General features: G+C 41.1%; 1 protein-coding gene across 1 annotated transcript; it reads right to left on the bottom strand.

The window, feature by feature from the left end:
* Positions 1-82,663: 82,663 nt before the first annotated feature.
* Positions 82,664-274,322, bottom strand: LOC122559247 (calcium/calmodulin-dependent protein kinase type 1-like). The gene is made up of 12 exons (XM_087994172.1): positions 274,170-274,322; positions 273,733-273,855; positions 156,094-156,225; positions 124,618-124,692; positions 103,132-103,270; positions 100,921-101,047; positions 97,912-97,987; positions 94,325-94,437; positions 91,310-91,388; positions 90,868-90,955; positions 89,491-89,629; positions 82,664-86,692 (listed from the first exon to the last, which is right to left on the bottom strand). Exons 2-12 carry the CDS (start codon positions 273,813-273,815, stop codon positions 86,580-86,582), a joined length of 1,164 nt encoding a protein of 387 aa, XP_087850298.1. The 5' UTR covers positions 273,816-273,855; positions 274,170-274,322; the 3' UTR covers positions 82,664-86,579.
* Positions 274,323-288,358: the final 14,036 nt, after the last annotated feature.

Here is a 288,358-nt window from a genome sequence, read left to right as displayed (position 1 = left end):
AACCTACACATCCCTGAACACCATGGGCAATTTAGCATGGCCAATTCACCTAACATGCACGTCTTTGGACTGTCGGAGGAAACCGGAGCACCTGGAGGAAACCCACGCAGACACAGGGAGAATGGGCAAACTCCACACAGGCAGTTACCCGAGGCTGAAATCGAACACAGTTTCTTGGCACTGTGAGGCAGCAATGCTAACCAGTGCTAACCCCCACGAAGATCCCATTTATTGCAAGAGCTTTCTCCAGGGGCTGAGTCAGAAAATTTCCTAGTTCCCATCATTAGCCTTGAGAATGAAAATCTGGCCTTTACTTTAAATTTTTGGATTATGTACCCTTGTTCTGAAATTACCCTCAGTTATAACGTAGTGGTGTTTTCCATTCGGTGCTGTGAAGGTCTGTTATTAATATAAGAGGCCAACTAGGCAACAAGAAATACTTTAAAGGGACATCATCTTTAGGAAAGTTCTTGCATTTTTAAAAAAACTTTATTCATTCCGTGATAGTTTAAATCCTTTTTAAATAGGTTATTCACTTATTTTTATTTGACGTCTTTGTAATAAAAATGACATAGGTCTCCAGTTGCCCTTCTCCTCTTTCAAGGCTGACTTGCCACATTCTTTTTCCATGAAAACAGTGTCCCTTTGAACAGATGAAAGTAGGCCTCCCAACCTAGTACAACAAAGTAGCTATGTTCTATTTTATCATTATATGGTTCAGTATAACGTAGTTGGAGAAATTGTGCCTGAGGTTGCTGTGTCCAGGGTCTCCTCAGACGCAGTGCACCCTCAGAGAGCTGCAATGTACCCATCCTTTCATTTTATTCTTTTCCCCACAAAGTTGCCTGGGCTTCCTACGATAATGGGTTTTTCAACTTTCAATTGCTGGTGATGTTAAATACTCAAGAGGCCTGAGACGTTTTATTAATTCTAGATGTTCCAGTAACTAGAAACTGGAATATTTCACTCTGCGCCAATATGTTCTGTTCTATTTAATGAAGATTGACACAGTAGTGGTGTGCTCTAAAACACTTCTGAACTGAAACAACAGTGAATGGAGATCTTGGAATTACAACCTGCAGGATTTGTGACTTCCTTTAGGGACTTTACAGGAAGTAAAGATGCACTTGCGTCATTATATAACCAAGTATATGACATTTCATTAACTCATTTCCTTAATTTGAAGCCATCTTTGGAAACAAAATAATTGTTGGACTGAAATGTTCTTTCCCACCGAGTAATTTCTAGTTTTGTGCAACAGTGGTAGCATCCCTGTCTCTTAACCAAAAGTTCAGGGTTGAGTCCCAGGCTAGGACTTGATGACTAAGGAATCAATGTTCTGAAAACATTTCTATATAGCCAAACAGATAAATCCTTCCAAAGGTAGTTGATAAATGAAGGAGCGATTCCTGGTCAGACATGTGATGGAAATAAATTGGAGCCTCGACCATAACTCCAAGTTGCGATTATATATGTTTTAAAAATATCATTCATGCAACACTAATGCCGCTGACTGAGACTGCATTTATTGCACATCCTTAATTGTCCTTAATCTGAGTGGTTTGCTAGGGGCAGTTCAGAGCGTAGTTCAGAGGGAGTCAATCATATTGCTTTAGGTCTGGGTCACATCTAAGACAGACCAGCTAAAGATTACAGAATTCCATCCCTAAAGGACACTAGTGATCCAGGTGAGATTTTAGGATATTTAACAATGGTTACAAGGATTTGTTTTATTCTTTCATGGGATGAGGGCATCACTGGCTAGGGCAGCATTTATTGTCCATCCTAGAGGAAAGTCCCAGGCATTTATGGAATTCAAATTTTATAATCTGTCATGGTGAGATTTGAACCAGCGAATCCAGAGCATAAGCCTAAGTTTCTGAATTTCTAGTGCACCAACATTACCACTGTGCCATCACCTCCCAAGGTACATGTAAAAGCATATGTTCCCACATCAACTCAGACTCTTTGCCGGTCCACTTTGCAGGATGATGGGCGTTGAACAGATTAATGCTGTCATCACTGAAGATCCATCCCTGTTCTGACAGGGCTAGATACAAGATTGCTAGATTTACACAACCTGTGGTAGAGATTGTGCCACTGTGGGTATGACTTGCCTTTGGGCAGAGAACTCACAAAGTAATAGTAACAGTTCTTGCGCATTTTCTGCCTGGTAGATAAATTTGTCTCTGTGAGTATAATTCACAGAAGGTTAATGGGCAGTTATTTTGCTGTCAGCCTGACCCCGCCTCCCCACCAGCTGTCTGCACATTGCTAAACAGCAGCAGCATACCTGAAGCACAGCTCTCAAACCTCTGGAATTAGCAAGAAAGCCTATGCCTGTCCACTGAGCCCTAATGCTCGCACTCTGTGTAGAAAATTCAGAGAAGACGCAAATGGGAATTGGCCACCAGAACATTCCAATTGAAGTGAAATAATTTGAGTGAATGTAGAAGAAGAGCAGTCTCCAGCTCTCTCTGAGGCCTTCATGGATCCATTTGTCATCAGGGACCTGCAGCTATGTTTTCTTGAGTATTCAACAAGTTAATAACCTGAGCAATGAGATGGCTGACTGGGAACACCCCATCCATCTGATTAACACTACCGACCCCCACTCATAGAGTCATAGAAATGTACAGCATGGAAACAGACCCTTTGGTCCAACCCGTCCATGTTGACCAGATATCCCAATTCAATCTAGTCCCACCTGCCAGCACCCGGCCCATATCCCTCCAAACCCTTCCTATTCATGTACCCATTCAAATCCTCCCGATCATTCCAAGAAAATACTTGGTATAATGATGACACTCAGACATCTCTCCTGACCTTTACTCTTGGATAATTAGGTATTCCCAGCAATCAAAGGTTGGGAAGGCCCATTACATAAAGCAAAAATGTTAAAAGTTTATTCATTGGCCACTTCTATCAGATGTTGAGGAGACTACCCAGAGGTCCTTAATGGGACCGCTGATAGTATTTCAGAAAATAGCTAAGGACGTTTTTAATTCTGTTTCTGCAATCCAAAAATAAAATCTTCAGTTCACTACCAAAGTATTCAAGGCTCTTACCCCAACATTGCATCATTCCATCTACTAGCCTGCTCACTCTAATGTAGCAGCAAATGTAGTATCTGAACCAATCAATTTCCCTCACTCATCCCCTCCTCTCCCAGAAAGGGTCGGCTCTGGGGCTCATTTGTCACTTGCAGTTCATCCAAGGCGTGGTGGTAAAGTTTGGTCAGAGTGTCATTCAAGCTTCACACCAGAAACAAACAACAGGGACAGTCATTATTCCCATTTGGGGAAAGCCTTCAAAAATCAGCCATAACCTCTGGTGAAGCTTGACCTCTGTACTGTCACTTCCAGGTGAGGAGGGGGTGAATCAGCTCTCCTCTTTTCAATCTCCTCAGTCAGCTGCAAAAAAGAGCTTTAAATTCTTTTTTTAGCATGCAGCTATTCATCTCTCCAATTAAAATGTTACCTAGATTTTCTGTAGCAGCATGGAGCCAATTGCAAATATTTCTTGGGTGAAAGAAAATGTGAGTGTATTACTGCATAACACTGAGAAAAGTAATAAAAATACAACATCAAATATACACACACACATGCACACACACACACAGAGAAACACAAATTTAGAAGTGAATATTGTTCAACACAAAAGAAAGATGAAAGACTTCAAGTCTTTAGGGCCTTTTTGAGGTGTTAGATTTTAATGTGAGACAATAGTTGTTTAGCAGTGCTCTGGCTCAAGGGCAGCCATGAATCTTGCAAATCTCTTTGACTTCTTGATGTTTGAATGTATCATTTGTTTTGTCACTGGTTGTGTCTCTGCTATAACAAGGCAACGGGAGAACCTTACACGGTTGTAGTCATAAATCCATCTCCTTAGCTGTGCCAAAGCAGTTGCCTGATATACAGCTCATTCATATGTACCTAAGCCTGGTATCATTATCTCCAAACTGGATGATTGATGCAATTTTAGTTATCTCTAGTTTGTGAACTTCTGCACTGTCTTAAAGACTCCACCTTAAAAACATACACTGGCAAAACTGGTGGAGTTCCTCAGGGGCCAGTGTTAGGACCACAACTATTCACATTATGCATTAATGACCTAGATGAAGGAACTGAGACCAATGTTATAAGTTTGCAGATGACACAAAGGTAGGTGAAGGGACAGGTAGTGCTGAGAAAGCAGGGAGACTGTAGAAGGATATGGACAAGCCAGAAAAGTGGAGAAAGAAGTGGCAAATGGAATACAAAGTGAAATGTGTGAGGTTATGCACTTTGTTAGAAATAATAAACACCTAGGCTATTTTCTAAATGGGAAAGACTTCAGAAATCTGATGCAGAAAGGCACCTAGAAGTCCTGAATCGGGATCCTACTAAGGTTAACGTATAGGTTCAGTTGGCAGTTAGAAAGGTAAATACAATGTTAGCATTAATTTCAAGAAGGCTAAAATACAAGAGTAGAGGTGTAATGCTGAGGCTGTATAAGGCTCTGGTCACACCCCATATGGAATATTGTGAGCAGTTTTGGGCCCCTTATCTAAGGAAGGATGTATTGGGATTGGAAGGGACCAGAGGAAGTTCACAAGAATGAAGGCTTTGTCATATCAAGGGCAGTTGAGGACTCTGGGTCTGTACTCCATGGAGTTTAGAAGGATGAGGGGAATCTCATTGAAACTTACAGCATACTGAGAGGCCTGGAGAGAGTGAATGCAGCGAAGATGTTTCTACGAATAGGAGAGACTATGGCCCAAGGGCACTGCCTCAGAATGAAGGCATAAGCCTTCAGTACTGAGTTGAGGAGGGATATCTTCAGCCAGAGGGGAAACTGTAGAAATCATTGCTGCAGTAGGCTGTGAAGGCTAAGTGACTGAATGTGTTTAAGACTTGGTTTGTGATTAGTTCGGGGATCAAGGGGTGTGGGGAGAAGACAGGAGAATGGGGTTTAGCCATGATCGAATGGTGGAACAGACACAACTGGCCAAATGGCCTAATTCTGCTCCTTTATCTTATGGTTTTTTGATCTTTCAGTCTCACCTGTCAGGTTTCTTCATATCTAACTGGTTTCAGTCCCTTTGTTTTATTTTTCATGCGATGTAGGTCTTGCTGGCTGGGCCCACATTTATTGCCTGTCTGTAGTTGCTCTTTAGGAAGTGACAACGAGCTGCCTCCTTGAACCACTGCAATCCATTTACTCTAGGTAGACCCACAATGTCATTAAGAAGGGAGTGCTAGGACTTTGAACAATATATTTCTAATTCAGGATGGTGAGTGACCTTGGAAGGAACTTGCAGGTGGTAGTATTCTCATATATCTACTGCCCTTGTCTTTCTAGATGGAAGTGATTGCAGGTTTGGAAGGTATTGCCTTAGGAGCATCAGAGAATTTCTCAGCACATCTTGTGGATCGTACGCACTGCTGTTACTGAGTGTTGCTGGTGTAAGGATTGGATGTTTGTGGATGTGGTACCAATTAAGAGACTTCTTTGTCCTGGAGGTAGTTAAAGTTCTTGACTATTGTTAGAGATGGATGCATCCAGGTAAGTGGGAAATATTACATCAAACATCTGACTTGTGCCTTATAGATAGTGGACAGGTTTTGAGAGTCAGGAGGTGAGTTCACAGCAGGATTCCTAACCTCTAACCTGCTCTTGTGCCACCGTGTTTATGTGGCTAATCCACTTTCTGGTTAATGGTAACTCCAGGATGTTGACAATGTGGGATTTAGTGATGTAACACCATTGTATGTCAAGGGCTGTTAGTTTGTTTGGAGGTGGTCATCGCCTGGCATTTGTGTGGCACAAATGTTACATGCCAGCCCAAACCTGAATATTCTGCAGGTCTCATTGCATTTGTATCTGAGGAATCATGAATGATGTTGAACATTGTGCAATCATCAGCAAACATCCCCACTTCTGACCTTATAATGGAGGAATGGTCATTAATGAAGCAGCAGAAGATGGTTGGATCAAGGACTCTCCCCTGTGGAACTCCTGCAGAAACATTCTGGAGCTCCAACAACCACAACCATCTCCTTTTGTGCCAGGTATGAGTCCAACTCTTTCGAAAAACATGTTAATTTCAGTACAGATTGGTTAGGGTTTATTCACCCTAGGGTCAGCTTATTACTGCAGCAGTTTTTAAGTCAGTGTACTTCTTTTTTGAAATCATTGAAGTCCACAAAAGAATCAAACTCAGATGATGGAAGTTGAAATTCATCATCCATATTTTATCGATACAGTGACAGTGCCTACAGTGTTGCAAAGCCGATTTTTCTGATGAAATTCTTGGCAAAAGTGCTGAAACTTTGCATCATTATATTCTGGACTGAAAGTTCCACGGAAAAAATATTTTCTACATGTCACACTCTTTCACTCTTCCTCTGTGCTCATTTTTTCATCTTAGTAAAATTATGCCAGATTCATTTTGGAATAAAGATTGAACAGTCAATAAGGTTTTGGGATATTGAATATATCAACATAATAAAGATAGTTTTATTTCTCACAGTTTCTATTATAATCATCATCATCCTTTTGGATACCTGCCCCTTAAAAATTAATTCCATTGAGAGTCTGTTAAAGATCCCACAGTTTTGTGTATTGAATTCCAAAGTGAGTACAAAACAGCCAAATTTGATCACTCCAGCTGCCCACTGGGATGTTTCAAAACATCAGGATGTTTCAATGATCAATTAACACATTTGTTAATTTGTCATCGACATCAACTGTGGCATTGGGCTAACAAACAAACAAATTATCTGTGACTAAATAGCAGCAATTGAACAACAATCGACAATAAATCTTCAAGAGTTGATGGAGGGGTGAAGAGCTGATATATTTGATCAGATGTTGTACTCAACTCCACAGAATTCTAAGTCCTTTTCATTTAAGGATCAGATCTAATGAAATTGAATTATCAGCTACAGAAATGATCTTGCCTTTTTTTCTCAAATATGCCTGATCAAATTTTATGTTCATCCAAAGCCCCAGGGGCTGTTTTTCATTTGGAATTAAAAATTAAACATTTAATCTTTGCCTGATGAATGGACAAATGCCAGCAGCCACATGCCATCAATGATCTAAGCGCAAAGCTATCAGAGCATATTTATCTTTCCGAAGACAATTCCGTTCTCCTCTCTTTCTAACAATTTTTTTAATGCAGACTAGTATATCATAACCTGAAATTTATTTGTCTGGATGATCCAAAGGACCTCAGAATGTCTTCAAGAATTTAAATATTTCTGAATATCCTTGTAGCTACTCTCCACATCTTCATACTCAGTAACTACCTCTAATCATCACTGATGACATCCAGCTTATCAATGCAACAATCCTGCTCTCAGCCATGGCAGGCAGAGATCAGAGCAGTGCAGTGAAAACCATGTGTAATTAATCATGTCACTATCTGCTATGCTAATATAACTCCAGACACAATACACCTACCTCATAGCAACATGTGTCTATCAACAGGTTGCCTAAATTTTACAATGAATATACTGCTGTGGTATTGATCTTTTGTATGTTCTGTTCTGTATAGGATATTTCCAATGTATTTACACTTGGCACTGTAAACACATAAACATTGGCACATTTCAATGAAAACAGAACCTCTGCGTGTACCAACTTCCTTCTCAAGACGGGCACAGATGACACGGGTCAGTTCTAATCATAAATCATAACTGTGGCTAACCGAGTCACTTTAGATACCAAGTCTTACTCCAGAAATTCGAGCACATGGTCTCAGCTGACATTTCAATGCACTACTAGTAAACAGAAAACTGCTGCACAGTCAGGGATATAGTCTTTAGAATCAAGGTTCTGTTCACCCTCTCAGACAGCCTTAAAAGGTCCCAGCATACTGTTCAAACAAGAGTAAGGAAATCTTCTCTGACAATCTGACAAAATTAATTGCTCCTCCAACACCAAGGCCGTAAATTACATTGCCATTTGTGTGCAAGTTAACCAAAGTGATACTTTTCACAGTGACTGTATTTCACTAATATTTGATTGGATGCAAAACACTCAGGACATTGTAGGGTCTGGAAGGTGCAATACAAATTCAAGGAAGTGCTTTCTTTCTCAACTTCTTTCTCACTTCCTTTTTATCATTGTTAAGGAGGTCTGTATTTTCAATCATCCATTGCTCCCAAAAGGTCTGTAATGGGTAGATGATAGATTTAGGTTTCTAAAAAAGCCAGCCACTGCATAATGTTTCATTTCTAACCAATTCATTCTTGCAAGGGTTTCAAAAATATTTTAAACAAAACATGCTTAGCCAGAATGTGAGATGTACAAAAATAATATCAGGCCAGTCTTGAGCTGTAGTCATACTGGTAGATTAACAAGCCGTATAAGCAGTAATCACTACCCGTATCCAGAAAATTGTTAGCACACGGTCCAGTCGCAGTGGTGTTAAGGGGGACTATAAACAGAGACAAGCATTTCCCACCCATAAAGTTAATTCTGTCCCTCCTCCATTGATTTGATTTTGGTTTGATTTATTATTGTCACACATACCTAGATATAGTGAAAATTTTTGTTTTGCGTGCAGTACAAGCAGATCATACCATACAAAGATCATAGGGTGATTGAACAGAGCAAGGAATACAAAGTTACTGCTGCAAAGAAGGTGCATGAAAAGCAAGATCAATATTAGACTTGAAATTTGAGGGGTCCATTCAGAAGTCTAGTAGCAGTGGGGAGTAAGCCATTATTGAACCTGTTGGTACATGTGTTTAAGCTTTTGTATCTTCTGCCTGATGGAAGATGTTGGAAGAGATTATAATCGGGGCGGAGGGGTCTTTGATGATGTTAGGAGAAAGTGAGGATTGCAGATGCTGGAGGTCAGAATCGAGAGTGTGGTGCTGGAAAAGCACAGCAGGTCAGGCAGCTTCCAAGGAGCAGGAGAATCAACATTTCAGGCAAGAAACTTTCATCAGGAATGGCTCTTCATCAATTCGTCTTTGATGATGGTGGCTACCTTTCTGAGGCAGTGAACAGTGTAGATGGAGTCATTGAATGGAAATGTGACTTGTGTGATGAACTGGGCTGTGCTCACAACTCTCTATAGTTTCCTTATGGTCATGGGCACAGCAATTGCTGCACCAAGTCATGATGCATCCAGATAGAATGCTCTCTATGGTGCATCTGTTAACGTTGGTGATCGTCCTTATGTGCAAACTCCAATAGATAGTCATGATTCAGTGATGCCGGTGTTGGACTAGGGTGTACAAAGCTAAAAATCACACAACAGCAGGTTATAGTCCAACAGGTTTAATTGGAAGCACACCAGCTTTCGGAGCGACGCTCCTTCATCAGGTGATTGTGGAGGGCTCGATTGTAACACAGAATTTATAGCAAAAATTTGCAGTGTGATGTAACTGAAATTATACATTGAAGAATTGATTGTCTGTTAAGCCTTTCATCTGTTAGAATACAGTGATAGTTTCTATCACTATCACTGTATTCTAACAGATGAAAGTCTTAACAGAAAATCAATTCTTCAATGTATAATTTCAGTTACATCACACTGCAAATTTTTGCTATAAATTCTGTGTTACGATCGAGCCCTCCACAATCACCTGATGAAGGAGCGTCACTCCGAAAGCTAGTGTGCTTCCAATTAAACCTGCTGGACTATAACCTGCTGTTGTGTGATTTTTAACCCAATAGATAGTGATCAGGTATGGGGTGTCTGGGAATATTTATCAGACTGGGATCAGACCATCACAACTGCACTGTATGATGCATCTGGTGCCAGTAGTTGGGAGACAATGGAAGGAATCCCAGTCTGTTGTAAAACCAGGATTACATTGAATTCTGGATTAGAGTGGTGCTGGAAAAGCACAGCAGTTCAGGCAGCATCCGAGGAGCAGGAAAATCTACTTTTCGGTCAAAAGCCCTTCATCAGGAATACAGGCAGAGTGCCTGAAGGGTGGAGAGTTAAATGAGAGCTCTCATTTATCTCTCCACACTTCAGGCACTCTGCCTGAATTCCTGATGAAGGGCTTTTGCCCGAAATGTCGATTTTGCTGCTCCTCGGATGCTGCCTGAACTGCTGTGCTTTTCCAGCACCACTGTAATCCAGAATCTGGTTTCCAGCATCTGCAGTCATTGTTTTTACCTCAGGATTACACTGAAACCAAAGAGGACAAAATTAAGTAATTTTATTTAAACATAATACATTATGATATAATCTACTTTATTATTAGGGCAACTAACAAATATTCTATTTTCATATTTTTTATTCAACATTATTTCATGGATGTTAGAGCTATGTGGGGGTCAGTGGCAGGGAGTAGTTATGCTATGAAGGAGCATGCATAGAAAAAACAAAATTTCTTTATGTATTATTGCCAAGAATGACTAATGTGGCCCTATCATACATGTTGTGTCAATGAAATTTACACAACACACAGCTCAAATGAGTAGGACTTGCTGTTGAAAAGTTTAATTTCCTTATATGAATAAATCAAAACTGTTCTATTACGTTACAACTATTCTATTCCAGAAACTGACCGAGAGCATGAGAGGCTTGAATCTAAATACATCATCTCCCCCATTCCATGTCAATCATCAGTCAAGTTTAACATATGCTGAGAGAAAGAAATACCTAACAAATGGAGCCAGCTGTATCACTTCCTCATTTGCAATTACCTTCTGATATTTGCAATTCCCTGAACAGCTAATAGCATCACCAGTGACCTATTTACTAAACTACTCAGATAGGATTTATTTACTTTAGCTGGTTTAGATCCCTGAATATTTTAATTAATGATATTTTGCTCTAAACTAATTGCAAATGTTTATAAAGAATTTATTAAGATCTAACACTATATTTGCAATTAGCCTTGCTGTTGCTATCATGATAACTACCTTATGACAGGACAGATAAATAGTCTTGGAAATAATTATATGCGAATAGCAGATATTTGCTGCTCACCTATGTTTACAGTATGTTTCACCATTGTGGATGATAGTTTATTTTGGGAAGTGCATTTATCTATTCAGTTAGATGCCATAAGAATGCATGGTCAATGTGAAGTAGACTTTGCCAGAGTGAGACAGAGACTGAGGCCAAGTAAGTATATCTGGGAATTTCATTGAAAGTGGGAGAAAAAGGCTTTAAGTAAGGTTTACTGCAAGAAGTTGGTTTGAAGTACATTGCATAGGATGGGGAAGGAAACTGCAGGGGATAGGCACAATTAAAATGTGGAGCTTATTCAAGGAACAGCTAGTGTGTGCCCTTGATAAGTATGTACCTGTCAGGCAGGGAGCAAGTTGTAAAGTGCGGGAGCTGTGGTTTACGAAGGAAGTTGAACCCCTTGTCAAAAAGAAGAAGAAAGCTTATGTTAGGATAAGATGTGAAGGCTCAGTTTGGGTGCTTGAGAGTTTCAAGTTAGCTAGGAAAGACCTAAAGAGAGAACTAAGAAGAGCCAGGAGGGGACATGAGAAGTCGTTGGCAGATAGGGTCAAGGAAAACCTTAAGGCTTTCTATAGATACATCAGGAACAAAAGAATGACTAGAATATGATTTGGGCAAATCAAGGATAGTAGTGGGAAGTTGTGCGTGGAGTCAGAGGAGTTGGGGAAGCACTAAATGAATATTTTTCCTCAGTATTCACACTAGAAAAAGACAATGTTATCGAGGAGAATACTGAGAAGCAGGCGACTAGACTAGGTGGGATTGAGGTTCACAAAGAGGAGGTGTTAGCAATTCTGGAAAGTGTGAAAATAAATAAGTCTCCTGGGCTGGATGGGATTTATCCTAGGATTCTCTGGGAAGCCAGGGAGGAGATTGCCAAGCCTTTGGCTTTGATCTTTATGTCATCATTGTCTACAGGAATAGTGCCAGAAGGCTGGAGGATAGCAAATGTTGTCCCCTTGTTCAAGAAGGGGAGTAGAGACAACCCTGGTGGTTACAGACTAGCAAGCCTTGCTTAGGTTGTGGGTAAAGTGTTGAAAAAGGTTATAAGAGATAGGATTTATAATCATCTAGAAAAGAATAAGTTGATGAGGGATAAACTCTGCCTGGTGCCAGGATTGGCTGCCTGGTGCCTGGGTCAAGGATGTCACAAACTGGAAGCAGGACATAATTCTTGGGGTGGGTGAACAGCCAAAGGCTGTGATCCACATTGGTACTATTGACTTAGTTAATGACTAAGCAGGGGATGTGGTCCTGCAACTAGAATTAGGTGAGCTGGGTAGAAAATTCTAACAGAATCTTAAGTGCAAATGATCTGCAGCGGTTCAAGAAGGCAGTTCACCATCAACTTCTCAAGGATAACAAGAGACAGGCAATAAATGCTGGCCAGCAAGCGATGCCCGTGTCCCATGAGTGAATGAAAAAATTAAAATAATCACTATAAGACACCTAGTGCAATGTGCAACTAAATAGAGAAATAGGAGGATAAGGCGGATGAGAGAGGGCTTTAGATTCCTGGACACTGGGACTGACTCTGAGGAAGATGGCACCTATACAAGCTGGACAGGTCCCACCGGCAGAGAGCTAGAACTGAGATCCTTGTGGGCACTTTGCTAGTGCAGTTAAACTAACTTGGCAGTGGTCTGGGAATGAAGAGAGATGATGATGTGAATATCAGAGTTTACAAAATACTTGGAAAGACAGACAGTGCTAACATTGAGACTAGTAAGTGAATAGATGGAGTTGGAGTAAAGGAGAGAGTAATGAAATCTAAATCAGAGTTACTGCACTTGTTCAGTAAACTTCCTGTTATCTGGCACACCTGGAATTCCCATGAAACTGGCAAAACTTTCAAAGAAATTTGCTACTCTTTGTCAAGTTTCTTCAAAAATGTCTATTTGAACTTGGTTAAAAATCATACAACACCAGGTTATAGTCCAACAGGTTTAATTGGAAGCACACTAGCTTTCGGAGCGACACTCCTTCATCAGGTGGTAGTGGAGGGCTCAATCCTAACACACAGAAGTTATAGCAAAAATTTACAGTGTGATGTAACTGAAATTGTACATTGAAAAATTGATTGTCTGTTAAGCCTTTCATCTGTTAGAATACAGTGATAGTTTCACTTCTTTCATGTGTAAATCACAAAACCTTTTTTTTAAAAAGTTGCATTCTCGGGTTAGCTGTTAACAATAGTGATAGCTAGACAATATGTTGAAGGTGTTGGTCCCCTGTGTTCTCTGCCTATGCCATGATGTTTAGATTGATTCTAATCTACAAAGTGAGATTTGAACTTGGTGTGCCAAGTTGTATTTGTCATCATGTTATATCTAAAATGTTTCACTCATCATTCCACTATGTCACTTAAGAAGACTCCCACGCAAGGGCTAAATCAAAAAAGTGTTGTTTTGACTTTGAAACAGCAAATGGAAACTTGTAAAAGACTGGAACAGGGTGAAAATCGCGAAGTGCTTATTCAGTAATTCAACATTGGTTTGTCAATGAAATATGCATTAAAGCACAAACTTTAAGAGTTCTTTGTGAAATCCAAGACTGGTAACAGCGTAGAGCAGTGTCATACATTTCTTATTCCTCAGCTTGAAACGTTAACTCTGATTTCTCTCCACAGATGCTGTCAAGCTTTTCCAGCAATTTCTATTTCTGTCTCCTAAACCGAATCATGACACCGGCATCACTATTCCCCATGCATACTGGTTTGCTAGGAGTTTGCTGTATATGAATGGAAGGAATATCCATAATAATCCATAATCCATAATATCCATAACAAATAAGATTGGGAGTTACAGGCACAGATTGCCATGTGGAACAATGATGTTGTAGCGATAACAGAAACCTGGCACAGGGAGGGCAGGACTGGGTGTTAACTATTCCTGGATGCAATGTGTTCAGAAAAAGAAGGAAAGGAGACAGTTGTGGCAACATTGCAATGCTCAACTTGACCAACGCTGGAGAAGGAGGATGTCTCACAGGGTTCAAGAAAAGTGTTGCTTTGGCTAGAAGTGTGCAATTACATTGGTTTAGTCTATAGAGACTAACTATAGGGAAGGATGTGGAGGAACAAATCTGCAGGAAAATTACAGAGCGATGCAAACATTATAGTTATAATGGAATACTTTCATTTCCCAAAAATAGAATTGGATATTGATCGTATAAAAGGCGATGAGGGATACGTGTTCCTAAATAGTGTGCAGGAGAATTTCCTACAGCAGAGCGTGTCTAATTCAACAAGAGCCAACCTTCAATAAACACCAAAAGAACTGCTGATGCTGGAAATCAGAAACAAATACATTGATCCAGAAAACCTCAGCAAGTCTGGCAGCATTTGTGGAGAGAAATCAGAGTGAACATTTTGGGTCCAGTGACCCTTCCTCAGAGAGGAGGAGTATTTAGGAAACAATGATCATTGTACCCTAAGGGTTAGGATGATGGGTGGAGAATAACAATTGTCATTATCAATTGGCAGAGAGCCACCTTCAATGGGGCAAGAATGGAACTGGGTCAGATAGACTGGAATGAAAGGTTGGCAGGAGAAACTGTCACTGAGAAATGGGCTACCTTCAAAAAGGAGATAATTGGGTTACTATCAAATATATTTCCACAAATAGGAAAGGTAGAATAAACAAATCCAGAGCCCCATGCATGACAAAGGAGACAGAAATTAAGATAAAGAATAAAATGTGTGCTTCTGATAAGCATTAGGTCACAAATACAATTGACAATCAAAATGAATACAGAAGATTGAGAAAGGAGGTGGAAAAGCATATTAGGATAGCAAAGAGGAATAATAATAAAAAAAGCTGGCAGCCAACAAAAAAACAGGAATCCCAATGCCTTCTGTTGACATACAAATAGTAAAAGGAAGGGTAGGACCAATTAGGGACCAAAAAGGGGACGGAGGCAGGAGGCACAACTGAGGTATTTCAGAAATACTTTGCATTGTCTTTACCAAGGAGGTAGATGCTAGACAGGACATACAGACAGAAGAGAGAACTATGTCTCTAGAAGAGATCAAAATTGATAAGGAAATAATGTTGGATAGACTGTTGGTACTAAAGCTGAAAAGATATCAGGACTGAATGAGATGCATCCAAGAGGACTGAAAGAAGTACGTGGAAATAGCAGGGGCACTGGCCCAATCTTTCAGACTTTCCTAGATTCAGGGATGTATCAGAAGGCTAGAGAATTGCAATCATCATGCGCTTGTTCAAAACTGATTGTAAAGATAAGCCCATCAATGACAGTCCAGTCAGTTTAACTTCAGTGTTGGGGAAGCTTCTAGAAACAATTAATCAGGTAAGAATTAGTAGTTACATAGATAAAAAGGATGAGTTGATTAGGAAGAATCCACATGGATTTCTAAAGGGGAAATCATGCTTAACCTGTTGGAGTTTATTTGAAGAAGCAATAGAAAGGGTTGAAGAGCTTAATGCTGTTGATGTAGTGTGCATCACTTCCAGAAGGCATTCAAAATAATTCTACACAACAGACTTGTGAGAAGTTATAGCTCATGGAATAAAAGGGAGAGTATCAATGAATATAAAATTGTCTGATAACTTTTCTTTCCACTAAATGAGCTGGTTGGGTCTGGAATGCACTAATTAGAAGTGTGCTGGAAGCAAGTTCAATTAATGCACTTAAGACAGTATTGAATGATTATTGAAATAGAAAAACAATGTGCATGGGTATGAGGTAAAGGCAGGAGTTTGGCACTAAGTCACGATGCTAACTCATGGAGAAGCAATGCAGGCACAATGGGCCAACTGGCCTCCTCCTGACCAATAACACTGATGAGATTCTGTGATTCTTTAGATGTGACATTGATGACAGTAAATAAACTATTTGACCTGCATTAATGAATATGGCTTACAACAAAACGGGAGCAAAAAGTATTGAACAACACCCAAGATTGTATTGAAAGGAGACAGAGTTGATACAATCTTTAATGAAATATACGTTTCTGAGCAAAACAACAATTGTGCAGTAAAGTAGCCAGACTAAGGTGAGCACAAAATAATTGTGAAATACTAACAAAAAGAATGAGTAATATTAGAAATGACTGATTAAAAAGTGCACTTATATCAAAAGTCAGAAAATTAAGACCCACCATATTACTGTGAAGCCTTAAATTGTTGATCCTCTATAGCTGAATCTGGTTTAAATATACCCAGATGTACTTCTCTATCAAATTTTAAATTCCTAAATAAATTGAAATGTAAAAGCTACAGTGCAAACTGAAAATCTTTCCCACGTTATCCAGTTGGGACCACACATGTAGGATTACAGTTTCTCTCACTTCGATCAGCTATGTAAGTTCAGAGAATTGAGCACCTCTCCCGTGTTTCCAAATGCTGCAGTCATTCATACCACAGACCCTAGAGGATGTGATAGACATTGAATTCCAGTTCTGCTTTTTCTCCAAGTGCTGTAGGAAGTCTGAAAATTAAAGCTGCGCCAAAATAAACCAATTCAAATCCTGAATCAGATCCCAGGCATCATGTCCTTGCTATATTAAGTATAATAAATTAAATGTTGCACAAAATCTCCAACATAATCCCCAGCTTTAAATCACATTTTCTGAGGCATTCATTTAGGGCTGGTGTTATCCAATGTTAAAAAAAATGTTCTGTTTAAAAACTACTAAGTTTAGTTTCTTACCCTTTCTTGCACATCTGATGACAGACGCACTGCCAAAATAAATACAATGAAAGTTTTCCTCATTCTTGAATTCAATGTAATCTCCAGACCAATGAGATCCATTGCAGATACACATAAAGAATTGTCCAGTTCAGGAGCAATAAGGCCTGAATTCTCAGTATTTCATGAGCAATGATGTCCCAGGTATTCCTGATCCAATTCAACAAAAGTTTACTTTTAAATAATGTATCTAGTGCCAGCAGAGCAGCAATACTGACTGCTAATAACACTCCCTTCAACCTACCTCCTCTGGCAACCGGCCAGCAGCTAGATATGAAGTCCAGATATGGAACAGACATAAGCACATGCATCATCTGACTCGTGCATCACTGTGCATGAGAAAAGAGCAAGTTTGCCATTGTATGTTTTAAGGATCCTCACCAATTTTACAAATACACCATGAAAAATATTCTGTCTGGATGCATCACGACCTGGTATGGCAATTGCTCTGCCAGGACCATAGAAAACTGTGAACACAGCCTAGACAATCACACAAGCCAACCTTCCAACCATTGACTCCATCTATACTTCCCGCTGCAGCGGAAAGGAAGCCAATATCATCAAAGACCCCTCCCAGCACAGTTATAATCTCTTGCAACCTTTTCTGGCAAGAAGAACATACAAAAGCTTACACACACGTACCAACAGATTCAAGAACAACTTCTCCCCTGCAGTTTTTAAACTTCTGAATGGACTTCTAAAATTTCAAATCTAATGTTGATCTTGCTTTTAGAATGCCTTCTTTGCAGCTGTAACTTTGCATTCCTTGCTCAGTTCAATCATTCTATGATCTCTGTGTCTTGTGTGTTATGATCTGCTGTACCGCATGCAAAACAAACCTTTTCACTGTGCCTAGCTACATGTGACAATAATAAATTAAACTGAATCAAGTATAATGAAATCGATTCAAATCATAGAATTTAGGTGCAATAATTAGGAGCAGGAATAGGCCATTTGGATCTGTGAACCTCCTTAGGCATTCATTAAGATAATAGCTATACATATATCTTGTCTACATGATATTGCATGATCCTTATATGAATTGAATCCCTCCATTTGGAGTCCCCATTGGAGACTGGTTCTCCAATTCTGTCTATTGCCCCAGGGCTAGGATAGGGTTGGCCTCCTGCCATTACCACAAGTAGCCAATTGAAATAATTGGCCTTTTAATGTTGTTGAAGGAAGCCAACAGGGATTTAAAGTGGGATATTCCATTCATACGTATTGTTTAATTGCATAGAGATGAGAAGCATACCAGGGTGCCAGAGGAGATAAAGTCAGTTCTACTATAATGTATGTTTCTTCAACACGAATTGATTATAATGCAATTGAAGAGTTTTACCTATTATTTGTAGAACATGAACTTTCCTTACCTGTATTGGCTATAGCACGAATTTTGGTCCCATTGGTTTAAATGGTGCTGCTATTACCCAATTTTCTCCTAACGTGGGTTGGTGTGGAAGCAGAACTATTGTGTCTTATCAGAACAGACTGTATGAGGAAAACCTTTTTCACCCAGAGGGTAGTGGGAATCTGAAACTCACTACAAGGGTATGGGAGAAATGCTGGAAAATATTAGATTAGATAGGTCACTGTTTTTGACTGAGGCAGATATAATGGGCTGAAGGGCAGTCAGGACATCAGCCCTGCAGCAGCAACAACAGAGCGAAGGAGAGCAAACCTGGGGTGAACAGCAGGATAAATACCTGAGGAGCGGGGTCAGTCAGAATGAACCTGGGGGTGAACAGCAGGATAAATACCTGAGGAGCGGGGTCAGTCAGAGTGACCCTGGGGGTGAACAGCAGGATAAATACCTGAGGAGCGGGGTCAGTCAGAGTGAACCTGGGGGTGAACAGTAGGATAAATACCTGAGGAGCGGGGTCAGTCAGAGTGACCCTGGGGGTGAACAGTAGGATAAATACCTGAGGAGCAGGGTCAGTCAGAGTGAACCTGGGGCTGAAGAGTAGGATAGATACCTGAGGAGCGGGGTCAGTCAGAGTGAACCTGGGGGTGAACAGCAGGATAAATACCTGAGGAGGGGGGTCAGTCAGAGTGACCCTGGGGATGAACAGCAGGATAAATACCTGAGGAGCGGGGTCAGTCAGAGTGACCCTGGGGGTGAACAGTAGGATAAATACCTGAGGAGCGGGGTCAGTCAGAGTGAACCTGGGGCTGAAGAGGAGGATAAATACCTGAGGAGCGGGGTCAGTCAGAGTGAACCTGGGGGTGAACAGTAGGATAAATACCTGAGGAGTGGGGTCAGTCAGAGTGACCCTGGGGGTGAACAGTAGGATAAATACCTGAGGAGCAGGGTCAGTCAGAGTGAACCTGGGGGTGAACAGCAGGATAAATACCCGAGGAGCAGGGTCAGTCAGAGTGACCCTGGGGGTGAACAGTAGGATAAATACCTGAGGAGCGGGGTCAGTCAGAGTGACCCTGGGGGTGAAAAGCAGGATAAATACCTGAGGAGGGGGGTCAGTCAGAGTGACCCTGGCGGTGAACAGCAGGATAAATACCTGAGGAGGGGGGTCAGTCAGAGTGACCCTGGGGGTGAACAGCAGGATAAATACCTGAGGAGGGGGGTCAGTCAGAGTGATCCTGGGGGTGAACAGCAGGATAAATACCTGAGGAGGGGGGTCAGTCAGAGTGAACCTGGAGGTGAACAGCAGGATAAATACCTGAGGAGTGGGGTCAGTCAGAGTGACCCTGGGGGTGAACAGCAGGATAAATACCTGAGGAGGGGGGTTAGTCAGAGTGACCCTGGAGGTGAACAGCAGGATAAATAAATACCTGAGGAGCGGGGTCAGTCAGAGTGACCCTGGGGGTGAACAGCAGGATAAATACCTGAGGAGGGGGGTTAGTCAGAGTGAACCTGGGGCTGAAGAGTAGGATAAATACCTGAGGAGCGGGGTCAGAGTGACCCTCGGGGTGAACAGCAGGATAAATACCTGAGGAGGGGGGTCAGTCAGAGTGAACCTGGGGCTGAAAAGTAGGATAAATACGTGAGGAGCGGGGTCAGTCAGAGTGACCCTGGGTGTGAAGAGTAGGATAAATACCCGAGGAGTGGGGTCAGTCAGAGTGACCCTAGGGGTGAACAGCAGGATAAATACCTGAGGAGGGGGGTCAGTCAGAGTGAACCTGGGGCTGAAGAGTAGGATAAATACGTGAGGAGCGGGGTCAGTCAGAGTGACCCTGGGGGTGAAGAGTAGGATAAATATCTGTGGAGGGGAGTCAGTCAGAGTGAACCTGGGGGTGAACAGCAGGATAAATATCTGAGGAACGTGGTCAGTCAGAGTGAACTAGGGGATGAACAGCAGGATAAAAACCTGAGGAGCAGGGTCAGTCAGAGTGACTCTGGGGGTGAACAGCAGAATAATTACCTGAGGAGCGGGGTCAGTCAAGAGTGAACCTGGGGGATTGAATTGAATTGAATTGAATTTTTTGTAACGGGTACCGAAGCACAGTGAAAAACTTTGTCTTGCAAGCAATACAGACAGATCACATAGTTAAGTAAGACAGATAAGTAAATAATAGGTAAACAGCGGCAAAAACAAAAACACGGGTATAGGCAAATATTAAGAGTTTGTGAGTCCATTCAGTATTCTAACAACAGTAGGGTAGAAACTGTTGTGAAATCAGCTGGTGCATTTGCCCAGGCTTCTGTACCTTCTCCCCAATAGTAGAGGTTGTAGAGAAATGTTGCCAGGGTGGGATGGATCTTTAAGAATGCTGGAAGCCTTTCCTCGACAGAGGGCCTGGTAGATGGAATCTATAGGTAGGAGGTTGGCCTTTGTGATTGTCTGGGCTGAGTTCACCACTCCCTGTAACCATCTCCGATCTTGAATGGTACAGTTGTCATACCAGGTAGTAATACATCCAGACAATGCTCTCAATGGCGCACCTATAAAAGTTGACAAGGGTATTCGCCAAATTTCCTCAGCTGCCTGAGGAAGAAGGGACATTGTTGGGCCTTTATAACCAGTGCATCCACATGAAGAGTTCAAAAAAGCTTGTTGTGGATGACCCAGGAGCTTGACTGTCTCCACTTGTTCCACCTCTGTGCTGTTAATGTTTAGGGAGGCATGAGTAATATCCCGCCGAAAGTCAATAATGAGTTCCTTGGTTTTGCCGGCATTGAGAGCTAGGTTGTTCTCAGTGCACCATTTTTCCAGGTCTTCCACCTCCTGTCTGTATCTGTTCGTCGCCTTCTGAGATTCGACCGACTATCGTAGTGTCATCAATGAACTTGTAAATGGGATTAGTCTGGTATTTGGCATCCCAGTGAGTACAGCAGGGGCTGAGTACGCACCCCTTGGGGGGGTTCCAGTGTTGAGTGTTAGTGAGGATGAAATATTGTCCCCAATCTTTACTGATTGTGGCTTGTGGGTCAGGAAGCTGAGAATTCAGTTGCAGAGAGGGGGTTAGTCCAAGATCATTAAGTTTAGTAATCAGTCTCGAGGGGATAATAGTGTTTAACACTGAACTGTAGTCAATGAGTGGGAATCTTACGTAGCTCTTGTTGGTGTCAAGATGTTCTAGGGAGGAGTGAAGGGCAAGTGATATAGCATCTGATGTGGATCTGTTGGTCTGATAGGCAGATTGGAGTGGGTCAAGAGTAGTGGGAAGGCTGGAGTTGATTAATGCCATGACCAGCTTTTCAAAGCACTTCATGACCACCGAAGTTAGGGCCACTGGGTGATAGAGATTGAAACCTGCTGCATGAACCTTCTTAGACACAAGGATGATACAGGCAGGGACAGTGGCCTGTTGCAGGGAGAGGTTGAAGATGTCTGAGAAGACCTCTTCCAGTTGATCTGCGCATGCTCTGAGTGCACGGCCTGGTACTCCAGCTGGTCCTATCACTTTCTTTCGATTCACACGAAGAAAAACTGATCTCGCCTCAGATGCAGTGACTATTGGGATATGTTCATCAGGACATGTCAGAAAAAGTGTTACCTCTCCGCCGACATTCTGCTCAAAGCGAGCATATAAGGTGTTGAGACGATCTGGGAGGGATATGTCATCGTCTGCTATCTTGGTGAAGAGCAGAATAAATATCTAAGGAGTGCTGTCAGTGAGACTGAACCTGGAGGTGAACTGCAGAATAAATCCCTTAGGAGTGGGGTTAGTCAGAACGAACCTGGGGGTGAACAGCAGGATAAATACCCGAGGAGTGGGGTCAGTCAGACCGATCCTGGGTAAACAGCAGGATAAATACCTGAGGCGTGGGGTCAGTCAGAGTGAACCTGGGGGTGAACAGCAGGATAAATACCTGAGGAGTGGGGTCAGTCAGAGCGAATGTGGGGGTGAACAGCAGGATAAATTCCTGAGGAGTGGCGTTAGTCAGAGTGAACCTGCGGGTGAACAGTAGGATAAATACCTGAGGAGTGGGATCAGTCAAAGTGAACCTGGATGAACAGCGGGATAAATACCTGAGGAATGCACCAATATCTTGGCAGGCAGGTTTGCTCAAATCACTCAAGAGGGTTTATACTAGTGTAGCGAAGGAGCAGGGTCAGTCAGAGTGAGCCTGGGGGTGAACAGCATGATAAATACCTGAGTAGTAGATTAGCCAGTAAAATGACCAAGGAGGAGACTGAGACTAAGGCCAGTCAGGCTAAAAGGAAGAACAAACAAGGAGGTTACTAAACATGGCAGGGTTGGTGGTCTGAGGTATGTTTGTTTGAATGAGAGAAGTATGACAGGTAAGGCAAATGAATTTAGTGCTTGGATGAATACATATAACCATGATGTTGTTGCTATTACAGAGACTTGGTTGAGAGCAGGACAAGTTTGGCAGCTTAACATTCTGGGTTCTAGATGCTTCTGGCAAGATAAAGAGGGATGCAAAAGAAGTGGGGGGAGTTGCATTACTGATTATGAAGAATAACAGTTGTACTGAGGGAGGACACCTTGGAGGATTCATCCAGCATGGCGACATGGGTCAAGCTCAAAAATAGGAAGGATGCAATCACTTTGATGGGATTGAACTACAGGCCTCCAAAAAGCCAGTGGGAGATAGAGGAATAGATATGTGGACAGATTATGGAAATGCCAATAGCCCAACTATGGAATGGGCCATACTAATCCTGGTAATGGGAATGAGCCCAGCCAGGTGATAAAAGTTTCAATGGGGCAGCATTTCAGCAACAGCGACTATAATTCTGTAAGTTTTAAGTTACTTATTGATAAGAATAAGAGTAGTCCTGTGATGAAAGTACAAAAATTGGGATAATGCTAACTACCACAATATTAGACAGGAATAGGAGAATGTAGCTTGGGAGTGGCTCTTTGAGGGTAAATCCACAAGTGGCATTTGGATTTAAATGTAGATTAACAGTCAATTGACTGGAGTTCAGAACCAGCATGTTTCTGTGAAAATGAAGGCTAAGGATAGCAAAATTCAGGAAACTTGGATGACAAGAGAAAATGAGAGCTTAGTCAAAAAGAAAATGGACGTATATGTAAAGTTTAGAAAACTAAAGAAAGACAGAACCATCAAAGAATACAAAGATAGCAGGAAAAAACTCAAACAAGAAATTAGGAGGGCCAAAAGGGACCATGAAATTTCTTTGTCAAACAGGAAAGGCCTTTTATACAAACATGAGAAGCAAGAGAGCAGGTAGGGAAAGGATAAATCCATTCAAGAACAAAGGAGGGAATTTATGCAGACCCAGAGGAAGTGGATGTAGTCCATAATGAATATTTTGTATTAATATTCACAAAGGAGAAGGATATGGTGGATGGTGAGTCTTGGAATGGATATGTTGATATTCTAGAACATGTCAATATGAAAAAGGAGGTATGGTATTGGGTGTTTTGAAAAGCATTAAAGTCGACAAGTCCCCAGGATCTGATGGGATCTGTCCCAGAATGCTGAGGGAGGCAAGTGAGGAAATTGCTAAGGCCTTATATAAAATTTTTGTGTCCTTTTTAATCACAGGACAGTCCCCAGAGGATTGGAGGATAGCCAACATTGTTCCTTTGTTTAAGAAGGGCAACAGGAATAATTCAGGGAATTACAATAAGTCTTCTGTCAGTGATTGGGAAATTATTGGAGGAGATTGGACAAACTTGATTTGTTTTCACTTGAACACTGAAGAGTGAGATGCAATCTGATAAATTAAGCGAGGTATGGATAGAATGGATAGTCGGAGTCTTTTTCCCACAGTAGGAATGGGGGCAAAGGTTTAAGGCAAAAGGGGGTGAGTTTAAAGCAGGTGTGAGAGGCAAGTTTCTTTACACAGAAGGTGGTAATGCCTGGGACGTTCTGCCCGAGGAGGTGACGGAGACAAATACAATAGCAATGTTTAAGAGGCATCTTGACAAATAAGTGAACATGTAGGCAATAGAGGGATACGGACTACATGGAGGCAAAAGGTTTTTAGTTTAGAAAGGCACAGTGTTGGTGGGCCGAAGGGAGTATTGCTGTGCTGTATTTTTCTTTGCTCTTCGTTCTCAGGTCCTTTTCTGTGTCTTAGATCTCTATGATTCTATGTCTCTATGACAGCTCAGGTAGGCTTCAAGGCCTTCCCTGCCTGGTTCAACAACAATCTCAGATAGCCCAATGAAAAAGTTTCACATCCACACCCCAGTTGCAAAGGCCTTTTTTGGTTGACATTCAGCTCTTCTCAGCTCCCCCTCACTTACCCATCATAGCATTGCACTGCCACTTTCAAGCTTGAAGATCTTCAATGTGATCTTCAACTTCAAAAGTCTTAACCAGACAGCAAGCCGACCTGCCAGACAGGAGAACAAACATACAGGAAAATGCTACCCCTATAATCTGAAAATCTCAGTGTTGAATAGGATTGTTAGTCTGGAGAATCATCCTGCCCAGAGAACAGGCTACATCATTGACTACATTCAAGGTTCGATAGATTTTTGATAAACAAGGAAGACAAGGATTCTGCGGGAGGATGGAAAAGTGGAGTTAAGAGATGTGGATGTAGGTTTTCTCATTGAGCTGGAAGGTTCAGTTTCAGACGTATCGTCACCATACTAGAAAACATAATCAGTGAGCCTCTGGATGAAGCACTGGTGGTATGGCCCACTTTTTATTTATGTGTTTAGGGTTCCTTGGGTTGGTGTTGTCATTTCCTGTTCTTTTTCTCAGAGGGCTTGTTAATGAGATCCAAGTCAATGTGTTTGTTGGAATGCCATGCTTCTAGGAAATCTCACATGTGTCTCTGTTTGGTTTGTCCTAGGATGGATGTGTTGTCCCAGTCGAAGTGGTGTCCTTCCTCATCTGTGTGTAAAGATATTAGTGAGAGTGGGTCATGTCTTTTTGTGGCTAGTTGATGTTCATGTATCCTTGCGGCTAGCTTTATGCCTGTTTGTCCAATGTAGTGTTTGTTACAGTTCTTGCAAGGTATTTTGTAAATGACATTAGTTTTGCTTGTCTCCTGTATAGGGTTCTTCAAGTTCATTAGCTGCTGGTTTGGTGTGTTGATGGGTTTGTGGGCTACTATGATGCCAAGAGGTCTGAGTAATCTCGCAGTCATTTCCGAGATGTCTTTGATGTAGGGGAGATTGGGTAGGGTTTCTGGACATGTTTTTTTCGGCATGTTTGGGTTTGTTGCTGAGAAATTGGCAGACTATATTCATTGGGTACCCATTCTTTTTGAATACACGGTATAGGTGATTTTCCTCTGCTCTGCGTAGGTCCTCTGTACTGCAGTGTGTGTTGGCTCGTTGAAGTAATGTTTTAATGCAGCTTCATTTGTGGATGTTGGGATGATTGCTTCTGTAGACCAGTATTTGGTCCGTATGTGTTGTTTTCCTGTAGACACTGGTTTGAGGTTCCCAATTGGCTGTTCACTGTACTGTGACATCTAGGAATGGCAGTTTGGTGTTGTTTTCCTCCTCTTTAGTGACTTTTGTGCCAGTAAGGATGTTATTGATGGTCTTGAAGGTTTTCTCTTATTTGTTTAGTTTAGTGATGACAAAGGTGTCATCCATGTAGCGGAACCAAAGATTGGGTTGGATGGTTGACAAAGCTGTTTGTTCAAGTCTCTGCATTACTGCCTCTGCTAAGAACCCTGACATCAGTGATCCCATGGGTGTTCTATTGGTTTGTCTGCAGGTTTTGTTGTTGTAAGTGAAGGAGGTGCTAAGTCATAGGTCCACTAGCTTGACGATAGTGTCCTCGCTGATGACGTTGGTGGTATTAGGTGTATGTTCTTTGGTTCTTCTAATAATGTGCTCAGTGTTTCCTTGGCCAGGTTGATGTTGATGGATGTGAACATGGCTGTTACATCAAAGGAGACCATTATTTCATCCTATTCTATCTTGGTGTCTTTGATGGTCTTCAGGAATTCTTGGATGGGGTGGGTGGAGTGGTCTTCTACTATGTGTTTTAGTCTTTAGTGTAGCTCTTTGGCCAATCTATAAGTTAGTGTTCCAGGTAGCAAGACTGTGGGTCGGAGGGGGCGTCCTGGTTTGTGAATTTTGGGTAATCCGTAAAAGCGTGGTGTATTGACTATGTCTAGTTTCATTCTTTGGAAGTCGGTCTTATTTATTTCTCCAGATTTCTGAAGTTTTTTGAGTACGGCTTTGATTCGGTTCTCTGGTTGTGGGATCAGGTCTATCGCCACTTGTTGATAAGTGTTGATGTCTGCAAGCAGTGCGTTTGCTTTCTCAAAATAACTGTCAAGCGTACTTTGGCTGCAGGTAGGATAACAAAGTTTTTAACTTCTTTTAGTCTTACTTTTCCTTTCTTGTGTATTGAGTGTGTTTCCTTCCTTTTTCCTGCTTAATGTTGATGCGACTGTCTGTCTAATGATTTGCTGGGTTTCTTCTGTGAGTTTGTTGTCTTTCAGTGTTGTATCTAATGCTGTTAAGACGTCTTTCTTGTCGACACCCTGGAAGTTGTAGCTTAATCCTCTTACAAAGACGGCTTTTTCAGTGTCTGTTAAAGGCCGATCAGATAAGTTTTTTATCCATGCTTCTATGTTGTTATTTTGTGTACGTTTGCCTAGTTTTTCCACAGGTCTAGATTTTTTTTCATTTTCTGCATTTGTTGCTATCTAATGTCTATGTCTGTCCATTCATGGTCTATTGCGTTAGTGAGTAAAGTTTTTTGGCGCAAATTTCCCAGCTGTATTTCTGGAGTCTGTTGTGGGCATCATTAATCATTTCTCTAAGCATTCTGTGGCCGTTTTGCTCTGCTATTCTTTTCACTAGTGGGGTGTGAAGGGGGGATTTGTATTTAAGGCATTTGGTAGTACCTGTTTCCTTAGGCATTCAGTGTAGGAAATACTGCTATTCACGAGTGGCGCTCTGTCGAATGGCATTGGTTTCTCATTTTCGGACCAGTTTCAGCATATTGTACCCATAGTTGTTAGTGAGTTTTGAGTAGATTTGTAGCTCAGGTTGAGGTTCTGGATGTAAGTGGAGTTAAGACCTCGACGAGATTAACCAAGATCTTATCCGATGGCAGAGCTGGCCCAAGTAGCTGAATGGCCTGCTCCTGCTCATAATTCCTGCATTCTTGAGAATTTACTTATTTTCATTTGTGGGATGTGGACATCACTGGCTATGGGCCAGTATTTATTGCCTGTCTCTAATTACCCTTGAGAAGTTGGTGGTGAGCTGCCTTCTTGAACTGCAGCAGTCCACGTACTTTACATCGACCCAAAATGCCCTTGGGGAGGGAATTCCAGGATTTTGATCCAGTGATAATGCAGGAATGGTAATATATACTCAATGATTAAATATTCATAGCATGTTATAGTTGAGTTCCAAAGATTCCCAATTGTTTGAGTGAAGACCTTTCTCCGCATCTCAATCCTACATAGCTGACCCTTTATTCTGAGACTGTCACTCCTAGTTCTAGGATCTCTTGCTCAGGGAAACATTCCCCCAGCATCAACCCTATCAAACCCCTTCATAATTTCATATACCTTAATGAAATCATCTTCCATTCCTGTAAACTCTGGGGATTATCAGGTTACTCTGCTCATTCTGTCCATATGAGAAAATATCCTCAGTCAGTCTCCTGAATCTTTTGTTCCACTTCCACAAACTATATCCTTTGTTAGTTAAGGAAAGCAAAACTGTACACAGTATACTAGGCTTGGGCTAAAGGTCTAATATAACTGCCAAAAAACTGCTTTACAATTGCACTCCATGCCTTCCATAATTAAGGCTTTCTGTGCTTCCTGTAAAAGTACAGCCAGATCTTAACACTAACATTAATCATTTAGAAATAAAAGATTTGTGGGACAACTAGGAAAAGATGGTAGGATTGGACACACTTGCTGACAACCAGCATTGGGCATATTGGGCTGAATAGCCTAATTTTTGGTCTAACTATTCCACGATTCTGCAATTTTAAAATCTTCGACCATGAAAAAAATATTCTGCCTTTCTACTTTTCCAATTTCTCCACATTTATCCCAGTGTCCAAATTTTGATCCACTTGTTCAGCCAATCTAAATGCTTTTATACCTTCTTACTTTCCTACTTAATGCAAATTTATGAAGGTGACAGTCAGTCTCCTCATCTGAATTACGAACTCAAACTTTGAGTTCCTAATGTGATTGCAGATTGCAGACTCTTGCTGTCAGGTAGAGTAGTTGAACAGATAGCAGGTAAGGGGAAGCAAGAGAAGTCCGTGAGGGAGAAGAGAGTAGGATATGATGATAAGGTTAGATAAAGAAGGGTAAGGGGAGACTTATGAGGAAAATAAACACTGATGTTGGCTAGTTAACTGAGCTTCCTGCCTCAGCCTTGTTTCTTCTACATAATCATAAAATCCTTACAGTGTGGAAGCAAACTATTGGGCTAATTGAGTCCACACTGACCCTCCAAAGAGCATCCCCACCCAGACCCACCCTATCCCTGTAACCCTGCATTTCCCATGGCTAACCCATCCAGCCTGCACATCACTGGACAATTTAGCATGGTCAATCCATCTAACCTGCACATCTTTGGGCTTTGGGAGGAAACTGGAGCACCTGGTGAAAACCCACATGAACACCGGGAGAACGTGTAAACTCCTCACAGACACAGTCACCTGAGGGTAGAATTGAAGCCAGTGCTGTGAGGCAGCAGTGCTAACCACTGCGTGGTAATGTAAAAAGAACAACACAATCTGTAAATTTCAGGAGACTGGATTGGCAGGATGATTGGAGTGCAGTTGTGGTAGTTCTATCACAACATGATGCCATGTTCAGTCATGTCTTTACTGTAATGTATCAATTTAGGATAAACTCAAAATATACAAATGTAAAACATATGTATACATACATGCATATAGATGTCTTTCACATAAATTCAAATGCACAGAGGCACAATAAACATGTCTGAGATTGAAGGAAAAGAATAATTTGCACTAATAATCCTAAGGAGAAAGTGAGGGCTGCAGATGCTGGAGATCAGAGCTGAAAATGTGTTGCTGGAAAAGCGCAGCAGGTCAGGCAGCATCCAAGGAGCAGGAGAATCGACCGAAATTTCCTGAAGAAGGGCTTATGCCCGAAACGTCGATTCTCCTGTTCCTTGGATGCTGCCTGACCTGCTGCGCTTATCCAGCAACACATTTTCAGCACTAATAATCCTAAAGCATGTTGCCCCCATTTTAGGAAACAAGCATTAAAGCTGGTATTTAAAGCCAATTTGGAATAGCACAGCAGGTCACCAAATCCATAAGGACTGAGCCACCTCATATGTCCCATGATATGGATGACTGGTCCAAGCAAACCCTATGTACGAGATTGGAATTGAACAGAATGGTTCTCAGCTTCAATCCATTCAATCAAGATGTGAGTGCAGAATTAAAATGGTTCCGGATTTAACATTAGACAAAAACAAAGTATGTAACATTCCAGTATCTACACATTGTCTCTTTTCTCCGGTCTTTTGAGGGCTTTTATTTTTGACTTCTAGTCAACAGCCGGCCCAGATTGCATATCTTGCTGTTTGATGTGTCTGGCAGTGTTAACCGCTGTTTGATCTGCTCGGCTGTATTAATGACAGGACTGCAGATTCCCCTCTAATTAAAGGGAACTATTCACTGTTCACTTCCTGACACATCTGCTACTTCGAACAGAAATAAGTGCCACAAATTCTTCTCATTTTCAACAAAGGAAACAATGTTAAAGAGGAAGCTGCTTTTTTTTTTGCTTTTCTTCAAAGCATAAAATTCCTTTCCTTACAGAGTCAACAAAAGAATTAGCTATTTACTAGTTTATTCGGAAAATTAGAGACTACTACAGAAAATTCCGTTAAAAAAGTTGCTCAGATTTTGTGTGCTCTATTCTAGAGGAATGTTTCCCATAAAGGTTGAATGATACTTGCAGAGTGGATCTTCCCTTTCCCAAAGTCAGTTTGAATCTAAGACGAAAGCAAGGATCGCCAGGCATGCGCTAACGTTGTCATTGCGCATCTCACTTGACATTGAAGCATTTTTACAAACAGTAAATCAGGAACTAAAACAGAGTTTTAACTATTAATTAAATGTTTTGCAGGGAGTGAAAGAGTTGATTGAGTCATAAACGCTGAATCAAGGTGGCAGCTAAAACATAATAACCCTATTTCTAAAAGAAAATAATATTTTAAAACTGTGAACTTCCAATTATTGTGGAGAAATCTGTCATAAAATTAATTTTTTGAGGTTGTTCAACATAATTCTGAACTTAAAAGCCCAGTTATACCTCATTCAACAAGTTGAGCCTTTCTTCCACTATTTTTTGCAACAAGACTTGTCACATAGCAGAGTAAAAATTCATTAGTTAAGAGATATCGACTTGATTGCAGAGCATGGATATTACAACAGAACACCTGATGGAGTATGATAATTGAAAACAACTTCTGGACTTCTGCAGTTAATCATACAAGCACTTCAGACGTTGCTCTCAGTTTCAAAGAAGTGATGAAAATGAGAATTGACAGTTTTTCCATCATTAATATTGCAAACCCTGGGTCAACATATAAAGTTCAAAAATAAATTTCATGCCAACCTTACAACATCAATGATCTACCATTAAATTTCCAAAATAAAATCAATTCCACTTGGCTTGAATGCCCCCTGTAGTGTAATTGACTGGGATGCTACATAATAGTTGTCACATGTCCTCTCCCATGATTTATGAAAAAATGAGCTCAGCTCTTCCATGAGTGTATGGGAAGAATCTTTCTTTAGAGGGATTAGTTATGATAAGGCTTTCTTTGATCTGAGGGTGACCCTGGATAGCATACTTAAAACACAAAATGAAAACTGCAAGATGTGAGCACCTGAGCAAACATCCCGAATCTTTTAATCTACTCCTTGGAACATTATAGACAGTGTCTTGCTCAGCTATATTTCAAACTCAAGCACTTTGTCCTTGAATAATTTATTTTAATACTTGAAAGTAATGATTTTGTCATGTGTCAAAGTTACATGATTACTTTGATCGTGATTGATTGACAGGCCAATCTTCAAACAAAATTTGGTTTCATAAACTAAATTATCTTGTTCTGAAGACCATTGTGGAAAGTTCTTTTCAACAACTTCAAAAACTCCAATCTTCTGATCTTTCAATAAAAATGCAGTGACCATAGACTGATAGTTTAAGGAAATCTATACATTACATTCAGGTGTCAGCATGGTCCATTTGGGAGTACTATACTGTTAACACTAGGCAGAAAACTGTGTGGTCAAATCACACTTCAATATTTAAACATATAACCAAACAATTATTCTAGAGAAATACTGTAAGAATGCTTTATTGATGAAGGTATCATCCTTTGACTTGCGACATTGGATCAAGGAGGCCCTGTGAGCTCTTTAAAGTGGACATAAAAGATTCACAATCCCAGAAAAAGCAGAGATTTTTCTCAGTGTCTGAGCCAAAATTTACTCGCTGCCAACTCTTGTTTGCTTCTGTCTTCTGAGATCTTGTTGTGTTTTAATTAGCTGCTGTTATGTCATAACGATGCCTGCATTTGCAATAAAAAAAGCAACAAATGTGCAACATTTGAAATCTATGAGTGCAGGACAAAGTTCTACATATTTTTTATATCCTATTCTTGATGTTTATCCTGGAGCCTAGGACAATGTTCTGATAGATTCCTGGAGTAACGTGCTGGGCTGAGATGCTTGACCTCCAACCAGGGACTGGGGTAGGTGTATTAATTGGATCTCAGGGTCCTACAGGACTGCTGTATGATCAAGGATGAAGCTATTGTGCTTGGGTGTTGGGCAGGGCACTGTCCCTGGGCCAAGAGCAACACTATGGCTCATGATTACTCTCTCTGCCCATGCCTCTGGTCCTCCTTATCCTGGATATAACTCCAACCAGCAAAGAGTTCACCCCTGAAGTCTATTGACTCCAGGTTTACAAAAGCTCTTGATGCTACAATCAGTGAAAGGCAACTTTTTCTTGGGCAGTCATCCTCAATGCACATCTTGAATTTGACAGCACCATCCAAATCCATAACTTGTATCACTGGAAAGCACAGAAGTTGGAGATGTATGAGAACACAACACCTGCATGTTTTCCTCCATGCCATACACCATCCTCACTTGGAACTGTATCACCATTCTTTCAAGTTTAACTGGATCAAAGCCTTGGAAGGTCCTTCAAATGGTACAGTGGTTGCACATGGACTGCAGTGGTTCAAGAATGTGACTCATCACAACTTTCTCAACGCACGTTCGAGATGGACAATAAATGTTGGCCTAACCATTATCCCCCTCATTCCAAGAATTAATAGATAGAACTAAAATTTTGGTTTTATTGGAAATCCAACAGTAAATACAATCTGCAATGTTAACCAAAAATATCAAGTACTCAGAAATTTCAATTGATACAGAAATTAACTGAGAAAGTCCTATATTTACATTGCTATGTGTGAAAGTAAGTTTACTCTTAAATGGCCTACCTTCAATTTTAAATGCTCTGTCCTTCCCCTTGTGATCCCCTTTATCATTTTAGATATCTTTTTGGTCATCTCTCAAATTTACAAGGGAGGAGGAAATTAACAACCAACTCCTGTTTCTAGATGTGATGGTAGAAAGAGCACAGAATGGGGAATGCACAACAAAAGTATCCAGAAAAGCCCCACACAGGGACCAGATCCTGAATTATAACAGCAACCACCCAAACGTAGACCAGTGAAGTTGCATTAGGACCCTGTTCAAAAGGGCTACAACACACTGGTGCAATCTTGATCTGCAAAGACAGGAAGAAGAACACCTCTCCAATGTCTTTGCCAAGAACGGATATTCCCACAACTTCATCCGCAGATGCCTGGCAGACAAACAACATGACAAGGACATGCCATGACCCAACACACTAACCACTCTACCTTATATAAAAATTGTCTCTGAACTGACAGCCAGACTTCTCCGACCACTCGGATTCATGACAACCCATAAACCAACAGCCACGCTCAGACAACAACTCACCAGGACAAAAGACCCGATACACATCACGTGCAGGAAAAACATGGAGTACAAGACTCCATGCAGGGACTGCATGAAACACTATATGGGACAAACAGGCAGGCAACTAGCGATCCGCATTCATGAACATCAACTAGCCATTAAATGCCACAATCAGCTGTCCCTAATAGCTGTACACACAGATGACAAGGACCACATATTTGACTGGGACAACACAGCAATAATAGGACAAGCCAAACAGAGGACAGCCAGATAATTTCTACAAGCATGGCATTGACCCACAGGCTCCATCAATAACCCTTTGACCTAGATCCAATACACAGACCACTGCAATGAACAACCGGAGCAGCAGGAATGAAACCAAATAAATTCCAGTTGACACAGGACAACAGCACTTTACAGGAGACTCCAAAGCACTTAGACAGGGGACAAAACATCTGCAAACCAGGTTCCCAGCTCGCCAAACATACCCACAATGAATGCAACCTCTCAACTTTCCAAAAAAAGCTAATTTATGAAAACTGCTCTCATTATTAAAAAGAAATTCTGATACACATTATACTCCCTCAAAGGATAATATGGGACCCAGAAACAAGCATGGTTTCCCTCTTTGGAGCCCAACTAATGGCCTTCAAGTGAAGTATCAATCCTCTACTAGTATTTCAATCTTCTTAAAGTCCATTATCCATTCAGATTTTTGCTTGCTTTGTATTTGTATCCTAGAAGATGGAACAACTGAATCAATTTGCTCCATCACAGGTTCAGGGTTAAAATTGGTCTGTGCAAGCAGCCAAAATGAGTTCATAGTGAATGTGCGTCCAGTTTTACACTTCCCTGAGCCTATTTTCATAAGCTTATAGAACAATGCTTAATCTCTTCTCAGAGTCTTAATTAGGTTCACTCTCAATTTTAATAGGCTTGAAGTTCAAAATCTTGGCAATACTTTCCAAGTTTCTGGGGAGTCAATGGCATAGTGGTATTATCATGAGACTATTAATCTAGAAACTCAGCTCATGTTCTGGGGACCCAGGTTTGAATACTACCATGACAAATGGTGGAATTATGAATCTATCAAGGACATTAGGGAACCAGATGGGTTTTTTTGATAATACGCTAATGAATTAGTACTCCATATTGAACACCATTTAGAGGAAGCACTGAGGGTGGTAAGGGTGCAAAATACACTTTTCAATGTCTACCACCAAGAGTGGCTGGGCAGCTGCACTATTGACTGAGCTGGTTAAGTCCTAAAGACTGGGTCAACAGCATGTGGTGAGGGAAAAACCTACTTGACTTCATATTCACCATTCTACCTATTGCAGATGCATCTGTCCAGGATAGTATCAGTAAGAGTGGCCACAGTCCTTCTGGAGATGAAGTCCTGCTTTTCGTTGAGAATAACCACCATAGTGTTGTGTGGCACTATCACAGTGCTAAATGGGACAGACTTCGAGCAGATCCAGCAACTCAAGACTGGGCACCCATGATACCCAAACACAATTTGCAACCACATAGCCCAGCATGTCCCCCACTCAGCCATGACCATCAAGGCAAAGGATCAATCCTGATTCAATGGAGAATGCAGGAGGGCATATCAGGATTCTCATTCCTGATGAAGGGCTTTTGCCCGAAACATCGATTTTTCCTGCTCCTTGGATGCTGCCTGACTTGCTGTGCTTTTCCAGTGCCAGTCTAATCTTGATACCAGGAGTAATACCAGGCATACCTGAAAATGAGGTGTCAACCTGGAGGTATCAAATGAGGTATGAAACAGGACTCTTTGCATGCCAAACAGCATAAGCAGCATGTGACAGACAGAGCTAAGTGATCCCACAACCATCAGATTGGATTTAAGTTCCGCAGTCCTGTCTCATCCAGTTGTGAATAGTGGTAGACAATTAAACAACCTACTAGAGAAGGAGGGTCTGCAAATAATCGCATGCATAATGGTCGAAGAGCCCAACAGATCATTACAAGAGATAAGTCTGAAACATTTGCAACAATCTTCTGCCAGAAATGCCAAGTGGATGATCCAGTGGTCCCCAGCATCAGAGATGCCAGTCTTCAGCCAATTCAATTTATTACATGCAATATCAAGAAATAGTTGTAAGCACTGGATACTGCAAAGAATATGGGCCCTGACAACATTTGAACAACAATATTGAAGATTTGTACTCCAGAACTTGCTGGATCCCCAGCCAAGTTGTCCCTATGTACAGCTACATCACTGGCATTTACCCAACAACGTGGAAAATTTCCCAAGTATATCCTGTAGATAAAAAGTAGGACAAATCCAACCTGGCCAATTACCAGCACATCAGCATACTCTCAATCGTCAATAAAGTTATGGAAAGTGTCATCAATAGTACTATCAAGCAGCGCCTGCTTATCAACAAATTGTTGCCTGATGCCCAGTTTGGGGTCCACCAGGATCACTCAGCTCCTGACCTCATTACAGCCTTGGTGCATAATTGGACAAAAAAGCTAAATTCCCAAGATGAGTTGGAAGTGACAGCCTTTGACATCAAGGCTGCATTCAACAGAGTGTGGCACCAAGGAGTCCTATCAAAACTAGGTTGAATGGAAATCAGAGGGTAAACTCTCCACACGTTGGAGTCAAACCTGGCACATAGGAAGATAGTTATGGGTGTTGGAGTTCAGTTATCTCAGCTCCAGGACATCTCTGCAGGGGCTCCTCAGGGTAGTGTCCTGGGCCAACCATCTTCAGCTGCTTCATCAATGACCATCTCTCCATCATAAGGTTAGAAGTGGGGTTGTTCGTCAATGATTGCATAATGTTCAGTACCACTCATAACTCCTCAGATACTGAAGTAATCCATGTTCAAATGCAACAAGATCGAGACAATATCCAGGCTTGGGCTGAAACATAGAACATAGAACATAGAAGAATACAGTGCAGTACAGGCCCTTCGGCCCTCGATGTTGCGCCGATCCAAGCCCACCTAACCTACACTAGCCCACTATTCTCCATATGCCTATCCAATGCCCGCTTAAATGCCCATAATGAGGGAGAGTCCACCACTGCTACTGGCAGGGCATTCCATGAACTCACGACTCGCTGAGTAAAGAACCTACCCCTAACATCTGTCCTATACCTACCCCCCCTTAATTTAAAGCTATGCCCCCTTGTAATAGCTGACTCCATACGTGGAAAAAGATTCTCACTGTCAACCCGATCTAAACCCCTAATCATGTTGTACACCTCTATCAAGTCACCCCTAAACCTTCTTTTCTCCAATGAAAACAACCCCAAGTGCCTCAGCCTTTCCTCATACGATCTTCCTACCATACCAGGCAACATTCTGGTAAACCTCCTCTGCACCCGTTCCAGTGCCTCCACATCCTTCCTGTAGTATGGCGACCAAAACTGCACACAATACTCCAGATGTGGCCGCACCAGAGTCTTATACAACTGCAACATGAGCTCAGGACTCCGGAACTCAATTCCTCTACCAATAAAAGTCAGTACACCATATGCCTTCTTCACCGCACTATTTACCTGGGTGGCAACTTTCAAAGATCTGTGTACATGGACACCAAGATCCCTCTGCTCATCCACATTACCAAGTATCCGACCATTAGCCCCGTACCCCATCTTTTTGTTACTCTTACCAAAGTGAATCACCTCACACTTACCTACATTGAACTCCATTTGCCACCTTTCTGCCCAGCTCTGCAGCTTATCTATATCCCGCTGTAACCTGCCACATCCTTCCTCACTGTCTACAACTCCTCCGACTTTCGTATCATCCGCAAACTTACTCACCCAACCTTCTAACCTCTCCTCCAGGTCATTTATAAAAATGACAAACAGCAATGGTCCCAAAACAGATCCTTGCGGAACACCGCTAGTGACGACACTCCAAGATGAACTTTTGCCATCAACTACTACCTTCTGTCTTCTTCCAGCCAGCCAACTCCTAATCCAAACCTCCAACTCACCCTCAATGTCATACCTCCGTATTTTTTGCAAACATGGCAAGTAACATTGATGCCAATAAATCCTTGGCAATGACCATCTCCAATATGAGACAATCTAACCATCGTCCCTTGACATTCAATGCTGTTGTCATTACTGAATCCCCCACTATCGACATCCTGTGTTATCAATGCCATAAACTCAACTGGACTCACCGTATAAGCACAGTGGTTACAAGACCAGGTCAGAGGGTAGGAGTACAGCAGCAGTCACTCATCTCTGACTTCCCAGAGCCTGCCCAGAGTCAGGAGTGTGATGGAATACTCCCGACTTGCCTGCAGCTCCAACAACATTCAATAAACTTGATGATACCATCCTGGTCAAAGCAGCTCGCTTGATTGGAACCACATCCTCACACATTCACTTCTTCCACCACTGACACTTGAAGTAACACCACTGTGTCTACAAGATGCATTAGATAGCATCTTCCAAACCCACACAAACCCTTCCATCTAGCAGCTCGAGAGCAATAGGTACATGAGAACAGCACCACCAGCAAATTTCCTTCTAAACAACTCACAATCCTGACTTGGAGATGCATCACTGTTCCTTCACTGTCAATGGGTCAAAATCCTGGAATTTCTTCTCTAAGGTCATAGTGGGTCTACATACAGCACACCACCACCTTCTCAGTGACAACTAGAGACAGGTAATAAATGCTGGCTCAGCCAATCACACCCATGCCCCACAATAGAATAAGAAAAGCAGAAACTAACACCAAGTAAGGTGCTTCAGATTTACTATTGCCTCTTTCAGGGCACAGATGAGGTCAATTTTATTCCCCTAGACTCTACCCATGAAGACAAATTCTTGGATACAAGAAAATGAATAATTTGTTTTGCTATACTCACTTTCACTTCCTCAAAGTGCTTTACAGCTAATTAAATACTTGTGAAATGTCAACACTGTTACAATGCAGGACATTACACTTTACTGACCCTGAATTTATTTTGCAGTAGTCTTTATCTATCTTTATAATTCCCTGCTCCAATGTTTATTATACTTCCTAACTTAATGGTATATGCAAACTTGCATAAACAATTCCAAGTCATTGATATCTATATATAAATATATATGTACACAATACATAGAGTGAAAAGTGTAGCTCCTGTAAAGATCCTTGTGAAATACCACTTGTCATATCCTAACAGGAAAAAATATTTCTATGGAAACAAACTGTCTCCTACCTTCTAATCAATAACTGTCTCACATCACAATGTAACCTTTAACTCATGTATTTTTATTTTTACTTATAATCTCTTGTGCAGAATTTGTCAAATGCCTTTTAAAAATCCACAAAGACAGCATCCATAACAATTGACCACGCAAGTGACCTCAAAGAAATTCAACGAGATTAGTCAGGCATGACCTAACCTTCACAAATCCAGGCTGACTATTTAATGAGCTCATGCTTAATCAAGTACTCAGTCACTCTATCCTTAATGATAGGTCCCAGTAACTTTACGACAAGAACTGATGTTAAACTGACAGATCTGTAGTTACTGGTACATAGTTTCTCCCTTCACCCCATCCCCCTCATGAATCATGAAGTGACCTTTGCAGTATGTCAATTCATAGCCACAATACCTAAAACCAGAGAGCTTTGCAAAACTATAACTAAAGTACCTGCGATTTTCTCCCTTATTATTTTACTCTTAAAGGATGGTGAAACTAGCAGGATGGTGATAAGTCTCTAGTCTTATAATTTCTTCATTATCATCATTTCTTTTATATATATCTTTATTAGTCCCAATATATAGAAAAATATGTTTGTGCCATATTTGCAATTGTTTAGAAGCTGGATGTAAATTGATTGCAAATACAATAAAGGTGTATTTATGAAGCGCCTTCAAAGTAGTAAACATCCCAAGACACTTCACAGGCGAATTATGTAACATAACACTGAGTTACAAAAGATGTTATTAGGGCAGATAGCCAAGAGCTTGGTCAAAGTACATATGTTATTGAGATGGATAAAGCTATAATGCCCACAACATGCAAAGAATCTGGATTTCAGATGCCCATGTCTGATTTACATTATGTTTGTGTGCTTGGACCCAAGCCCACACAAAATAATGTCAATGGGGTGTTGGGACTCATAAATTCCATTCCAACACATTAAGCACACAAGAAAGCTGATCCTCACATTATGGAGGGCGTTTGACAGAGTCCTAAACTGACAGTACTTGCTGAACTAGGAGAATACACACAAAGCATGTATGCCATATTATGAGTAATTCTCACATATTTGAAGAACAAGACGTGATGTTAATATGGACCAGAAGTAGATATGTAACTTGTTTTGTGTGTTATAACACCATTGTCTCCTAGACTGTGTGATGCTATGTCTGCAAATCATCCACTGGCAAGGAGCCCCTATGGAATATTACTCAGATTCAGATGAGATTTCTGATAGAAAATCTTTAACCATTTACCATTTACTGTGGTAATATGGAAAGGTAATAGATTAACCTCTGCAGTACAGAATTCAGTTGTTTGGAAATACCATTTGTCCTGTCATAGTTCAAGCATTGTGATAATGACCCTTGTTGTCATTGACATAAATTTAGTATCATATTTTAGCAACAAAACAGTCGTTCCAGCATTTTATTGTTGCTTTGTGAGATTTAGAAATATTTAGAATGAAATAATGATACCCTTGGTATTTTCTAGTTGACAGAATTGTGATTCAGCATTCCAACATCATTCTATAATCCAGATTTACTAAAATATTGTTACGACTGGACTCTGGGCAACAGTCCCCAATTCATTTCAAATCTGGATGAGGTGCTGCGAAATGATTAGGCCCTAAAGTGAGGCTGGAATGAATTGCCTGTCTTCATCTCTCTCAGTGGTTTCAGTAAGGTAAATTCAGAAAAGATCATACCTCAGATGGATATCTTGCCCCAATCTGAACATGTTGATTTTTAAAAGGAGTGAAATGAACCAGGCTTTCTTGAATTAAGGAGTTTATTAGCTACTAAACATGAGAAAATATGAAACACATATACACAGTTTGGAAATTGGAGCCAATTAAAAAGATAATAGTGGAGGGGATCTAAGATGGCAGCGATCTGAGAAGATCACACTGCAGAGCTTCGCATCGCAGCAGGAGCAGGACAGTCCTTTAACCCATCCAACCCAGGTCATCAGGATTTCTTGGGGTGTTGGAAAGATTGTGGAGCCCCAAGAAACATTTAAAAATTGACTTACTTGTATTTTCAGCTGTTCAGAAATGCCTAAAAAGGGAGGAGGAGCATCCGAGGCAAGGCCTGCAGCTCAGCCTGCAGCAGCCTCAGAGCAGATTACTCTCCAGGACCTGGTGAACCAGCTCTCGAAATCTCGCAAGATGTTGGGGAAACAGATTGAAGAGAAGCTGGCTCCAGTCTCTCTCATGCTGCAGAAGCATGAGCAGCAGCTGGGAGACCTGGAGAAGAGGACGGATGAGGTGGAGCACAGGGTCACAGTGTACCAATTAAGCTCGCTTTTGACCTACGTAAGTGATTGGGTTTGTGGGGACCCTCTTTCAATATGGCTAGATATCGAAGTCTCCCAGGCAAGGTGCCCCCTTACCAGTTTGCTGTTTTTGGACAAGGTGAGGACAGTTAGGGAATATTGCCATAACCCAATAGTCATCAATACTGTTAAAGCATGGAGGGCAATTCGGCAAAGGGAAGGTAATATTGGCAAAACATCTTTGTTTACACCTTTAGTGGGTATGCTGAGTTTTCAACCAGGTATGATAGATTCAGGATTTAAATGTTGGGCAGCTAGGGGTATATCTTGCATGGGTGATTTATTTGATGGAGATGTAATGAAGTCCTTCGATCAGTTAGTACGGAAGTACGAGTTACCTAACAGAGACCTCTTTCGTTTTTCTTCAAGTTAGGGATTTTATTCAAAAAAGGACCACACTTTTGACTGATCCCTACAAATCTGACATAGAAAGAGAGGTACTAAGGGCTAAGAGTACACTCTCTGTCAGTACTCTATATCACCAATTGGGGGGTGCCACCTCAGATGAGTCTGTTCGACTCTGCAAGATGTGGGAAAGAGAGCTGGGTGTTGAAGTTTCTTCAGAGGCATGGGAGGATATTTGGGAGAATGCAAGGAAGATATCAATTTGCAATAGGACCCATGCTTTACAGTTGAAGATTCTCCACAGGGTCCACTTAGCCCCAGACCATTTGTCAAAATTTAAACCAGGGGTATCTTCAGCATGCCCCAAGTGCAAGGTCTGTACGGGTACTCTTACCCATTGTCTTTGGTCTTGTGACAGGCTTCAAACATATTAGAGTGCTGTGGTGGGTGCAATGGAGAGGATTTTAGGTGTAGGGGTGGAGAAGGACCCTATTTCGCTCCTTTTGGGCCTACCCATTATATTTCCTGCAGACTCGCATAAGGCAAAACTTTCCAATATTCTTACATTCTGTGCAAGGAAGAATATCTTGCTAGGTTGGATATCAGAAAACCCCCCCAGGCCTTTCAGGTTGGCGGAAGATTGTTATGGAGCATATTCCCATGGATTTTCTCACAAATATGGTACACCACAAAACTGAGAATTTTTACAAGACATGGCAACCCTTTTTGAAATACCTGGACACAAATTTATCTGCCACACTAACAAGGGCTTTTATATAGCCGTAACACTTGTGTTTCATGAGTCCAATATCCAGGGAGGAGGAACTGTGAATATCTGAGTGTTTTGTTTGGCTGGGCTGAGTTATTACTATTTATTTGTTTGTTGTTAGGTATTTATTTAGTTAGTTAAGTAGCTAGTTTAGGTTTTTTTTTAATTTTATACTTCTCTATATATGTTTATACATTCGTATAGGAAGGTGGGTTGGGGAATTTTTTAAAAATTATTTTGGTTTAGTTTTGTACTATTTTTGTACTGTTTTGAATTGCATTGTTTTGTATTTGTTGTAATATTTAAAAATCTATTTTGTCTTAATAAAAATATATTATTAAAAAAAATAGTTAAATGGAAATAGGAATCAGTCTCTGGTTTTGTGAAGAATAAATGGTCGAATAGTTTTGTAGTAGTTTCATAGTAATAGAAGCAGGAGAAGGCTATTTGGCCCATCGAGCCTGCTCCGCCATTCTTTAAGATCATGGCTTGTCTATCCATCGTTTCAACTCCTGCTACCTGCATGATCCCTACCATGCAAAAACCCATCCAACTATGTCTTGAATATATTTAATTAAGCTGCCTCTTCTGCTTTTTTGAATTCTATAGATTCACTACTCTCTGGGTAAAGCAGCTCCTCCTCATCTCTGTCCTAAATCTACTCCCACTAATCTTGAGGCCATGTCCGTTAGTCCTAGTCTCACCTACCAGTGGAAGTAACTTGTTTGCCTCTATCTTATCTGTCCCTTTCGTAATTGTATATGTTTCTGTAAGATCCCCTCTCACTCTTCTAAAATCCAGTGAGTACAGTCCCAGGCGGCTCAAACTCTCTTCATAGGGTAATCCCCTTAACTCCAGAATCAACCTGGTGAACCTCCTCTGCACTGCCTGCAAAGTCAGTATATCCTTCCTCAAGTAAGAAGACCAGAACTACACTCAATACTCCAGGTTCAGCCTCAACAACTCCTGTACAATTGCAGTAGAACCTCCTTGCTCTTAAACTCAATCCCTCTGGCAATGAAAGCCAATATTTCGCTTGCCTTCCTGATTATCTGTTGCACCTGCAAATCAACTTTTAGCGACTCATGTACGGGCACTCCTAAGTCCCTCTGCACAACAGCATGCTGCAAACTTTCACCATTTAAGTAATACTCTGACCTAAAATTTTTACTTCCAAACTTCATCAACCTTGTGTTCCATCTGACAGACCCTTTCCCACTCACTTAACCTGTGTAAATCTCTCTGCAGATCCTCTACATCCTTTGCACAGTTTGCCTTTCCACTCAATTTAGTATCATCAGCAAATGTGGATACGTTACACTCGGTCTCCTCTTCCAACTCATTTATATATACCATGAACAGTTATGGGCCTAACACCGACCCGTGCGGCTCCCCGCTCACCACTGATCTCCAACCAGAGAAACTCCTATTTATCCCAACTCTCTGCTTTCTATTGGTCACCCAGTCCTCTATCTATGCTGGTATATTCCCCACAACTCCACGTGTTCTTATCTTATGGATGAGTCTTTTATGCAGCACCTTATCGAATGCCCTCTGGAAATCCAAGTATACAACATCCATCCACTGTGCTTGTTACATCCTCAAAGATTTCCAGTAATTTGTCAAGCACAACCTTCCTTCCTAAATCCATGCTGCACCTGCCTGATGGAGCCCTTTCCATCCAAATGTCGCAGCTGTTAAGCTCAATGATAACAGTAATGCTACATTTGAAGTGAAGCAGTTGACTGTGAATGACTTGGTTCTGCAATTTAGTCGAGAGTTTTTTTTCTGTTCTGTTTTGTTTTCATTGATGATTTCACTGGCTTGCTGGTTTACTGTACTCAGAGTGAGAAGTAGCGCTTCTTTACCTGTAGCACAGGATTGACTAATAGCAGCCCACAAGCTGTGACTTTCATAGCAGTAAGTCCACTTGAGTATGTTAACACACACATCAGGGTGTTGACTGTGGGAGAATTAGTGATGGTGTTACCATTAAACATTAAGTGGAGATGTTTATGTTCTCTTATGTTGGAGATGGTCATTACTTGGCACTCACGTGTTGTGAATATTATTTGTCATTTGTCAACCCAGCCAACCTCCTGATCTGCCCATACCTGACCCGACTATAGGTCAACCCAACAACACCTTCTCTTGCCTCTCATACTGTTCCCCCCACAGTCAAACTACTACACTAACCCAACCTAAATATTATGGCCAAATGACCTTACCAGTTCATGCTCTGACCGCTCTTGTTGACCCAACTAACCCCAACCTACCTGCCCAACTCACTCACATTATCTAGCTTCCATGACACCTCACACACCTATCCATCCTATAATGCCATCTGTTCACACATTCATCCACTTACCCATTCACCCCAGACTTTCAAACTTACCATGTCATGAAAAAGGCAGCACATCCATTCTTCCTGTGCTATAACATTGCAATGATGTTCATTTGGAGAAGTCAAATTCAGAACACATGGTAAGAAATGTGGAGCAGCATCACAGCATTGAAAACATTGAGTGGAGTAGCAGTCTGACAAGGATTGCTCTTACCTACTTGCCCTACTACCTTAAGAATCTTTGAATGTGCACTGCAGACTTCCTCTGTTTCTCAACATTTTTCAGTATTCTACCAATTATTATGTATTGTCTTGTCTTGTTACCCCCACCCTCTGCCATATGTACTATTTCACTTTTCTGGACTGAATTAGGTTTCCTACTTTTCTGTCCATTTGATTAGTCTATTGACATTTTCCTTATTCTATAGATTCTATAGTCTATAGTCTTAATCTATAGTCTATAGATTCCTTATTCACTATCAAGCACATGGCCAAATTGCACAGAGATTTGCAAAAACAGCCAATATCAATACAATGCTAATAGATCTGTTAGGCTCTGATAGTTGGCAGTAATATGGTCTTGGATGGTTTTAATCAGCTCAGTTGGCTGGACGGCTGGCTTGTGATGCAGAGTAAAGCCAAGGAGACGAGTTTAATTCCCATGTTTGCTGAGGTCATCATATTAGCTCAATCTCAACTTTGACCCTTCTCTGAGGCACAGTGATCCTCAGGTCAAATTCACTACCAGCCGTCTGTCTCAAACAAGAGAGCAGCCAATTGTCCGTTGGGACTATGGCAACTTGCACTTCACTTCAACTGATACATCTGTATTTAATTTATTTCTGTAAAAGTAAATTGCTAATGTCATAAATCTTACTGCAGAATATTTTGGCATGCAGTGCATGTCAATAATGGCCAGAGTACAAAGGCCGGATTTTCACATTATGGATGCCTCATGTTTGGAAAACTCCTTATTTGCCAAGCTTTAGAAAAGGTGCCTGAAGTTTGTAATCTTTGCTTGGGTGATTTGGGGGATGAGGGAGAGAGAAGTGGAGGAGATAGAATCAAGGCTGGCTCTCTAGAAGCAGAGTGGAAGCAGCCACATGCACAGCTGGACACTGAGGTAAGCAGGTCATACGCAATACCTTGACTATTCAGGACTTTGTTCCAATTGTCTGAATGGTTGTTAGGTCCTCTGGCTCAGACCTCTCACAGTGCTCAGCCCCCATCTATTCTCAATGTCACTCCATGTCAACTCACGCACACCTTCCCATGGCACTTCATATCATCCATGTCATCCCATGACCATTTACCCAGTATGAATTAAATACAGAATCACTGAGACAGATGTGTGGAACTGTTCAACAAAGAATTTCACATACATTCTTTTGGGGAACAAAAATAATTAACTATGTTAGTCAGAGAGCCGTCCTCACAACCATTAGGGGTACTGTGTCTCCATCAACCTCTATACATACCCTAACACTACACAAATGATCTAGATCCCCATTAGGAAGCCCACTGCAGGCCTCTTAGTTATAGTGGGCCCATACCAACTTGGCACTGGATGGAGACGATTGGATTTTATTCATGTCAATTTCTCAATAAGTGCTCCTGCAGTACAATTTCTCACACTAAAGTCCAGAACAGAAAAGTGGTCATTCTGAAGATTGTTCCATGTTACATAGACATTAGTGCCAGGGGTGAGGGTATAATACTGCAGAATATTCTTTCACCCAGTCACTCAAAGAACATTCTGGAAATTGTATTCTGATGCTTCAGTTCCCTTAATATAAAGGTTATCCAATAATATCAACATATGTCAGAATTACACATAACAACAGGTGTTAAAATCTGGCACTTACATTAAAATACAGTAGTACCTACATACTTCAAACCATGTTAGGAACAGATGTAGTTTCCTCAAAAATGTTCAGATTGTTTGACACCCTGTTAGTAAAATTTTGCTCTTCATTGCAAGACTCATCTTGCCTTGAGATGAATCTTTTGAAAGGATTGCAGAGTTAGTGTTTATTTCTCTCTAGACTCTTATCAGGAATGTTCCTTGAGGCCAATTCTTCTTTCGACTGGTGAGAATCTTTGAACTCCACATTCCGCAGTTATTAATACATAACACTTCACAATCTGGTTTATTATCTAACAGACTGCAGTTCTGAGGTTAAAGCACAAAGTAAGCTCAATAGCTTCACTGCTACGCCATTTATATCTCTTCGTTAGCCCAAATATAAAAAAGCAAGTTGCAAAATTGTTAAGTCATGCTGGAGATGGAAGTGGGGTGATAGTAGTGAGAGATGAAACAGAGTAAACACAGGAAGGATGTTCCCAATGACTGGGGATTTCAAAACTAACAGTCACAGTCTAAAATTACAGGGTAGGCTATTTAGGACCGAGATGAGGAGAAACACCTTCACCCAGAGAGTACTTAGCCCAGGGAATTCTCTGCTACAGAAAATGGTTGAGGCCTAAATGTTGAACACTTTCAAGAAGGAGTTGTATATAGTTCTTATGACTTACACAATCAAAGGGATCAGAGTGAGAAAGTGAGAGCAGGGGACTGAGTTGGATGACCAGTCATCAATAAATTGAATAGTGGAACAGGCATGAAGATATGAATGGCCTACACCTGCTCCTATTTTCTATGGGGAGTAACATGCCAGTTTTCTGACGTGGTGAATTAGGCAAAAGCAGAAGAATGAAGGTTACCTCCCCACAAATGGTAAGTAGCTGTTAAATCAATTAAAGGTTCTATTGAAGTTCACGGGTTGACTGACATCTCCAATGGTCCCCTCAATCATTGAAACATGGCAGCCAAATTCAGCTAATACACGGATGAGTCATCTTGGTGCCAGACTTGGAGGTGAGGGGTCAAGAATTCCAATGCCATCGCTCCACCTTATACAGGCATGGATAACATCCAGAGATGGCTACAGCCTGCCCTGTAAAAAAAGGTTTTCCCCTCCACAATGCAACTACCATCATTTTGTGTTCAAATGGTTTTGAAAAGTTTTCTGGGGGGGTCTCCATCTTGAAGCACCCTTTCTTTTACTTACAGAATCTCTGATGTGATTCTGTTAGTGCTGGAGGAACTTATTATTGGACAGTTGGATAGATAAATTGGTAGACAAACAGACAGGTAGATTGCCTTCACAACCTCAGTACAGGTTACCCCAAGGCTAGTGAAAACCTTCTAAAATGTAGTCACTGTTGTAATGTTGGGAAGTCTCAGATTCATATGTTCCAGATAAACTCTTCTGTCATCCTCTCTGGAACCTATTCAATGAACCTTATACAAAACAATCAATTATACAGTGATGAGAAAGATAAAGTACCATCCCAAACTCCAAAGTATCATTGAAGTAGCTAGTGTAATGTCATTTAGAAAAAGGAAAGAGACAGATCAGGCCACTTCTTAGCCTAGCTAGAGTGAGAGGAAAAAGGAAAAATTAATGGGGAGTGGAGAACAGTGGACCAGTAACTTGATGTTGTCTATGGACAGAAAACCCTGAGAGTGAGGCAAACGAAAAAATGAGATGGTTAAATTCCAAATTCACAGATAAGACAGATATAAAATGTGCACATGTGGGAGATATGGCAGATTGAAGACCAGTAGGTAGAGGAATAAAATAGTTCATGTCAGTCTCACTTTTACAATTGGGAAATATCATCAACTCTTCAGGAGCAGTTGAATTTTCACACTTGCAATGACATGACAATAGAAAGGTAATAAGTCATAAATTCATGTGTAATAGCAGTACATTCAGCTGAAACTTGCTTTGCCATTCAATGTGATTATGACTGAGCTGCTTCTTCATTGATGCTCCTGTCTGCTTCTCAAATCCTCTAACTCCTGAGAGATGAGGAATTAACCAACCTCAGTTTCAAATAAATATAACTTAGAGCATCAGCAACTCTCTGGGGTAGAAAATTCCAAAGATTTAGAACCATCTGAGTGAAGACATTTCTTATCATCTTAGTCCTAAATAATTAACTCCTTATGCCGAGGTTGTAGTCATATTCTTGATTTTCTCAGTCCAGGGAATCACCTTTCTGTGTTGATCCTGTCAAGCCCATTCAGAATCTTGAATGTTTCAATTAAATCACTTCTCATTCTTCTAAACTCCAGAGAATATTGGCCTAATTTACTCAATCTCTCATCACGGGACAACCTACTCATTTCAACAACCAATCTAGTGAAACCTTACTCAAATGTAATCATATTCTTCTTTCAATGTTCAGACCAAAACTGTACAGTGTGATTTTACAAAAGTTCTCTCTAACTGTAGCAAGCCTTCACTATTCTTATATTTCAATCTTCTTGTAATATAGGCAACATACCACTTTCTTTTGTGATAAATGATGTGTGATTTACATATATTTTGAGATAATTTAATTTAGAGTTTGGATTTTTAACTAGTGGCATGTGGATTTTGTGTATGAGGGGGTTTAATAATTGCCAGAATTTCTGGGGCCATGCTGTTTTTAAAACCAGAATGAGAGAGGGAGTCCCTGGGGAGATAATGGGGATTTGTTTATATTATCACAAAGCTGGTTCCTTTTTTCTAAAAGCAGTTCCTTTTCTCAAGGATACTGTGTCCTTGATTTTTTTCAGAGGGGTCATAAACAGGCTGGGCTCCGATTAGACTAGTTTGGTACAGAGCTGAAAAGGATTTTGAAAGACCTTTTGTTTATATGTAAACAGATGAGACTTCAGGCCAAAGTGGTCGTGTTTTAGAGTGACCTGTTTCATGAAAGGGGAGTGCTCAGCTCTCTAGCTGACCAGTTCAATCCAGAACTAGTTGGGAGTTCAACAGTGAGCTGTGTGGAAACTCTCTCTCTCTTTCCGACTTTAACCTGTAAACATCTGTTCCTTTTTTTTAAACTGGTCTTTCAGGGGGTTTGCTTATCGGGACTGTTGTGTATATTCGGAACAGCATAATTAAGTCTAGTTTGGATAGACTGAGTTCTATAGGGCTGAAAGTGAGGACTGCAGATGCTGGAGATCAGAGTCTAGATTAGAGCGGTGCTGGAAAAGCACAGCAGGTCAGGCAGCATCCGAGGAGCAGGAAAATTGACGTTTCAGGCAAAAGCCCTTTATCCTGATGAAGGGCTTTTGCCCGAAACATCATTTTCCTGCTCCTCGGATGCTGCCTGACCTGCTGTGCTTTTCCAGCACCACTCTAAATCTAGATTGAGTTCTGTAGGGGTTCTTTATTCTGTTCTTTGTGTTTCATTGTGTAATTTTGGGAATAAATTTCTGTCTTTTTTAAAATCTAGTAGTCAACCTAGCTACCTTACTCTGGGTAATTTTCACTGTACACTTTCTGAAACAAATTGCAGTTATGGTCTGGGCTGCCCGGTTAAGAATGTTTGAGTGGTCTGGTCTAGTCCATAACAATATTGGGAGAAGTTTATGATGGACAGGGTAAACATTGAGGAGCGTTAACTTGCTTTCTGTTTAGAAGGATCGGGACGTTGTTTCGCTTAGGCAGAAAGGCCATAACTTAGACATCTTTTTGTTTCAGTTTGCAGAAGTTCCTGTTTGAAATGGATGCATGAAACCATTTCTCCAAGAGGAAGAAGTTAGTTCAGAACAGTTCAGAAATAGGCTATCCCAGTGCTAAGGTTTTAGTTTAAAAGTACTAACCAGAAGTGTTTGGTTAGAAACCAGAAGGTGTTATTTAAAGCTGAGAGAGTTTAAACTCAGTTGTGTGACTAATCAAGAAAGAGCTGGCCAAACTCTCAAGAATGGGAATTGAAAAAAGCGGTGAAGAGAAACCTATAGATGTGATAGGCAAGTGAACTCTCTCTGGTGTTTCACTGTAAAGTGATGGTACAGGGGCATAATTGGGATAGTAATTTACAATGTTTTTCAAAATCATTCAATGTGTGTTATATGTACATAGCATGATTTTTTTCAATTTTATCTTCTTTACTTTCATGTAATAATTTTTTGCTTTATTATTAAAACCGAATCTGCAGCATTGTGTGCTTGTGTTTTAGTGAAATAAAAATGATACAATGTTTTTCTCTTTCACAGAAGGAGCGGGAGCAGTGGAGGAAGTGACGGGGACCAGAGGGGTAGCTGGGAAGGTAAGCAGTGAGTATAAATACTCACCCTTCGACGCCAACGGCCATTTTAAGTGCGAGCAGCAGCGGAGAAGGAGCGGGAGCAGCGGAGGAAGTGACGAGGACCGGAGGGGCAGCCGGGAAGGAAAGCAGTGACCATATATATCAGCAAGGCGGCTAAACTCGAGACTCTACTACTGTAGTGTCTCCCACCTGCCCTTCTCCTCTAACCTAGTTAATAAGTAGGAAGAGCAGGAGAGACGACCAGGGGACTGCCGGTAATATATCTGGGCAGTGGCTGAACCTGAGACACTACATGTGTTGTGTCTCCCACCAACCCTCTCCTCTAACCAAAAATAGGACTCTGCTTTGTTAAGGTAAGGACTTTCTATTTCTTTATCGGTAATTGGTTAAAAGTTTACTTTATATCGTTTATCTATTAATTGGTTTTTAGAAAAAGACTATAGCAGTGAGGTATCAGAAAGTATTTTAACTCAAACTTATAAAGTAATAAAGTAATTAACTAAGCAGAGATGGCTGGGCAGGTGATGTGCTGTAGCTGTATGATGTGGGAGCTGGCTGATCCCATTGTGAATGGCAGTGACCACATCTGCAGCAAGTGTTGGTTGCTGGAAGAACTCCGGCTCAGAATTGATGATCTGGAATCCGAGCTTCAAACACTGCGGCACATCCGGGAGGGGGAGAGTTACCTGGATGCTTTGTTTCAGGAGGCAGTCACACCTGGGAGATTAAGTAATTCACATTCAGTTAGTGATCAGGGACATCAGAGTGTGACTGTAAGTGAGGCAGGTAGGGGGAACCGGAGTTCAGGAGTGCAGGAGCCTCAGCCCTTGACCTTGTCCAACAGGTATGAGATTCTTGCTCCCTATACGGATGAGGAAAAGGGCTCTGGACAGGATAAGCCAGCTGACCACGGCACCATGATGCAGAAGGCCATTCAAGAGGGGGAAGCAAAAAGACAAGTAGTTGTTATAGGGGATTCTATAATTGGGGGACAGATAGTATCCTATGCAAGCCGGATTGGGAGTCTCGCATGGTGTGTTGCCTGCCCGGTACCAGGGTGCGGGACATCTCCGACCAGCTTGAGGGGGAGGATCCAGTTGTTGTAGTCCACGTTGGGACTAACAACATAAGCAAAGCTAGGGTGGAGGACCTGTTTGGGGATTATCGAGCACTAGGAAGGAAATTGAAGTACAGGTCCTCAAGGGTCATAATCTCCGGATTACTGCCCGAGCCACGTGCCAATTGGCATAGAGATAAGAAAATTAGGGAAGTAAACACGTGGCTAAGGGATTGGTGTGGGAAAGAGGGATTCCACTTCATGGGGCATTGGCATCAGTTTTGGAACCGGGGGGATCTGTAGCGTTGGGACGGTCTTCACTTGAACCGATCTGGTACCAATGTTCTAGCAAAGAGGATAAATAGGGTGGTCAGGAGGACTTTAAACTTCTGAGTTGGGGGGAAGGGAAAGTGAAAGCGACAGGGAGTATGGAGTTAAATGGAAAGATAAGCAAGAGGATAGCATGTATGCAGGTGGATTTAAGCTTGAGGCAGACTAGGAATGCAACAAAAAGGAAGGATAACTTAGGACATCTTATGACTTCCAATATCTCTAATGATAAGAAAGTTAGCATTCAGGCACTTTACCTGAATGCTCGTAGCATTCGTAACAAAATAGATGAACTAACGGCACAGATCATCGTGTATGATTATGATGTGGTAGGCATCACAGAGACATGGTTACAGGGGGTTCAGGACTGGCAGTTAAACATCCAAGGATTTACAACTTATCGAAAAGGGAGGTGGGCAGGGGGCCGGAGTGGCCTTGTTAGTTAAGAACAAAATTAAATCTATGGCAATGAATGACATAGGGTCGGATGATGTGGAGTCTGTGTGGGTGGAATTGAGGAACCACAAAGGCAAAAAATACCATAATGGGAGTTATATACAGACCTCCTAACAGTGGTCAGGACCAGAGGTGCAACATGTACTGGGAAATAGAAAAGGCATGTCAGAAAGGCAAGGTCACGGTGATCATGGGGGACTTCAATATGCAGGTGGACTGGATAAATAATGTTCCAAGTGGATCCAAAGAAAGTGAATTCTTGGAATGCTTACAGGATGACTTTTTGGAACAGCTTGTCATGGAGCCCACAAGGGTGCAGGTCGTTTTGGACCTAGTGCTATGTAATGAACCAGACTTTATAAAAGATCTTAAAGTAAGGGAACACTTAGGAAGCAGCGATCATAATATGATAGAGTTCAGTCTGCACTTTGAAAGAGAGAAGGCAAAATCGGATGTAATGGTGTTACAGTTAAATAAAGTTAAATGAGGGCATGAGAGAGGAACTGACGAAAATCGACTGGAAGCAGAGCCTAGCAGGGAAGACAGTAGAGCAAAAATGGCAGGAGTTTGTGGGTATAATTGAGGAAACAGTACAGAAGTTCATCCCCAAGAAAAGAAAGATTATCGGGGAGGGATTAGACAGCATTTCCTGACAAAGGAAGTCAGGAAATGTATCAAAGAAAAAGAGAGATCCTATAAAGTGGCCAAGAGCACTGGGAAATCAGAAGATTGGGAAGGCTACAAAAACAAACAGAGGATAACAAAGAGAGAGATAAGGAAGGAGAGGATCAAATATGAAGGTAGGCTAGCCAGTAATATTAGAAATGATAGTAAAAGTTTCTTTCAATATATAAGAAACAAACGACAGGCAAAAGTAGACATTGGGCCACCTCAAACTGATGCTGGAAGGCTAGTGATGGGAGATAAGGAAATAGCTGGAGAATAGTGGGCGGCACGGTGGCACAGTGGTTAGCACTGCTGCCTCACAGCGCCAGAGACCCGGGTTCAATTCCCACCTCAGGCGACTGACTGTGTGGAGTTTGCACTTCTCCCCGTGTCTGCATGGGTTTCCTCTGGGTGCTCCGGTTTCCTCCCACAGTCCAAAGATGTGCAGGTTAGGTGAATTGGCCATGCTAAATTGCCCGTAGTGTTAGGTAAGGAGTAAATGTAGGGGTATGGGTGGGTTGCGCTTCGGCGGGTCAGTGTGGACTTGTTGGGCCGAAGGGCCTGTTTCCACACTGTAATGTAATCTAAACTTAATAAGTACTTTGCGTCAGTCTTCACAGTGGAAGACATGAGCAATATCCCAACAATTAAAGAGAGTCAAGGGGCTGAGTTGAGTATGGTTGCGAGTATAGTGCTAGAAAAGCTGAAAGGTCTTAAAATTGACAAATCTCCTGGCCCCAATGGGCTACATCCTAGAGTTCTAAGGGAGGTGGCTGAGGAAATAGCAGAGGCGTTGGTTGAGATCTTTCAAAAGTCACTGGAGTCAGGGAAAGTCCCGGATGATTGGAAGATCGCTGTTGTAACCCCATTTTTCAAGAAAGGATCAAGACAAAAGATGGAAAATTATAGGCCAATTAGCCTAACCTCGGTTGTTGGTAAAATTCTAGAATCCATCGTTAAGGACGAGGTTTCTAAATTCTTGGAAGAGCAGGGTCGGATTAGAACAAGTCAACATGGATTTAGTAAGGAGAGGTCGTGCCTGACAAACCTGTTAGAATTCTTTGAAGAGGTGACAAGTAGGTTAGACCAGGGAAACCCAGTGGATGTGGTCTATCTAGACTTCCAAAAGGCCTTTGATAGGGTGCCACACAGGAGGCTGCTGAGTAAGGTGAGGGCCCATGGTGTGCTACTGGCATGGATTGAGGATTGGCTGTCTGACAGAAGGCAGAGAGTTGAGATAAGAGGTTCTTTTTTCGGGATGACAGCTGGTGACAAGTGGTGTCCCACAGGGTTCAGTGTTGGGGCTGCAGCTGTTCATGTTATATATTAATGATCTGGATGAAGGGACTGGGGGCATTCTAGCAACGTTTGCCGATGATACAATGTTAGGTGGATAGGAAGGTAGCACTGAGGAAGTGGGGAGGCTGCAGAAGGATCTAGACAGTTTGGGAGAGTGGTCCAGGAAATGGCTGATGAAGTTCAATGTGAGCAAATGCGAGGTCTTTCACTTTGGAAAAAAGGATACAAGCATGGACTACTTTCTAAACGGTGAGAAAATTCATAAAGCCAAAGTACAAAGGGATCTGGGAGTGCTAGTCGAGCATTCTCTAAAGGTAAACATGCAGGTTGAATCTGTGATTAAGAAAGCAAATGCAATGTTGTAATTTATCTCAAGAGGGTTGGAATATAATAGCAGCGATTGCTACTGAGACTTTCTAAAGCTCTGGTTAGGCCCCATTTGGAGTACTGTGTCCAGTTTTGGTCCCCACACCTCAGGAGGGACACACTGGCACTGGAGTGTGTCCAGCGGAGATTCACACGGATGATCCCTGGAATAGTAGGTCTAACATACGAGGAACGGCTGAGGATCCTGGGATTGTACTCATTGGAGTTTAGAAGGTTAAGGGGAGATCTAATAGAAACTTAAAAGATAATACATGGCTTGGAAAGGGTGGACGCTAAGAAATTATTTCCGTTCGGCGAGGAGACTAGGACCCATGGGCACAGCCTTAGAATTAGAGGGGGTCAATTCAGAACAGAAATGTGGAGACATTTCTTCAGCCAGAGAGTGGTGGGCCTGTGGAATTCATTGCTGCGGAGTGCAGTGGAGGCTGGGTCGCTAAATGTCTTCAAGGCAGAGATTGATAAATTCTTAATGTCACTAGGAATTAAGGGCTACGGGGAGAATGCGGGTAAGTGGAGTTGAAATGCCCATCAGCCATGATTAAATGGCAGAGTGGACTCGATGGGCCGAATAGTTTACTTCCACTCCTATGTCTTATGGTCTTAAAATATGAACTATCGCCAGATTTCAGTCTGGCTTGTCCAGCTATAACATCAACAGGAATCATAACACCTTTCTTAATAGAACATAAAACATAGAAAAGTACAGCACAGAAAGGGCCTTTGGCCCACAATGTTGTGCCGAGGTTTAATCCTAATGTCAAATATAGTAACTTAACCTACGCGCCCTTAACTCACTGCTATCCATGTGCATGTCCAGCAATCGCTTAAATGTCCTCTATGACTCTGCTTCCACCACCACCGCTGGCAACGCATTCCATGCATTCACAACTCTCTGCGTAAAGAACCTACCCCTGATGTTTCCTTTATACCTTCCTCCTAATATCTTTAAACTATGACTTCTTGTACCAGTCAATCCTGCTCTGGGGAAAAGTCTCTGGCTATTGACTCTATCTATTCCTCTCATTATCTTGTATACCTCAATCAGGTCTCCTCTCTTCCTCCTTATCTCCAGAGAGAAAAATCCAAGCTTATTCAACCTTTCTTCATAAGGCAAGCCCTCCAGTCCAGGTAGCATCCTGGTAAACTTTCTTTGCACCCTCTCCAAAGCCTCTGTATCTTTTCTATAGTAGAGCGACCAGAACTGGACACAATATTCCAAGTGTGGTCTCCCCAGGGACTTGTAGAGCTGCAACAAAACCCCGCGGCTCTTAAACTCGATTTCCCTGTTAATGAAAGCCAAAACACCATATGCTTTCTTGACAACCCTAACTACTTTGGTGGAAACTTTGAGGGATCTATGTACTTTCACACCCAGATCCCTCTGTTCCTCCACACTGCCAAGAATCCTGTCTTTAATTCTATATTCAGCATTCGAGTTCGACCTTCCAAAATGCATCACTTCGCATTTATCAGGTTGAACTCCATCTGCCATTTCTCAGCCCAGCTCTGCATCCTATGTCGTGCTACAGCCTACAGTAGCCTTCTATACTACTGATGACACCTCCAACCTTAGAGTCATCTGCAAATTTACTAACCCAACCCTCAACCTCCTCATCCACGTTATTTATAAAAATGACAAAGAGCAGAGGCTCAAGAACAGAGCCCTGTGGAACCCCACTCAACATTGATCTCCAGACAGAATACTTTCCATCTACAACCACTCTCTGCCTTCTGTCAGCCAACCAATTCTGAATCCAGATAGCCAAATCTCCCTGTATCCCATACTTCCTGACTTTATGAATGAGCCTACCAGGGGGAACCCTATCAAATGTCTTGCTGAAGTCCATATACACCACATCCACTGCTCGACTGTCATTGACCTGTCTTGACACCTCCTCAAAGAACTCAATAAGATTTGTGAGGCATGTCCTGCCTCTCACAAAGCTATGCTGACTGCATTTAATCACACTATGCTTTTCCAAATAGTCATAATCCAATCCCTCAGAATTCTTTCCAAAACTTTGCTGACTACAGATTTAAGACTGACTGGTCTGTAATTGCCAGGGATTTCCCTAAGACCCATCTTGAAAAGAGGAACAACATTTGCCTCCTTCCAATCCTCCGGTACAACTCCCGTGGAGAGTGAGGAGGCAAATATTCTCGCCAACGGCTTAGCAACCTCCTTTCTCACTTCCTGGAGCAACCTAGGATAAATCTAGTCTGGCCTTGGGGACTTATCAATCTTAATGATTTCCAAACTTTCTAGCCCAGCAACTTCATCAATCTTGATCTGGTCAAGACTGTATCCCAGCTCCTCTAAGTTTTAATTTGCAACAAGTTCCCTCTCTTTAGTGAAAACCAAAGCAAAAAGCTTATTTAAGGCTTCCCCTATCTGCTCAGACTCCACGCACAAGTTCCCTTTGCTATCCCTGATCGGCCCTACCTTCTCCCTGATCATTCTCTTATTCCTTACGTATGAGTAAAATGCCTTTGGGTTCTCCCTAATCCTTCTTGCCAAGCTTTTTTCGTGACCCCTCCTGGCTCTCCTCAGTCCAATTCTGAGCTCCTTTCTAGCTAGCCTGTAATCCTCTAAAGCTGTGCTAGATCCTTGCTTCCTCCACCTTACGTAAGCTGCCTTCTTCCTTTTGACGAGAAGTTCATCTGTTCTCGTCATCCAAGGTTCCTTAGTCTTACCCCTTCTTACCTGTATCAGAGGAACAAATTTGTGTATCACTCGCAACAACTGCTCCTTAAATAGTCTCCACATATCTGCTGTGCCCTTTCAGAAAATGTTAAGTACTTATGGTATTGAGAAGGGACAGAAGATTAAGTAATGGATAGAAATTGGAGAGTAAGAATAATTGGAGCATTAAATTGGAAGGCTGTAAATAGTGGAGTGTCTGTACTTCTCAACTTCTGTCTGATAGCGTCATAATTTCCTTTTCCCCAATTAAATATCTTCCCTCGGTAACTGCTCCTTTCACTCTCCAAGGCTATGCTAAATGTGAGGCAGTTGTGATCACTTTCACCAAAGTGCTTTCCCACCATGAGATCTGACACCTGTCCTGGCTCGTTGCAGAGCACCAAATCCAAAATGGCCTCTCCCCTTGTCGGTCTGTCTACATACTAAGTAAGGAAACCCTCCCTACACACCTGACAAAAACGGCTCCATCCAAACCATCCACACTTTGGAGGTTCCTGTCGATATTGGGAAAGTTGAAATCACCTATAACAACAACCCTGCTACTTTTGCATTTTTCCAGAATCTGCCTGCCTATGTGTTCTTCGATCTCTCTATTGCTACTAGGTGGTCTGTAGAAACCCCCCAATGCGGTGGCTGTTCCCTTGCTGTTCATATTCTCCACCCATACTGACTCAGTAGACAAACCTTCCTCAACAATCTTTGTTTCTGTAGCTGTGATGCACTCTCTGATTAGCAATGCTACACCCCCTCCTCTTTTTCCACCCTCCCTGTTCTTTCTAAATGTTCTAAACCCTGGAACATCAAGCAACCATTCCTGCCCCTGTAAAACCCGCATCTCTGTTATGGCTTGTTAATGCTTGGTGTATCTATATGCTAACTTTTGTTTTTGTACAATTACACACATGTCCACCTGAACAATAATATTTTGAAGTTTCACAGCTTATGAAAGATATTCTGCTTTGCTATTTTACTACCAAAGTAAATATAACCTCACGCTTCCTAACATTATACTCCATTTGCCACCCAGCTGTTCACTCACTGGCATCCTCTTTGTGTCCTCAAATTTTATATTACCACCTAACTGTGAAAGTTTTGATATACAGTATTACACTCAACCTCTTTGCTTAGGTCATTAATATAGATATAAATAGCTGAGGCCCCAGTACTGGTTTTTGTGACATTCCACTATTTACAGCCTTCCAACTTAATGCTTCAATTATCCTTACTCTCCAATTTCTATCCATTACTTAATCCTCTGTCCCTTCTCAATACCATAAGTACTTAACATTTTCTGTGAAACTTTGAAAACTTCTTTATGAAATCCTTGTATACCACATCTACTACTTTCCCTTAATCTATATGGCAAGGCTTAATATTATGAATTATAATGTTCTACATTGTGTTTGAGAAAGACCATAAGATCATAAACATACAGTAGCAAACATAAACCATTCAGCCGACCGTGTCTGCTCCACCATTCAATGGTGATCTAATAATCCTCCACTCCACTTACCTAGCTTTGCCCTACAAACATTGATTAAAATTCCATCTATATCAGCCTTGAGTATACTCAACAGCAAAATGTTTGTGGAAATAGCTATACTTGAGAAAACAATGAAGTGACTAAGGGAGATACTTAGACCATTTTTGGTTGACATTATATATATTGCTAGTTTTATAAAGAGTGTTGTGATGCAAAAGTATCTTCGAGCAAGTAGTTAATTATATGTCTCTAAAACTTCTGGGTCAAAAGGTTTCAATCCATTCTGTATAAAAGGACAGTAGATTTCTTTGAACAGTGTTGATGATGAGTGTAATTTATTGTCCTGTAACTTATTCAAGTTGACTGGTCCAAAACACATTTATGAGTGCATGGCACAGAAAGCTATTGGTTATAAGTCAGGGTTTAGTATCCCTGGAGAACCATTTGTCAGTTTAAAGATAATACATATATGGCACGTTTGTACATGTGCAAGTATCCATGTGCATACCGCTCCTAAATCAATTGAAAAAATTTCATGAGCATCACCAATTAACATCTCATAGCTTGTGGTTAATAAAGCACCACCTAATGTGTTTAGGGGCTCTTTCAACTCGTTTTACCAGAGGTTAATTAATGTTACAAACAGCTCAGAAGTTACTCTGTCAGTCAGTAGTCTGCATACCTAAGGTGTTAACCCTGCCAGATTTAGGATTCCTGGGTATTAAAAGATGGGTTGGGTGAGAGTGCTTCAGAATAGAAGCAGGTTATAATCTAACAGGTCTAACAGGTGATGAAGGAGCAGCGCTTCAAAAGCTTATGCCTCCAAATAAACCTGTAGGACTATAACCTGGTGTTATGTGATTTTTAACTTTGTCCACCCCCGTCCAACACTGGCATCTCCAAATCAGGTTGGAACCAAGCACTTTAAGTTGAGATTTGGGAGGAGGATTTTCAGATATTGCCATGAATGTGCCTTCTTCAGTTACACCTAGCGTTAAATGATGCAGACGAAGTACATGCTACTATCTGTCTCCTCTGCTGGATTCTTTCATGGAATTGGGCACTTGTCTGTTGCCAGAGGTTGTGGCTTAACAGATGACTCTGTATCCAAGTATGGCTGACTAGGAAATAGACGTTCGTTAGGCCACAACTGGAGTGGTGTGCGCAGTGCTGGTCACCACATTATAAGAAAGATGTAATTGCACTAGAGAGGGGGCAGGGAGATTTTCCAAGATGATGCCTATTTGACGGGTCTGAGCTATGAGGAAAGATTGGATAGACTGTTGTTGTTTTGCGTGCAGACATAGAGTTTGATAGGGGACCTGACAGGGGTGCATAATTAGTGGGGGCATTAATTGATGGATAGGAAGGCACATTTTCCATTAGTAAAGGAGTGGGGGCACTCTGGGGGCATAGAATTAAGGCAAGAGGTAGAATGCTCAGAGCAGAGTTGAGGAGAAATATTTTCACTTAGAGGGTAGTGGGAGTCTGGAACTCACTGCCTGAAAAAGTGAATGAATCAGAAACTATTGTAATGTTTAAGCATGGGTTAAAGGCTAGAAAATAGGACCAGTGTCACGAGATCTTTGTTGCAGGTACAATGGGCCAAGAGGCCTACTTCTGAGCCATAAATGTCTATAAGTCTATTTCCCCACTCTTACTGCCTGCAATAGGCATAATGGACGAATTTTGTAAATGACGTTAGTTTTGCTCATTGTCTTACAAAATACCGTGCAAGGACTGTAAGAAACAATACATTGGACAAACAGGCAGAAAACTAGCCACCAGGATACATGAACACCAACTAGCCACAAAAAGACATGACCCTCTCTCACTAGTATCCTCACATACGGATGAGGAAGGACACCACTTCGACTGGGATAATACATCCATCCTAGGACAAGCCAAACAAAGACATGCACGAGAATTCCTAGAAGCATGGCATTCCAACCAGAACCCTATCAACAAACACATCGAGTTCGACCCCATCTACCACCCCCTGAGAAAGGGAACAGGAAGTTACTTCACCACAGGAAATAACATCACCAACCCAACAAAACCCAAATGTATAAATAGAAAGCGGGAAGTTTCAGCATTGCTTCGCATGAAGTCCACCGAAGATGTTACCTAGTAAGGTAATGAAACGTCTGGAAATGAACCTTTCAGCTCAGTGAGCAAACCTACATCCAAAACCTCAACCTGAGCTACAAATCTTCTCAAAACTCGATAATGGAAGGATTTATGATTGATAATCCAACTGTCTGGCCACATTATGAATGTATTTTCCATGATCATTTATTTGAGCTTCAGGTCTAGAGTCACAAATGTTACCTATTGCACATAAAACGTCCCTGCCATTGCATGTAAATTCCAAAATTGAATAGTTCAATGCCACAAATAGTGATTGAGAGAATAACGAATCATATTGCATGGAGGATAGATGGTGAAGCTTAAACAATTCTGTTCATTAAATGTACTACATGACTGTATAATACAACCTTGATTTCTAAGTGGTGAAGTGAAAAGAGAACAACAGTTTTGTAAAATGATTTAATTTTAAGCTTTATCTCATCCTGCTATTTTTTCCAGTTCAAGAAGAGACAAAACAAGTTAGGTCCCAACAGCAGTTGTGGACACAGTATTGTCACATTTACAGAAGATACAGGACAATAGAAACCACGTTATATATCTCCATATACAGAGATGTCCAAATAGAGAAATAGTTTTCACAGAATATATTAAATGATACACTAATCCAATAAGCTATTGCACAGAACAAGATGATCATAACAGCAGTGAACACTCATGTGCAAACACTCCAGTAAGCAACATGATGACTGATGCATGTGTAGTCCACATGATCTAGATCCAGGAAACACAGTCCAGTACATCACAGACACCTTCTGTTAATTTAGCTTTTCTAAAAAAAATTCTAGCATAGTGATTTTGAGTTTCAAAATCTACAGTATTTGAATTTCTCAATCAATGTAATGGAACCCCTTTAGGCATTTTCAATCAATCTGTTCAGACGTGTTATGACATACCTCTGGTAGGTTCTCTGGCCCAGAGATAAGGACACTACCCTTGTGCTGCAAGAGCCCTCTTTATAGTCATTAATTTTACCAACTGATGCTTACTTAGTGATTATCATTATTCAAGGGGACCTGGAAGTGATCACTAATTATAAATAATGCAATGGTCTGCAGATTAAGCATTTGGAAAAACATTGTCAATTTTTTTAAAGTGATGAGTATAGCAGGATTCCACAGCAAATCTGTGGAAAATGCACCACCTTTTATAGATTGGAAAAGGATTCACAATGTATTTTATTAAAGACAGGATAAGCAATAGTCCAATAACAAAGGCATGAGAATCCCTTTAATCTGTAGCAGTTCTTCTGCCCTGTCATCAAATGCCTTTTTAGAGGCAGCCAATATGCAATTAGCCTTATTAAGAACTGCTTTATTCTGATTAGATGCTTATACAGCATAGTCAACAGACATTCTCAAATCCCCTTGTACTGAATTTCTGCCAATGGAGATCTTTTCACATTCAACCATTTGGATTTAATTTGCAATTGTGATTTTTTTGTGCAATTCATTTTGTTTAAAACTATTTTGGATTTTCTGGCAGTTTAATGCTGTTAACTCTTTGGGAATCAGTTAGTTACTAAAGCTCTAGGATCAGGTTTTGCCAATTCACATTTTGCATGGCCTACCTCAAATCTTAATTAAAATTAAGCTTGAGACACATTTTTAAAAAAAACACACCGTGAAATTAGGTCAGTACAAGAATCAATGTCACTAAAGTCGATGTTAAATTTAACAATTGATTACCATGAATGCAACACATTGGTTCATCTGCTAACATTATATTACTGCTGAAGCAAAGCTAATACAACTATAGCATTCACTAGTTAAGAGACTCAAAGGTGGAATTAAGGCATCTTTGATGTGGTGTATCTGCAAATATCAGTGAACATTCTGCAAACATTTTACCCCAGCTTTAGGACATGGCAGATGGCATTTGAAGCAGCAACATCAATCACATTAATTGGCATGTGATCTTGGGCATTGTAGAATGGTGGCAAGACCTAACCTTTTATTACAATCATTTTTTCATGATTGGATTAAACAAATGTTGAGAAATCTTACTTTATTTCAGATTCTTAAAATCTACTGTGGTGCTCGGAGGTTCTGGTTTCCTGCTGTTTTCAAATGAATGAAACATGATACATCCCAAAAATACAGGCTTTTCTCATTTGATAGTGAGGAGTGCTTACACTGCAATCACCTTCAGGTGCAATTCATATCAGAAACTCTTGGGTTTATGAGTCATTTCTCCACACAATCTGTGTTTACCTTCTGCCTCACTTTACTCAGTAATCTAAAATACAGTCCACCTCTGTCTGTTAGTCACCGTTCATGGACAGCAATTAGATTTACTCATCCCCACCAGCGAAAGAGTTTGACTTCCCCAGAGATGTGTTTCAATGGAAAGGATATACATAGGTTTAAAATTAGGGTGTGAGGCAAGAATGTTAAAGACTTGGCTGAGGTTCAGTAAACAATCTACACTGTTATTGAAATAGGCACATGAGGAATTCCACACATTCTTTTTGGCATATGTGTTGGATTTAAATGTGGTGCTTGTGATTCATTTCGTGATTGGAAGCATTAGGCAGCCATGAGGTGAATCGGACAGAATGTGGAAGATGGTGGACTTCTGTTATCGATGGATTTGCAGGGATTCAGATGCAAATTAAAACCAGTTTGACAAAACATGAACTTTATGTAAATAAAACAGTTCATGCAACACTGATCAATTTAGACATAAAAGACAACAAGTACCACATATGGGAAACAGAAGCAAGGGTGGTGGATTTCGAAGGAGAAACACTTCAGCAGCATGGATATGTAGGGTTAAAAGGGAGAAGAAAAGAGAAGAAGAACTTTATTGCTCATTTGTAAGAAACCTATCAGCCATGTTTGAATGGTGGAGCAGACTCGATGGGCTGAATGGCCTAACTTCTGGTCTGCCCCTATGTCTTATAGTTGGGGAAAATAGAACAATTGAACTCTTTGCAAATACAATGAATAATTAGGAGCTGAAGATAGGAAATTTGGGGAACAGGTTACCAAATGGGAGACACACAGAAATATCAACTTTAATAACTCATTGGGTATTGAAGCAGTCTGCATTGATGCAGTAAGACTGGGACAATATTCAGGCTTGGACTGATACATGGCAAGTAACACAAACCACAAGCAATGGCCGTCTCCCAAAAAGTGACTATCAACCATATTTGTTTGACATTCAATGGTATTGCCATTACTCAATCCCTCATTGACATCCTGGGGGACTACCATTGACCAGAAAATGAACTGGTCCAGTCATGTAAGTACTGTGGCTACAACACAAAGTTAAAGGCTATGAGTTCTGTGTTGAGGACCTTCGTCTGTTCACCATCCACAGGTACAAGCCAGGGATGTGATTGAATACTCTTACTTGCCTGACTGAATGCAGCTCCAACAACACTCAAGAAACCTAGCCATGGGCACACGTATGGGCCCCAGCTATGCCTGTCTCTTTGTTGGCTACGTAGAACGGTTGATCTTCCGTAATTACACCGGCACCATTCCCCACCTCTTCCTCTGCTACATTGATGACTGCATTGGCATTACCTCATACTCCCGCGAGAAGGTTGAGCAATTCATCAACTTCACTAACACATTCCACCCCCCGACCTTAAATTTACCTGGACCATCTCTGACACCTCCCTCCCCTTCCTGGACCTCTCCATCTCCATTAATGACAACTGACTTGACACTGACCTTTTTTACAAACCCACCGACTCCCACAGCTACCTGGATTACACCTCTTCCCACTCTACCTCTTGCAAAAATGCCATCCCGTATTCCCAATTCCTCCGCCTCTGCCATATCTGCTCCCAGGAGGACCAGTTCCACCACAGAACACACCAGATGGCCTCCTTGTTTAGAGACTGCAATTTCCCTTCACACATGGTTAAAGATGCCCTCCAACACATCTCGTCCACATCCCGCACCTCCGCCCTCAGACCCCACCCCTCCAACCGTAACAAGGACAGAACGCCCCTGGTGCTCACCTTCCACCCTATCAACCTTCGCATAAACCAAATCATCCACCGACATTTCTGCCACCTCCAAAAAGACCCCACCACCAGGGATATATTTCCCTCCCCATCCCTTTCAGCCTTCCACAAAGACTGTTCCCTCCGTGACTACCTGGTCAGGTCCACGCCCCCCCTACAATCCACCCTCTCATCCTGGCACCTTCCCCTGCCACCGCAGGAATTGCAAAACCTGCGCCCACACCCCCTCCCTCACCTCCATCCAAGGCCCTAAAGGAGCCTTGCACATCCATCAAAGTTTTACCTGCACATCCACCAATATCACTGATTATATCCGTTGCTCCCGATGCGGTGTCCTCTACATTGGGGAGACTGGACACCTCATAGCAGAGCACTTTAGGGAACATCTCTGGGACACCCGCACCAATCAACCACACCGCCCTCTGGCCCAACATTTCAACTCTCCCTCCCACTCTGCCAAGGACATGGAGGTCGTGGGCCTCCTTCACCGCCGCTCCCTCACCACCAGATGCCTGGAGGAAGAATGCCTCATCTTCTGTCTCGGAACACTTCAACCCCAGGGCATCAATGTGGACTTCACCAGTTTCCTCATTTCCCCTTCCCCCACCTCACCCTAGTTCCAAACTTCCAGCTCAGCACTGTCCCCATGACTTGTCCTACCTGCCTATCTTCTTTTCCACCTATCCACTCTACCCTCCTCTTTGACTTATCACCTTCATCCCCTCCCCCACTCACCTATTGTACTCTATGCTACTTTCTCCCCAACCCCCCCCCCCCCCCCCCCCCCCCCCTCCTCTAGCTTATCTCTCCACCCTTCAGGATCTCTGCCTTTATTCCTGAAGGGCTTTTGCCCGAAACGTCGATTTTACTGTTCCTTGGATGCTGCCTGAACTGCTGTGCTCTTCCAGCACCACTAATCCAGACTCAAGAAACCTGTCAAGGCAGCTGCTTCATTGGCACCCCACCTACATTGGCAGAAACTCACTCCACTTTATTATGAAAGCAGCTGATGGTAACACTGGGCAAGTCAGATCCTGGAGTGAGATCTGGCTTGATAAACCACAGCTTTTATTTTTCTCTTTCTGTTTACTGTGGTGGTCAGCCACTGAACATATTCACAAGAAGCTGCCAATGTGGTTTTAACAAAAAAAGTTATGACAAACAAAAGTAAGACACCAACTGCATTACACTGTACAATAATTCTTTGAAACAGTTTCATTACAAATATCAGAAAGGTTCAATCCAAAAACTTTACAGAGACCACTTCTATCTCCAAACTAAGGCTCCTTTACTGGTAGGTGTATATTTCAGCATCTTTCTGCGTTACTTGATGCTTTTTACTTCAGTTAGTGTTTCATCTGAGACCCTTAGACAAACTGCTACATTACTTCATTTATTACTTAACATGCATTTTTCAAACTCATGTTTTTGACAGTCTTGTAGGATGTCATTGCCTCCGACAGATTAATAGCCTTCAGCTTCTGAAGCTTGGCACTTATTGACTTGTAAGCCATATCAGCCCAGATCTCTTAAAAACTGGTAACAACAGGAGTCTCTTTTCTCTGAATGAACATGCACACTACCTGATGACTTCTGGATTGTTCTGACTTCTTGCATTACTAGATTCCCTCTAGAAGGCAACAGTGCTACTTTTCTGTCTTCTAATTTTGTTTCTAATGCACTGAACTGGTTACTCTAAAAGTTTGAAGACCTCATTAAAATGCACAGAAACAAAACTCCCATGACATCCAGGCGCAAGTCTCAGAAAAACCTTAAGTGAAACTAGAAACCAAATTTTCTCCTTTTCAACACACAATACATAGAAATACAAATATAACGTAAAGCTGTACATCCACTTTAGAACCCAAGCTCTCAGACAATAATAAAATATGAATTTTCATCATATTGCCCTGCAGAAGAACTTTCATCTTTTACTCTACTACAATCATCTCACTATATCCAATCGATGTAATAAATTTCACTTTGACAGTGACAATACATGTCCATCAAATATAAAAGACTTCCCATAACAATAATATTCTACTGAAGTCCCATCTCATCACTAATTTGCCATTGATAAAGCATCCACTATGATATTGTCTCTTCCTGCTACAAGAATAATTTTTTAAGTTATATGGTTGTATCATTAAACTCCAACAAAACAATCTCAGTTGTTTGCTATGAAATCTTGCTCAGAGGTTGGTGGATTATGGGCTGCATTATTAGCAATCTCTGCAGAGTTGTTAGATATGCACAGTTAAAATTGTTGTAGAGCTATTAAATGCAAAGTGTTATTTTTCACAGTTGAATATTTCTGTTAATACACATTCAACTTGCGTGAAAAATAACTGACTGGTTTGGTTCTTCACTCCCCATCTTCTGTAATAATACTGCATTAACATACAGTTTAAATGGTTTAGCATAATTTGGTGCTGGCACAACTAGTGAAGAAGTCAGCACAGCTTTAAAGGTTGTGATGGTACTGTGCCTTTAAGTGTGTACTGTGCTGTTTCTTTTGCAGAGATGCTTTGTCACAGTGGTAAAGAGGTGTCTCCTTCTGATGGGCAATTGATTAAACAGCTTTAGAGTTCTCCCTGGATTTTTTTTTAATGAGGCAAAGAATCATAAGTGGGCAGAGACAGAGCTGACACAGAACAAGGAAATGTTTTAATTTTAGAACACAGAACACAGAACATAGAACATGGAACATAGAAAATAGAGCATAGAACATAGAACAGTACAGCACAGTACAGGCCCTTGAGTCCACAATGTTGTGCCGAGTATTTATCTTAATCTAAGATCAACCTAACCTACACACCCCTCAATTTACTGCCATCCATGTGCTTGTCCAGCAGTCGCTTAAATGTCCCTAATGTCTCTGACTCTACTACGCTGGCAGTGCATTCCACGCACCCACCACTCTTGCATAAAGAACCTACCTCTGACATCTCCCCTAGATCTTCCTCCAATCACCTTAAAATTATGACCCCTCATGATAGCCAATTCTGCCCTAGGGAAAGGTCTCGGGCTATCTATCTATGCCTCTCAATTACCTTGTACACTTCTATCAAGTCTCCTCTCTTCCTTCTTTTCTCCAGTATTAAAAGCCCGAGCTCACTCAACCCCTCTTCTTAAGACAAGCCCTCCAATCCAGGCAGCATCCTGGTAAATCTTGTCTGCACCCTCTCTAAAGCATCTACATCCTTCCTATGATGAGGCAACCAGAACTAGACACAATATAGCAAATGTGATCTAACCAGGGATTTATACAGTGGCAGCAAAACCTCGTGGCTCTTAAACTCTATCCCCCTGTTAATGAAAGCCAAAACACCATATGCCTTCTTAACATTCCTATCAACTTCGGTGGTAACTTTGAGGGATCTATGTAAATGGACTCCAATATCCCGCTGTTCCTCCACACTGCCAAGAATCCTGTCTTTAACCCTGTATTCAGCATTCAAATTCAACCTTTCAAAATGAATCACTTCACAGGTTGAACTCCAACTGCTACTTCTCAGCCCTGGTCTGCATCCAGTCAATGTCATTTTGTAGCCTGCAACAGCTTGACACTATCTACAACAGCACTGACCTTTGTGTCATTGGAAAACTTACTAACCCACCCTTCTGCTTCTTCATCCAAGTCATTTATAAAAACTGCAAAAAGCAGAGGCACAAGAACAGATCCCCGTGGAACACCACCGGTCCAGGCTGACTACTTTCCAACCACTACCACTTGCTGTAGTTTGTTTGGCCAGCCAATTCTGTATCCAGACAGCCAAATTTCCATGTATCCCATACCTCCTAACTTTCTGAATGAGACTACTGTGGGGAACCTTATCAAATACCTTACTGAAATCCATGCATACCACATCCACTGCTTGACCTTTAACAATTTGTCTTGTCACATCATCAAAGAACTCAATAAGGCTTGTGAGGCATGACCTGCCCCTCACAAATAATGCTGACGATCTTTAGTCAAACTATGTTTTTCCAAATAGTCATAAATCCTACCTCTCAGAATTCTTTCCAGTAACTTGCTCACCACAGACATAAGACTGACTGGTTTGTAATTCCCAGGTATTTCCCTATTCCCGCTCTTGATCAGAGGAACAGTATTCACCTCCCTCCAATCTGCCTGTACTGCTCCATTGGAGAGTGAGGATGTAAAGATCATCGCCAGAGATGCAGCAATCTCATTCCTTGCTTCCCGTAATAACCTCAGATATATCTGCTCCAGCCCTGGGGACTCATCTATCTTGATATTTCCCAGAATTTCCAGCACATCCACTTCCTTAATATTAATCTATTGAAGCCTATTAACCTGGTCCACATGTTCTCACCAAGGTCCTTTTGTCTAGAGAATACTGAAGCAAAAAACTCATTTAGGGCCTCCCCTACCTCTTCAGATTCCCAGCACAAGTTCCCTCTACTACCCCTGATCAGCTCTACCCTCTCTGTGATCATTCTCTTATTCCTCACATACATGTAGAACGCCTTTGGGTTTTACCTAATTCTTCCTGCCAAGGCTTTTTCGTGCCCCCTCCTAGCTCTCCTGAGTCCATTTTTGAGTTCTTTCCTAACTACCCTGTAATCCTCTAAAGCTGTGCCAGATCCTTGCTTTTTCAACTTTAAGTAAGCATCCTTCTTCCTTTTGACAAGAATCTCCTCTGCTCTTAGGCGAAAGTGAGGACTGCAGATGCTGGAGATCAGAGTCAAGATTAGAGTGGTGCTGGATATGGAAAGGAGAGTGCTTCGGCCCATGCGTTCACCCTCGGTCAGTACTCTCTACCACTTACTACATAATAAGGTATCGAAGGACATGGAACGATTATATAAAACCTGGAATCAAGAATTGGGAATGGAAATCTCCTTAGAGATTAGATTACTTACAGTGTGGAAACAGGCCCTTCGGCCCAACAAGTCCACACCGACCCGCCGAAGCGCAAACCACCCATACCCCTACATTTACCCCTTACCTAACACTACGGACAATTTAGCATGGCCAATTCACCTGACCTGCACATCTTTGGACTGTGGGAGGAAATCGGAGCACCCGGAGGAAACCCACGCAAACACGGGGAGAATGTGCAAATTCCACACAGTCAGTCGCCTGAGGCGGGAATTGAACCCGGGTCTCTGACAGCAGTGAGGCAGCAGTGCTAACCACTGTGCCACCCAGATGTGGGAGGACATCTGGGAAAACTCTAGGAAGATCTCTATCTGTAACAGAACTTAGGCTATTCAATTAAAGATACTTCATAGGGCTCACATGGCACCTGAGCGACTTGCAAAGTTCAAGGCAGGAGCATCTCCAATGTGCCCTAAATGCAAAATAGAAGTTGGTACCCTCGGACATTGTCTGTGGACATGCCATAAGATCCCGCAGATACTGGGACAGCATAGCGAATGCCTTGGCAAAGATTTTGGGTGCAGAGATTGGGTTGGACCCAGTGTCTCTACTTTTGGGCTCCCCAAATTTCCCCTCTCTGGATGCATACGGGAAGAAATTATTCATTATCCTTTCCTTTTGTGCGAGGAAAAACATCTTAGTAAATTGGGTATCCGAAGGTCCCCCAGGCCTTTCGAATTGGCATAGGCTAGTCATGGAATATATCCCCTTTGACTTCCTTACGAATATGGTGCACCAAAAAAACGGAATTATTTTATAGAACATGGCAGCCCTTTTTGAACTACATTGACGCAGATATATCGGCCATATTGTTCAGGGCCTTTGCTTAGCCGTGGGATGGTTCTGGCTGGTTCAGGGGCTCCCGGGAAGAGGAATCCCTTATAAGTACGGGTTTTGTTATGACTTGATATAAATTTATTTTGAATATGTATCTAGTTATTTATTTACTTATTTACTTTCATTTCTCCTTTTTTTGTTATTGTTAGTAATGTGTGATATCCTATTTTGTGTTTTGGTAGTTTGTAGAATAGATTAGTAGTTTTCTTAATTTTATATTGGTGTTGTTATTATATTGTAAAGTGGAATACACTATTTTATACTATTTTTGTAATTTCAATAAAAATATCTATTTAAAAAAGAGTGGTGCTGGAAATGCATAGCAGATCAGGCAGCATCCGAGGAACAGGAAAATCAATGTTTTGGGCAGGAGCCCTTCATCAGGAAATTCCTGATGAAGGGCTCCTGCCCAAAAAGTCGATTTTCCTGTTCCTCGGATGCTGTCTGACTTGCTGTGCATTTCTAGTACCACTCTATACTTGGCTTCTCTGCTCTTGTCATCCAAGACTCCTTCACCTTATCATCTCTTGCCTACCTCAGTGGGAAAAAGTTATCCAACACTTGCAACAAGTGCTCCTTAAACATTCTCCACATTTCTGTTGTGCATTTCCTGTAGAGCAATTATTCCGAAGTTATACTCCACAGCTTCTGTCTAATAGCATTATAATTTCCCCTTCGCAGTTAAAAACCGTCCCATACTGTCTGCTCCTGTCCCTCTCCATGGCTAAGGTAAAAGTAAGGCAGTTGTGGTCACTGTCACTGAAATGCTCTCCCATCAAGAGATCTGACACCTGGCCTGGCTCGTTGCCTAGCATCAATTCTAATATGGCCTCCCCCTTAGTTGGCCTATCTACATATTAAGTCAGGAATCCCTCCAGGACACACCTGACAAAATTGGCTCCATCCAGACCATCTGCACAAATGAAGTTCCAATCAGTATTGGGAAATTTGAAGTCACCCATAACAGCAACAGTTACATCGGCACCTTTCCAAGATCTGATATCCAATCTGTTCTTCCATCTCTGTGCTGCTATTGGGGAGGTCTATAAAAACAGCCAAGAAAGTGATTGCTCCTTTCCTGTTACTGATTTGCACCCATACTGACTCAGTAGACAAACCCGCCCCTTCTTTTCTGCAGCTGTGATGCACTCTCTAATTAACAATGCTACTCCCCCTCCTCTTTTAACCCCCTCCTTGTTCTTTTTAAAAGATCTAAACCCTGGAACATACCTAGTATGGTGACAAAACTTCTGAAAAAGAACCTTCCAGCTCAGCGAGCAAACTTATATTTTGGAACATCCAGCAACCATTCCTGCTCCTGTGAAATCCATGTCTCCATTATACCCACAACATCATAGTTCTGAGTACTTATCCATGCTCTAAGTTCATCACTCTTATTCCTGACACTCCTTGCATTGAAACAGACACAATTCAACCCATCCCTTTGCCCTATCAACTGTGTATCCTTCCTGACAGACTTTCTGCATTCTATTTCTGCCCGTTCAACAACTACCGTCACCTTTGATCTTAGCTTTGGTTCCCATCCCCCTGCTAAATTAGTTTAAACCCTCCCAAAGTGCTCTAGCAAATCTCCTGCCCAGGACATTGGTGCCCCTCCAGTTTAAGTGCAACCTATCCTTCATGTATAGGTCCCACTTTCCCCAGAAGGTACCCCAAATTACAGTGCTTCAACTGAGTATCTGTCTTTTACATTTCTATTAAAGAAGATGGGATAAATATGTCAGCATCAATTTCTTTACCTTCCTCCTTTTAATTGCGTGCACTCTTTCTCTTCTTGTCTAATTCTGTGGCCCTGAGATCTAGTATACAAAAATCAAGGAAGAACCCAGGCTGTAACTTTCAGCATTTCAGTTTCTTGGACTTCCACTGATTGTTCCAATACCCTCAGCTTAGTCAATATGTTTAAAGCACCCAGGTTATTTACCAAAATGAAATTAATTTCTTCTATCAGGATTTTCTGCACTCATCTAACTACAACGTTCCATTCATCAAGTCACTCTTTAATCCCACTCTATATAATGGGACGAATTTGTAGCCTCCTTGTATATATCCCATTAACACTTTTTCCTTTGTCAGCCTCTCTAGAAGGCAAATTCTATCATCAGTGAACATCAATAACTGACCTACTCCAGTACCTCCTAATATCTTAGTGAATTACTTCCTTGTTTAGAGAGTTACCTCGCCCTTGAAATAAAATATTCAGAACCTGCAGTAGTCTGATTTTTCTCATCAGTAATAAATTTAGAAGAATTTGCTTGACTGTCCTGAGTCATCTCCTCCATCCAAGTTGGTTCTGAGAATATCACTGCGGTTTTAATATCCATTTTCATTCCTGATACATCCTGCTCTGAGGATTCCTTCAGCTTTCCTACTATTCCACTAGATCTTCTATTTAATTTCCAGCAATCAACTTTACCATGTTGATTTTTATTACAATAAAAGCATTTTATGTTCTTTATACTTTTAAGTTAGAGAATTTCCCTTTTACCATTCTTCTGTTTGTTCACCATAACTAATACCACCTTCTATCCCCAAATCTTTTATTTCCAGTTTTCTTGTTGATTTCCTTTTGACCACTTCTCCACAAAAAACTGCTCATGTGAGATAGTAGATCATGGCTGTGGCTTAATCAATCTCTTTTATAGCTCCAGCTTTAGTATTCAGTATCTCACCCAACGAAGGAAAGCATCCCACATGCTGTTGTTACTATTTCATCCTCATGTCCTGCCACCTACAAAGACCTGTGGACATACACTCTGGGTTCTCTCACTACTTCTACCCTTTTCAATACCTTCCAATTTATGGTGTACTCCCTTGCTTTGTTTGCCTCTTGAAATGCAGAAGCTTGCACTTCTCCAGATTAAATTCCGTTCACCACTTTTTACCCACTCAACCAATTCATTGATATCATTGTACAGTCGACAGCCATCTCTTCATTATCCACAACACAGCCAATTTCTGTGTTGTTTGCAAATTTCCCAATCATGTCTCCTCCATTCAGGTCAAATCTTTAATATGTACCACAGACAGCCAACACTGAGCCCTGTGGAACACCATTGGAAACCACTTTCCATTTACCAAAATATCATGACCATTTCTTAACCCCAATTTTGGATCTAACTTTCCTTTTATGCCATAGGCTTCATTTCTCTGACCAGTCTGCCATGTGAGACCTTACCAATGCCTTTCCAAAATCCATATAGATAACATTTACTGCACTAACTTCATTAATCTTCCTTGTTACTTCTGCAAAGAGTTAGCAGGACATTACCTGGCCTTAATGCCATGCTGATTATTCTCAATTAATTCATGCCTATCTAAGTGGGGTTAATCTCAGCATTGATTCTAGTAATGGACAGGTAATGGACCTGATTCTAGTAATGGACAGGTCTATAACTATCTTTCACACCTTTGTTGAATAATGGTACAATAGCTGTAGACTTCCAATGCTCTAGTACCACATTCGAATCAAATGAAGATTAGGTCATGATCCTGAGTGCATCCATTATTTCTTCCCTGGCTTCCTTTAACAGCTTATGGTACAATCCATCCGTTCCGACAATCTATTATCTTTCTTGGAGGTCAGTACCTCCCCCTCATTATGTTTATTTGATTTAATATTTCACACTCTTTCTTTAAATAGAATGCTTGCATCGTGATGACAGTGACAAAGCATTAATTAAGAACCCTGCCCATATCACCACATACGTATCTGATAGCCCCTACCCATTCATTGGTCATCCACTAGCTCTTAATGACCTGATGGTGACAATAGCGAGGGTTGGTTTTGAGTAAAAAAAACAATAACAGCATAATGCATTTATTCAGTGCCATGAACATTGAAAAATAGATGAAGGAAAATGAGACTGAGGCAAGAGGTCAGGGAATCCTCCAATATCCTCTGTTGAATAATTAATTAACTGGACTATGGTGAAACAGCAGGGCAGTGGAACTAAGTGGCAGCCTTTTTAAAAAGTGTGCTGAATGACCTTTTGCAATTCTATAACATGCTATACTATACACCATAATAATAGTCACAGGGAGGTTGCTCAATAAAATACATTTAGAAACAGTTTTGTGCTTTGGATATTTATGACTAGTGTGAACAACTAGCTGACAGATGATTATGCTGTCAGTGAAATATTAATGGCTATGACATAAATATTAAAAGTTCATTAAACAAGTTGAAGTGAAAATAAATATAGTCACCCCAAAGCACCCACATTTTTCATGCTAGACAAATGATATGGTTTTAAATAAAGGACAAAACAAATTATACAATTTGAAACATAAGCAGGCATCACTGCTGTAATCAGGCATTTTATTGTATTCCCTGTTAGTTAACCTTGCCCTTGCACATTTAGCTTTTTAAATGTATGGCATTCACAGTTAACCATGTATTTGGTCCTTGTTTGAAGTTGCTATACCATTTGAACATAAATAAGGCAAAAGCCATTAACATGCCCATTATTTCGGAAGCAGGCTTTGGCACATAAATATTTTATTCTGCTGCAAAAGTGGAGAGGCACATTTGATGACAATTGTTTATTAAGTGAAGCATTCATAGTGAGGCCTGTTATACGCAAACGTGACATTCTGTCCTTAACTAAAACTTAAATTATATCTTTCTAAATGAATAGCCCACACTATGTAATCTTTAAAATGGCACAGGAATGATTGTGCAGTGGGGTCTTTCATGTGCACTTGAATCAGCTCTAGGATTCATCAAGAAAGTACTGTGTACTGCAGTGGTTGGTCATTATTACAACTTTGATTATCAAAACTGAATAGGTTATTTATGTTAAAAGACACACAACACAGGTGCATTTAGATACAAACAGAGGGTAGACAAACAATTTTATTGATCAATAACAAATTTCAAAAAGGTACAAATCATTGGCTTCCATTAGCATAATCAATATTACCAACGATGCATTGCATCCATACCAACAGAGCTCAGAACTGGTTACAGTTTAGTGCAGTCTTCATAAAAATCAGCAGATAGAACACAACACAAGAACTTGCAAGGGAAGATGTTTGCTCAACATAACACAGATACCACAACCTTTCCTCTCTCTCATTTTTAACAAAAGAGATTAAGCTTAACATTAAAGAATAAAGAGAATTCCACTGACAAGCAGCAAATGACTTTTACTACATATGTTCATTCAGCAATGTACAGGTAAAATTGTGCCTAACCACATCAATTCCCAGAGCTCTTAAAGGTCACTACCCCACAGAACGTCCAGTCTATTCCTCTTGCATATAAAAATTTGCATTTTACTAGTTATGCTCCGTAATGCACCAAACTCATCATCTCCTATGGCAACCTGGCACAGTTCATCTAATATTGCCACTGCTTGATTTCTCCCAGTTATTGGCATGTCAAATAGTGCCTATTTTGTGACTGTCTTAAATCGTTCAAAATAGCTTTGTATTCACTCTGTGCGTTCACTGTCATCAGCAGCCTCCAGTTTTGTATCGGTAAAATTCCAAATCATGTTGACGTAAAGAGATAACAGCCTTACTACTGATCCGCAGGAAACCCAATACATATCTACTTCCATCTGAAGCAATAGTATAAGGGTTACACACCACATAACTGTAGGTAATGTTTACACTTTGCTTGATTGGCTTATAGAAAAGCAACAGTATTTTAGTAATTTCTCATACTTGTATCAAGGGTAGCTTCATAATGTTGGGAGAATCACAGAAGGCAAAAAACAACTGTTCTATATTTTTGCTGCCACGTTAAAGGATCTGATACATAGATGGTAATCTGAACAAATTAGTTAGAATCTAAGCAAGTATTCTGTGAAGTCCATGGCTTAGTACTGTAAGCCTTTGTGTGAACATTAAAGAGAATGTACCAAAAGTTAGGGGTTTGTGGAGTGTAGTGGTTATGTTATTGGGATCAGTAATTCATGCAACCCAGGTTATTATTCTGGGGACATAAATTTGAATCCCACCACAGCAGATGATTAAATTTACTAATGTTTGCCAATTTTTTCTAGTCTAGATGTAATTCCAGGTCCACAGCAATGTGGTTGACTCTTAACTGCCCTCTGGGCAATTAGTGCTAGCATTTATTGCCCATCCCTAAGATCATGTGAACAAATAAAACAAACTTTCAGTCAGAAATTTAGTTATTCAATTAATAGCTGTTTCTAAAGTATAACTGGCCCTAATGTACACAGCAAGGAAGAAATAGAGGAAAGATATATCAGCCTACTTAGTTAAACATCCAATTTTTTCTGTTGTGAAACCAGAGCTCTATTGACTCCATTGTCTGTTCTTTCCTCTTCAAATGGGGTTGAGATGAACCAGGAAATTACAAACTGGGGAGTCTCATGTCAGCGGTAGGGAAACAATTGGAGAAAATTCTGAAGGAGAGAATTAATGTCCACTTGGAAAAGCGTGGGTTAATTAGGGATAGTCAGCATGGCTTTCTCAGAGGGAGATCACGACTGACCAATTGGTTAGAATTTTTCAAAAATGTGATCAAGTGTGTGGATGAGGAAAGTTCAGTCAATATAGTTTACAGGGTATATGGATTTTAGTAAAGCTTTTGACAAGATACCACTTAGCAGACTGATGGAGAAAGTTAAAGCGCATGAATTGAGGGGACCTTGGAGAAATGGATCAGAAACTGGCTTAGTAATAGGACACAAAGGGTGGTGGTAGAAGACTGTTTAAATGATTGGAGGTTTGTGTCCAGCAGTGTACCACAAGGATCAGTACTGGTACCCTTATGGTTTGTTGTATACAGAGTGATTTGGATGAAAATGTGGGGAATGTCAAGCAAGTTTGCAGATGACACCAAGATTGGTGAGGAGGTTAATTGTAAATAAGATGGTTCAACATTACAAAGAAATATAAGTGGGTGGGTCAGATGAGCAGAGCAGTGACAGATAGTATTTACCCTGATAAGTGTGAGATGATGCACTTTAGAAGAAGAAACAAAATGAAGGAGTATTTAATGAATGGCAGAACATTGCGTAGATCACAGTAACAATGGATCTTGGGGTAATTATTCACAGATCCCTGAAGTCAGCAGAGCACATGAACAGGATAGTTAAGTAGTCATATGGGACACTTGCTTTCATCAGTTATGGGACTGAGTATGAAAGCAAGGAGGAAACGTTGGAGTTTTACCATGTTGGTTAGGCCACAGCTGGTGTACTGTGTGCAGTTCTGGTCACCTCACTTTAGGAAGAATGCGATACAGAGGACGTTCACCAGAATCTTACCAGGAATGGAGCAATTAAGGAGGTTTCCTTAGAGCAGAGAAGGCTGAGAGGGGACATGATTGAAGTGTTTAAGATTATGAGGGGTATGAACAGGGTGAGTAAGGAGCAGCTAAACCCTTGGTTGAGGGGGCAATCATGAAGGAGCATAGTTTTAGGGTAAGGGGCAGGAGATTCAGGGGGGATTTGAGATTTTTTTTTCCACTCAGGTCATGGAATCTGGAATGTACTGCCTGGGAAGGTACTGCAGGCTGGAAACCTTACAACTTTTAGAAGGTATTTGGTTTTGCACTTGAAGTTTCATAACATGCAAGGATATGGGACAAATTCAGGAAATTGGAATTAGCGTGCCTTTAGAGGCAGTTATTATCAGTACAGATTCAATGGGCTGAAGGGCCTTTGCTTCAGTGTATGACTATGACTATTAATATGTTGTATTTCATGAACTACCTGGACCTCATTCTCATGAACAACCTCAAAGCAGGATTCCAGAAGGAGCAGCTTTCATCACCTTGCCATTGGTTTATCACACTGCCTGGCATAAAGGCCTGCTTTTAAAACTTTAACAATTATTCAGTGCGGCAAAATTCTTTGGCTTATCAATAATATAATGAACAATCACAATTTATTTTACGTCGGTGGCAAAACCAAGTAAATATTTGCCACAGAGGTCTGCACTCACACAGGATCTTTCCAACATTTATAAAATGGACCATACCCCTCCACAAGAGGAGATGCATATAAACTAGCCATCAATGGCCTGGGCCTTTTGGAAATGCTATTTCTATTCCTGATACCACTATCTTGAGCCAGGAAAGACAAGACAGTTGATTCAGGATGTCATCGGAACAACAAAGATCTTAGGAAAGCATTCAATGCTTCCTCTGCCGAAGGTGACTTACCCATGACCTACCCCCAAGCCCAACTAAATCCTTGGGTGCCACCATCGTGGTCTGCAAGAGGGAACAAAAAAACAACAAATAATGATCTTCCCATTCTCAAAGACTTGGAAAATTCCACCTCAAAAAAAACCCTTAAAATTGGAGCAACCCTTTCAGGAAACAGCAGCTAACATTCATATCAATCCACTATCCAAATGGATGGAACTGTGGGATGCTTGCTGCATACAAAAAGAAAGTCAACACCTCACCACTGACAACAATACAGGTCCTTGACCTTCCTTGAAGACAACTTACAGCACATAATTCAACCTTGGCAAGCAGAAGCTAAAATATTACCTGACGGTGACTGTAACCATGAATTCCAGACCATGGAACATATCATATCAACTGCCCATCAATATCTATGGTGGGAGGTATCTCGTTTCTCCACCTGGCATTTTAAAAGGCCATAAAAATGACAGACAGGTTAGATATCTTCTTATCAGACTTTCCTATCACATGATAGCTGTGTTGGAAACCACCGATTTAAGCCTGCCTAGTATAAACGTGCACAATGAAATTTATAAGACAGCAAAACCGATAAAACTGTTAGACCGGGAAACAATGTTTTACAGGGTAGGAAATACATTGAAGTGCAAGATTAATATATCATAGGTATTGGGAAGTGTGGCAGAGTACATAGAGACAACTATGCACTCTGGAAGCAGGAAACTTATATTAGTAAGATTAGAGTTAATAGCATAATGCACTAGAGGAACAGGAACTAGACAAGAAACACTGCTGCTTTATATACTGATGTACTGAAAACTTAAAAGTGGGACTGGAATCAATTAGCAAACAATGTTGAACAACCCTTGCTGCAATAAATCAGTTTCTTTTATGAATTATCATAATTCTGAGTTTAAAGCTATGTTTAGCAAGCATCTTCCTTCAAATATTTATAACATCATGCAAAGATCTGCCAAGTTCAAACAACAAAAAAAGGAAAATGCAACTCCAGCCATTACAACTACAGGACAGGATAACTTCAAGTCAGCAGTGGACAGAAAGGACTGTACTGATAGCTATTTCACAAATAGAGGTGAACTGAGGCTAACAAGAGAGTCACTATGAACACTGGTCAGCAAGGAAGCTGCTGTCACTCACACCGTTACCCCCCACCACCATCCCCTCCCCCCCACCTCACCACCACCCAAATACAAACAATTGATTGTCAGCAAAACCATTCCACACAATTATATTGTTAGACACAACTTTTCTATTCAATATAACACAACACAATTGGCCTATACAGAGTGGCTACCTTAATGCGAAGGGAATGGTGAATATTTTGGTGCCCATTTGGTATAGTGGGATATTCTTTCACGTGTATTGTGTAAACACAAATGCTAGTCATTAACAATAACTCAAAGGGAAACAAAACTCAGAAGGGTCAGACAGTCTTTAGATTCCACATTAAAATCTTGCTCAATCCTTGTGTAAACAACTAAAAATATTTTAAATTCCTAATGTTGGGCAGCGCATGATTTTCTTGTTGAAGAAATGGATAATACATTCATTTAATCATTGCTATTTCCTCTCTTGAATTGATCTTTCAAAGTATTGTTCCACCTCATCCTCACGACATGTAATTGAATTGACTTTTACCAATGTTTTGGTTTCCTTACTGTATTAAATGCAAAGGGATTAAATGGTCTTGATATGAGGCAGGAAGTGTGGTGGGCAGGCACTTCCTGCTGCCAGCTGGCATCTTGCCATTATTCGGACTACCCATGATTTACTACAGGGCTGAATCAGGCGAGGAACAATGATCCACCAGTTACAGTGGCTGCAGGGCAATCAGAACAAGCTGCTTCATTCTTTTCTTCAAATAAGTTGCTTTATTCTTCCTGACATCTGTTGTTACAAACTGCACCTTTGTTTTCTTTTAAGTTTGGAAAGTGCGACTCAAAGCTGGATTTCAATAACTCAACATTTTTAAAAAAATCTTTCTTACGATGCTAAACCATTGACTTCCAACATTTTCCAACAGGATGATGATAGTGTCTGAACTGTACTGTACACAAGACGTGCTGAAGAACAACAGTGGTCTGCGGAATAATACTGTTGCATTTTCTAGTAATGACTTAACCCTGCAGAATAGCCGTGGGCCTGAGGCAGACATGGCACTCAAAACTTGAACACATAGCCAGGTCACACTTTTGATAGTGTCTTGTCCAGTCACTGTATAATCTTCCTAACTGTGGACTTTTTGAAATTGGCTTTAAAAATGAACATTGCTGTAAACATGGCCACTGAGAATCAGGTGACTCTTGAAATTACTGCATAGACAAAGAAGTGCCTTAGGTCTTCCAGAAACTTCTCAATGTAAAATGACCGTGGATGGCATATAGGAGACAAAACTAATTTTGGAATTTACAACTACATTTGTATTTGCCAAATCTCAAAATCAGTAGCAACACTGCAACCCCAAAAGAAAATGTCCATGGGCTCAACCATTAACAAAGAGAGGCACAAAAAAAAACAAGTGTGGGTTTCTGACATTGAGTCATTTTTAAAAGGCATTTGATACATCATAGCAAATATTTATTCACCAACACTTCTGGGCTGTATGAATTCTGTGATAAAATTGAAGTAATGACCATGTGGTTACATAATCAAAATGGAATTCAGGTAACAATTCTTAATACTCTAAAGGAAAAGGCAAAATCAGGACAAGCTGGATAAAAATCAGGAAAGGATGGACTATCCCTTCAACCAGAGGATGTGAATCCTGCCTAACAACTGGAGACGGATGGGACTAATAAGTTTTTGCCTGAAAAGGTTCATCTCCATTAAAATGGCTATAACCTCATCTACAATGCTTCTAACATCCGATCTTCTCCGAAGAACCACAAGAGGAAACTCATCCAGACCTGCAATGCATGTATCCTAAAGGTTTATTTATCAACATGATTTACCTCCTATTATTCCATTAATAATTGAATTTCATTATTCAATTTCTAGAATCCATCCCTACGTGTGTGCGCGTATCTGCCTGTATGAGAGTGTTTCTCATTGAGTTTACATTCTGTTGTGTGAATAAATGCTTTTCTTTTAAACTTACTTATCTCTTATCTTTTTTTAAAGTAAAGAGTCTCTACAATACTCTGACAAATATATGTATTATTGTGGACAATGGAGAGGTGAGAATATAGGTGAAATGTCACCCTCCATTTCTGTAACAATAGTTCATTTAATTTGGGATAAAAGTGGTATCTTAGCCATTCTTTTCACTGAAGCTTTGTCCAAGTTGACCCAGTCTTCCAAACATCATAGGACAAGATACGACAGGGGTGGAATGGATCTGAATTCATATGTTTGGTTTGCTAATTCTGAATAGTCAAAGTTCCTAAGTCAGAACAAACAAGGGATACACAAAGTAATGCAGTGGCTATGCACGCTAGAGAACACAAGTTCAAATGCTGCTATTTCAACATTTCAAATTAATCTTACAAAAAACCTTGAAATGAAAAGAGGGTAGGAGAATCACAAAGCTGTCAAATTGTCACAGAAACACAGTTGGTTCAAGTAAAGTCTTTTAGAGACAGACACCTGCTCCCCTTAACCAGTCAGGCCGGGCATGGGACTCCAGATCCTCAACAATCTGTTTGCTGACACGGTGATATCAAATCTACTGAAACTCAAATCTCAACACTAACTGCTTAGGGGAACTAGCAATGGGCACTAAATCTTGCACTCACCAGCTTATATCCTGGAACTGAAAAAAAAGGAAAAGCAAATAAAAAAGGTACTTTTATTGCCCAATTGATTTCTGGTTATCCAACTCAAAATCAACTGGTCCACAATGTAGGTAAGTCATAAAGAGAAACAGGTCAGCAGAGTATGGAAATACCGGGCTGGAATACAACATGAATCTACAGTTTATAGTCTTTAATTCTTAACAACCATCAGGCCTAACAAAAACTACACAGCACAGCCATTAGAACTGAAAAGTCTGATTAATATTTCAGGTGTAAAGAATTTCCAGACAATAACACTGACCTCTGAAGAAAAATCTTAAACAGAAACATGAATCAATGTTTTCCTATGACAGATGCAAGTGGCATATGTTCAGAACATTTCGCTTTTATTTCAAGTTTCCAGCATTGCAACTCTTAAGTTTAATTTCTTTGGAAATTTAAAGTCTATCACAAAATCAAATACTATAACAATTTCACACAATTTAAAACCTCATTTTATGTCCAGAAATCACTCGAATACTGATATTTGATTACTGGCACATAACAGGAAGCTCATACCATGACTGCAATCTATCAAAAGAAAGGTTGGATAAACCATGACTGAAATGGGAAATCCAAAGTATCCCAACTACTGATGTCCAAGGTTTTGATGTTGATGTGAAACAGAATCAACGCTTCTTAGCCCAGAGTGCTACAAGACTTCTTTCCATTAAGTTATACATTCTCTCTCAACAAAGAAAAAGGGAAAATGTCAGCTATCTCAGCATATAGGCAAGATCACACAAAATATATCTTTCAGTAAAGCTACAGAATTGGTAAGCTCGAAGCACATGCTAGGAAAAACCTCATTCCAATCTCAGATTTCTTCTTGGAGCCTTCTTGATTTTTACAACGGTAAATTATCCAAATAAATCATAACTTCCTTACATTACAGAAGTGAATGTAATGATGGAACCAGAAGGAATGGGAAGAAGAACTACCTTTGCCTTGTTGGCTCATCACACTAATAGCTGCTACCAAAAGATGTCAGAGTACCCACTACATTGAAAAGGTTCTATAAGCTACTGAACTGTTTGCATGGATATGCTAGTAACCAGTGGCTAACTGAAGAGTTAACTGGTTCCAGCAATCACTTTGCATTTGTTTGAAACTAAGTACATAGCCAGGACAAAAATCAAAGATATTTTAAAAACCAATTTTAATATGGGTCAGGAATTTAATGAAGCTCATATTATAATATCAGTTCTAAGAGTCCAAAGTTTGTCAATGAATATTTTAGTATTTGATCCGATTGCTGCTAGGATCTACAGTTCAAGTTTCAGTATTGATCAGAATCTCCAAACATCTATCTCATGCCAGCACTACACATCATGTGGGGCATTACCAAACTTCAACTTAGTTTGTTGGCTAGTTGAGGGAAATTGGCCTGTTAAATAATCCATTGAACTTCAAACATTCTGAAACATTAGGACTTCCTTCAGGTAAATACTTATGGTAGCACACATTCAGAGTGTGCATTACAAGTATTTAATTGTTTTCTCTTAAACTTAAGTGAGAAAAGTGTTTATTTCCATAATCATCTGATGGTTGTCTATGGTCATGAAGAATTGGTTCATGATAGATAACCAGAAAATGTAAATAGCCCATTTAAATATAAAGCAAGGGCCTCTCTCAATAACAAAATTAACATTTCACTTTCTGACGTGGGGCAACTGGACTTGGAACATTAACTCTGCTTCTGTCTCCACAGATGATACTAGACCTGAGTTTCTTCAGCATTTTCTGTTTTTGTTTGTTTTGCATTTCATCTAATTAGAGTCTTAGCAGGTTAGCACGATACATACTGTTTCTCAGATTTAATTCTAAACAAACTGTATTTGACATTTTTCTTTTAATGGATGGAAAATCCCTTATTCATCTTTGCTCCTGGGCACTGCTGGAAAGCAATATGGTGAAAAACATATTGTTGAGATGGGTTGATGTGTGGCTAGCGTTTTACCTGAAGTCCAACTGAGTCACAATGACAGTGTTACTGAGTGCCAACCTAGGCCTGCAAGGTTAGAGAAGCTCCTGAATTTATGGATTTTAAAACACAATTCAAATTTAAAAACAGAATCTTCCAATATTCACAGAGACTTTCTCCATTCTTAAAAACAAGCTCTTCTGCTGTAGTGAGAACTCAATTTACCCTGTTAATCCACGAAGGGGATTGAACTTGGGTTTGTTAGAATTATAAAGTTCCAAACATAAAGTGCATTGGGCTCTTTAACCTTGTGTGTACTTGTAGTTGTATTGATGTTAACAGATGGTCCCAGTGTTACTCTGACAGCGGGCTCTTCAGATCCATCAACCGAGACACATCATGGTAAGTGAATCACCATCATGGGAAATATCTGATTCACTAATTTGTAAATATTTCACAGACCAGAGGAGATAATGTCAGCAGAAGCATTTTCCAGAAAGACTGCACTGCATTCTCCGGAAAGGTTTTGGAAGGAAAATAAGTGTCTTTGAGTAAATTGAGGAATTAAGGAAGCCATGAATGAAAACCTTCACAAAAATAGATGTCTACTTCTCTATATCTGATCCAGCTAAGACAGTAGGAAATATTAATTCCACTTACACCTCTAAATTTCTACATCTGATCCTGCTGAGAGAGTAGGAAATATTAATTCCACTTAACACCATATTGTGTGCTTATAAGTATCAATTGGGACAGGAAGTTAAAAGAGGTTTTTTTTCCCTGTGTAACTCTATGACTAATTAGCCCTTCTTGACATTTCAAACCTGCTAGTGTGCAATTTCATCAACTGACTAGAATTAAATCTGCAGTAAATAATGTAAAAATGTTCCAGAGGCTAAGGGTCATCTAGCTTTAAGAAAGTTCTAATTGTCCTGCAAGAAAATATCAAATATTTAAAAACAAAATGGAATAAACATCACTGATGTCCATATGTAATCTGATGAAGTTAACCTCTCCTTCATCTCTGACGTTACAAGGAGCTGATGAGAATCCAGGGGCTCAACAGCAGCCACTCACATTCTCAGTACCTTGTCCGCCATTCAGCTGAAAGTGTTCCAGCCAATCAGCATTCTTAAATGAGTAACTACTGAAGATCCACCAAGACAAAGTAAAAATGTACAAATGGTCTAATAAAAGCCACACGTTTTCTGTCTAAAATAATTCTACTGAAAAAATTCGCTGAGTTAATCAAATAGTACTGGTTGGCAAGTCTGAATAATTCCCAGAGCAGCACAATTTTATACAACTGTTTAAACAACTCCTTGCTTCGTAGGAGCCCTAGAAGCTCAACTTCAAAGCTATCCATTTATCACAAAACATTCTGGCTCTCGCAGCAGAGGTTCATGAAGCATTTCAATTAAGTACAAAGTGAGGTTAATCCCATCACCATCTGGGTTTAAGATTTTAAAAAAAGCTAAGGTGTGATCTCGAGACAGTCACAGATCATTTTGTGACAGTCCATATTAATTAATCTGCAAACTCAACTGACACAGGCATCCAGATGCCAATGTGAATGGGGCTTGGTCCCAATACAAGACATAATTTGAGTAAATTCATTATATGTATATATATATATATACACACACACACACACAACACAGCCTCAATATCAGGTCAAACCTGTGTGATATTTTTTGTGACACTTGGACCAATCCTCTTTCGATATCAGGGATGGTGTTCAAAGTATCAGCAACATTAAAACAGCTGTAATCTATAGGATGGGTTATCATAAAAAGGAAGAGAATGCAGGGTCAAACTCATCTGGATTTCAATATTTCAATTTATTGAGCCCGTTCTTAATTGAATTTTTTTATCGACCTAAAAATATCTTAATTGGAATTTTAAAATATTTAAAATATTTAGAAACCCTGTCTCAGGCTTTCAGCTGTCACAAAGATTTGACCTCGATGTGTATTCTATACCATCACTCTGTTTTGCAAGTAATTGGTTTCCAGGCATGGAATTTAAAATGCAAGCCGTGATCGAGTCTTATTGCTCCTGCATGTCACTTGCACTGTTTGCTTGCCCGTAGTATGCCCACCCCTCTCACCCGGAAGCAATAACCACATCACAGGGATCAGTTCACTGGCTCAACATTCTGAGGAATGGCAAAGTTTAAGAGCATTCAGAGGGGGCCCCAAGCACAAGGCTCTCGGGTAATCTGTGCTGAGAATGGAATGATTGTTACATTTAAAATAAAAACTGCTTCTGAGCCCAGGCTATGTCATGAATAACCGGTATGTTGATGGTCTCCATTTGCACTCAGACCCGGTTAGAGTAGTGGCAACTGTGAGAATGGTTGCTCAGCAAGTTTTGCTCCATTTGCACTTGAGAATGTGGCGAGGAGGGAAGAGGGCATTCATCACAGGGTGAACCTTGGAAATAAAAGCACACTGTTTCAGTCAGAAAATAGAACAGAATACAGAACAACCTCGACTATCCGAACGAGATGGATGGGAAGTATTTTGTTCGGATAATTGATTGTCCGGATAACTGATAACATTTTTACAGGACCTTGAGATCTTGTTCAGATAATCCAAAATTTGGATAATTGATGTTCAGATAACCGAGGAGAAAGTGAGGACTGCATGATTTCTGATGAAGGGCTATGCCCTTGGATGCTGCCTGACCTGCTGTGCTTTACAGCACCACACTCACGGTTCGGATAACTGAGGTTGTTCCGCATAACTAGAAGTAATCAGAAACAAACTATCCCAACTAAAATACAGCTTCTGTGTTCTGCAAGGACATTTGCTACATCAATAAAAATTTAAAATCAAATGTTGGTCCATAGTGCAAAATACATCTAGCCCCTGAGAAATTGAACTGCTGTTGTTGTTTGCGTGTCCAGATAAACAGAGCTGGTATTACTAAATGAAAACTCTTCAAGGCTGAGTTGGCTACAAGAGAACCCACTTAGTGGCAGAAGTTTCAAACTTAGTAAAGATCTGGCTAGATTTGGTAATCCTATATCTGAAGCAGGCAGGTCCACAGTATTGCAAGGCATTGTTAATGCCTGACCAGCCGGTCTCATTACATCAGGTTGCCTGGCAACAATAACAGACCACTGCAGCTGAAATCCTTCTCACGCAGTTCCAGATGACTCAAGGAACCAAATCCTGACAAACTAGGGCTGAGCAAACAACAGTGAGCTTACCAGTGTTCCATGCTGCTGCAATTTTCGGCAGTTAAATTCAAATGGTGCATCAACATTTTTGATTTGATTTGATATATTATTGTTACATGTACCTAGGTATAGTGAAAAGTTTTGTTTGTGTGCAACACAGGCAGATCATGTCATACAAAGTGCATGGGGGTAATAGAAGAGAGGAATACTTGTTAAATACAAGTTTAATTCAGGACTTCTTTGAAAATATCATGGTTCAGGCAGTTTGGTTTCTGTTAAGCTTAAATGTAACATGGAGTTTTAGCTCTGTCCAGAACAATTGGATTTCACTTCATATATAGTGATGAAATTGAAGAGTCAATTCATATTGCCAGCACTTCCAGTGCTGGAGATAACTGGTGACACCGAACTAAAGCAGATTTTGGGCAATGTAAAGTTAAATAGCTTTGCATTTCTCTTTTTAAAGTTTGAGTATTCGCCCACCTGCCTTAAAATGAACAGTAGGATAGATTGCATTTCTATCTCAGGGTTGAACACTTTTATGGTCATTAATTATTGGAGGCCTTAGGAAAGTCTGAATATTGTTCTCCCTTCCATGTTTATGCTCAGAACTCCCTATATTCCACCAGCTGAAGGGACAAAGTGTAACTTGAATTTTGGGATATGTTCATAATCTATATTTCGTGACTCCTTCAAACTCTCCCTTGTTCCCATCGCTCATTAGGGATCTAATTTACATCCCCTCACCACGGCATAGCATGGCTGATCATCATTACCTGTTGAAACAATGATGTAGCCCATGCCAAATGAAGCTTAATGAAATGCAACATTATGCCGCATTGGACAGTTTCAAGAACCTTTGAAGAGAGGTCAAAAAATCCTCTGTTCTTTTAGCACTTTGCTGCCAGACATCTGAAATGGGCAAAAAAACAGTATGGGATCTACGTAAGGTAAATCCAGCTCTAAGCTTCCTCAGGGTCTTATATAGGACAAAGCCTTAGCCTCTTAAAAGGTCACCAGTGCAGGAGTGAATGAGGGATCCACAACATTGCAAGCCCCCATTATCTCAGGTGGAGAGGTCAAGTCATTTTTGATACCGTATGAAGTGCAAGAAGGGTCAGAGTACTGCTTTACCCAATCCTGGGTCCTTTGCTCCAGGGATGGGGTATGGGGCATGTCTTTCTCCACAGAAGGTTGTAAAGCAATTTACCAAAGAGAATTCCCACACTAGAATGGGTCCTCACCATAATCAGTTAAAATGGGGCCGTTTCCCACCAGTTCTGCCTATTGCAACTATATTGGCACTGCCACCCATAGCACAACCAAATGTTCAGCATTATGAAAATAAAACAAAGAAGTGTCAAAGCTGGAACTCAAACAGAAACAAAACAGAACCTGCAAGAGAAGCTTAGAGGGTCTGGCAACATCAGTGGAGAGAAAGCAGAGTTAATGTTTTGAGCCCAGTGCCCCTTGAATGGACCCGAAATGTTGACTCTACTCTTCACAGATGCAGCAAGGCCTGCTGGACTTCTCCAGCAATTTTGCGCAGGAGCATGCTCAGACTCAAACTGGCCCTTATAAGACCAACTCTCCACTCAAAAAATATGGGGCGCACCTTCAAACATTCCCAAGGATATTGAAATTAAATCTGGAAAGGAGCTTTTCTTATAAAGGGAAGTCATTAACCAGCTTTTTCAATCTTACCCTATTATGGTCTGGTGGTGGAATAATTAATCCTGCCTGATTTTAACACTCTCAGCATACCCTTAGCCCAGCAGCTCTGTGGCATACATCAGTAGGTATGCACACTGATGAAGGAGGCCAGCGGTCAGAATACAAAGACCATGATTTTCCAATGGCCAAGCATTCAGAGCCATTGGTTTCTTAGTAAATTCCTGGAAGATCCAATCTACAATAGGAAGAGGACATCAATAATAGAGGTGGATGAAGTTCATAGCCTTTACACTTCCCAATTTGCACCCACTGCCAAAAACATATTCAGGAAGCAGTGGAGAAGCTTAGTCCAACATCTTCACAAATCCTTACCATTTTTTGAATCTCCCCCTGGCACCAGCAGTGTCCCATGGCATGGACTGGTTGGTGTGTTCTGCACTGACCCCTCCTGACTGGTGCCCAACTGCAGTTTCCTCATGTGACGTATCACAGCTGTGGCATTAAAAGCTTGCTGTCGGAAGACATTCAAAATAATAAGGTGTTACAAATGATGGTGGTGATCGAGGATAAGTGGACAAGTGATGGAAAGATAAAGAGGAAGACACAAACATGCTGAAAAACTATATATAGGAGGGCAATGAAGAATGTACACACCCCAATGAATAAGAAAGGATTCTGTTTCATTCCATGGGTTATCATACAATCTCTACAGCGTGAAAGCAGGCCAATCATTCCATCAAGTCCACACCAACCCTCCGAAGAGCATTCCACCCAGACCCAGCTACCTTATATCCCTGTAGCCCTGCATTTCCCATGGCCAATCCACCTAAGCTGCACATCTTTGGACTGAGAGAGGAAACCAAAATACCTGGACGAAACTAATGCAGACATGGGGAGAATGTGCAAACTCCACACAGACAGACAGTCGCCTGAGGCCGGAAGCAAACCTGGGTCCCTAGTGCTGTGAGGTAGCAGTCCTAACCACTGAGCCATGGAGCCTCCATGCCTCATTGTTTGCTGATGCTTCAACCTGAGCTGTTTCTCTCAGCAGTTTTTGTTAGTGCTTCTGTTCTCAGGTCAGGACAATGAGACAGGTCTCAAGAACATGAACTTGTACCATTCACATTATTCTGAACCACACACCAGCTATCACCAGAGAGAATGGATGCATAAAGATGCAACTCAACCTTTAATTAGGTAACTTTATTAAGCTCAGCAATTCAGTGATTCGAAGGGTGACCAGCCTCCTCCTGTGCTATACTCACTCAATGATAAACAGACTTCTTTTCATCAATCACTCCACAAAAAAATGAGTCTGAGGACAAAGACTCCATTCCCTGTCCCTAATTTACCTTCCTGAAAATCTCCCTATTCTTATCAGACTTAAGCGTTCCTTCATGTGGCTGGAGAGTTGTAGTTGAGTCAAAGCTTATATTCTCCTTGTCTACTACAAAACACATGCCCTGTCATGCAGAAGATAGATTTCCTGTCAGATTTCTTGTTTTTTTGAAATAGTGGATCCAAATTGCACAACTAGAGAGGAAATAAAACATGTTCCATTTAGGTTATTCATTAAATTGAAGACCTGGAGATATCATTTGCGTTGCTAAACAGATAGCCTGAACGATTAGTAGCATTACCCCCAAGCTGAAAAGATAGGAGTAAATCTGTATTAGATACAGATAGAACACTGAACAATTTAATAAGATACTGATAAAATTCTAAACAACACTGCTGTCAAGTACCTACCTTCCATTTACTTTTTGCAAAATTCTTTTTGATTTGGGCACTGACAGACTCATGGATGTTCTTATCTAATGCAGTATCACCAGCAATCCTGCAGGATCAAAGAAAAGGTCAGTATAAGAAAATGGACAAATGGAAACTGCTATTGTATGTGATAAATGAGCTCAATTGGTATTATCCAATATAATTATACAACAGGACACACAAATACAAGACCAAGATGGAAAATGCTCCATCTGGATCATTGTCATCTGGGTCCATGCACAGGACTTGTTTCGGCTTTTTTTTAAAAAATCTCCAACCCGCTACAATATTAATTAATCATTTTACGTTAATTCAGGAACTCCCTGCACCAACATTCCCTGTGTTTTTTTTCTCCTGGTGCACTCTGTTTGTGAACCTTTCATCAGCACAGACAATGAATACGATTCAGTTCAAACCTTACCATGGATGCTGCAAGGCTTGGTCACAGGTATAGCGCTTGTTTGGGTCTTTTTCCATCAAATGTTGAATAAAATCTTTCGCTGGATTGAAAATAATTTTAAAAAAACAGTAGTTATAAGATAGCTGGAGCTTTTCATGATTGGCATCCCAGCTAAATATTCCCATGAACAACTAAGCTCACAATGTGATATGAGGCTTTTGACAATCAACAGATTTCAGTCATTGCTGTCAGGGGAGATGGTGACTCAAGGATTTTCACAGGAAACAAGGGAAAGATAGGTGGATGAGTCCCTGCAGGTTACGCATTTTTAATCGCTCAATAACTGTGAAGAACCAGTTTTGAGGAAGGGTCACTGGACTTGAAAAATTAACTCTGATTTCTCTCCACGGACACTGACAGCCCTGTTGAGTTTCTTCAGCAATTTATATTTCTGTTTGTTTCAGATCTCCAGCCTCTTCAATTCTTTGTTTTTAAATGACTATATCCAGAACCTGTTGGTGTCATTACCATAAATCACACAAACATACACACTAAAAGAATAGGCCATTCAGCCCCTCTAACCTGTGCTGCCATTCAATAAGACCATGACAAATTCCACATTCATACTTACCCCCAATAACCTTTGACTCCCCTGCCCAACAAGAATCTATCAGCTTTGCCTTCAAAGTATTTAATAACGCATCCTCCAGCATCTTCTGAGGCAGAGGGTTGTAAAGCTGTACAATCTTCTGAGAGAAAAAAATTCCCTTCTTCTCTGACCTGACAGAATGCCCACTAAGATTAAAACAGTCCCCCCTCGTTTTGGGCTAAGGAAATAGGAGAACAGGAAACACACTTTCTGCCTCTACCTCGTCATGACCATTCAGGATCTTATAAAATTCAATCGAGTCACTCCTTGCACCTCGAAACTGCAGGGAAACAAGCCCATCTGTTTCACCCATGCTCATATGACAATCTACTTATACTAGGTGTCAGTCTGAACAGCCTATAGTCCATTAAACATGGAGGCCAAAACTGCACACAGCATATGAGATGTGTTCTCACTAATGCCCTGTATAACTGAAGCATAATATCCTTACTCTTACTCTAATTCCTTTCCTAATAAAGAACAGTATCCCATTAGTCTTGATTATGTGCTGCACCAGAATAGTAACATTTTGTTACCAGACTCTGACCCACATTTTCCATATTAACACTTTCTTCCTTTATCTTATCTCTAATTTTTGTTATACCTCATCCTTCCACATTCGTCCCCATGCTCCCACTATTTAGTTTAAAATACCATCTAATTCTCTAATTATACGATTTACAACACAGGTTGCAGCATGGTCAGGGTGTCTACCATCTCCACTTTCCCCAATGGCTCGGACTAGAGGAACCTTCTCTGGCACCAGTCTTTCAACTACGTATTTATTTCTATAATTCAATGAGCCCTTTGTCAATTTGCACAAACACAGGTAATAATCCAGAGGTAAAAACTTTAGAGCTTCTGTTTTTTTAATTTCATGCCTAGTGCCTCAGACTATGCAGAACCTCCCTCCTTATTCTGTTGATGCGGTTGTGTCTACATGGATCCGATCCCTCCCACTGCGTTCCTTGCAGCCCTGAGCAGATGTCTTGAACTCTGGCAGTGGATAGGAGACATAGCTGTACAGACTCTCACTCTTTGTTGCAGAGAACAGCAACATAGCAACAAATAGCACAAGGAATCCATGGGGAGATAACAGCTAGACATTGACATATCAGATCCAGATGGTCTGTATTGCAGGAAATACAGCTGGGGGAAACACACAAGCCTTAATTACTCAAAAAAAAACTTTGGAGAGAGGAATTATATAAAAGAGATGTACCGTGACAATTTGAATACTCTTTGTTCAATAAAGAGGAGTGAGCCAACAATTATAGGTGAATGCGTTACTTGAGTTGAATATCAATTGGGTGAGCTCATAATTAATAGCATGAAATAAACAAAACACTAATTAGTGTGGTCAGCACGGTTTTCTAATTGTCAGGCCATGTATAATTGATTTTGTTACATATCATGAATGTGCATAGTTATTTGCAGAGCGTTAGATAAAGTTCTGCAAAAGAATACTTGTTTCCAAAATTAAAGCCTGACTATTAAAGGGAACATAGCTGTAGCTGAGTGATTCAAAGGCAGAAAACAAGGGACACAGGGAAGTGGATAGTTTTCCAGCCCACTTGCTACAGGCATTACGTTGTGAAGGATCTGTGCTGGATCTCCTTTCTTTTAGGTGAATTGACCTCCCTGTTCATGTAGACACAGACACAGGACGAGTGGTGGTGGTCAGAGTGGGAAGGATGCACAGTGGGCTGAAGGGAAACAGTCCAGAGACTGTGGAGAGAGATGTCAGAGAATTGTGAACTGGGGAAAAGAATGGTGAAAGGCAATATACCACAGGAATAAAATCAAGAGAGGTATACTGCTGCAGCGTTTTAGTTTCAAAAGGTAGGAGTGTAGGAAACAAAGTTGTTGAAAAGGCAACAAAAATTCTAGACTTCATATGGGGCCTGGAATACTGAAACAAAGGAAGTGGTGTTGAATTTGTGTCTGATATTTCCAACAACGGCACCTTCTTATTTCTGATATTGGTTAGGCCACAGTCAGAAGAGAAAGCTATTTCTAATACACCACAAAAGGAAGAATCTTAGGTGAGATAGTGAAGATTTAAGAATGATACCAGGAACAAGAAGTCACGATGATAAATTGAGACTTTTCAGCACTGAAATAGAGAGGAGATCAAGCCTACAACTCTGTGAAACATTTTTCTAAGTGTCTTATTAAAGTAGTCCGGGAGCTAACATGGAGAAATACAATTGCTAGTCGATAAACACCATCGGTTCCTCTCACACTGATCATGATGGTATGTCACAGGCAGACATCTGCGAGTGCAAGTTGTTTATTGCCTTGCTTGTAAATTCAGTCCAAGACCCTCCACTGAGTGCACGACAGTAGCTAGATGTGTTCAGGATGATGTAGGGAGCAGAACCTACCTGAGTCTGAAATATCATCCCAATATGGAGAATCAAATTCATATTCGGCCTTTAGAATCTGCTCAAAGAGCTTTGCATCATTTTCATCGTAAAATGGAGGATAACCACACAACCTGAAGATGATGAGAGGGAGAAAGCAAAAGTCAATGGGCAATCTTCAGTAAACCCTTATTGTTTTGAGCAGTAGCAACTTAAAATTAAATATTACAACTTTGACCAGCCTTTCCACTCATTGCAGCAAAATATATTAAGGTTGATGAATGTAGAATTTAATTCTTTTTTTGGTGTTCAAGCTATGCAGCAGAGGTAAGTTTCAGGGAGTCCTTGCTTAACATTGTCCTGTTCAGTATTGCTTCACTTTAAAGTTGTTGTTGCTATTGGGGTCTGAAAGAAGCTGGAGTACTACAAGATTTGGTTAAAAACTGTTTGCTGAATTATTAGTCCCAGCTGTGATATTTCGAGGGACCCACCGCCTCTGTCTGACTGGTCGCCAGTCCTTCTGCCAGCCTTCTGATTTGTAGTCTTTCCATGTACTGCCTGAGCTTTACCTTGGGCACCCGCTTACCCAACAGACCACAACCTAACTGTTGCAGCCTGAGTGCCACTCAACACCCTGTCTGCCATCCAATGCCACCCCAATGTCCCCAGGACCTGCCCAGACATGACAGTACACCAGTCACAGTGTCCTCCTCTCTTACCCAGAGGGCAGCAGACGGGACTGAACGATTCCAGGAAACCCTCAATCTGCGTCAGGCTCGGGAGGCCTTACCAGTTCCCCTGCACTATCCCACCGGTGCAAGCACCCTGCAGCCCTGGTCAGCAGCCCAGAGAGAGAGGGAGAAAACACCAAGCCTAGCCGTTACCCACACCTTGCTGATTGCAGCCAGCAGAGGGGGTGGCCCCAGAAAGTTGGAGCTGAAGAGGACCCTGTGGGTGGTGGTAGCTGGAATAATGAACTCACTAAACAAAGGCCCCAATCAATGTCCACCTCAGACTCCACTCTCAGAAGGTCCACAACAGGCGATTCATGTGCAAATTCATTTTATTTTAACCGTTATTTAACAATAAGAATTTAAGTTACTGCATGTCATCTTCCATCAGGGTCCAGTAGAATGTGTTAATACTTTTTTTCCTGCAAAGGAAGGGCCTGTGGAACCTAACTCCCATCTTAATATTGATTCCCAGTCACGTAAAGCCACCTCACTTAAAGTTGGAATTTTCCAGAACGAAAATACAACTTTAAGTGAGAATTTCCAGGCCTACTCCACCTGTGCCACAATCCCCGAAAACATTCCCATCGGTATCAGGTTCTCATTCCTGATCTTTTAGTAATCTCTCTCTTGGTGAGATGAACAATTTGGAGCTAAGAGCTGAAAAATGTGTGTTGCTGGAAAAGTGCAGCAGGTCAGGCAGCATCCAAGGAGCAGGAGAATCGACGTTTCGGGCATAAGCCCGACCTGACCTGCTGCCTGACCTGCTGCGCTTTTCCAGCAACACATTTTCAGCTCTGATCTCCAGTATTTGCAGTCCTCACTTTCTTCCAATTTGGAGCTAAACCCGTTGCAGTTTTATTTTTCTAAATGGGAACACAGAGCTTCTGAATCAACTTGGTAACTGTCCCTGACCCGTTCCTCCCTCATCCCCAACAGCTTCCCCTGTGACATGTTCCCATGACAGTGCATATTGGCATGTTGACATAAGGCAACATATCTCAAAACCACAGACAATCAGTACTCACTTTAACAAGATGCCAGGTAGCTCCAGAGATTTTCGACAGTCTGCAGCAGCAGTGGTAGATGTTACATGTTTTATACTTAGTTCCCAGTGAGCATTATCCCATCTCTACATAGGTCAGGGACAGTATAGGAACAGCACACCATTTCTCAATTAGGCCCTTTACTGCCTTCTGAATTTAACACAGTTCAAAAATTTCAGAATGTCATCTGTGGCCCCCATTTTGTTTCCTATTTTTTGTACAGTTCAGTGCAAACTGTTTTTGCTCTCAGATGCTAACTGTCAGACGCTAGTCTGCCATTCACATCTCCAGTTCACACAGCATCTTGTTTCTTTGCTTGTTCCATTTCTAATCCTTTTGGCCCTGCACCATAAACTCTTTTATTCAGTCTCTCCAGGCCTCCCCACAATCTCAGGCCTTACCTTTTGTACTATTCTGAAGCACAAAGGGACTTAGGAGTCCTAATGCAGGATTCTCGTAAGGTTAACAGGCAGATTCAGTTGACAGTTAGGAAGACAAACACAATGTTAGCACTATATAGGAGCAGGGATCTACTGCTGAGTCTGTATAAGGTTCTGGTCAGAACACATTTGGATTATTGTGAGTAGCTTTGGGCCCTGTATCGAACAAAGGCCTTGGAGGGAATCCAGAGGAGGGTTTTGGATGTTCCCGGGGATGAAGGGCTTGTCATATGAAAGCATGAGGGTTTTGGGTCTGTACTCGATGGAATTCGAAAGGATAAGGGTGGTCTGACTGAAACTTACAGAATACTGAGAGGCGTGGATAGACTTGACATGGAGACTTAACAAGACGTTTCCACTGACAGGAAAGACTAGAACCTGAGGGCATAGCCTCAGAGTGAAGGGCAACGCTTTAGATCTGAGATGAGGAGGAATTTCTTTCTCCCAGAGGGTAGTTAATCAGTGAACTTATTGCCACAGAAAGTTATGGAGGTGAACTCATTAAATGCATTGAAAACAGGTAGGTTTGCGATTTTTGAGAAGATTTGTAGCTCAGGTTGAGGTTCAGGTTGTCAGTTTGCTCGCTGAGCTGGTAGGTTTATTAATAGGTTCTTGATTAGTAAGGTGATCAAGAGTTACGACGAGAAGGCAGGAGATTAGGAGAACATATCAAAACATATCATTCCATGATCAAATGGCAGAGCTGACTTGATGGGCCAAATGGCCTAATTCTGCTCCTATATCTTATGGTCTTATTCCTGCATCCTTTAACTCACTTAAAACCTGTGACATTTCTAACCTTCCCCAGTTCAGATGAAAGGTTACAGGCTTTCAGATGTTGCCAGACCTGCTGAATATTCCCAGCAACCTTTGTTTTTTACGTAAGGTTTTGAAAAACCTTTAAGATGGAAGTAATGAGAATTTGCAGTCTCTGAAGGTCACAAGAGTGTGATATTCTCTTCCTTAGAAGCCAGGGGCCAAGTCAATTAAGGCCGTTAGATTTTTTTGATAGACAAAAAGGTCAAGGATTATGGGAGACCGAGGGAGAGTGGAATGAAACCACACCAGATCAACCATGATCTTATTGAATTGTGAATCAGACTTGAGGCACTGAATGGCCTACTCTTACCTTTAAATCCCATGTTCCTGGTTCTAGCATTCATAGCATTTTGCTTTTGGGATCAACCTTATTCATTTCAATAGGACCTTCCAGCCATCAGATCCAAATCAATCATCCCAGTAATTTCGAGTGGATTTGACACATGGTTAAAGTCATTCAAAGAAAATTCAAATCCTAGTCTCTGCTGGATTAGTTTATTTCAAATCACAGATTTGAATTGAGAGATTCATTTGATCCTTTTCAAAATTGGATTCAGATGAAAATAACTTACAAAATATAAGAGATGACTCCTATGGACCAGCAGTCAACTGCTTTACTGTAAGGTTTCTGTGCCAAAACCTCTGGAGCTGTGGGAAAAATCAGAAAATTATGGATTAGCAATCAGGTAACACAGCCCTCCCCTGACAGGCAGAACAGATAACACACAGTCCTCCTCTGACAGACAACAGGCAGAACAAGTAACACTGCCCCCTTCTGGCAGAGGACAGGCTGAATAGGTAACACTGTCCTTCTCTGCCAGACAACAAGCAGAACGGAGCCCTGGTGTAAAAGGGCATATTGGTAGTTTTCCTAACTCTAGGTTAGGAGGCCTCAGTTCAAATCCCACCCACTTCAGAGGTGTGCTACTGCATCCTGGAGTAGGCTGGTTAAAAAATATCTTCACTAACCGTAATCTAAATCTGAGCCCATTCCTTATTCAAACAACTCGCCCATCTCCATTACTGCTCAGTCTGTTTTTCAGTGTATGTCTTTCATTCACAGTGACTTATATCTTAATGTAAATCCCTGAGCATTTGCAAATAAACCCTGATATAATGTAACTCCCTCACACCATTACATCTCTTCAATGAGATGAACTAATGGTCTCAGAGCACTGCAAACAATCAATAAGGCTGAAAGAAACTACAGTGTCTCGATGACCCATTCCTCGAACTACTTTCTTAAATAGAGACCCCAGTTCACTGCGTCTCAAATGGTGTTAATGTCTGTGCTAACAATAGTCCTGGGGAAATCTTTAACAGACTGAGTTTTCATCCATTTGATCCTTCTTTGAGTTACAAGTAAATTTCTCTCCAACTTTTTTTTTAAGTTTCCTAGTTGGAAAATTGTCAGTCTGAAGAGGTTTACCGTCCTCCCATGGATGCCATCCCTCTAAAATCCACTCAGACATTCCTCTGTCCCCACAGTCCCACTACACAGTAACCTACCTTGGCACAATCACATTAGGTGTGGAGCCTGTATTAACATGCACCACCCAGCATTCCTGGACAGCACTTAACATCAACCTTACACTCATACTTGTGGCTTGGTTCAAAACCAGAAATGTAGCTGGAGCATTGGCTCAAACCAAACATGAGCCTCTGGTTCCACATGGATTGCAATTACCCTATTCATCCACTGAGTGTGATCTTACTAACGTTTTCATTCTGACAAATAAGACCTGAGAAGAAAACTAATTCCACAAATTCTTGGGCCACAGTCACTTACAAAGGCAAGAGATTAGGGAAAGACCCTTTTGACAGGTGAAGCAGTGGCCTAGTGGTATTATCACTGGCCTCTAGACCCAGATAACACTCTGGGGACCCAGGTTCACATCTCACCACAGCAGATTAATTCAATAGGTATTTGGAATTAAAAGTCTAAGGATGACCATTGCCAATTAATGGGAAAACCCATTGGGTTCACTGATGCCCTTTAGGGAAGGAAGCTGCCATCCTTATCTGACCTGGCCTCCTACCCCTGACTACAGATGCACAACAACATGGATGGTTCTGAACTGCCCTGATGCTGTCGTAGACAGTGATATGCTCCTCCCGCAATTGAATAAAAGAAAAGCAACAACCAGCAATTAAAGCCCTTAAGTCAATGAGTGGTCACTTAAGTATCTGCCCTCTCCATTAGGTGAGTAAAGAGGTTAGAATGGGTAAACTGAGCTCAGGTAGTTCAGTCAGTACAGCACCAAATTTGGAGGACTCTTGTAGTGCAGTGGTAGTGCTCCTACCACTGAGCTAGGAAACCAGATGGCCTTCCTCTTCCATGATCGCAACTTCCCTTCCCATGTGGTTGACGATGTCCGCCAGCGTATCTCCTCTACTTCACACACCACCACCCTTGAACCCCATCGCTCCCATGCAACAAGGACAGAACACCCCTGGTCCTCACCTTCCACCCACCAACCTCTACATACATTGTATCATCCTCTGCCACTTCCACCACCTCCAAACGGACCCCACCACCAAAGATATACTTCCCCCCCACCCCATCAGCATTCCGGAGAGACCATTCCTTCTGCAACTCCCTCGTCAGGTCCACACTCCCCCCCACCCCACACCACCGCCCCACTCCTGTCACCTTTCCCAGCCACTGCAGGAAATAGAAAACCTGTGCCCACACCACTCCCCTCACCTCCATCCAAGACCTCAAGGGATCCTTCCACATCGATCAGAAATTTACCTGTACCTCTACCAATGTCATCTATTGCATCCGTTGCACCTGGTGTGGTCTCCTGTACATCGGGGAGACAGGACTCCTACTTGTCGATTGTTTCAGACAACATCTCTGGGATACCTGCACCCACCAACCCAACCGCACTGTGGCTGAGCACTTCAACTCCCCATCCCATCAAGGACATGCAGTGCTGGGCCTCCTGCCAAAACCGTTACCACCTGACGCCTGGAGGAAGAATGCCTCATATTCCACCTTTGGACCCTGCAACCACATGGGATCAATGTTGATTTCAACAGCTTCCTCATTCCTCCCCCCCACATTATCCCAGTCTCAAGCCTCCAACTCGGCACTGCCCTCCAGACCTATCCGTCACTACCCCCTCTTACTTATCACCTTCTCCCTCATCTTCATCCACCAATTGCTTTCTCAGCTACCTTCCCCCCAATCCAATCCCCCTCCCCTCTCCCATTTATCTCTCAGCGCCAGCCCACAAGCCTCATTCCTGATGAAGGGCTTATGCCCGAAACATTGATTCTCCTGCTCCTCGGATGTTGCCTGACCTGCTGTGCTTTCCCAGCAACACACTCTCGAACCTGGGTTCAAGTCCCACTTACTCCCGAGGTGGCTAATAGTGTCTATGAACAAAAAAAAATCTAGAATGGGAAACAATGATCTCAGTCCATCATGGTGGGAAGTTTTCCGATTCAGGTGAGAAAACTCTGAAAGCAACACCTCTGATCATTTCTCAAAGACAAATGTAATGTTGATATTACTGAATGAGTAAATCACTGCAGCATATTCGGTATGGTCTGCAGTGGTTGTGTGGACTTACCCACATATCCTGGGGTACCACACGCTGTGGACATCACACTACCAGTGCCCTCAATTTTCGACAGGCCAAAGTCACTGATCATTATTTTGGAATCTTCATCAACGCTGTAGTACAGCAGGTTCTCAGGCTACAGGGTTAAATGCAACAAAACATTCACTGAAAGCCACAGAGTCTTTCTGTAGAGTGAGAGACAGTGCAGAGCATATGTACAGACAACATTGCCAAATATTAAAAAGTACAAGGTCTGAGCAAAGTATTCAAAATCAGGAGGAACATGGTCAGAGAAGATGAAGGGATCGAGAGTGAGAGGGAGTAGATGTAAAGTCATGGACGAAAGCAGCAAAAAAGACAATGACTGGGAGGTGAGGGTTCTGGAGTGCATTACCCAAGTGTGTGGTGGAGGCAACTTCAATCAAGATGTTCAGAGGGAATTAAACCGTTCACTAAAAAGGGAAAATGTGTAGGGTTATAGGGAGCATGCTGGAGAATGGCACCAAGTGAAATGTTGAATGGGAGAGCTGGTACTGATATGATGGGCTGAATGGTCACTTCCTACACTCTAACAATTCTGTGATTCTGATTGTTTTAGCTTACTGGCTGGGGATAAAGTAATTACAATGCTCGGAGATTGTGAAATGTCCTAAATAAACACACTCTTCCTTTACGTGGATGTGACAGCCGATGTGTTTTTGTTCAAAACCATAAAACATCGGAGCAGACACAGGCCATTCAGCCTATCCAGTCTGCTCTACCATTCAACAAGATCATGGTTGATCTGATCATTCTCAGCTCCACTTTCCTGTCTTTTCCCCACATCCCTTGATTCCCTCACTGATTAAAAACCTTAGTCTTGAATATACTTAATGGCCCAGCTTCAACAGCCTTCTGCAATGAAGAATTCCATATATTCACAAGAAGATGAAATTCTTCTTCATCTCTGTCTTAAATGGGTGACCCCTTATTCTGAGATGATTCTGCCTAGTCATAGACTCTCCCACAAGAGGAAATGACCTTTCCATATCTGCCTTGTCAAATTCCCTAACAATCATGTATATTTAAATAGGGTTATCTCACATTCTTCTAAACTCCAGTGAGTACAGTCCAACCTACGTAACCTTTCAGTCCCTCTGTACCTAGCATCAACCTCATGAACCTTCTGTGGATATACTGCCTCCAATGCCAGTATATCCTTCCTTTGATAAGGGGTCCAAGACTGTTCATGGTATTCAAGCTGTGGTCTGACTGGTGCCTTGTATCGTTTTAGCAAAACCTTCATATTTTTCTATTCCATTTCCTTTTAAACAAAGGGAATTCAAAAGCCAAAATTCCAATTATCTTCCTTATTACCTGCTGAACATAGATGCTAGCTTTTTGTGATTTAGGGGTGAGGATTCCCAAATCCCCAGTTCTGCAGCTTTCTGCAGTCTTTCTCCATTTAAATAATATTCTGCTCCTCTATTCTTTCTGCCAAAGATTGTAACCTCACATTTCCCTATATTATATTCCATCCACCCAGTTTTTGACCACTCACTTAAACCTGTCTATATCCCAATGCTGGCCCTTTGTGTCATCCTCACCTCAAGCCTTCATATCCACTTTTGTACCATCTTCCAAACTCTAGATTAGAGTGGTGCTGGAAAAGCACAGCAGTTCAGGCAGCATCCGAGGAGCAGGAATTCCTGATGAAGGGCTTTTGCCCAAAACGTCAATTTTACTGCTCCTCGGATGCTGCCTGACCTGCTGTGCTTTTCCAGCATCACTCTAATCTAGACTCTGGTTTCCAGCATCTGCAGTCATTGTTCTTACCACCTTCCAAACTGGCTACTGTACATTCACTCTCCACATCCAAGTCATTCATATTAATTGTGTTAATAATTGCGGGTCCAGCTTTAATCCCTGTGGCACTATTCAAAAGCTGAGAGACATTGAATGGAAAAAGTAATATAGGTGACCCATGTATCCGTGGGTGATACGTTCCAAGATCTATCTTGGATGCCCAAAACCACAGATAGTAGCGAACCCTATCGTTTAAATGGGAAATTTACCTCCTCGGCAGCCCCCTGGAATTATTTCTGGAATGTTCTGTGACATATTTTCAGGGCGCGGTAAACTACGGATAACTGAAACTGTGGAAACCGAATCCGCGGATACAGGGGGTTTTACTGTATACAGTTTCTAACCTGTGTAATGTCTGTCCTAGTATCCACATACCTTCAGGTCTCTGTGTACAATGCCCAGCTCATGCAGGTACGTGACAGCATCCAGGATTTGCTGGATCAACATGCTGGCGTCTTTCTCTGTGTAGAAGCCCTTGTCCACTATCCTGTCAAACAGCTCCCCACCAGACACACTGTGAAAGATCAAGGGAAACATAATGATAGAGGGACAATGCACAATGAAAATCAACATCAACGTATCGCTCCCATGAAGCACAATGGCAAATCCTATCCATACACTGAAAAGGACAAGGTCTATGCTTCACATTATTGGAACAAATGCTGGAGACTTACCTAGTCAATATAAACAGACATAACCTAAATGCAGAGATGTACATTCACCATAATGCATTGTCACCAGCTACATTGAGGAGATTGGTGCTGGTCAAATAAACCCCAGGAAGATAAGCAAACCAGCCTTCTTGTGTGACACTCTTAATGCACTGCCTTCATACCCAACACCACCAGTCAGACTTACACTCACTGCTACTCTGGTGTTAAATTAAAATGCCCTCGACTTTGATCAACTTGACTTTGAACAGACAACAATCTACAATCCCAACAAGCATCCACTTTTACTAAAACGGTGATGACAAATGGACAGTGCACTCTACAGTACAAGCCAAGTCATTACAAGCAGAGGGCCCTCATCCAAGACATTTTGGGCTCGGTTTTCTCCCAGAACAGATCGTCTTCAGATCTTTATTTCTTTAATTTTATTTCTTTATTTTTCTACATATTATGAAGATGGACTGCAATGTTTAAGTTTTAACTTTCTTCCTTTATTTTTCTACTTCATACCTAAGATTTCGTACCTAGGTCACTTTGTACATCAGATGGTGCTGGAAATGATGACATTTTACAATTTTCACTTTGCTTCTGTACTTGAGTACACATGACAATAAAATCTAATCTTAATTCTAATTTATTCGAACAACTCCTCCTTGGCTGCTGGGAAAATTCAAACTATGAGGTATACTGCCAACATGGTTTGGAGATTTGGATGTATTTCTCCTGAAAGTAAAGTATAAATAATTCATTGTATTGTGCCGCCCCTAGTCTGGCTCCCTACCTACAGAAAGAATTTAGAGTCTTGCAGGAGTTAACAGTGTCATGTCACTTTATGTTTCATTACAAATAGAAACTGAACAAGGAATGCTCCAGTAATGGGGAACGTCCCAACACTCATTTCTCATGAAAATATTATCGTCAGTGAAACAAATCACTCCAGCCTCTGGAATTTATAAAAATTGTAGGCACTTAAAGGTGAGAAAACCAAGATCATTGGTTAGTGCAAGAAAGCAGTAGCAAGGGATGATCTTGAGATCAGAGAATAACTTTTATACAAACTAATGTATAGACCAGACAATGGAGGCTAGCTCCTCACACTCTGCTGTCAGTGCAACCCCCTGCTCCACCTCGCTCTCTCAGAGATAGCCTACATCCCAATTCCCACTGGACCCTCAGCCCCGCCTATTCAAGGAGGAATAATTTTACTCAAAGTATAGTTCGAATGTGGAGCCTGCTGCCACAGGGCTTGAGACAATTCGCAAACACACATTTGATTTGATTTGATTTGATCTATTGTTGTCACAAGTACTGACACACGGTGAAAATTGCTGCTTTCTGTGCTATGCAGGCAGATTGTTCCATACAAAGAGCAACAGGGTAAAAGAACAGAGTGCAGAATACAATGTTACAGCCACAGAGAAGGTGCAGAGAGAGAGATCAGAATTAATATTTAAGAGGTCCATTCAAAAGTCTGATAACAGCAGGGAAGAAGCTGTTCTTGAATCTGTTTGTAGGTGTATTCAAACCTTTATATTTAAGGAGAAGCTAGATCTTTGAAGGAGAAAGGAACATTATTGATAAGATTAGACGAAGTGGGAGAACACTCTTGTGGAACAAGCACATCAACACTGAGTAGATTGAGCCAAACGGTTTATTTATTGTAAAACTGTTGATTAAAACATCATCTGGACACATACAACCATACCACCACCTAGTGGTCACATTTTGGGAGCCCATTCTGTAGTGTGACAGCACCATCTACAGGACACTATGAGTATTTCTTGAGCATTGCTTGCATCCAACACAAAAAAAACGAGAAGTGCTGGTGATACTCAGCAGGTCTGGCAGCATATCGAGGGGGAAACAGAGCTAATGTTTCAAGTCCAAAGGGACTGTTCTTCAAAACTGGATGTTCCAAATGTTAACTCCGATCCTCTCTCCACAGATATTGCAAAGTTTCTCTAGTATTTTCTGTTTTTACTTCTAATCTCCAGCTTCTGTATTTATTGTATTATTTTATTTGATCTCACAACTGCTGAGTTCCACATTTTCACCATTTTGGGAGCTGACCTCTAATCCAGAAGCTGAAGTGGAGCAAGCAGATCAATAATAAAAAAGCCAAAAAAAAACCTGCAGAATTGGGAAATTAGAATCCCTGCTGTGTGGAAACAGGCCCTTCAGCCCACAACATCCCTCCAAAGTGTATTCCACCCAGACCCATTGCCCTACATTTACCCCTTACTCATGCATCTAACCTACACATCCCTGAACACTACGGGCAATTTATCACAGCCAATTCTCCCAATCTGCACATCTTTTGGATTGTGGGAGGAAACTAGAGCACTCAGAGGAAACCCACACAGACTTAGGGAGAACGTGCAAACTCCATACAGACAGTCGTTTGAGGCTGGAATCGAACCCGGATCCCTGGCGCTGTGAGGCAGCAGTGCTAACCACTGAGCCACCAGAAATCAGAAACAAAAACAGGGTTGTTGGGAAAAACTTAGCAGCACCCATGAAGAGAAATCATAGTTAATTCTTCGGGTCCAGTGACCCTTCCACAGAACCAGATCAATATCCTGGCAGCAAGCTGAGTAAAGAAACTTAGTGTTCAGTGCCAAGCAGCTCACCCTCCCAGAACCACTCCAATCTACAAGCTCCAAGCTTGTCCCGATATTCAGCAGGAGCCCTGGATGATGCCACATGCTGTGCTCTACCAACTGTGATGGGGGTAGAGTGCTGTCTTCCTGTCTAAGTTACTGTTTGTTTTATATCCAGAAGTGCTCTTATACGCATCTGAACATTTATTCTTCCCATCACTAAATCATCTATGGTATTTTTTCATCTATTAACCACCACCAGCAAATCATCAATGTTTTCCAACTGTTTAATTTATGTGCAAAACCCATTAGGGCAATGCAGACCACCAAAGCTGACAGAGAGGTAGGGAGAGCGCGAGGGGGCTAAAATAAAATGGAGTTGGAAGGAGAGATAAAACACTACCTGCTGAGGTGCCCACCTCTCTCTAAAGAGTTCTGAAGAAGAGTTACACCCGAAAAGTTGACTTATTTACCTCCTGATGCTGCCTGCCTGCTGTGCTCTTCCAACCTCCTGCCTGTCAACTTTGGATTCCAGCATCTGCAGTTTTTTTGACTTTAACCTCTCTCTAAAGGCAGAGAGTATCTGGGGACACCGTTTGCTTGCTGCCCAAATTATTTTGAGTCAACTTGTTCAGAGGTGTTATCTCTAGTGCAGATGGGATATTAACCCAGGTCTCCTGGCTCAGAGATGGGACACTATCACTGCACGATACTAAGTCAGTGGGTCTATCTAATGAGTATTTGTAAAGGGTAAACCACTGTTTGGTCTTAATGAGGGGATACTTGTCTAACGTAACAAGATGTACCTATTATTTTACAATAAACTGTAAATTACATTGACACTTTAGGCAAAAAGTCCAAGTCTATCAGGAGCCAAAGATGATTCTTTTCTCTCCATCAGGACCTTGTGCTAAACTGCTTCTTCTCTATCTATGTGGCATCATCAGGTTGGGTGAAGCCTTATGCAATCTCATTAACCCACTTCAGAACTATGAGCCTTTACAACAGATGCTTGCAGCTGCTCAAAACTCAAGAGTGAAAATGGAAGATAAGACAGCATTTCACATGCACAGTGAACCTGCCATTGACATCAGTGTACATGGCATCCACCACTGCTGTCCTGTGGTCACAGTATGAACACTCTATGGGATACACTGCAACAACTCCACAACACTTAAAAGAGAGAGAGGGAGAGAGAGATGGTGAGAAACAGAGAAATAGTGTGAGTGAGTGAATGGAGTTTGTGTGCATGTGTTTGATTTGCTTTATCTGGATGGATAAACATTTAGATTGCTGGCTGTGTATGTTAACCAGTTAATGCTCCTTCACTGAACAAGTTTTAGTTTAAAAATGGACCAATAACCGTGTTTATTTAAAAGAACTTTGTTCTGCTGTGACCTCTGACACCACAGCAGTAATGCTGTGAAAACACAGACACCTTAAACTTTCCCTCCAAGTCACACAGAGCCCTGATTCAAATTGTTTTCTCATTCATTCATGAGATGCGGGCATCGCTGGCAAGGTCAGAATCTCATGCCCGTCCCTAATTGCCACCCAGAACATACCATCATTGGGTCACTATCCAAGCATTGTCTTCCCAAGCCCACAAAGGGACACAAAAGCCCACAAATTCCAGGACATTTAGGAGTGGTAAAGTCTGGCCTTGCCTGTGATGCCCACATATCTGTCACAAACTAAAGAAAAGGGTTCCACATCTGACATGATCTGCATAAAGACAGGTGAACTTTACCTCTGAGACTGAAAGCCTTTGAACAGCTCTTGTGGTTCCTATTGATAGCCAGTTAACAAATCATTGAACCAATAGAGGATGAGGACCATCACTACAATGAACCGATTCTGAAGTCAAGCACAGTGAATTGGTACAGTCTTCAAATGACTTTGCTGGTATTGTTTTCACCCAGAAAACTGAAAAGCATTAGATACCTTTTGCCAAATTGTTGCAATATTAATTTCAGGGAACAATGTGAACAATAAATAGTATGCCAATTTAAGGAGCATTTTATGGAAATGAGATGCAATCCATTAGGACTATTGTTAGGATTTTTTTAACGAAGAGTGGACAACATGTAAAAGGGATTGCAATTGAGGGAAAGCTGTGGCATCTTTTAAGCAACAATTGAATGCTGGAGGTGGAGCTTTGTAAGTATTTAATTTTCGGGTGAATGAACACCAATTCCAAGGAACATGGTAAACAAAACATGACTCAGAGATAGAAGGGGATGGTGGGTCAAGGACATGCAGGTCCTGGGCCTCCTCCATCGCCACTCTCTTACCACCCAACGCCTGGAGGAAGAACGACTCATCTTCTGCCTCGGGACTCTCCCACCCCAAATCAATGTGGATTTCACCAGTTTCCTCATTTTCCCTCCCCCCACCTTACCCCAGTTCCAACCTTCCAGCTCAGCACTGTCCTCATGACCTGTCCCACCTGTCCATCCTTCTTCCCACTTATCCGCTCCATCAACCTCTCAGACCTATCACCTTTACTCCCAACCTCCGTCCACCTATTGTACTGTCAGCTACCATCCTCCCCAGCCCAAACCCCCTTCCCATTTATCTCTCCACCCCCGAACCTCCCAGCCACATTCCTGATGAAGGACTTTTGCCCAAAACATTGACTCTCCTGCTCCGAGGATGCTGCCTGACCTGCTGTGCTTTTCCAGCATCACACTCTTGATTCTAATCTCTAGCATCTGCAGACCTCACTTTCTCCTAGTCACCAAATGCTGTGCCAAAAGGATAGATTTTGAGAAGGGCCTTAAAGACAGAAAGTCAAGTACAGAGAATCCAGGGATTGTATTCCAGATCTAGAGGCCGCGGCAACTGAATGATTAAAACTGGGGGAGTGCAGGAGGCCTGTGTTAGAGGACCTTCCATGCATTGAAGAGTTGGAGGCGATTACAGAGTTCAATAAGGACAAGGCCATGGAGAGGTATGAAATCAAGGATGGGAGTTTTAAAATCAGACATTCCTCAACTGGAAGCTGAGGCAGGTCACCCAAGCTGAAAGGCACAAAGGCAATGGGATTTGCTGCAAATTACACATAGTCAGCAGAGTTTAGAATAATCTCAAATAGACAGATGGTACACAGTGAGAGACCCAGTCAAGGTATATTGGAATATCCGACTCCAAGGATAGCAAAGGCCTGAACGAGGGATTTAGCTGTAGGTGAGTACAGGTGAAACAGTTGGAACTAAAAATGGATCTCCCTTATCCAGGACTATCTTAAAATGACAGCTTCAAAAGAAAATCTTAGATTAATTGGTTCTCATGAGACTCCACAAATCTCAAGTTTTCACTGAATAATTAATGAAGGAGGGCTTTGAAAGGTTTAGAGTGCACTCCTTCACATTCCTGCCTCTCGAAAATCAGGAAACTGTCTTTGTTTTGCTTTTTGAATACTTTGAATAAATCTACTTCCATCATGTTTAGATGGTCTATTCTGGCTTAGTCTGGTCTTCTCAACCTCACTGTGCCCCTGAGGCCTAGTGACCCTCAGGTTAAACTCACACCAGTTATTTGTTTCTGATGAGAGAGCAGTCCAATGGTTTTGTGGGACAATGGCACATTTGCTCAACTGGCAGAGTGGCAGTGTCCCTACCTCTGAGCCAGATGGCCCAGGTTCAAGTTCCACCTTCCCCCAAGATATATAGAAACGGGTTGATGAATCACATCTTCAGCCAACCTCAAGGCATGAGCCCTCCTCAGGCTAGCTTCTAGATCTTCCTCACCTCTAGCCTTGACTGCCACCTTCCTGCTCAAATTTATTCCTTCTCTTTTAAATCTTTGTCAAATGTTAATTATTTTAGTCAACATTCAAAATGTGATAACAGAGAGGCTCCTCATGACAACCTGTTCCAGCAACAGCTCGCTCATTTTTACACAATTATAGTTCCAAGCAATTAATTTTGGGCTGAGCCCTTTAAATTCGCCTACATATTACCAAACAGAGTATTGAAAGAATGCTCTTCAGAACTTAGGAAGCATCACTGAAGAACACATTGAGGCCAAAAGAATGCATGGCATGAGCATCTTAGCTCACCTCCTTACCCCTATTCCTGGAGTAAATGGAGGGAGAGGGACAAAAAGAATGTTGTGGTGCACAGGGACTCAAGTGGCTGTGTACAGGAATCACAAAAGATAAACATTCAGGTTTAGCAAGTAATTAGAAAGGCACATGGAATGCTGGCCTTCATTACAAGAGCTACCATGCCGAGCAGGTTAGGCCCTTTACTTGTTGAGTGTTTGAAAGAATGAGAGGTGATCTGATGAAATATACGAGAGCGAGAGGCTGGCTTTTCGGATCAGGTGCTGAGCTAACGTGGCGAAACAGAGAACCAGGGGGTTTCGAAATGTGGAGCCTCATATTTAAGGAAAAGAGGAGGAGGAAGGATTTCTTCCTTTAAAGAGTTGTTAGTCTTTGGAATTTTCTACTCTAGCCAACAACGGGGTCGCAGAAATATAGTCAAGGCTGAGTTAGACTTTTGATCAGCAGGAGAATCAAGGGTTATGGAGGATAGACGCTGGAAATGTGTTGCTGGAAAAGCGCAGCAGGTCAGGCAGCATCCAGGGGACAGGAGAATCGACGGTTCGGGCATAAGCCCTTCTTCAGGAATCAGCAATGTGGCATTCAGGACAGAATTAGATTAGCAACAACACTATTGCATGGTAGAGCTGGCTTATGGAACACTGTGTTCCACTCCTGCTCCGACTTGCTCTGTTTATACATTAGCTGAATAGCAGGAAGAAATTGTCTAATTCAAGGTCACTTAGCTAAAGTATTATCCGCACTAAGTGATTGTGAACATTAGCGCTGAATTCTGTAGGTGGGGCTGTAATTGTCAAATTAGTCCCCATTGAAATGCACTTCTCCATTGAGGTACTTTGTACAAGCAGAGCAGTGACCAGTCCAATGTGAGTGTTCACATAGCACCATAGACTGAACAACCAACCTGCTGAAACTGTACGCAATGTATTGCTTTCAACAGCCTTAGGTACACAGCTTTAAACGACCACACAGGATTTTATTTTCGTACCAAGATTTCTGTACACCTGAGCCCTTTGACTCTCATTGTCCTAGCATCTGAGAGTCATATCTCACACTAAAAGAGACCCTTCAGCCCATCTTATTCATGCTGACCAGGTTGCCTAAACTGAATGTCCCATTTGCCTGTGTTTGGCCTATATCCCTCTAAACCTTTTTATCTGTCCAAATGTCTTTTAAATGTTGTAATGCTACCTGCATCTACCACTTCCTCTGGCAGTTCATTCCATGTATGTACCACCCTTTGTGTGAAAACGTTGCCCCTCAAGTCCCTTTTAAATCTTTCCCCTCACACCTTAAACCTATGCCCTCTGGTTTTTGACTCCCCTACTCTAGGGAAAACACTTGGCTATTTACCTTATCTATACCTCTCATGATTTTATAAACCTCTATAAGGACACCCCTCAGCCTCCTACACTCCAGAGATAAAGGTCCCAGCCACTCCTTATAGCTCAAAGCCTCCAGTCTGGGTAACATCCTTGTAAATCTCTTCTGCACCCTTTCCAGTTTAATAATATCCTTCCTATAGAAGGGCGACCAGAATTATACACAGTACTCTAAAAGAGGCCTCACCAATGTGTTGTACGGCTGCAACATGGCATCTCAACTTCTACCCTTCAGTCTAACCTTAACAGAGCAGCTCACTGCAACAGAAAAAGTTGCTGACATGTCACTGATTACAGCTCTACAGTCTCACAACAGGATTAGTGTATTAGCAGCAACCCAGTGCATAAAGCCAATAAGCTGCAAGGACTTTCCATATAACCTTTTGAGGAAAAACCTGCAAAGTTACTTTTCAATTTCTCCTCCACCTCTCCTGAAAGAGGAATCATTTTCCCTTCAGAATCTAGCCATCATTTCAGACTTGATAAATCCAGCTACACTGCCAGCACAGACTGGGAGTGATTGCCCAACAAGGGAAATCAGTTGGGGACTGAATTGTCACTACATTGACAACAAACAGATTAAAATGAAAGATTTTCACATGGGTGAGGCCTTAACTGATCTTGGGACAGATTTTTTGTCCTGTTAAGGGTGCTGCTGAATAAGATGCCTTCGGCTGTAGAGAGGCACCTGGTTTCAGTAGATAGTAAGTTCCCAGAGATACTTCAACAAGATGGTGTGGGGTCCGCAGGAATTAAGGGTGAGTCAACTCAGAGTCTGTGGGAGGTGTCATTGGATAGTGTGTGAGCTAAGTACGGGTCAGCTGAATACTTCTGCAGGATTTAGGGTAGGTTTTTATTGGTCTAAACTTTTCTTAATAACCCATTTGCTTCACTTCAGCAGAACTCTCAGAATCATCCAGGTTAAATGGATGTTTTGGAGGGTTCCGGGAATTCAATGGAATTTTCAATCTCCCAGGCAATCCCTTTGAAGCCTGCTCTGATGGGCACTCTGCCAGGTCCCCACATGCAACACTGGTTGATGTCAAGAAAATGACTGTCTGGCTCTTGGAAAATCTGAGGTTCAATTGTATTGTATACTTAATGTAGAGATTGATAGATTTCTAATTCCCAGCAGCGTAAACGGTTATAGAGATGTTGTAGGTAAAAAGCATTGAGGCACAATCATACCAAATGGTAGGACAACTTCCATGGGCTCAATGATATATTACTATTCCTATCCAGGACTGCGAATAGCATCCTGTATCGGACTCACTGCCTGATACTGGTGTTTTTCAGAGTACCCACCCCCAGTCCCACACCCACACAAGTAGAACCCATCCCTGCTCTCAACATTCTCATCTACCTGGGGACTCCAACATTCAATCCATGGACTTGAAGCAGATTCCAGGGCAAAACATAGAGATACACCATTGAGCAGTGTTCATCAAATTGCGACCGGGAGGGGAGAATGTTGGATGATGTTTTTTCCCCATCCCCCATACAACTGCCTCAGTAGCTAACCGAGCACAGGCCCAGGCTCAATTTTAGGATCTTCCTAATCCTATTAAGGGAAGTGCCACCACAAGCTCTGTATAGCCCTCTGCAGGAACTCAGAAATTTCTAATTTTTAAACAACATTGTTATGGAATTCATAAGAGAAGCAGCAACGAAATGGTCCTTTTAAGGATCAGGGCAACCACCTCATCATCTACAACAGCAGACAGCTTCACATTTGGAAACCAATTCAGATAACCAATGACCAGCATTAAACTGCAAATCTTCTTGTGCAACTTGCAACATATACAGAGATTTAACTTCTATTGTGGAGCCATTCTTTATTGAAGTTGGTTGAGTGCAGGATTTTAGGGGATGGCATAGAAGCAGCAGAGGGCCATGAATAAAGCCAAGATCAGGGAAATAGATTGGAGAATAGTTTGGAAGGATAACAGTGGGGTAAGCAACTGGAAAGGCTTGCAAGTGTACACAAAGACAACTGTAGTGAATGGAATGACAGCTGGAGGCAGAAGGAACATATCACACATTAACATGTAGAGACCAGAAGCAAAAGTAGACCATTCAGCCCATCAAGTCTGCTCTGCTATTCAATGGCTGGTTTGACAATCCTTGACTCTGCCTTTTCCCATAACTCTTGAATCCCTGACTGAGTAAAATCTGCCTCTCTGAGCCTTGAATATAATTAACAACCACAGATTCACTAATCATTGATGGAAGGGGTGCTCCTCATCTCTGTCCTATATAGGTGACATTATTGGGAGATTATGCCCTCTGGTCTTCGACCCTCCCAGAAAGGGGAAACAATCTTTCCACATCTACCCTGTCTAGTCTCCTAAGCATCTTGCGATTTGAAGGAGTTACAACGGTGAGAATCAACAATACCACGAAAGCACTTCTAGACAAGGACATGGATTTTGGGTTCTATGTGTTTGAGTTTGGGACATTGATGAAGATGGGGGTTGGGGGGTTGCGGAATGAGACCAGGGCTTAATTAAGAACAGGGTAAAGGAGATGTTTAGTGCACTGTCGAACCTAGGTGGCGTGCTGGAGAAACCAAACCTAGGCAGCTGAAAGATGTGGTTAATGTTTGGGAGGCAGGTGACTTTATGACATTGAGAGGGGAACTGATGTTGCTATATGGTACTTGAAGGGCAACTCATGGTGAAACAGGGCAGCAAACCTCTGCCATCCCTCCAACATCTTCCTCAATATCCATTTCTCTGATCTTAAAGTGTTCGTGTGCCTCTCCCAATTGCTTTCCCATTCCTGAGAATCCATATGCACTGCTCTGAAGTGAAGTTCATCCTGAAGGCTACTTCTCTGTTTCTGAAAGAGTGAGTGTATCCTGTTGAATTAGGGACAGGATGCAAAGCCTTTGGGGAGAACCCAAGCTTCGTTGGCTTCAGTCTTGTTGAACATTTGGAGAAAGTTTTATTTTGCTAGCAGTTGAATAATATGGTAATGATCAAGGGATGGTGATAGGGACAGAACCAGGTGCCAGGCTAATGTCAGAGGCAATGGGTGCCAACATTTGGGTGATAAATTTTAAAAATAGCAAAGGAAAGGATTAATGATAGGATTTCACCCAGTCTCTCTTTAGGCAGCTTTCTCTACAAACTGATTGCTCTCACACCTCTCTCCAGAGCTAACGGTGGACACCTGAGATACACTTGGAGGTCTTCATCCTAGAAATGGATGGGACACTAGTGCAGATATATATTGACTGAATTGAGGCAGTAGGGGCGGAACCATATGAGAGAAAGAGGTATCCAATCCATGGAGTTTCGTAATATGGAGGAGAAAGAGACAGCGCCAAGGGTAACATCATGATGATGACTGATTTGACAGCGAAAAAAAAGAAAGGAATCCAAATGCAGTACATCAACAATATGGAATATTGAACTTGGGGGAATTCAACATAGAAACAGGACCGGGATTGGAAGCATTGAAAGAGAAACGCCTTGTGAATGCAGGGGACGTTCAAGAATAAGTGTTAGCAGAAGGAAGTGACAAAGCCCACAGTCCAGATTTGAAATTACAACAATCCACAAGATACAAATTTCAGAAGCATTGCAGGAGGAGGTGGAGGTGGGGAATGAGAGAAATCCAGATGGTTAAAATTGTTGGGTACAGCACCGTTTAGTATAGAAGGTGTGAGAAAAGGGAAGGATTTTCAGCAGGAAACTCCCAAGAGAGCTTGAAGGCAGTTAACAAAGATGAGAAAATAATGATGGAGGGCTGCAGCTGAATAAGGTGAGGTTACAGTGGATTATGTCAAGAATGGGTGGGCGGCACAGTGGCTCAGTGGTTAGCACTACAGCATCAGGGTCCCAGGTTCGATTCCAGCCCAAGGTGACTATCTGTGTGGAATTTGCACATTCTCCCCATGTCTGTGTGGGTTTCCTCCGGTTTCCTCCCACAATCCAAAGATGTGCAGGTCAGGTGAATTGTCCATGCTAAATTGCCCATAGAGTTAGGTGCATTAGTCAGAGGGAGATGGGTCGGGGTAGTTTACTCTTCAGAGGGTCGGTGAGGACTGGTTGGGCTGAAGGGCCTGTTTCCACACTGTAGGGAATCTAATCTAAAAATGAAAGTGAAAGCTCTTCCATTGCGAGAATGGAGATTTTACAGCCATGACCTCTGAGTCATGGTCGATTATAAAATTACCAGGAACGTTCCACAAAAGCAAATGGATGTGTACTTTAAAAGAAGAAACTTTTAGTGTCATGAACAAAGAGCAGGTGAATCATGGAGATGTTGTTCAAAGTCTCACCACTGGCACAGTTGTCTTAATGGACTCCTTCTACGCTGATTATTCCTTTGCTTAAAATGTTGATGGTCACATCAAGGATAACAGGAGCCTTATTTACAAAGGAGCAAGGCAAAGTGGAACAGACAGACCCAACAGTCTCCAAGTCTTAAAAGCCAACGGAACTGCGGATTTTGTAAATCAGAAACAAGAACAGAAATTGCTGGAAAAGCTCAGCAGGTCTGGCAGCACCTGTGGAGAGAGGAATCAGAGTTAACGTTCAGAGAAGGGTCACTCGACCTGAAATGTAAACTCTGATTTCTCTCCAAAGATGCTGTCAGACCTGATGAGCTTTTCCAGCAATTTGTATTTTAGTCTTCAAGTCTTGTTTTTTGTAAGGACGCTGAGTACCCATCTTCTCTTTCACATGGACTACACGATGAGGCTTTATTACCAACTCCAGTTAAAGACAACAGCCATCTGCAATATTCCAGGCTGCCGTTAAATCAGACTCATAACAGCAGCACTCATTCAGTTGAACCAGACAGACTTAATTGAATGATTAAAGGCAGATTAATTGTTTACACCCGATCATAACTTCCATCTCTTCTGGTAATTCAGTTCAGGGCCCTCTTGTTATGCAGTGGTAGTGTCCCTACCCCTGGACTGGGAGGCCTGGGTTCAAGACCCACCTGTTCCTGAGGTGTGTAGTAACACATCAGAACAAGTTAATTAGGGAATGTCAGTTCAAACCCAAAGTCTCATAGAGTTTAATTATCGTCGTGAATGAGGGGAATAAAAGGGCTTCAAATTGATCCATGTCACCAGGAGCAGTGAGACTGGCTACAGAGGTAATGGGAAAAACATTATTTTAATAAGCAGTTAGCAATATCATAGTCAACATGCAATGGTTATTAACGATACCAAAGCTGATGATTACAAAGTGATTTGTTTGGACAGAATTCATCCCACAGATTTAACTTCTACTCATGAAGGAAACAAAAGGTACTTAAAAGAAACATTTCGCCAGCCTCCGCTCCCAGTATGAGGCATTGTCAGTGGCAAGTGTAGGTTGGGAAGTGAGAGCCACAGTTCTGGAAGCCACCTCTGCTGCTGTTGTTGAGGCTGTGTGCTGGAAGGGGATGAGGGTGTTATTCCCATAATGTTTACCCATTTTCATACGGCCGTGTCAGTACTGTCCACTTCCCAGTGATCTGAAACAGCTTTCATCAATGGTTTAGCTCCTTCCACAACCTAGCTGACATCTCTCCCCGGAGAGCTTTATGTACTTTGTACATTAGTCATCCTTCTGAAATGAGATGTCAACACCAATTAGAGTTGAACCAGATGTAACTTCCTAGAAGATGGGGGTTTCTGAGTACACTTTTCCACACCATAGATTACCCTGGAATTTCAGTCTGATTTTATGTCTCTCCCAGGAGATTACTGTTTTGCATGGGCTTGAGATTACAGAGTTCTCGAGTTGCACAGCACAGAAAGAGATCCTTCAGTCCAACTCATCCATGCCGACCAGATATCCTATGAATCTAGTCCCATTTAAAAGCATTAGGCCCATATCCCTCTAAACCCTTCCTGTTCGTATACTCATCCAGTGGCCTTTTAAATGCTGTAACTGAACTTCCCCTGGAAGCTCATTCCATACACACACCACCCTCCGTGTGAAAAGGTTGCCCCTTAGGTCCCTTTTAAATCTTTCCCCTCTCACCTTAAATTTTGCCCTCTAATTTTGGACTCCCCATCCCGGGGAAATGACCTTGCCTATTTACTCTATTCATGCACCTCATGATTGTATAAACCTCTACAAGGTCACCCCTTAGCCTCCGATGCTCCAGGGAAAACAGCCCCAGCCTTTTCAGCTCAAACACTCCAACCCTGGCATCAACCTTGTAAGCTTTTTCTGAACCCTTTCAAGTTTCACAGCATCCTTCCTCATATACAGAAGCTTATCAGAATTCGGGGGAGAGACTGAATAAAGAAGAAAATAATTTCCTGTCCATCATTATGCATACATCATGAGGCAGCTCAAATTATTTTACAAACCAGGTGTTTGTGCCACTGGTCAGCAATACATTTTAATCCAGATAAGAAAGGTTAAAAGGCAGCAGCAAATTTATTTAATTATAAGGAGCAACTTCAACTGTAGATTTTGTTTTATTAATCAGCCTATTCAGGCATGTTATGAGACACCTCGAGAGCAGATGGAACTTGAAGCCAGGCCTCTTGGTCCAGGGGTAGAGACACTACCACTGCACTACAAGACCCTGCAAACTCATTGAGGAATCTCAGATATAACACAGTTATTTTAAGCATCCAGTTCAGAAATGTTATGGCACACCTCTAGGGCAAGTGGAACTTAAACCCAGATCTTTTTTGGCTCTGCTAATTGAAAGCTGTACTTTAGAAAACCAGAGAAAGTTACTACTGAGAGTCAACCTCAGGATCTCCTGTTAATGAGGTAGACATTTTAACACACTAAGCCACAGCATCATTTGATGCAACATTCATTGTATATAGGTCTGAAAGGGTTAATACTGAGGAGTTCCATAAGCACCATCCACTGAAATGATGTTATTTGGACTTTTAAGCAGAAGAGCTAAGGGTCTCATAGGGGGTGAGGCCCAATGTCTGGTCCTCCTCAAAGTCTCTGCATCAATGACTAGCAATCAATGTAACTTGCAACTAGTTGCTAATGTGCAATAAACTATACCTTGTTAATGACAAGAGAGTCTTCTAGCTTTACAGGAATCTAGACCAAACAGTCCATGCAGCTTTCTACACTTGGAGAACATGGTGTCAACAACCTTCATCAAGGACATGCAACTGAAACAGTATAGTGGCTGTATGCCCTTGCAACTACTTCAACCATGTATCAGCTTGGCCAGCAAAGAGTAATACATTTAATCACCAGTGTATTAGCATTACTAAGTGTAAGCTCAGAAAACAAAAAAAAAATGTTATTTAAAATGATGTGCAAATGAAGCAAGGATGATATGAGGGAAAAATAATTCATATAGCGAGTTTTTAGGGTATGGAGTGCACTGCCTGGAAATATGGTGGAGGCAGGTTCAATTGAGGCATTTAAGAGGGCATTGGATGATTATTTGGATAGAAATGGTGTGCAGAGATATGGGAAAAAGGCAAGAGACTGGCACTAGATAATAGAAACTGTGCAGGCACAATAGGCTGAAAGGCCTCCTCTGCATTGCAACAATTCTGTGATTTTGTGTACAAATACATACAAGAGTAAGGCTGAATATTGACATTAGCCGAGGGTCACACTTTCACTTCAGCCAGAAAGTTGCAGGCTCAAGTTCACTTTAGAATTCAACCACATAACCTGGAGATGGTACACCGGATGGGACTACCTGGAGCTGACAGGAGTCTTAGCCACCAGCTGCGGAGCCCAGGGTTAGGCCAGGATCACCCCTTTTCAGAAAGCCCACTGCCACTTAAGGCACTTGACAGTTCTGGTTGCTCAGTTATAGGAAGGGCATTATATCATATGGAAGGTTTCAGAAGAGATTTACCAGGATGTTGCTGGATATTGCAGGTTTGAGTTAAAAAGAAAGGCTGGATAGACTGGGACTTTTCTCACTGAAGCATAGAGGCAACCTGTAGGAGTCTAGATAGAGTTAATAGTAGTTGTTCTTTCTCTAGGATGTGGGATTTCAAGGCTAAGGGGCACATTTTTAAGGTGAGAGGAGAAAGCTTCAAAAAAGACATGAGAGACAAATCTTTTACACAGAGGATAGTTCGCATGTGGAATGAACAAAAACACGAATAGGAAAGGTTTGGAGGGATATCGGCCAGGACCAGATGGGTGGGCCCACTTTAGTTTGGGACTATGCTTAGCATGGACTGGTTGGACCAAAGAGTTTGTTTCTGTGCTGTCTGACTCCATGACTCTATGACAAGCCAATAGTGGGCCTTCCCCTCAGATCGAGGACCCCAACACTGACATTCAGCCCATGGAGCACTGTTAGCTGGCAGCTCTTTTGAACAGCAGTGCCAGTGGGGATGTGGTGGCTGATGCTAGTATAACATCCACCCGAGGCCTAGGATCGTATGATGGGAGGGGAGCTGTCGGCTAGGAGTCATGGGGACAACCGTTGGCAGCAAGGGCAGGGGTTTGTCTCACAATGGGACATTCCCTACCCCCTTTAACCCTCACTGCCCTGATGCAATATTCCACATGTTCCCAGCATGGCAACCCCTGCCCTTGACAGGTTTAGTTCTAGTGATGGTAGGATGAAACTCTCAAGTGGGTATTAACTAATTGGGGTTTCTGCAGGCTTTCCCATCATGGACTTAATTTGGAAAACATCATGGTTTCTTGCCAAACACCCTGTTTGTCCAATCAAATGCCCACATCTCAGCCACCAAACTTGCCACACGAGAGGGTGCAAAATCTTGCCCACAGAGGAGGTGCATGACACAGTTAAATGGCTAGTTCTCATGAAATTAGATGCTATGGTTTATCCATTATGTTAGCAGTAAAGATATCATGGTTCAAATGAAGTGAATTCTTGTTCATTCCAATAAGTACTCCTCCCTCAATTAATATGATCCAGAAACACAGATTTAGCTCATACTGTCTATGTCTTACTATTGTTGTTAATGAAGTTCCACCATTTCCTTAGTTAGAAAGCCTCAACACAGTTTTCGCTATATGCCATCATTACTGAATCGAGGACCCACAAGCTTCAAGACGCTGCTTTTGTAAGCTCTAATTGAAGATAGCACTGGTGTGGTTACAAAAGCCCAATAAAGAATGTCTTTACTGGGGAAAAATACTTTGCTTGAGTTAGTCCTTGCAGGGCTACAGGAGCTCACTTGATTCAACTTTAGTTCAAGGCTGAAAAGGCTGGTGTTAGGATATAAAGGTTGTAATTTACATTGAAACCTGTCAAAAAATGCTCAAAAAAACAGCAAAAGTAGCTTAATCTTGATTCAGCTAAGTGACATGGGGTTAATAAGTCAGATGTCATCGCGAGCAGTACAGAGTGTCTACTGCTCACTCTTCCACACTGTAATTAGTTGTCAGCAGCACTCTCAAACTAGCTGAGGTCAAAGATATCAACTTCCTCCCGTGAGCAGCACACAAGAAGGTGCTACCGACCGAAACTATCCAACCCACACTCTCCAACAACATGAACAAGCAAGAATATGACTGATCAGAGCTTTCCTAGGGACATTAAGGACTCACATTATTCACATTAATCTCCAAGCAATGTTAATGTTGAACAGCTTCTACCTACATGTGATTTGGTGTGTCAAGTTTTTAAAAGTATCAAATCATCTGATAGTGAGGCATTCACAGTACATCCAGCTCTAAGAAAGTCTGATATAATATGCTGTCAGAACCAGGTGAGAAAGAGTGAATTACTCCCCTCTTTCCAACTTTCTTGTTGGTTTCAAGTAAGGCTTCTTACTTTAACATGAGGCTACACTTGGTGTGAGTTGCCTTCAGCAGAGGGGTATACCTGATGCAGCAATGTTTTTCTTATCTCTAACATAAGAAACTGGACATTGGTATTGGGGTAGTGAAAAACCCAACAGACATTTATTACAACAAAGTATTCCTTAGGAATATAAGCGTATGATTATGTTACAAGAGGAACATGCTTTCAGTAGAGTGTCATGCTTCAAGTGATCAGAGGTAATATGGAATATGAGATCTTTATACCTTCAGGTCACAGTTTATGATGCAGTGATAATATCATGAGCAGTTCTCTTAAAAGCACAGCAACAGTCTGACTGTGGAACAAAACACAATACCCTTCCCCAATTTAAAATTTAGTTCACTCATTTTTACTGTAGCAATAAGGGGCTAATCACAAGGTTTTCTTGAGTTAAAAAAGAATGTGTTTATTACCTGCTAACAACAAAGAAGAACACTAAAGTGCAACATCAAGCACATAGTTTTTGTGTAGTCACTCAATCCTATACTCATACACGGCCACAGGCACAAAGTTAAAAGGATATAGCAGCCAGTACACAAGGAAGATAAAATAACATACAGTTTGGAGCCCTCGATTTTGATTTTAGCCCAAGACCTCAATTTATTATGATCAAATAAAGAACTGTGGATGTGGAAATCTATGCCAAAGACAGGTCACCGGATTCAAATTGGTGACTCTGCTCTCTTTCCACAGATATTGCCAGACCTGCTGTGTAACTCCAACAATTTCTGATCTTGTATCATTATTGGTTAGTTGGATTCTTAGACTTTGAGCAGTAACAAGTACCGCAGTAATCCTTTAAGTTCACAGTTTCCTGATGTTTCTTTCCAATCAGAGTTGTAACCAGGTTGTTTTTTTCTTTTCAAGAGACAGAAATATCTTGAGCCTGTGTTTAGTTCTACAGTCTAAAATCCCTATCACTTGCTCTGTCAAAAAGCTCCTCGAAAGACAAGCTTGTTCTTTAGTCTTTGTCTTGTTTTCAAGCTTGATAATCACAGGTGAGATTTCATCTCCAGCATGTGAAGATTCTCATAATGGTTCAATCAAAAAGGAGTTGAGGGCCTTTTTACACCTCCCACACGGTCGGGTGGGGTGGGAGAGATGTGCGTGCGTGTGTGTGTATCGACTTTATTCTTCTTTGGTAAAACAGGCTAGTCTTTGTTCAACAAACATTAATTTCATATTATTAGCCATCAGGTGATGCCCGTGGTCATTTGAAGTCAATATCTTCGGTCCCTTCTTAAAACTATGTCCCCCTATGAAAGTCTCAGGTATTACATCAACCAATGGAGTTCAAATATCAATAGTCTATGTTCTATATCATCGTGACAATATGTAGTAGTGGCCAAGAAGCTCAAATGACTGCAGAAGAACATTTTTGGGGAATGAAACCCCTGACTAAAGTTTCCAAGAATCAATACAATAGCTAACAATAAACTAATAAGAACTAACAGAATCCATATAAAAGGTTTGGATGTCAAGGATGGTCATTGAAAAAGGTGTAAACCTGTAAGAATCTCTCCGATTTCTGCAGCTTGTCCCGACTCTGTGTTTCATGACAGGGAGGTGGAAAAAACAACAGGAGAATAGTTGGGGAATTGGTCATGTCTATTCCATGCTCAGTGGTGTAGATCATGGCTTTGTGTGATCATGATTTTTACTTCCATTGAAGTCTTCGAAAATATGTAAAAATCGTCGGGAGTGATATAAAGTCAGCCGATTTGCTGTAACTTATAATATCGCATAAAGTCAAAATCTACCCAACTTGATAGTGGGTATATGGATTTTATAGTAGGCACAATAATCATTCACATTTTTAAAATTAATTCACGGGATGTGGGTATCAGTATTTATTCCCCAACTTTAGTTGCCTTTGAGAAGGTATTGGTAAGTTTCTTAAACCACTGCAGTCTATGTGCTGTAGGTAGGATCCCAATACTGTTAGGGAGGCAACTCCAGAATTTTGACCCAGTGAAACTGAAGAAATCGTGATAAATTTCTAAGTCAGGGTAGCACAAGACTTGGAGGGGAACTTGTAGGTGATGATATTCCCATGTATCTTCTGCGCTTCTACATTTTTATTGTTTGAGGTTTTGGAAGATGCTGTCTAAAGATCTTTGATAAATCTCTACAGTGCATTTTGCACTTACTGCTACAACCGAGTGTCAGTGGAGGAAGGAATGGACATGGTGCCAATCAATTAGGTTGCATTGTTCCGGATAATGCTAAGCTTCTTGAATGTTGTACCCACCCAAACAAATGAAGAATGTTCTATCACACTTCTAACTTGTGTGTTGAAGATGATGGACAGGCTATGGGGACTCAGGAGATGAGTTACTCACTGTAAGATTCTGAACCTCTGACCTGCTCTTGTAGCCGCAGTATTTATATGGCCAGTTTTTGGTAAATGGTAACCCCTCCCAAGAGGTTGATAGTGGCTGATTCAGTGGTGCTAATACCATTAAATGGCAAGGGGCGATGGTCAGATTCCCTCTTGGAAGTGGTCATTGCCTGACACTCATGTGGTGCAAATATTATACAATGTTATACATCCCAGATAAATTTACCAAAACCACACTTGTGAGGGTCCACCACACCAACTCATCCACACACACCACCATCAAATCTGTAGACAAATGTGTTCACAAGGTTGGTTGGGGGGGAGGCAGGAGAAAGAATACTCATTTGTTACATTTAAGACAGTTTTCTGTTCTTGGACACAGTTTGGGGAGCACATTGAATTAGGTGGAAAGACCTTCAGCTCTTTGTTAAAAAAAGTTATATTGAAAGTACAAGCTGTGAATACAGAAAGTATTGAAAGTCTTTCCCTTATACAAAAACATAGAATGATTCCCATCATTGTTAGCCTAATTATATAGTCAGCAGCACTGTAATCAACCATCATAGAAACCTGTTTTCAGTATGTGCACTGTAAAATGTCTTTCAAATACATGCACTTTATTAGTATGAGTAAGATAGAAAACAAAAATGTATTAATGAGTCAGAGCCTTATTCAGCTTTACAGTGTGTTTCAAACTTATCTTCACCCGACAATATAATCTAGTTTAAATAAATTATTTAAAATATATACCAAGCATTGTTCATTACTAATTCTGAAGTTATTTTCCACTCTATCCTGGGAAAGATTGGTACTTTCAATAACACTGGAAAGATTTATATGACTGGGTCAATACACAATAAAAAGCTTGCATTGGATGAATCATTAGAGCTGCATCTCTCAGTCCATGCAGAATTGATATATAGCACTGGGGAAACATTCATAGCAGTGTTACTAGATTCATGTACAGCACTGAAAGTGCAACTGCATTTCGTAGATGGATAGTCACAATGAATTACTATGCAGAGGTGTGAAATGTGCAATCAATACTTACAGTTGCATTATCAAGTAAAGATGCGTTGGACTTTCATAAATATCTTCCAGTGACACAATGTTTGGATGTTTAATTCTGAAAGAAACAATAAAATTTAATTAGGGCTACTCCTTTGCGCTGACTCTAAAGTCAAAGTTAAAACATCAATGTGAACTCCCCACACACTCATGAATTACAAGCACTGACGCAATTGCCTCCACATCACAATTAGTGCATTTTTTGTAAAAGAATTGGCAATGCTGAGGTCACAAGGGACACCCTCTTTGTAAGTTTGCCAGCAGCAAGGTTCAAGCTTAAGTAGTCCAGCATTCCACCAGAAGGTCACTAACTAACAGTCCAATACCTGCTCATCATCATGAGTTACTTCCATCATATTTGGAGCATTATATTCCTCTTTTATTACTCATATTTTCTTAATCTTCTTCCTGCATAGTCTATCAAATCCGGAAGATTTCTGTTCTTCCTGCTGTGTGGATGCTGCTGCTCAAACAAACAGTCATTTTATTTAATATCACTGCTGATTTTATAATTGCTACATTTTCTATTTACGTCATTAGAGATCAAACAGCCCATTGGCAATTCTGAAGAAGTCAGCAATGAAGGAGTTAAAATATATATCTTTTCGCAGCAAATAAACAGCGTGCCACACTGACTCACAGACCCTGCAGCTTATATCATCTGATTTCTGACACCTTCCCACACACAAGGTAGTTCACAATTATGATCATTACGAGCACAGCAGAATCAGAACTGAGACTAATCTTTGAATGTAAACAACTTTGAACAGACAAGTTTCCCTTTGGCATTAGGTAAGGCTGTTACAAAGGCTATTTGATTATCAGGGCTCAAGAAAGTGGAAGCAGAAAATGTTTAAAATTTTCCTTACTGTGCAATTGATTCAAAAAGCATCACAAACCTCTTCCTCGTTTAAAGGCGATGTTGTTTCTTCAGCACTTCAGCAATGCACAGTGGAAAGAATAGCTCACAATTTACACATTAATTCAATGGACACTGGCTTGCCAGCACAGGGGTAAATTTAGACAGCATCAGGAAACCCTGTAACACAGTTAAAATCTTGGGCAAGTTAGGGTAGGCTCTGTTGTATAGGTTTGTCGGTGAAAGGCAATTTAAATGCCTGTTTAAAATAACAGATTCAGCACCAACAACATAAGATTCATTAGTCCCAGTCAAACTACCTCAGCATTTTTATACTCAGGTGACGTAACATAACAGGCAGAACAACATTTTCCTGGAAATTCTTCAAAGCTATTCCAATTTTGAACACTGACGCCAGACACAAATTTAAAAAAAAGATCAGAGCCATATATATTGCCAGTTTTTGCTCAGAAGATAATTTGTAATCAAAAGCATCAATCTTCCCATCATTAATTCCTTCATTCTTCACACCATAACCATTGTGGAGTTGGGCTCAGCAACACAACATAGTTATTCCTGGTAAAAAAAAAGAGTCTCTCAACCTTGGCCATCCCTTCATTGCTGACTTCTTCAGAATTGCCAGTGGGCTCGTTAGTCTCCAATGACGTAAATAGAAAATGATGTGAGACACACTCAAACAATGTTACAATCAAATTCAAGTATTAAAGAAACCAGTTGTGGATGGACAACACAACTACTCAACTACTCCATGCTGTATGCCTTTACACACAATTTCATTGGGTCTTGTGCAGTTCATTGTAAAATTGTGATCGCTTACCATCACCTGAAAACTTGCTTCTTTATTCTAATTGCAGCCCCCCCTCCCCCCCCGCCACTCCACTGAATCACAAGACTCACTCACATCCAGCATTACTCAGGTTTATCTCAAATAGTGCATAGATATTGGGTAATTTGCTGGGTCAAAATCCTGGATTATCCTCCCTAAAGATCAAACCAAAGCAGGTGAATGGTAGCGGTTCAAAAAGGCAGCTCACCACCATCTTCTGAAGGGGTAATTAGGGATGGGCAATAAATGCTGCCCAGCCAGAAATGCCCACATTCCATGAGTGAATAAAAAAAATTACAGTGCATGCCTTGTGAAGGAGCTAATTTAGTAAAATTTGCCCCTGTCTCAATTACAACCCCAAGAGATGAAAAAAATTGAACAGTTCCTTTTGTAAAGCAGCTTTTACATCTTTGTAATGTTTCAAACTATTTTGCACGCAATGACCTACTTTAGTTTAGTCACTGTTGCTTTCTAGGCAAATACAGTTGTTAATTTGTAAGTGGCAAAATTCCCCAAACAACAGATGAGTAACCTGTCAATCAGCTTTTAGTGGTGCTGGTAGAGGAACAAATATTGGTTCAGATACCAGAATTTCCTATTCATCTTCAAACACTGTCCTAGGATTAATTGTCATTCATTCACTCATTCAGCCAAAAGGCTTATTTTACAAATCATCTGAAGGAAGGTATTTTTAACAACATAGGAATACTCCATTCCACACCGAAATGTCAGCCTAGGGTATGTCCTTAAGTTGCAAAGTAAGGCATTAATCCGCAACTCTGTACAAGTGATGACAATGTTACATGAAGCCAAACTGATTTCATGTCATCATGTGACTCTCAATTCCAGGTTTTATAAAATTCAAATCTCACCATTTACTATGGCGGGATTCAAATCTGGGTCCTCAGAACATTACTTGGATCTCTAGATTAATAGTCTAGCGATAATACTACTAAGCCATTGCCTTCCCAAAGTCATCAGGATTCGAGTTACAGAACTAGAATGCTGAGGAGACAAGAGTGTGCTGAAGGTAAGGGATACAGGACTGAAGCACAGGATGGGACTAGATGGTAAGTGAGTTTAAAATTAGAACAATAAATCAAAGACCTCAAGTCATGGGAGGCCAAATGTAGTAAGGATTAAGGCAAAAACCAACTGGGTATAAATCCACAGTGGGACACAAATTTTGCCCTGATGACCACTGTTGGCACCTTGTGGTCTTTGCCACTTCTAACAGTGTGTGATACAAGGTGAGGGTTGCTTGAATTAACTTGTTACCACCAATCCTCGTTTGGCTTTTAAGCAAATACAGAATGCTGGAGAAACTCAGCAAGTCTGGCAGCATCTATGGATAGAGAAAGAGTTAACATTGCGAGACTGGTACGACTCAGTGCTGGCAAATAGGACTAGTTAAGGTTGGGATATCTGGTCGGCATGGACAAGTTGGACTAAAGGGTCTGTTTCGATGCTGTACATCTCTATGACACTTCTTCAGAACACTCCTTGATTTTGTTCTGACTTGGTAAAAACAATGACTGCAGATGCTGGAAACCAGATTCTGGATCAGTGGTGCTGGAAGAGCACAGCAATTCAGGCAGCATTCGAGGACAGGCAAAATCGACGTTTCGGGCAAAAACCCTTCATCGGGAAGGGTTTTTGCCCGAAATGTCGATTTTGCCTGTCCTCGGATGCTGCCTGAATTGCTGTGCTCTTCCAGCACCACTGATCCAGAATTTGTTCTGACTTGGGCCTATCAAGTGGTAACTGGTAGAGGCCACACCATTATACTGTTTCTCAGAAGAAGCACTATTGTCAAATATCAAGGAGGATTATTGCATGATAGCAATAAGTACAATCAGAACAATTACCTTGAACAACATGCATGGCAAAATCCAACCAGGATAAGGTTTATGAAGGGTGGAAGGTGAGAAACCAAGGGAAGCATTGAGCAAGCAAGTTGCAAGTGACAAAGAGTGTCTACCATCATAGAATGGCACAGCTGTCAGAGAAGATCCCTCAAATGGGACCATGGCAGGGTGGTCCAGTGCTTGGCATGGTGATTCAGTGGTTAGCACAGTTGCCTTATAGCACCAAGGACCCAGGCCCGATTCCATTTTTGGGTGATAGTCTGCGTGGAGTTTGCACATTTTTCCCATGTTTGTGTGGTTTTCTGCCAGGTGCTCCGGTTTCCTCTTACAGTCCAAAGGTGTGCAGGTTAGGTGGATTAGCCATGCTAAATTGTCCATTGTATCCAGGGATGTGCACGCTAGCTGGATTAGCCATGGGAAATGTAGGGTTACAGGAATAGGGTAGAGGGTTGGACTGGGTGCAATGCTCTTTGGAGGGTCAATGTGGACTCAATGTGCTGAGTGATTTGCTTCCACACTGTAGGGATTCTATGATTCTAAGGACCATATTGCATTTCAATGTGGCATTAATGATAATTCACACTAACACACGTTGATCTCCATTTAAGCCATAAACAAATGTTATGTTGCGACAAATGCCATTTCATCAAGCAGTTGGTGTAAGCATATATATATATGTTTATAAGAGTAAAAATTACCACTTTATGATAGTTATATGCACACAGCTTTTACATTTAATAGGACAATAAGAAACCTCTGACTATAGACAACTAGTGCACAACAGCCAACAATGCTCACCTACAACAGTGATGGCAATATGTACAAACAGGACAAAATGCTGCTACAGAAACCTACAACATCTAGAGTCAACATCCATCAAGAAATTAAAAACCTTCAAACCTAAGGGAGCACAGTTCAGTTAAGAAGGAAGAGTTTTGCTGAAAGTAATTTTGTAGAAGGTTTCAGAACTGTGAGACTACTTGAAGTTTGTTTTTACACTTTCCAGAGAAGGAAGCTAGGGTTGTTTCAGGTACAAGGCGAAATTCATAAGTCTTGCTGCTTGAAGGACCATTTTTTCGCTTTGAAACTAAAGCCTCCCAGGTGCCAGAGTTTGGACATTTGTAAGCTGCACAAATCCCTCATGTCAGGAAGCAGCTACACTGCCCGTAATTCCAAAGTCAAAAGGTAAAGAAACTTCAGTTAACATTCTGGAAACATGACTCTTCCCAATATGGATATGTCCGAGGTCACATACTAAGGTGGTAAGATCACCCATGATTCAGTTGAAGTAAAGCACACAACCCTCAAGGTCATTGGTCAAACAGACTAAACTAATTTGGTTAATCATTACAAACGTCAGGATGGACTATGAGTTTTCCCTTCAGAACCTGTGATTGAAGCATCAAAACTAAAGTTCTTTGAACAGTTAAGGATTTTTGTAATCCAAATTTCAAAGAAGAGATAACTTCATTAAAGTGTTATAATAATTACAAATTGTAGTTCAATGCAAATCTCCCTGTCAGTGTTCTGACTAAAGTAGTCAGGATACTGTTTACTCAGGATGTCTCAAAATTAAATTCACAACCTATTATAAAGATAATCTATCTTGAATGCACCACATAGTGACATTCTTTAAGTACCTGAGATGTTCCAGCTGCTTTTCCATTCTGCTAACATGCCACAACAATGTTCCACATTAAAACGCATGACGAGGTTTACAATCTTCATTTTACACCTTAAAGAGGCTGCTCCTAGACTTAAGGTACACTTTTCTTCCATGGTGGTCATTTTTTTTTTGTATTCCAAGCACAGGGTCAGATATCATCAGAAAATGCACTGCTTTAGGAAATCTACTAGGCAAGGTCCAGAATGCACAAGACTGCCTTCGAAGGTTTCTCAAGCAGTGATATGGTTATCTGTGATGTGATGTGAGCATTATTGTCCGGGCCAGTATTTACTGCCCACCCCAAAGTGCTCAAGGAAGTAGTAGTGAGCTGCTACTTGATTTGCTGCACTCAGTGCATTGTAGGGACACCCATAATGCTGTTAGGGAGGGAGTTCCAGGTTCTTGATCCAGTGACAGTGAATGAACAGCAATATCATTCCAAGTTAGAATGGTGTGTGGCTTCAAGGAAAACTGGCTGGTGAAGGTGGTTCCATACATCCACTGTCCTTCTAAGTGAAACAAGTGATTTGGAAGATGCTGTTGGAGGAGCCAAAGCAGGTTCCTGAAGTGCATTTTGTGGATAGTACACGTTGTTACCACAATGCAGTAGGGATCCAAACATCATTGTGTATGCTGATGGGTAAGTTGCTAATTCAGCAGACTGTGGTGTTCTGGATGGTGTTACTGAACATTTTTTGAAACTGCACTCATTCGGGCAAACGGAGTGTATTTTATCACAATTTTGTCTTGTGGGTGGAGAATAGACTTTAGGGATCAAGTGATGAGTGGGATTCCTCACCACAGAATTCACAGCTTCGAACTTGTTATTGTAGCTACACCAATCATATAACTCATTCAGTTAAGTTTCTAGTCCATCGTAAATTCCAGGATATTGATGTTGGGAAATCCAGAAATAGTCTTACTACTCAATATCGAGGGAAGATGGTCTAATTCTTTTTTAAGATGGTCATTGCCTAGCACTTGTGTGGCATGAATGTTACTTACTACTTGTCAGCTGAAGTTGCATATTCATCAGGTCTCTATAAAGACACAGACTGCTTCAGTATCTGAAGAGTCATGAATGGTGTTGAATGTTGTGCAATCGTGAGTGAACTTCCCCACTTCTGACTTTACAATGGAGGGCAGGTCATTAGTAAAATAGTTGAATATGACTGGGTCTTGAACATTATCTTGATCTGCAGTAACAACTGAAGGTGGAGGTGATTGACCTCCAATAATTTCAACTGTCTTAGGGTCTTAGAGATGTAAAGCATGGAAATAGACCCTTAGGTTCAACTCGTCCATGCTGACCAGATATCCTAAATTAATCTAGTCCATTTGCCAGCACTTGGCCCATATCCGTCTAAACTCCTCAGTGTTTGGTATGACTTCAACCAGCAGATTTCTTGATTTTGCTTGAGACCCTTTAATTCCATACATAGGCAAATATTGCTTTGATATTAAATGCAGCCACTCTCACCTGGATTTTTAGGTTATTTGCCCATGTTTTGACAACAAACTTAATGAAGTCTAGAGTAGAATGTCCCTAGCTGAACCCAAAATGAGCATCAGTGAACAAGTAATTACTCAATAAGTACCACTTGAAAACACTTTAAATGACAAGTCCCAACACTTTTACTGTGATGATGAGGTGATAATTGGCCGGATTGGATTTGTTTCTGCTTTCTGTGGACAAGAAATAGCTGGAATTATTTTCCCACATTGTCAGGTAGATGCCAATGTTGTAACTGCACATGAACAGCTTGGCAAGGGTGCAAACAGTTCTGGAGCAAGTCTTCAGTCCTCCAAGCTATTATTCATCAACTGACACCAATGGGGCTGCACTAAACACCACCAATCTCCAGCCTAATACAAAATAGAAAAGTAGCTTAACTAATGGAATATCTATAATTCCATCGTAACTTCCATTCTAAACGAAGTACTGAATTGATTTATATGCAAATGCTATATTCAAATTACTTATAACCCTTATAACTGGTTTTCTGTGCTCAGTTTTATTAGTTCTTGAAACTAAGATTTACTTTTGCACAGATGCAATAAAAATTTATGCTTTGAATATATTCCAAAGTCTTTCAAGCAGTTAATCTCATAATTAGATCTTCTTACTATAGAGGTTCACAGGGTGATTGACTGGACTTGTCTTTTAAGTAGGACAAAAAGATGAGAATACTACCATTTATACCTGGCCTCCAATTATAGTTCAACACAAGTGAACTAACAGAAAAAAATTGTTTTTTGTTGTTTAGTATCATTGCCATTAACAGTTGATATTTGGTGTCCTTATATGGAATGCTATGAATACATCTTTGTCTTTACTGGTATATCTCATTCGAAATATTCCTTCACTTCTATTTCAAATTGCTACAAATGATTCCATATCATAATCTTGTTTAGTGGTAATTCTAATTAAATGATGACGAATTAATAACTGGCTAATGGTCAACATTGTCTTTTGCCAAAATCTAGGGAAAGTTTAGGTCTGTGCTGTATACCCTCATCCACTCATTTTCTCTTGCTACTTTATCCTTGATGAACCACGTTTCTCCATGGCTCATTCTTTGATTACTGATTATTGCTTTATTGGCTTTATTGCTTACACCACAGATTATTGCCTTGCTCTTTTTGTTTTACCTGCTTTAGAACTGATTTATTTACGGTCAGACGTCCTTCCAATAACAGCCAAAGAACGTCAGCACTTCACAATGCTCCTGAAAATGCCAATCATCCAGATAAGTTACCACATCCACTGCACCACAAAAGCCCATGAACTTCCTGATGCAATCCTGAATTTGCTTTATAGTTTCAGCCTGTGTTCCCTCATCTGACAGTCAAAATTGAAAGTAATCACAGTTAAAGTCGAGGAAACAATCTAAGATCAGCACTGAAAAGACCAATAAGAGGTTTTAACTACCTAAGTGTTAACTTTCCCTCATACTGAGCACAGGAGGGAACAACTGGATCATGGGCCTCCTCCAAAACCTATCAAAGGCGTCTTTGATTGCAATGAACATTAATAGGTTGTAGTCAAAATGATCAAAATGATCAGACTAATGAACTAGAATGCAACATCAGTTTCCAGCACTTTAGGTCGAGTAGACTTTGGTGTACCTGGAAATGAATCAATACAAAACTCACCTTTTCTAACAAACAATTATCATATGAATCACTGACCTCAGTACTATTCAATTTGAGGTTTTAATAGAAAAATAATTTTTAAAATGAGATTCTGCATAAAAACAACCAGATTAGCAGCCTGCATATCCCAGTAAAAAACTGGACACCAATTTAATCACAGCTTCCTTATAGAATAAAACAAATCACACTATTGTAGAGAACTATTCAAATGAAAACTAACTCAATTCAGGATTCAGGTTCTGGTTATTATTCATACACATAACAGGAGGATTTTGCAATGTATTGAGTTGTGGAGGAAGGAACTAATTAGACACATGCGGAGACCACCTTTATTGTTCAATGCCAAACAGCAGATCTCAAGGATTCGGAACCAGTTCATTGATAAATTCATAAGTTGAGTTTCTGGGTGTTGCAACCACAGAGGGAATCTGAGATGATTTAAAACACTAACATTCCAGGGGTGGAACATATGGGCAACCTGATCCCTGGCTGTGCCAAGCCAAAATTGATGCTGAGGGCCCTTATAACTTTAAGAATTTATTTTAAAATGCAATTGTAAAGTAGATATAATGTACAGAAGTGCAGCTGAGAGAATGAGAGCTGCACGTCAAAATGAAATGTATACCAGAGTCAGTGTGTGTGTGGTTAGTTTTACCCAGCATAGGAACTGGGAGACCCAGCAGAATTCACTGTATTGGTTACCAGGCAGATCACCTTTATACCATAGTTGGTGGCTCAACATAATGTTACAGATAGAAAGTTATGCATGAACAGAGTGTTCTTGTTGCAAAGCTAACTTGACACTATGTAGCCAATTCTTTACCATGATTGACAAAATATTCATCTCCATTAGACTTGCCAACAGTTACCTGGCCATGTTAGGAATCTATGTGCCTTTTCCTACCTTCTTATAAACAGACAGAGCCGAGAGGAAAACAACGCCATTAAATTGTAATGGCACCTGCTGCAGTCATATTTTGCCATTTTAATAATCTGTGTTGCTTGAATACCTACAGCTCTGTCCAACCAGGTATTCTGGCCCAGCATTTAACATCTGCAAAAACCACCATCTCACCATTCATTCCGTTACATCTTGACAATCTGCCATAATGGCTCAGTGGAGAAAGTGAGGACTGCAGATGCTGGAGATCAGAGCTGAAAATGTGTTGCTGGAAAAGCACAGCAGGTCAGGCAGCATCCAAGGAACAGGAAAATCGACGTTTCGGGCATGAGCCCTTCTTCAGGAAAGGCTCAGTGGTTAGCACTGCTGCCTCACAGTGCCAGGGACCCGAGTTTGATTCCACCCTCAGGCAATTGTTTATGTGGAGTTTACACATTCTCCCCATGTCAGTGTGGATTTCCTTCAGGTGCTCCAGTTTCCTTCCACAATCCAAATGAGTATATGGATTAGCCATGCTAAATTGTCCATAGTGTCCAGGGATGTGTAGGTTAGGTGTATTAGTCGTGGGATATGCAGGCTTACAGAGGAGATGGGTCTGGGTGGGATGCTCTTTGGAGGTTTGGTGTAGACTCAATGGGCTGAATGGCCTGCTGCATGCTGTAGGGATTCAATGCTTCAGAAAGAGATGAATGGTGCATTGGAAAAGACAAGTCAGAACAGTAATATAAAGGCAGTGAAGAGCAAGAGAAAACCCTTTATTTGATTTTTCTAATTACTGTTATTTTTCCTTTCCATAGTTTCCCATGACCAAAAGTAGACACTGCAGCACAAACATTTCAGATCAGAGACAAGTGAGAAATTTAACATGTGAATCCATGCTCCAAAGGAGTATAACTGAGTAGTGGTTACATTATTGGACTAATTTTTTTTTACTAACAGTCGGTACTAACAATCCAAGGAATGCGAGTATATGGAAGTTTAAGAAATTCAATTCAATTGCTTGCAAAGTTTGAAGCCCTGTGATTCATCATCTTCATCGGTGATCCTTCGCAGATGAGGATGACACTCTTCCACTCTCAGGTTGAGTCCGGACATGACTGTACAGACCAATGCGGCTACTGCAGACTCTGTTACACTTGGGACAAGTGGTGGTTGAGAGAAGGGGTGAGGGGCGATTGGTGTGGCATCGAATTCCTTACGCTGTTTGCGCCTGACTTTCACTTTTTCCCCGATGGCAAGTCTCGAGGTATTTCGATTCTTTCCCAGATGCTCTTCCTCCACTTTGGATGGTTTTGGGCCAGTTGTCTGTGGGAATGCCACGCTTTACCAGTGAGACCTTGTGGGTATCCCTGAAGCACTTCCTCTGTCCACCTGGGGCTTGCCTGCCATTTCGGAACTGGGAGTAGAGCATCTGTTTGGAGATTCTCATGTCAGTCTTGGGGATGATGTGCCTAGCCCATCACAGCTGATGGGGGGAGGTTTCAGTGCCTCATTGCTGCGATGTTGGCCTAGTCGAGGATGCTGGTGTTAGTGCGTATGTCTTCCCAGTGGATTTGCAGGATTTTGCACAGGCAGCAATGGTGGGACTGCTCCAGTGCCTTGAGAGATCTGCTGTGGATGGTCCACGTCTCAGAGCCATATAGGAGAGTGGGAACCATCATAGCTCTGTAAACCATGATCTTGATGTCAGATATGACGTTGTTGTCCTCGAACACTCTTTTATGTGGCTGAATGCTGTGCTAGCACACTGGAGATAGTGCTGGATCTCTTCATCAATAGCTGCTTTGGCCAAGAGACACTCCCAAGGTATTGGAAGTGGTCAACATTCTCTAAGGCCTCCCCATGGACCTTGATGATTGGGGGGTTGCTCCAGGCCAGGTTGGTGGTGGACCTTTACAGGTGTAATTAAAGGAGTAGTGATTGCATGGATACAAAACTAGCTATGGGGTAGAAACAAGAGTTAATTGTGAACCATTGCTTGAAACGGCTTTGGGATGACGAGTTTACTGGATAGTAGAACCAGTGATGTCCTCTTCGAATGCAACAATTAGTACCTTATCAAGGTGGAATCTTCCATCTTTACAACAATGCCATAATGTTGAGGATGATGAGTAGGAGTATATGAGAATATTTACCTCACCAGAACATTTACCTTTGCCCTTCTCACACCTTGTACACTCCAAACAACATCTTTACACAAGAGTGACATTTAGTCAGATGGCAACTTAAAGTGAAAACTGCTCAAATAAAAGGGCACAGACTGCAATCTTAGTGATAAATAGCTGAGGAAAGCACAACTCAAAGAGCAAAGCTGCACTTACCTGACAGAGCCTTTCTGCTGTAGCTCTCTCTGTACTGTTATCTTGATGCCAGGATGCATATATATAGACTGCTTTTACAGATGCAGCTCAAGGAACATATCAATAGCAATGCAAATCTCTCTTTAAATGGCTTGACCAACAACTTTTCATTCTTTCTAGGACTGTAAACTTGGGACTTTGCGCAGACAAATCTTCATAATGTGCAGCGATGCAAAGCTACTGTCACTGAACTTAGTTTTTACAGTGTAATTATAATATAATCCTGTCACTGGACTTAGTTTTTACAGTGTAATTATAATATAATATAATACATGTAACATAAGCACTGAGCCTTCCATTTCTGAGCTCAGATTAAAGCAACTGAAATCCATTTGGGAAGTAAATACTGAAAAGTAACTACAATTAGGCCTTTGGGCCAAAGGCAAATATTGCTACAGATACAAAGTTAGCAGGACAAAATGGACAATTAGCAGTTTCATAAGTGTAATTTTAATTTTCTATTCTCTAGGAATCCAGGTTGGTCAGAAATAGCATTAATGGTTGAATAAACTAGACAAAACATTATACTCATTCAGTGGATCAACTGAATCAAACTGCATATGAAGAGGCCAGCTGGCTTGTCACACTTAAGCTGCCTTTTTGTAACTGTTGTCTAAGGAGTTCCATTACCCTTTTCTTTCCTCTAAAACTGTAAACCTTTCCTTTCAAGTAGACATCAAATGCCCTTTTCGAGTGGTCCTATTGAATCTCCTTTCACCAGAATGGAACCCTGATTGGAAGCTGGATCTCAACCAACCTTGAGGTTTGACTTTGTGAATGCACTCATAAGTTATCAGAGATGATCCATATTCCGAACCTTACAGATAATCTTTCCAGCTCTGCATTTGTGTGGGAGTTGTGTTCAGATCTGACTGCGACAAAATGATGCCAGGGATCTGACCTGACCTGAAGGATATTGTGTCTCAACGCTGACCCAAGGACTAAAAGAAAAGATCATTTGAGACTGGGTTATTTCAGCTAAGTTCAAAATATATTGTACAAATAATACTTCAGATAATTTGTATTGGCCCAGTGACGACACTACACATTAGGAACAGCTTTGCTCTGGGGACAATAGGATTCTCTAAATACCTGCGGCAGGCTCAGACCTTTCCCCAATTATACTTAATGCAGGACAATTCATCATAAAGGACTTTGCTGTGGCCTGGATCTCTGCTCATGTCTGAAGCATGCCATTGCTCCCAGCTCTGCAAACTCATCCCAGGAAAAAGCAGTCTGGAAGGTTCACCCTTCACTGTGGACAGTGGGGTTTCCTGGCGCCAGCCAGATCCTGCTGGGTGAAGAGGTGGGACAAGAAGGTGGTCTGTTTTAGCGCTCTGGCACGGTGCTGAAGCTCAATAACAATTTAAAAAACAGCTAAACATACCCCCCACCCCCCCATCCCTCACATCCCACATATTCTCATGCCACTCGATGCGCTGCACCTATCTCTCCATGGCTTGTCACAACTCCCCACCTCCCCAAAGCCAAGCAGTGCCCTCCATCAACACCCATGGTCCTTCCACCCTTTGCCAACTTACCACCATCTGCACTTAACAACTACCTTTGTCAATTCTTCTTGTCCTACAGAAAGCAGGGATCAGATTGCGAAGAACTAGTCTACTGTGTCACTTCTACAGGGATATTGGCTGGGATGGTGAAATCGGAGCTGAAAATGTGTTGCTGGGAAAGCGCAGCAGGTCAGGCAGCATCTAGGGAACAGGAGAATCGACGTTTCGGGCATAAGCCCTTCCTCCTGGCTCAGTGTAGGTGGTGGCTGCTTAAAGCGTGATGCATTAGGCATCACCACCCGGTTCGGTAGTCTGTCTGTGTTTCTGTATGGATGCTCTGAGCACATATGAGCGCAGGGTGATTACAAGCTGATAGAGCACACCATTAACTGCAATGGGAGAGGGGGATGAACTGACAGAACACAAAATGGTAGAACTGACTTATGAAGAGAGGACAGTATTCACCGAGTTTAGAAGAATGAAAAGGGATCTCATTGAAACCTACAAAATTGTGGCAGAACTAGACGGGGTAAATGCAGGATTTGATTTGATTTATGATTGTCACACAGAGATACAATGAAAAGAATTGTATTATGTGCTGATCAGACCAATCGTACCTTAAAGGAGTACATCAGGATAACAGGAAGGATGTTCTTAATGATTAGGAGTCCAGATCCAGAAGTCACATTCCAGGGATATAAGGTAGGCCATTTAGGACTGAGACGAGGAGAAATTTATTCATCTAATAGTCTGTAGAATTCTCTGCCACAGAAAGCAAATTGAGGCCAAAACATTGAATATTTTCAAGGAGATAGATATTATCCTTTGGGCTAAAGTGATCAAAGGGTATGATAGAGTGACAAGCTAGTAACAATCCTGCTGATTGATAGGAGATAGGTCGACTTATCCTGATGGTGTAGACTAGATATTAGTCACTGCTTAACACAATCATTCTCACACTTCAGAAAAAGAGGGAAATTCGCCGCCTGAATTTTCACTGTCCTCAATCTCCTTGCTCCTGAACAGCACAGGCAATACAAGTACAAAGTAAGGTAAAGTCACTATGGTCCTACTGAACCACAGGGTTCAACAGAGCAAATCGACTGGTAGCTTAACCTGAGGGTCATGACCAACCGGGTCAGGTCTGCTTTGGGATCAGTGATTCACCCCGACCAAATCTGTGCTGTACCAGGCAGGACACTCTCTGAGAGCCTCACGCTCCTTGCCAATGTACAGTACAGTGTTGGGGGTGGGTGGGAGATTGCTCTACACCAACATCATTATTGCAGTCTCAATCAATGAGTGGGAATCAGAAAGCCTCCTGATCGGATCCAGAGTCAGGCAGGGTTGCCCACTCTCTCCTGCCTTGTTTGTGAATTGTATCGAGTCCATCATGAAGGATGTGAGCCTGAGAGGGCTGACTATTCCAGGCAATGGAGGCCTACAGGTCAACTCATACATGGGTGACATCACTGTTTTCTGCTCGGGTCTGCTGTCAGCACACAGACTCATGAGCATCTGCTACCAGTTCAAACTGATCTCAGGAGCCAAGGTAAATCAAGGCAAAAGTGAGGCCATGTTCTTTGGGAACTGGGCTGACTGATCCTTTTTTCACCATTTACCATCAGGACAGTTTACCTGAAGGTGCTGGGACTATGGTTCGGAGGGGCCTGGGTGCGTGTAAACACTTTGGAGGAGTGTATTGCTTGGGTGAGGCAGAAACTGGGCTTATGGAAGCATCTTGCCCTCTCCAAAGCTGGTAAAAATCTAATCATCGGGTGTAAGGCACTCTCTCTGTTGTGGAAGGTGGTGCAGGTCTAGCCCATTCCCCAAACCTGCACCATTGCAGTCATCCAAGCCATCTTCCACTTCATCTAGAGGTCAAAGATGGCCCATGTCCACAGGGGCACCATATAGAAAACCCTGAGTAAGTGAGGGAAGAATGTAGCCAATGCTGCCCTCATCCTGATGGCCACCTTTATGCGGGGCTGCATCAAGCTGTATATAGACCCTCATACGCAAACACCAAGTGTCACTACGTACTGCTCCCAGTGTTGGAAAGGAAGGGTTTGGCTCACTGTCATGGAACACTCCAAATAGTTGGACCATTCTATACCATTGTGGAAAAATTTGCAAAGCAAAACACCTTTGACCACAGGTCCCTCAGGAAGTGGTCAGCACATAGCATATGCGAGACCCCGCAGGAAAAGGAGAAGATGGATCCTGTTAGGTGTTCCCTGAGCAGACTGTCAAAGCCATTTAGCAGAATGTCTCATCGCCAGAGCTTTCTAACAAGCACCAAGACATAGCTCAGCTGGTGGTGAGAATCCTGTTAGATTCTTCATGTATGCCCAGACTCTCTGTGCCACCTCGAAGAGGCTGTGAGGAAGTGGTGGTGGGGGGAGTGTAAATAGAGATTTTGCAAAGGAAATCTGGAGACAATTGAAGTGGTTATTGTTGAGGTTCATGCTCTGTAATGCAGGACTCTGTGCTCTATATCCTGTTCCACAGGAAGCACATCAAGACAAACATCAACTGTTCCTGGAGGACCATCAATTTGGTGAAAGATGCTCTTTGGTCTGCCTGAAACTTGCTGATCTTCCCGTTGAAAGAGTTGACCTCAATCACATGTTGCAGATTGACACATTCCAAGGTCCAGGACTAGGTGTTGAGGAATGCACTAAAGTTTGGGGCAGCTGCTGTCAAGGCTCAGTGGAGAAAGACTTAAGTTAAATGGGGGTTCATTTAGTTATTAGACACCACAGTGCCTCAAATATATGCAAATATAATCTTGTACAAGTAAGAAATGCCTTTGGTTTTGTTTTTTGGATAGAATCAGACTCCAATGTTTGTTTCTCCACACGCCAATGTGCAAACCAGAACTATTTTAGTGTTTGGGTACTTACATAAAGATATTTTTATGAATAAAGTATATTTTAGAAATAAAACAAGAACCCAAGGGTCACTTTGCCTTGGGCAAAGGGAGAGATTGAGGAGAGTCTGTTATAGTAGCCTTAGCCAGTGAGGGAATTAAATCCATATTGGTGCATCACTCGGTATCGCAAATGTGCAATTTGGCAAAACAAGTGGTCATTAGGTGAGTACGGAGCCATGTCTTTCTATGGAAGTATTTATAATCAAAGATCTTGCTCTAAGCATCCAAATTTGTACTTCGAGACTAATCAATGAGGCACATGTACTGGAGGTCTAGCAAAGAATAGAATACATTCCCCACAGTGTTGAAGCAGGCCATTCGGCCCATCTGATCCACACTGACCCTCCAAACAGCATCCATCCAGAACCATCCCCTTACCTTTCCCTGCATTTTCCGTGGCTAATCCACATAGTCTACACCTCCCTGGACTCTATGGGTGAGTTCTTATGGCCAAACCATTTAATGCACAAATCTTTGAACTGTGGGAGGAAACCCAAGCAAGAATGGGGAGAATATGTAAATTCCATAGACAGTCCCCTGGGGCTGGAATTGAACGTGCTAATCGCTGAGCCGCCCCTTCTTTTCCCTTATTGATCTCCTTGAGAAGAGAAAAGCAATAAGAAGAGAAATAATAGGAGGAACTGAGCAGTATAACTCGTTAACAAAACTTCAGAGCTGGTTTAGTCTTATTTATATTAGATGTTAACAGGGTGCTTTATTTTCTTTTTGTGATCTAATGATCTGAAGAACATCCTGCTGCTGTTGTATTGTAAACAGCAGCTAAGACATTTCTCAGTGACTTATGCTCTGCTGCTCCAATTAGAATGGACATTGTATATTCGAACAACAGAAAACCTGCAATATGTACACAATTCTGGAAGTACTACAGCTCCAGTAAACCAGCTTAACAGTCCTCATATCCTTCCTTCCATCACTGGAAAACAAATGTGATGTCAGACATCAGGTGTTCATCCACTTTAAAATTATGTTTGCGTGACAAGCAAAATTTGGGGTTTGAAATGTGTGATTATTTATTTACCTTGTAATATATTCAGAGCTAGTGGAGAGCATTTAATGCTTTATTCCTGTGAATTTATGCATTTCTGATAAAGAACACAAGAACAACAGACAAAGGGTGAACCTAAAGCAGGAAATCCTGACAGGTTTGTGCCACAATATGACTAAGGAAGAGAGGGCTAGTTGTAGCCTTCTAAATATAGATATGGTACACAAATGGTTTAAGAAAGTTCCTTAGGATCCACAGCAGCATAGAGACCTCATCAAAAACATTGCAGTTGTCTGACTCAAAGTATGAGGGTCTAGATTAGAGTGGTGCTGGAAAAGCACAGCAGGTCCAGCAGCATCTGAAGAGCAGGAAAATCGACATTTTGGACAAAAGCCCTTCATCAGGAATAGGGCTAATGAAGGGCTTTTGCCCGAAACATCGATTTTCCTGCTCCTCGGATGCTGCCTGACCTGCTGTGCTTTTCCAGCACCACTCTAATCTAGACTCTGGTTTCCAGCATCTGCAGTCCTTGTTTTTACCTCAAAGTATGAGGGCAATGTTCAAGCAGTGACAACGATGACGGCTGCCAATGAATGGATGATGGTCACATACCAAATGATGCACTATGTGGAGAGCTTGACAGCGTCCATAGACCCATTGGAAGTTCAAAACTAAGCTACAAGCATTCATATGAGAGATACATGAATCCGGATTTACTTCAACAACTGAGGAACATATCTACACATGATCTACACTAAACTTGGCACCAAAAATCTTCATACTGGAAATGTGAAGAACGACAATTTCAAATTGTTGCAGAAAATGAACCATCACAAAATGGAATCTGCATCAGTGAGTGATAGCTTATGATGCCCCCTCAGCAATGATAATGTCTTAAACAAGTGGGACCATACACCCACTTGAAGACATTCACAAATGAACAGTGAATATGAATCATTAGCAATGACGCAAAGCCAAACAGAGATAGAAATGAAGCTTTTTTGTAGCAAAACACAGTAGTGCAGAGTTGCTTAGTAGTTCATGATTATGTGCTGCATTAATACTTTATTATGTTTTGGGTGTTTAATTCATATAAGAAAACACAGTCTTTTCGTCTTGATACAAATTTATTTATTCCATATTTATAGATAAGAGTATATTTAACTTTTCCCCTCAAAAGGTTTTGTAATTTATATTAATCTTGTTACTAATTTGGTATTGTGCATCTCTGACAATTCAGCAGTCATGGAATGAATTCTCAAACAGATTATCTAATGTGCACGACATCTGGTTTGCTGAGTTTGGTTCCAAGTAGTTTGATTTTCCTATAATTGTTCTGTGCACAGTAGCTAAAATATTAACTGAGGCTGAAATGACTTGACACATTGAACCTCAAATGAATAACTTGAAGGAAGTGATAAAGGAGAAAAATTGTATGAGACAGAAATCCAGTTCTGAGTTACGAAATTGAGTAAACAATTCAGCAGAAGGGCATGGGGAGTGAACATTAGCAAATAGTAACCCTAAACCTAATTAGATCCACATTAAAACAAAATAAATCCTAGATAAAGGAGCTGGATTTCAGATGAGCCAATTTCAGTGGTACAAAATGCAGCCTTGTCCAGATTACTTGGTTAGAAACAAAAATGACAGGCCAGGCAAGGAATCTGAGTTGATAGATATGAGAGATACATAAATATATTCTGATGAGGAATAAGGGAGGGAAAAGAAGGTTTTGTTAATATATTGAAACAAAAATGGCTTAAAATAAACAGATGGGAGAAAATAAAAGTAAACAGCAATTATAATAAGTAATTAGGATAATGAGCAAAAACAAATTAGGACAGACTAAGGAAGAGTATGAAAGATTTGTGGCAGTCAATATAAAGGAAGCATTAAGGGTTTTTATTGATGCACATGTAACAGAGTAATCAAAGAGAAATTAGGTGACTTTGAAGAAAAGGCCTTGTATTGATTGGAAGAGTACGGCTGAGATGCTTAACAAGACACTAGCAACACCTTTTAAGGCACAGTATGAAAGAATTAGTGCAGAAATACCTGAGGAGAATGTGGAAGAGCTGCATAAATATTCAAAAATATTAAAAATGAATAAAAATGAAAAAAGAATTACTAGTCTCAGAATGTACGCACTGCAGAAGAAGGATGAGAAAAGAGATTATGTATTCATTAACCTTAATTCCCCAAAAAAATGTCTGGAGACAGGAATTGCACCAAAGATTGCAAATATTATACACTTGTTCACTGGGGATCAAAAAAGACAAACTAGAAAATTTTATGACAATTCATTTTAATTTGCTCATGGGAAAAATTAATTCTGTAAGTGGACCTCAAACCACATTGTAGACTACACAGGACTCACTTTATCAGTGTAAATGACATTAGCAAATACAGTCAGCATAGAGAGCATGGATTTGTAAGGAGCAGCTTGAGTTTGATGAATACAAACTAAGCACGATGTAACTAAAAGAAATGCAGTTGTACAGATACAGTGATGTCTTGGGGAAAGACTGACAGAAGTAAAGATAAATGAATATGTTTCAACTTGGTAGACCGCAGGCAATGTAGTACTCCAGGGAACTGAGCCAGGACATCATTTGTATATGGATTTGTGTAGTGTCTTTCTTGCTATGACACTGAAGTTGCTGATAACATTAAATTAATGGTGAAGCACTCCATAAGGAATGAGGTCCAGGTTCAAGTCTCACCTGACCCAGAGGCACGTGAAAGCGTGTTTGAGCAGGTTGATCAAAATAACAGTGAGACTGCTAGATGACGGCAGATTAACAGTTGAGATTAAGAGATTAAACACAAGCAATTTAGGCCAGGAAAGAAGCGAAACATTATATAAAAACAGAGGACTGAGGGTCTATGGGATGCATTAGTGAATTTAGCGATTTAAGCAAAGACCTTTTCAACATTTAAAAATAAGTTAGGAAAAGTGTATTCTGAAGAAGGGTCATTGGACTCAAATTATTAACTCAGCTTTCTATGCATAGGTGCTGCCAGATCTGTTCAGCTTCTCCAGCAATTTCTGTCTTTGTTTTAAAAATGTGGTAATGGGATATTAAGACCAGAGGCCATAAGGAATTCAGACTATGACTCAGTTTGGGAATAGACATGACTGTGGACTGCTTGTGCTGAGTAGTCTGCTCCCATTTGTAATTTCCACCTAACCAGATGCAAATCATTGTGGACAAATGTGAAATGGTACATTTGTGGGGAGAAAATGGGCACAACAAAAGTGGATCCTAAAATGTAAGATCCTTAACAGAATGGAAAGAGTTGGAGATTTAAGATAGCACAGAAATTTGAAAGTTAAACAGATAGTTAAAATTGTGAGTGCAGGTTATAAAAATGTCAAATGAGAATTTGCATTTTAAGCATTAGGCCATTAAATGCAAACCATTGAACCTATAGAAGACAGTGCTCACAGCAAAGCTGGAATATTTGGTGAAATTTAAGGCACCTCACTATAGGATATTAAAGCTATGGATTTTTTTACTGCTGTGCAGATTAACTTGATTGATTAACACTTATTCCCACTGAAAAAGGGAAAAGTTAAGGAGACTTCAAAAAATCTGAAGATTCAAGGAGGTTTACAAAAATAGCAAACATTTTGGGAGGAATAATGATATACGCTTTTGCCATTGATTGGGAAATTTGGCATTAACACAATACAGAATCAAGATCACAAGAATTAAGGGAAAATTTGAAGACTACATTTTAGACTCAGCTTTGAAATGATTGAATGCTTTCATACAGAAATCTATTGAGACAGAGATTAATATCATTCTAAAAAGGGAACTAGATACTATGAAGGAAGATTATAAAAAGAGAAATTAGATATCACGAAGAAAGATTAAGGGGATAAAAGGGTCCTTCTCAAGATGGCAGCTGATGACTAGTGGTGTTCCATAATGGTCAGTGTTGGGACCACAACTTTTCAATGTTTACATAAATGATCTAGGTGAAGGAACTGAGGGCCTTTTGATTATGTTTACAAATGATACAAAGAGAGGTCCAGATAGTATTGAGGTGGTGGGGAGGCTGCTGAAGGATTTGGACAGGTGAGGAGAGTGGGCAAAGAAGTGGCAGATGGAGTACAACACGGGAAAGTGAGAAGTCCCGCACTTTGGTATGAAGACTAGAGGTATAGAAAATGGGGAGAAAATTCAGAAATCTGAAGTGCAAAGGGACCTGGGAGCCCTAGTCTAGATTTTCTTAAGGTAAACTTGCAGGTTGAGTTGGTGGTTAGGAAGGGAAATACAATGTTGGCACTTATTTTGAGAGGTCTAGAATATGAAATCAAGGATGTACTTCTGAGGCTTTATAAAGCTCGGTCATACAACTTTAGAGTATTGTGAGCAATTTTGGGCCCCATTCCTCAGGAAGGATCTGAAATGGGTCCAGTGGAGGTTCACGAGAATAATCCCAGGAATGAAAGGTTTAACATATGAGAACCGTTTGAGGATTCTGGATCTGTACACGATGGAGTTTAGAAGGATGAGGGGAGATCTAATTGAAACTTAAGGAATAGTGGACAGATTGAACATTGAGAAGATGTTTCCGTTGGCAGAAGAGACCAGGACCTGAGGGCACGATCTTAGAGTAAAGGGAAGACCCTTCAGAATGGAGATAAGGAGAAACTTTTTTAGCCACAAATAGATGGTGAATCTATGGAATTCACTCCAAAGAAGGCTGTGGAGGCCAGGTCATTGAGTATATTTAAGACAGAGATAGAAAGGTTCTTGTTTGTCAAGGGGATCAAGGATTATGGGAAGAAAGCAGGAGAATGGGGTTGAGAACTGTATCAGCTATGATTGAATGACAGAGCAGACTTGATGGGCCAAATGGCCGAATTCCTGTTCCTATGTCTTATGGTCTTATACAGAGACAGTAATAGCGCAACACTGCAATATAGTCCCTGCGCAAAGCATAGAGTTAGCATCATATTGGTCAGAATATTGAGTACAGGCATTGGGAGGTCATGTTGCGGCTGTACAGGATATTGGTTAGGCCACTTTTGAAATATTCCATGCAATTTTGGTTTCCTTCCTATCGGAATGATGTTGTGAAACTTGAAAGGATACAGAAAAGATTTACAAGGATGTTGCCAGGGTTTGAGCTATAGGGAGAGGTTGAATAGGCTGGGGCTGTTTTCCCTGGAGCGTCGGAGGCTGAGGGGTGATCTTAAAGAGATTTATAAAATCATGAGGAGCATGGATAAAGTAAATACACAAGGTCTTTTTCCTGGGGTTGGAGAGTCCAGAACTAGGGGGCAAAGGTTAAAGTAAGAGGGGAAAGTTACAAAAGAGACCTCAGGGGCAACTTTTTCATGCAGAGGGTGGTGCATGTGTAGAATGAGCTGCCAGAGGAAGTTGTGGAGGCTGGTGCAATTGCAACATTTAAAAGGCATCTGGATGGGTATATGAATGGGAAGGGATATGGGTTGGGTGCTAGCACATGGGACTAGATTGGGTTGGGATATCTGATCGGCATGGATGTGTTGGACTGAAGGTCTGTTTCCATGCTGTGCATCTCTATGACTCTAAATGGACCAAATGGCATAATTTCATTCTCTAAATTTCATCACTCTAATTTGTGGTATGAAATACCCTTATTTCTTAATTACACTTTCTTAAAAAGGTTTTGTGAAATCAGATGTTTGCAATACTGCAAACATTTACAAATTTCCTCACAATCTGCAGTCTATATGAAACGGTAAAATTTTCAAGAATTGTTCCAGCAAAGTAAAGCAGTGAACTCTCTACTTCTCCTGGGCTTGGTTTGTCATTTTTAGCTCTCAACTGGATTCCGCCAAGACATCCAATGAGTGTTGCAAAGTGTGGCAGCTCCAAATCTGATCCTCAGCTAGACTGCTCAAAGGAAATGCTTTCGATAATCTCAACCATTTGTAAGTGGCTGAGTAAATAGCAAAACAAAAATTTACTCAACAATGGCGGTTCTTTTTTTGTGAAATAGCTCAAATAAACCACAAAATTATAAATTCAATATTGAAAATAGGCACAATGGGAAGAGACACAACATAATACTGACAGAATGCATTGTACATAATTGGTTTGCAAACATTTTCTCTGCTTTGCTTCACACTGCATTCATTCCTGCCCCATTTGACTCCCCCCAAAACACAATAATAAAAAAAAGCACACTTCTGGCAGTTGGCTAATCTCACTGATCAGAAGAACATGAATTCTCCTTTCATGAATGCTTAAGGGGAATTCAAAGAATAACATGCAAATTAAATCTGCTAGCATATCTTTAAACCTGATACTAGAAGCTTACTTTAAATAATAACCATGTTCCAGTCCCTTTACAGGATTGCAAACAGATTCTCTTTCACATGTATTTCTGAGTATTACCTGGTATATTCAGCATTCTCAATTTGGAGGCTATAATTTAAGGCAGCATAATAATTAACAAGGTGTTTTAAATTTTTTAATCTCGGTAAGGAAAATAGCAAGGACATTACCTTCGAGTCAGCTGACATGTTATCCTGAAAGTGTACATTTTTTTGTTAAAGGGCAGAATTACAATTGGCTGCTACTGGGCATTGCAGCTCCAGCTCACTCCACTAACACTGACCTAACGCCAACATTAAATAACACCAGTTATAATTGCTGCTTACTGAAGTTTCCTGTAATATTATGCTGAGACATAGGTGAAAACAGACATCACCTGGCCTTTGGCTTAAGCACACCCACTGTTTAGTCCTTCCCCAGCACATGGACCGTTAAATGATGGCAATAAGATTTCACAAGTTTAACAAACCAAGTCTGTGCTTTGTGGCAATGACAAAAACAATCTACATTCATCATAGGATCATAGGAGTGCTCCCACACAGAAGGTTGTTCAGCCCACAGTGTTTGCACCAGTTCTCTGAATGAACATCACAGTTCAGTGCAATTCTCCTGTCGTTTCCTCATTGGATGACTGTTTAAATAGAAACATTGTCCTTTTGAATGACTCAATTGACTCTGCTTCCACCACACTTCCAGGCAGTCCATCCTAAATACAAAGATTTTCTCTCCCGGCATTACACTTGCTTCTTTTGCAAATCTGTGCCCTCTGGTTCTTGATCTTTTTACAAATTGGAATAATTTCTTCCCACTCATCCAACCTCCGTCTGTCAGATCTCCTCTTGCCTTTTTCACTGTATCTATCCTTATAGCTGAAATTTCTATTCCGTGGAACATTTCTTGCAAATCTCTTATGCACTCATTCCATTGTGTTCATGTCCTTCCTCTCATGTTGTGCCTAGAACTGTACACAATACTCCAGCTGAGGGCTAATAAGCGTCAAGTATAAGTTCAACATCATGTTATTGTTCTAGTACTCCCTAGGCCCCTATTAATAAGGCTCAGGATATTATTTGCTTTATTACAGTTCTCTCCGCCAGTACCATCATCTTCAATGATCTGTGCACACTCATGCTGCTGTGCTCCTGCACCTCTTTTAGAATTGCATCCTTTATTTTATATTGTTCTTTCTACCAAAGTCCATCACCTCATATACATTGCATCGCTTCACACTTCTATGTAGCACCTTTAATAGAATGGAATACCCCCAGGCATCTCACAGGAGTATTATAAAACTTCACACCAAACTACATTAGAAAGTATTATGACAAATGACCAAAAGCCTAGTCAAAAGGTAGGTTTCAAGGCAGATTGTAAAAAAGAAAAGCAAGGTGGAGAGGGTTGAAGAGATTGGGTTGACGAGGGGCAGACAGAATGGTCCAGAGCTTGAAACATGTCATTAATGCAGCAACTGTAGATTGTTGAGCATGAAAGAATACTCTACGTTTTAACCACAGTAATGTCTGGAAACAAGGATGACTGACTTGAATCATTTACAACCACCTTCCTTTAGTGCTAGGCATGATTCTAATCAGTAGAAAGACTTTCCCTGATTCCCGTTGACTTGTGTCTTGAGAGGGTTCACAATTCCATATTCAATCAAATGCTGTGTTGACGTCATGGTCTAAGAGTGATTGTCCATGATTGAGCTGATTAAAATTTGGGGTGTGCTAAAAACCAGAATTGGAGCATTACAGTCATCTGAGGTCTGTAGGACTGCAGAAGGTTACAGGGATATGGAAACCATTTACTAAGTGGAAAATTTTAATATCAAGGCATTGCCAGATTAGGATTGTGCACATGTGAATAAATGAATGGAACATTATGTGAGCAATAATAGGGATGAGGATGGGAGGCCAGTCAGGAAGGTATTAGAAAAGTCAAGTTTAGACCTTAAAAAAAAGGATCATGAAAGGTTTCAGCAGTGGTTGAGTCAAGGTAAATGAGGAGATGGTAAATGTTACAGAAGTGCAGGCGATCCTGGTAATATCACAAATATGTAGTTATAAGCTCTTCTAAAAGCCAGATATGAACTGGTCTGAATCAAACCCAGACTGTTGCTAGGGAACAGAGTTTCAAAGATAACACCCTGGATCTTCTCGATATTTAGCTGGAGGGGTTTCTGCTCATCCAATACTAGATAACCGATAAGCAGTATGACAAATCAGAGATGCCAGAGGACAGACATATTTGTCCACATTTAAACTACAAATCAATACCACCATTTACTGTCAGTATAATCATCTGTGTTGGTTAATGCCCTCTGGGTTACTGCCTTCTGTCTCACTGACAGTCATTTATCAATTATTAAATAGTCTGTGAATCAGTGAGGATCTGAAACTGCTCATAACCCCATTTCTTGCTCTTCTGTTCTTCCTAGGACTAATTTATAAATGTCCTAATTGTAAGTGCTTGCCATTTCCTGATATGATGGCATCAACTTGCAACAGTAAAACAAGAAAAGGAAATTACCACATTTAAACAAGAACAGTTGTCTCAAAGTAGTCCAGATGACACAAGTGCTGTATTTTGACACTGACTTTATTATCAAACCTGCTGATAAGGGTGGCACCATTGACATCTGGCATACTGACCTCTACCTGGCAGAGGCTGATCATCAATTCTCAGATACTTTCTCCTATCTCCCTCTGGACCGTAATATTAAACACTGAACATCACACAGTTGTTTCCAGAACTGTCACTGACCACATTTCCTCTGGAGATCGCTCCTCCACAACAAACTTCCCACCTCAGACTCCTAACCCCACACAACCCGCTTCTACCTTCTTCACAAACAGGAGTGTCCTGGCATTCCAACTTCTTCCTGCCCCACTGAACTTACTTTGTCCTAGTTTGATTCTATTTTTCTACCCTTATCTAGTCTCTTCCCACTTTCATTCATAATTTTTCTGACACTTTACGTTGGTTCTACAATTTCCAGGTTTTTGGCCCTAGCCATGGATGTGTAATCCCTCTACACAGTCTGAAGACAACCTGCTCTTCTTTGAAATGGGAGTTGACTGGTTCCCATCCAGCTCCAATCTCCTTCACTTGGCGAAGCTCATTCTCACTTTGAACAATTTCTCCTTTAACTTGTTTCACTTTCTCCAAGTAAAAGGTGTGATTATGGTATGGATCCCAATTATAACAGCAAAATACTAAAATAACAAAACAAGTGCTGGAGAAACTCAACAGGTCTTGCAGCATCTGTAGAGACAAAAACAGAGTTAACATTTTCAGTCCAGTATGACACTTCTTTGGAACTCTTTTCCTAGTAAAGACAATTGGGTTCCCTTCATCCTCAATTCCACCCAGTGGAAGCTACTGCATTCAAAGGATCATTCTCTGCCATTTCTGCCATCTGCAGCACCAAACACATCTTCCCCTCCCCTCTACTTTCAGCATTCCACAGAGACGGTTCCTCCACCTTACCCAGGTCCACTCCTCCTTCACTGCTAACACTTCCTTACCTTGCCCACCTCACACCATGGAGCCTTCCCACGTAATCTCAGACAGTATAACATGCTGTTTTCCCTGCTCCCTCCTCACTGTTCATCAGTATTGAACGCATATTAGCACTTTTCCAAATGGATAAAGTGCTGCAATGAATCTCAACAGTTATACAAAGCTAATGAATGTAATGGTTACATTATGACCGAACAGAGTTCCATGCCCAATCATGGGACATAGAACAATGCAGCACAGCACAGGCCCTTCAGCCATTGATGTTGTGCCAACCTTTTATCCTACTCTAAGATCAAACTAACCTACATTCCCTTCATTTTTCTATCATTCATGTGCCTATCCAAGAGTCACTTAAATGACCCTAATGTATCTGACTTTACTCCCACTGCTGGCAGTGCATTCCATGCATCCACCACTCTCTGTGTAACAGACCTACCTCTGACATCTCTCCTAAACCTTCCTCCAATCACCTTAAAATTATGCCCCCTCGTGATAACCATTTCTGCCCTGGTAAAAAGTCTCTGGCTATACACTCTGTCTATGCCTCTCATCATCTTGTACATCTTTATCAAATCATCTATCATCCTACTTCTCTCTAAGAGAAGCCTTGGCTCCCACAATCTTTTTTCATAAGACATGCCCTCCAGTCCAGGCAGCATCCTAGTAAATCTCCTCTGCACCCTCTCTAAAGGGCTTCCACATCCTTTCTATAGGGGCATGGATAGGGTAAATAGGCAAAGTCTTTTCCCTGGGGTGGGGGAGCCAAGAACTAGAGGGCATAGGTTTAGGGTGAGAGGGGAAAGATATAAAAGAGACCTAAGGGGCAACCTTTTCGCACAGAGGGTGGTACATATATGGAATGAGCTGCCAGAAGAAGTGGTGAAGGCTGGTACAATTGCAACATTTAAAAGGCATCTGGATGGGTATATGAATAGGAAGGGTTTGGAGGGATATGGGCCGGGTGCTGGCTGGTGGGACTAGATTGGGTTGGGATATCTGGTCGGCATGGATGGGTTAGACTGAAGGGTCTGTTTCCATGCAGTACATCTCTATGACTGTATGACCAGAACTGGACACAATATTCCAAGTGTGGTCTAACCAGGACTTGATGGAGTTGCAGCATAACCCCCTGGCTCTTAAACTCAATTCCCCTGCTTAATGAAAGCAAACATACTATATGTCTTCTTAATAACCTGATCAATTTGGGTGGCAACTTTGAAGGATCTATGTATGTGGACCCAAGATCCCTCTGTTCCTCCAGTGAAGAATCCTGCCTTTAACCTTGTAATCTGCATTCGAATGCGACCTTCCAAAGTGAATCATTTCCCACTTTTTCAGGTTGAATTCCATCTGCCACTTCTCAGCCGAGCTCTGCATCCTGTCAAACTACCGTTTCAACCTACAACAGCCCTCCACACCACTCACAACCCCACCAACCTTTGTGTCATTGGCAAATGCAATAACCCACCCTTTCACTTCCTCATCCAAGTCATTTATAAAAATCACAGAGTGCAGAGGTCTCAGAACAGATCCTTGCGGAACACCACTGGTCACCAAGCTACAGGCTAAATGCTTTCCATCTACCACCACCCTTTGTCTTCTATGGGCCAATCAGTTCTGTATCCAGACAGCCAAATTTCCCTGTATCCCATGCCTCCCTAATTTCTGAATGAACCTACCATGGGGAATCTTATCAAACGCCATGCCAAAATCCATATACACCACATCAACTGCTCTACCTTCATCAATGAGTTTTGTCACATCCTCAAAGAACTCAATAAGGCTTGTGAGGCATGATCTGCTCTTCACAAAGCCATGTTGACTGTCTCTAATCAAACTACGCTTTCCCAAGTAATCATAAATCCTGTCTCTCAGAATCCTCTCCAACAATATACCCACACCAACATAAGACTGACTGGTTTATAATTCCCAGGGTTATCCCCATTCTCTTTCTTGAACAAGTGAATAACATTTGCCACACTTCAATTATCTGCAATCCACAATCATTGCAATAAAACTTATAATGCAGCAACTAACTATTGCAAATGAAAGAATAGGGTTGTTTTTTATATTTCAAAATCTGTCAATCGAAGAATTCTGGGAGCTGGTGACTAGACTTTTCTTGTGTGTTCCCCACTTAGAGCTGTACACTGCCCACAATTCATGACCCCTCCAAGTTGCCACAAACCAGTATACCTCTAGAAGGGGCTTGACTGCACAAAAGTTGTAGTAATGGGACTAGTCAAACATTAACCACGCTAACAACCCGTGCAATGAAGCTGATATCTGTGGGCGTGCTGCATGTCAGCAGGCTGGCCATACCCTTACCCCACGTCAGCAGCAACTGCTCCAATCGGGAATGGGATAGTAATCATAGAATCAGGTCACATGGATCAGTTTTAAAAGGGTACCTAAGTCAGCTCCATTCAATGAAAACCTGGGCAATAAAATGCTCACACCGTATTACCTTTTCAAAGGCAAAATGCTAACTATTAGTCTGGAAGATTATTTTCCACCAAACAAAGAGCTAATTATTGTGCACAGCTTAGAAAGTGATGTAGATTTTGCAGGAAAGTGCTCAATCTTCACCAAAAGCACAAGGTAAACATTCACCTGCCAACTCCACATCCTTCAACCCTCTCCGAAACATTCAGGAATTCTCCTCCTCTGTATCTCTGAAATTCCTGAAGAGACGTTAATTCCTCAACATATTGCTTCTCATTCATTTCATAATCCCACAATCCTTCATTCCGAGGGCAAGAATACTCTCCCACCATTCACTTCCTTGTTAATTAACATATCGAACTATGAAGTCAGCCTTTTTACTGAGTACTTTATTGAATATAATAGAATTGAATTTTCTAATCTTGCCAGTTGATGTATTCATTAAAGAATATACAAGATCAAAAAATCTCAAAAACTCAGCCAAATACCTGTGGATAAAATGTGTTTTCTTTTAAAAAAAAGGTATTCTTGCATAGGATGCAGGCTTTGTTAACTAGGCCAACATAACTACCCTTGAGAAAGTGATGGTGAGCCTCCTACTTGAATTATTTTAATCCAACAGTTCAGACACAGACACACACACACACACGGACACACGGACAGTGATAATATTTCCAAGTCACGATTGTGTGTGGCTTGGAGAGGACCATGCAGGTAAAAGTATTCCCATTAACCTGTTTCCTTTATTTCTCCAGGTGGCAAATTTGGAAGGTGCAATTGAAGAAGCCTTGGATGAGTTGTTGCAGTGCATCTTACAGACAGTACACACTGCTGTGTTAGCAGTGAAAGGAGTGAATGTTAAGGTGGTGGATGTGGTGCCAATTAGATAGGCTGCCACACTATCGAGTGTGCACCCCCCCCAGTAGAGTTTGCTGCACCAAATAAGGAGGATTTCATCTTGTGGGAGTCCTGACTGTGATAGATGGGAAGAATTTGACAGTCCAAAGTTAAACAACTGAGTTTAACAGTTGGCCACATTGAGTACCCAAAGCAAGTAATTATGTCACCAATGCTAAATTCTCTGATTACCCCTGCAGCTGCTAGTGACAATTAATGAACCTACTTGTGCTGTAAGCTTTCCTCAAAGATTTGAGTCAAGATCTCAGAATTCCCTGTCATTGTGGGAGCAGCACTACCACAAGGATCCCAGCAATTCAGAGAGAAGACCCACTAACGTTACTCTATAATAAATCAAGTCTTTACATTTTTAATGTAGAAGATAATCATCGTAGTGTGTTAGTATTAATCTGATCCTTCAACATCCTCAAAGACCCTCCCCACTGTAATGGATCACTGACAGACAATGTTCTGAAGAGTAAAGGGAACATTGGGCTGTTGGGTGCCACAATATAATGGGGCACATGCATCATCTGCAATGCAAGGATATTTACAGTTTGGCTAAAGTAGCTAAAGTAGACTGTTACACATTTGCAGTGGGCATATTATCCAATTGTCACTAATTAAATAACCAAGGAAAACTGAACCACACTTTGATGGCATGAACAACATCCAACACACTTTACAACAAATGTGAGATCCGCTAACTGAGGGCCAGGCGAACAGGAGGGCTGTACCCGCTCATGGTATTAAATGTTCTGTTGCTACTGAGCCCCTCCACACCAAAAATACTTGATTGATAAGGGATTGTAAGCCTCTCTGTTTACAAGGCAGAGCAAATCCATCAGCAGTAAGCTCTCTGGAAAAACTCTGTAACACAATTCTAAGATGGAAAAATTCAAACAAGATTTGTTTTGTGGACCCAATGCTAAAATGCCACCTTTTACTAAAGCAGACAGGTTTAGACTGAGTAACCCTGTTAAATGTACAAAATGACAAATATGGCAAGATTTTTCATACTTGGAACAAAATTATAATTGGCACAGGAATATATTTCCTTCAACTGGATAAGTAATTGGAAACAGATCATTTCATCACCACCTCCCACCATTTTCATTTTCACTTGCACATTCTTCTTCACTTACTTCCGAAGGACAGCAATCTCATTCTCAATGCTGTTCTCCTTTCCCTCCAGGGCTTTCTTGGGGATACACTTAATTGCGACCAGTTTCTGAGTCCGCTTTTCCTCAGCAAGGACCACTTCAGAGAAGGCACCCCTGGAAAACAAAAAGCAGATACATCAGCATTTTAAAGCTATACAACACCAGTCATTCATTCCTCAACAGTCATAGTGGAGAAAATGAAGAGACGGATCTCAAACAAAGCCCCAGTTAACCACAAGAAAACTCACTTAATCATGAGGCAGGAAGGAGTGTTACATTCAAGCAGGGGTGTAAACACAGCATTCTTGAGTATTTGACCTCCATGGGGTAACTGGTACTCTACGCTGCAGAGTATATTATGAACCAGAGGGAAATCTCCTGTGAAAAGCCTTGAAGTTAGGCAAGAAACTGTTTCCACTGGCAGAAGGGTCAGTAATCAGAGGAGATTTTAAGACTATAAACACAGCGAGTCTCCATGGAACACATTGCTTGAAAAATAATGGAAAGAGATGCAACAACTTGCCAAAACGGCTTGGACACACACATGGAAAAGAGTCACTTGCAAAGCTACAGAAAAAGAGTGGGGGTGCGGAGTGAGATTAATTTGATATTTCTTTGTCAAACACTCAACACAGGTACAATATGCCAAAACAGTCTTTTTCTGTGCTGTATGACTGTTGAGACATCCTAGCAGTTGGCAGGCAAAGTGAATGGGGCAAGCCACTGCATTTACAGGTCGTCACTACATAGGCAGATTTCAATGGAATGAGAATGAAAAATACACTGGTAGGAATGCTAGGTGGATGGGCTGTTGTGATATCCTATAGTTGAATGGACTAAAGTTACTAACTGTCCAATCGCACATTACAAAATATTCACTTGGGTGAGGCAGCAAAACTGCTAGAAAGCAACACGAGACAGCACCTTTGTGAGAAATTTAATTTTCAAAATAATGTCTTCTTTTGCATGTTCATATACCGAAAAATGTAATGAGAAGAGGAATTACCCAACTTCCCACAGTCATGTAAACAGCAGATAGCTGCCTCTTCATCATTTTGGATCAGATATATGGTGAAGGCAAGGAAATTAATGTTGAGTGATTCTCACCAGATAGTTACTCAAAATGTGGTACAAAGACACTTGCCTTTCACTTGCTAACATAACAAACTCTAAATTCTCGACTGTGTGTCTAATGTTCAAGTACATTTACATGCGAACATAAGAGGTACAATTAATAAGTTTGCAGATGACACCAAAATTGGAGGTGTAGTGGACAACGAAGAGGGTCATCTCAGATTACAACAGGATCTTGACCAGATGGGCCAATGGGCAGAGAAGTGGCAGATGGAGTTTAATTTAGATAAATGCGATGTGCTGCATTTTGGGAAAACTTAGCAGGACATATACACTTAATAGTAAGGTCCTAGGGAGTGTTGCTGAACAAAGAGACCTTGGAATGCAGGTTCATAGCTCCTTGAAAGTGGAGTCATAGGTAGATAGGATAGTGAAGAAGGCGTTTGGTATGCTTTCATTTATTGGTCAGAGTATTGAATACAGGAGTTGGGAGGTCATGTTGCGGCTGTACAGGACATTGGTTAGGCCACTGTTGGAACATTATGTGCAATTCTGGTCTCCTTCCTATCGGAAAGATGTTGTGAAACTTGAAAGGGTTCAGAAAAGATTTACAAGGATGTTGCCAGGGTTGGAGAATTTGAGCTATAGGGAGAGGCTTAACAGGCTGGGGCTGTTTTCCCTGGAGCGTCAGAGGCTGAGGGGTGACCTTATAGAGGTTTACCAAATTATGAGGGGCCTGGATAGGGTAAATAGACAAAGTCTTTTCCCTGGGGTGGGGGAGTCCAGAACTAGAGGGCATAGGTTTAGGGTGAGAGGGGAAAGATATAAAAGAGACCTAAGGGGCAACTTTTTCACACAGAGGGTGGTGCGTGTATGGAATGAGCTGCCAGAGGAAGTGGTGGAGGCTGGTACAATTGCAAAATTTAAGAAGCATTTGGATGGGTATATGAATAGGAAGGGTTTGGAGGGATATGGGCCGGGTGCTGGCAGGTGGAACTAGATTGGGTTGGGATATCTGGTCAGCATGGATGGGTTGGACTGAAGGGTCTGTTTCCATGCTGTACATCTCTATAACTCTATGACATGGTTAGGAACATGGGACTGGGATATCACAGTAATTACAGAAACATGGCTCAGGGACGGACAGGGCTGGCAACTTAATGTTCCAGGATACAAATGCTACAGGAAGGACTGAAAGGGAGGCAAGAGAGGAGGAGGAGTGGCATTTTTGATAAGGGATGGCATTACAGCTGTACTGAGGGAGGATATTCCTGGAAAAACATCCAGGGAAGTTATTTGGGTGGAACTGAGAAATAAGAAAGGGATGATCACCTTATTAGGATTGTATTATAGACCCCCTAATCATCAGAGGGATATTGAGAAACAAATTTATAAGGAGATCTCAGTTATCTGTAAGAATATTAGGTTGGTTATGGGAAGGGATTTTAACTTTCCAAACACAGACTGGGGCTACCATAGTGTTAAGCGTTTAGATGCAGAGGAATTTGTTAAGTGTGTACAAGAAAATTTTCTGATTCAGTATGTGGATGTACCTACTAGAGAACATAGAACAATACAGCACAGAACAGGCCCTTCGGGGCCCACGATGTTGTGCCGAACATTTGTCCTAGCTTAAGCACCCATCCATGTACCTATCCAATTGCCACTTAAAGTTCGCCAATGATTCTGACTCTGCCACTCCCAAAGGCAGCACATTCCATGCCCCCACCACTCTCTGGGTAAAGAACCTACCTCTGATATCTCCCCTATACCTTCCACCTTTCACCTTAAATTTATGTCCCCTTGTAACACTCTGTTGTACCTGGGGAAAAAGTTTCTGATTGTCTACTCTATCTATTCCCCTGATCATCTTATACACCTCTATCAAGTCACCCCTCATCCTTCTCCGTTCCAATGAGAAAAGGCCTAGCACGCTCAACCTATCCTCGTATGACCTATTCTACATTCCAGGCAACATCCTGGTAAATCTTCTCTGCACCCTCTCCAAAGCTTCCACATCTTTCCTAAAGTGAGGCGACCAGAACTGCACACAGTACTCCAAATGTGGCCTAACCAAAGTCCTGTACAGCTGTAACATCACTTCACGACTCTTGAACTCAATCCCTCTGCTAACGAATGCTAATCCACCATCGGCCTTCTTACAAGCTCTACCCACCTGAGTGGCAACTTTCAAAGATCTATGAACATAGACCCCAAGATCCCTCTGCTCCTCCACCTTACTAAGAACCCTACCGTTAACCCTGTATTCCGCATTCTTATTTGTCCTTCCAAAATGGACAACCTCACACTTGACAGGGTTGAACTCCATCTGCCACTCCTCAGCCCAGCTCTGCATCATATCTAAGTCCCTTTGCAGCCGACAACAGCCCTCCTCACTATCCACAACTCCACCAATCTTCGTATCGTTTGCAAATTTACTGACCCACCCTTCGACTCCCTCTTCCAAGTCATTAATAAAAATTACAAACAGCAGAGGACCCAGAACTGATCCCTGCGGAACTCCACTTGTAACTGGGCTCCAGGCTGAATATTTACCATCTACCACCATTCTCTGACTTCGACCGGTTAGCCAGTTTTCTATCCAATTGGCCAAACTTCCCACTATCCCATGCCTCCTGACTTTCCACATAAGCCTACCATGGGGAACTTTATCAAATGCCTTACTAAAATCCATGTACACTATATCCACTGCTCTACCCTCATCCACATGCTTGGTCACCTCCTCAAAGAATTCAATAAGACTTGTAAGGCAAGACCTACCCTTCACAAATCCGTGCTGGCTGTCCCTAATCAAGCAGTGTCTTTCCAGATACTCATAAATCCTATCCCTCAGTACCCTTTCCATTACTTTGCCTACCACCGAAGTAAGACTAACTGGCCTGTAATTCCCGGAGTTATACCTATTCCCTTTTTTGAACAGGGGCACAACATTCGCCACTCTCCAGTCCACTGGCACCAGCCCCATTGACAGTGAAGACGAGAAGATCATTGCCAACGGTACTGCAATTTCCTCTCTTGTTTCCCACATAATCCTAGGATATATCCCGTCAGGCCCGGGGGATTTGTCTATCCTCAAGTTTTTCAAAATGCCCAACACATCTTCCTTCCTAACAAGTATCTCCTCTAGCTTACCAGTCCGTTCCATACTCTCCTCTTCAACAATACGGTCCCTCTCATTTGTAAATACTGAAGAAAAGTACTCATTCAAGACCTCTCCTATCTCTTCCGACTCTATACACAGTCTCCCACTACTGTCCTTGATCAGACCTACCCTCGTTCTCGTCATTCTCATGTTTCTCACATACGCATAAAAGGCCTTGGGGTTATCCTTGATCCTACCGTCCAAAGATTTTTCATGCCCTCTCTTAGCTCTCCTAATCCCTTTCTTCAGCTCCCTCCTGGCTATCCTGTATCCCTCCAACGCTCTGTCTGAACCCTGTTTCCTCAACCTTATGTAAGCCTCCTTCTTCCTCCTTACAAGACATTCAACCTCCCTCGTCAACCAAGGTTCCCTCACATGACCATCTCTTTCCTGCCTGACAGGTACATACATATCAAGGATACGTCATATTTGTTCCTTGAAAAAGTTCCACATTTCAACGTGGAACTTGACCTACTCTTGGGAAATAAGGCAGGGCAGGTAACTGAGGTGTCAGTGGGGGAGCACTTTGGGGCCAATGACCATAATTCTATTAATTTTAAAATAGTGATGAAAACGGATTCACCAGATCTAAAAGTTGAAGTTCTAAATTGGAGAAAGGCCAATTTTGATGGTATTAGGCAAGAACTTTCAAAAGCTGATTGGGGGCAGGTTTTCGCAGGTAAAGGGATAGCTGGAAAATGGGAAGCCTTCAGAAATGAGATAACAAGAATCCAGAGAAAGTATATTCCTGTTAGGGTGAAAGGAAAGGCTGGCAGGTATAGGGAATGCTGGATGACTAAAGAAATTGAGGGTTTGGTTAAGAAAAAGAAGGAAGCATATGTCTGGTATAGACAGGATAGATTGAGTGAATCCTTAGAAAAGTATAAAGGCAGTAGGAGTATACATAAGAGGGAAATGAGGAGGGCAAAACGAGGACATGAGATAGCTTTGGCAAATAGAGTTAAGGACATCCAAAGGGTTCATACAAATACATTAAGGACAAAAGGGTAACTAGGGAGAGAATAGGTCCTCTCATAGGCCACTTTTGTGTGGAGCCGCAGGAGATGGGGGAGATACTAAACGAGTATTTTGCATCGGTGTTTACTGTGGAAAAGGTAATGGAAGATATAAAACGTAGGAAAATAGACAATGACATCTTGAAAAATGTCCATATGACAGAGTAGGAAGTGCTGGCTGTCTTGAAACGCATAAAAGTGGATAATTCCCCAGGACCTGATCAGTTGTACCCTCAAACTCTGTGGGAAGCAAGGGAAATGATCACTGGGCCTCTTGCTGAGATATTTGTTATCATTGATAGTCACAGGTGAAGTGCCATAAGACTGGAGGTTGACTAACATGGTGCCACTATTTAAGAAAAGCGGTAAGGACAAACCAGGGAACTATAGACCAGTGAGCCTAACGTCGGTGGTGGGCAAGTTGTTGGAGGGAATCCTGAGGGACAGGATGTACATATATTTGTGTTTCCGTGCTGTACATCTCTATGACTCTATGGCTAATTGAGAAAGCAAATGGTATGTTAGCTTTTATTATAGAGGGAACGACATAGAAGAGTAAAGTAGGATTACAAGGATTTGTATAGGACCTTGGCGAGACCAGGAACTAGGACAGAAATCTCAGGGACTGGTGCCCTGCAACACCACCCTTCACCCCCTCAGAATCTAAGTACAGTAGGTCTCCTACAGCCCCAAGATCAAGGTGTAGGGCACTGGTGTATTCCCGTGTTTCGAACCCTGGGTGAATTCACATCTGTGATACTGCGAATAGTTCTGGGTGTTCTGGCCCAAGAAAAATTTATTTGCCTCAGCGGAGCGCAACAATTCACTAGTCTAATACTGGAAATGAGGGAACTGTCCTATGAGCAGCACATGAGTAGACTAGGCCTCTGCTCTCTAGAGTTGAGAAAAATGAAGGGTGATCTCTTTGAAATATATAAGATTCTTAAGGGACATGATTGGGTAAATACTGGGAGAATGTTTATCCCGGCTGGTGAAAACAACATGATCATGAGGACAGGTTGGACCTGAAAGGAGGTGATAGTTCTTCCCTCACTTGTTATTCAATGCAATTCTCTACTGCAGTGGGCTGTGTTGCTGAGTATGTTCAAGTCAGAGATCAGTAGACTTGCAAAGGATTCAAGGGAATATGGGGATGGTATGGCAATGTATGTAGCTGACATAGAGAAACAGCCATGATCTTGTTGCAAGGCAGAGCAGGCTCAAAGGACTCCATAACCAGGAAAAGTGATTAATGTAATTCTGCTGTATCGGCATGGCTCATATTATATTAGCAGAGAAATGAGTGAAAAATATGGATGCTGTCATAGAGCTGAAGAACAGGTGTAGAAGCAACATGAGCATTGGGTGAATTTTCACAGACCATGCTTGCTACCATTAATATTCATCCTATCTAATGATGGTTACAAATAACTGGCCTCTATCTTTCATGTGGAAGTTCAGTACAAATTTGCTTTGCTGCCACTGCTACAGCTTAAAACATTCTGGAATCCTCATTATAAACCAGCAAGTGTCTCCTGCTGTGATATCTATAATCTACACCGCTCGTTAAAAGGCACCTCGCGGCTCTTTGCAACAGACTGATATTAAAAGTAGGCAATGTAATGATGCTGTCAGTGCCAGGAAGGATCAAACTGACATGTTACACAGCAAAGGGGTGATGGAGTTTCTAATTTTCAGAAAACTCTTAGGCCTCACATTTATTCCATATCATTGCCAGAGTATTACCCGCTACAAGAGGGTTAGCTCCTGAGGGTCAAGGACTTGACTCTTGTTCCAAATGGACATTTCTGGTACAAGAACATGATCAGTCTTCAGAGTTGCATGGAGGAGTCTTCTTTGACTTGTTATAAAGAAAAGCCATCTATAACAAACTGCAGTCAATACAATGCACTTAAAGAACAAGAATGCAGGTAAGGACTAAACGTGGTTAACCCTCTTTCTCATTTGAACAGTGCCTGGACAATTTTGTTTAATCTTCTTCTGACTTTAAGCAGATCAGCTTTCCACTTAAACCAGGGGAGCGGCTGAGAGCAACCACTGAATTTTCTAACAGTGCTGCTGATGCCAGGGAATACCACTGGCTAAACAGTGCCAAATAGGAGATATGATTTTTATTTGCTTGTTTTTTGTAGGATGTTGGTGTCGCTGGCTGGCAAGCATTTATTGCCCATCCCTAGTTGCCCTCGAGAAGGTGGAAGTGGGCTGTCTTCTTGAACTGCTGCAATCCACCTGCTGTGGGTCGACTCTCAAATGTCATTAGAGAGGGAATTCCAGGATTTTGACCCAGTGACAGTGAAGAAACGAGGATATATTTCCAAGTCAGGATTGGGAGCAGCCTGGAGGAAAACGTGAAAGTAGTGGTGTTCCCATTTATCTGCTGCCCTTGTTCTTCTAGATGGAAGTGTTTGTGGGTTTGGAAGGTACCGTCTGAGAATCTTCGGTGAACTTCTGCAGTGTATCTTGTAAATGGTACACATAGCTGCTACTGAGCGTCAGTGGTGGAGGGAGTGGATGCTCATGGATGTAGTGCCAATCAAAATGGGCTGCTTTGTTCTGGATAGCGTCAAGCTTCTTGAGTGTTGTTGAAATTAATTCAATAAAAGGGGAACTGAATGTAACATCTTTTACTTCAAAACACTTTATTTTGAGATCATTACTTTTTTTTTAATGATTCTGGCAGATAAAATTCCCTTGAAAGATGAGCTCAGAGGGTTAAACCCAGTGAGGTCTGGCCAACCACAATTCGAATAAAATTGCCTCAGTTGTTAGGGGGCAGCAATCTCATCTTCAATGCAGCTGCATCGCATCATTCATCTTTAGTGAAAACGACCTTAGCTTCACTTTATTGTCCATGTTGAATGGGTATGGATCACTGTCGTCTCTAGAAGCTGTCCAAAAGCATTTACTTAATCCATTCAACTTGTACTAAACAAGATGGTATTTGATGATTAAACTCCAAAATTGTTTGATTACAAATATTGTGATTCAATCTGAACTTAAAGAGAGAAGCAGCAGGGCTGTGAGAGAGAAGAGGTGGAAAAAGGTCAAGGTACTTAAAATTCCCCAACATTCTTAAGATATAATCTTAACATCAATTGGTCTTGATGGACCAAATCAGAATGCTGTTGCCTGTCCTTGCATTTCTGCTGATGTTGTAACACCAATTTGGTTATCTGACCCACAGCAAGTTTCACATTTCCAGCTACATATTGGAGAACATAAATATTTCAAGCACAACAACACTAGTTATCTGGGGTCAAATTCAAACTGATTTAACAAGAGTAAGACAAAGGTGCTTTATTTCAGACAAAGGTGGATCTGCTTATGAAGTCTGAACCATGCACACAGCCTGGATTATGAACTGATAGTTATTTTATTAGGCAAAGAATTGAAGGTTACAGCATCAAGTTAGGAAAACAGAATTAAGATACAGATCAGTTAAGATCTCCTCAAAGATAATTAGGCCTGATAAATTTAATGGTTCAGTCCACTTCCTAAATTTCATCTTTTTTTATTTTTTCATGCAATGTGATGGTCATTGGAAAAGCCAACATTTGTTGCCCATCGTTAATTGCCCTTGAACTGAGTAGCTTGCTCGGTCAGGCTTACGGCCGAAACATCAATTCTCCTGCTCCTCAAATGCTGCCTGACCTGCTGTGCTTTTCTAGCACCACACTCTCGACTCGGTCATTTCAAAGGACAGTTAGCCACATACAGTGGACCTGGAGTTACACATAAGCCAGGAGCATGTGAGGATGGCAGAATTCTTTCTCTAAAGGAGCTTAGGAAACCATACGGCTTTCTACAACAATTGGAAATGCTTGCATGGTCACTATTACTGGAACTGGCTTTCACTTCCAGATATCATTACTTGAGGTTAAACTCCACTATTTGCCTTAATTGAATTTGTACCCATGTCCCCAGAACACTAGCTTGTAGGCCTCTGGATTACTATCTTCACTACATACCACCAGGCACTGTCTCCCTAACTTTGTAGGATGCCTCAGTTTTCTACGTTTAAGATCAAGATTATTTCTATTCATCTGGTGAGAAATCCTCAATTTTTGTAAATGTTTGGATTCCAAGGCCATCAAGGTATATGGTGTTATTGCAGGAAGTTGGCGTTGAGGTAGATCAGGCTCGAAGCACCAAATGGTCTACTATCTTTTAAGTGAAGGGAGAGCACAAGGCCTCCATGACATCTCCTCCTCACACCTCTCCAGAAAGCAACCAAAGGCAAACCAGTGAAACATTCATGCTTCACTCACCTGCAATGGAAAGAAATTGTACCCCATAGAAAGGGACAGAACTGTTATCTTAGGCTAATGATTCAAAATAAGCAACGAAGGGAGCTGTTTGACAGGAGTTTGGCACGAAAACCACCTTGATAATGTTCTAACTATTTCTGTCAGAGTGAAGAATGAAAGCCGGAGAAATCCACTGCTAACATTCACATCAATACATCCACACGTCTCACATTTCACACAGCAGATCATAGAGATATCCACATCATCTATATTGAACTCAACTCACCACTACACATTTAAGCTCATTAGTAGGACCATCCTTTAACTACAAATGGTCACAAATAAGATGCTAATTAATTCTTCTTTTTTCCCCAATTACCTAAGTATTTTGATCCCAGAAAGTGAAACTTGTTTAAGTGAATATTATTTCTATTAGTAGGCAAATTTGTATTTGGCTGCAACAAGCTAAAGTAGTATAGATGCCAAACAGATTACAGCACCACTCATGCCCTAACAAGGCTGTGTGGGAAGAATGCACATTTTTGGCTCTTCGATATAGATTCTTTCTTTAAAAAATGCCAGCCTCAGAAATGTCATCCAACTGGATATTTTGTTCTGCTGCAGCAACTTTAGTACTCAAAACAGAAGTGTTAAAATATCTGTTTTGCATTTTTGAATTCTGAAGGGAGATCAAACAGTCCTGAAGAATTCAAACTGAATAGCTCAAGGTCTAGTGCAGGCCTCAATTTGAAAGAAATTGCATTCAAGAGAGGCTGCATGATTAAAAATGTTAAAATAAAGTGCTTGCTCAATTTGTAAGTAAACGTTTGGCTGGCGGGGGGGGGGGGGGGGGAAGTAAATTGGACTGTCCCCACACCAAAATGGCGCAGGCATTATGATGCTCAATTAACCATCGCCACTTCAATGTAACGACAACTTAGTGCTGCCTGATCATCTGATTTATTGATGTGCATCCGGAGCCTTGTTGACTGTCCCTCAATTCAAGAATGATGTCTACTCAAAGTTTAAAGTTTCTGTCGTGGGTCTTCATCATGTGAGTGAACAGTGCTATCCTCCACCCACAGATCATTGAGCACATTTTGGACAGCATCCTGTAAAGTACTGAATTCACTTGCTTTTCTGTCTCTGCTATGCCTCATCATGTTTAACTAACTTGCTGCAGTTTTTCGAAGAGGTAACAAATAGGCTCGATGACAGCAACAGCTGTTGATGTGGTACACATGAATTACCAGAGGGCATCCGACACAGTGTCCACAATAGACTTGTGAACAAAGTTTTAGATCATGATATAAATGGGACAACAGCAACATAGATACAAAATTGGCCGAGTGATTGTAAACAGAGAGGAATAGCTAATGGATACTTTTCGGGCTGGAAGAGGGTTTGTAGTGGAGTTCCCCAAGGGTCAATATTGGGACCCTTGCTTTTCCTGCTGTATGTATTTATAATCTGAACCTTGGTGTGCAGGGACCAATTCCATAGGTTGCAGATGACACAAAACTTGCAAGAATTGTAAGCTGTGAGAAGGGCAGTGTGGAACTCCAAATGTGCATAGGTGGAGTTGGAAGATAGATGAGATGGAGAGGTGTGAGGTGATAGATTTTGGGAGGAAGAACATTGAAAGACAATATAAAATAGGAGCTGAATTCTAAAGAGGAGACAGAATCAGAGGATCTTGGGTGTGTATATGCACAGAAGATAACAGGACGGGGGAGAGAACAGTCAATGAAACCATACAATGCTCTTGGTTTTATTAATAGGAGGACACATAGCAAGAGAAAGGAGGTAATGATGAACTTGTACAAGACACTTGTAAGGCCTCAGCTAATGTAATGTGCACAGTTGTGGGTGCCACATTTTTATAAAGAGGTGAATGCATCGGAGAAAGTCATAGAGTCATACAGTACAGAAACAGACCTTTCAGTCCAACTCATTCATGCTGACCAACTTTCCCAAACTAAAGTAGTCTCACTTGCCTGCCTTTGGCTCATATCCTTCTAAACCATTCCTATTCATGTACCTGTCCAAATGTCTTTTAAATGCTGGAACTGTACCTGCATCAAATACTTCCTCTGGTTTATTCGATATGTGAAGCACCCTCCGAAGTGACAAGGTTGCCCTCAGGTCACTTTTAAATCTTTCTCCTCATGTTTGGGAAGTTTGCCAGTCATTGCTGAGGAGCATGGAGGATATCAGCACTAACTTAGCAAAGGGCTTTGTGAAGAACTTGGAGTTCATCCTGTCCAGCATGGAAGGAGCAGTCAGCTCCATTTGAACACTTATGAATCCAACAATGACACAGTATTTAATGGCCATTGAGGCAGAATGAGTTGACAAATGTCGCAGTAAACATGCAAGTCAGGAGCAGGAGTCCCCTCGAGCCACCTCTGCCATTCAATAAAACCATAGCTAACCTGATGACGGCTTCAACTCTACACTCCAGTCTACCCTCAATAACCTTTGGCTGCTTTGTTCGTCAATGACCCAGCCTTCACCTATTGCTGGGTAAAAAAAAATTACAAAGACTCAATCCTCAAAGAAAACAAAAATCCTCACATCAGTTAAAATTCAGTAGTTTCCCACTTACGACTATTTCTAAGGTATTTACATCTTTTCTTAAATAAAAAGACCAAAACTACACGCAGTACTCCAGATGTGGCCACACCGGGCTCTATGTAATTATAACTAAACATTCCTACATTTAAATTACACTTCCTTGTAATAAACAACAGCATTCCATCAGAAACCCAATAGCCGAGTGAGGTAGAAGGTTTCAGCAATGCCAGCGTGGCTCTGGATTTGTGTCAGTAGACCTGAAATTTGTTCTCCGCTCCTGCTACTCCATCAGCCCTCTACTCTCTTCTGTTGTGTATCAGCTCAAAGAGGAGGCAGTGTACATTTAAAACATTCAAAGCCAGAGAACACCCTCCAAGGCCACTTATACTCTCCTCACCTTCAGGTCAGCAGCCTTCCAACAGCAACTCAGCAATCCCTGGAGTAAAACTGTGTGGGAGCACTAAGACAGACAAAGGCACCCCCAAGACAAGCAGCAAGGAGACAGTAGCTGATGTTGTACATAATTTGGAATGAAATTATTTATAAATTCAATTTGGAAGGTCTATTCTGGAATGGCTTTTCTTTCTCCATTGCGGTCATGGTGATATCCAGTGACGGGGAAGATAAACTATGGGGTTGTTAATAAATGCGGATTGGAAGTGGCAGATATTGCATGTTCTGTTGAGTTCTTCATGGGCTGCGTGGGCAGCTAGGGGCTGTCTAGGATGATGCTTCCCTTTGTCTTCTTTCCCTTCAGTTACTCCAGTGGCAGGGACTGTGCCTTCCCAATGACAGCAGACAGCAGACCAGCACAAATTTCGACACTTGCTCTGCCACATTCTAGACTGAGGAAGCATTGTTCCAGTCATCGATGGCCAGGTGAACACATTTTCTGTGCGCGTGTGAGCCCCACACCCTGAGTCAGACTCATCGGCCATGTTGTCAATGGATCTCTCTCAGCACTCAGTAGCCACTCTTTGTATCGGCGCAGTGGCTCAAATGCAGCCGGCACAGTGGTTTGTCCCAGAATGAGAGCTTCCCGACCGCTGTTCATGAACAAGACACTGACCTGCTGCCTACTGACACAGCAGCCCAGCTTACTTTACTCAACCTTGGACAGTTAAATTGCAAAACGTTGCCAATATCTTCTGCTCCAGCCTGCAAGGAGCCAGATTTATAAAAGGTTATATTGCCACAGCCACTGGTAGTGCAGTATTTATTCAACTTTGAGATTGGAGATGTGGCTTCAGCGGGTGACAGATTTCAGTGAGCACATTCTTACGAGAGTATAAACATCCTCCACCTTCCATCTCACTGAGGTTCAAGTAGCAGATGTGCTCCCTGAACACACTAGATGGCTATGACTGCTAGCTGAATGCCCCCCTCATCCTCATCCTTCTCCTCTCCCCTCTTCCAGCAGTCTGTCCTGCTCTTAGTGACCTCTAAGTTCTCCAGGTCATGCTCAATTTCAAAGTGAAGACCGACTGTTTGCCCATGCCTGGAAGTAAATGGCTTGTAAAAATATCAGTGACAACTCCTTCAGCAGTTACCACATCACTCTCCTGTGACTCAAACAGCTACAGAAAGCATTGAATATTTGTGGAACAATAAGAGCTAAAAGATACAGGCCAATAGCTAGTCTGCAAGTATACTTGGTAAGTCACTTTAAATAGCACCACTGGCTGGGCCTTTCTGCTGTTGAACTAATTTTCATTAATGTATGACAATGCATTCGCTGGAACTCCAAATGCCAATGGCACCAATCAACCTGCCTGCTCAGTGCTGAATACTCACCACGGGACATTAATGTCATCACAAATACGATATCTGGCACAATTTGGCCACAAGCACCATTCATCATACTTAAAGAGAAAGGGGCTAACAAACCCAACTATTCACCTTTGGCATCCCTGAAGATGAATGCTACAAAAGTAAGTGACTAAATAAAGTCAGAAGGGTTTAATATAAATGATGTTGTTTATTTTCAGGATGGAAATATATTAGTGAAATATTATTTCGAAGAATTGGATAACTAGAAAATTGCCCACCACTGGGTATCCCTAGTTCATTGTGCACCAGCATGTGCCAGATATCGTATTCATGATGACATTAATGTCCCCTGGTGAGTGTTCAGCACTGAGCAGGCAGGTCATGACAAGCTGATTGGTGCCATTGACACATGGAGTTCCAGCTAATGCATTGTTATCCATTAATGAAAATTAGTTCAACAGCAGAAAAGTGGGGAAAGAAAATGCAAATCGAGAGAAAGTCATGAGTCAAAAGTGAGAGAATGTGAATGACAGAGTGCTTCAGAGAGAATGCTTCAGAGAGAAAGAAGCCAAATGAGAATTCAAGAAAATTAAAATGGCAGCCAGATAGGCAGAGCATTATTGGCACAGACAGAGTTAATTGCCCATAGTCCCTCAGTGTATGCACTAGAGAAGGTATGCATGAGAAAGGCATACATGAGCTGTGTTACGGTTGCAAATAGTAACATAAGATGAAAGTGTTAATCAGAGCTGTTGCTGCTATATCAACCTTCAGTTCCCAGCTGTGCAAATTTCAGAAGTAAACCCAGGCTGCTGGAATAGTCAAATCCTGGTGCTAATTATTTTAGTACTGGTGCAGAATTATATAATAAGATACATTCAACTGGTTTCAGCAGTGCTGTTTTAAGGAGCAGTAGGTTTCCACGGACAACTTTGTCATTCGCCAGCTAGGTTAAAAATTCCTTCTCTGAATGATACAATCAGCTGTCCTACAAACAAGCAGGTACTAAGAATGGATCTTCTCTAAATATTTAAGTAATCAATTAAACAGAACACTAAAATACAGTAAAGTCATAGGTAAAACCCATCATAAAAGGCCAAGCAAGACTTTAATATAAATCAGGTAAAAATGTCAGAAAAGGTTAGGTGAATTAGAACAAGAAACTAGATAGAGAGATGATTCCTTACTGTATCATTTCATTTCTGTATATTTGGCCCAATTGTTGATTCTGGGGATACAATTTTTGACACTTGCATAAAAATAGCCAAAGGCAGAGTCTGCATTTATCCTGGGGCACCATGTCTCTTTTGTTCCTGAGTCTGTTTATTTTTGGCCATCCAATCCTTATCGTGAGAAGCATTCAGAAAGTGAACAAAGTGCCAAAACCCACAGGGCGAGAGAGCTGAAAGGTGGGATTTGGGACTGAAAATCACTTATTTGGCCAACATAGACATGAGGGGCTAAATGTCCTCCTTCGGTGTCAAAACTCTTTCTATGTTTCGAAGGTCAGTTGATCTGTAAATGCCACTTACATTAGGTTCATCGTGCCCAGTAGGGCTAGTTTATTTTTTGAGTGATTCTGTATGACCACTGAACACCAACCAGCAGTGTGCCTGCAGTGTCTGTTAGTTCATTGGATCCTTTCTATGACCATTGCAATGATCTTTTATTCTGATTTCTTGCTTACTTTGCTGCTTTAATTTAGTTTGCTGTATCAGATCATTTTCTATGAAACATAAAGCTTAGATGAACTACCTGCAAAGAATTTTCTTTTATTCCTTCACAGGATATGGGCGTCACTGGCCAGGTCAACATTTATTACCAGTCCTAAATTGCCCAGAGGGTAATTAAGTGTCACACCACATTGCTGTGGATCTGAAGTCTTGTATAGGCCAGACCAGGGAAAGCAGTTTCTTTCCCTAAAAGGACATTAGAGAACCAGATTGGTTTCATTGTCATCAGTAAACTTCAAATTCCAGATATTTATTGAATATATTGATTTATTGGTCATCATTAGACTCTTAATTCCAGATTTTTTATTGAATTCAAATTTCACAATCTGAACATTACCAGGATCTCTGGGTTAATAGTCTAACAATAATACCACAAGGCCACTATAGTGACTGTAACGTGGTCAGTCAAGCGAACCTCATAGAATATGACATTGCTGATTGGGGCTGTCAACCTGGTCCAATCAGAGAGCCCTGGCTGACAGATATAAACAGGAGTGAGGTGGGAGGGATGGGGGCTTGCTGGGTCTGTATTGTCTGCACTTTTGTATGTAACAGTACTGTCTAATGTACAACTGTCACTGCTGTTGTCTCTTTATATCTTTGTGAAACTGGGGTTTGAGGTTTGTCCTCATGTCCCTGTAAACTGTATGGTAAGGTTTGGGGCCTGGCTTTGCTGCTCCTCTCCCTTGTAAAATTGCTGTCTCTTGTATGCAGCTGTAAATGTAACTTTGTTGTAAACTGTTTTTGTAATTTGTTTAATAAAATATATAAACAGGAGTGTCATAAACAGGAATGTCAGAGATTCTGTTCACTCTGAGAGCTGGCTCTGACGGAGCTGGATCAGTGTGTGTGCATGTGCATGCAAGGACTCTCCTCCTTGACAAAAAAAGAGAAAAAAAAGAAAGACAAAAAAATAAACAGGAGTGTCAGAAGTTCTGCTCACTCTGAGAGCTGGCTCGAAGGAAGCCAGACCAGTGTCAAGTACTATGTATGTGTAAATAAAGGATGACTGTGTGAAGGAATACTGGCCTCTATTGAGTTATTTCAGCCATCACCTCCCCATTGTTGTGGTAAAGCAAAACACAATACCTTTTTGGAGATGTCATATTTCTGTGTAGCTAAACTGGCTCATCAGGACACAGGATTGTGGATGCTGCTTTAAGGTGGACAGTGATTAAATCAGACAACTTTAAAGGGTAAAGGGAGTGATAAATGATGCAGAAATAGCAACGAGAAATGGCACATATTAATCCCCCTTCTATACAGTAAATTCCAACTTTTCTCAAGAGAAAAACAGACAAAGGCTAGAACATTGTGAAATGCTAGCCTGGGGAAGGTTGGGACTCATCAGTTCGAAAGAAAACACAAGAGCCAAGAAAAAGCTCACAGGATGTTGGAGGAGGAAAGATCTGCAGTTTAAAGGCAGCTTTTTGACAGCTCCCATTCAGTTAGCTGACAGATTGTTTGCTCAGTGTTCCCAAAGGTCCTCCTACTTCTACACATCACTAATTTCTTAAGAAAAAGTACTGAGAACAGGTACTGACATTGTGCACTGGCGTAAAACAGAGAACTGGCAGCTGATTTTCAAATCGGAGAAATGTATAAAGAACGGCTGATTCATCATTGCTCATCTCATACTGTCTTCTATTCCTTTTCTCTTTCATTTGATCCTCCCCCTCCTCAAATACACCCATGCTATTAATCTCAATGATTCCTTTGAAACACTTGCAAAGAAAACAGGATGGGTAGCAAGGCAGAAAGGTCTAGAGAAAGTATTTTAGAGACGCTAGGAAAGAAAGTTGAGGAGAGGTATAGCTTCAGAAGATGTAAAAGGGTAAGAAGCAGCCAGCAGAAATTAGTGTATGCTAGAGTACAAGGTGAAAGTATGAAGGGACAAGACTGTGGAGGTGCCTTTTTAAATCAGGGTTTGAACTTAATGCAGGATGCAGAGGAGTGGAAAACAGAGCCAAATGAGGTTGAAAAAGACATGGATGGGGATAAAGAACAATATAGATTAGATTAGATTAGATTAGATTAGATTAGATTAGATTACTTACAGTGTGGAAACAGGCCCTTCGGCCCAACAAGTCCACACCGACCCGCCGAAGCATAACTCACCCATACCCCTACATTTACCCCTTACCTAACACTACGGGCAATTTAGCATGGCCAATTCACCTCACCTGCACATCTTTGGACTGTAGGAGGAAACCGGAGCACCCGGAGGAAACCCACGCAGACACGGGAAGAACGTGCTATAATTCTTAGATAGTTTGTTCAAGTGAGATACAATGTTTGGGAGACGTAATGAAGGTAAAATCAACATAGATGAGGTAAAGGGAATGGACATGGATAGTCTTGTGACAAATAGGATACAAGCTCAGCTCATGGGTGAACATGATTCAAAACAGGTATACTATTGTGAAGCATTCAGGAAGAATGATGCAACAGTGAATCATGTTTGAATTTTTGCTGAATGGGTAATTTTTTTTTGTTGGTTTTAACCATATTGTAAATCAAGGTAAATAATTTAAGTATTTAGCGATTGGACACATTACAGTTAAGTCACTATATTGGAATCGTTACCTTCATTATACCTCCCACTATCTCACCTGAACAAGCTGAGAATTGACTACCTATATTATTCTTTTTGCCCTTCCATGCTTTTTTCACATCAACAACAGCACAGATTAAATGGAGAGTAAAGTTTCAACTACCCTGACCTAATAATATGCTTTTAACATTACCTTCAATGAGTAAATTGCACTACACTAAGATGAATTTTCCATTTCAGTGGTATCCTCGGGACTCAGTGAGATCATCAGTTCAGAACCCAATTGGAGGCAGCTTTATATTGTGGACTTACATCTACTAACATAGGTTCACACCATCTGCAGGTACAGTATATATGCAGAGTGAATTGGCATTTAAGTGACAACTTATTGTCAGAGGAAGATAGGTCAAGGCTTTCTTGAGATGGAAGCTCAACGAATTGTGGCTTAGAGGCAAGTCAGGCCTCAACACCCAATTTACAGCTCATCAATTTAGCACTGTTATAGAACAAAAATTATTTTGTGATAATGCTAAAAGCTGCGTAGTTTAATTTGAGAAATGACCCTTTCAAACAGAAGAAAAAATTTGCATCCCTTCAGTCTGCAGAGGATTCAAACTCAGGTCTCCTATATGAAAGGTTCGTATACAAATCCACTGAGTCACTCCCCACTTCAACACGACTAAATTCAACCAGTACCACAATAATACAATTAGCTCTCGGTGCAAAGACCAATTGAATTTTATTGAACTCTCCCTCATAGTAATAAAATAATTTCTCGCTTTCGCAGTCATCAATACTTCTCAATACTCTTATTCTTTCCTTACCATTAAAATTGATGTGAAAACTGTTAATGCATGATCCCAAGCATTTAAATTGGCTGTCTATATGAAGTGAGCGGAAAATGAGATGCTGGAAAAGTGCAGCAGGTTAGGCAGCATCCAAGGAGCAGGAGAATCGACATTTCGGGCATGAGCCCTTCTTCAGGAAAAGAAGTGTCTCTATGAAGTGCAAACACATGCTTTATCTTCCATTCAATTTAAGTACCTACCCACATGCTGAGTCCATTAAATATTTGTTATATGTGTAATTATAGACATTCTTGAATTTCACCTCAGGATTTTGAACATTATATTAAATGCATCAATCTTTATCCTCACTCTACAGCATCTGAAGCTATTCAACATAGGTATAAGACACTGGTGCAAGTTGCTTCTCTCTGCAACTCTGCAACAATGGAAGTGAAAACAATATTGCAATTATTTGATATCATAGAGTCATAGAGGTGTATAGCATAGAAGCAGGTCCTTCAGGTCCTTCATGTCAACCAGATACCCTAAATTAATCTCATCCCATTTGCCAGGTCTATATCCCCCTAAACCCTTCTTATTCATATACCCATCCAGGTGCATCAGGCAGCTCATTCCATACATGCAGCACCCTCTGCATAAGAAAGCTGTCCCTTGGGTCCCTTTTAAATCTTTCATCTCTCACCTTAAACCTATGCCCTCTAGTTTTGGACTCCCCAATGCTGGGAAAAAGACCTTGGCTATTCACCCTATCCATGCCCCTCATTATAAAATCTCACCCCTCAACCTCCGACACTCCAGGGAAATTAGCCGCAGCCTATTCAGCCTCTCCCTACAGCTCAAGTTTTCCAAACCAGGCAACATCCCTGCAAATCCTTTTTTGAATTTATTCAAGTTTCATTACATCTTTCCTATTACGCAGAGACCAGAAATGAACGCAGTATTCCAAATGTGGGAAACATTCTGTTTTATTCTAGGTGAATGTGAAACCGTTGAGTATGAGTGAGACTTCATTTCACCACAAAGTAGCAGGCTGCACAGCTCTGCCTGTCGTTCTTTACAAAGCAGATTCACGTGTTAACAAACAGCCTTACCTAACCATAATTTCACTCTGAAACATTATCCAAAAATGGAGCTGCGTTTCATTGCAACATGAGTCGAGCTCATGAATTCCAAAAGACATAGATTGCAATCTTATGGCCTACACTGTGAGAATGAGAGCTATGACAGAAAGCTGCACTTCAATCGAAATAATAAGACCAGAAACACTAAGTCAGTTCTATTTTAATCACAGTAAGAATTCATTAAAATTGAAAACGAGCATGCAAATCAACTTTTCTAAAAACAATACCATTGACCTAGGGTTCACAAACTGCGAGGGACAGGATATGATAAGAAACTAGCTTCCCTAGAAACCAATATTATGACAACCACAAAGCTTCCCCAAGGTCAGCTGGACACAGTAAATAATAATTCTTTTCTATGGAAATCTTGCCAAAGTAATACTATGGATGGATCATTAACCTCAGTTTATTCCGTCATGCATCACAACTATAGTTGCCAACTCTGATTTTTCATATTCCTGGAGATTTGATCATGGAACATTTTATTTTGTGATGCTTAGCCATGGGCCATTTGTCACTGTTTGGAAATGTCATTACTTCACATAACCTTCAGTTGGCTAGATGGCTAGTGCATGGCTCAGAATTAAAGCCAGGTTTGCTTCCTGTCCCAGAAGAGATACATTTGGAACCTGTCTCTTCACCCTGCCCCCAAGAGTGAAAGACAATGGCAATCTTCCACTGACAAAAATTACCATGGAATAACAGGTCAGAATGAAACATCAGCAGGCAATTGGCCAAAGATCTGCCTTTACCACCAAGCCCCAAATACAACTGGACATTGTTTTAGAAGTAGAATGAATAGCATCATAAATCAAAAAAACACATGATATAGAAAAAAAACTTAGGATCATTAATATGTTTAATCAAACATAACTGCTGAGGTGCATGGGAAACAGCAAATTCAACAAAAATATAATTGATATAGATAATGTTTTTTGCAGATTTATGGCTTTTTATAATACAACTTAAAAAACCAAAATGAATTTAGTTCTCAATTCTCCCCACCCCAGTGCTGTTGAGCAACTTCAGGGAGATGGGAAAAGTCCTCAGGGGAAGCACCAAAACTTCCTGACACTTGGGACTACTGCACGCATCACAGACTGACACCAAGTCATGTACCCTGCCATTTGTGTTTCCACTCTCCCAGTTGATCTCGTAAGAGTCAGAGTTTCCATGCAGTTTTTGTTAGATCCCAATGCTACTATCCTCAGTCAGTAATGAAGTGGTGTGTTTCGAAATAATGGGTTTAGAAAAGTCATGCAATTTACTTGCAAGCTATGAAAACTGAAGTACAGTGAACTGCGCACAGAAGGACCATTCTCCTCCAAGAGCTCAACCCACGAAACAAAAAAAAAACAAAAAAACTGCAATGTGGAAGATCAAAAGCAGAAATTGCTAGAAAAGCCCAGCAGGTCTGGCAGCCTCTGTGGAGAGAAAAGAGATTTTTTAACATTTTGGGTCCAGTGACTCTTCTTCAGAACTGATGGCAGCTCGGAAAAAGTTAGTATTTATGCCAAAGATGGGGGAGGGTTGAGGAGTAAGCAAAAGGTGGAGATAGAGCCCAAAGAGAGAAAAAGAGTTGGAGACTTGGATAGATAAAGGACTGGGTAAAGGTCAGCCTCAGAGAATGAGTAGCTGATAATGGAGACTATTTGGAGCTGATCATGGGCTATGTGTTGTAGCAGCCCATGTAGTGACAAGGCATAGTGTGTGGGGGTTGGGTAATGACATGGGAGAAGGGGTTCAAGCTTTAAAATTGTTGAACTCAACATTGAGTACAGAATGCTGCACAGGTAAATGAGATACTCTTCTTCCAGCTTGTACTGAGCGTTGCTGGAACACTGCAGCAAGCCTGAGTCAGAGATGTTGGTCAGGGAAAAGTGTGGTGCGTTGAAGCAGAATATGTTGAAGTGGTAGGCAACTGGAAACTTAGGGTCATTCTTGCAGACAGAATGTAGAACATAGAACATAGAACATAGAAGAATACAGCGCAGTACAGGCCCTTTGGCCCTCGATGTTGCGCCGATCCAAGCCCACCTAACCTATACTAACCCACTATCCTCCATATACCTATCCAATGCCCGCTTAAATGCCCATAAAGAGGGAGAGTCCACCACTGCTACTGGCAGGGCATTCCATGTACTTACGACTCGCTGAGTGAAGAACCTACCCCTAACTTCAGTCCTATATCTACCCCCCCTTAATTTAAAGCTATGCCCCCTTGTAATACCCGACTCCATACGCGGGAAAAGGTTCACACTGTCAACCCTATCTAACCCCCTAATCATCTTGTACACCTCAATCAAGTCACCCCTAAACCTTCTTTTCTCTAATGAAAACAGCCCCAAGTGTCTCAGTCTTTCCTCATACGATCTTCCTTCCATACCAGGCAACATCCTGGTAAACCTCCTCTGCACCCGTTCCAGTGCCTCCACATCCTTCCTATAGTATGGCGACCAAAACTGCACACAATATTCCAGATGCGGCCGCACCAGAGTCTTATACAACTGCATCATGACCTCAGGACTCCGGAACTCAATTCCTCTACCAATAAAAGCCAGTACGCCATATGCCTTCCTCACCGCACTATTTACCTGGGTGGCAACTTTCAGAGATCTGTGTACATGGACACCAAGATCCCTCTGCTCATCCACACTACCAAGTATCCAACCATTAGCCCAGTACCCCATCTTTTTGTTATTCTTCCCAAAGTGAATCACCTCACACTTAGCTACATTGAATTCCATTTGCCACCTTTCTGCCCAGCTCTGCAGCTTCTCTATATCCTGCTGTAACCTGCCACATCCTTCCTCACTGTCAACAACTCCTCCGACTTTCGTATCATCCGCAAACTTGCTCACCCAACCTTCTAACCCCTCTTCCAGGTCATTTATAAAAATGACAAACAGCAATGGTCCCAAAACAGATCCTTGCGGAACACCGCTAGTGATGGCACTCCATGAAGAAACTTTGCCATCAACTACTACCCTCTGTCTTCTTCCATCCAGCCAATTCCTAATCCAAACCTCCAACTCACCCTCAATGCCATATCTCCGTATTTTCTGCAGTAGCCTACCATGGGGAACCTTATCAAACGCCTTACTAAAATCCATATATACCACATCTACCGCTTTCCCCTCATCAACCTCCTTCGCCACCTTTTCAAAGAATTCAATAAGGTTTGTGAGGCATGACCTGCCCTTCACAAAACCATGCTGACTATCCTTGATCACATTATTCCTATCCAGATGTGCATAAATCCTATCCCTTACAATTCTCTCTAAGACTTTGCCCACAACAGAAGTGAGACTCACCGGCCTATAGTTACTAGGGTTATCCCTACTCCCCTTTTTGAACAAGGGAACCACATTTGCTATCCTCCAGTCTTCTGGCACTACTCCTGTAGACAAAGAGGACATAAAAATCAAGGCCAATGGCTCTGCAATCTCCTCCCTTGCTTCCCAGAGAATCCTAGGATAAATGCCATCAGGCCCAGGGGACTTATCTATTTTCACCTTTTCCAGGATTTCCAACACCTCTTCTCTACATACCTCAAAGCCATCCATTCTACTTATTTGTGACTCAGTATTCACATCGACGACAATGCCCTGTTCCTGAGTAAATACTGAAGAAAAGTATTCATTCAGTGTCTCCCCAATCTCTTCCGCCTCCACACGCAACTTCCCACTACTATCCTTGACTGGACCTATTCCTACCCTAGTCATTCTTTTATTCCTAACATACCTATAGAAAGCCTTAGGGTTTTCCCTAATCCTACCGACTAAGGACCTTTCATGTCCCCTCCTTGCTAGGTGTTCTTCAAAGTGGTCACCCAGTCCGCGCTTCATTTCCCCAATGTACAGGAGGTCACATTGTGTTTTTTGTTATTTTTTTCAAATCCGTGTGATGTCAGAGTCTTACAGCTGTATAGCATGGAAACAGACCCTTGGGTCCAACTCGTCCAGACCGACCAGACATCCTAAAATAATCTCATCCCATTTGCCAGCATTTGGCCCATATCCCTCTGAACCCTTCCTATTCTTAGAGACATCCAGGTGCCTTTTAAATATTGAAATTGTACCAGCGTCCACCACTTCCTCTGGCAGCTCATTCCGTACATGCACCATCCTCTGCAAGAAAGCGTTGCCCCTTAGGTCCCTTTTTAGTTTTTCCCCTCCCACCTTAAACCTATGCCCTCTAGTTTTAGACTCTCCCATCCTGAGGAAAACATGTTGACTATTCAGAGTCAAGAGTCTGGTGCTAGAAAAGCACAGCAGGTCAGACAGCATTCGAGGAGCAGGAGAATCGACATTTCGTGCCTAAGCCCTTCATCAGGAATGAGCCCTTCCTCATTCCTGATGAAGAACTTCTACCAGAAATGTCAATTCTCCTGCTCCTCGGATGCTGCCTGACATGCTGTGCTTTTTCAGCACCACACTCTTGACTCCAAAACATTCCACATTGACTATTCATCCTATCTATGCCCCTCATGATTTTATAAACCTCTACAAAGTCACCCCTCAGCCCCTGACACTCTGGAGAAAATAGCCTCACCTTATTTCAATTTCCTGCAACACTATGAGAACTTTTGGTTCATCCAACTTCGGCCCCTTGTCCATTCTTCACCTTGCATCTGCTGCCCATATCTTCAGCTGTTTAAGCCTCAAGCTTTGTAAACACCCTTCTGTCTAAACCTTCTCCCCTCTCTCCTGTTCAGAGAGACTCTTTGCAAAGATTATCACTTTGATCAGATGTTTGATCACCCTGCACTAATTCTTTGTCTTAATGTCGGTTTTAGTCTAGGTACAATTCTATGAAGTATCATGGGTCATTTTATTATGCTCAAGTTCAATGCTATTTAACTGTGAGGAGTTGAACCATACTGCAGCACAAGGAGCAAGAGAGAAATGAAAGCGAGGAAATGGAAGAAATCTGAAATGTGTTCATAAAGTCAGAAAAATACAATATCAATGTACCTGGCACATCATCAGTTCTATGATATCATGTTGGTTCTATTGCATTACGCTAGATAGGGAAAACAGATACTCAACAGCTTCCAAGATGTGTCTGGGCAGACAGCCCATTACATAAGGTTCCAGGGAAATGTACACAACATAATTGTTCTTCTTCATCACAGTTCCCACTTACTAAGGAACTATTTTTAACAATTCCTGCCTGGAATAAGTAGATTATAATGTTCCATATTGGACTAAGAAATGGTTATACTGCTCACTTATGATCAGTGGATTATATGCAACTGGTTACTGTGGACAGAGCCATGTTTCATACTCCTATCCACAAAGCTCAAAAGAAACTATGGGGTAAGCTTGAACTGGGTACCCTGAATAATATGCTTCACTTGAGAAATGATAAATATTATGTTATCAACAAACATGACTATCTCTCCAAGTGTTTGCACAAACTTCAGTATTCAGGTAAAATGGAAAAAAAAGAAAAAATGTGATCTATACAGCACCTTTCCCAACCTCAAGACATCCCGCACTTTATAACTTGAAATGCTTTGGAAATATAGTCACTATTATAATGCAGCAGCTCCAATTGTGCATAGAAAGGTCCCATAAACAGGATTCAGTGTTGTGTTGTTTTTTGAAAGTCAGGGAGTTATTAATGTCCATTTATGGGCACTTTAGTTTAACATCTGACCTGATCGATTTCAGCAAGAAAAGTGATGTGTCCCTGCAATACCACACTGGGGTGCAAACCAAGCATAAGCCATAGCTAACAACTATTTAAAACGTTTAGATTTGGAAACATACATTTGCAATTTGGTTGAAATTGCAGTGTTATGCCTTCCTTGGTAAAATAGTGGCCACATCAAAAATAACATACTGAGGATAGATTTTCAATTCTAAAATATTGACTGATTAACGTTTGTTTCTCAACAGAGACATGGCTGTAAGTGTTCCTATAGTTCCAGAAAGATTGCAAAATGAGATTACTATATGGTCATAACAAATAACACCAAGGAATAGGCCATTCAGTTCATCTACTAGGATAAAGTGACGACTGCAGGTTCTGGAGATTAGAGTTGAAGAGTGTGGTGCTGGGAAAGCACAGCCAGTCAGGCAGCATCCAAGAAGCAGAAGGCCTCATTCCTGTTGAAGAGCTTATGCTCGAAATGTCGATTCTCCTGCTCCTTGGATGCTGCCTGACTGGCTGTACTTTTCCAGCACCACACTCTTCAACTCACTCAGTTCATCAAGCCTGTTCCACAATTCAACAGGATCACTGGCTGATGTGATTGTGGTGTCAACCCATTCCTCCCTTCTTGACTCTCACATTAAACAAAAATCTATGAACAGATTCATTGACCTTTGGAATTCTGATTCCCAGAATGCAAAGTTTTTAGGACACTCTGAGATCTGTAATTCCTCCTCGTCACTGTCTTAAATGAGGGACTCCTTATTTTTAAAATATGCCACTAGTTCTAAATTCGCCATGAGGGGAAATATGCCCTCAGCATCTAAACAAAGTACAGTACTTTACAAAGCTTGATTTTTCTGGCAATAGGACTAGGGAAAGCTGTTATTGAGGTATGGCAGTAGGGAGGGAGATCAATCTAAAAAAAAAAGCTCAAAAGAGGGAATGTGGAGAAGGCTAGATTAACTTGAATTTTGCTCAGTGCCATTCAGTGTGTCATGTGCAGACTCTTTTTTTCTGGAGTTTAAACAGCTGCTGTAGACTCTGAGAAGAATAATTGCACATGTTTGGGAAACAACAAGAATTGAATCATTTTTTTTAAACTCCATGCTTCTTTCCAGATGCTGAGCATTAGCAGCTGCTGCAGCTGAAACCAGTTAACATAGACTAGTACAGACTGGGAATTATACCGTGGACCTTCACATTCTGTGACCTATCAGCACTTTGTCTTAATCCCCACAGAAACAGTGGGAAAACCTGGCAGAGCGATTAATGCTAAACATGAAAACTCCATACATTTAAAAAGCAAAGACTGCTAAACATCTTTATTCCTCACCAGTTCCTTATTTGCATAATTTATTCAGATCTGCAGGTCTCTCCGAGTCCCAATCACCAATAGCCGTCACAGCTCTTACTCAGAAAACTATATTTTAATAACTTGTCACGCTGCTTCTCAAAATGTCTGTCTCTGGCATGGATGTACAGTGAATTATAAAAATATGCTAAATTCAGCAGATGGTTAGGAACTGAAGCAGGATGAGTGCACCAGTCACCAGTGTTTAGCACCGTGGACATATGCCAGAACGGGGAGAGAAACAAAAAGAGTGGATTTTTCCAATATTTAGAAGTTAGGTTGATTAAAAATGTAAACGAGTGGCATATAAGACTTACTTAATAGAGAAATTGCACCATTCATTCCCATGATTTAAACAGAGTTCAACGATCACTGATAGAGCAGCACACCAGGACAGAAGGGAAATGGGTCCATGTTTCCAATTCGCATCACTGGTTTCACAGGAAAATGGAATCAGGTAACTGCTGGGTGAAGAAGCTTGAGCTTGGCTGTAATATTAAAGGTCCAGAATGGGCATAATCTACACTTGTGCACAATGGCTCTGCCAACACAGCCTGAATTCACAAACGAGGAACGGTTTATTTTATCAAGGTATTAGAAACCACATCTTTGCATGAATGGCGACGACAAAAGAAAACTAGGAGAAATTTATACCAGGTAGACAGATAGCATTTATACAAAGAAAATTCTTTGGTAGCTGCACAATTCACTGGAAATGCCAGCACACAGTGAATACTGGTTCCCCCATTCAAGACAGAGGGAACAGGTCAGTTTTAGAAACCGAGTACTAACATAGAAGTTCATGCTTTAGTGATTTCTACAAGCCCAAGGCAATAAAGATAGCAAGTACCTACTTTGGCAGGAAAGCACAGGAACTGCACAGTCCGCCTTATGCTATTAATTCATTTAATAGAACATGACTGATCCTGGGGATGCTTTCCAAATGGGTTTCCTTCCAATCTGTTCCAACATTTCTCTCTGCCTTCTCTGAAGGTATCCAATCAAGAAGGTGCCTAATTTCAGAACAACAATCAATTGGCAAATTGTCCCACACTATGTTCTTTACGCAAGTCTGGAAAGCAAGAGTCAGGTTATTTTACAGTCAAGGAGATCAAAACTCATCAATCACACTCTCCAAACTGATAATACAAGCAAACTCAACATTAAATCAACGAATAAACCCACAAAACTTTCTCATCAAGCTTACTTAATTACTGAATTAATTGAATTGAACAATGTTATTCAGCAGGTCATTGATGACAGGTACACTGAGTTACACATTAACATAGCCATCAATTAGCATATTGCTGATTGACACAACCAGAGAGAGGTACTTTTTGGGAAACATTCATTGTGTCCACTAACAATATGTCGAAGAAGCGAAAAGATCTTCCTGTTGGTCATATTTCAAACACTTGCCACGTTATTTTTGAAATAAATAATTTTTGAAATAAAAAGTCAGTGGAAATGATGAAAGAAATTACAAACTCCATCGTGTTCAAAAGTAGGATTTAGGAGCAAAATTTCACTGTGCCTTGTACACGTGACAATAAATTCGATTCAATTCAAAAGTAAGCTAGCTGATCCGTTGAGTCTGATATACCATTCAGTACAATTATGATTGTGCTGGTTGTGATTTCAACTATATTTTCCTGTTTGGTCACCATAGTCCTGGATCCCTTGCAACAAAACATCCATCTAACTTCACACAAGTCTTAATGACTGCATTATACATTGCCTACAAAGTGGTGATATGATAAAAGGATAATGATTTGGACTTCAAAATAGAGCAAGATGAATGGGAGTAAGCTCTATTAAGATTTTATTTAAATGGTCAGAAAGGTCCATTAGCTCCCAGTAAGGCTAACGTTGTACCATTACTTTAAAAAGGGTGGTAAAGACAAGCCAGTAAACTATAGACCAGTGAGCCTGACGTCGGTGGTGGGCAAGTTGTTGGAGGGAATCCTGAGGGACAGGATTTACACATATTTGGAAAGGCAAGGACTGATTAGGGATAGTCAACATGGCTTTGTGCGTAGGAAATCATGTCTCAAAAACCTGATTGAGTTTTTGAAAAAGTAACAAGGAGGATTGATGAGGCAGACCAGTGGACGTGATCTATATGGATTTCAGTAAGGCATTTGACAAGGTTCCCATGGGAGACTGGTTAGCAAGGTTAGATCTCATGGAATACAGGGAGAACTAGCCATTTGGATACAGAACTGATTCAAAGGTAGAAGAAAGAGGGTGGTGGTGGAGGGTTGTTTTTCAGACTGGAGGACTGTGACCAATGGAATGCCACAAGGATCAGTGCTGGATCCACCACATTTCATCATTTATATAAATGATTTGAATATGAACACAGGAGGTATAGTTAGTAAGTTTGCAGATGACACCAAAATTGTAGGTGGAGTGGACAGCGAAGAAGGGTATCTCAGATTACAGTGGGATCTTCATCAGATAGGCCAATGGGCTGAGGAGTGGAAGATGGAGTTTAATTTAGATAAATGCGAGCTTCTGCGTTTTGGGAAAGCAAATCGTAGCAGGACGATTTACACATTAATGGTAAGGTCCTAGGGAATGTTGCTGAACAAAGAGATCTTGGAGTGTAGATTCTTAGATCCTTGAAAGTAGAGTTACAGGTAGATAGGATAGTGAAGAAGGTGTTTGGTATGCTTTCCTTTATTGGTCAGAGCATTTAGTATCGGAGTTGGAAGGTCATGTTGCGTTGGTTAGGCCACTTTTGGAATATTATTTGCAATTCTGGTCTCCTTCCTATTGGAAGGATGCTGTGAAACTTGAAAGGGTTCAGAAAAGATTTACAAAGATGTTGCCAGGGTTGGAGGATTTGAGCTATAGGGAGAGGCTGAATAGGCTGGGGCTGTTTTTCCCGGAGTGTCAAAGGGGTGACACTGAGCGGTGACCTTATAGAGGTTTATAAAATCATGAGGGGCATGGATAGGATAAATAGGAAAAGCCTTTTCCCTGGGGTGGGGGAGTCCAGAACTAGAGGGCATAGATTTAGGGTGAAAGAGGGAAGATATAAAAGGGACCTAAGAGGCAACATTTTCACGCAATGGAATGAGCTGCCAGAGGAAGTGGTGGAGGCTGGTACAGTTGCAACATTTAAAAGGCATGTGATAGGTATATGAATAGGACGGGTTTCGAGGGATATGGGCCAAATGCTGGCAAATGGGAATGGATTAGGTTGGGATATTTGGTTGGCATGGACGAGTTGGACCGAAGGGTCTGTTTCCGTGCTGTACATCTCTATGACTCTATAAGTTTTGGGAGAACCTCTGTGGTGTTAATGGTTTTTTTAAAAAATACTGTTGTTGGGTTTATAACAGACAGAATAAACACAAGAGCAATTTGTTTGTTTTTGAATTCTGAACAAAGTTTAAAGTTTTAGCTCAGAAGAACTTGGAGTTGAGCTCAGAAGAGAACACTTTTGCTGCTAGCATGAGAACCAAGTTTCACGTTGAGTACAGGATAACCAATCACCTCAACAGCAGTGATTTCTGAACTGTGAAGTTTCCAAACCAGGATCGTCAGAATTGAAATTTTCAAATTGTTAGAAAGCTTAGACCATCAGAAGTTTTTGCCAATGGACCCAGAAAGGATAATTCAAGGATATAAACTGAAAAATGTCCATCAGTTAAAGATTTAAAAACTGAGGTAGGAGTGATATTTCTCTGAAAATGAGACTCTTACAGATAGTATTGGGAAACAGGTTGAAACTTTGCTTTAATTCTTGTTAAGATCTTTCTAACTGGCTTCTATTTATGTATATCTTGGCTTGCTCTTTTCTTCTTTGTGTAATACACTTGTATTCTATCATTATTGATTATGTTTCAGTGACTAACCAGCATGCTAACCAATTGTAATAATTAAATATGTAATCTCTCAAGGCAGATTTCATCCTGGGATCTGACTTAGATGAGAACACCACTAGACACAGGGGCAGAAGTAGTTGGTTCAGCCCACTGAGCCTGCTACACCATTCAATTAGATCATGGATGATCTGATTATTCTCAACTCCACTTTCCTAGTTTCTCCTTCATTACCCTCAATTCACTTTCTGATTAAAAATCTGTCTTTCTCAGCCTTAAATATATTTAATAACCCAGCCTCAACAGCCCTCTGTGGTAAAGAATTCCACAGATTCACACAAAGAAGAAATTCTGCCTCATCTCTGTCTTAAATGTCCAGTCCCTAAGTTTGAGACTTTGTCCTCTGGTCCTGTACTCCCTCTCAAGGGGAAACAACTTTTCAACATCTACCCATCAATCCCCTGAAGAATCTTGTATGTTTCTTATTCTTCTTCATTCCAATGAGTACAGGCCCAATCCACTCAACCTCTCCTCATTTAGGCAATCCCTCCGTATCTGGTCTCAGCCTCGTGAACCTTCCCTGGACTGGCTCCAATAAGGGGCCCAAAACTGTTCACAACATTCCAGCTGTGGCCTGACTTGTGTCTTATATAATTTTAGCAAAACCTCACTACTTCCATTCCATTTGAAACATTCCAATTATCTTTCCTATTACCCACTAAACTTGGAAGCTAGCTTTTTGTGATTCATGGACGAAAGTTCTCAAGTCTCTCTGTTCTTTGGCTTTCTGTCGTCTTTCTCCATTTAAATAATATTCAGTTCCTCTATTCTTCCTGCCAAAATGCATAACCTTGCATGTCCCCACATTATATTTCATTGGCTAAGTGTTTTGCCCATTGTCTTGATCTGCTTACATCCATCTAATTTGTCCAATATCAACACTAGCTCAGATCATCACAGTGGACAAAAATGGATGATTAAATCCAATATAAAATTAAACAGCTAGCCGCATAAGGAACTGACACATATCTGTGTTTTAAGAAAAATCCAGCTTGTCACGCACAATCTCATACAAATAGCAGCAGCTTTCTTAGTCTGTAAATATAAAAGAGAGAGAGAGACATAATCATTTTTTGTGTCGGATTTCAGTCACAAGAGCTTAAATCAACTAGGTGGAACCAAGCTCATGTGCCAACAAGGCAGCTGTGATTGACAATGGAAATATATAAGATTCCACACTGACATTTTTCATTTAATCTGCTTGAGCAGCAATAACTACGGAAACATCTGCTTTCAGTGCTGCTATAAATCCTGTAGAAATATTAAATTGAATTTCTATCAAGTCCATTTATAACCACGCACAGACAAAGCAGTTCCAGGGGAGTGAACAAAATCGATTGGTAATTTTAATCCACATCCAAAGCAGTGTGTGCCTGTGTCGGTTACAGAGTATCAGTCATTAGAAAACAGCCCGGATGCAAAAATCTTGGAGCATGGTGTTTAACACGCCAGTATTCATTTGTTGAATTAGGCAAGAAAAGACATTCAGAGATTTGTGAAGGTTCTATTGAAAATCTATACGTTAGCACAAACATCACTTCTCACCATTTTCTGTGCAGACGCCAACCCCATTGAAGCAGAACCCAGCTCTTTTTAAAAATATTTTTATTTTCAGTCGTGTTATGACACACTGCTGGAGCAAGTCGGACTTGAACCCAGGCCTTCTGCCCGAGAGGTAGGGACATTACCACTGTGTCACAAGAAACCCCAGAACCCCACCACCAAATCACCCTCCCAATTAACAATTATCAAACAGCAGAACACTGCTACCAGAAGAAAATAAAAGCCTTTTTTAAATACATCACAAAAATCATTGACTCTATTGGAAATGCCAGTTCTTTTTATGATGTTAAGCACTCATAGGGAGCTTTGAAATCAGGTTGAAATCAGGCAGATTTTCTCAACATTTTTAGTCAGCTTTTTCAAACATATTGTTACCTACCTCTGGACTAGGTGGAACTTGGAACCTAGAACTTTTAGTCTAGTGGTTGGGTTATACCCACTACACCACAACAGCCCCTCAAGAACTCAGCAAACATTTGAAATATACTTATTTTTCCCTGCTTTGCAGCTGATCTATTGAGTCTTAAAGGGTTCAGCATTTCAAAGTCTGACAGGTGGCAGCACGACAAGGAGAGAACAAGAGTTGACGATGGAAATGACAAAGACATGCAGAAAAGTTTCAGACAAGACTAAGCTGGAGTGAACAGGCAAGCTCATTTTAAGAAGGTGGGAGTAACCAATCTTACAAATAATTTGGATGCAGGATTTAAAGTTCAATTTATGGTCAAGCAGTACACTGCAGTCTTCAAGATATTCAAATGCAGGGAACCCAGCCTCTGGAAGTCCTGGGTCCTATCTCTATGATGCATTCCTGTTAATGAGGTGAAGTAATTCCCAAATGAAGATGACTTTTTTAGCAACTGGGGGCAAGGTTGGTGCCCAGTCAGCAATGTTAAAAGCAACCTGAAGGTGAGGCACAGTCACCAAAGGCCCTTTGTAAAGGCAAGCAGTAGGCACAACCGCTGTGGAACTTCAGGGCCCAGTGAGGAGTGGCCGAGTGTCAAGGGACTGATGGGTGATTGACTTTGATTGGGTACACAGTGGTATATATACCAGCTCATCAGAATGCATCCTCACGATGCTTCCTAATATTGGCACAGAGCGTGTGTCTTGTCACGTCTGTGAGATTTCGGTGATTTCACACAATGGAAGCTGTGCTCCCAATTAGGGTTACACCCGACATGTTGGCTTCTCCATCTCCTGATGCTATCTGGCTTGCTATGTTCTTCCAACCTCCTGCTTGCCCACCTTGGATTTCAGCATCTGCAGTGCTTTTGTCTTCTACCCAGTTAGGTAGTTGTTGAGGTACGGAGGTGTGCGGGGGGGAGAGGGAGACGGTGCACAAAGAAAACTTTCAGCAGTTTAATGGCTCATGGTGACGTCATGCAGCAAGCAATGAGAGAAGGCAGCCATGGTGAGCATCATTCTCCCTTCACCCTGCATGAGAATTCTGCTTCTGATGTCCAGCATCCACATTTGTTTTTTTTTGTTTAAGGTATGGGATTCTTGCAGTTTATGAGAAAATGCAGGACCTAAAAACAACTTTTCATTATCTAACTTTCCAGACTTTTGGAAACCATTCAGGAAATTCAGTGCCATTAACAACTTAATAAAAATTCATACATAACAATCTAATGTCTGGTGATAAATGCGTCTGGACTCTGAAATAATGGGTCATAAATTACAGTAATAAATCCTGAGATAATTAGAATATGGACACGTACAATTACGGAAGATACAACATCATTGTTCTGGTTTAAAATTGAAGACAAATAACATTTTTCACAGTTCAGCTGTTCGGCTGGTGGTGGTTTTCAAGTGTACTTAAGTATTTTTGTCTCTTAATGGAAGGGATTAATTGGATTGTTCATGCGTGGCTAAATATGGCTCCTTAGAAAAGACAATTCCTTAGTGATCTAATCAAATCCAGAATACAAAGTATTAACATAAGAAATGAATATGATACCTCCTGACTTGCCAAAGCTTTCCATTATCTACAAGGCAGTAGTCAGGAATGTCACAGGATGTTCTACACTTACCTAGATAAGTGCAGCTATAACAACACTCAAGATGCTCAACACCAACCAGGACAAAGCAGCCCATTTGATTAACACTTCATCTACTACTTTAAACACCAATATACAGTCGCAGCAGTGCCTACTATATACACGAAGCACTGCAGCAACTCACCAAGACTCATTCGGTAGCATCTTCCAAACTAATAATGTTTACCCAGAAGGACCAGGGCTGCAGGCACGTGGGTAAGCTACCATATACAGGATTCTCTCCAAGCGAAACTCCGTCCAAACTGGAACACATCACTGTTCTATCAATAAGCTGGATTGTTCTCCTGAGCAGCATAATGAATGTATTGACACCATTTGGGTCGCGATGTCTGAAGAATAGAGCACATCACAACCAGCAGTTAGGGATGGGGAACAAATGGCCATTACCAGCAACATGCAGATCCCAAGAAAAAAAATAAAAGTAGGTCATTCAGCCCATTCAGCTTGTTCTGCCACATTAGCATCATGACTAATCTTCTATCTCAATTACACTCTTATCTCATCTTGCAGTGCCCCTTACCTCAAGATTGCTTTATTTTGAAGGTACTAAGGCAACGTCTGAATATAATCAACAACTGAGCATTCTCTGCAGTCAGAATTTCGAATGCTCGGAGTTCTTTAACTAAGTGGCTCAGTGGTTAGCCCTGCTGCCTCATAGCACCAGGCACCTGGGTTTGATTCCACCCTCAAGCGAACATCTGTGCAAAGTTTACACATTCTCCTTCGTCTGCATGGGTTTCTTCTGGGTGAACTGGTTTCCTTCCACTATCCAAAGATGCATAGATTAGGTGGATTGGCTATGCTAAATTGCCCATCGCATCCAGGGATGTGCAGGTTAGGTGATTAATCAGAGAAAATGCAGGGGTAGGCTACGGGTCTGGGAGGAATGCTCTTCAGAGGGTCGGTGTGCACTTGATAGGCTCTTCTTCCATGTTGTAGGAATTCTATGATTCTATTCTAAAGAACTTTCTCTTCATCACCATATTAAATGGCTAGGTTGTCAGGCTGTAAATGCCCCAGTTTCAGCCTTTCCAACCTCCCAGCACCAGGCCTGACAAGCCCTTTAAGAATTCTAGGTCTTTCAATTAGATTATCCTTAAAGCTTCAAATGCCATGAAGTTTGGACCTCACCTTGGAGGACAATTCCCTCAGTTCAGAAATTAGTTCAGTGAACCTCTGTTACACTCTCTTCAAGGCAAGAATTTCCTTCCTTATGAAAGGGATCAAAATATGTAAGTACTCCAGCTTTGATCTCATCAAGGCCCATACAATTTCGGTAAGCCTTCTTCATTCATATGTTCCAATCTCTTCATATGGCTAGCATTCCATTTGCTTTCTTAATTGTGTGTCTTGTACCTACTTTAAATTTTTGTCTCAGCCTTAAATATAGCCAATGACTGAGTATCCACAACCATCTGGGTTACAGAATTCCAAAATTTCACAACCTCAGTGGAGAAATCACTTCTTATTTCAGTCCTACAGGATTGACCCCTTGAAAAGGATTGCTGGTGTCTTCTGCACCCACCCCCAACCTGCCAAATATTTCACAGGTTTTACCCTTCAGCCCCTTCAGAATATTGTACGTTTCAATGAGTTCACATCCTATTCTTCTTAACCCGAGATAACATTGGCTGAGTAAATTAGTAGTCTCATTATTGGAGAACCTACTCATCTCAGGGACCAAACTAATGAATGTTTCCTATACTTCCTCCAATGCAAGGGAGGGATATAAAAAGAAGATTAAATATTGAAGCAAAATTGCCCACACAGTATTCCAGGTACTAAGGCAGTCTCTCATTATACAAGTGTGGCAAGAATTCTGAATTCTTATACTCCAATCCCCTTGCAATGAAAGCCAACATGCCATTTGCTTTCCCAATTGCTTGCTAACACTGTGTCCCACAAGCTAACACTGTGTTCCCTTGAAAAGCACATCCAAATCTCCATGAGTATTAGTATTTACAAGTTTCAGACACTTTGATAAAAATCTGCTTTTCTATTCCCATGGCCAAAATGAATAACCTCTCATTTCCCCACTTTATTCTCCATTTATGATCTTGTAGCCCACTCACTTAATCTAAACATTTCTTTTCAATTTCTCTGCATTGTCACAATGAACATTTCCACCCAGCTTTGTATCACCTGCAAACGTGGTAACATTACTGTCAGTACTGTTGTGCTCATATTGGGTGGCATGGTGGCTTAGTGATTAATCCTGTTGCCTCACAATGCCAGGGACCCAGGATTCGGTTTCAGCCTCGGTGACTGTCTAGGGGGAGTTTTCTTGTTCGGCCCACATCTGCGTGGTTTCCACCGGGTGCTCCAGTTTCCTCCCACAGTTCAAAGGTGTGCAGGTTGGGTGAATTGGCCATGCTAAAGTCTCTGTAGTGACAAGGGATATGTAAGCTAGGTGGTTTAGCCGTAGTAAATGTGGAGTTATAGAGATAGGATAGAGGACTGGGTCTGCATTGAAAGCTCTTAGAAGGATCAGTGGGTTGAATCTACTCTCTTGTATGGAGAAAACACCAGAGGAGGTTTTAAAAAAATATTAATTCATTCACAGGATTTGGGCTAGGTCAGCATTTAATTGCCGGGGGCTGGGCATTAAAATTGCTGTGACATCTGGAGTCACATGTAAGCCAGACCAGGTAAGATTGGCAGCTTCCTTCCCTGAAGGGCATTAGTGAACTTCCCCAACAATTGGATCATGGACATCATTGCACTCTCGATTCCAGAACTTTATTGAATCCAAATTTCACCACCTGCTGTGGCAGGATTTGAACCCAGGTACCCAGGATATTACTAAGTCTTTGGATTAACAGTCCAATAATAATACCACTAGGCAATCATATCCCCATATAATGGGCTGAATGATCTATTGGTATTGTTGCTATCTTCTATATTTCAATGTTAAATTCTTGCCTGCCATTTTTTGAGCTGTCAGCAACATTAGTAATGGCCAAATTTACATTTACTTAATGGGCTAAATGGCCTTTTTATACACTGTAGGGACTCAATAAAACTTTGCAGAGGGATGAGAATCTGTGGGATAACCCTAATTTGAAGGCAGTAAAGTTGTTGAGTTGTTGTTCTCCAAGGGAAAATTTTTGTTGAACATTTTAAACTTTTTCTTCCAAATGTTTCCCACTGTTCATTCATGGCTATGTTTATTTAATTCTCCATTCGTCCATTTATTCATTCAGGCCTCCCCTTACAGCATTGTAATTGGCTTGGTCTATGATTTGTGCTTCAGGTTGCAGTAAAGTCAGTTTCAAGCTCAACCTAAAATTTAATTGCATTGTGATTACCAGTTCCCACCATATTTTTGCTTTGACATCAAGAATTAACCTTACCTCACTGCATCAAAAATACTGTTACTCCTAGTTGGTTTTGTCAGTATTGCTTCAGGAAATTGTCATAATTGTGATTGTTTGCAAACTCATCTTTGAGTGCTTCCTTGCAGATTTGATTGATCTTGCCTAAATGAAAATTAAAGCACCCCTTCCCAGTTATTACATTGTCTTTGTTTCACTATCCAAATGTTTTTGAGAAACTGCACAAAACCAACTTTGAATAAATTATTCAGTACAGAGAAAACCCCAGAGGAGTTGATGGGCTGAATGGCCTGCTAGCATTGTTGGTATATTTCACATTTTTAGCAACAATTGAAACAGCCAAATTACATACATCTGCATTATTTCCATTGACCATTAACATCCCGAGGCGGACAACAGAATTATATCTGCAAACGACAGGATGATGAGATAAGTTGGCTTCTTCAGCTGCCAAAAACAATTATTGTGAAACCACGCAGGGTGACAGCTTTAAATGAAAGATCTTGAAAGACTCAACCACAATAGAATATAACTTGTCAGATTCACTGCAGTTAATTCATCCAACCAGTGAAATGTCTGTTCTACCAGAACATGCTGAAGTCTGCAGTGGCAAATTAATTATCGACTGCTTTTATAAATTTATCCAGAAAATACACTGCAGTTTTTTTTTAATTAAACATAGAAATCAACAATATTCCCTTAATAAAATTAATCTTAACATCATATGGGACCAAAATACTTGGGACAATATCAGTCTTGGTCACATTTTGTACTTACATTGCAAGACCCCATCATTTGACACTCAATTGATCCAAAAAGAAGATCCAAACATGTAAACAATACATTAAAAACATCAGCACACAGTTGTCAACACCTCCACGGGTAAGAGGGTATAATTAAAATATGATAAGTTCAAAATAGCCAGTTACTATTATAAATGGGAACTCAGGAATAATAGTGGAACAAGGTTGATACTACAAAGGTGCAGATGTTCCCATCATATTTACATATTCATAGAATAGAAACATAAAATTCCTTCAGTGCGGAAGCAAGCCATTCAGCCCATCGAGTCCATGTGGGCGGCACGGTGGCACAGTGGTTAGCACTGCTGCCTCACAGCGCCTGAGACCCGGGTTCAATTCCCGCCTCAGGCGACTGACTGTGTGGAGTTTGCACGTTCTCCCCGTGTCTGCGTGGGTTTCCTCCGGGTGCTCCGGTTTCCTCCCACAGTCCAAAAGATGTGCAGGGTCAGGTGAATTGGCCATGCTAAATTGCCTGTAGTGTTAGGTAAGGGGTAAATGTAGGGGTAAATGTAGGGGTATGGGTGGGTTTCGCTTCGGCGGGTCGGTGTGGACTTGTTGGGCCGAAGGGCCTGTTTCCACACTGTAATGTAATCTAATCTAATCTAATCTAATCTAATCCATACCAATCCTCCAAAGAGCATCTCACCCAGATCTGCTCCCCTATCCTATCCCTGTAATGCTACATTTCCCATGGATAATCCACCAACCTGCACATTCCTGGACGCTATGGGCAATTCAGCATGGCCAATCCACTTAACCGCACATCTTTGGGTTATGCGTTATGCATCATACACAGTTATGTATCATGTGCCATTATGTGCCATACATGTCAGCTATCATTTCTTGAACTAATGTTTGCTTCATTCACAGAATGTGGGCATCACTGGCAATTCTTGGAAGTGTAGATGAGCAGAGCGATCTCTGTGTCCATTTACATTGCCACCCAGGTTTATAGGGTTGTTAAGAAGGCTTACAGTGTGTTAGTAGAGGGATCGAGTTTCAGAACCATGAAGTCATGCTGCAGCTGTACAAAGCTGTGGTGCGGCTGCACTTGGGAGTATTGCATACGGTTCTGGTCGTGGCATTATAGGAAGGATGTGGAAGCTTTGGAAAGGATTCAGAGGAGATTTACTAGGATGTTGCCTGATATGGAGGGAAGGTCTTATGAGGAAAGGCTGAGAGACTTCTCACTATTTTTGTTAGAGAGAAGAAAGTTGAGAGGTGGCACAGTGGTTAGCACTGCTGCCTCACAGCACCAGAGACCCGGGTTCAATTCCCGCCTTAGGCGACTGACTGTGTGGAGTTTGCACGTTCTCCCCGTGTCTGCGTGGGTTTCCTCTGGGTGCTCCGGTTTCCTCTCACAGTCCAAAGATGTGCAGGGTCAGGTGAATTGGCCACGCTAAATTGCCCGTAGTGTTAGGTAAGGGGTAAATGTAGGGGTATGGGTGGGTTGCGCTTCAGCGGGTTGGTGTGGACTTGTTGGGCCGAAGGGCCTGTTTCCACACTGTAATGTAATCTTAATTGAGACATATAAGATAATCAGAGGGTGGACAGCGAGACCCTTTTTCCTTAGATGGTGATGGCTAGCATGAGGGGGCATAGCTTTAAATTGAGGGGTGATAGATATAGGACAGATGTTGCCAGAGGTAGTTTTTTTACTCAGAGTAGTAGGGGCATGGAAAACATTGCCTGCAACAGTGGTACACTTGCCAACATTAAGGGCATTTAAATGGTCATTGGATAGGCATATGGATGAAAATGGAATAGTGTAGGTTAAATGGGTTTCAGATTGGCTCCACAGGTCAGTGTTACATCGAGGGCTGAAGGACCTGTACTGCACTATAATGTTCTAACTAAAACCACTCTGAATAGCCCTTAATTAGTGGCAACGAGTATCTTGTTGAAACACTGATGTAGGTACTCACACTGTGGCATCGAGGAAGAAATTTCAGGCTTTTGATCCAGCAAAACAGGAAGAATGGCGATATATTCCAGGCATGGCCTGTGGTTGGTGGACAAGCTTTGGGGGAGTCAGGAGATGAGTCAGGATTCCTAGCCTCTGACCTGCTCTTGTAACTACAGTACTTATGTCACTGCTCCAGTTAACACATGTTAGGAGTTGGTGGTGGAGGATTCAGAAATGACAAAGAATTATTGAGAAGAAGTGATTGGAGATTTGCTATTGTTGAAGATGGTCATTGCCTGGCACTCATGTGGCACATCAGTCCAAGCCTGAATGCACACAGACATGGATTACTTCATTATCAGAGAAGCTGCAAATGGAACTTGTAATTAATGTGACACCTTTAAGACCAATCAACATCTAACCAAATTGAACAAAGCACATCCATTATACCTCATGGCATTTAAGGGGATAAGCCACATTTTACTGAAAGTATAGCTCTGTGTGAAATGTATAATATAGTGGTAATGACATTATTAAACAGCACAACCTGTAATAAGCATCGCTATAGAAAAGTTACTGGCATATTCATTATGTAACTGAATTATTACATCCTATATCAATTCCCTTGTCACCTCTAAAAAAATTACCAATTACACAATAATGAAAGTGGCCTTTGCAACTGGTCATGCTGAAGTTCTGAACTCCTCAATACTTTGACATTTAACGCGCAAAGCACTAATCAAAGCCACTTCTTTGTTTGCTAAATATTCAACTATGATACGAGAAATATAAAATCCAATTTTATATCAAAATAAGGAGTACACAATGTGCAATTTTTTTAAGAGAAGCAGAGATCCCGGGCTCAATTATCACCCATCTTTAAGTCAGCTGTATCAAAGTTGACACTTGCAGCTGAATTTTTCCGCAGTCTCTGAGAGTCCAGTGCTGGGAATCCTGAACCCACACTTGCTAGCAGTGGGACATATTCAGTGATTTTACCATCGGCAACCACTAGGCTGCTGTCCACATGCCAGCCTACTGGACCACCAAAGAGAAATGGATGCAGCTGTAGAAGGCTACCTCTGGACACATGACTTCAGCGTAAGGTAAAAATCAGCAGATTCAAGTGCAAGGAAGAGATGTCCGTTTTGGGGACAGTTAGGGTTGAGGAAACAGTTTTTCCTTTCTGTGGGTCCACCTTTGGGCAATGGAATGCCTGGCATCAATGCCTCCTCACCCTGACCCACAGCTCTACACAGACACAGACACAGACATTACACACAGACACATGCATCACATACAGAGACAGACAGACACACACACGTGATAAACTGTTGCTCCTATTTACAGCCAGCAGCAGACTGACTAATGATATTTTAAAAAGGACACTTTAGTGCGTTATTTGACTTTCACTATTTAGGGTGGTCGAACTTTCCCATTGTAGGCATTTTACTTCCTCAGATCTAAAATTTATTAAAGCTGATTCATACTAATTTCACAATCAGATAAAAAATACAAAGTATGAGAATCAAGGAAACTATACCCAAAATAATTGGCAGAAACTGAACAAATACCTTGTCCATAGACTTTACAGCCACCATATTTTCATTTAAAAATTGTTAACATTCTAGATATGAAATCATATATTCCCCTATTTAAAAATCTGAACTCTTTAGGACATGATGTTGCACCAGTTAACATTTATACAGACAGGAAGGAATAGGTTGCACAAATACAGCTTGTACACACTTGAGTTTAGAAGGTTAAAGAAGGATCGAATCGTGATATTTAATATGCTTAAGGGATAGAAAAAGTACTTATCTGGATAGATAAAGTAACAGGATAAAATATTACCTCTGATGAGGGAATCCAGAACAAGGGGACAGAATATAATCTGACAGTCAGAGCTGAATGAAGTGTCATTTCATACAAATGGTAATGGAAACAGGAACCAATTATCCCAAAAAAGGCTCTGGTTGCTATGTCATTTGAAATGTTCCAAACTGAACCTGATCGATGTTTGTTATGTTTGGGTATCAATGTGGAGCAAAGATGAGTCAATGGATTTGAAGTACAAACCAACTATGATCTAACTGATTGGAGAACAGACTGGAGGAGATGAATGGCCGACTGTGTTCCCATAATAGCCTGTGTCAAGTACTTTTATCATTGACATCATTCAAGAGTCTCCAACTCTCTGAAAACCTGAAGGCTTGAATAGATTATTTTCTTCATCTGAAAAGTTACCAAAAGTACCCATGTCTGCCATTTTCAAATGGCTGAAATGTGAACACATTCACTTTGCAGTTTGGGAAACTCTGTATCGATAAAAAAAAACTTTAGGTAGAAAGAGTGCCTTTCCTCCAGCAGACAGTAATTATGAGTTAACTGGTTTTTCCAAACAGATGCAAAATGAGTTGAAATATTAAGTTTTGAGGGACGCTTTGGTAAGAAGACTATGTGCAGCTCTTCAATGTCATATTCCAAAAGTAGCTTTTTTTTTCTTTGTTCATACTGACAACTGGAAAATAATTGTTCATCCAACACATTTATTTATGCAGCAATGGAATCTATTTGTTCGAGCTGCAGGAGATGAAGAAAATAGCTATTATTTTCCAGGAATCAATCCAAACATTCTTGTTTTATTGGCCAGGATGTTTTACCATGTCAAAATGACATGGGAGCCCTTTGAAAATGGCGGACGAGTCCCAATTACAGAATTCCAGCTTCATTCCCAAGGTTTCCAATTTCCAGAAGTAACCTTTAAGGTTGTGGGCTGGTTGAGGTCATGTGTCCACATCTGGCACTGCCATTCTGGACTGTAATGGTGTGTCCCTCTGCAGTTCTAAGGGGAGTTGGTCTCACTTTGTAAAGCTTAGAAGAGCCATCAACCAAAGCTTGCAAGAGGAAACATTTTGAAAGGCAAGTTCAAAGGGTCTTCTTCATGCCCCCATGCCATGCCAAGATATGCCCCCCAACCAATCCCTCATGACCTTCCCTTGACAATACACCCCTAATTCCCAATAGGATAGTTAAGAGTCAACCACATTGCTTTTGGTCTCGAGTGCAGACCAGGTAAGATTGGCAATTTTGTTTCCCTTTAAGGCATCAGTGAACCAGATGGGTATATTTTCAACAATTGACAATGGATTCATGATCATCGTTAGACTCTTAACTCCAGATTTTTATTATATTGAATTAAAATAGCTTCCATGGCGGGAATTGAACTCATGTACCCAGAACATTGACTGCGTTTCTGGATTAACAATCCAGCAAAAATACCAATAGGTTATTGCCTACCCCATGGAACTTCTAACTCCATTCACCCATTATAGAGTGCGTACAAGCAATGAATCCTGTGGTGGCAATGCAATGTTTAAAACGAAAAAAAAATTATGAGAAGGTAATATGAGTTTTGATTATCGAGACCCTTTAAAGTATAGTTGAAACTGAAACCTTTTAAACCTTGTAGATACAGTAAACTTTACAGCGCAGGTCAGACAGCCAGAGTTGCCAACCAGGCAGTGACTCAGGCATTTCAATAGACTAATGGATGGTTGGGTTGCTTGGCAAGCCTGACAATGTATTCTTGGGGTATTATCCGAATGAACACAGTTCAGGGTATTTTGAAAGGCAGCAAAAATTGGGAATTCAGATGACAACTTCCAATTTTTTGAAAATCGTCTACTAGAGTCAACTCCGACACAGGCAAAAATTGTCAATTGCATAATGTCAATTGCACCAGAAACTCTAAGAACTTAATCTGTTATGATCAAGTCTGAAGGGCTGAGTAAATTCCTTTTTACCTTTATGAAGTTGGCTATAAAATTATGTGCTTGAGGAATATCTTTTCTCAGAAGGTAATGAATCTGTGGAATTCTTACACGCAGAGGGCTGTTGAGGTGGTTCATTAAGTATATTCAGGGCCGAGGTAGACATTTTTAATTAGTAGGGAGATCAATGGTTATGGGGAAAAGGCAGGAAAGGATTATCAGATCAGCAATGATCTCACTGAATACCAGAGCAGACGTGATGGGCTAAATGACCTACTCATACTCCTATGGTTTTTTTTAGTTCAATATATACTTGACCGTGTTTAAATTGATGAACAAAAAAGCCAAATCTCTCAAATTAGCAAGCAAGCGATTTGTTTCATTATTTTTTTAAAAATTCTTAAAAAGTAAAGCTCAGCCTGAATTCCACACACTGGCAGACAGGCAAGCAATCAGAGCAATTACAGGTTGGGGAGGTGGAAATGGAATAAAGTTCTGTAAGTAAAAAGAATTACATGTCCTGATGTTCCTTTGGTGCTCATCAAAGTGTTGCAGCCAATGTAAATTGGCTGTTCTTCTGGAGACAGTCTTTTAAACTGCAATCAGTCCTTTCCCAGATTGGGTGCTATGTTGAAGTCTGTTTTGTTTTTAAATTCTCGACCTTGGACAGATTAAAAATCGCAACAAACATGGGGGCATGCTTTTGAAAACTGCTGAGAAAGATGTTTTAAATTATCTCTTGCAGTTCTTTTTAATGTCGCTGCCTCCTGCAATCAATGGACAAGCTTGCAATTGTAGCTTTCACACGGTGTTTCAGTCTTCCATTGTCAGAGCTATCAAGATGCCATTTAAACAGTCACAGGAGTCTTCAGCTTTCTTTCCCACATACAGTTGGTTCTGCTATAAAGCATGTTTCTTCAACACAAACGGGTATAACTTGATTGAAGAATTTAGACCATTATTTGTAGAGTACAAACTTTCCTTACCTGTATTGGCTATAATGCAATTCCAACCCCATTAATTTAAATGGCGTTGCTATTACGTGATTTTCTTGTAACATGGGGTCGCACTGGAACAGAACTATCGCATTATATCAGAACAGGATGTAATGGGTTTTGCTAAGTATCCTCCTGCCCCTGGCCTTCCATGCAGACAAAATGTCTGTTGTTTACTGTCAATTTCAACTCTCTTAATACAAGTCAATTCCTTAGCAATGCTTTTCAGGCATCCATTTTGTAAGTCTCCATGGAGATTGGGCAGCTTGCTGGTCAAGTAGGTACTGCAGCATTTTACAATGCAGTGCCCTCGCTCAGTTAAAATCTGTTTTTTTTTCAAACACAAGGCCCAGGTAATAAATCAGTTGGAATTAACAATTATTAATCCATACATTGCACCTTCATGGTAAACGTCTGCTGGAAATTCAATGCAACTGTGACTAGTAACAACTAATTTAACAGCAGGTTTGTTGCAGGTGTTAAAATGCACATTCAGTAAAACATTGGTCTCAAAAAAGCAACAATATAAAACTGCTGCATAATTTAGAAAATGTAGAGTTTCACAGCTGTATGGCTTTTGTAAGTATTTTAAAACTCCATGGTGTAAAGTACAGCTCTGAGTTTCTGAGATATTGTTCTAGCCATAAGGTTCCCAGAATTCCCAGAATGCATTTAAATTATTTACACTTTGTTTCTTTGGGCAATCTAATGAACCGTAGCCTTCATCCATAATCAAGAAAATCATTAAAGAGATTCAGTAACGTACTGTACAAATATGCATCAGTGAAAGGCATATCCCATTTAGAAATTATGCTATGCAAGTTTGCTTTCACTTTGAACACTAGTCTTAAATTCTAAGAACTCAGCAAGAGAAAGTGGCACTTCCAGAAGAAAAACACTCTTCCTTGTTTCCCAAACACAGACATGTACCAACAGTTTTTATCAAAATCTGCTTCTCGCAACTGGACATTACATTTTAAAATTATCTTTTGGACATCACTGTCAAGCCAGAAGTTGTTACTCATCCCTAATTGCAGGCATGGGTCTTGAAGGGATTTGAGTAAAAACTTTTTCAACCAGTGTATATTGGGGATCTGGAATAGAACTGTCTGTGAGAGTAATTGAGGCAGGAAACCACACAATCTTTTAAAAGGTACTTGAATGAGCACTTGAAGTGTCATAACATTCAAGGCTATGGGCTTAATGTGGGAAAGTGGAACTAGTGTGGGCAGAGTGTATTTTGGCAATGGACTGAGGGCCTTTTCTGTACTGTACGATTCTACAATTCCCTTCAACTGAGTGACTTGCTGGGTCATTTTAGAGGATAGTTAATGGTTTCTGGGAGTCTGAAGTAATATATAGGCTACAATAAGTTAAGAATGGCAGATTTCCTTACCAAAAAGGCAAGGATTTTTAAGACAGTTGATGATTGAACGATGAATGGTATCACTACTGAAATTAGCTTTTATATCCCAGATCTAGTAACTGAATTTAAATTTCACCAGTTGCCATTGGGATTTGAACTACATTGCCAGAACATGAACTCGAACCTCTGAAATACTAGCCCTGTGACATTACTCCTATTTTCCCTTCTCTCCCTCAAGATAATGGAGAATGTTGACCAAGGTAAGAATGCCAACAAACATGATTTACACATAATCTGCTTCCCTCTACTCTGTTTAAATAGTGTATCCTAACCGCAACCTCAAAAGAAAACCCCAATATTTTAAAATATAGTCTCACCAAATGTAGGTGTGTTTTTATTTTGCCTGTGACTGCCAAGTTAAGTAAAATTACAGAGAACATGATGTCATCGAGTGGCATCTATTAAGAACCGGATTATGGCAATTTCACATTCACTACTGCAATTAAAAAATCCTGTTTTGAAACCAGAAGTTAGGATGAAAAGCTAGTCTCTTCATCTGTTATCCATTACCTCAACCTCAGTCATCAGTTACATGCAAGATACCTTTGAATACCAAAACAGAGATAACTTTGGGAAGCAATCCTGGACCAGAGTGGGAACCAAGTTTACCAGGTGATGCCTGCGAGAGAAAAGGGGCTGGAAACTGGGAACATTCCAGCAGGGGAGAGAACTGCGTCAAAGAGTCATAAAGCTGCACAGCATGGAAACAGACCCTTCAGTCCAACTTATTAATGCTGACCAGATATCCTAGATAAAGCTGGTCCCATTCCAGCCTTTGGCCCATATCCCTCTAAACCCTTCCTATTCATACACTTATCCAGATGCCTTTTAAATGTTGTAATTGTATCAGCTTCCACCATTTCCTCTGGCAGCTCATTCTATACATGCACCATCTCTGCATGAAAAAGTTGCCCCTTAGGTCCTTTTTAAATCTTTCCCCTCTCACCTTAAAACTATGCTTTCTAGTTTTGGGCTCCCCTACCCTGGGGAAAAGTCCTTGTCTATTTACCCTATCCATGCCCCTCGTGATTTTATAAATCTCTATAAGGTCACTCCTCAGCCTCAGATGCTCCAGAAAAATAGTCTGAAGGAGAAACTTCCAATCAGCATTCACAGCAACCAGTGAACAAAACTCCTTGAGTGGCAACATTAGAAAACTACGTGCATTGGTTGGTGAGAAGCTGGTGTTGGAGAGTGAGTTTAAATATCTAAAACAACATGATCATTTGTAAAGAAGAAGTAACTAGTTGGATTTCAGAAGAAATAGCTTTAAACTAGAGCAACGAATCATCTGTAAAGAAGTAGCAGCTAGTTGGATTTCAGTAAAGACCATGACCAAAAAGGAAGCAAAGTTAAATCAAGTAAAACAAAATAATAAAGTAAAACTGGAAGAAAATAAAGTTAATGTAAGTGAAGTAAAGTTACCATTAAATTGTTAGGGTAATGGTTACTCAAGGGAGTGCAACCAGATCTAAGTCCCAGGTGTCACAGACGCATGGGGGAGAGACAGGAATATCAAGGCAGTAGTGACAGAGGATTCCATGTTAAAGGATGAGGCAGGCTTTTCTACAGCAGTAAATGTTACTCTCAAATTATGTGTTGCATCTCTGCTGCCAAGGTTAAGAGTGACGTGGAGTAGTTGCAATAGTCCTTCTGGAATAGGGGGATAATCAGCCAGGAGTCGTGGTCCACATTGGACTCAGTGACATAAGTAGGAAAAGTGATGATGTGCTGAAAGCAAATTTTAAGGAGGGAGGAAGGAAATTAAAAGGTAGGACCCCAAGAGCAGCCATCTCAGAATTTTACCTAATATCATGTATCAATGGATGTAAGGATATGAACATTGATTGATTGAACACATGGCTGCAGCACTAGTGTAGGAGAAGGAGCATCATATTTCTCAGGCACTGGGACCAGTTCTGGACTCGGTGCAGCCTATAGGCTGGGTAGGTTACATCTCAACAGGATTGGGACTGATACCCTAGATTTTATTGCACTGTTAGGGTGGGTTTAAACTAACTTGTCAAGGCAATGGGATCCTGAAGGCTAACCCAAATTGAAAGAAAGTAAAGTTGGCCACAGGAAGTTAAAAAGTTGTTCAGGTGACTAGAAGACAAGAGAAATGAAGCTGAGCATCAAGTATGCTTCGAATGTGGAATGATATCAAAAACTCCATGCTGATAGAGTCCATGGTACTCTATCTGGATGCACACAATATGGAGTGCCATGGTGCCTCAATAGTTAGCACTGCTGCCACACAGTGCAAGGGGCATGGATTTAATTCCACTTTCAAGCAACTGTCTGTGTGGAGTTTGCACATTTTCCGTGTCTGTGTGGGTTTCCTCTGAGTACTCCAGTTTTGTCCCTGAGTCCAATGACGTGCAGGTTAGGTTGATTGGCCATGCTAAATTGCCATTGTAACTACTGATTGCAGGCTGGATGGATTAGCTACGAGAAGTGCATGGTTACTGGGATAGCATAGGGGGATGTAGGTCTGGGTGGGGTGCTCTTTGGAGGGACACTGTGGACTTGATGGAGTGAATTACCTTCTTTCACACTGTAGGGATTCTACGTGCAGCTAAGCACAAATAGAGGTAACTGGGAATTATCTAAGTGACATTTCAAAAACATGGCTGCATGGTGACCAAGACTGGGAAACTGGATGTTTAATGTTTAGGAAGAACAGAGAGAAGAAAAACAAGGTGGAGCTGCAGTGATAATACAAGATGGGATCAGTCCATTAGGAAGGAAGATTTTAGATCAGAAGAACAATGTCTGGAATCTGATTGGATAGAACTAAGAATAGGCAAAAGGCAACAGACATTGATTGGAGTTATTTATAGACCACCAAATAGTCGTGGTTGTGTGGGGCATGGTAATAATCAGGAGATGAGAGAAGCATGAAGCTCTGTTAACACTATGATCACAGATCAATCTACATATAGACTGGGTAAACAAAAATAAACAGGAGAGCTGTGGAGGACAAGTATGTTCTGCAGTATGTTAAAAATTAATTTCTAGATCAGTAAAGTAAGGAACTATATGGAGAACAGGCTATTTTAGTTATATAATTTAATGAAAAAGTACTAATTAATAATCTTGTAATTAGTGACTACAATATAGTAGATTGTTACATTATGTTTGAAAGAAGGAAACGTATCAAATTTGAATAAGGAAAATTATAAGGACATGAGGCCCAAAGTGGCTGAGGTAGATTGAGACAATATTATAAGGCACAACTGTACCTAGGCAGCGGATAGTCTTCAAAAAAACTATTATATTGCTTACAGCAATGATGCATTCCTTCAAAACTGCAAAACCTCAAAACATTTGCCAGAAACAGTAGTCAGTCTAAGAATTGGGAGGTTTTTAAGAATACAAGAAAGGAGGACCAAGAATCCAAGATAAGGAAAGGGAGGATAGAATATGAATACAATCTAGCAAAGAACAAAAACAAATTGTAAAAGCTTCGATACATTAGTAAAAAGGAAATATTTGCCTAAGACAAATGTGCATCCATTTCAGATAGAATAAGGAGAATTTATAATGGGGAAGAGAGAAATAGCAGAGAAGCTAAATAGTTACTTTGTGTCTATTTTCACTGATCTCAAATCTCAAAAAAGGACAAGGGATCAAGGGACTAGAGGGAATCAGGAGTCAAAGGAAATTAGCATTAGTAAGAACACTGTAGTAGTGAAATTAACAGAACTGCACAATGATATAACCATGGGACTTAATGCTCTATATCCCAACTGTTGAAGGAGGTGGCTGCAGAGCACTTGATGCATTATTGATTATCTTCCAGGATTCTGGAATGATTCCTGTAGATTGGAAGGGAGTAAATGTCACCCCCAATTTAAGAAGGGAGTTAGAGAAAAAGCAGAGGACGACAGAGCTGTCGGCCTTGCATCAAGTAGCAGGGAAAAAGCTAGAATGTATTCTAAAAGATGGGACAAATAGATACTTTAATAATAACAATCTGGTTGAGCATTGTCAACATAGATTAATAATGAGAAAACATTTTTGACAACTAAGGAATTGTTTTTACGAACAAAATTGATAAAGGCGAATCGATGGATGGAGCGTGCTTGAATTCAGAGAAGACTTTTGATAAGGTCCCAAACTGGAGGCTGATTAGAAAGATTAGAACACATGGGATAGGAGGTAATGTACTGCATGGATTAAGGACTGGCGAATAGACAGAACAGACCTTAGGAATAGATGGATCATTCTCACAATGGCAGGCTGTGAGTTGTGGAGTGCCAAAGGGATCTGTATTTGAGTCCCTACCATTCACAATAGCTATTACAATAATAATATTTCCAAATTTGTGGATGAAACAAAGCTAAACAGAAATGTGTATTGTTAGGAAGGTGTAAAGGGCTTCAGGTAGATTTGGACAGACTTAGTGAATAGGTAATAACATGGCAGACGGACAATAATGTGAAAGTGTGAGGTTATCTTCAATGCTAAGCAGTTGGAAAGTGTGGATGTATAAAGGGACCTGGCTGTGACCTAATAAGTTACTGAAGGCTAACATGCAGATGAAGCAAGCTATTAAGAAGAATAATGGAATGTTAGCCTTTATCTCAAGAGAATTTGAGTACAAGGATAGTGAAATCTCACTTCAGTTATATAGAAGCTGGTTGGGCTGCGCCTGGAGGACTGTGTGTGGCTTTTGTCTCCGCATCTCCGGAATGATGTTATTGCCACAGAGTGCAATGAAGGTTCGCTAGACTTGTTCCTGAGATGGCAAGACCATCCTATGAAGAGTGATTGAGCAAACGGAGCCTGAATTCACTAGAGTCTTGAAGAATAAGAGGTAATTTCATTGATACTTACAAAATACTCAAAGGGTCAGATAGGGTAGATGCAGGTAAGATGTTTTCCCATTTGGGGAATCTAGAACCAAGGCCACAGGTTAAAAGTATGCACAAGTGGCATTATTAAAAAACAGAGATTTACACTTATATAGCACCTCTCATAAACATCAGGCATCTCAAGCCATACCACCGACAAATTTTGAAAAAGTTTTACCCAATGCTGTAATATAGAACATGGCAGAAACCTCCAATAAGTAGCATTATGTTTGTAACCAGATTAAAAAAATTAACTGTCATGCTCTTCTTCAAAATAGTATTGTGGGATTTTTTACACCCATCCAAATAAGCAGATGGGGCCTCAATGTAACATCTTAATAGTGCGTCAGTACTGCACTGACACATCAGCCTTAATTTTTGTTCTCAATCTCTTGAGTGGGGCTTGAACCTAGAACCTTGAGATTCAGACACAAATGTGCTTTCAACTGAGCAACGGCTGACATGAAAGCAAACCTGCATTTTCCAACATCTAAAGTGGCTCACTTGCCTACATTTACAACTGAATAAATTACTTTCAGCTTCCATCCCTTCATTTAAAAAAAAGCAAATTCTATATTTTTGTTAGTTTTGCCAACTGCTGCTTTGCTAGGCTACAGTTAACACTAATGTTTTACAGCAATGTGTATTGTGAGGGAGATGGAAAGGACTTCAGGAGGACTTGGGCAGACTTAGTGAATGGGTAAGGATATGGCAGGTGGATTATAATGTGGTAAAGTGTGCAATGTTTAGAATTTCTGGACTACCCTAGAAAAAAAATCCAGTCATACTCTAACAGAACCCTCCAAGGTACAACATGGACTACACTCAGATCCCTCCCAGTAAAAGGAAACAGAAACATTGTAATTATTGCTTAAACCTAAATGAAGCAATAATTCAGTGTTTCATGTAACATGAAGCTCAGCCATTCAAATGGTACAGCAAATTGGGAAGTTCTTCTTAATTGATTTGTGAGATGTCGACATCAGTGGAAAGGCCAACATGTATTGGCCATTCCTAATTGCTCAGAGGGCAGTTAAGAGATAACATATTGCTGTAGATTTGGAGTCTCCTCTAGGCCAGATGAGGTAAGAATGGCAGTTTCTTTTCCTAAATGACCAGATGGGTTTTCTCAATAGTTGACATCAGTTTCATGGTCATCATTAGACTCTTAATTCCAGATTTTTAATTGAAGCCAAAATTCCAGCACCTGCCATGGTGAGATTCGAACTTGGGTCCCCACGTCATTACTGAGATTTTGGGGTAACAGTCTAGTGATAATACCATTAGAACAATGCTTCCCCCCAATTAATTATTAATTAGCTCAGACTGTGAAATTCTTTCCACTAAAAATAAGATTAGATTCCCTACAGTATGGAAACAGGCCCTTTGGCCCAACAAGTCCACACTGACCTTCTGAAGAGTAACCCACCCAGACTCATTCCTCTACCCTATATTTACCCCTGAGACTATGGGCAATTTAGCATGGCCAATTCACCTGACCTGCACATCTTTGGATTGTGGTAGGAAACCGGAGCCTCCGGCAGAAACCTACACAGACACAGGGAGAATGTGCAAACTCCACACAGACAGTCACCCGAGGCAGGAATTGAACCAGATCCCTGGTGCTGTGAAACAACAGTGCTAACCACTGAGCTACCTTGCTGCCCCAATAATGCCCCCTAATTTGCCAATAAGGACAGTTTCCAAATTTTACTTGTGTTGCTGTGAAGACATTAATTCGAGGCTTCAATAATGTTGTGGCGTCAGGAATTCACTTGCTCTTGAAGTAGAAGGAAGCAGTTGGGTTCAGTGGCAATTGAAGGTTAACCAGGTTCCGCTGTGAACTGCACGACTAGTAAGTGGAAGGCTGTTACCATAACTAAGTAGAATTAATGTGTCAAGGAGCCTACACTTAATCTCTTCCTGGAGCTCACCAACTCTAGCCAATTCTCACTGACTGAAAATTTTTGGTAATCAACAGTTTAATGGATAGATAATGAAGTCTTCCATCAGGCCACAGAATAGTTTTTATTTTTAGTGATCTGAGATTTTCTGGAGGGCTGCTTTTTGATTTTCTGGGATCAAAGAACGAAACAGCACAGGAACAGGCCATTCGGCCTTCCAAGTCTGCGCCGACACATTTTGCCTTTCTGTAATAAAACTGTCTTCACTTACAGGATCCGTATCCCTCTATTCTCTTCCTATTCATGTATTTGTCCAGGTGCTTCTTGAATGCTGCTATTGTGTCTGCTACCACCACCTCCTCTGGCAGCGTGTTCCTGGCACACACCAACGCTTATGAGAAAAATTTGCCTCGCACAGCTCCTTTAAACTTCTTCTCTTGCACCTTGAACCTGTGTCCCCCAGTTGAGAGTATGGTGCTGGAAAAGCACAACAGGTCAGACAGCATCCTAGGAGCTGGAGAATCAACGTTTTGGGCATAACGTTGATGAAGGGTTTATGCCCGAAATGTTGATTCTCCTGCTCCTCGGATGCTACCTGACCTGCTGTGTTTTTCCAGCACCACACTCTCAACTCCGATCTTCAGCATCTGCAGTCCTCACTTTCTCCCTGTATCCCCTAGTAGTTGACCCTTTCACCCTGGGAAAAATCCTCATACCTTCTACTCTATTCACGCCTATAATAATCTTATAAACATCTATCATCTCATTCCTCAACCCATTTCCTGTGCTACAGCAAAAATAAACCCATTCTATTCAAGTTATCTTCATAGCTAAAGTTCCCCCATACAAGGCTCCTTTTTCATTCTCACTAACTCATTTCTTCAGTGATGATGTAGTGTTGTAACAATACCTTTTGTATTTGGGTTGATATATATGGCATTCATGCTTTCACAGAGGTAGGGTTAGGGTTGCCAAGAGGCAGCGCCGGACCAAGTTAGGGGCCCAAACCTAACAGACAGATTACCGTTGCTTGCAGCATAGCGGGATATAGAATGAAGCAGAGCAAGATAGCAGCCAGAGACACATCCCTCCCTGACATGCTCAATGTTTTCTATGCTTGTTTGAGCAGAATGCCAGTGGTATAGTGTTACCTGCCCCGACATTCCCCGGTCACCTGCCCCCATCGTCACTATTGCAGATGGCAGATCAGTCTTCCTGGGAGTTAATCCAAGGAAAGGGCCAGGTTCTAGTGGAGGCCTCGGCCGAGCATTCAGATCCTATGTAGAGCAGCTGACGGACGTATTCACTGACATTTTCAACTTCTCCCTCCTAGAAGCTGTAGTCCTCAACTGTTCAAGAAGAGAATCATCATCCCAGTACCTAAGACACACATGCAATGTGCCTTAATGACTACCACCTAGTAGTCCTGACCTCCATAATCATGAAGTGCTTCGTGAGGCTGGTCATGGCCCACATTAACTCTAGCCTCCCAGCCTGCCCAATCCTCTACAATTTGCCTATTTACGTAACAGATCCTCAGCGGACACCATCTCCCGAGCCCTGCACTCATCCCTGGAACATCTGGACAACAAGAACACCTACGTCAGACTCCTGTTTATTGACTACAGCTCTGCCTTCAACACCATAATACCCTCCAGACTGATCTCAACACTCCGAGACCCAGGTCTCGGCTCCGCCTTCTGCAACGGGGTCCTTATTTTCCTGGCCCATGGACCGCAGTCGGTGATGATAGACAATTGTACATGATAACATTCATGATAACACTCAACACTCTGAGACCCCCTCTCCAAGGATGCAATCTGAGCCACTGGCAGTACTTCCTGTACACCCACGAATGTGAATGCTATCTACTGAAGTAGGATACCACTGAAGTAGGACAGATTTCAAATAATGTAATAAGAATACAGGATGGAGATGCAGTGCTTGGTGTTGTGGTGCGATGATAATAGCCCCTCTCTCAACGTCTGGAAAACTAAAGAACCAATCATTGACTTCAGTAAGAAAGGAGAACACGCGCCCATCTATATCAACAAAATGGAGGTTGAAAGGGTTGAGTTCCTAGGAGTGATGATAACTGACATCGTATCCTTGACTAGATGCAATGGTCAAGAAGGCACAACAACGCCTCTTCTTCTTCAGGAGGCTCAGGAAATTTGGCATGTCTAAAAATGACCATCACCAACTTGTAAAGATGCACCATTGAAAGAATACTGTCCGGTGTATAACGGCCTGGTACGGCAACTGCTCTGCCCAGGACTGTAAGAAACTACAGAAGGTTGTGTGCACAGCCCAGACCACCACAGATGCCAACCTTCCATCCATGGACTCCATTTACATGTCTTGTTGCTGTGGAAAGGCTGCCAACATCATCAAAGACCCCTGCCACCCCGGTAATGTTGTCCTACAACCTCTTCCATTAGGCAGAAGATACAAAAGCTTGAATATATGCACCAGCAGGATCAGGAACAGCCATTATTAGACTGACGAATGGACTCTCTAACTTCAAATAGTGCAGATCTTGCTAATTTTAAATCTTGCCTAGCACACACCCTGTATGCCTCTGTCCTAGTTTTTTCCACCCTATGATCTGTATGCTCTTGCTTACTTAGATCTGTCTCTACTGCTCATAAACAAAGCTTTTCACTGTACTTAAGTACACATGACAATCACATCAGAAGGATTTATCAGCATTCTCTATAATTACCAGTCCTTCTTTGACCTTCAAGGCACAATATAAAAAGAAAGCATTAATTTCTTGGATATCACAGTTTTCAACATGGCCAAAGTCAATGGGAATAAGTAAGCAACATTTTTTTTTCCAAAGTAACTGACACAAACTCCTACACATAAAAAACCACCACCCTAAGCTCACCTCCCATAGACTGATGAGGTCACAGCTAATGCACTTCCATCACTTATGGCCAAAGTTGGAATATTAAAATGATGTCACTACCACCCTTATTACTGCTTTTCAGATCTCAGTTTCAGATTTAAATTTAACACAGTGTTCATCACAATAGCATCCACTAAATTTTCCTCCACACACTATTACCTAAACATATGCACCCTTAAGCTAGAGATGCCACATTCAGTTACAAGGAATTCATTACCTCAGTGGTTTTAAGTTTTTCTGCTCTATTCCATGGCAAGTTTGGTGACACACCATTTAATTAAGTGGGAGGGTAGCAGATGAAGAGGGCCCTACCTTGCCATAACTAAGTCCAGGGTGGAAAGGCTGATGGACACCATTCCTGCTTCTTCATCAATTGAGGCCATTAAATGAGTAATTAATGCCTACATAAGGGCCACTTCTTGTACTGTTCATACTCCGTGACTACCTGGTCAGGTCCACGCCCCCCAACAACCCACCCTCCCATCCTGGCACCTTCCCCTGCCACCGCAGGAATTGCAAAACCTGCGCCCACACCTCCTCCTTCACCTCCATCCAAGGCCCCAAAGGAGCCTTCCACATCTATCAAAGTTTTACCTGCACATCCACCAATATCAGTTATTGTATCCATTGCTCCCGATGTGGTCTCCTCTACATTGGGGAGACTGGACGTCTCCTAGCAGAGCGCTTTAGGGAACATCTCTGGGACACCCACACCAATCAACCACACCGCCCTGTGGCCCAACGTTTCAACTCCCCCTCCCACTCAGCCGAGGACATGGAGGTCCTGGGCCTCCTTCACTGCCGCTCCTCACCTCCCGACGCATTGAGGAAGAACGCCTCATCTTCCGCCTCGGAACACTTCAACCCCAGGGCATCAACGTGGACTTTACCAGTTTCTTCATTTCCCCTTACCCACCTCACACCAGTTCCAAACTTCCAGCTCAGCACTGTCCCCATGACTTGTCCTACCTGCCTATCTTCCTATCCACCTATCCACCCCACCCTCCTCTCTGACCTATCATCTTCATCCCCATCCCCATTCACCCATTGTACTCTTTGCTACCTTCCCCACCCTCCTCCCTGACCTATCACCTCCATATCCACCCCCATTCACCTATTGTACTCTATGCTACTTTCTCCCCACCCCCACCCTCCTCTCATTTATCTCTCCACCCTGCAGGCACTCTGCCTCTATTCCTGATGAAGGGCTTTTGCCCGAAACGTCGATTTTCCTGCTCCTCGGATGCTGCCTGACCTGCTGTGCTTTTCCAGCACCACTCTAATCTAGACTCTGGTTTCCAGCATCTGCAGTCCTTGTTTTTACCTTACTGTTCATATTAACCCAAAGGCAATGAGGGATTTGCCATACTATGAGCACGCCAAGGAACTCATTCTCTAATCGAGTGGCCTAGTATTGGGGAAAGAGTGAGGACAATGCTGAATGAGAGTCCCTGCCTTTGTGACTAAGTTCTTTGCACATCGAGTCATCACTCACCTGAGCCTGAGTTGCTTCTTGATCAACTCCATTGGATTAGTGTAGTACCAGCAGTAGCCACTGCCTCCATGTTAGCGCAGTTGAGCGTAGAAGAGCTGCTGGCCTCTGGTTGGCTGGCAACTCTCAGCAGGCCAGACCTCTGCTCCCAGGGGCCTTGTTTCCAGGGGAAGGCCTGCAGCTGGCCAATCAAGTGCCTAAATGGCTCAAGAGGCAACACATCTTCCTAAAGAGGAGAGGACAAAGTCTTCTTACCAGCCCTCCAGCCAGGAGCCTACAAAGCCTCCATAGATTCTGCCTGTTAAGGCAGATCGGTCAATTTTTGATATTCAGAAGAAATAATGGAAGTGTCCAGTGATAATGAAATTCTAACTGAGTCAAGGGGAAAGAAAATGCTTCTGTGGGAAAACTATTGTTGAACACTAAACTGAAGTTTAAGCTACCTTCATTTTCATTTTATGTCCACTGTACACCACAATGACTCCCAGTTTTGAAATGCAGGAATTTAAATGAAAAATTCAAAGTTTACCCAAATAAACTGAAGTAAACAATCAGAAGCTCTTCCAGCAGAGAGAGTATTAATATTTTAAGATAAGAAATAAAGGTTCAAAAACAGGCAGCTGTTATAATAATGTGTAGCAGACCAACATCACACCAGATAACTTACTGCACAGCCCCATCTCTTCCAATCCTTTAGAAACTTATTTCACACCAAGCCAGACTTTGTCCATGTAATGTCACCTAGTGGCACTATTATGTCAAGCAATTTATTTTCAACCGGACAGCATGTGGCCGACATCAGCAAAATAAATAGTTTAATCAAGAGTATGTGTTCACCAGATGCACAAGTCCATTTTCATATGCCAGAGGCCTGTTGCTTATCAGTACGTGTATGCCTGTAAGTACCAAATAAACCAGGTTATCCAATTTTACAAATCAATTCTTTGAACTATGCAAATAGCCAAAATGGGGGAGGGGGGGGGTTTAAATTTTTCCATACACATAATTCAAACATACATCACCTACACGTGCCCCATGGAGTAAAACCGCTCTCAGCACCTAGCCTGCAGCTGTAATAATATTGCCTCAGTCCGGGAACATTCCAGAGTTACAGCTGTATGCCTGTCATTATGTTTGGGTCAACAATTGACCAAACATTTTCTGGATAATTCCAGAAAGCATAAAACAGTATTCTAACAAAGCAAAGCAGAGACTGGTAACAGAAATCTTCGTCAGACTAGCAGCTCTGTGATTTTCAGGATAAATCATGATTTCACGACAGCTCAACATTAGCTGCATGTAAAGACATAGAAACAAGAAAGGTTGAGAGCTGTATGCTCCATTGGATGTCTGTTAAATGCAGGCAGAGTGAGCTCAGTCGACCTTTCCCCAGCAACCTGCTGATCTGAATCCAGAACGCAACATTAGCCTACACTGTTCTCCCAATGTTAATAACCAGAAACTATTTCGGTAGCATGCACAATGCCACCTTAACATAGCAACAAGATCAATTAGTCGTTGAATTTGAACCATGGCAGAAACGAAAAATGCATCATTTAATCCTTTTTTAATTTCGGTCAATTAAGAGTGGACTACAGAGAGAAGTCACAACTGACTTATTGATGTTTCCAACAATCCATCTGTGGAAACCATTTTTAGGACCCTGCCCAGGCTGTCCTCAGGGGGAACCATTTTTTAGCTGAGTTGTTTTCTAACTGAAGTTGTTCACGAGAATTCTTTTGCTGACTTTGCTGCTGTATCCCCTCAACCCCTGATACGTTCCTCTCTCTCTGTACAGGAGCTCAGTGAGAACTGCGCCATTGTTTATTTGCTACTAACTTATGCAAACTTGGTGCTAATTGACTGCCTCATGCTGTTAGACATGCATTATTCTGTAATCAACGGTCAGTCATTTGTAATCCTATGTAACCTGTGAAACCCTGTAGCTTGGCGAAGAGGTCATGGTGCATTTGTGCTGAGTGGTGACTGCTCTCTTCCCATGATATCATGAATAAACGTGTCAATTACTCAAGGCCTGTGTACAAGATTTAATTAGTGAGAAACAGAAAACCCCTACAACACCATCTAAGCTCCTGTAACCCATCAAGGTCCTTTGTCAAGAACTGTAAAGCCTCTCACCATATTTCCATCAGATCACTAAATTTCACCACCACACCCAACTATCTTCAGATACTACTGTTCTTATTGGCCACTCCTTCCTCGAGTACAGTCTCGTGCATTCTGCTTTTCACTCATGTTCAGCTATTTCTCAATTATTGGGATAATTTTGCCTCAGCTTCCTTACTCTCACTTTGTCCTGATAATGATCTGATTATCACTTCCTTCACATTTCTATCTGCCAGGCAGAACACACATTTGATAAAGAAGAAAAACGCTAAAGAACTGCGGATGCTGAAAATCAAGGACAAAATCAGAAATTGCTGAAAAAGTTTAGTATGTCTGGCAGCATCTGTGGAGAGAAAACAAAGTTAACGTTTTGGATGAAGGGACCCTTCTTCAGAACTCTGGCCAGCTGAGTTTATCCTGATTTTGTTACATCGTTGACAGAGGCGAAAGTGGATTATGTTCAATGGAAGAAATCCCTTCTTCCTGAATGACCAGGCAAATACCATTCCAGCTGAGTGGAACCGCTCAAGTGGAAATAAAACAAAATCGAAATTTTTAAAGGTTGTAGTAAAAAAGCATCACTCATACTACGATTAAGCAGCTGAGCTTAATAACTGCATTGCCTGATCTACCAGCCTTTATCACAAGTTGTCCTACTGGGATGTGGAGCAGTTGGATGGGCCAGGAGCTTCAGTCAGGCTGGAGAACCAGGTTTGAGGTCTTTTACACAAGATGAGTGATGTAAAGCTGCTCTAAAAACAGCCGCCATTGACGCATCTGCCTTGCTCATCTGACTGAAAGTGCAATCAAATGTGCATTAGTTGTGTGTGTCATTGTACAGAGGGTCACTATGGAATAAACATCAAGTAACAAAAAAATAATGGAGCCTTGCAGCACTTCATTAATTTTGGAACAGCAGCATGATGCGATTGATAAAAGTTACATGACAGATGGCACCAAGTAATATACACAGATTTTAAAAATAGCGATAGGTAGGTGGGAAATTCTCCCGTGACTGATTTCTAACAAAGTCTCTTGTGCATCTGTGTGCCCACTAAAAAAAAAAGTATATTGCACACTGGGAAGTAATTATTTCTGTGACTAACAGGGCTCCTGTGGTGTTGTTCAAAATGATTTGGACTCTTCATAAAAGTAAGGCTTCATACCAATTTGTAATACCAAGAATCTCAGCATTGAAACTCAATGTGAGAACATTCATAAGGGGGCCCTAGGATCAAGCAGTTCTGGGATGTATTCTCACAGTCTAGGATTACTTTTAGCGATTTCCAAGGGGCTGGCAGAAAAACATTTCCAAGGACTTTTCAAGTTGAGGTTTTTAAAAGCATGGACCTGTCTTAGGACCAGGAATTACTGGAAGATTCCAAAGCACAGAAATTGTTCCAAGATCCAGCAGCAATAGAAATGCAGGCAATAGGCTTGGGAACCGTGATAGTGAGGCCTAGGCCTGCGAGTTGAAGGAAAAGAGGGAAGGAAGGCCAGACCATTGGAAAACAAACAGTGTCCCGCCACTTCTAAACAAACAACAAGCTAAGCAACTTCCTTAGCACTCAAAACACCCAGGTTTGCAGCAGAAAAATTCACCCCTGAAACCTCCTCACAGGAAAAGTCTATCACAGGGACCCGAGAGAGACAGAAGCTGTGAGGAACTGCTCCCACACAAACAGAGATTCAATCACAGTCTGAGTTACTTCTGCCACTTCTGAAAAGACAGGATCTATCACTGGAGGAGCAGTGAGGGAAGGAGGCATGGATTGTTTGGAGGAAGTATTCCAGTCTTTCCCGCCGCTCACTTAACGAGCCAGGGCAGACACGGTAGGCCAAATGTCTTTTTGTGCTGTAAAACTTCTGTAACTAAAGGAGGAGACGTTAACCAGTCCAGAGCAGACCCAAGGAGTCATCCCTCAGCCTGTTTGAGATAGATGAGTACCCATCAGGGCTGGTCTCAATGTTTCATTTGGTTGGATGATTGGAGGGGTGGTGGCACTAACGCTGGGTTTTATATGGTAAGAGGTGGGCTTGCTCCCCTTCCCATGAGTCTCACCCAAACTGGGGAGGGGGGAGGCAGCTGTAGACCTGAGGTCCAGTCGGAGTGGGGAATTGTGGAACAGCTGACCATCCCTTTAATCATTCCACCTAACACTACTTTGAATTTTGACTTGAGCTCTTGACAATTGAGCGAATGCTTTATTTGGTTTGTTTCCTACTTGAAACATATAAACATAGATAAGCCTGCTGACTATGCATTGAATTTGCAGGTCTTAGTTATCATCACAAAACATTTACCTTCTCCATTTACAACCTGCTTTATGTCAGCAACTAATCTTCTCCTCTCATGTTTCTTTTGGGGGCTGGACCATAAAATCGGATTATCTTACTCCTGAACATTACTCTGTTCATTCCGATTAGATCCTCTTGCACAAAGTACTTAGCATTTTCATTTTGGAAATAAATAAAGGACATCCATTTATCATAAACTAACAAAAAACTTCTTGTTTCTATAAACACACACTTACAAAATCTTTAGGTAGGTGAGATAGCTCAATTACCAAAGAAGAAGACCCACAAAGAAAAGTCAACATTATTCAAAAAGGACAAAATCGCATCAGATGAGCCAATGGGCTGAGAAGTGGCAGATGGAGTTTAATTCAGATAAATGCAAGGTGTTGCATTTTGGGAAAGCAAATCTTAGCAGGACTTATACACTTAATGGTAAGGTCCTACGGAGTGTAGCTGAATAAAGACCTTGAAGTGCAGGTTCATAGCTCCTTGAAAGTGGAGTCGCAGGTAGATAGGATAGTGAAGAAGGCTTTTGATAAGCTTTCCTTTATTGGTCAGACTATTGAGTATAGGAGTTGGGAAGTTATGTTGTGGCTATATAGGACATTGGTTAGGCCATTGTTGGAATATTGCGTGCAATTCTAGTCTCCTTCCTTTTGGAAGGATGTTGTGAAACTTGAAAGGATTCAGAAAAGATTTACAAGAATGTTGCCAGGGCTAGAGGATGTCAGCTATAGGGAGAGATTGAATAGGCTGGGGCTGTTTTCCCTGGACTGTTGGAGACTGAGGGGTGACCGCAGAGGTTTATAAAATCATGAGGAGCATGGATAGGATAAATAGACAAAGTCTCTTCCCTGGGGTGGGGGAGTCACCCCAGAGGGCATAGGTTTAGGGTGAGAGTGGAAAGATATAAAAGAGACCTAAGGGGCAAGTTGTCACGCAGAGGGTGGTACGTGTATGAGCTGCCAGAGGAAGTGGTGGAGACTGGTATAATTGCAATGTTTAAAAGGCACCTGGATGGGTATATGAATAGAAAGGGTTTGGAGGGAAATGGGCCAGGTGCTGGCAAGTGGGACTACATTGGGTTAGGATATCTGGTCGGCATGGACGGGTTGGACTGAAGGGTCTGTTTCCATGCTGTGCATCTCTGTGACTCTATGACTCTATGACTCATCTCATAAAAGAAAGAAATACTGAGAATGAGAAGGAGCCCCTGAAAATCAAAAGTCGCCCTCAAGGAAATCATTTTGACCCCCTGACTCCCAGCCACGTTCCTGTCTGAGCTCTATTCCCAACTTGTCCATATGGATTTGTGAAATCCGGGGTGTTGACCTGTCATTAATTTCAACCAATTCCTCCTGCCCTCACGTTCTTGCCTCAAAGCATTCTGACAAAAATACTTGCTTTTTGCATTTGATAAAGAGAAAGTTTAGAAATCCACATTCTGACATCGAGTGCCGCTAATGCCTGGGGCACAAAAATGAAGAATGCATGAAAGAGGAAAGCATTTGCAAGTTAGCTCACCTGCACAGTTTCTGTTAAAGTTCCAACAGAATTCAAGTCAATTAATTAAAATGGCTGCCCGAGGAAGGGGTGGGATATCTGAAAGCTTGTGGTACCAAATAAACCTGTTGGACTAAAACCCGATGTCGTGTGACTTTTGACTTTGTCCACCCCAGTTCAAAACCAGCGCCTCCACATAATATCTTACTGGTTACACTGTTTTCAAGATTCTGCGTGTGAACAAATTGTTAAGCTCCAAGAAAAATTAGTGGAGAATTTTGCTTAGAAGAATGCAACTAAAATAGTAAACTAAATCAACTTATTGCTTCCAAATCAACAAAGGAAACCCATCAGATGCACCATCTTTGCTTAGCAGAAAACCAGACTAAAGCATTTGCCCACAATTAAACTTGAACAATCCAGTCTCCAATTTCCTCTGAAATGGTTTGGAGAAAACAAAAGAAACTTTCATATGTTACAAGGCTATGCACCATTTACCTTTCAAAAACCGCTGGTGTGGAGTTGGACTGGGGTGGACAAGTTCAGAAGTGTCACGACACCAGGTTATAGTCCAACAGGTTTATTTGAAATCACAAGTTTTCAGAGCGCTCCTCCTTCGTCAGGTTGAGTGAAGAGAAGCACACAGTCACAGAATTCACAGGCCGAGTGATCAACGGGCAGAGCGACCAATGGACAGAGAGATCAAAAGATCATACCAATGGTGTGAGGGCATGTCAAATAATAAGTCTCTGCAGGTGATCGAAAGTGTCAGTGTGAGTAAAGTGTCAACAGCTGAATAGTGAGTGAAAGGGATGACTTATAATCCAGAGCTGAAAATGTGTTGCTGGAAAAGCGCAGCAGGTCAGGCAGCATCCAAGGAGCAGGAGAATCGACGTTTCGGGCATGAGCCCTTCTTCAGGAATGAGGAAAGTGTGTCTAGCAGGCTAAGATAAAAGGTAGGGAGGAGGGACTTGGGGGAGGGGCATTGGAAATGCGATAGGTGGAAGGAGGTTAAGGTGAGGGTGATAGGCCAGAGTGGGGGTGGGCACGGAGAGGTCAGAAAGAAGATTGCAGGTTAGGAAGGTGATACTGAGTTCGAGGGTTGGGACTGAGACAAGGTGGGGGGAGGGGAAATGAGGAAACTGGAGAAATCTGAGTTCATTCCTTGTGGTTGGAGGGTTCCTAGGCGGAAGATGAAGCGCTCTTCCTCCAGCCGTCGTGTTGCTATGGTCTGGCAATTGAGGAGTCCAAGGACCTGCATGTCCTTGGTGACTTATAATCCAACTAATTGAGGCAGAGAGATAACTACATAAAAAAAAGATGGTGCTGGAGAGAACCCAGACGCTGAAATAATATCATAAATATAAGAGATGCATGGCGAGGATCTAACCAAATTAACAAGTAATCTAAAACTCTACAAACTAATTAAGGTAGAGAGATCATAACAATTTATCAAGGTGATGGTATCAAAACAGGACAGTAAGGAAGATTTTACAGATACAGAAGAGTGTGGTGGGGCCAAGACCACAGTTGAAGCTGTTTTTGTTGGCCTGGAACTTGGCTAACAGTTTCTACTCGGCGATTCTGCATTGTTGTGTAATATAGGTTACATTCTGGGCAGCCAAAGATGCAGAGGTGTAAATGAATACTCTCTTCACTTGTTGAATAAGCCAAAGCCTGCACTGGTAAGCAAATGCCTTGAAACCAAAACTTAAAACTGAACTATTTCATAATCTTTGGTAACTGTGCTACCTTAACGACCTAAAGAAGAAAACCTAAAATGAAGTCAACATTATTATAGAAGGTAATATTTCGAAAGGACAAAATCATTTAATAAAAGAGCTACTGAGAATGAAAAAGGAGACCCTGAAAATCAAAAGAAAATCATTTTGACCCTGCATCCCAGCCACATGCCTGTCGGTGCTTCATTGCCAAAGGTAAATTTGACTTATTGTCGAACACACATCTTTTCATTCTGCTTAGTTTGGTCACCAGAAATTTCAGTTGATGCAGAAAAAAGGTAAATGATAAAAATGTTTTCAGAAAGCATTTTGAATGATTTATTTGATTCATCAACAAATCATTGAAAGTAATTGTTTCCATCATATTTATATAAATGATTTGCATGTAAATATAAGAGCTATGGTTAGTTAGTTTGCAGATTACACCAAAACTGGTGGTGTAGTAGTCAGTGAAGATAGTTATCTCAGAGTACAACAGGACCTTGGTCAGGTGGGCCAATGGGCCAAGGAGTGGCAGGTGGAGTTTAATTTTGATAAGTGTGAGGTGCTGTATTTTGATGAGGCAAATCAGGGCAGGACTTGTAAAGATAATGGTCAGGTTCTGGGGAGTGTTGCCAAAGAGATCTAGGAGTGTGAGTGCACAGTTCCTTGAAATTGGAGTCGCAGGTAGGCAGAGTGATCAAGAAGGCATTTGGCACACTTGCTTTCATTGGTCAGTGCATTGAGTATTGGAGTTTAGATATCATGATGCGGCTGTACAGGACGCTAATCCACTTTTAGAATACAGCTCAATTCTGGCCTCCTTGATATAGGAAAGATGTGAAACTTGAAAAGGTTCAGAAAAGATTTACAAGGATGTTGCCAGGGTTGGGGGGTTTGAGCTATAGGGAGAGGCTTAATATGCTGGGGCTATTTTCCCTGCAGCATTAGAGGCTGAGGGGTGACCTTTCAGAGATTTATAAAGTCATGAGGGGCATGGATAGGGTAAATAGCCAAAAATATAGGTTTAAGGTGAGAGGGGAAAGATTTAAAAAGGACCTGAGGAGTAACGTTTTCACACAGAGGGTGGTGTGTGTATGCAACGAGCTGACAGAGGAAGTGGTGGAGGCTGGTAATTACAACATTTCAAAGGCATCTGGTTGGGTAAATGAATAGGAGGGGTTTAGAGGGATACGGACCAAGTGCTGGCAAATGGAACTAGGTTAATTTAGGATATCTGATTGGCATGGATGAGTCGGACCAAAGGTTTGTTTCCTTGCTGTATAATTCTGTGACTCTATATGTTCTCTCATTTTTATGTTCATATATAGCTACCACATTAAAATGTTAACATAAGAATTGTGTAGAACTTTATAGAGCATACTATACAGAACCAGAGTGCAGCTACGTGTCTATGCTAGTGATTTTGCTCTATACAAGCCTCCACTCACGTCTCTGTCTGTCCCGGTCAGCATAACCTACCAGAAGTACTGTCTGTGGATAAGAAGTGCGCACTACGTGCAAAATCTATTTCGCAGTGTATAGATAAATATAGCACAAGGAACTTGAATGCGATTGCAAAGATTTCCCTATAAGGCAAACATTGTCATCAAGTAACAACAATAAATGCTAAGACAACAAACATTTCAAATGTCTCTTTGTTCCAAAGGTTTTTTAAAGTCTGAAGCAAGCCATTCCAAATATTCAGGGCATCACAGCTATACTGGATGGTTACATATTAATGATCAGGTGAAAACTGTCCACTTCCAATGGTTGGGACTTCCTCAAGAACATGACAAAACTAATGCATGCAAATGCTCAACTCATTCAATGTGGTTTCATGAAAAGACCACCCCACCAAATGCGAACAGATTACCTTTTCAGCGACAGTAAAGGAACTCCAATGTAGTTCCAAATCAGATGGTGAGCGGCTGGGAAGGATGGCCTGAAGGTGGTGGCATTCCCATGGAACTGCTGCTCTTGTTCTGTATCCCAGGTTTGGAACATACTGCCTTGGTGAGTTATAAGTAATGAATAAGTAAGTGTGCAGTTTATAAGTAGTACACACTGTTAACGCTGTGTAGTTTTAGAGGGAGTAAATGGTCAAAATGTCAGATGGGTTGACAATCAAACAGGCTACATGGTCCTGGATGGTGTCAAGCTTCTCATGTGCTGTTGGAGCTGAACTCATCCAGGCAAATGGGAGTATTCCATTGCATTCCCGACTTCTGCTTGTAGATGTTAGACAGCATTTGAGGAGTCGGGAAGCCTTTGGGCTGCTCTTACAGCCACAGTACTCACATGGCTAGGTGCTGTTCAGTTTCTGGTTAAATGTAACGCCCCCCCCCCTCCTCGATGTTGATAATGGAGGATTCAATGATGGTAACGCCACTGAAAGTCAAGGGCAACAGTTGAATTCTGGCTTCTTGGGAGGGTGGTCATTATGTGGCATTTGTGTCTCACAGATGTTACTTGCCACTTATCAGCACAAGTTTGAGTGTTGTCCAGGTCTTGCTACATTTGAGCACAGATTGCTCCAGTGTCTATGGTGCTGAACATTGTGAAATTATTAACATACATCCTCCTCCGACCTTGTGATAGAGTGGTCATGATAGAACAGCTAAAGAATCTAGGATGCCACCCTGAGGAACTGGAAAAATCAGAGATTTGATTTGGTATCGATTGATTTATTATTGTCACGTGCACCAAGATACAGTAAAAAGTATTGTTTTGCGTGCTAACCAGACAAATCATACTTTACATAAATACATCAGAACAGAATGCAGAATATAGTATTACAGCTACAGAGAAGGTGCAGAGAAAGATCAACTATAATATCAGAGATCCGTTTATAAGTCTGATAACAACATGAAAGAAGCTGCTCTTAAGTCTGTTGGTAAGTGTTTTCAAACATTTGTCTGATGGAAGAGGATGGAATAGAGTACGACAGAGGCACGAGGGGTCTTTGATTACGTTAGCTGCTTTCCCGAGGCAGAGGGAAGCGGAGTCAATGGAAGGAAGGCTGGTTTTCATGGTGGACATCATTCACGACTCTGCGATTTCTTAGTCTTGGCAGAGCAGTAGCCATATCAAATTGCTGTGCATTGGGATAGGATGCTTTTTATGGCACATCTATAAAAATTGGTAAAAGTCATCATGGACATGCCAAAATCCCTTAACCTTCTGGGGAAGTAGAGATGTTGGTGTGCTTTCTTGACTGTAGCATTGATGTGGATAGACCAGGATAGATTGGTGATATTTACTCCTAGGAACCTGGAAGCTCTTGTCCACCTCTGCCCCAGCACCATTGATACAGACAGGGGTGTGTCCTCCACTCCCCTTCCTGAAGTCGATGACCAGCTCCTTTATTTTACTGGCATTGAGGGGGAGATTGTTGTCTTCACACCATGCGACTAAGTAATCTCTTTCCTGTAATCAGTGTGATCGATGAATGATATCCGACCCACGGTAGTGGTGTCGACAGAAAACTTGAAAATGAAGTTAGAGCTGAATTTGGCTGCACTGTATATAAGGAGTGTCATGAGGGCTGAGTACACAGCCTTGCAGGACACCAGTGTTGACAATTATTGTGCAGGAGGTGCTGTCATCTTTTCTTACTGACTGCGATCTCCAGGTCAAGAAACCAAGGATCCTATTGCAGAGAGGAGAGAAGATTCCTAAGTGTCAGAGTTTGGAAATGAGTTTTATTGCAATTATGATGTTAAAGGCTGAGCTAAAGTCAATAAATAGTGGTCTGAATTGGGTGTCATTGTTATCCAGAAGTTCCAGGGATGAGTGTAGGAGCCAGGGATAGATTCATTGTGACGGTAGGTGAATTGTAATGGAAAAAGACAATCTGGGAGGTTGGAGTTGATGTGTACCATAACTAACCTCTCAAAGCATTTCATAATGATGGATGTCACAGCCACTGGGCAGCAGTCATTAGGGTATGTTGCCTGATTTTGCCAGATGTCCTGGAGCTGGGATGACTGGCCATTTGTGCTGGGTATGACTCTAACCAGCTAAAAGTTTTCACCCCAATTCCATTTGACACTGGCTTTGTCAAACCTCCATGATGCCAAACTCAGTCAAATGTTGCCTTGATATCAAGGGGAGTCCTACTACCGACCCCTCTAATCAAATGATTTTATATTACGGCAGTACAAAACCTTAGTTTTCAGATACACTGATTAGGGTCCAAGTAAATTTCCAAACACCCCTATAATCATCAAACCCCGGAAATAACAGCACTGAAGTCCTGTCTAATTCTAATACTGAGGGCAAGTGGAAAAAGATTGAAATAGTTGGTGCAGTCAGTAATGTAGGTTGCAAGTGAAACCTGATGAGTTGTTTTGCCAGTTTGACTTAGACAGTGAAGGGAAGGTAAAGTCTCCAACAGTTGGAATATCATGTCACTATAGCAACGCATTACTTGGATCACAGCTTCCATTGTGTTTCTCAGAAGTGTTTCATTGAAAGTAAAAAAGCTGGAAATAGGCTTTCTACCACCCTTACCCTTGGTAATTGTGGCACATATCTTCCATTTCTAATGTATTTCGAAAAGCCAAGAAGGAATCAATTAGATTATTTGTATAACAATAACTCATACTGCAAAAACTAGTCTCTTAATTAGGCTGGTGACTTATGATTAAAACTGCAACTGTTGGTTAGCTGAAAATTCAGCAGCAAATATAGGGAATATTCAATTGTTCTATCAACAGCTGTGAATAGAAAAGATACGTGATTTCTCAGTGATGGACTTCTTTAAACAAACATTGGTGAATCCCAAGTGCTGACCTCTCATTTCTTGGAAGCGAATGGATTGCTGCCATTTTAGTGTTTCCCCGACATTGAACGTGGAACAAACAATTCCCAGCATGCTCTGGAGCTTCGCTGAAAGCAACATGCCGCACAACGTGGTGTGCTGGCAATATGTCAACTAGCTATAGGAATATTTTGGCTGACCCTGGAATATTGCTTTGAAGTTGGTCTTGTGAACGGGGATAGTTTTGTGGCTGTCAAGAAGATGAAAATCCTGAGAGAGGCAGACACAAAGGAAACATGATGACACTTTTATGTTTCGCGAAGAGTGGAGGAGGTGGTGATCGAGGGAGGCTTCAGAAATCAAGATGAAAGGTTCCTTTCAGAAAAATTTTAAAAGTAAAATTAACTTTATAAATAAAATACTTGTGATGATACACAAACAAATGATGGGTGAGCTTTACTGTGAAACCCATGCCCACATTTACAGCCATCAGTCCAAACTGTTTGGTACCAGGATCTGCAAACTGCCACTGTGCCATTGCACGTCTTATGCTGTGTGAACATTTAATTATCTGACTGGTCACATGACCCCCAAGCTGCCACGGCCTATTCAAACCACATAGCCAAATGGTTTCCTGAGCAACTCTGCAAACAAATGTTGTGAAAAACAAGAAGACTTTTTAAAATATCAGCAAGCGCACTCCGCCTTATCTTTCTGCCAGAGATCACACACAGCTTTTGATGCATAACCAAAAATATCGTGGACATGAACTACTGACTTGTATAACAGGTTCAAGAAAAGGCCAGACCTCCACTGACCACATGTTGTTGGAGCATGGACAATGACCACTGCAAGGAGTGCAAAACCAAGATAGAAACTTTGTATTTTACCAAATGTAACAAATATTGTTAAGCATCAATCTACCAGAGTATCTAATACTCAAGTCTGAAGGGGTAAATGTTGCAGCTACCAAAATATTCTCCATGTTCCCTGCATGGTACGTTCTTCCATATTCCCACCTTTTTCTGACATTACATTTTTCCAATTTCTTCCCTATTTTTTTCCTTCCTCCTGAAGGCAGCAATTCAACAGCTGCCTTGCCTGAGTATTTATATACGAGTTTGATGAGTGAATCGGTCAGATAATCAAATTCTGATGGTATCACAAACTAAACATGCCACATTTTTAAGTATTAGTCAATCTCGTCTAAAAACCAACCTCAGCATTTTGCCAAACAATCTTTAAATATTTTTTATAGCCCTTGTAACAGTCAACCTCCCCCAACCTTCCAAGAACACTGCACTCTGACTGAGCTAACACTGCCCTAATTCTACATTCACAGTAACATAGCAGAGAGCAGAATTGAAAGCAGGAATTTGGGGACCTTTCTGTGATGTTGCAAGATTACAGGTTGCAATTTGCCTACTCAGGTATTGGAGAAAGTTTAATCACTCATTGAAGTAATGGAGGTTAGATTGGAAAAGACTGTGGAGTCAATGTGTGCCAGCCCTTATAGTATCAGACTGGAATGTGGTTGTGTGAGCTGTGAGGAGCAGTAGTTGAAAGTAAGCCCCTTGAGGACAGTAACCATGCAAAAAAAAATCAAACTTTTAAAGAAAGTCACAAAAATTATATGGGCATGTACAGTAAATCTATTCCCACATAACATCAGCACAATCAGGTTGTGCTCATTGGATGTCAATCAGGAATAGGAAATGGCACTGAAGCCTATTTATATTCTAACAAGAGCACAAATTATCAAAGGCACGTTTCGGTAAACAATCCTCAGCATCTGAATTGAAGATCCCAACTTACTGTTGATAGCACACTGTTTTAACAGTGCAGCTGCTTTAACCGCACCACTTCAAAAATTCCTGCTGCTTGTTAGCTATTGTACACCTGCAGCACTTCTTTTGTAGGAAGGGGAAATAGCACACACATTAACCAAGTGACAATGTGATTGCTCGTCAGCTAAACACTCAAGGACAAGGTTGCCAAGACCCTGCAGCACTTCATTTTTTGCAATGTGTCAGCCTGCAGCACATTGTGTGAAGTGTTTCATGACAGTCATCATTCTTAGCAGCCACACTTAAGGGTTGCACCTAAACAGTATTTTTAAGTACAATCCTATTACTGTTCACTCTGCTATCTGAGGGAAGTGAGAGAGGGAAGCCAGAGAATTATAGACCAATTGACCTACCATTGTTGTTGGGAAATTGCTGGAATCTGTTAATCAAGATAGGGTGACTGAACACCTTGAATATCTTCAGCTGATCAGAGAATCAGTGGATTTATAAAGGATAGATCATTCCAAATGAATTACATTCATTTTTGTTTAAAGAGATGGCTGAAATAGCAGACAGGGCAACGTCAATGGATTTTGCTTATATCGACTTCCAGAAGGTTTTTGTAAAGTCCCTCATAAGACACTGTTAGGGTTTTTACTTAGATTAGACTACATACAGTGTGGAAAGAGGCCCTTCGGCCCAACACCGACCCTCCGAAGAGCAACCCACCCAGACTCATTCCCCTACATTTACCCCTTTACCTAACACTACAGGCAATTTAGCATGGCCAATTCACCTGACTTGCACATTTTTTTTGGACTGTGGGAGGAAACCGGAGCACCCGGAGGAAACCCAGGCAGACTCGGGGAGAATGTGCAAACTCCACGCAGACAGTTGCCTGAGGCGGGAATTGAACCTGGGTCTCTGGCACTGTGAGACAGCAGTGCTAACCAATGATCCATTGTGCCACCCATTTGGTTGATGTTCATGGACTCGACGTCAAATTATTGACCTGAATTGGTGATTCCATTGAGTGGAAAGAGCCAGACAGCAAGGTCAGTGGTAAGGTTTTCTAGATGGTATTTGACTATTGGTATCCTGCAGGAATCTGTGCTGACCTCAATTATTCACCATGTTCATGAGCAACGTAAATTATGGGATAGAAAGCAGCGAATTTAAATTTGCCAAAAATACAAAGATGGGAGACATTGTAAGCAATGTAGATGGATGCACAAAATTAAAAAGCTATCGATTAAGTGAATGGCAAAGTGGGAGTGGATGGTGTAGCTTGGTTGCAGAATCTTGGACTTGAGGGTACTGGCTAGAGTGATATTGCAAATTTTATTTTTCATTTAACAGAGGATAGAAGTTTGAAGCTCTTCCATAAATAGAAATTAATGCTGAATCAATTGTTATTTCTAAAAGTAAGGCTGATAGATTTTAATTAACCAAAGATATTAAGCAATATGGACCAACGTTAATATACTGAAGGAAGTTGCACATCAGTCAAATATTATTGATAATGGAGCAGATTTAAGGGGCTGAATGGTGTATTTCTGTTCCTATGTTTCCGCTCATTATTCTTGCAGCAAAGGCATTACATTGCCAGCATAGACACACTCTTCTCTGCCAGCACATAACTGCCTCTGGTACACCCAGTGATCCCTCCTTTATTATCTCACAACATTTCTTCGCAATACCATCCTGAAGAATGTTTCAACATTCACATGTACACTGATGACTCCTAATGCTATCTCTTCAGATCTTTCAACACTCCAAAGGATAATGCTACAGCCTGACCAATATCGAGGTCTGGAAGCCAACATTGTGATTGACATAATAGCAGCAAAACCAAGACTAATTTCTGCAGTCTTCTCCCTTACTCGTGTTGACTTGGCCTATGCAGATTATTAAACTATAGCGAGGTTCAACCTGTCTTACATTCTTCTAACTGTTTCTTTATCTCAATTCTCTGTAGGTCACATCTCATTCAACATGTTACAGTCCATATTGTCACTTTCCAAGTCCTGACAACTCTCCATTCCCTAAGTTTTATTAGTTCTTTACTCCCCACCAAGTTATTTTCCAAATTCCTTCTATCATGTCACTTGTACCATCCTACTCAAGAGATCTCCTCTAAGTTTAACGTGCAACACTCCTCAGCACCAGAGGGAAGATGGCGGTATAGTGGCATTATACTTGTCTCATCAACCAGAGGAAGGGGCTAATATTCTGGGAAGAGGGCTTCTACCAGTCGTCATGAAGCTAAATTAAACTTACAATTCTGGAATAAAGAGCTTCTTTCAATGATGTTAACTATCCTTGACTATTGCTGAAAATGTGTTGCTGGAAAAGTGCAGCAGGTCAGGTCAAGAAGGGCTCATGCCCGAAACGTCGATTCTCCTGCTCTTTGGATGCTGCCTGACCTGCTGCGCTTTTCCAGCAACACATTTTCAACTCTGATCTCCAGCATCTACAGTCCTCACTTTCTCCTATCCTTGACTATTGTAAAAGCCCACCTTACTAACATCCTTTAGGGAAGGAATTTTGCTATCCTTACCTGATCTGGCTGACATGCGACTCTAGACCCACAGCAAACTTGCTGAATGTGAACTTCCCTCTGAAATCACTGAACAAGTCACTTGGGTGCAAGCACAGTTAGCGATGCGCAACAAATGCTGGCCTTGCCAGTGACACCCTCATCTCATGAAAGAAGAGACTAATCCTTGTCTCTGACTTTAATCAGTGCGAGCATTGAGGAATTCAGAAAAGTCATCATATGGGTTTGAAATGTGAACCCCTTCCTCTCTCCACTCGTGCTGCCAGACTTGCTGAATTTCTCCAGCATTTGTTTTTAATTCCCCCATTGACTAGTCCATGTTCATCTGCTATGCTGGCTTAATTATTTCTATGTTGCTGCCTTCATTTTTTCAAAACCCCCACAAATTTCTTTGAAAAAGCCTTCAAACCCTACATGAATCACATTTTTCATCTCCTCTTGCTAGGAATTCACAGGGCCTTTTCACTCTTACGGTTAAATCTGTGTGAAAACCCCACGTGTGATAAATGCTCGAAAATGCAAGTTGCTCCAGTGTTACAGCTACCTCTAATTTTGGAATGCACTTAAGTGCTCAATAATAAAGCCTGTTTTCCACAGGATGATTCGGGTTTTCTTTTCTCCATTACAGCAAATACTTGTGGCTTGTGCTGACTAAAGAGAAAGTAAATTTATTTTCCCCCAGTGTGTAATAAATTACAATATTAGATTTCACAAATATTTAAATGTTGTGCATTCGCAAGAATCATGATTTCCCTCTTCCTATCTCTCCTTCATTTACTGCATCAATGCCACAGGTTTCTCAATCCCTATTGAACCCCTATTCTCAAGGCTGTACAGGACATTGGTTAGGCCACTATTGGAATATTGTGTGCAATTCTGGTCTCCTTACTATCAGAAAGATGTTGTGAAACTTGAAAGGGTTCAAAAAAGATTTACAAGGAGATTATCAGGGTTGGAGGATTTGAGCTACAGGGAGAAGCTGAACAGGCTGAGGCTGTTTTCCCTGGAGCGTCAGTGGTTGAGGGGTGGCCATATAGAGGTTTACAAACTCATGAGGGACATGGATAGGATAAATAGACAAAGTCTTTTCCCTGAGGTCAGGGAGTCCAGAACTAGAGGGCATAGGTTTAGGGTGAGAGGGGAAAGATATAAAAGAGACCTAAGTGGCAACTTTTTCACACAGAGGGTGGTACGTGTATGGAATGAGCTGCCAGAGGAAGTGGTGGAGGCTGGTACAATTGCAACATTTAAAAGGCATCTGGAGAGGTACATGAATAGGAAAGGTTTGGAGGGAAATGGGCCGGGTGCTGGCAGGTGGGGCTAGATTGGGTTGGGATATCTGGTCGGCATGGATGGGTTGGACCGAAGGGTCTGTTTCCATGCTGTACATCTCTATGACTGTATGACTCCATTATCCCAACAAAGTAAATAGTATTCTGTTATTTGCTCGTTCACTATCCATTTTTCTAATTCAACTTCCAACAATATCATACATTTCTCAGGTAATAAGGACAAACAGAGCAGTATCATTCTATTCTCAAAGGGTTACCAGCCACACACATGCATGTTCCACATTTCTCATTATTTATTAACTAGATTGTAATAATCTATTCACTTAAAAATTTATGAAAATCTATTGATTACCATTCCATCCCTGTTCTTATCACGTCTTCCCTCTCAGCAATGCTGTATCACAAGCAATAAAATGATAAAACTGTCAGAATATCTTGGGAATACATATCTTTACACCGCACTATTGTTCAGCCCAAAGATGGAGTAGAAGAATAAACTTAATCTTATTGGATGCACTCCATATGTTATGGGTAATATTTAACATATTAGACCCAATATTACTGCACGAGCTAACTCTCCAAGCCAAGTTTGAAAGGTCAAAATAAAGTTAATTATACAGGTAGAATACAATGGAAAACATCATTCTTAATCTTATAAATCTGGATACTGTGTAACTCAACAAATTAGCACACAGTGTTTTCACTCTACTTTGAGGATTTGACCTAATTTCGAACAAAGGGATGGCAAAGGCAAAGTTTCCAACATCTGAGAATGGTGGCTAAGTGGTTAGTCTCGCAGTGCCAGGGACCCGGGTCCGACTCCAGCCTCGGGTAACTGTGTGTGTGGAGTTGCATATTCTCCCTGTGTCTGTGTAGGTTTCTTCTGGGTGCTAGAGTTTCCTCTCACAATCCGAAGATGTGCAGGTTAGGTAAATTGGCCATGCTAAATTGTCCACAGTGTTCAAGGTGCATGAGTCAGGACTAAAATATAGAGTAATAGGGTAGGGGAATGGGTCTGGGTGGGTTGCTCTTCAGAGGGCCGGTGTGGACTTGTTGGGCCTAATGGCCTGTTTCCACACTGTAGAGATTCTATGACCATGAGTTGTCCTCTCATCAGACAACTGATGGTGATTTAACCTGAGGGTCACCATACCTCAGGTGAGGATCCTTTTTGGTAACCTCAACCAATGCGGGAATTGAACCCAATCTGCTGGTGTCAGCAAATCAGACGTTTCCCAAATTGGCTGCAACACTGAAAAAGGCCATTCAGCCTGAACAGTCCATTGCAGTATTTATCTCTTCCCACCACAAGCAGTTCGAAAGAATCTTGTCTGATCTATTTCCATTTCCCTTGGTGTTTTCTTTTTACTTTGCCTTCAGCTGAGTATTTAATGTTGAATGGGGTTAGTAATGTTGATTGCGTCTCTTTCTTATCCGTGAGCCATTACTGAATTTAGTCCAGGTGAGGGGGTCATGTCCGCAGGCTGCAAAATCAGCATTACCTCCTCTGGCACTCCTCTTAGTCACAGTTCAGCAGCTTCTCATTGCAGTCAGTGTTCCCAGGGGGCAGCATTGGTAGCTGCGAGCAAGGTGTCTGCCCACCAAAGGTCCAGGAACAATGAGGGATCTAGGCCACAGATGGGTAGGTTAGGAATCATTGGAGGCGAAACCACTGGCTGGTAGCAGGGATCAGCAGAAAGGGAGTGGATGTCAGTCTCCCCCTTCATTTGATTAGCTACTGAGTACCTTGGAACTAGGGAACCCCTCCTCACTTCGACAGGGGCTTGTTTCTAAATTTCCTCACAGTGATTGCTGGTTGAATACAGGAGTGGCAGGGTGAGGCCTGGTCTCAGTTGGCATTGGGGTAGGAAAGCTGTCAACTAGCTTTTTCACCCCATTGGAATGAATTGTGAGAGTGCTCAAAAGCATTTAAAACATGCCCTCTAATACACACTTTACTGCAGGCAGCCAAAAGGCCTATTTGCAACATAGCATTCAAAGCAGCCAAGATTTAAAAACTTGTAATGCAGGAAATCAGGTCCTCACATCCCAGTGTACCAATCCTCTACAATGTAGACTAACAAACCACATAGGTTAAATCAAACACGCAGAGCATTAATATTTTACAGATCAGAATTTAGCATGAAAACATGGAAAATAAGTTTGTTTCTAAATATTTCGAGCAAGTTTGAATACCCATGTTAAAAAAAAAACTATGCAGGAATCTTGTTGTGGTGTTATTTTAACACATGAGAAGCCACCACATGTCAAAAGGGGTCAACAGAAAATTAAAATACAATAAGTGATCATACCTTGATCTAGATGAGCAGCACTTGTAATAATAAAAGAATTAAACACGGGATCACACATTAAACTTTCAAAGTTAACACAGAATGCAAAGCAGTCAGGGAACTCCCTATTTCCAAGTAAGTGCTCCAGGAAGTTAATTGTTTTTGAAGAAAGGTTCCAACGTGTACATTCATAATCACAACTTCCAGTTAGAGGAACAGTCATGAATAGCTTTTTTTAATATTCCAAGATTAATTAATTGACAAGTAATCAGCAAGAGAAAAGAATGAAAGTGGCACCATTGCAGTGTGTTTCAATGACTAGTTCAGTAAATGCGTCTGAAAGTTAATAGTTCAGGTTAGGGAGTAGGAAAGGAGTGTGAACTAAGAAACTAATAGTCCCGTATAGTAATGAATTTGCAATGTATTTACCAGAACAATTCAACCATAAAATCTGGTGGTGTATATTTCAGCATTGTACATGTGCTTGAACCAACTCAAACTTTTTGTGGCAGAACAACAAGGTTGTTGATCCAAACAAGAAAGTCACTTGGAAGAGTATTCTTCAGCTAATTAAACATTGTGCCCTTGCAGATAAGAAACCAAAAATCTAACTTTCGGTTCCTTTGACTGCCAACCCTCAGAAAAGTTATGAGAAAGCCAAGGCCGCTTGGCTCAAAAGGACGTTTGTTCCAGATTCTAAACCACAAACATTCATGTTCTGTCTCATCTTTCGAGACACTGCCAATATGTATCTTGGCTGAAGGCAGTATTAAGTCACAGAATTCAGTAATTAATGCAAATCTGTTATGAGGGAACCACTCATCCTTAAATACATCAAGTGTTGATCACATGGCAACATTATTGCTTCATTGTACAATATGCACCGCAACTTTATATGCAGCTCTGGGACTGAACAACATCTCCAACAATATGGTTCATCATTGCTTTCAGATAATTTTAATGTTGTTTTGGTAAATAGCTGAGTGGCACCCTCATCACAACCACATATAACAGCTATAACTGGAGAATACCAAAAGGTGTGGTGCTAAAGGCGACAGCATCTCACTATAATGCATTTGCTCAAGTTACCAGGACATTATGGCCAACAACAGACTCGAAGAGTACAGGATGCAAGCTTCAAAAGACCATGTACATACAATTCAGATGTTATTGGCTTTCTGATGGTAAATGTTAATTTAGGCTCTGTATTCCAGTGACCCAGTTTAGTGACATTTCTTCAGTTAAACTAACCGACAGAGCCCACAAGCAGAATTTTGTTTCATTTTAATTCTGCATGAGGGGGCAAATGGGGTAAAGGAGATGTAGGAGATATTTGAGGAGATAATTCTATCTTATTCTCTCAGAGGGGTGAGGGTTTTTGGAGATCCTTCCTGAAAAGGCAGTGGATGAAGAACGATTAAATGTTTTTTAAAGACAAAGGTTGATAGATGCTTGATTATTAATGGGATGAAAGATTATCGGGAGATATAGAGGAATGTGGAGTTGAGGTTAAAATCAGAGCAGCCATGATTTTATTGAATGGTGAAGCAGCTCATTAGGCTGCACAGGTTACTCTTGTTCCTTGTTCATACATAGATCTTATTTTATACAAGTCAAAGTTAGGCAGCACTCAAAATCAGCTGCAGGTGAAAACTACCTGCAACTCACAGGCACAGATACGAGATAACAGACAGTTCTAGTCACCGAGGTTAAGCAAAAGAGGTTAGATTTCATAAATCCTGCAGTCATACACACGTGCAATTCTCCAATCATATCAACTGTACTAACAAGGACAATGCATGAGCAGGTGATCCACTTTTGAACCACCCAAAACTGATGGATCCATTGGACAAGCTGCAGGTTGCTTTGCTGCCTTTGTTACACATTTTCATCTGAAGGTTTTGACTTGAGCTAGAATGTCACCCTTATTAAAATCCATATAAAAGTGAGAGTAACTTAAGTACCACCACAGGAGTACAATTCTATAAACAGTTGCTGAAATCTTAGTGCCTCAGTCAAATGGTCATTCTTCAATAAACACGGCCAGTGAGGGTCACTGAGCTATATGCATATATAAAGGAGTCGTTATAGTGTGGCAGGGATCTGCAGCTCCCGCCAAACAGGGTGATAAACATTGAAAAAATTTTCCATTAAAAAATTACATGTGGCATTTAAAAGTAACGTGAACCTTTTGATGCTTCAATAAAAAAAGGAAATTTTGAGTAGCCTAAAGGTGCCAAGCAATGGCACACTAATTGGATTGATGTCTGTCTCTGTTTGATGTCAATACCACTCAGTTTTATTGATTCAAAAATACTTTCATTTCTTAAAAAAAAGACTGTCTTATGATAACATCCTCCAAACCATCAACCACATCTCAGAATCTTGAGGATTGTTAGCACAAAGAAACGAGAGCGATGTAATTAATGGGTCACTTTCAGGTTGATAGCCTGTAATCAGTAGGATTCCCCCAGGGTCAGCACTTGGTACCTGTTATTCACCATCTAAATGACTGGTATGGATGTGGGAACAAAATGTAATATGCAACAAAACTAGGTGTGAATGTGTTGGTGGCTTCAAGGGGATTTTGACAGGGTGACCAAGTGGGCAAGAACATAGCAGTCGAAACATAATGTGGGCAAGTGTGAGGTTACCGGCTTTGGTAGGAGGAATAGAGGTGTAGAGTTTTTTCAAAATTGCGAGAGGTTTGGAAGTGTCAATGCCCAAACAAACCTGGGTGCCTTTGTTCATAACTCATCAAAAGCTAACATGCAAGTGCAGCAAGCAGTTAGGAAGGCTTAGGAAGGGTATGGAGGCTTTTACTTTAAGAGGATTTAAGTACAGGAGCAAGATGCCCTACTGCAATTGTACAGAAACTCAGTGAGATCTCACCTGGTGTATTGTGTTTAACTTTGGTTCCCTTGCCCAAGGACAGATGTACTTTGCATAGAAGGAGCGTGAGGTTTCAGCAGATTAATTTCTGGGATGGTGGGACTCTCATGAGGAAAGATTGAGGAGAGTGGGCCTGTATTCCCCTGGAGCTTTGAAGAATGAGAGGTAACGTCATTGAAACCTACAAATTCTTAAAGCACTGAAGAGGTTGGATGTAGAAATGAAGTTTCCCTTATATGGGGTGGGAGGGGTTTCTAGAACCAGAAGACACAGTCTCAAAATAAGAGTCAAGCCATTTAGGATTTTGTTCAGTTAAGGTGGATATTTGGAATGATCTGTCCCAGAGAGATGTCAGCCTGCAGAAGGTCAGTTGTTGAGTAAGTTGAAATACAGTTCGTACGGGGGGCTACTCAGGAAAATGAGGCCGGAGTAGATGACCTAGAATGGCAGAACAGTCTCAAATAGCTGAATGGCCTACTCCTATGTGCGTCATTTGAGTTGGTAAAGAATAACATTCAGAGAGGAGAATGGATGCAAGTGCCAAGCTGCTGTATTTTGTTCACTGGAGTTTTAGAGCATCACTTCCTTTCCATGCAATTTCAAAAGTGGGCTTTGATTCATTTGCTGCTTGATCTCACCAAATTACAGAGTTATTTATGGATTCTTGCTGAGCTCAAATTTGACGCTGTGTTTCTTACATTTTAACAGTGACTCCTCGTCAGTGGTACTTAGGTACAGACACATAAAGTCAAGAAAAGCAACACAAAATTAGAAGCTTTCCTGTTTCTTATTTCCAAATTGTTTAACTTTTTTTTGTTAAGGTTCTCCTAGTGCCCATCTATCTTGTTTCAAGGCCACGTCTGGAAATTTCCATATTAATTTCATTAATTTCCATATGAATATATTGCCAACACCAGAGTGATCATAAGTACTGAAATCATTCCACAGAGGTCAGTATCCCATCCCCAGTCACTACAAATACTTTTGGTAAAATGCTTTTAAACTCTCATTTGGCTCCATGCCAGAAAAAGCTACAGTACCTTCCACTGTAGTTGATTACAGCTAACTCCCTTCAACAACTGAAAAGTGCTCCTGTGGGATTTCATTCAGTGACAGCTAATGGAAGAATCTAGAGTAGTGAGAAAAATAGTGCAGAAATGATTTATGAGTGGTCCCCTGTGTATGCAACCATGTGCAAAGAGTGAACAGGACAGATCTTCTTCAGCAGCAGAGCGAAGTCTTATCTCTGATAGAAATCTTTAAGATGATAAAGGTGCTTGGTGGGATAGATGCAAATATTTCCTTTTGTGGAATCTTGCACCAAAACTAGAGGCCACAAAGAGAAGACAGTTACTAAGGAATTCAGGAGAAATTTCAACAGTGAAGAGAATGTGTAATGCCATGTCCCATATTGTAGCTGAGGCAAACATCAATAGATGCAATTAAGAGGGAGAGCTTGAGAGGCAGAGAGGGAATTAAAGTAGAAGACTCTGGAAATACTCAGCAATTTGGCTGCATCTGTAGCAGGTGAAACAAAAGTCACATTTTAGATCATTGGACTGAGTGTCTAAAGAGCTTCCCAAGAATCCACAGAGCGAAAAAAAATTCCAAAAGGGACACAAAATTAAATATTGGCAACAATAACACTAAAAATGCAGAGCATCTAACACAATGAAATGTCCCAAAGTGCTTCAAAGAAACATTGTGAAATAAAGTAGGTTCCTGATGAAGGGCTTATGCCCGAAACATCGATTTTACTGCTCCTTGGATGCTGCCTGACCTGCTGTGCTTTTCCAGCACCACTCTAATCTAGACTCTGATCTCCACCATTTGCAGTCCTCACTTTCTCCAAAGTATGATACTGAACCATAGGAAGTGGTGCTTAGTCAGTTGACCAAAGCTTTTGTCAAAGAGTTAGGTTTTCAGGAGTTTTGTAAAAGAGGAAAATGAGGTTGAGATTAAGGCAGAGTGGTGTAGGGAAAAAATTCTAGAGTCTGGAGGCTTTGTAGCCCAGGATGTGCCACTAACAGTAGAGCAATTAAATGCATGGGACATTGGAATTTGAGGAACATAGAAAAGTTGAACAATTGTGGGGTGCGAGGACAAACAAAGATAGGGAGGGTCAAGGACACAAAAGTGAACTATGGTAACTGGCCTTTAATCTTAGTAGCTATGAAACAAACAATCAATCTTGTAAAATGCATGGAATTTTACTCAGTTTAGATAGTTCTTTCAATAGGAACAGAAACAAAGTCACATGAGGGAAGTTGCAGAGTCAGGGATTGTTAATATAACCAAGTGACTGCATAGAGACAGGGAACAGATGGGCTGATTGATTCATTCAAAACAGGAAGTACACTGACAGAGATAAACTGTAAGAATAGCTTATTTTGTGCACTGGGAGAATGGAGGCCACTCTTTTTTTAAAAACGGAATTAAAACACTGTGAAAACAGAAATAATTTTCAGCTTTGTAGTTTTTCTAACCTCCAGCTTTGAATATTTCCAGCTCGTATGCAATGAATGTACTATGCATTTCGTTAAACTGGTTCAGTATTCAACAAAATATCCAATTCTCCAACACAGAAACAGCCCAGTATTTTCTACCAAAACCAGCTGTACGTCATCAGGTCTCCAAGTGATGGCAGGAAACAAAATAAACTGCAGATTCAGTGTCTATTCAAGAGGATTTTGCAGATGTTCCCACAGTTTCCTAAAGCGGCTCTTTAGATTTTCCAAGATTGCAATAATCTGTTAATTATCGATTCTCAGCTCCGAATTTCATTCTGTCAACCTGGCTCATTTTGGTAGTTCTCTCGCCTCTAAGTCAAAATATTATGGACTTAAGTCCCAATCCAAGACTAGAGCGGACAGGTCAAGTCAGACTCTCCATTGGGACAGAGGGAGTGATGCACCGTCAAAGGTGCCTTTCCTTGGATGAGGTGATAAACCAAGACCTTGTTTGGGCCTTCATGAACCTTATGTCCAACTCTTGTCAAGACATTTTAGAAAGGAGGTTAGAGAATGCATAGACATGATTCATCTTCAGTCCTGGAACAAGCCATGGTGATAGATTGGAGAAGTTAGGACTGTTTTCCTTGAAAAATGGCTGACAGGAGATTTGAGAGATACTCAAAGTCATGAATGCGTGGGCCAGAATAGATAAGGAGAGTGTGCACACTTCTGAAAGGATTGGGGATGAGAGGATACTGATTGAAAGCAATTGGTAAAAGAAACAGAGGTGACATGAGAGTTAATTTTTTTTCATGCAGTGAGTAGTTAATGTCTGAGTTGTACTACCTGACAGTATGAGGGAGGCAGGTTAAATTGAAACATTCAAAAGGGAGTTAAACTTCTATCTGAAAAAAGAAGACCAGGAAGGGTTTTGGAGAGAAGGCACGAGAAGGGCACTAAATAAATTGCTCAGTCGGAGAGCTAGCGCATGTATGTTGGGCTAAACAATCTCCTTGTGTCGCTGTAATACTGTGTGATGCCATGAAAAGTACTCAGTGCACTATTATGATAAAGAGCATGGGAGTTATTTTCAGGATGGTAACTAATGGTGTAATAGGGATTGGTGCAGGAGGCACAATTAATTATCATGTATATTCAGACTGGATTGGGAAAAGTGAATGTATTGCTGCCACAGTTGCCAGTGAGATAAAAATAAGTGGCAAGGCCAGGTGGTGAGGCTGACACAGTGTGCAGAGGCATATAGACAGATTAAGTAAATGGGCAATAACTGGAGAGGTGGAATCAAAGGTGGGGATACGTAAAATTATGCATTTTGGCATGGTAAATAGAGGAGCTGAATATTATTTAAATGGGGAAAGACTGCAAAAAGCCACCGAATAGAAGGGTTTTTGTGAGCCCTTACCTGGAATCATAGAAAACTAACATCCAAATTCGGTGGTAATAGAGAAGGCAAATGGATTATTGATCTTTCATTCAAAGGAAATGAGTGTATAAATAGGGGGAGTTTGCTAAATTTATACAAGCACTGGTCAGACCACAGCTGGAACGCTGGGAACAGTTTTGGACCTCTTATTTACGGAAAACTATACTGGCAATGGAGGCAGTCCAGAGAAAGCTCACTCGACTAATACCAGTGAGGGACTAGCTTATGAAGACGGGTTGAGTAGATTGGGCCTGAACTTGTTGGAATATAGAAGAATAAGAGATGACATTATCGAAACATGCACTACTCTTAGGGGACCTATCAGGGTAGATGGAGAAATCTTGTTTCTCCTTATGGGAGGGTCTAGGACCAAAGGGCATAACCTCAGAATAAGAAGCCGTACAGTTAACCTAACAGTGATGTATTTCTTCCCTGACAGGATCATGAATCTGTGGAATTCTTTACTGCAAAGGGCTACCAAGTATTGGGTCATTAAGGCTGGATTTTTTAATCACTCAGGGAATCAAGCATTATGGGGAAAAGGCAGAAAAGCTGAGTTGAGGATTCTCCGATCAGTTTTGATCTCATTGATTGGCAGAGCAGACTACTTCTGCTCCGATATCTCATGGTTATCCTCTCTGTGTCCTGATAATAATTATCTTTCCACCAACAGCAGTCAACAATACTTCATTTGATTATAATCTCGTCTCTGTTTGTAACAGCCTGATGTGCATTTATTAACACCATTGCTACATTTCAACCACACTTCAGAAATTACTCAATATGCTGTAATATGGTTTGGGACACATCATGAAGGCTGCTACATTATTGCAAGAGGTTCAGATATAAGGCATGAATACAAGAGCAGGCCTGATTATTCAATGATGATCTGTAATTTAATTCCATTTGCCTGCCTTGTTTATATCCCTTTATTCCCTTATCTATCAAACATCTGGGGCTCTCAGTTTTAAACTTTTCTGTGAATCAGCTTCCACAGTACCGTTGGGAAGATAAAACTACACCAATCCACTGAGTGAGAATGTGCTTCCTGTTTTCACCCCTGCAAAGTGTAGCTGTGTTTTTAAGAATGTGATCCCTTGCTGTGGATGCTGCAACAACAGAATATAGCTCTGTTCTATCTGCTCTGTTGAACCATTCTATCATGATAATTGCTTCAACTAGATCATATCCCAAACTCCAAAACTCAAGGAAATACCAGGTCCTCATGACTTAACCTTTGAAATCTACACAGTTACACTTCCAAGCCAATAGATCCTTCCTGAAGTGCAATATCCAGAATTAAATTCAAAACTCTAAGTGGGATCTGACAACAATGTTGTACAACTAAGCATAAATTCCTCCCCTTTGTACTTCAATCTCCAAGATGAAGGCCAACATTTCAGGAGCTACTTTCATTACATTTTGCAACTGTGCACTTACTTTTACTGATCTGAGTGTATGGACCCCATTATCCTTTGGTTGTCTATCATTTCTAGTGTTTGTTAGTTATAAATTGCTTTCAGTTGTCTTTCTCGCATTCCAATTAGATTCCCACACACTTCTCACTCAAATCCATCTGTCAGCTTTTCCCACTCACTTCATCTATCGATATCCCATGTATCATCCTGCTCCCATTTCAGAATCTAATGTTTCTGTTAAAGAGTCAGAGGCACACAGCATGGAAACAGACTCTTTGGTCCCACTCATCCATGCCGACCAAGTATCATGCTGACTAGTCCCACTTGCCTGTGTTTGGGCCATTTCACTGTAGACCTTTCCTAATCACATACCTGTCCAAATGTATTTTAAATATTGTAACTGTACCTGCATCTAACACTTCCTCAGGCAGTACTTTCCACATATGAATCTATCCCTGTGTGAAAAAGTTGGCCATCAGGTCCCTTTTTAGTCTTTCTCCTCTCATCTTAAAAATATGACCTCTAGTTTTGAACACCCTAGGGAAAAGACCTTTGCTAATTACCTTATCTATGCCCCTCAGCTTTTTAAAAATGAACATCAGGGGCCACAGAACAGCTCCATGGAGAGGACCACTGGTTATACCAGTCAGGCTACATTCCTTTGATTCCTACTTTGTCTCCAAAATCCAACCAATTTTGCAAGCACGATCCAAGGTTATCTCCAATTCAACGCACTTTCAGTTATACTAATAATCTCTTGCACAGAATCTGGTCAAATGTCTCCTGGAAATCAATTTTGATAACATTCATGGATAATTCTTTGTTCATCCAGTCTGGAGCAGTTAGAAGTGGCCTATTCTTCACAAATCCATGTTGACTTTATAGCTAATATTTATTCAAATGCCCATTCTGGATCTGAGGATAGATCTCAGTACCTTCCCTTCAACTGATGCTAAATAGTTAGGTCCTCAGCTTTCCTGGTTTCTACCTTCAGTAATGAGTAACATTTGCAATTTTCCAACTCGAGTGTGGTGATGTATTATAGTTCCCTTGGAGTGTGATTTAATGTGGCAGTGTGCACTTTTCCATGCATGTGTGGTCTGGAGTTACAGTGGTGATGGTAAGGTTCTAACATGGAAGGCTGACCAATATTCTCTCCTGCTCTTACTGCTTGCATCAGTGTTTGTGCTGGGGAAGAATTTGTAGGTTGAATCTCAATCTGTTTGGCCAAGCGATCAACACAATTTCCTTGGCCATCAAGCCCCACAAATGCTGCATGATCTAAGAGAACAGTTCCCAAATCTAAAGACAGTGCTTTGATGCTTTGACCCAAAGGTACTCTCTATTCCTTTACCTCCATATAACTCAGGCTGATGTCACACTTTTGAATGGAATTGGCACAAGCCCAGATGGTCTTAAAAAATACACTCAAAATAGTCATTATCATCACTTCCTTTCCACAAGTTGGCCTTCCCTTATGTGCCAGTATAATTAGGTTGTTGGCAAAAGAGGCAATTAGTGTCAAGTTGCCATGAACCCAAATACTTGGAAAAGCAGCTATTTCAACATTTTGCCTTTTTAGTTGACACTTTACACTTGACCTGCTTAGGTGAATTCCCAACAAATTCCCTGTTTCTTTCCTCATAAAATTCACATCAGCCTTGACGAGTTCAATATCAATTGCATTGTTGGCAGCAGGATCAAGGATGTGGTTCCTCAATCCTGCACGGCGATACAAAGATTCTGAAAAGCCAAGACACTATGAGGTACACATTACAGCCACTAAAGAATCAGGAAGAAATGGAAAATGGGGCGGAGTGGGAGGAGATGCAAATTCCCAAGGGGTAACGTGAGAATAATAACTCTAAAAAAAATTACATACAGGAGGTCTTTTTAAATGTTTTTCAACCCACCCAACAGCCAGGAAATTTGACCGATATTTGACCGGAGAGAAATGGATGTCAATTATGGTGGACATCACAGGGCGTAGTGGAGTAGGGTGCGGGTGTTGTCAGTGAATCAGATATTGCAGCAGGGCTGAGTTCTTTCTTTGTGGTCTCCAATCATTGCAAAGGTTAAGCTTGTTAGGCCCTGAACTGGACATGTCACATTCCCGTGACACACAAGTAATGCCATAAAAGTACTTGGATCTTGGGTCACGTCATGTGGCCTTGCAGAGGTTCCATGCTTTCAAAGGAGGGATGCGGTTAAAACAGCCAGAGATGTTCACTGCTATTGAATGCAGCACTTAGTCCACTAATATTCAAATTTGGAAGTATTGGTTTGCCAGTCAAGGCCCTTGGGCATTCTACACTGATGATCCCACTGTGACCCATCAATCAGGAACTTTGGCCAATTGTCCTGGAATTGCATTTGTACTTGTACTGATCTATTCACAGTTGGTCCTAGCCTACACCATACAGCACAGTAATCTCAGAGTCAATATGGAATTCAATAGCAGGGATCAAGCAAACCTCACTATCCTGGAAGGCGTCAAGTGTTGTTCCTGTTGGACCTGTCCAACAGGGTGGTGAGTATTCCTGCCTTGAATCTAGTCCAAGTTTGTAGGTCCTGAAGAGTTAGCTGATCAGGGTACTTGGCCTCTGCCCTGCTCTTGTAGCTATTTTGTTGGAAGTGGTCAATTAGTTAATGTTCAGTTCAACGGTAACACCCACACTTCCTTCCCCAGGAATGTTAGAGATTGGAAACTCCACAAGTATGGTGCTTTTGGAAAGTTAGCAGGAAATACTTGATTTTCTCAGGCTTAAGAAGGTTTGTTATCCAATAGTTACATGATACAAATGGTCACTTGTCATTTGTCAGTCAAACTAGATGCTAACCAAGTTCTATTGCAGGCTGGTATAGCCTACTACATTATCCGACAAGTTATGAAAGGGACCTGAAACTTATGGATACATTTACTAGCAGCTCATTCCTGATTTGGACAGAATGAAATCTATTAATGTAACAGCAATGGCCTAGTGGTATTATCACTGGACTCTTAACCCAGAGACCCAGGTAATGTTCTGGAGACCCGGCTTCAAATCCCTTCATGGCAAATGGTGGAATTAAGAGTCTATGATAATCAGGGATCCATTGTCAATTGTTCAAAAAACCCATCTGGCTCACTAATGTCCTTTAGGGAAGAAAACTATCATCCTTACCTGGTCTGGCCTACACATGACTTCAGACCCACAGCAATGTGGTTGACTCTGGGCAATTAGGGATGGGCAATAAATGCTGGCCTAGCCTGTGATGCCCTCATTCCCTGAATGAGTAAAACAAAAGCTGAAGGTAAAAGGCCAATGACACTTCCCTGAGGATTTCTCAAAGCTAGATCCTAGGGCTCTGATAACTGCTGTCATGACTACATCTCATCCTTTGGATCAACACAGGACTATGTTTTCTCATTTCTATTCCCAAGGAGACCTAATGCTGTATCAAGGATAAATATTGCCTTGATCTCAAGAGTAAACAGCTATGGGACCATATTTTGATGAAGACAGTGATGAGGTGTGGAGATGTATGGTTTTGGTGGAAAATGTATTATGCCTCAGTGAGCAAATTATTGAAGAGTAGCTGTTGCTAATGGAACTTGTGATTGCTTTATCACTCTGATGATAGGAACATATGACTTAGGAGAGAGAATAGGTAATTTGGCCCTGCACACCTGCTCCACTATTCAACAGGATCATGGCTGATCGGTTGTGATCTCAGCTCCACTTTTCTGTCTAAACTAAAACACCAGAAACATTGGAAAATGTAATGTTATTTCACTTCATCTCCCATGTTAGAATATTTATTTTACAATGTTCAGGTTACAGATTCACATCCTCACCAAAAGTGTAAGAGTTCTTCCTTGGACAATACTCCATCTGTGAGCCACATTTTGTTGATACCTATCCAATAGATTTTGTGATATATTGTTAACATTCAGAAAAGGCTAACATAGAAACAGACACTTGGAGCAAATTTTGGGCATTTGGCCCATCAAACCTGCTCTCCTATTAAATAGGATCTTGGCTGATCATCTATCACAACACTAAATTCTGACACTCTCCTCATAGGCCTTGAAGCCTTTAGTGATTAGAAGTCTCTCGCTTATCTGTTGGTTACTGGCATATTTATACCCACCTGTATTTGATATTAAGTATTTACATGACCCTTGGTGTTACATTCATCACATAGTATCTCATTCCAAGCTATCTCTGGGCTTTTCCTTTTCTGACATTCCACATTCTGGACTGAACCAGTGCTGGTTTTCCATGATGAAAGTTTGGGAGAGGTGCCAATCATAAAATTACAAATTATTTTAATAATTCCATTGCTGCTGAATACTCCTGGCAGCTCATGGGTGCCCAGGTTTCAATTGCTAGATTTGTCTTTAGTCATGTGTCAATTTCAGCAATTACTTTCTTTTGTTCTTGGCTCTATTTCCAGGTGGTCAAAGATGTCAAATAGACTTGCAGTTTGCCCTGAGAAACTATGCATTAGAGAGAGAGAGAGAGAGAGGGAGAGAGAGGGAGAGAGAGAGAGAGAAACAGTGGAAGAGAGAGAGAGAAAGAGAGAGTGAGCAAGCAATTAGAATCTTCATTAAGGTTCCTACTATTGATGACTGATCAGTGACACTAACTAGAAATCAGCATTAATTTTGACTGTGATATCTTGCACAGTCAATTGGCTCATGTGGGACTCTTACATCCATAAAGGTCACATGGATAATATAACATAAAAGCTAGGAACTACAGAAACAAACCTCAGCAAAACTGGAAACTTGCAGTCCTATAAATACACTGTGTTCAGCCTCTCGAGACTAAATGTACCCCACTCCTTTTACCATCAAGCAGAGATAGTGATCATTTCTCGACATCTGCTGTATCTAGATTGCACATTTGGAAATGTCCTGTGGCATGTGTTCATGATAAGCCAGAGATAAATGTACTGTAATGACCAAATGGTTTTACCATGAAATGTGGAGTGATGGAATGATATAAAAGCTGGTCTGTCCCTTTAAACTCACTGGTCTAACTGTGAAACACAGACACAGCCTGAGATCAACTGGTTGTGAAGTATTATGCTCAAGTTATTCAAAGGTCTTTAACATACTATAAGTTCACTACAAAAGGTTAGGATATATGGAGTCAGAGGACCAACAGCTGAATGGATAGAAAATTTGTTAAAATGAAATGGAAGACAGTGAGCGAGGTAAGGATTAATTATTCAGATTGAAGGCAGAAGGAGAACACAAAGTCCCACAGGGAGCACAGCCAGGACCAGAACTTCACAATATATGTGAATAACTTAAATTGTGCAGTAACAAGCAACCGTATACCACAATTTGCAGACGATAGACTGGTGTAGGAGGCAGCAAATAGCTAACACTGAAGATTGTAACGTAACACAAGAGGACATTAGTAAACTTACAGGCTGGGCAGTTAAAGTGGCAAATTAGATGATAAAACTGAGGTAATGCACACCAGCTAAAATAAACAGAAACATCATCAATCCGATAAAACTTTGAATTGGGTGGCAAATTAAAGCATCAACCCAAAATCATGACATTGTTTCTTGGTTAACTGATGCTGTCAGACCTGCTGAGGGAAACTGACAAGGTCTTTTCCCTGGGTGGGGAGCTGGAGAGCATAGGTTTAGGGTAAGAAGTTAAAAATTTAAAAGAGACCTAAGGAGCAACTTTTTCACACAAAGGGTGGTGTGTCTATGGCATGAGTCTGCCAAAGAAAGTGGTGGAGGCTGGTACAATTGGTGAGAGGGGAAAGGAAGAGTTTGGAGGGATATGGGCCAAGTGCTGGCAAATAGGACTAGATTAGTTTAGGATATCTGGTCAGTATGGACAAGTTGGACCAAAGGCTCTGTTTCCATGCTGTACATCTCTGTGACTCTATTTTAGATTCCCAGAACCTGCAGGACAATATCTTGTTTTACCAATAAAGGTGAAGCTTCATACAACATTGAACTTACACAAACCGCTGACCAAGTAAAATTGACAGTACGATATACAGTTGTAGTCTCCATACTTGTAAATTAGGGCATAGAATCACTGGAGTGAACACATTTAACAGCAGAATTGAGAGATTACTGGGATTATTGAACAGTTCGGGATTTTTTCTTTTCAGAAATATAAGATTCAGAAATGCCCTGAATAAGAGGTCTTTTAAATTATGAATGAGTTGGCTATCTATTGCTGGAGAGAATGCTTCCACTAGTGGGAGAATCCCTACAGGATAGTGGCAAATAAAACCAATGGGGAAATAGAGAAATGTCTTTACTCAGAATGGTTTGAGCTCACTACCACAGAAAGTGCTTGAGGCAAAGTTTAGGTACTTTCAAATAGAAACTAGAAAAGTATGTGTGAGAGAGAAAAAAATGAATAGAAAGATAACCTGAAAGATTGTGGAGGTGAACAGAACAGGTAGAAATGTGGGAAGAGCAAATTAACTAGCACAGTCTAATTGGACCGAATGGCCTGTTCTTTAGGGACAGGAAATAAATGCTGGCCAGCCTGTGATGCCTACATCCAACGAGTGAATAAAAAGGTCACTTTACTTCATCAGAAATTAGCTGTGCTACGAGTTTTGTATCACACAGTTATGCTTTGACCTGCCCTTGCCAAATAGGCTCTCAGAAAAATTGTTTTTATTGTCAAGTAACACTCAGTTACAGTATCATTATGGATAAAGTACTATGACAACCCTTGAAGAGGTGAAGTGCCCCTTTGCACTATTATGTCTAGCCTCACTACTGAATACAGAGATACTCCACACAGCTTCTGTTTGAGTTTACATTCGGGAAATCAGATACACCAGGAAGTGGCAGGAGGGTGGAAGGCCATCAAGCCTACATTATTTTGTATGGTGACAGGGGTAACAGGGTGTGTTAATTCTATATTAATTATATTTAATTGTATGCTGATGAGTGGACATTAACTAGACTGTCATCTGTGCCCCTGCAAAAGGGTCATACTGAAAATTGTGGCTATTTTATGAGGATCCGTATGTCTGTAATTTTTATCTCTATAAAGAAGTGCTTAAAGATTTACTAGAGTCATAGAGCTGGACAGCATGGAAACAGACCCTTCAGTCAAATTCATCATTGCCAACCAGATAACCTAAATTAATCTAGTCTCATTTGCCAGCATTTGGCCTATATCTCTCTATAACCTTCCTATTCATATATCCATCCAGATGCCTTTTAAATGTTGTAATTGTACCAACCACCACCACTTTCTCTGGCAGTTCATTCTATAAGCACACCACCCTTTGCGTTAAAAGGTTACCCCTCAGGTCCCTTTTAAATCTTTCCCCTCCCACCTTTTACCTACACACTCTAGTTTTGAATCCCCCCACCTTGGGGAAAAGATATCGTTATTCACCCTATCCATGCCCCTCACGATTTTATAAACTTCTATAATGTCATCCCTCAGCCTCCAATGTTCCAGGGAAGATAGTCCCAGCCTATTCATCCACTCTCTGTAGCTCGAATGCTCCAACCATGGTAACATCCTTGTAAATATTTTCTAAACCTTTTCAAGTTTCACAGCATGTTTTCTATAGCAGGGATACCAGAATTAAACACAGTTTTCCAAAAGCGGCCTAACCAATGTCCTGTACAGCTATAACACAAGCTCCAAATTTCTTTACTCAATGCACTGCCTAATAAAGGCAAGTATACCAAACGCCTTCTTCAGTACCTGTGACTCCACTTCCAAGGAACTATGAATCTACGCTCTATGGTCTCTTTGGTCAGATATTCTAGCCTACAGCACTTTGCATTCTGGACCATTACAGGGACAGAATGACATTTGTACAGAACTTTTTCAAGATGTCCCAAAACACTCAACAGTGAGAAAAATGTCTGAAATATAATCACTATTGGCATAGATGAAAGAAAATATAACTGCCAATTCACATAACATGCTCCCACCTTGACTCAAAAATGAACATTAGACATTAAACAAGATGAAATATTCTATCCTATAACACTTACCGGAGGACAGAAAAGGTTTCAACATCATACATGAAAAATATTTCCCCAGCTTTTTCTGTTAGTGCATGCTAATAGAGGTGTATATGTTTGCTTAGATGAACAAGAGGAAATTCCCTGAGAATATGTCAATATTGGCAGGGATTCCCAGAAAAGGTTTATACAGAAAAAGATTGCTTCTTGAAACGTAAATAAAATGTGTTACTCTTCAAAAGCAGTGCTCTGCAAATGCTCAGCATTTGGACTCATCGAATATCTCTTCTCCACAGATTTCAAGATTACTGCTTATCTCAACATCAAAACAGATATAGAAGCCTTTGCACAGAAACTCTTCCCACTGTCCCCACCCCCTGCATCCAAAACCTTTATCAATTGATTTTATGCTTGAGTTCTGATGTTTCTGGAATAAATAAGAAATGTGTGAAAAGCTGGCATATGCAAATATAATACTAAAATGAATTATGTAAATAAATAGGGCAAAAGCAATGTAGAAAACTCAAACCAATCCCGGAAATAAAAGCTACAACCATCCAGCTGGCCCGTTAATTGAAGGTTGCTTCGCCATTCAACATGTACCCAAGGATCGTTCCCTTTACATTTTTGTAAGGAAATAAATTCATTTTGTTCATCATACAGCTCACCCTCATGTGAGACCCTTTGCACCCAGTTAGTGTGTGATAGATCAGGACTGATTTATTATTAAATATAGGCAATGAAATAACTTCAACTTTAGATCCACAGATCAGCAAATCACTCATTCACCAATAAGCAGTGGCGTGGAATTTGAATGCAATACAAGCAGGGAAGCTATGACAACAATCTCCTGTAATTATGCAGCAACTTTAATGCAATAAAATCCAACTGAGAGTCAGAATTCTGCAAAATAGAATTCTGCCCATCATGTCTGCGTGGGTCATCAAACACCAGTCTGTTCAAATCCCATTTTCTAGCACTTGGTCCATAGCCTTCAATGCTATTTTATTTCAAGTATTTATCTAAACACTTCAAAAACAGTGAAGGTTTCCATGTCTATGACCCTCTCAGGCAGTTATTTTCAGATACCCTCAAAACTCTGGGTGAAAAGATTCTTTCTAAATAATCTGCTTTATTACCTTAAATCTCTGCCTTTTCATTATTGACTCCTATACAAACAGAATCATATCTCCCTACTCTTGCGCTCAATGCCTCGAATAGTAAAGACAAGTATCCTACATGCTCTGGCCATTAAGCAAATTTTGAACTGAATTTGCCACATTGCTCTGGATCCCATGGGCTCCTTCCTTCTTAAGCAATCTGGCATGTGACATCTTGTCAAAACCCTTACTACTATCCATGCTGACTACATCAACTTCACTACTCTTATCTACACACCTAGTCATGGCCTCGAAAAATTCAATCAATTTTGTTTGATGTGAGATCCCGCTAAGAAAGTTAAAACGGTTATCCTTGATTAATCCTTGCCTCTCCAAGTTGCAATTAATCCTAGTCCTCAGATTTTTTGTCCCCAATAATTTCCCTACCACTGATGATACTCACTGACTCATAGATTCCTGGTTTATCCCTATCAGCTTTTTTGAATATTTGTACCATGTCTTCCTGTCCTCTGGCATCTCTCCTGCAGCCAGAAAGGATTTGAAGTTCATTGACAAAGGCCTTGCAATCTCTTCCCTTGTCTCCCACAGCAGCCTGAATACATCTCATAAATAAAAGCAAATTACTGCTGATGCTGGAATCTGAAACCAAAAGAGAAAATGCTGGAAAATCTCAGTATTTCGAGTCTAACTGACCCTTTGTCAAAGGTGAATACATCTCACCTGGCCCTGGGGTTTTATCCACTTGTAATGCCACTAAAAATGATGATACCTCCTTCCTCTCTTTGCTAATTTTTCAAACATATCACAGTCCTCTTCCCTGATCTCTAGTCTGACATTATCTTTTTTTATAGTGAACACAGATGCAAAATATTAATCCAAAACCTCAACTCTGCCTTCTTACTCCATGTACTTCGGTCCCAAATGGGCTCTACTCTTTCCTTTGTTATGCTCTTTTTGTTAATGAACTTATAAAATACCCTTGAATTTCCTTCATTTTACCTACCCTTTGCTCTCCTAATTTCTTTCTTAACTAACCATCCATACTTGCTATACTCCCAGAGGTTCCACTGTTTTAAGCCCTCAGTACCTACCATAAGATTCCCTTTTTTACCTGATCCAATCCTGTACCTCCCTTGACATCCAGGGCTCTCTGGAACCAGTGGTCCCACCCTTTTCCTTTACAGGAACATGTTGGTCCCACACATTCTCTACTTGCTTTTTGAATGCTGCTTGCAGGTCAAATGTACATTTTTCTCCAAGTAGTTGCTCTTAGCTCATGTTAGCCTGATCCCATCTGATCAAGGCACTTCACAGGAGCAATCTAAAGCAAAACATGACTCACCATGCAAGGAAATATGAGACAGATGACTAAATGTTTGGTCAAAAGGTAGACTTTTAGGTGTGCCCTAAAGGAGTGTAGGCAGAGGGTTTAGGGAGGAAAATCTACAACTAAAAACGCTGTTACCAATGGTGTAGTGATTCAAATCAAGAGGTTTGTGGATACGTAAGGGTTGATGGGCCAGAGGCGATGACAGAGCTACAGAAGATAGAGGCTATAGATGGATTTGAAAAGTGAAAACTACTTGAATTCAAGCAGTTCAATTCATTTAGAACACCTTCAGTCTACGTGCAAGCATGATCCCCAACCTTTCCGTAGCCATTCATTTTACCACAGCATCCTGCTCACATGCCCATTTCCCTGTCCTCGGCATGCTGCAGTGCTCCAGTGAACCACAGCGCAAACTGGAGGAACAATATCTCATCTTCAGACTGGGCACATCCCAGCCTTCTGCATACGGAGTTCAACACCTTCAAATTGTGAACCAACTCCCATTCCTTCTTTTTCTTTTAGCTTTCTTTGTTACGTTCTCTGTCACCATGTCCTCTCTCCCCTCCCTTCACCCCAGTGGGACTGTCTGCGCTTTCAACTCTGACAGTTACACACACTTGTTCTGTTATCTTACATTCCAATCACATAATCAGAACTATCAACATCTTTTCTCACGTTAGCTTACTCTCTTCCCATGGATGCTGCCTGACCCACTGTGATCTCCAACATTTATTGTTTTCAGATGGTTAGATATCTCTTGTTGGAGATGGTCACAGCCTAGCATTTGCATGGCGCAAATGTTACTTACTATTGTCCAGGTCTTTCTGCATTAGGACATAGCTGGCTTCTGTGTAATGATAAATAGTGCTGAACATTGTTCGCTGATGCTTACACATCCCATTTCTGATTATATGATTTGGGGGAAGATCACAGATGATGCGACTGAAGATGGTTGGGTCCAGGAACTCCTGCAGGGATGACTTGGAATTAAGATGATTGACCTCCAATAACTCCAACCATTTTCCTTTGTGCTGAATAAAATTTCAACCAATAGGGTTTCCCCCTGTATCATTGATTCTAGTTTTGCTGGGGCTCCTTATCACCTCAGTCAGTCAAATGTAACCGGGATGTCAAAGGCAATCACCGTTACTTCATCTCTGCGCTTTTGTCCCTGTTTGAACCAATGATGTCAGGAGCTGAATGGCCCTGCCAGACCCAAACTGGGCATCACTGAGCAAGTTACTGCTGAGCAGGTGCTGCTTGCTTGACAGGATGGTTGATGGAATTGTCTTGCTTTTTGTGTGCTGTTCATATCTGAAAAATTGCTCATGTTGTTGGTGGATGCCTATGTCACAGCTGTACATGAATATCTTGACTGGAGATGCAGTTAGTTCTGGTGCACAAGTCTTCGATACTATTGCCAGAATATTGTCAGGGCCCATGGCCTCTGCAGTATCTAGTACCTTCAGCTGCTTCTTGAGATCAAGTGAATTGAATCGAATTGTTTGAAGACTGGCATCTGCAATGCTGGGGGTTTCAGGAGGAGGCCCAGACTTTACCCACTCGGCTCTTCTGGTTGAAAACTAATGGAAATGTTTCAGCCTGGTCTTTAGCACTGATGTGCCGGCTACGCTATTGCTGAGGATGAGAATACTTTTGGAACCTCCACCTAGACTTTGTGTTAGCTTCAACACAACTGAGAGGCTTGCTGAAGGCTGCTAAGAATCAACTACATTGGTGCAGATATGGCATCAAATGTAGGCCAGGCCAGATATGGATGCCAGGTTTCATTCCCTAAAAAGAACATTGGATGGGCATTTCCAACATGGTCAGCACCCTTAGACTTGCTTTTCAAAACAGACTTCAATTGAATTCAGATTTGAGCATCTACCATCACGATGGACCTCTAGATTACTAGTCCAGTAACATTATTCCACTGTCACAGCCTCCCCTATTCACAACAAGGGCGGTGGAAATATTGGTAAATAGTCCAACAAATTCCATTAATACAAACACTAGCATACCAACAGAATTTCTGATTCGCACAGCCAGCAGCGTTTAATCAGTCTCATTTTCTAGCTTGATGGAAATACTTATGAATCATTCATCACATATGGCTTGCTGGCCTCTATTTATATGTAGCACACAGGTCTGATAGGAATGACTGAGCTAGAGTTTAGAAGGATGTGAGGAGATCTATTTGAGGTATTTAGCTTGCTAAAGGAGATTGACAAAGAGGATGTTTCCTCATGTTGGGGCAATCTAGAATAAGGGGTCATTATTTCAGACCAAAGGGTGGCAGATATAAAGCAAAGATGAGGAGGAATTACTTCTCTCAAAGGGCTGTGAATCTATAGAATTCACTGCCCCAGAGAGTAGTGGACGCTGGGTGCAGAATAAATTTAAAGAAGGAGATAGACAGATTTTTAATCAGTAATGGGATAAAGGGGAATGGGGAGGAGCAGGAAAGTGGAGTTGAGGCCAAGCTGAGATCAGTTATTTAGAAGGATGTGAGGAGATCTATTTGAGGTATTTAGCTTGCTAAAGGAGATTGACAAAGAGGATGTTTCCTCATGTTGGGGCAATCTAGAATAAGGGGTCATTATTTCAGACCAAAGGGTGGCAGATATAAAGCAAAGATGAGGAGGAATTACTTCTCTCAAAGGGCTGTGAATCTATAGAATTCACTGCCCCAGAGAGTAGTGGACGCTGGGTGCAGAATAAATTTAAAGAAGGAGATAGACAGATTTTTAATCAGTAATGGGATAAAGGGGAATGGGGAGGAGCAGGAAAGTGGAGTTGAGGCCAAGCTGAGATCAGTTATGATCATACTAAAAAGCACACAGGCTGACTTGCCTACTCCTGCTCCTAGTTCTTATGTGAGCATTACTGAACACAGACAATGTACTCCAAAGCACTCCTCCTCCCTATATTGTACTTGAATAATCCCTACAAAGGTGAGCAAATCTGAAAGTGTCTCAGTCAAATAATGACACAGTCATGGGTAACTAACAATCTGTTATAAATATTTCTTAGGCATGATCTACATTTCAATCTTGGAGGATACTTTGGGGTTGGGACGAGGGAGTGGGTGGGAGTGTGGGTGTTGGGAATTTCTGGGGGGAAGGGGTTTTTAGATGAAAGCCTGATAATTTCCAGCAGTTAGAAAATAAAACAAGATATCCAAGAAATGCAGGGGAGACAGAAGGAGATTGCAGCTGTACTGGTACATTGAAGTTGCAAAAAACAAATCACACATCACACTCGAGTCAAAACTGGATTGTCAAGCCAAGAAAAGGTGATTTTGCTGCTATATAAGGAATTGACCAAACTGAGTCTGGAATATCATATGCTGTTCTGGTCAACTGAAGGTTCAGAGCCAAATGATGATTCGGAACATCAGGAATTTGAGTTATTTGTAAAAGGTTAAAGACTTTGTGCTTTCTTTCTTTAGAAAGGACAAGATTTTAAGGTGATCTAATTAAACCTTCAAGCTTTTTTAATTGGAGATTATATTAAAGAGACAAAAATTCAAGGTGCCCACATTGTGTACTGACATCATTCTTACAAGTCAGTCAGGAACTAAGATATGGTTCCTCAGATGTTACAGCTTTGGAAATTCTCCGCATCCTATAGTGGAAATACAAAGTTCATCAGCCATATTGAAAGATTATCAGTTGTTTCTGGTCTTTTAGAGCAATGATCAAGAATTGAGCAACAAAAATGACCAGGTACAACCATCCATGTTCATGTTGATTCCACTGGTCACAATTCATTTTCAACAATGGAAGTTCTGCCCAGGTTCAAGAAAATACAGCAAACCAACATGTCAGCTCACATTTGATATTACATTGAATAATTTGAACCAAGCTGGTCAATATCACTTGTCCTTAAAGGATCAGAATATTTTGGGGAGAAACCAGAAAGAAGGAAAACATTGATCATATCCAGATCCATTCACCCATAAACCTTCAACCCAACCAGACAGATTAATCTGGTAAAGGCAAGTGTGTGGAAATTAAATGGTCATCATGTGCTTAAAAAGACTCAAATGCTTATATTATAACCTTAGCTCAGCTGGGAGAACTGACATTATCTGGGACTCGAACCATGTTAAATTGTATTCTCTCTTATTAAAGATTTCAAATCCAATCCACAACCAACTGTTCCGAATCATTTTGACATGTCTCAGACTAAAAAAAAACAAACTTAAAGAAGGAAACATAATTAATAAAGCAACTTCATAAGTTCGGTGATCGAATATGTTTGATGGTTACACTCAAAGGTTCAGACATACACATTTTTAAATCACTCTCACAACCAATCGGTGACTAAGATATCACTCACAAATATCAAAACTTGGGCAATGCATAAGTTCAAATCAAATAAATAACACTTCAAGAAAGTAAAGCTCAGATAAATAAAAGGCTGAACTTTCAGTAGGTTACTTTATATAGAATGATGCAGGCTCTCAACAAACAATACTTAAAGAAATATTAACAATAAAACGCCCACTATAATTGATTTTAATTAATGGTTGACGACAATATTCTCCAAGGGAGGGTAACATTTTGTATCATACAGACGTTAACATGGATTTAACACCATACAGATAGTATCAAACATAAAGAAAAAGCCTAAGTTGTGCAAGGACAGGAGTCGGATCAGAAAATTGAACAAATATAAAAAACAAAGAATGATCCAAAATTAATAAAGAAGGAGAAGTTTGAGATGAAAGAAAGCTAACCAGAAATATAAAAACAGATGCAAAGAGTTTCCATAAGTATACAAAAGAAAAAAAAGAGTTAAAGTGAGTGTTGGTCATAGAGAAAGCCAAACTTGAGGACTAATAATGGAAAATTAGAAAATAGCAGATGAGTTTAATAGGTATTTTGCATCAGCCTTCGCTGTAGAAGGTACAAGTAACATCCCAGAAGAAGCAATATATAAGAAAATGAAGGGGGAAGGAGAAACTCAGGAAAACCCCAATCACTAGAGAAGTGTTACTGAGTAATTGTTAGAGCTTCAGGTCAACAAGTGCTTGGGTCCTGATGAAATTCATCCTAGAGTTTAAACAAAGTAGCTAATGTGATAGTTGATACATTACTTTTAGTTGTGAAAACCCCCTTCATTCTAGGACAGCCTCATTAGTTTGGAAGATAACAAATGTATCTCCTTTATTCAAAAGTGGAAGGAGACAGAAAGTAGGAGACGAAGAGTTGAACATTTGTCGGAGAGAAAATGTTATTATTAAAAAAGATACAGCAGGCACTTGGGTAAGTTCAAAGTATTCAGACAACATCAACATGGTTACGTGAAGCAAAATCTAGTGGAGTTCTATGCGTGACCAATCTAGTGGAGTTCTTTGAGGAATTAATATGTGTTATAAAGGAAAACTTGTAAATGTACGGTACTAAGGATTCCCAGAAGGCATTAGCTAAGGTGTCCTAAAGGTTATGGTGGAAAATAAAAGTTCATGGTGTAGGGGATAAAACATTGGCATGGTTAGACTATTAATAGACTAACACGAATCAGAGAATAAGTATTATTCAATCTTCTTCATGTTAGCAAGATGAAACAAGTGGTGTGCCACAGGAATTGGTACTGGGACCTCAACCATATTCAATATACATACAATACAAATGTGAACATAGGAGATATAGTTAGCGAGTTTGTAGATGACAACAAGATCGGTGGTGTGGTGGAGAGCAAAGAAGTACCTTAGAGAACAATGGGACCTTGATCAAATGGGCCAATGGGCTGAGGAGTGGCAGATGGAGTTTAATCACGATAAATGTGAGGTGTTACATTTTGGTAGAGCAAATCAGGGTGGGACTTATACATTTAATGCTAAGGACCGAGGGTGCATTGCAAAACAAAAAGACCTTGGAGTGCCTTGAAAATGGAGTCGCAGATAGACAGGGTAGTGAAGAAGGCATTTTATATGCTTTCCTTTACTTGTCAGTGCATTAAGTATCACAGAATGGAAGTCACAGCTGTACATGACATTGGTTCGGTCATTTTTGGAATACAGGTCATTCTGCTATAACTCACATTTCGACTACATGAAAAGGCTGTAACGCAACTGACAAATAGGGGATTATGTTTTTAAAATGTGAACTTTTAAAATGTGTGTTGGTTATAATGTAATTACTATTTAAGTGCTATTTTTATTGTGCAATTTTTATATAGCGTGGAGTCATACAGTAACGCAACCATTGCATTACAGAAGAAATGACTGTACGGCATTTAGTTCTGGTCTCCTTGCTATAGGAAATACGTTGTTAAACTTGAAAGGGTTCAGAAAAGAGTTATAAGGATGTTGCTGGGGTTTGAGGGTTTGAGCTATATGGAGAGGCTGAATAGGTTGAGGTTATTTTCCTTGGAGTGACGGAGGCTGAGGGGTAAACTTACAAAAGTTTATAAAATCATGAGGATCATGGATAGGGTGAATAGTCAAGGTCTTTTCCCCAGGGTAGGGTAATCTAAAACTAGAAGGCATAGGTTTAAGGTGAGAGGGGAAAGATTTAAAGGGGACCTAAGGGGCAATGTTTTCACGCAGAGGATGGTGTGTGGATGTAACAAGCTACCAAAGTGGCTTCTTGGATCATATATGAATAGGAAGTGTTTAGAGGAATCTGAGCCAAATACTGGCAAATGGGACTAGATTTATTGAGGATATCTGGTCAGTGTGGATGAGTTGGACCAATGCTGGACAACCCTACGACTCTATGACCTCAATAAAACATAACAGCCTGACAGGACTTGACAGGGTAGATAACAGAACAATATTTCCCCTCATGGGACAGACTCAAACTATGCATATGAGGGGAAAAACTCAGAGGCAATCAATGTATGGAATTCTCTTCCCCATCTGGATCACTGAATTTATTCAAGGCTGAGTTGGAAGGATTTTTTTACAGGAGTCAGCAGTTATGGGAAACAGAGAAATTAAATTGAGATCATGAACAAACCAGTCCTGATCTTACTGAATAACATTGCAGGATTGAAAGGCTGAATACTATTCTTCTGGTCCTAAATGATAAGATAAGAGGGATTCCCCTTTATAGCAGGCAGAATTTGATTGAGTATATCACTAAGAAACCCTAAGCAAACTGGGAATCAATGAAAATCAAGGCAAAAGCTCTTCAGTGATTGGAGTCATTGCTAGCACAAAGGAAGACAGTTGTGGTTGTCGAAAGTCAAACATCTGAATCCCAGGACATCACTGCAGGTATTCCTCAGGGTCTTAAGTCCCAACCAGCTTCAGTTGCTTCACCTTCCCCTCCATCATAAGGTTAGAAGTGGGGATGTTATGCAGTGATAACACGATATTTAGCACTATTCATGACTCTTCAGATAATGACGCAAACCACGTTCACATGCAGCAAAATGTGGACAACATCTAGCATTGGGCTGATACACAGCAAGTAAGACTGTGTCACACTAGTGCCAGGCAATGATTATCTCCAACAAGAGAGAATCCAACAATTACCCTCTGATGTCGAATTGAGTTACCATTGCACAATCTTCCACTATCAACATCCGGGGAGTTAACCCTCCTTTGACAGTACCTTCAAAACCTGCGACTTCTACCACCTAGAAATTCCAGGGCAGCAGACGCGTGGGAACACCACCACCTGCAACTTCCCTTCCAAGCCACTCACCATCCTGACTGAGAACTATGGTGTTATTCCAATACTGTTGCTAGGCCAAATTCTTGGGACTCCTCCCTAGCAGCACTGTGGGTGTACCTACATCCATGAATTGTAGTGTTTCAAGAAGGGTCACCTTCTTGAGGGCAATTAGGGAAGGACAATAACCTTTGGCCTAGCCAGTAATGTCCATATCCTTTTTTGGAAAAGCCCATGCTCCTCAATAATTTCCATTTGCCCTCAGCGATACAATATGTATACTGGTTACCATAGAAATAGTCACTCTCCCCTTGGAGTGGTGTAACATAATGAACACCAAGAAAGAAGAACAGGAGAAAACCTCCTGCAATAGAAATTGAAAACAAAACAGAAGTTTGACACTCAGGAGACATGTTATAACAACGTAGCAGCTGCAATCCTACTTTTCCAACATCATAAGAAGTAACTGCGGATCATTCTGGAAACCAACTTAAATGGGAATATCTGCCTTCTGCTTAAACAATTCCCTCAAACAGGCATTGGAAAATAATATTATAAACAAACTGTTTAACTTTTAAGTTCAGTTTTAAAGTATTGCACATTGTATTGAATGCCCATCAGCACAAGCTATGGACTTGTGCCATTTGAGAAACAAATGTATCTATTTATGTTCCTTTGTGTCTGTAGGTGTTACTTCATCTCAAGTTATTCACGTGAAATAACATCTGCATCTTTAAGAAACAGACCACAACTGTCTACCAGCTACAATATTCTGAGGTATGGCAGAGGAATCCATTCCACACTGCTACTGCTGCTAGGGTCTGAAAGTAAGAGGCAAAGCCCCGGAACAAACCTCAAGGATAGAAAAAAGGTGTTTTTTTTTTATTTAGGTAAAATTACTCTGTGGCACCTCTTATAACAGTAATTGATCCTTCTGGAATCAATTAAAATCTACTGTCTCGACAAGAACCCTCTGTAGACCTGGGTCTCACTGCACCCAACAGAGATCCTATTGGCGGAATTTTCAGTACTTTCTTCCACATCACATTTATTTGTTCTCATGCCACGGTGGCAAGTTTTAACTTAATTGAGGCTGTTATCAAAAGAAAAATGACTCTTTGTTCTTTCGTTTTGGTTTATACTGTTGCACCCATTCATGTTTCGGAAGTTTCATAAAGGTGTATTACTCAATGCATGCACAGCTTGTGTTGTCCCCAAGTGTTCCTGTTCACTGTCAAATAGGCATTTTCTATACACAGACACAAATCCAAAAACGCAAGTCTGGGTGGGTAATGAATGAGATAGTAAGCTATCTGACAGAATTAGTTGACTTGCTTACCTGGCTCAAAAGTCCAGAAATACATTCTCAAGCTAAAGATAATCACAACTCTTGAACCAGTATGTTGTATCTAAGTAACATTACTCTGGAAAGACATACTCAGGAATTTCTGCTAAATATTGGTCTTGACAACAAGTCAGTCCTACACATCCTATATCAAACAATATCATAAGCATTTAAAAATACAATAACTCCACCAATAGACACTGTTTTGGTTCAATGTCAGGGAACATGTTCCTATCTTCCTAGCAATTTGTCACAGGTATTTTGGCCCTTCCTGGACCCCTTTGACCTCAGTGAAGAATTCTATAAGCAATATGGCAAAGGTAAACTACAGAGAGCAAAATCAGCCCCATTGAGATAAATCTCAAGCCTCTGGATGGCCTTGGTTATAGCTATGGCAATCAGTGAGGTAAATAAATTATTCAATGATACTCATCATTGCCATCTCCGCAAATGTGTCATGCCTGCTGGAGATGTAGGTAAAAGGCTACGGGTTTTCTGCCATTCTGCCATTCATTTAGACCTTGGTCTCTGTTGCTGTAAGCTCTAGCTCATGTGTGCTACATGAATGACTGACTTCCACAGTGAAGAAGGTTACCTCACGAGTACAAAGGGATCTTGATCAGATGGGCTAATAGGCTAAGGAGTGGCAGGTGGAGTTTAATTTCAAAAAGCCTGAGGTGCTGCATTTTGGGAAAGCAAATCAGAGCAGGACTTATACACTTAATGGTAAGGTCCTAGGGAGTGTTGCTGAACAAAGAGACCTTGGAGTGCAGGTTCATAGTTCCTTGAAAGTAGAGTCAGCAGGTAGATAGGATAGTGAAGCAGGCGTTTGGTATGCTTTCTTTTATTGGTCAGAGTATTGAGTATAGGAGTTGGGAAGTCATGTTGCAGCTGTACAGGACATTAGTTAGGCCACTGTTGAAATGTTGCATGCAATTCTGGTCTCCTTCCTATTGGAAGAATGTTGTGAAACTTGAAAAGGGTTCAGAAAAGATTTACAAGGATATTGCCAGGAGGATTTGAGCTATAGGGAGAGGTTGAATAGGCTGGGACTGTTTTCCCTGAAGTGTTGGAGGCTGAGGGGTGACCTTATAGAGGTTTATAAAATCATGTGGGGCATGGATAGGATAAATAGACAAGGTCTTTTCCCTGGGGTGGGGAGTCCAAAAATAAAGGTTTCGGATGTGAGGGGACAGATATAAAAGGGACCCAAGGGACAATCTTATCACACTGAGGGTAGTGCATGTATGGAATGAGCTGGCAGAGGAAGTGGTGGAGGCTGGTATAATTACAGCATTTAAAAGGCACCTGGATGGGTATATGAATAGAATGGGATTAGAGGGATATGGGCCAGGTGCTGTCAAATGGGACTACATTAGGTTGGGGTGTCTGGTCAGCATGGGTGAGTTGGACCGAAGGGTCTTTTTCCATGCTGTACATCTCTATGACTCTATAACTCTATCCGTCCGATTTGAGTTTGCTTTCTTTTCTTGAGCTTTTACCTTGCTGAGGTACCTGCCTGAGTAATTATTCTGCACAGTCAGTGAACCAAAGCCAGCCAAACTAGTTCAAGTTCAGTTCAGTAACCTGCAAAGCTTCTTCCAGGGAAGACAAAGATCCAAAGGAGTGGAAAAATGGCAATCAAGCTTCAAAAGATTTCAGGTGGCTTTCTCGTTAAGAAAAAAAAAAGGAATCTCCACAATTACAAGTTTTAATATTTCAAAAATAGGCAAGTTTGTCCAAACAAGCTTCCCTTAATTCAATGGCTGGTTGACAACCCCTTGAAATTTTAGTACAAGCTAATGTAGCTCAAGACAATTGTAGTCTTCAAGAGCCAATGTTTAAATTGTAATACTCTACCTAAAATGCATGTCTTTCCCCATTTTGACCATGACAGTTGCCTCAAAAAGGCAAGGGTAGACTGCCAAAACCAAGATCTAAAGCCTACACAGTCAAATTAATTTGAAGATGAGAAATGATAGCAGAAATAAGAACAGATCAGATACTTAAACAACCAGAATGCAATTATAACTTGAATCCGTTGTCAGAGATTCAATGTGCTTTAATTATTTAACAACTTCTTGCAGTTATTGACAAACAAGGGGAGATGACAGCCTCGTAGTATTATTGCTAGACCGTTAATTCCAGGTTATGTTCTAGGGACAAGGTTTCAAATCCCGTCACAAAAGATGGGTGGAATCTGAATTTGATTTTAAAAAATCTGGCATTAAGAGTCTAATGATGACCATGAATCCATCATTGATTGTCAGAAAAATCTATCTGGTTCACTAATGCCCTTTAGGGAAGGGAACTGCAATACTTACATGGTCTAGCCTAAACGTGACTCCAGACTCACAACAATGTGATTGACTCAACTACCCTCTGAGCAATTAGGGATGGGCAATAAATGCTGGCTTAGCCAGTAACACCCACACCCTGTGAATGAGTAAAAGAAAATTTGTCTTTTTGAATGGAATAATCAGAAATCTTTATTGCAGAGTCTCAATATGAGATCACCCATCAAACTTACTGTTTTAATAGTAGAACTAAAGATATGTGGTTAAAAATCACACAACACCAGGTTTAGATTTTTTAGATTACATTACAGCGTGGAAACAGGCCCTTCGGGCCAACAAGTCCACACCGACCCGCCGAAGCGCAACCCATCCATACCCCTACATTTACCCCTTACCTAACACTATGGACAATTTAGCATGGCCAATTCACCTGACCTGCACATCTTTGCACTGTGGGAGGAAACCGGAGCACCCGGAGGAAACCCACGCAGACATGGGGAGAATGTGCAAACTCCACACAGTCAGTCGCCTGAGGCGGGAATTGAACCCGGGTCTCAGGCGCTGTGAGGCAGCAGTGCTAACCACTGTGCCACCGTGCCGCCCGGTTAATTGGAAGCACACTAGCTTTCGGAGCAACGCTCCTTTATCAGGTGATTGTCGCTCCGAAAGCTAGTATGCTCCGAAAGCTAGTGTGCTTCCAATTAAACCTGTTGGACTATAACCTGGTGTTGTGTGATTTTTAACTTTGTACACCCCAGTCCAACACCGGCATCTCCAAATCATAAAGATATGTGAGTTGTCCCAGTCAATATTTTCCCTCAATCAACATCGCACCAAAGAAATGTCACACTGCAGTTTATTGCTGAAACAAGAGGCAAGCTGCTCTTGTACTCATCAGAGCAAACGGACATTCCTGTGTGCAAGTGTTGTGTACATGTTTCCTAATCACAACAATGACCACTCTTCAAAACACTTCACTTGTAAAGTAGTTTGAGATATTTGGTGTTCATACAGTGTATTTTACAAGTCATATTTTTCATTTTTGCACACAGTTTTAATAGCCTTTAAGGATGGTAAAAGCCAAATCAGTCATAGTCACAGACACTATACCTAAGCATTTCTGTATGTCCAAGCAGCTGCTTGGGCCTTGGCAGCTTACTACTGGCTATCGACTTCGAATAAATCCCTTTAATCTCATTTCCAAATCAATCTTGCCTCGTTTCCTCGACAGATTTGCATCCTCCATTCATTTTGCAATGTCACAAGGGAGAATAATCTTCAAAATACGAGCGTTCACATTTCCATCTCAGGGACCCTGTGCGGCAAAAATATCTCAATACAGACCGATCCATGAAATAAAGTCATGTCATTGTCCTCCTTCCTCAATTGCACTGTGGGCCTGTGTACATTATAAGGATGTCAGCAGCTCATTACTACCTGAGAGGGAAACAATGCTGGCTTAGCCATCAGCAGCCATGTCTTGTGCAAGAATAAAGAGAATTCTTGCTCCTCTATCCTGCTAGCAGGGAGAGAGATTTCCTTGCTCCTGCCACTGTCAGAAATTTGAAAAGTATGTTGTAACTGCCATTTGCCCATTATTCTCCCTGACCTGTTGAATTTAATGAAAGATTAGGACTTAACTCATCAACAGAGGTCTCTCGACACAAAGCATTAATATAAATATACATTAAAAATTCCATGACAATTTAAATGTCCAGGCTTCAGATGAGTCACAGAAATCATGGGAAACTTGAAGTGAAGGGAGGCTTGCAACAAATTCAATCACAACGCTTCCCATTAATGGGTATTCTCACCTACCTACAAAAACAAATCCCTCACAGAGTACCATCCGGACCCTCGCTCAGAATCTCTGCAGTTTAGTCCTTACCAAGTCCTATAGAGGTGACATTGCCACTTGACTAACATGACATTCAGATCCATACACATTCTTTTTACTGTAGAAAATGTTGCAGATCTTGTTAGTTGAGTAGATGCTTAAAATAAGATTTTTCTCCCCATCTTTCATGAGGTGTTGAAATCGCTGACAAAAGGCCAGTAATTACTATCCACCTTTATTTGCCCTTGAGAAGTTAGCTGGAGAGCTGATGGATTCATTGGTTGTGATCTTCCAAAATTAGCAGGAGTTTGGAAAGGTCCCAGTGAATTGGAAAACCACAAATGTCTACTCAAGAAAGTAGGGAGATAGTAAGCAGGAATTCATAGGCCAATTCGCGTAACACATTATTGGGAAAATGCAGCATTTTACTATTAAGGAATATTAGCTGAACATTCAGAAAATTATAATGCAAGGCAGACAACATATTTACCTTGAAAGGGGAAACAAGGTGCTTGACAAATGTATTAGAGTTCTCTATGGATTTAACAAGCAGTATGGAAAAAGGAGAACGTGAATTTAAAATAATGTATTTGGAATTCCAAAAGGCATTCATTAAGGAATCTCATCAAAGATTACTACACAAGACCCCGGAGTTTTGAGGATGACAAATGAGCATGGATACATGAATGCCCAATGTAACAGGAAACAGAAACATCAGGGTCAAAAAGACATTTTCAGGTTGGCAACCTGTCACTAGCAGGCTGTCACAGGAATCAGTGCTTCAGCCTCAAATATTTACAACTGTCTCAGTCACTTGGACAAAATAACCCTGTATTGCGGCCAAATTCTCTGGTGATAGAAAGATAATTTGGAAGGCAGGTTGCAAGGAGGACAAAGAGTTTGCAAATGGACACTGATAGGTTAAGTGAGTGTGGGCAAAAATTTGACAGATGCAAAATAAGGTGGGAAAAAGTGTGGAAATATCTGCTCAACATCCACTCTGTCCAGGCCATTCAATATTTTACAGTATTCTATTGACAGTAATATTGAGGAGGCAGGGTGGCTGCAGAAGAATTTGGACAGGTTAGGAAAGTGGTCAAAGATGGAGTACAACATGGGCAAGTGTGAGTTCATGCAATTTAGTAGGAAGAATAGAGGCATGGACTATTTTGTAAATGGGGAGAAAATTCAGAATCCGAAGTGCAGAGAAATTTGGGAGTTCTAGTCCAGGATTCTCTCAAGGTAAACTTGTAGGTGAGTCAGAAGTTAGAAGGCCAAATGCAATGTTGGCATTTATTTTGAAAGGACTTGAATATAAAAACAGGGGTGTACTTCTCAGACTCTGGTCAGACCACATTTGGTATATTGTACACAGTTCTGGGCCCCATATTCATGAAGGATGGAGCATGCTCAGAGGAGGTTCACGAGAATGGTCCCAGGAATGAAAAGCTTAACATGTGAGGAACATTAGAGGACTCTAGGTTCATACTCAAGTGTTTAGAAGGTTTAGAGGGGTTCTAATTGAAACATACAGAATACTGAAATGGCCTGGACACAGTAGAGATTGGGAAGAGACTAGGGCTTGAGACCACAGCCTTAGAGTAAAGGGAAGATCTTTTAGAACAGAGGTAAGGAGAAAGTTCTTCAGCCAGAGAGTGGTGAATATATGGAATTCATGCCACAGATGGCTGTGGAGGCCAGAGCATTGAGTATGTTTAAGACTGAGATAGATATGGTCTGGAGTATCAAGGGGATCAAAGGTTAAGGGGAAAAAGTGGAAGAATGGAGTTGAGAAACTTAACAAGATTGAATGGTGAAGCAGACCTGATGGGCTGAATAGGGTCTAGATTAGAGTGGTGCTAGAAAATCATAACAGGTCAGGCAGCAAGCCCTTCATCAGGAATGAGGCAGGGAGCCTTCATGGAGTAGGCACCACTCAAACCTAGACTCTGATCTCCAGCATCTGTTGTCCTTATTTTCATCTAGTTGATGGGCTGAATAGCCTAATTTCTGCTCCTATGTCTTATGGTCTTACTCCTTCAAAATCTGATCACCATGGTGGAACCCACCAGTTATTCTGAATCAAGTAACTTTTTTCCTTCCTGATGGAGGGCTCCTGCCCGAAACATCGATTTTCCTGCTCCTTGGATGCTGCCTGACCTGCTGTGCATTTCCAGCACCACTCTAATCTTAACATTTTTTCAATCCCACCAACACCTCAAAAAAAGGTTCTGAGTGAAGAGAGTGTCAGTAAACTCGTGAAACTGTAAGCTGATAAAAACAAGTGGAATTGCAAAGCCCGAATTTGAACTGACTATGCCACCATCTTATTTTCAGTCTGAAACGCAATACTGCCTTGGGTGACAGCAAAGTGTAGATAAGAAGCAATTTACCCTATCATTTAAATGGGACATGGTATGACATTAAGAGAGAGATCCCCTGCTACTGGACTGCACAGGACTTTAGCAACTGATGTACAATACATACAATGTATTGCATAAGTTACATAGGAGACCTGGTCAATACTTACATCTTGAGAACAATTGAGAACAAATTATCTGGTCATTATCACCATGTAATCTGTCAGAGCTTGCTATGAAAAAATTGGTCGCCATGTTTTCTACTTATAATAGTGATTGAACTTCAGAGTTAGTTCATTGCTGTAAAGCACTTTAAAACATCTTGACATTGTGAAAGGGGGTGCATAAATGCAGATCTTCCTTTAAAGATTTATGAAACAAATGTAACAGAAATATAGAAATAACCTAATGCTCTTAAGCTTTCTCAAGTTATGACAGATGTAACTGATGGCTGACAGTGGCATGCAAGACAGCACTGGGAAATAAACTGAATGTATGAACCAATAACAAGCATCATGCCCCTTAGCGTTGTCTATAGAACATAGAAGCGAGTTGTAGATCAATCAGACTCCCATTACACAAAGCTCCATCAAATCTATATAAAAGATATTAAAATACATTGTCATAGAAAGCAGAGAACTGTTTGTTGGAATTTTGTAATGAAAACAACTTATGTGTCAAAATGGTGTGAGTTTCAAATAAATTGTAATCAAGATCCTTGGATTAAGAGAAATATATGTTGACAATGATTTTCTGGTCAGCTCAGGAGAAACGCAGATTGCATGACATTGTAAGAATCGCTTTCAGTTTTAATAGTACCATTCATGTGATTTTATTTTAAGCGAATTTCCCGTCGTAGTACTTGGTTTATGATTCTTGCAAATGCACAGGAAATTAGATCAAAGTTCAGAAGCCTTAGCAATGATCATGACAGAGATTTATTACTAAAATATTGATCAAAGTGCAGGCAAGTTTATTATTCCATATGCATATGCATGATTATTCAAAGCTGTCAGGGTGGTGTACCAATTCTGAATTGCACGGAAGAGAATAGGAAAGATTTAGTTGCCCGTTTCAGTGAGTTCCTGCTCTCAGCCATCTTTGGTCAGGGACAAGGGAGAACCTGACTACCTGATCAACGTACCCGGAAGGAGGGAAGAGTAAACGGACAGAGAGCAAGAGAGTGAGAGAGAGAGAGAGAGAGAGAGAAAGACTTATTGTGTTCTTTTCCCAAATACCTTCTGGCAGCTAAGTAAAGAGCAATGATGCCAAAACTTTGGAGGCATAGCATTCATAGGCAGGGTCTGGGTGCGTAACCTCAGCAAGACCCATACAAGAGGAAAAGAAAACAGTCCTTAAAAATTATTAAATACCCTAACTGAATAAATATTTGATTCTCTTTTGGACTATACTGTCTACTACAGACTGGATTTAAAAATGATCCCATGTGGTCCATTTTGAGATAAAACAAGCCTGATAGGGAGAAAATGAGGAAGGGAGGGATTGTCCTTTTTAAGTTACAGACTCAACAATATAACTAAGACTAATTAAGTGAAAAGTTCTCTTTTGTTTTAAAAAAAGATATTATCGAAATAAAAGGAATTTTGGAACCATTTGGCACTGGATACAGGCAAGAAGAATCTATTAATAGACTTAGCAGTCCTTCACATTTAACAATCAATCCAAATAAACATTCCCAGTGAGAATTAAGTTTCTGAAAACATTCTTTTTTAGCTCCAGATTTTCATTTGTAGCTGGCAAGGAAAGTTTCCCAAGCAAATGTCTGCAACTGTATATAAAAAAAAGCATACAAGTCAACATGTAAGTAACATATAATCTTTAATCATGTTGGCATGTGGGTTTTTTGCATCGGTTAATTTTAATTTAAGCTATGCTGTCCATTTACATGTCATTGCCATCAACTTAGATCCAACGAGAGAAGCCAGTTTAAAAATAAAACACAAATGATGTCTGTTATTCTTAAAAACTTTTAAAATTTTTTGATGAGATTTAAATCTAGCTTTTTTCATGCATACTAGGATTTTCAGTTTAACTGAAAATCTAAAAAAATGATTCAACTAAAATTGCTGACAAGTTTGTCTCAAACATATCTGAGATGGGATGCTGTTTATATATCACATAGCTTGTATTTTTAACAAATTAAATACTTACAGATGCCACATTAAGAGTACAGTAGATTATAGAACAGTAGAAAAGCAATTTTCAAGTACAGGGCAAAAAAAACACCATTTTATTCATGAGAAAATATTTCTAACTCGTTTGTTTTTCAGCAAAAACTTCATTCTGAGGGAAATAACATTGCTTGATCTTAAAAAATGTCAATGTTAATAACAGTTCTAAATGATCAAGCACAGTCATTCCACCACATGAAATGTATGTCCAAACTCCGTCGTATTGCTTGAATGCATATTGAAATAAGAACCATCAAAGTATCTTCAAAGGTGCAAAAGAGTTCAAAATAAATCATGAAACTTTATTTGAAAAGAGTATTTTTCTAAACAAGCTCCATATGTCTCTCTGTTTATTTCACCATTTTGCTGGTCCAGCATTTTAATTTTAATTTAAATAGAAAAGAATATTGTGCAATGGTAAATCAGTTCTTCTGATGTCTGACTGACTCTTGGAATAAAACTGGAATTGCTGTTACTCATAGAATATACTTGTTGTGGTGGATCAGAAAATCTGTTAGACAAAGAAGCTTGTTCCAGAAACCAGCCTACCCTGGAGCGTGGGACTGATTTCACTTTGTAAATTTCTTACGAACTTTAAAAATTGCTAGGGTGGATGCAACATGACAGGCAAAAAGCAAATAATTAGATGCAGCCAAGTACAACAAAACCTGGCAACGGGAAAAACAATCCTTTCAAGGCATAGCAAATAAACAAAATTAATTAATTGATAGGTTGGCTTGTTTCAACCAATCAGAATAATTCTCAAACTGGTTTCATTTTCTTTTGACAATGCCCACACAAAAGCAAGTCACACTCAACAATAATTACTCAACTTGACATTACGATGTCACTAATCTTGACATATTCTTTCTATAGTTAAGTATTTTACAATCTCCTGGATTTTAATGTTTATGCCATTCAACCAACATTTCTGTATGTCCTTCCAAAAGCAAGACAACAACAGCAATTTTTATTTATAAATACTTCACAAGCAGAGATATTAGGCCAGGAGACCAAAAGTTTGATGAATGAGGTTGGCTTTAAGGACTGTCCAAAGGAAGGAAAGCAATATAAAGGTTAGGGTGGGAATTTCAGATCATGAAAGGCACAGCAGTCAGTGGTGGAGCGCTGAACACCAGTTCTGCAAAATAGGCCAGAACTGGAAGAAGGTAGAGCTCACACAGCACGGAAGGGGTTTGAAAACAAGTATTTACTGAACTGAGAATGAAGGTAGATCAGCAAGCAGCGAGAAATGATGAATGAACAGGACTCAGTATGAGTAGGGCAAGAGCAGAGTTTTGGATGAACTCAAACTCACAAGAGGATGCAAAGTGGGAGCTCAACCCCAGGACAGGTGTGGATGAATCAAGTCTAAATATAAATAGAACATGGATGAGGGTTTAAGCTGACAAGTCAAGGTAGGAGTATGGATGGACAATGTTCATGAAGATGAAGTAGGCAGATTTGGTGTTGGTAGGTACATTGAAATAGAAGGCTCATCTCAGAACCAATAGGATACCAAAGCTGTGAAAAATCTGGTTCAGCCACAGTGGCCAGGAAGAGGGTGAAAAGACTGAATGGAGTTTGTGGTGGGATCCACAAACACTGGCCTTCTTTTTCATTACATTTGATAAGAGAAACGCCTTGCTTATCCAATGCTGGAAATCTGACAAGCAAAGTAGCAAATCAAAGGACTTGAAAAGCAAGTTTGGTAGTGGGGAGGTGAAGCTAGGTGTCAGCAGCTTGCATGTGGAAGCTGACACAGCATTTGTACATGAGCAGTAAGTGGATGCAAAATAAGAAAGGGCCAAGAATCAATTCCAGAGTGTGGGATGACCAGGCAGGAATGTGAACAGAAGCCACTGTTGATGATGATCATCTATGAGGACAATCCCACCCATACAGAGGTATTGGAGGAGGCTCTTTAGATCAAAACGGCTGCAGCGAAGTACAGAGGAATGAGGAGGGATAATTTATCATGATCCCATTGTGACTCCGTTAAGGGCTGTGTAAGGGCTGTGAAGGCATTCACACATGGAGCTGTTGGAAAGATTAACATTGACTTGGGAGGCAACAAATAATGTAGGCCAAAGACATCCAATCCCAGCTCGAGAATGAGGTGCCCAGAGCCAATATCCAATACAAATGATTCAGAATATAATCAAAGATGTAACAATCTGATGCATTTTGCCAAGTTGCAACCCTTCGGTGGCTAAGCGTACTGACGCAGATACCAAGTTCACCCAGCCTCAACTACAGCAGTGCTAGACATGTCTTCTGCGTCCTCGTGTTTAATTTCCTATGCTGATTACGACCCATTAGGCGTGCATAGTGTATGTGCTGGTTGGGATCAAATTCTGTTAGAATGTCAAATAGAGCAAAGTTTAATACTAACTACCCAGGATTACACGCAAGGAACAGTGAAGAGATTATGAAAACAGGTCTTAGGTTGCGCATTCATGGCAAGAGGCTGGGAAGGATCATAAGAGAGTACGACAGGAGGAAGCAACAAGTCAATGTATTGCCAATCAAAAGATGGATTATGCAGTCAAAGATCACAAACAATGAAAGCTCCGATTTTCTCATTCTGGCGATACACCCGAAAGTTTTGGAAAACACTAATCCACAACAGACGGCTATGAAAACCTCCTGAAGTAACCCGCTGCAAATTTCTCACTCAAAATGTAGCAATGCATAGTCCTCATGTCCGGACATTTAGGAGGTAGACGGGCGCAGATCGGGGAAGGCTTAGTTACCACATGCTGTTACTTTCGCGGATACCTCCTTGCGGTTTAAGTCGTTCACCACCGAAAGAAATGGCAAGCTTTCAGGCTGCCAGAATATGTTTTTTTTAGGAATGCCATTTTGGGAATCAATTCAGACCCCGGTTTGGTGCCCTAATCTCCGCCAACGAGTATCAATTCCCAAAGGCAAGAAAATATTGTACTCACGTTCCCAGGACTTCTTTGAACTCGTACGCCACTTTAATTTCCTCTTTCTTTTTCCATGCTTTGTCCATCTCTCCTAAAGGCATCCTCTCCTATATCTTTTCAGAGAGAATGCAGCTCCTTTCACTGTACAAACAGGGAGGAGGGAGGAGGAGGAGAATCATATTAGATATACTTTGCATTAGAAAAAAAATCCGAATCAAAAGCAGCAACAGCGGTTCAGCAATAGATCAAGTCTAGGTTTCAATGACCAAAGCTTCAAGCAATACAGGAAAAAAAAACACTTGACAGGTCCAGGCTTGCTTTCAGAGATACACACACGAATATGATCATTCTTTTTAAACAGACGAAGCAGATTTAAAAAAAAACGTCAAGAATACTAGCAGACAGCAGCCATGCTCATCCAATAAAATCATAACCCCAAACAAAGTGTCGCTTACCTCAAGTTGTGAGTGTATGGTGCACGGTGTGAAAGCTTGCAGCCTGATTCCTCTGTGTGCCCAGATCCCCTCTGCGTGTGGAGCCCAGCTCTGTATCTAAGGGGGTAGTCCTCAGAGCACTCGCTCTATCCAGCGCCTGCACTCGGCTGCTGCCGCATTGACGTCAGCTCCCGACCAGAAATGGGCGGGGCATGGCTGCCGGTTCTCCACCAATCAGAGACAATCGAAGGGGGCGCTGCCCCCGGCCGCCGCTCCGGCCTATGGTGAGCCGAGGAAGGCGCGAGCTGACCAATGACAAAGAGCAAGGAGGCAGCGGGCGCCCGAGTGAAATCGCTCATTGAAAGACAGTCTCATTCATGAATTTGCTGCTCGCTTCCATCAAAGGTCATTGACCTGACTTGCTACACTCTTTCGCTCGCTCTATCTCTCTGCAGATGCTGCAAGGCCTGTCGAGTCTTCCCAGCATTTTCGATTTTATTTCAGATCCATCCATTCTTAAAAAATGCCACTGGACTCAAAGCGTTATCTCTTTCTGTTCCCACCGATGCCTTCCAGTTTCTCCAGCCGGTTCTGTTTTGGTTTCACAACAAATGCTGAAGTGTTCATTGCACAAAGCAGACTATGACTTGTTTGGCACGCCATCCACCACCTTCAACATTCACCCCCTTCACCACCAACGCACAGTGGCAGTAATTCAGCCAGACTCCTTGGACAGCACCTTTCGATCTAGAAGGGTGAAGGCAGCAGCAGACGCATGGGAACACCAGCAACTCCAAGACACGCACCATTCGAATGTGGAACTATCTCATGCAAATTAGAAGCAGGAGTAGCCATTCGGCCCTCAAGTCTACTCTGCCATTCAATAAAATCATGGCTAGTCTGATTACTCTACAATCCACTTATTACCATGCTAGTGCAGCAAGTAGAATGTTGGTCTTCATTGCAAGAGGGTTTGAGTAGAGGAGGAATTAAGTTTTACTACAGCTGTGTAAGACCTAGTTGGATCACACTTGGAGGCAGTTTTGGCCTCCTTACCTAAGAGAATATGCATAGCCCATAGAGAGAGAGAGAGAAAGCAGCAGCAGAGGTTCACCAGACTGATTCCTGGGATGGTAGGTTTGTCATATGATGAAAGATTGGGTTGACTGGATCTGTATTCACTGGAGTTTAAAAGACTAAGAGGGAATCTCATTGAAAGCTGTGACAGAGCTGGACAGACTTGGATGCAGGGATGATGTTTTCCCAGGAAGTGGATCCAGGACAAAGGGTCACAGTCTCAGTGTAGAGGTAAGCCATTTCCAAGTGAGATCAGGAGAAATTTCTTCATTCAGAAGTTGAACCTCTTTAGTGTTCTCCCTTTTCTCCTCCACAGAAGGCTATGGAGACACTGAACATATTTAAGAAAAAATTAAGTAGTGTGGGGAGAGGTGGATACACAGTGTTGAAATAGAGGATCAGCAGTGATCTTGTTTAATGATGGAGCAAACTCAATGGGAAAAAAAGCCAACTCATGATATTTTCTATGTTTCTTTCCATGATAACCTTTGACCTCTTTGTTCATCAAGATTCACACACTGGGATACCCAAATTATTCTGCATCTCAGAGCTCTGCAAATTCTGTCCTTTGAAATAATGAGCTTTGTAAAAAAGAAATTATTCCAGCAAGAATAACAATTCACTTTTTAACACATTATGCTCTGTTTGTCAGATCTTTACTCACTCACTTGATCCATTTATCAGCCTTTGTAGCCTCCTTGTTAACTCATCACAATGTTTATTTCTACCTATATTTGTATGATCATCAAACTTAGTGACCATTCTGTTTGTCCCTTTATCCAAGTCATTTACGTAACCCTTCCTTTCACTGTCTTGGTATCAAAATCCTGGAATTCCCTCCCTGGTAGCACTATGGAAAACCAGCACATGGATTGCCATGGTTTAAGAAGGTGACTTACCATCACCTTCACCTTCTCAAGAACAATTAGTGATGAGCAACAAATGGTCTTCTTTCTAGAAATATACACATCATACATTAGAGTAGAATAAAGTCTTATTCAGCAAATATGAGTAGAGATACATTAATATCAATATCAAATAATTGCAGTAATTTGTTTTCATATTACTGTTTAATTCACCACCTTTTCTCATCCAGGAATTCCTAACTTGAAGATATTCTACTCATCCCAGTACTTAAGCTCTATTACATTTTTAGATTTTCCAAATTCTTAAGAAAGTGCATGAACCTGAAAAATAAACTCAACTGCTCTCTCCACAGATGTCACCTGACCTGCTGAGTATTTCCAGCACTTCCTGTTTTGCTTCAGATCTCCAGTACCTGCAATTTTTTTTTGTTTTCTTTAAAACATGTTAACATCCTGATCTTTTTAGGCTAGTGTATTTGCTTCCCCTTAATGTTCCTTCAGCTCGGAGGTTTGAGGACAGAAAGCCATTGCGTCGCCATTTACCTGGCCACTTGGACAAGTGCAAGAGCACTATCCTGCAATCACTGTTGCCTGAGGTTCCCTCTTTTATGTACAGAGGCCCATGCATTGATCTCAGCAAGTCAAACACATTTGCATCTTACACCAGTGGCAAAATCTGTCACCTTTTGGAATCTGATGCCAAGAACTAGAAAGTACCTGGCACGTCCAGCTCCAAACCTGTCTCCCTTTTGGGATAAAAACTTAAAGCAATTAATCAAGAGAAGATAGTTGTACATTTATACCTTTCCAACCACATATGACACCATCCATGGGAGCCTTCTTTCATGTAAAGATCTCCTGCATTTGTTTTATGTATTTATAAATTCATAGACAGCCAGAATATCTGTCTGCAAATAACACCCACAGAGAGACCACTGACTGTGACTAGGATACAGTTAAGTTACTGTATACTTATAGTGCCTGCATCCAATTTAGAAATGGGAGTGTCGCCAGAGGACTTGGGGATTGCAAATGTTGTGATCCTATTCTACAAAGGAGCAAGGGATATAGTTAAAAGTTCAAGTCAAATCTGCCCAGAGTCAGCATTGTGGAAAATTGGTGAGACATTAATCTCTCACAAAATGAATTGTAACTTGAAAAAATATGGGTAAGTAAATGAACGCCATCCTGGATTTTCAATATTTGAATCAGTTCTTTGACAAAATGGTGGAGAAAATGGTTGAGACTCGTATGGATGATATTGCATATATGCTCCATCAAAATGTATTTGATGAAGCACCACACTAATCTTGCTGGCTAGATTACAGCTTAAAAGGACAATGGCTGTGTGGGAGACGAAATTGGCTACAGGACAGAAAGTAGAAAGAAATTATGAATGTTTACTTTTCACCTTGGAATGAGAGTGCACTTGTGTTTACCACAATTGGTGTTGTTTGACTCATCGTTTAGACATGTATTAATGACCTGTCCTTGCGTATACATTGCATAATTTAAAAGTTTGCAGATGAGACAAAGGTCTGAAATATATTAAGAAGTAAAGAGTTTGCCAAAATAAGCAGTTACACTACACATGAAAGTTAATGCAGCGAAGTGTGGAAAGATTCATTTTGGTAGGAAGTGGTTATATAGACTAATCGGTACAATTTAAAGACTGTAGAGGAACACAGAGACCCAAGAGTGTACATGTATAAATCTTGGAAAATGGCAGAGTTGAAAAGGCTATTATAATGCAGGATCCTTGACTTTATCGCAGTATACCAAAGTAAGCATGTCATACAGCACCTTTTAATAATACTGGTTCGGCCCAGCTATAGTATGGTGTTTGCATTTTACAAAGGCCTGAGAGAGGATGCATTGGAGCTTTGTTAAATTTGTTCAAAGCTTTAGTTATATGAAGAGACTAGAGAAACTAGAGGTGTTCTCTCTTCTCTCCCAGAGAAGCTTAAAGGAAAATTTGATATGCCTATTCAAAATCTTCAATGGGCTTGAATAAGTAAAGATTGTCAAGGATGCAGAAAATCATTAACTAAAACACACAAAATAAAGTGAATTGACAAAACAGCTAGAGGAAACAAAGTTATGAATTTGGACACACTGTCTAAAATGGTGAATTGGATAGATACTTGAAAAAGGAAAGAAACGGGAGAGATAGCTCATTACAAAAGGTTCAATAGCCTTCTTCTGTATTGTATCAATCTACAATCTGTGTTTAAATATTGTTAAATGCAAGATTCATTTGCACACACAAATGTAAAGAGGAGCAGGTCATTGAGTCCTTTCAGCCTGTTTTTTTTTTATATCCACTCGTGTGATGTGAGCTTCGCTGACTGGCCAGCAATTATTGCCCGTCCCTAGTTACCTTTGAGAAGATGGTGGTGAGCTGCCTTCTTGAACCACTGCAGTGTTGGTTGACCCACAATGCCATTAGGGAGGGAATTCCAGGATTTTCACCCAGTGACAATGAAGAAACGGTGATACATTTCCATGTAAGGATGGTGACTAGCTTGAAGAGGAACTTGCAGGTGATGGGGGTGCCATGTATCTGCTGCCCTTGTCTTTCTAGATGAAAGTAGATGTGAGTATGAAAGATGTTGTCCAAGGATCTTTGGTAAATTTCTTCAGTCAATTTTGTGGATAGTACACACTACTGCTACTGAGTGTCGGTGGTGGAGGGACTGGGTGGTTGTGGATGTGATGCCAATCAAGTGGGCTGCTTTGTCCTGGATAGTGTCCAGCTTCTTGAGTGTTGTTGAAATTAGACTACGCAAACAAATGGGGAGTATTCCATCACACTCCTGACTTGTGATTTGTAGATGGTGATCAGGCTTTGATGAGTCAGGAGGTGAGTTACTCGCCACAGTATTCCTAGTCTCTGACCTACTCTTGTGGCCACTATGTTTATGTATTCTGCCATTATGCCTGTTCTGCCATGATAGTGGATAGATAGCTGATATGCGATATAATGCAATGTAACCACAACTGTCCAACCCAAACAATTACTTTTATAAATACCCGGCATGGGCAGATTGTCTTGGAAAGGTTGAACAGGCTAGAATAGTATCTGCTGGAGGAAGAGGCAACATAAAAGATAAAGGTTTTGTTAGATTTGATGTGGAGATGGAAGAATCTAAAAATAAGGATCACTGATTAAAAATCAGGGATCGCTGGTTGAAACAAAGATTAGGCAAAGTCTCTTCTATCAGAAGGTCACAAGTCTTTCCCTTCCTGAGAAAGGTAATGGAAGCAAGACTCCGTGTATATTTTTAAGGCCAAGATAGATTGGTTCTTGTTATAGGTTGAAGAGTTATCACAGTAGGCAGGAATATGGGATTTGACGTTACAAACAGACTAGCCATGATCTCACTGAATGGCATAGCAGGATTGAGGGGCTGAATGGCTTACTTCTGCTTCTGATATGTATGATCTATGAGAGATCTATGTGATCAGTAATTGCAAAACATTATTGTATTGAGTAGCACATATTGTGACTGTACAAGTAGCATTTACATAAGAAGTTATATACCAATAGATTCTATGAAAGACCATTGTATATAGATAACAATAATAACAAGGTACTCTACAAAAGTAACATCTATACAGTGAGACTCTACATAAATAGCATCTACTAAGTGTTGCTAACTATAAATACTACCTTCACCAAAACAACAAACTGTAAGGAAGACAAAAATGAAGATGAGTCACCGGATTTGAAATGTTTACTCTGCTTTCTCCCCACAGATGCTGCCAGACCTGCTGAGTTTCTCTAGCAATTCCTGTTTTTGTACCTATAAGTAACATCAGTACACAGATCATTCACTTCCTTTAAAGAGTACAGATACACAATCTACTGTTAGGTAGACAGCATTTAATTATAGGTCACAGTCTACAACGATTATTTAATCACATTAATATTTAGACAATTCTTGTCTGCAAACAGTATCTACATTAATAATACTGTCTGCAAGGAATATTTAGACAGGCCATTTTCAGTAGGAATACTTGATTCATGGCTCATTGTAACCAGCATCTACATAGACACCAATGTCTTTAAATTGGACCCAAAGCAATTTTTTCATTCTAATATATCTCATCCCTGATATCTTTTACTTTCCATCCATTATCCTCCAATATTTATCAATATGTACATATCTCAGTCCTAGGTAGATTTTACAAAGGGTATCTATTACCCTTGGTATCTAACATTCCAGAATCAATTATCTGTTGTGGATCTCAATCCCTTGTTTCTCATCCTCAGTGCTCTTGAAGCTTAGGTACGACCAAAAGATTTAGGACTGAACTTCAGAGACTGGAAACTTCACCAGACCTCAAGAGAAAAGTAACAGTCCTGCACATCAGTAAAGGCATTGGGACAGTATAAAACCCATAACATAAAGAAAGATCACAGAAGATCCAACAGCTTCCAAACACCAACAATATGTCAATTTCTTTAGTGCTGTCAGGATGATCTATACCCAAGTATTCAATGGCTGAGCCTGTTGAGAGGCATGGAAGAGAGGGCATCAAGGTTAGGCGACAACTTCCAGCAGTAAACATTTTGAAGAGCTCCTGGTCCAGATAAAGTTAAAAAAGCAATTTGGTAGCTGAAATGTAAAGAAAGCCCAGGTGTCAGGATCCCAGTAAATAGTAATACGAGGCAATTCAGATCCAAAAACGAGACATGGTTTGATAAACCATAAGATTTACTTTTGCAATTTGGTCACCATGATGGTTAATCACTAAACATATTCACATGCGGCTGTTAATGGACTCTCTTTCTATTCATTCATGGGACATGGCTTTGCTGGGTGGGCCAGTAATTATTGCCCATCCCTAGCAGTTCTTGAGAAGGTGGTGGTGAGCTGTCTTCTTGAAGCTCTGCAGTCCACATGTTGTGGGTGCTTTTGTTGCAACTTCATAGTGATTGATACAACTGTGTGGCTTGCTTGTCCATTTCAGAGGTTAATTAAGAGTCAAGCAGAGCCAACTGAGGTCTGGAGTCACATGTAAGTGCCACCAGGCAGATTTCTTCCCTGAAGAACATTAGTGAGTCAGAATGAGTTTTTCCAACAATCGACAATGGTTTCATGGTCACTAGAAGATTCTCAAATCCAATTTTTTTTTATTATCTGCCCTGGTGTGATTTGAACCTGGGTCCCCAATTGTTAGTTGAATTTCTGGATTAATAGGCTAACGATAATACCACTAAGCGATCACCACCCCCAGATTTAATAAAATAATATATATTTAGTATATTGAAGAAAATAAATATAAATATTTATGAGATAATTTGGAAATATTTTATCATAAACAGCAAAAAAGCAAGATTGAAACCATTATCTCAGCAATATCTTTCACAGATCCTCAATTGCAGTGAGGCATCACTCCTATTTTCATGTTAAAGTTTCTTACTATTAAAGTTTCTTTGGCAGATTTATGCAATTCACAAGATGTAATTCTTTCTATTACTGTCTCTGGGACACACAAACACAAGCTAACTCAACAAAATCTTAAAAAGAAATCTCAGGGCTTTTTCTAGCTTTGTCTACGTAGCTTGCAAAAACAGCTTGAGACTTCTTTCCAGTTCTGAAGGCCTGGAGACTGATTAAAATTAAACTGAACTGTATCTACATGTGGTTGCTCTCCATCTGCTTATCTCTGGGTTATAAACATTAAATAAATAAACACTTCAGCATTTTCTCACCAGGCAGCTTCTCTAGACTTTTAGATTTCATGATTTCATGGAAATGCTGTTTCAATCCACATCTGAAAAAAAGGTATTTCTGGCCCTTATAAAAGGTAACTTTTACAGAACTAAAACACAAAAGCCCATTTACCTTTACTTTGGAACCCTGCTCCCCACATAATAATCATTTGTTTAAATACTCATCATAACCAGAGCAGATTAAATCCTGGCCAAGAGGAGATCTAATCTTGGCATGGCTAGATCACCTTGCATCTCTCATCTGGGAAAACAATCTTAGGGACATTGGGATTTTGACTGTATTCACAAAGAGAAACATCATGCACAGTTATGTACAGAGAAGTCTCCATTTGTCTGCCACAGGGAAGATTTCATTTTTTCTTGTTTACGTGATGTGTTTGTTGCCTGGATCATTTTTCCATATCTTAGGAGCCTCTTTGACAGACTATAAAATTCATCATCACCTTCAATATTCCAGCATAGTCTTTCACTGCCTGAGGATGAGTATTTGAGGACCAAATTCTTTAAGTTTGAGACGAAGGTCATATTTTACTGGGCAGTAGTGACCTTCATGCTCCTACAAGCTTTGGAGGCTTGGGAAACCAATGGGAGGCATCTCAAAGTACTAAAGAGGTACCATCAGTGGTGCTATTGAGAAAATCTTTAAATCTGGTGGCCAACAAAAATGGTTCAAATGCAACATCTCCAAAGCCATCATCAGCATTAAGCATTCAAAATCAGCTCCTCCACCGTGTAGCCAGCATGCCAAAAACCAGAATCCCAGTGAACTGCTCTAGCCAGAAATTAATTGCAGAAGGAGACTCCCAGGAAGATGGCGGAAATGCTTTAGTAATGTCCTCAATGCACCCTTTAGAGAGGTCAAACATCTCCTCAATTGTTGACTGTCCCTGGCTTGTGATCAATGAAAGTAGAGATGGTTCACTGGGGAAGGCAGCAGACTCTTCAGAGGATTTCATCAGAAATAAACAGAAGTGAAGAAAAGTTGTCAGAGCAAGTGTACAAACTCCAAATGTCTCATGTACTCAATCTTTCCTGTACACCAACCCCACATGTTGAGGATCTACACAATCGAGCATCGGATTTATCAGCCATCTCGAACTGGAATGGAACCAATTCTTGCTTGAGCCCCAGGGATTGCCTAAGAAGTTGGATTAATACTTAGGTAATATTATTCTCTGTATATTAAAATTCAAGAATCCATCATTCTTGGTTGAACAAGCTGTTGACAGTAATTTATCCAAATTTTATTTTTAACTTTGTTAAAATTTACATTTTCTTTTTCCAATTTGCTAGTCATAGACGCAGTGATGTTAATTTTCATACTCCTACATGTATCAACTCACTGACCTTAAAATTTACAGCTTGATCATGAAGAAATGTTGCATTCTCATATATAATGGAGAACAAATCCCACACAATGACCTGGAAACACAGCTAATGCAAAAATAGTCCCAAAATCCAGGCTGCTATCAATTTGTACCAACTCATACTGTTCCAGCCTATATTTGAATCAAGTTGCATAATACAGAATAATTTTACGATTATATCTTCTTAATTTTACAAGACTTTTTCAAATAATTGTGCTTTCAGGGAGGTCTTGTGATATAATGGACTCTGAGGTTGAAGCTTCAAATTCAAATCCCACTCCATAGAACATAGGAAGCAGAAATAGACTATTCAGCCTGCTCTATCATTCAACAAGACCATAGAATCCCTACAGTGTGGAAGCAGGCTATTCAGCTCATTGAGTCCACACTGACTCTCCAAAGAGCGTCCCAACCAGACCAACCCCACTACTCCATCCCTGTAACATTGCATTTCCAATGGCTAATCCATCTAGCCTGTACATCCCTGGATACTATGGGGCAATTTAGCATGGACTATCCACCTAATCTACATATCTTTGGAGTGTATAAGAAAGTTCACACAGACATGGGAGAATGTGCAAACTCCAGATCGTCACCCAAGGCTGGAATCAAATTCAAAATCCTGGTGCTTTGAGGCAGCAGTGCTAGCCATTGCACTACATTGCCACCAGATCATGGCTGATCTGCCCCAGGCCTCAACTCATTTTTCAAGCCAGCCCTCAATTTCACAACATTCCAAAATTCTATCTGCATCCTCTTTAAATATTTGCAGTGATCTCATCTCCCTCAGAGAATTCCAGATATTCTATGTCCTCTGAAAAGTAATTCCTTTGCGTCTCAGTTTTAAATATGAGCCCTGTAACTGTAACTGCTTAATGGACTCATTTGTAATCAAGCTTCACTATTTTTAAACTCCAACCCCCTAGTAACAAAGGCCAACATTTGATTTGTCTTCTTGATCAATTGCTGCACGTGCGTTGTAACCTTTTGTGTTTCATGATTAAGAATACCCAGGTCTCTGCTCTGCACTGTTTTGAAGACTTTCTGTTTACACAATTCTCTGCCTTTTGATTTCTCCTACCAGAGTTCATGACTTCTTACTTTCCTATATTAAACTCCATCAGGCAGATTTTTACCTACTCATTCCACCTACTTAGATCCCCTTGCAGCTTCCTTATGGCCTCACTACAACATGCCCTCCCATCTAATTGTGTATCATCAGCAATTTGGATACATTACGTTCTGCCACCTCCTGTAAGTCCTCAATATAGACACTAAATAATTGGGGCAATAGAATTGGTGTTTCTGGCACTCTTCTAGTCATTGGAAGGTCGAACTTGAATGCTGAATATAGGATTAAGGAAAGGATTCTTGGCAGCAGGATCATGGTGTTCAAGTGCACAGATCCCTCAAAGTTGCCACCCAAATGGATGGGGTTGTTAAGAAAGCATATGGTACTTTAGCTTTCATTAACGGGAGATCGAGTTTAAGAGCTGCGATGTTTTGCTGCAGCTCTACAAAACCCTGGTGAGACCACACTTGGAATATTGTGGCCAGTTCTGGTCACCCTATTAGGTTATATTACTTACAGTGTGGAAACAGGCCTTCAGCCCCACTAGTCCACACCGACCCTCCGAAAAGCAACCCACCCAGGCCCATTCCCCTAACACTACGGCAATTTAGCATAGCCAATTCATCTAACCTGCACATTTTTGGACTGTGGGAGGAAACCGGAGCAAACCCATGCAGACACGGGGAGACTGTGCAAACTCCACACAGACAGTTGCCTGAGGCAGGAATTGAACCCATGTCTCTGGTGTTGTGAGGCAGCAGTGCCTTATAGGAAAGACAAGGAGGCTTTGGAGAGCGTAGAGAAGGTTTACCAGGATTCTGCCTGGACTGGAAGGCCTGTCTTACGAAGAGAGGTTAACTGAGTTTGGGACTTTTCTTTCTGGAGAGAAGGAGGAAGAGAGGTGACCCGATCGAGGTATATAAGGTAATGAGAGGCATGGATAGAGTTGATAACCAGAGACTTTTCCCAGGGCAGGATTAACTGGCACACTGGGTCATAGTTTTAAGGTGTTAGGAGCAAGGTATAGAGGAGATATCAGAGATAGGTTCTTTACATAGAGACTTGTGAATGCATGGAATGCATTGCCAGCGGTGGTGGTGGAAGAAGAGTCATTAGGGGCATTTAAGCAACTGCTGGATATGCACATGGACAGCAGTGAATTGAGGGGTGTGTACATTGCCACCAGATCATGGTTGATCTGCCCCAGGCCTCAACTCATTTTTCAAGCCAGGTTATTTTATTTTAGATTAGGAATAATCCTCGGCACAGCATCGTGTTCCAAAGGGCCTGTGCTATGCTGTACTTTTCTATGTTCTATGTTCTATGTCTTTCCGAACCAAAAAGGCACATTCATCGCAAATCTATCTTTCGTGTTCTACCCAATCCTCAATCCATGCTAATACATCCCCTAACACTGTGAGGTCCTATCTTGCCCCAATCTTCACTCAGTAGTTCAGCTTATTGACATTTAGAGCACAGAAAGAGCTCATTCAACCCATAATATCTGGACCAGTTACCAAATCTCTGACTACACTAATCCCACTTTCCAGATTTTGTCCAATAACTCCTGCCACAATGGCAGCACAAGTGAATATCTCAGTACAGCTTAAATGTTAGCAGAATTTTCAACTCAACAACCTTTCAGGCAATGAGTTTCTGATTCCCATAAAGTATTCAGCTACGTTAGCTCCACCCATGATTCTCTACTTCAGTTATGAAAGGGGCTGACTCTTTTCCTGCTTGCCCAATGTATTTTCAGAATGCCTTTGGAATTTTCTTTATTCTCCCTTGGCTCCATTTCAATTTCCAATTTTGTTTTATGTCAACTACTACACTTTTTAATACCCCTTTAGGCTTGTGATGTTCTGAGCCAATGATATCTACCAGAAACTTTCCTGTTTTTCCTGGTCAAATCTGGCACATTCCTCAATATCCAGAGTTCTCTGGAATCTTTGAAGCCACTCTCTACCTTTACAGGAACATGTTGGGCCCCACACTTTTATTATTTCCTTTTCTGGCAAATTTTCAGTACTCTGATGTAGGTTTTCCTATGAGTAGTCATATCCTGTCTTATATTATAGCTGGTCTTCCACAAATCAAGACCTTTATTTCTTGTCTATCTTTAGCCTTTTCCTGGATGACCTTAAGTCTGACTGAATTAGGGTCACTGAAATACTTTCTCATTAACACTTCTACAACTCAGTTGTCTTCATTAGTTCCAGCACTGCCTGTCTCTTGTAAGACTTTCAACATGCTGGCTTATAAAGTTCTGTTGGATACATTTTAAGAATTTCACGCCCTCTAAGCCTTCCACACTTAGTCTAGGGAAGTTAAATCCACAACTATTATTATTCTTTTCTGAAATCTGCTTACATTTCTCCCATGGTATTAGGAGCAAGGTAGTCACATGGACAGAGGTTTGGATGACCAGTATAAGACAGAGAATGGGATAAAGGGGTCTTTTTCAGGATGGCTAGTGACTAGTGGAGGTCTGCAGGCACTATATCAGTGTTGGGACCACAACTATTCACACTATACATTAATAATCTGGATAAAAAAACTGAGGGAAATGTTACTAAGTTTGCAGATGACACAAAGATAGGTGGAGGGACAGGTAGTGCTGAGGAAGCAAGGAGGTTGCAGAAAGGACTTGGACCGGCGAGGAGATTGGGCAAAGAAGTGGCAGATAGAATACAATGTGGGGAAATGTGAGGTTATGCATTTTGCTAGGAAGAATAGGGGCACAGACTATTTTCTAAACAGGCAAAGGCTTCAGAAGTCTGAAGGATGTTGTTAACCTTGAGAGTGTGCAGAAAAGATTGACAAAGATGTTGCCAGAACTGGAGAATTTGAGCTGCAGAAGGAGGCTGAAAAGACTGGAGCTTTTTTCTCTGGAGTATCAGAGCCAGAGGTTTGCAAAATCATGAGGGTCATGGATAAGGTAACTGGCCAAGCTGGAGTTGCAAGTTCAGTCAGTAGTTAGAAAGGCAAATGCAATGTTAGCATTCATTTCAAGAGGGCGAGAATACAAGAGCAGAGATGTACAACTGAGGCTGTATGAGGCTTTGGTCATACCTCATTTGGAATTTTGTGAGCAGTATTGGACCCTATATGTAAGGAAGATATGCTGGCATTGGACGTGTCCTGAGGACATTCACAAAAATGATTCCAGGATGAAGAGCTTGTCATAGGAGGACTCTAAGTCTGTACTCAATGGAGTTTTTATGGTGAGGGGGAATCTGATCGAAACCAACACAACACTGACAAACCTGGATAGAGTGGAGGTAGAGATGATGTTTCCAATAGGAGAGACTAGGACCTGAGGGCACAGCCTCAGATTGAAGAGATGACCCGTTAGAACTGAGATGAGGGAGAATGGCTTCAGACAGATGGTGGTTAATCTGTGGAACTCATTACTGCAGGAGGCTGTGGAGCCAAATCATTAAGTGTATTTGAGACAGAGATAGGTTCTTAATTAATAAGAGAATTCAGGGTTATGGGGAGAAGGCAGGAGAATGGAGTTGAGAAACATATGAATTATGACCAAATGGCGGAGCAGATGTGCCAAATGCCTAATCCTGCTCCTATAGTTTTATGGTCTGTTTGAGAGTCTATAGCACACACCCAGAAATGTGATTTCTTTTTTTTTATTTCAAAAATATACTTTATTCATAAAATAATTTGATGGTCTGTACAGTTGGTCATGCCATACATATGTAAACATGTACATACAGAGATCAGAATTTATCATTTTTATACAGGTCTGTACATTTTTTGATCATATGCCCATATAATTAGCTGAGGCGTCAGCAGAGCCCAAATGACTGCACGGGCCCCCTGTTCTTCGTTAGGCAGGCAGACTTTACACAGTGGTCTTTCCCCACCGCGCCTTGGCGGCAGCTGCCCCAAGCTTCAGCGTGTCCCTCAACACGTAGTCCTGGACCATGGAATGTGCCAGTCTGCAACACTCAGTCGGGGTCAACTCCTTCAGCTGGAAGATCAGCAGGTTTTGGACCACCCAGAGAGTGTCCTTCACCGAGTTGATGATCCTCCAGGCACAGTTGATGTTCGTCTCGGTGTGCGTC

Source organism: Chiloscyllium plagiosum, unplaced genomic scaffold (assembly GCF_037043375.1).
Source record: "Chiloscyllium plagiosum isolate Xiang-an unplaced genomic scaffold, Cpla_swu_hap1 HiC_scaffold_14, whole genome shotgun sequence".
NCBI lineage: Eukaryota > Metazoa > Chordata > Chondrichthyes > Orectolobiformes > Hemiscylliidae > Chiloscyllium > Chiloscyllium plagiosum.
The sequence above is the reverse complement of the archived record's forward strand: the minus strand, read 5'-3'. Positions and strand labels throughout refer to the sequence as shown.

Bases quoted from the DNA above. Each gene is read 5' to 3' on its own strand.
- LOC122559247 (XM_087994172.1), bottom strand. From the start codon at position 273,815: ATGCCTTTAGGAGAGATGGACAAAGCATGGAAAAAGAAAGAGGAAATT. The intron at 94,438-97,911 runs GTAAGTTATTTT...CATCATCTTCAG, and splicing joins GGAGTCATCTCTTATATTTT to GTTGTGTGGTTATCCTCCAT. The intron at 91,389-94,324 runs GTAGGTTCTGCT...TTTTCAATCCAG, and splicing joins GGATGATATTTCAGACTCAG to CGAAAGATTTTATTCAACAT.